Raw genomic sequence first — 288358 nt, 5'->3', positions numbered from 1 at the left:
TCTTTATATTGAGACATATCATCATTAATCTGATTTGATCATCACATTGAAAGATCGCATCTTGGGGCAACCAAGATCGCATTAGGATTTTCGGGAAAAAAGCCCCGAAAATATATTTCACTGTTTTATTTAAATCCTTGATTTATTTTGAAGGGTTTCAGGCCGATCGGATATCCTCTATCTCGTTTCCGGATTTGCCCGAGCGGTCGCCGGCAGGGTGAGGGACGCTCGCGTATCGTCGTCATCCTTGGAACTTATTTCGGATGCACGAACAATAGTGTTTCCTTTTTTATTTCGGTGCGTCGGGTTCTAAATGATCCTCATTTAGCGCTACGCACGTCGTTGCTCTTCAATATTTAAGAATACTTGACGGAAGTAAATAGTGGAAATAAATCTCATATGAAAGAGGAGAGAGCTAGTATATAGATCGCTTTATCATTTGCTTGTTGACAATTGCCTTCTATCAACGCTTTCAAGCCTGGAATACGCAACTGGTGACGTCAGCCGCAATATTCCGAGCCGAGAACACAAACCCATCCTCTCGCACGTTTTCTATCTTTAACCGTCGCCATGGTAACAGCGTACGAGCTGCTCCTGACCACGACAATATTTACGTCGTCATTGAGAGAAGAGAGGAGCAATGTTTTTTGTGCGAATTACGCATGTTCGATGGGCACATGTACCGCGACTGCCCGCTCCCCTGCGCTGCCCGCACACAGGTGAAGATGGGGAGAGAAAAATTAATAGCGATGTCAATGTACAGCATTGAAGAGCGCGGCGAAAGATCCCGAAGACCCGAATGACTTCCGACAGCCGATTTCGACCCGAAGGTTCTCGCTGTAGCGGCTTTCTGAAGAACGAAGTCCGTTATATGGTTTCACTGTCAACGAAAATGCGAAATTCGTTGAAAGGGCGGGGATGGCTAGCTGACTCTAAAACAAATTAAAAAGAAAACCTACAAGTTTTGCTTTTCTACTCTTGAAACCACACATGGAAAGACCTTCATCTTTCCCCAGTCTTCCAAGTTTCTCATTATTCTAAAACTATCATTATTTCACATGAGAAACAGGAAGCAACAATAAAGCAGAATACTGTAAATAGTTAGAATTCTGGCTTAAGTAAGGGCTTAGAAACTGGGCCAGGATATAGAAAGAGAGAAAGAAAGAAAGAAAGAAAGAAAGAAAGAAAGAAAGAAAGAAAGAAAAGGAAGGAAGGAAGGAAGGAAGGAAGGAAGATAAAAAAAGAAAGAAAGAAAGACAATTTATTAAGAAAGAAATTAAAGAAAAGAGGGATGAGGAAAAAGAACGAGGCAAATAAGAAAGAGGTGAAGAAGTACACGTGTCATTCAAGATGAAAACGCAATCACGGAACCAAAACGAAAAGTTTTAAATTCAATAAAACTGACGCGAAGTCATGTAAGCCTATATACTGTAAACTCATTTTGAGCATGAAAACATCCAATAACTCATGGGGCATTTAAATGCCTTTTTAAACTCCTAAAAATATGGGATGGAAAATGTTAGATTCTCTATGGTTTATTTAAATTGTTAAAATTCATTTTAAAAAAACTGGACAGAGTTATAGGGTTGAGATTATCCGCAGTCTGTGACATTTTTTCTTAAACTATGAGTTGTGATGAATTTTGTTTGCTCAAATTTCCTTGACGAATGCTTAAATATTTAATACAAGGCATGTGTAAAACCTAAGCCGAGTTTAATATTAAGATCTAACATGGATCATGATATTGATAGCTATAGAGGAGAACATGTGAAAAGGGTAATATCATAATGTATTCTAATTCCTCTATCTATCTATCTATCTATCTATCTCTCTCTATAAATATATGTGTGTGAAGTTATACATGTACAACAGCTTTGGCGCAACTCTTTTATTTAAATATTGTGTGAAAGAATGGATGAAGAGAACAATGGTAGGCGTAGCTTAAATCAAGGTTCCCCAGAGCTATCTACCCTTTGGAAAAATCGGTGATGCCGAAAAAATGTCTCTGCCGGGAATCGAACCCGGGGCCCCAGCTTTGAACACCGGTGCCTTAACCACTAGACCACAGAGACGGGTTAGTGGCTAGGGCGGACCTGATCCGATTGACCGTCAGACTCATTGTTCTCTTCATATATATATATATATATATATCTAGCTCTGTTTCTGTTTTTCTCTTTATATTCCTGTCTCTCTCCATCTCTCCCAGTCTCTCTTAAAGATGAAACTATCAAATATTTATCCAGGAATAAGTATAACAATATACTTAGTCAATGTGAAAACGGTAATTTCGCCCTGATAGAAATAAACAAATAAATGGAAAAGAAATAGAAATTTATTTTGATAAAATCCCTAACATTATTTGTTTATTATTATTAATTATTATTATTATTATTATTTGTCTGGCGTCACATGTGCCTGGGAGGCGAAATGCGAACTGAATCACTATGATCCGCAGAAATAAACAAATATGATAGAAATAAACAAATACATGGAAAAGAAATTGAAAATTATTTTGATAAAATCCCTAACATTATTATTATTATTATTAATTATTATTATTATTTGTTTGGCGTCACCTGTGCCTGAGAGGCGAAATGCGAAATGAATCACTATGACCCGCAGGTCTCTCCCGATATAACTGACTGGGGGGAGTGCAGGTGGACCACTACACCGGGGTTTCCCCGTACACTCATACGGATAGTGCGGTGGGTTCTTAACGTGCAAAGGTGGTGACTCTCCTCTACACGGGGCCTCCATTTAATGTCCTATTCGAGAGACGGAGTCTTGTCCATTGCAAAATACCCTGCATCTATGAAACATGGGAGAGACGTATACACATCGCACTGGCTTCAGTCTTCCGCCCGGGGTGGACTCGAACCCACGATCTTTGGTTCGACGGGCAGACGCGTTACCGACTGAGCCAACAACGCGATCAAAAGAAGATTTATTTTAGAAGTAGAATACCAGGGTGTTGAATTTGAAATAGTATCTAGGCAATTAATTTCGTATCGTTTATGAAGTTATACTTCTTATAAAATTAATAATAATTATGGACGGTATCTGTATATGGGGCACATAACCATCTCGCTAGGTGCTCGGACTCAGCTAAGCTAGTCTACCGATTCCAGTGCTCACAGCTTTTTGAGGAATTACTTCCCGCCAGGTATCAAATTACCACACCTTGGTTGGATGCAACACAATGAGAATCAATTCTTGCAGAAACAAATTACGCTATTGCTTGGATTCGAACCCACGACCCCTTTTTAAAGTCCAGAGACTGATCCACTGGGCCACAACGCTCCAACTGACAAGAGTTCTGAATGAAATCAATAATAAAGCATGAGCGAAATTGGCAATATCATACTTCTGAAATATGGCTATAAAAGGCATTTTTATACATATATATTCGACTTAATATAATTCAATTCATTTAGTTTCAACTTTACATATCATTTTGATAGTTTAAATCCTCACATTTTCATTAATATATGTGCATTATTTAAAAGTCATGTTCAGATTAGGTGTACATTGATTTTCCAACAAAAATGAACGAAAACAACACGATAATAATTAAGGGACAGAAATAATGGAGAGAAAAAATAATGAACGGATATAATATTTCAAGGTCCAAGGTAAACTTCGTCTTCAGTCTCCAAATTTCAGAGTTATCAGTTTTTTCCTCATCATTTGGTCATCCAATACACACAGCAAAAACTGTGGTGTTAACCGGTGTACATAGAGGACCACACCAGTTATTTTACACTGGTGTTCAATTGTTGGTGTTAGTTTTACACCTATAGGTGTTATTACAACACCTATGGTTATTAAATTTACACTCTTTGGTGTTATGTTCAATGTCTAGGGTGTTATTTTAACACCTCAGGGTGTGGTCCTCTATTAACACCCATTGGTGTCAGTTTTAACACCACAGTTTTTACAGTGCACGTAGTCCGGTGTCTCACTAGCATAAATACTGTCTCGGAGATTTTGATAATCAACTCATAAAAAATCAACTCCCAAAGTGATTTTATATGGGGTTGATAATCTGTTTAAATATCCCCTTTTGGGGGGCCAAAGTCACTTAAGGATCTACTTTGTCCTTCTCGCCTTAACTGAATGAGAACTTGGGAATTATTAGATGATAGGGTTTAAATCTGTTTGATATGCCTATCCGAGTGTGATACATAGTGACAACTTGATTGGTAATAGGGAATCACGTGGCATTATCAATATGGGATATATAGCCTTTGAGGGGACACTCCCAAGAGGAGAAAATAGAATGGCTTCTCGCATCTATTCGAAGCTGAAGATGTATAGGCCTTCTATTGAAAATCAAGAGCCCCCCCCCCACACACACACACACTGGAGCATCATGATGATATAGTTAAGGAAACCAAAACCCAAGAAGAGAAGCAATATTGTTGCAAAGAGTAAAATGAGAGGAACAAATTCAAACAAGTTTCATCAAAATCGGTTATGAAATAAGCAAGTTATGGACGTTTAAAAAGTCTCGTTGTACTTTCAATGGGGATCCTCAAATCGGCAAACATGCTTCAAAATGGCTGATTTTGTGGGCAACTCTCCATTTGTTTTGTACACAAATTTTCAGATGTTCCCCTTTATTTTACATATTTCACATTATTTCCTTCTGACCCTGACATAATGTGGTGAGGATTAGATTTTCCCATGATATCAGCTGTGCTCAGAAGGAGGCAAAATGCAATCTGAAAGAAAATGTGGAAAATCTGGAAATTTGTGTACAAAACAAATAGAGAGTTGTCCACAAATCAGCCATTTTGAAGCACGTTTGCCGATTAGAGGATCCCCATAGCAAGTTCAACAAGAGTTTTCAAACTTCATAACTCTATGATTCTATGATCGATTTTGATAAAAACAAGTTTTAGATTGCTCCTCGCCATTTGCTCTTTCCAATAAGATTGCTTCTCTTCTTGGGTATTTTTAGAGGATAGTCAAATGTTTGTTTGATTGTTTGATAGTCAAATAATCGTGATGATGATAATAATAATTATTAAATTATTACGATATGGTACTAATTCTACTACTACTACTATTACTACTACTACTACTACTACTACTACTACTACTATTACTACTACTACTACTACTATTTCTACTACTACTACTACTACTATTACTACTACTACTACTACTACTACTATACTACTACTACTACTACTACTACTACTACTACTACTACTACTACTACTACTACTACTACTACTACTACTACTACTATACTACCACTACCACTACTACTAATACTATTACTACTACTACTACTACTACTACTACTACTACTACTACTACTATACTACCACTACCACTACTACTTCTACTATTACTACTACTACTACTACTACTACTACTACTACCACTGCTATCATTCTCATTATTATCAGTATTATTATGACGTTTTTTCATTATAATGACCATGATAATCATCATAATAGTAATGTTAATTATACATGTAGCAATGATAATTGTAACATGCGTGTCTCAAAGCAAAGTTATAGAGAATTTAAGTGAAAGGAATGTTAGTTAAAACCGGAACATATTTATTAACACTTTCTTCATTATCTATTTTAAATACAATAAAGACTTTTGAATATATGGTTTTCGTCTGAATTTAAAGTAAGGGCAAAGCGGTGTTTTACGTACATGTGCAATCAATTGCAAATTTCTGTTGCAATTTTCAATTGATCAATCAATTTCACCTATACAGCATATTATTGCCAGACATAATTATGTCTGACTGGAGGACACAAAATATTCTTGCAATCGACTGCAAATTTCGTGCAACGCCCCACAAAATATGATGAAATAAACAATATTTTGTTTGTATCTGTATTTCGTAAATCTCCATCAATAACATTCAGTTGCGAATAATGGCCCGATTGGGACTGCGAGGTGGGGGATCATCCTCTCACCGACCTTGAAATACAGATCTACTCCGATTAAATCTTACATCTTTACTGCCGGATACTTATCTTAGGAATAAAATAAGTATCACGTGTTTCGTTTGCTTGAAAGTAATTCATCTTGAATAGTAGACTTAGAGTTTCTTGGACTAGATATCGTGGGCTGGACGAAATCTGACAATATCAATTGTCAAAAGACGCTAAAAACTGAGCGCCTATATGCACAGTTTGATTTTTTTTAAAGACTACTAGTATTTTTTCCTTTAAAAGCTTTTATTGATCACTTAATTAGTGTGTATACATTGAGGCAACAATAATCATAACATCAGATCAGTTTGAAATCATTAAAGACTTTCAACACATCAAACGAAGCATTCAGGGACGAGAGAGCACTGCTTTGATAGTCAATGGACATTTGAAATATTGTTCGTTTAAAAAATGTACGATTGTTTTGTTTGTGCCAGTGTTTTTGATGACGGGGAATGTTTTGAAGACAGATTAAACTTCTCTCAGACCTTCACTTAAATTATGTTGCATGTTCACTATTTTTAAACAATTATCAATGATGTATTTCTTTTATATGAAAAATGAAAATGTTTGGTTGAATTTACTATAATACTTTTTTTTGAGAGAGAGAAATAAAACATTACTTAAAAAAATAATTGCATGTTTATTGAGATCCTAAACTTTTAGAATGTTCAACTCGCAGATAAAAGATTGGAATGTCAAAGAGTATAGGACCATCATAATGTATAATTATCATGCGTGTCACTCGAAGATGTTCACTTCTTATTGTAAGATATTTGCTATAGCGTTACCCATGACGATTATTGGAATGGGTAATCATGGTATAATTAAACATGCATTATTAACTATAGTGGGCAAAGTGTTGTTGGATACATTTTGTTTATGGATGATGCGCTGCTCATCGTTGATCGTGGGCCTGACAAATTTTATTTGATAGCATTCTGATAAGGGGTGCGTTGTCCAAAAATAAAGAAAGTATATTCCCTTAAAACGCAAGCTTGGTCTAATTTTTGAAACATTTTTGCTCTCATTTACTTTGTTGGGGTTCTAGGTTTATTGTTAAAAGATGAATCATAAGATTCGAAAGAAATTACAAAAAAATAAGCTTAGATTGTTTAGGCAGAAGCTGAAAATAATTATGAGTGCATAATGAGAAAAAGTGCATACATAATATTTTATAAATAAAAACGGATCAAGGAGGCTTCCCTGTGGAACGTCATAATTAGTTACATAATTCCCTTTCTCTCTTTTCTGCCCCTTTGACTGCTCGCTCTATCTTAAAAAAAAAACCTTCTATCCCCTTTTTGTACTCATGATCACACTATCACGAACACTTTGGAGTAGTTTCGCATATTCACACACAGAAACCAAAATCAGGCGCTGCTTTTAAAAGTAATCCGCTGACATTTGCAATGAAATAAATATGTCAATTTCCCCAGCACAAATAACCGGCGATTTGAACTGGTAACGAATGCTGATGGCGGAAGGATAGCCGAAATGTAATTATAAAATTTCCAGACGATTTTTCCTCTATATGTTTCCAGAGAATTTTTTAAGGTTGACCTTGGCCACGTAGGGTTGGGATAGCATCAAACTTGTAAACATAGACGTCGATAGGGACTTGGTGTTTCCGACTCTGTCACAATTTATCACTCACTCCGCGGTGGGGTTTTACATATACTGTTCTCGGTGCACCGTGTCTCGGACACGGACCCGAGGAACAGCCTCATAGAAATGAAGTATAAAATCGTGGACAAAATGTTTTGTGAGGTATATTCATTTCGTATATCGCTTAATATTCCTTTTCAATGGGCCGTTAGTTGTGTGCAAGATTGTATATCGTTGCTTCTGTTTCTGCTTTTGTTGTTGGAGGTAATGGGATTATTTTACAATCACATTCCCGATATATAAATATATATAAAGGTAAGTCATTTTCAAGAAATCCTGTTCCCTAAAACTATTAAAACTATTCAGGAGGGAAACAAAGGATGAAAGAAATAAGAGTAGGTAGAAGAGAAACAAATGTTCGGAGATGAAAACTAGAAAAAAAAATACGATGGTGAAGAAGAAAGGACAAGTAGAAGAAGGAGGAGTAGAAGAAAAAAAAGAGGAGGAGGAGGAAGAAAAGAAGAGTGAAAAGGGAATGAATAGAATGAGATGAATGAGGTGAAGAGAGAAAAAATATGCCATGTTCAAAGATTGCATCATATACCGCTGATCTATAAGAATGGATGAATGTGGAGATAAAAACCTCATAAATTAATTCATTTCATTTATTCTGTTTTGATAAAAGCACACCTCATTGACTTTCTAATGTGTATAATTAGTAAAAATACAATTATATTTGAAACAATATTCAATTCATTACGAAATCACATACTTTACAAGAAGAAATCACCGTCTTCTTGATTCTCCTCATCGAGAAAAAAACCCCTCATGTTATACATGATGTTCTGTACATCATGCATCAAATTCAGAGTCAGTGAGAAAACATCATTGGTCAATCGGGGGGGGGGGATACACAAGCCTATGATCATATTTTCTTAGAGCCAATCTAAATCCCCAAATCATCGCCATCGCTACGATGGCCGCTTGGGGAGTTCATGCACTCTGATCGAAAATGTCAACCATTTAACCCAGCTTAGAAGGGATGCAAAGCAACCCCTCGCCCAGAAAAGAGATGGATTAACAAAAATCAGAAATCATTTCGATTAATCACGGCTGAAGAAAGGATGCGAAGCTTATCCCCGAAATCAAAGTTACTTCCATGCCAGATGGAAATTGTTGTTTTCCTTGCGGGACACACAGAGACAGAGAGAGGAAAAGAGGGAGAGATAGAAAGAAATGGAAGAGTGAGGGAAGAGGAGATAAAATGTATAATTATAATATCTTTTAAATCCATGTTCAAAGAGAGAGAGAGAGAGAAGAAAGGGCGAGAGTGTTTCATTGTTATCATGATATTCGATCATAGTAAATATATCACAGAAAGCAGAAATATATATGATATATATAATTTATGATATAGTAAAAAGTAAGAATATTCAGAGAGAGGTGGGGGAGAGGTGGAGATAGTGTAAAAGATAGTTGACGGAAGGAAAGAGAAATGGAAAGATAAAGAGGAAAGGAGAGAAGCACAAATGAAAATGAATAGAGAGACAGCCAGACAAGAGAGAGGGGGAGAGAAAGAGAGTAGAAAGAGGGAGAGGGATAGAAATAAAGAGGAAGAAGAGAGAGACTGTTTGAGAGAAAAGTGAGCTTGATTCCAAAAGGAGCTAAATCCACTTTTGACCAAAATTAATTTTTTAAACAAATATCTTAGACGTGGGAATGAAATGCATCATATCGCATTTGAAAAAAAAAATTGAAAGGCTTGTAAAAATTGATTGCAAAATTGAGTTTTTTTTTCCAAAAGGAGCTAAATCCACTATGCGGTTATTTAAAGTAGATTATTTTTCCTATTTTGAATAAAGCTATACATTCATTTTTTTAGGTACATGTTGTGGATACAATTTTCATGAATATTTTTGGATTTAGCTCCTCTTGGATTTAGATATCGAAAAGTCACCGTCTTTAGAAAAGATGACAAAATATCATTTTGTTTTCTTTTTATAGTTTTCAATGGATAAACATCAGAAAAGAAATGAAATGCACTCTGCTAGCCATATTTTTGTGCTTTGTGTTCAATTTCTAATATCAGACATGTCTAAATTGGCAAAAATTGACATTTTACCAGGGTTTTGTTCCAAAAGAAGCTAAATCCATGAAAATAAAATTTCAAAAAATTCTGTAAAAATTGATAATGAATTTTATTTTTTTTTAATCATGATTTAATTAATCTAAGATGGTAGTACTATCATCAATATCAAAATCAAACAGCAGTGGCTAAGGAAAAGTGGTGAACTGAAAAAAAACTTGATTTACAGAAAAATACCAAAAGTGGATTTAGCTCCTTTTGGAACAAATCTCTTCAAATAAAGAAGACATGGAAGAAGAAGAGATCATGGAGAAGAGGGTTGTACCCAAAGTAGGTTTTGCTTGAGGAAGTTATAAACCTCTCAACGTATTATGTCAAATCAAGTCAGTCCGCAGAAACAAAATGAAGCATTAAGAGGGAGCAGAAGCGTACCTAGGATTTTCCACAGGGGGGGGGGCAAAATCGTCCGCCAAAAAATTTGACAAGCAAAAAAAAGAAGCTCCTCAACATGATATAAAGGACATTTCGCATCAGAAAAAAAATTGACAAGCAAAAAAAAAAGGTCTTCAAGTTCAAAGAGGAAGGAGCCACTGGTGACTCGTCAGGGGGAGGGATACCTCCCTTGCATGGGTTGTGACTCGTCAGGGGGGGGGCAGTCTGCCCCCCATAGGTACGCTAGTGAGAGGAAGAATGTTAACAGGAATGATTTTCGTTCCAGAGGTTTAAAATGATTAAAACATAAACATCAAAACATAACAACGATTTCTATATTTAACATTATTTTCACTCTCTTTTATGGTGCCACTACTTTAGAGGAAGGTCAGAAAGTTTATACCATTAAAGGCCAGTCGTACCCAGTAACTGAAGAATTAGAATAAAGATTAATACAATATTAAATGTATTTTCTTTTTCGTTTACAACCTCCCTTCTAATAGAAATGAGAAGGAAAAGAACAATATTATAAAAGTTACCTTATTAAATCTTAAAAATTAGCAGGAGCACAAATTAACATTGATTTTCGTAGTTTGCTCAAAGCAGTGCAATGTACCCCCACACCACATGCTGGAGAAACATTACCCAATATGTCCAAAGACAGGTTGTGCTTCTTTCTTCTTCAATACATCAATCAAAAATATATATTAGAAAAATGATTTCTACAAGAGAAAGTTTGAGAATATTGATCGAATTTGTTCGCTGTAAAAAAAAATCATCGAGATTGATAGGTAAATATAACCTTCATAAAAAAATATCAGCCGTGGCAATGTAACTGAATCTGACAAGATTCAATAAACTGATAAGCAAACTATTGAAAATCTCGAAGGAATTCGAAGAAAACAATATGTCAATTATCAAGACATTTGTAATCATTTCAAACTTGACGGGTATTTCCGATTCGTACTGAAGTAGTATCAGTATACGAATTTCAACGCATATTTAAACGTTCGAATTTCGGGATGGAAATGAAAACTTGAAGAGCGTGAAAGTATGAGGTAATTAGCAATCGGATTAATGGGCTGCCAAGTTTTAGGAAACTTTTTAAGAGAGTCTGAATCACAGGCTTAGGGCCTCAAGTGTTCGGCGATGATCTGTAACCCTGATAATATTTGCTGCTCTTAATAAGGAATTTCGAAAGATTTCTCCCCTTTCGTCATAACTGAGAAATAGGTTACGCCTAAAAATGGTTGAATCGCTCCAGCCTTGATCTTAGCCAAGACCTTCAATAACTTGAGCTTTTCTATTAATGACTTGGCTAATTATCTTGGACTTTAAAGGAAGGCTTGATTTACAACCGGTCTGAGCCCCTCTTTCTGACTTCAGTGGATTTAAAGCGATTCTTGGTGGTACGAACGAACAGGAGCAGTATGAGAACGATGTGGATACGATATTAACTGCACGTGACATCGATTTCTGATACATTATTGTGTGCCGTGGTCGAGTGGTCTCAGGCTATACATGGAAAGTCCGGGGTTCGATCCCCGGCCACGGCACCTGTGCTCTTTTTATCCTGCATTAAAATATATAGAAATGCTTTAAGCATTTTTGGTAGCTAAAATAGTGAGACAAAAATTTACCCTTGAATATCTGCTGTTGTTCTTCTTCGGTTAACTTGAACTTGAAAAGGTATTCATTGAAAACCACATGGCAACTCAAAGATGAATTGGTTGGAATTTACATCAATGAAATAAAACATTTTCTGTTTTGCCTTTTTCATATTTTTTTATCGATTCTTGTTTTATTTTCCATTATATGAAACGAATGACTTATATATACCGCTGGAAACCCGTTGAACACACCGAGGAGAGGAGGGGGACACAGTTGGGATGCATATCTGAGCTGTGTGTGTTGTGTTGCAGCAAGCTGAAGCGCCTCCAATAATTCTGTCAATAAAATGAAAGAGCATATAGAAATTTGTGAAATATTTTTTCGCGGCAATCGCAGCCATGCATGGTTAGTAGAGAGGGGAGGATTGTAGGAAACGATTAGCAGTGTGATGTGATGCAGTTTTTGCATCTGAATGAAGTGATAAAGAAATAAGCCCCGAAAAAAATGAATGGATGAATAAATAAAGCCATAGAAAATGGAAGATCTTTTTTTTTTTCAAAAGATCGATGGCTGAATATCAATTTGTTGCTAATAATTCAAAAGCAAGTGACCAACCGGATATCTTCTCGGCCCCTATGACCCTCCATGTGTCCTTCATTATAGATTATCCGAACATTCGGAAACAAATTCGAATAAGAGATCTTAAAAAAAATCTGAAATTCCATAAAATAACAAGGATACTGATGAAAGCGATGTAAAGAATGGAAGGTGCGACACGAAATAGAATAGTTCGATATCGATTGAAAAGTTCCGATTCACTATATAGATTTGAAGGAAAAGTAGTAAACAGATAATTGAGTACATAACAAACACAACTTTGTTAGTTAGACGTTCGATTATTTGAAGAAAAACTGACGTATTTGTTCATATATAAGCTAGTTTTGCATTCGTTGGATGTGGAAAACGGTTTGCATGTCAATTTAGAAGGGGAAATAGAGAACGAATAAGCTATTTTTGCGTCCAATTCGACCCTGGTTCTAAGATAAATGATAACTCCCCAAAGTCGTACGAGACAGAGAGAACGAATAAAGTCAGAAAATGTCACTTTGCTGAAGTCCTGAAATATATGATGAGGATACCCACTAATTCGACGTAATTCTGTTAATCGTTACATGCTAAAACCTCATGATGTCAATTTATATTCCATAATCTTGATAATAGGCATATTAGGAGAACGTTGTAGCGTGTGTTTAAAGTTATACATGGTAAGATGCTGAGGTTACCGCATCAGCTTCTAACTACTGAACCACGAGGTACAAGGTTCGAATCTCTGCCTCTATTGTCCTTTTTTTTTAAACAAATTAGCGCACACGTAGTTACCAAGAGTGCTTAGAGCATTTCCATCTATTTGAATTCTGAATCTGAATCGTCATCGTCGTCGTCGTCGTCGTCGTCGTAGTAGTAGTAGTAGTAGTAGTAGTAGTAGTATCATTCCACTTCTTCTTCATTAAAAAAAATGTATATTCTGTATTTTAATTGATGACGATCTTCGACAAAAGTTTTCATCGAAATTCCTTAAAGAAAATTACATTCACCATAATCGTTTTAATACATCAAAATCTATGATTTGTGATTTATTTCTTTTTGAATTATATCGACGATGCAGTAGGCTTGCTTCGCTTTCTCGAAAACCTTCATAAATAGTACGCCGTGTCCAAAAGTCAGCCCCATGACACTGCAACCACTGACCATACTATGTTAATACAATGCAATGTTTTGCTACATAAACAGGATAATTGTTAGGCCTTTTAATAATGTATTCACTCACATTCATGATTAAAATAAAAGTTGCCAATTTGCCAATGACATATTTAAAAAAAAACATGACACTAACAGACTCATAAAACCTGATTACCCTAGGTTCTAAAATTTTGTGATAAGCGTGATGATTTTACATATTTCTCAAAATATTTTTCGACCAAAATGATGTTTTTGTATTAAGGAATTGAGATTGGAAAGGGTTGCCACATGTGAACTTCTAGCGAACTGGGGTGAAACGAATTGACCTGACTTTGTGACCGAGTTTAGAGTGCTATTTTTAGTCGAGATTTGTCCTACTCCAATGGGATAGAGGGCTGGTTAGGGGTGATCATTCGCTAGAAGGCAATAATTTGTTTGAGTGATGTTGATAAGTTTGGATGAACCAAATTTGTGTCATTGCTAAATCGTGTCGGGGGACTTTACGGGTCGTGTGGTCCAGTGGTTAGAGCACTGGACTCATAATTGTAAGGTTGTGAGTTCGATTCCCAACTCTGCCATTGTCTCCACTTTGATAAAAAGGCCCGAGAGCCACTGTGACTGACTAACCTAGACGTAAAATGTTTCATAGGTAATTGGTTATATACCAGATTGGTGTTTACCAGCAAAATGCTGTCCAGCCGAGTTCCTACTGGAGTTACCACAAACAGAAACTCCACCCCTCCCACATGAACACGGCCCCTTCATGCAATTCTGATTGATTACCGAGAAAATGATAAAAATTAACACAGGAACAGTATAGGCATAAAGAAAAGATGGTATGAAACTTTAAACCCCCCCCCCGAAAAAATAGCTTTTGGGGGGGGCTAAGAGAAATTTTTAAGAATATATAATTTGAAAATATTAAATCCTCACCATCTTATAACTTTTATTTGATCACACCAGTTTTCATTCTAATTTAGCTTTTTGGAGATGCAAGAGAAATTATCTCGTCAAGCATTAAGAATCCCATGAAGCCCCCCCCCCCCTCCCCCCGCCTGATAGATGTGCCCCCTTAAATACTTGACCAAGCGCTATACACCACAGGTCCAAATTGCCTGTCAGAATCACTCGTTCAGTGTATTTATTTCAATCACATCGGACCGATTGGGTGGGGTCATTACAAACCCCCTTCGCTGACCCTTTCTGGACCCCGAGCTCAACAGAATTTTCGTTCCGCGACGCAAAGAACAAATTCAAAAACACAGTAAATGTTATGATAATGCCTGCCAAATGACAATGACAAGCTGGAAGGTATTTGTCGAACCGGAACAGCAGTTCGTCTCAAGTTTCAAAGTTGACAAAGAAATTGCCAATATATCGTTTGTCCCGAATCCAGGGGTCCGTTTCAGAAAGAGTTGCGCTTAAACGCAAGTAAAAAAATCAATCGCAAGTCCCAAATGCGCGCTGTTGATTGGTTGAAAATCAAGTTGCGCATGATTTTTAGAGTTGCGTTTGATTGCAACTCTTTCTGCAACGGGCCCCTGGACGACACTGCTGTTTTGATCCACCAATTTTCGACAAAGACTTCTCGGATGCCCATTGTCATGAAGGACATTTGACAATATATTGTCTATGTTTGTCCTTTGTCGCGGTGCGGAAACTCTCTATTGACTCTGTTAACGGGCGATTCCGTGCTAGAAAAATCAGCTAGTCTCGCAACATTTATCAATCTATCGTCCAAACAAACGAAGAACTTCAATTTGTTTTGTGGTAATAATAGAGTACTACTGGGTAGACATATGAAAAAATGACAACCGACAAAAATATACCGTCCATGGGTGAATTAGACGTAAAAATGTTGCGTGTCGCACGGGGCATTTCTGAGTCCCGTAAGACACACAACTTTTTCGCCCTTAATTCAGCCATAATCAAATATTGGGGGGAGGGGGGGGGGGTAATAAGTTTTTCACATCATGACTACCCACCATACCTTTAATATTGACCAAAAATATTTTTTATTGCTCAAGCAATCAGCTAAGAGACTAGAAATCGTTGATAAAATGTCCCGTACGACACGTATGGAATCGCCCTTAAGAAACAGGTCTCAGTTGAATATTTATAAGATTTAAAATATCAAAATGGGAAGCATACTTACTGTAAATGAAAAGTTAACTTGTAAGGGAAATTATAAATAAATTATAAATTCAGTTGCTCACGCAGCACAAAAACCTACACTTTTCTTGAACACCATTAATCGTAGCTTCAAAAGAAATATTCAATTCAATTTATTCAAGTCCATAAAGGAATTTGTTTTGGGGATTTACATACATACATTTCATGACAACATCTAAAAATACATAAGTGAAAGACATGCAAAATATGAACGGCAATTATAAAGAAATAGTACACCATTACAAATATATATACAGACATAATATCAACACAGAAAAGAATGGATTTTGGTAAGCTGTTGCTATACCCCCACTTTCCATATATTGTCCCGATTATACGAATCGTTTATTTCTTGTAAATGGTCCTTTTTGTTGTTATTCTCGCATTTTGATATGAATCATTCAAATGTGACCGTTATTTCGGTATAAAAGGGAGGTGTATACTACCCACTTTCTAAAATCATGTACCATAATGGCAATAATGACTCACTTCTCTGCATGTCATAAATAATGTAAATGGGATAGTATATGGAAATCGGAGGTTGTCGTAATGTCGAGTTACAAGAATGATTCGCGTTACGTTTGATGTGTAATGTTCCCGAATCGGTTTATTTCCGATTCGTCTAATGCCAATTCGTCCACTCACAATTTCGTCTCATAACCAGTTGGTCCAATAGCCATTTGGTCCATATAACATTTGTTCTAATCGGACTAAGTGTTTATTGTTCAAAATGAAAATGGATATTAGACCAACTAGTTATCATCGTTATGAGACGAAACGGTCATAGACGAAATGGTGATTGGACAAAGTGATGATTGGACCAACTGGTTGTTAGACGAAATGATGATGGACGAAATTGCATTAGACTAAATAAAAGTAGACCATGTGGTGAGTGGACAAGTTGGCAGTAGACGAATTGGCAATTTACCTTATAATAGATAACAGGGTTACACAATTATGGAGCGTTGTGGCCCAGTGGATTAGTCTTCGGACTTTGAAAAAGAGGGTCGTGGGTTCGAATCCCAGCCATGGCGTAATTTCCTTCAGCAAGAAACTGATCCACAATGTGCTGCACTCAACCCAGGTGAGGTAAATGGGTACCGGTAGGAAGTAATTCCTTAAGAAGCTGTGTGCGCTCTATGAACGCCTAGCTTAGCCGGGTAATATAGGAGCGCCGAGCACCTAACAAGGTGGATATGTGCGCAATATAAATATCCTATATTATTATTATTATTATTATTAATTATCAATATTACGATTGATACCATATATGGAAATTACCATCGATAGGGGATTTACCATTGTGTGATTTCATGGGAACTGAACTGAATTTCAAATAACAGTAAATCGTTTAAACTTCTATCAGCAATAAAACATTTACCATCAAAATTAAGGGCTTCATATATATTCAAGTCTTCCACGGCCTCTTAGATGTGACCTTTCATACCTGCACCGGAAGTGACGTAACTCTGGACACGGTTCATTGAATGGTATTGCACCCATTGCTTCTTCCTCATGCCCATTGAACCTGGGGCCTATTTCATAAACCTTGTTATAATAGAACATTTGCAATAACAGTTTAAAGCTACTGAAACCGTTCAATTTGATTGGCTGAGAGCGAACCTGCTACAGATATTGTGCATTTGATATGAGAACTAGTCTTTGTGAAACGTATACAAGACCCAGTGGTTGAACATCCGGGACTGTGGCATCCGGGACACATCATCAACCTCATGTGGCACTAACCATGCTAACACCGACGAAACCAACTCCAGAGAGTCCAGACTGACCGATAACTCTTAGAGAAAGGTGTTCTTAGGGGGTTCTAAATGCATGCCATTTAAGGTTCTTGAGCACGTTCAGAACCATTTTGTAAACCCTCTTTCTTTAGGGTTCCGAATACGGGACCTCTTTTTTTTTCTAAGAGTGTACTCTGTAGAAACGCCACTGTTGATTTAACACCAGCCCGGAATCTATATATGTCCAAACCAGACAAGAATTGAAGTTTTGAGGATAACTATTTAAAGCCACGTTTTTAGTGCACGATTTCTGTAAACTCAGTCATTTTTTTTCCAACACAATGTCAAACATTAATTTAATCTGATGGAGTCGGGTTTTTTTTATTCATTCTGTTTACAATGTCGCTTTTCCATCCAATTTTTGAAGAACGTATACCAAGTGATGACAAAAACCCAACTTTTTACACAATTTTACTATTCGTAAGTAATTTGTTTTCTTTCTCATTGAATTTTGTTAATTTTTGTTGACTATCGTATGTATTATTGTTTTTATTTATTATCATTAGTTAATAATAATAATAACAGCTGGATTTATAAAGCGCTTTTTGCCAGAGGATACAAAGCGCCGCTATTATCACCCCGGCTTTAGCTCGAGCTACCATCACCGGCGCTCAGTGCGTCCTGAATTACTCCTGCCGGGTACCCATTCACCTCACCTGGGTCGAGTGCAGCACAGTGTGGACAAATTTCTTGCTGAAGGAAAACACGCCATGGCTACGATTCGAACCCACGACCCTCTGTTTCAAAGGCAAGAGTCAAGACCACGACGCACCCTATTTTTGTTAATAGAGGACCTCTGGTCGAGCAGTTTCTTAAAGCTGAAACGACTACCCAGTTAGAATAAAACGATGAATAAAATAAATATAAATTTCCCAAATAATTAGGATTTTGGTTTGGGGATTCAACTTAGTCACTGGGTCACTGGGTTATCCACTTACGCTCGTTTTTTTTGTGGACCTATACACCAAAGGAGATAAAGGCTTCAAATTTTGTTTTGTATACCGTATTCTGTAATGAAGTCTTTTTTTATCGTGCTTGGAATATAACATTAGAGAAGGTAATTTGGGTTGATATAAAATTTAACAACCGTGTTACAGGATTACACTTTTCGCGAAACTCATCAAGTTATCCTCGCCCATGGGATTTCGAAGTCATTAATCTCGCCTCACCTCGCCCCCTCCTCCAAACCGCCCCCAATCCCTCTTCTCCCCCACCTGTGAGGCGAATTCAACATATTTTCAGGCCATGTTTAATCTCTTCTTTAATACGCCAAAATCCTCAGAATTTCAGAGTGAATGATATTACCACAAGTTTTCCAGTTCATATCATTTATCAATGATGTGTCACAAAGTGTTGTACTCTTTCGCAATGTCCTCCTTCAATTTCTGCCGTAAAGTGATGCCGCCTCTGCAAAAAGAAAACAGAAAATAAAACAAACTAGGCCCATGTATTTGAGAATGTTTTCAAAATAGTTTTGCTTTTATGAAGTTATCGGAGTATTGCTGACATGTAAATTTTTGAGATAATTATGTCACAAGTAGAATCTTGACTTTCTTCGTATGATTTTTTATTTAATGCCGAATACAATAACTAACCTTATTCAAACGGAAAAAAATCAAATTTTTAACTTTCCGATTTCGCTAGCTGGCCCTTGTACAGGATTTTATATATTCCTGTTGTTTTTCCCTTTTTAATTGTTAACTGAGTGATCGAGTCTGCAGTTCCTTGACGATATGACGACAAATACCACAATCAGACGAAGATTCCAGACGAAAACTTCTAAATATAGGCCCTACCTACCTTTTAAATATTTAGAATAAATAAGATATAAAACTTTAACATACAAATTGCCTGAGTGAAGGCCTTGTCTAGTTTGTGATAATTGTTAAAGAATAGTCATCGAATTTTCTTGTATTTGATGTCCAGCTCCTCAAAGTGCGACCTTCGTTACAAGGACAAATATCAAACATCTACAAAGCGGTCTTAATTCTCCGTCTGTCTGCTGGCTGCTCTTTTAACTCTCCGACGAGCAGACGATGTCGGGGTTCGTCGCAAGCAATATGATGAGATCGGGCATCGTCCCTGACTGGGAAGCACGGGAGAGCACTCGGCGACTAGACACCTCATTTCGTGCTTGCCAACTTTTCGAATGAACTGGCTAGACATGCAGCTATTTTTCTCACCGATTCTTCTCGTTTGTGTTGTACGTACACCGAGTGGCACGGTTTGAACGCCAAATTGTATTACCGTCTGCGCGGGGTGCTGATTGGCAGCCCATAGCCACTGTTTCTAGCCTGCACTAGCCGTCTGGAAAGTTGGCTCGAGTGGCCGACAACTTTAACTGAGGTTCGCTGCAGGGGTGTTGATGGAATATGGGGGTTGGTGTCGTGAAACACATGTAAGAACTATTTTGAATCCTGGCATGAAACAATTTTGATAAAAAGGGTGGGGAACTAATGGTAGTAGCAAACTCCATTTGAATTTGAAAGTATCCCGATACTATCTACTTGGGCCTAAGAAAGGCCTAAAAAAAGGCTGACATTGAGGCAAGGTCTACTCTGACCCCTTATGCTGTTCCCTGAAGTGGGTCTATGTTTTGCTTAGGTCTTCTTTTAAAAAATCTGGGTTTTTTTTTCTTTACTCGACGGTCATGAGAACGGACAAATGCAAGTTATAATTCCGTAAAAAGTGTGATAAGGATAATGTCCTAGCAAAGGACACGGCGTTTAAACGAGCCCTTTGGCTTTCTTATGAACCCGGGACCTGTGCATGGGACCACTGCCCGTGGTGTCCCGGACAGAAGTGTCAGGTAGATTCCTCGACCCGTCAATGAGCTGATTATCTTGAGAGATGCAGAGGGTAAGGGGGAGGAACCAGGGGAGGAAACACTTCCTAAAACCAACGCCCCGCACCATGCAGTGATGTGTTCCTAGGCCTATACGGGCCATGATCATGACAAAAAACACAAGATTAGTCCTTTTGTATTGTGACACAATCAGTCTCATTGCATCCCCTTTCTTTCTTCTTCCTTATTTTTCCTTATATTCATTCTTTGTCCTACATTTTCACAACCCTTTTTTCATCAAAAGGGCGACCCCCCCACCCCTCCCTCTAATACAGCACCGCCCCTGTGGCTACCAATATGTAACAGGGAGATTCCCCCGTCATCCTGAGTCTAATCTGATGAACGTGAGGAATAGTATCACCCTTATTCAAGATCACGACGTCTTCTAGAGCAGAGGTTAATCAAATTGAGCAAACGGATCTGATCTTCCGTCTCATTCACCTGAAGTCAGACATCGCCTAAAAAAAAACGTGTACCGAGGGGGGGGGGGCGGCCGATCAAGGGGGTTGGGGGTTCAAACTCCCACAATGGAGAAATAATGGGGAAAAGTCGCGCAAGCAGAACAGTGACGGATCTACTGGGGGGGTGGATCAAATCAACTCGTCACCCCCCCCCCCCCTCCCAGCAAAAAAAGCTAGATACGCCACTGGGGATGTCATTGTATTGGTGTTTGGTAGAAGGTGTATTTTTGTCAAGACTTATGACCAAGATGACCATGATGACTGGAGATTTTATTTCGGGTCACGGTACTATTTGGTATTTTCAGTCACGGCATTTTATGTATAACCTATATGCCTGTATTGCTTCTCTTAACGAAATATAGCTGAAAGTAAGTGTAATTTTTTGTTAATTAAGAATTTATCATAAAAGAATTGCCAAAGGTCTTGGTCAGAAAATATGTTATTTCTCAGCAATTACACAATATTGCTCCAAAACTGTTTTTTTCACATGAACATTTTTATTCATACATACAGACACTTGGGTGGTCATTTCATTGGATCCTGTACGAACTGTCATTTATCTTTAAAAAGTGGAATGAGATATTTTATGTAATATCCGCCATATCTCCGAGACTTCTGCATTTTGTATGGAGTTGTATCACGCCGTGTCTGTAAAACGACCTTGATCTCCTAATTCAATTGAAAGATCTCGCTTGGCACCGCTTCACAGACCGAGGTGTATACGCTGGTCGGCTTCGATCACGCATTACAAAAATAAGGAAATCATTTCTTAACTTTTCCTTCCGCATTTCCAACGAAAAAAGTGAGTGCAAGTCTGCCAGGTCGGCGAACTTTCAAGTTCCTTCCCCGCGACCTTGGTCCAAGGTTAAGATCGAGTGTAAACCCGGTGTCTAGTCGCTTACTTCCAGTCACGTAATGTTTGGCAACTTTGCGAGACAATAAAATTTGTGGGGAGAGAGGGGGTGGGGTATGGCGGAAAAGGGTTGTTTATTTATTCATTTATCTACCGAGGGAAGGAAATATGGCCTTTACATTTCATTTCATTTGGAGAAGGTATTTGTCTAAGCTTTTGTTTTGCTGATGATCAGTTTTGTTGTGGGTGTCTGGTCTTCCGAACACTAATCACGAGTTCTTGAATTGTTTTCCGGTTCAATCTAAGATGGGGGAGATTTTTTTTATAGAAATCTTGCAAATATGGGGGATTGGTGGTAATAAATGTGAAATTTCGAAAATTAAACAACATAACGTGTAAGGAGCGTACAATTATTGTGGTATTAATTGTTTATGACCCAAGAGCGCGATCATATAGGGGTACGTTTTCTAGTATAATTTCCCCATAATTGATATTATTGTAACGTGCATGATGGTGCGGATTCAGCCGTGGACCTACATGCTTAAGATGACATTTTGATGTTCTTAAACACAAAATAAAAGCCTGCACGACAACACCACAAATACAAGATTTAAAAAAGCATGAATAATGATTTCAACAAATTATGATAATTTATTTTTTGTTTATACAGGCCTAAATACAGACTGAACACCTTTTTCTTTCTTTTTGAATTGGTGTCGAATGATTATCAGTCATCAAATTTCCCAGTCATTTGTAACTTTTATGCATTTCTCCACAGTTCAAACACATACAAATTAAAAAAGTTATGTTATCATTGAATGTATTGTAAAACAAATTGTTCATGTCAAGTGAATGAGGTTTAATTCAAACTCTCGATATCGTACAAGCATTATCCTGCTCCTGTTTATCGTCCTAATTATCATTTTCCGAAAAGGTACCACATGAACGCAAAAACAGATGAGCCTCGAGGCTCAAAACAACAAACAAATATCTAACCAATTTGTGTATAAAACTACGTGTTTTCAATGTTATATTGATTGTCGCGGGGGAAGGGGTGCATTCATTAGTGTTGATATAATTCTACTCTATTTTTTGTTCCTTTTTTTGTTTTGCTTATAATTAAATAGGTCTTGCCTTAACGGTTTGTTTACTGTTTTATTGAAATAAAACAATAAAAATGTTAATTACTTTCCATGGAACTAATAGGCATTGGTCACTGTAACTACTCAGGCTTTTTAACCGTGTTTGATTAATGCCAAAACACTATGAATCAATCAATCAATATAATTTTGACAAAAGTAACTAATTACGACAGAAATATATACATTCAAAAGTTAAATGCCCAGCAAGAAAATGATAAAGAACAGCAAAAATTAATAAGTAATATACATGTATAATGAAAAATATATCTTCTACCTCGGTGCATGTCTTGTATTGTATCTGCTGGGCATTCGGTCATCATATTTCTATTTTCATCTGCAAAAGTGGGACAATATTGATTGAGGGTCAAAAAAACAACGCAATCCACTGAGAATTGGTTCTAAATCTAAATCCGCATGACAAACTATAAAACGATATGCGTAACAATTGATAAATGACGTCATGTGCATGGACATGTTTGGGTCACCGGCGTGGCGCAAAGAGATGTTATAATAAGGTTATTATATCAGTTATCTAATATTTCGCCTCGTGCATAATGTATACTTCATTCCTATCCAGAGCGTTAGGATTAGAACATAAAATGCATTTTGGGGACGTTTCATTTAAGCAGTGAGTAACTGAAACATTGACATTATTTTGATTATCACCATTACTGTCATTTAGTGATATAATTTTGTTCAAAGATTGTTATCATGGTTATTTTTTCTCATTATTTTTGTTATTATGCTATGCTTCAAGTATATATTTGCTTATATAGTTTGCCTCTGCATTTTACTCAATAAATATATATATATATATATATATATATAATGTATTCATGTCTTTCTCCAGTCACTATATATAAGATTGTCATGTACTTTATGCTATATTATGTCTCAAGCATTATTAATTTGTTTTGTATATTATTTCAATAAATGCAGAAAATCCTGCAAAAAAAATTATCACTATAGCAGTAGTAGTAGTAGTAGTAGTAGTAGTATCAGTATAATCATGACTATTATTATTATCATTAATATTTTTGTTATTATCATTATTATTATTACTACTATTATTTAATTATCGTTATCATCGTTATTATCATTAACACTATTTACTGTTACTACTATTATTATCATTATTATTTTTATTATTATCATTATGATTATTATCATTATCACTATTATTATTATTATTATGAATCATTGAACTAATTCAAATCAGGGACCCGTTAAGAAAAAAATCTATGTTAACTTTGGCATTACGGCAACTACATACCATTGTAAATAACAGGGCTCATCACAACCAATTACAATCAAGGTTGCCATAGTAATTGCATACGTTACAATATAGTTGTGGAGGAGCCGTGGTGTAGTGGTTCTGACTCTCGCCTTGTAAACAGAGGGTCGTGTGTTCGAATCCCACCGCGGTCTGGCGTCCTTTAGCAAGGCGTTAATCCACACTTTGCCACTCTCGACCATGCAGGTGCTAAATGGGTACCAGGTATAGGATGTGAAAGTCATTGTAGCTTGTCCAGTATTGTTTGCGTCTCACAGGCGACTGACTGGAATACTCCCCAGGGAGTGGAGGATGTGCTCACATTGTGTGCGGGAATGACTGATTGAATCCGATGACCGGGGTAATGATATATCTGTAAAGCGCTTAGACACGTCGTTCCGATGGATTAAGCGCTATATAAAAGCGGATTATTATTATTATTATTATTAAGTCTTTATATTATGATTTCGGAAAAAAAATCAGTCAAGCCAAGAAATCAACATCAACAATATAAAACCCAAATGTATGTCTGATATATAGACATGATAGATAAGCCTGTTTAAGTTCTTAACTGCGCACGAGCAGTAAAGCCTCATCTCTTAAGATTTACGGCGCCTGATAAATTGCATTTATATGATAAATAATATTAGTTACATTTATATGGCGCTTATTACACTTTGTTTCTGAGCGCTTTATACATTGTGATTATTATTACCCCAGTCATCGGATCCTGACATGCCCGCACACACAGTGTATGCGCTTTCTCCACTCCCTGGGGAAGCATTCCAACAAGAGTTTCAAGACTCAATTGCTAGGCATACTGCATAGGCTTTCGCATCCTACCGGGTATCATTTAACACCTGGGTGGAGAGTGGCAAAGTGTGGATTAACGCCTTGCCAAAGGACGCTACGTGCCTTATTCATTATTACTTTTTATTATTATCATATTTGGTTTTCAAATTCGCTGAGATAGGCATTTATGATTTGTGGATTATCCATGTATTCCTTTAAAAATATTCTCTTCATCACATCCAAGCTGAAGAGTAACAAAGTCTTCATAATCATTGGTAATTGATAGTAGCCCAGAACAATAGTCAAGTGTGCCAAAAGTAGACAATACCAAAAAGATTTCCAAACTTCATCCCTGATGGAGGCTATTATTCTAGTCACCCGGTCTATGCCTTTTGTTCTTAGAATGAGAATGATTTGCTATTTTTGCCATTTTCATTTGAAAATGTGAGTGCTGACCTTAATGAAAAATCGCAAAGGTCATTTGAGAATAGTTAATCATGAGCTAAACCGTAAAATGGCTTTAAGCTTTAAAAAAAAGAAGCATGCGTGTTGAATAAAATATAAGTTGTCGTCTTTCTTCATAATCATCTTAACTCTAGGAGAATACATTTCCATGTGGCTATATGTGGAGGAAAGTTAACATCCGCTCCGTGATCTGATTTCTTCCAAAGCTAAGCTAAGACAACCAGCACACACTGTCGCCTTACATCTTGAAGATAATATGTTTTTTTCATTGATAAGCCGGAAACATCCAGACTAGGTCCCAAAAAGATGAATATGATCCTTTCCACTGTCCTTTATTTTCCTTTACTTCTATTAGTTTATGCGAATTACTTGACAAAAATATTGAAAAAGGAAATAATGTATTGAGAAGACTTCTGTGTTATGTGGATTGATTTTGTTATCTTCTGAAATATTTTTTTTTATTGTACATTGATTTTATTTTTCTCATTATTAGGGTCTCCAAAACAGAATCATTGTATCAAGACCATTTACGTGGTAAGCATGGTGTGGTCAAGAATGTCTGGTAATAAGCAGGCGAAAGGAAAAGAGCAGCTAGGAAAAGTAATCTTAATCAGGAAATAAAATTGCATGCATGTTATTGTGTCTTGTATGGCTTTTAAAAGATGAATATCCGCTTTGTACGTCAGAGCTGATTCTAAGAGGACTTTGAACTTAAATGGGGAATGAAACCTAAGAAACAAGTAGGCTTATGTCGGAACAGAAAAGTCAAAGAATAAGAACAAAGAAAGTTTGAGAAAAATCAGACAAATAATGAGTAAGTTATAAGCATTTGAATATTGCAATCACTAATGCTATGGAGATCCTCTCATTGGCCATGTTGGCAATGCGACAAGGAGGTGTGATGTCAATGTGAACAACTTTCCCTTTGATGGGCTATAAAATACACCCAAAATGTCTCTTTTAGCTTTTTCTAATGGTGATACAAACTCTTTATCCATGATGTATTCTTTAAATATCTGTATTACATGTCCTCCTATAGAAAGAACACATGATCTACTGATAGATGTGATAAAAGAGGCAGTTTAACTAAAATGTATACTTAAGTAATGGGGAGAGTTGTTCACAAGTGACATCACACATCTTTATCGCTTTACCAATGTGAGGATCTCCATAGCATTAGTGATCGCAATATTCAAACGCTCACAACTTTCTCATTATTTGTCTGATTTTTCTCAAACTTTTGTTGATCGGTTTCCTTGATTTATCTGTTTTCACATAAGCTATCTTGTTCCAAAAGGTTTCATTCTCCTTTAAAAAGCAACCCTTTTGTTACAACATGGCTGCCAATAGACCTTATGCATGAAATAACATGGTAAACGGAAGTGTCGGAGATGTGATTGGCTTCAGCCTCTAAAATGGCGTAAAACATTTCCCATAGACTCGTGTGTTAAAATGGTACTAACGAAAAATTCATGAAAAATAAGGGTGAAATTAGAGGGTCGAATGTTTACTACCAGCGGATAGAACATACAGTGCATCCAAGAAAAAAGGAAAACCGGGTTCCCATGTCTTTTTTTCTTCAAAGACGAATTAATTATGATATTTCATTTAAACATAATCATACAATTGAATTATTCCTCTTTATTTTGATACTTATATTGAGACGAACACTTCACGCATTAATGAGCAAGAGGAGTTTGACATTTTAATGTCAAAACCAGGTTGCGTAGAAAAAGAAATCCGACATGATTGGTTCGTGATTCAATCATATACATGTATATCAAAATAAAACTCGGGGAATTGGGTTGGCTAAAAGGTATATCTCCCAGAATACCTTTTGCATTCCTGTTGTTAATAGTCTCGTGTGACCATATCCATCCTGCTCTGTATTCAGTTCATCTCAGAGTAAATCTACTCAACTTCTTTTAAAATACTTTTTTTAAAACAAGTGCACACCTAGTTACCAATAGTGCATAAAGCATTTCCATTTATTTGAAAGCAGGATAAAAGAGCATTGTAGATGAAAAGCCTTGCTCATGGGCATAGATGCCGCGGCCGGGGATCGAACCCCGGACTTTCAATGTATAGCCAGGCGCCTTAGACCACTCGGGCACGACAACTCTACCCTAACCCTAACCTTATTTTGATAAGGATGTACGATTGGAAATCATATGCAGCTTGGGCGATTATTGATATACATCTCGAACCTCTCAATTTTTCTTCCCGATTTCCCATAAATTTAGCCAATTCAATTGTGAATTAAGCAAAAGGAAATCAATATAAACATCTAATATTAATGCACACAAAAAACAAAGCTCATATGGATCTTTTTTTAATCTAAGTCTTAGTTCGCCCCTCATCTCAACCCTCAAGGATTGATTTTAAATCTAGGGGAAGTTCGAGTGAACCGGATAACTTGACTTATTTTGTTGAACTCGAGAAAGTTGAATAACCGTACAAATGATCGGCCATTGTATGCTCTTTAAAAACGATACTTGACCGCGGACTGTCCTAACCCAAGACGTCGACTATAAGCCAGAATTAAGATTTAATACGTCATGTATTACGTCAGCAAGTGATTCAAATAGATTCTTATAGATATATATTCTATACACATCAGCCCATACTACCTAAATGGAGCGCCATATTTTTTTCCATGACGCCAGATATACCTGGACGGGTAAACAGCATGCACCTAGCGCTGCAGCAGGCAGTCATTACTATTTTATATATATATATATCCCGTATTCTGAAGTCGGGTTTAACTTAAACTCAGGTTTAAAGTTGTGGTTTAAGTATGGCGAGCCGATTGTTACATAAATTACTAACAGTAGAGATATCATACTTCAGCTCATTTTGCTCTCAAATCATTCATAAATGTCTAGGAAGTATAAAAAAGATTATTGTCTTCACCATCGATGAATCAGGAAAGAGCACAGTAAACATAAGAAACATATACAAGTTAATAAAAAAAATGATACTTTTGACTTCCCATACTTAAACCACAACTTTAAACCTGAGTTTAAGTTAAACCCGAATTTAGAATACGGGCCTATGTGTGTAAAAAACACTAACTTGTAACATATTTTCCTGAAGTTTTGCATCTGGATCGTAAATCAATCATTTTCCTAATTTTGCTCGGACACATAAAAGATGCAAACGACCTACGATTGCAGTTTTTTTTTTTCATGCGAGTTTTCTTGCATTTTTTTTTAATAGTCATGCGTCACAATGCATCTTGTTTGCTCTTCTATAATTTTTGACATTTATTTATTATTCATGATGATGATAAAGAGAAATCTTTGACGATGAAACTGAGAATATCACCTGTTGCCTCAAGACAGTTCATATGTCCTTTTCATTGTCATCTATTTACCGCCAAATGCAGGGGCCGCGGAAGCCGGGGGCTGGGGGGCTTCAACCGCCCGCCCCCCCCCCCACACACACACTTTTTTCCAAAACCGTGTACAAAAACGTAAAAACCGACCATAGGATTTGGATTTTTGCATGGTCAGCCCCCCCCCCCCCCCACTCTGAAAACCGTTCCGCGGCCCCTGGAATGGTATCTCTTCGTTGACTTGAACCTAACATAACGAAACTGCACATTTCAAACACACGCATAATGGAGTTAACCGTTTTGTGAATTTTTCACAATTTTATAAGCATTGTATGCCTTCTGTTTTATTGTACACTGTAAAAACTGTGGTGTTAAAACTGACACCAATTGGTGTTAATAGAGGACCACACCCTGAGGTGTTAAAATTACACCCTAGAGATTGAACATAACACCAAAGAGTGTAAATGTAACAACCAAAGGTGTTGTAATAACACCTATGGGTGTAAAACTAACACCACCAATTTAACACCGGTGTAAAACAACTTTGAATAATAGTAACTCCAGATGAACAGATTTATTTTCTATTCGTAAAAGTCGGGTTTAGATTTATTAATTCCCGTTCAATAAAATAAAGTATAATCGAAGTAACAATACATATTCAAAATAATACAGACAGTTCAATGACACTTCATAACAAATATTGAAGAGAAATTAACTGACTTGACAAGAAAAGCAATGCTTATTTAATAGGCAAGTCCCTAAACTTAGTTTCAAAACTTTCATTGCTAAGTATTGTCATATTATGTCAGCTTAAGAGAGGTTGTTGATAATAATTGATAGAAATAAAGATGTGGCGCTTAAAACTTATTTTATCAGAAGTCTATAATCGCTCTATAATGTTACATCCTAAAGGGATGCTCCGGGATGAGAATATTTATATCTAAATAAATAAAATTCACATAGCAAAATGCTGAAAATTTCAACAAAATTGGATATCAAATAACTGTTATTAATTTCAAAGTCTAGCATTTTTGTGAAAATAGTTATATGCACGGTGGGCTGATGATGTCACATCCCCACATTCCCTTTTCTTATTACATGAAATCATAATTGCTTCATTTTTTCATACATGATCGTGCAAATGATATGTCTATTATGTTGAAATAGGTTGCAGCAATAACTTACTTAAGCACTTGATCAGTTGTCAATCCAATTGTTTCAGTTTTGGGTTGAATTTTTTTCAATAAACTTTATTATGCTAAAATGTATAAGAACGAGTGGGGATATTGCATCCTCAGCCCACCTATACTGAACATTCATAACGACATACCTAGAACTGTTTCACTGGAACAATGCAAATCTTTAAAATTCAATAACTTCGTTATTTGTTATCCGGCTTTGATCGAATTTTCAGCATTTTGCTTTGTGAACTTTACTCTATTTATTGAAATATGAATATCTTCAGGTTGGAGCATCCCTTATAAAAATAGTGGCGAATAAGTTTTAGCCGCCCGTGAAAAACCTACAAAAGTCATTGTACCAGCTATCCGAACGAGTTTCAAGCTGAAGTACTCGGTTACTCCATGACAAATTCAATAGGCCTATGTGTAGAAAATTAATATATACAACTACGGGTGTAACGTAGGCAAAATTCAATCCGTTTTAACCCCTCAGAAAGAAGACTGTATACCATTCTATATTAATTTCATTCATTTTATTAATCCTTGCTTCTTGTGAAAAACTTTTTAGCAGCCTAATTCATTCAATTCATTCATTTCATAAAATATGTAGTGTAAATTATTGCCAAATTATTCAATTAAATTATGATATTTTTTACGAGTAACATGATATCATATCACTTTTGTTATTTTGTTTATTTTACCGTATATGTTATGCTTCGTTCATATGTGTTTACTTTTTGCTTTTTATTGTATATGGTCCCCATGGAAGAACAGTATTGTCATGTCGATTAAACTGAATATTTTTATTAATTATTTATTTATTGGTAAAGTACAATAATAATATACATACAACTGACAAGCAAGACATTGAACAAAATTGCATTTTCTATTAAAACATGTCGATTTTTAGAAGGTTGCAGGGGTTGCCACTATATTAAAGCTAAGCTTGACTGCGTGGCAACCCCAGTATGGGCTATCCATCCGTTTTGCATTTTTTGTGTGTTTGTTAAATGGAAAAAATACTATACCATACCATGAGGAATATGACATTTCTATATCACAAAATAAATAATATAGTTTTCTCAATGCTGAAAATAGAAAAAGTACGTAGAATAGATATTTGGTTTTCGTTCAAAATGAGATTCTGTCCTATTCCTGGATACCAAGGGCAGAATACCATTGTACGGTCCATTGAGATGGCAATTATAAATATGAAGACCTGTGTAACCATGGCAATGAGCAATAAACATTGGTTCCTGAATGAACCCGGAATAATAAACTGTTTTGTTTTCACAAACAACAAGACCCCGAACTTCACTCAATGCAAACACCAAAGTTGTCAAAGTCGCGATGAAATTCGCGATTCTAGAAAGTACCTCTTTCTTCGCAGTTCAAAAAGACAAGGTAAAACTGGCGTTACCATGGCAATCATTACAATGGATATCTCCACTCCATGTGCTTTCTGGCAATGCATAAACAAATAAAAGAATGGAAAATTGCAGTGAAAGCGTGAAAGAACATTCTGGAATCTGATATTTCATGTTTGATTTAGTTTGTAACCTATAGTGACGTAAACTGTTATTTTTGTCATTTCTACATGCACAGTAAAAAAAAATTATAGAACGCTGTTTACTATATGAACCTTAGAGAATTGTTTAAACAGTTTAAACAAGTGTTTACATCTTAAGCAACGAGATTTGATTTTCAATATCTAATTTTCAATAAATTAAACATGATTGTTTAAACGGTTAAACAATTACTGTAAGGTTCATATAGTAAACAACGTTTTATAAAATCTTTAACAGCGTTTTTACTGTGTATTTGCAATCATAGTGTAATTATGTGGCGCTTTTGTGTGTTTTTGTCATCATGGGCATCAATTAACAGGGACAGAGGGAAACGTAACCCCCCCCCTTCTCTCCTAAAAAATAACATGAATAATTAAATAAGTAAATAATAATGAAAATGACAAATGAATTAAGATTAAGATTTAAAAATATATCTTATAATAATTGACTGTGCACTATCTTCTTCTCACTCGCTACCCGAATTGCTTTCAAAATCTAAAATTCGTGATTATAGATAGCAGTTTCTCCGACTCAATGTCCATTTCGGACATTGAGTCATTTTTAATGGAAATAAATTAAATTCAATTCGGTGTCCATCCGACATCTCAAACCGTACACAGTAGAACGCTGTTTAATTTGTTTAATACAACTCTGTTTACTATATGAACCTAACAGTGGTTGTTTAAACAGTTTGAATCAGTGTATAAATCTTTAAAACACAAAGTTTAATTTTCTATATCAAATATAGAAAATTAAACTTTGGTTGTTGTTTTTTAGATTTATACACTGATTCAAATATAGAAAATAAAATTTTTGTATTTTTTAAGATTTATACACTGATACAAACTCTTTAAACAACCATTAAACAACAACTGCTAGGCAGGGGAAGAAGGGGATGATGTGACACTTTTTGCGTTTTGCATGTTAGAATTGATATGAGTAATAATCTTGTAGAAAGAACTACCTTGCCTTTAAATTTGATTCTTGGGAAATATTTTTCACCTATACTTTCTACCCCCACACTGAAAGTCATTGTGACCTTTGAAAAAAAAACGATGTCAAATGGCTCAACTTGCCCCATCTGTGGGGTAAGTTGTGCCACCTTCTGGGGTAAGTTGAGCCACAAAACTATGTACAAAATGTATGCAGGAGGAACCAGCATGTAATTTTTTATTCAAAGTCTTTTCGCTTGCTAATTCTCTATAAATACTAGTATCCTCTAAACGTAAAAGAACTGTCATGTGAATTTGCTCATTTCTGCCTGCATATCAATGGCTTTTCAAGGTTTTTTTTATACATTATAAGAAGAATTACCACGGCTCAACTTGCCCCATGTTAGCTGGCACAAATTACCCCAGTCCGAACTTAATGCGATGTTTCACATCCACACATTTCTTATGCATCGATCATGTAAAAGACTATATAACAAGAATGAGAATCCATACTGATCTAACAATATTGTTCTTATTTCTCTATCATATTTAAAGACGTGTGTGGGTAAAAAGCACTGATCTATTTCACACCCTTTTTTGGCTGAAATTTGTATTTTTCCCTTTTAAAAAGTACTTTTTGTTTCAAAGTTGCAAACAGTGTGATGGGGTTAAGGGTTATGTAATGGGTCATCAATACATGACACCACAATGTCTGACTCATTCATTATTGGCCCGGGGGTGGTGGCTCAACTTGCCCCTATGCTCAACTTACCCCGCCTTCCCCTACAGTTTAAACGGCGGAGTCAATTAACCGTGAATGCACGGGTTTCTTTCCTTCTTTTGCTACTTTTTCTTGCATTTCTTGTAAAAAAAAGAGTGTATACATTCGTGCAGTCCCTTAGATTCAAATACAAATAACTTGGAAACAACCAAGGGGCTTCTTGAATTGACCATCATTAGGGGAAGGCGGGGTAAGTTGAGCATAGGGGCAAGTTGAGCCACCACCCCAGGCCACTAATGAATGAGTCAGACATTGCTGTGGTGTCATGTATTGATGACCCATTACATAACCCTTTACCCAACCACATTGTTTTCGATTTTGAAACAAAAAGTTCTTTTTTAGAGGGAAAAATACAAATTTCAGCAAAAAAAGTAAAAAAAAGGGTGTAAAAAGATCAGTGCTTTTTTCCCACACATGTCTTAAAATATAATAAGGAAATAAGAACAATATTGGTAGTCCAGGTATGGATCTATAGTCTTTTACATGATGAATGCATAAGAAATGTGTGGATTTGAAAATATCGCATTAAGTTAGGACTGGGGTACGTTGAGCCAGCCAACATGGGGCAAGTTGAGCCATGGTAATTCATATGGTAATGTATAATAAAAAACGAACAATCTTTAAAAAGCCATTGATATGCAGGCAGAAAGGAGCAAATTCACATGACTGTTCTTTTACTTTTAGAGGATGTTAGTATTTATAGATAATTAGCAAGTGAAAAGACTTGAAATAAAAAAATTGACCTGCTGGTTCTTCCCACGTACATTCTGTACACAGTTTTTGTGGCTCAACTTACCCCACAAGGTGGCACAACTTACCCCACATATGGGGCAAGTTGAGCCATCTGACATCGTTTTTTTCAAAGGTCACAATGACTTTCAGTGTGGGGGTAGAAAGTTATATATAGGTGAAAAATATTTCCCAAGAATCAAATTTAAAGGCAAGGTACTTATTTCTACAATATTATTAGTCATATCAATTCTAACATCAAAAATGCAAAAAGTGTCACAACTTACCCCACCTTCCCCTACATATATTTGTTTTCTAATTATCAATAAATTGGGCATTGTTGTTTAAATTGCTACAACATTGTAAGTATAAGTTAACGTCGTTGTATAAATTATTAAACAGCGGCTTTTTTTTACTTAGTGTGTGAAGAGTAGTTGGTTAAAGATAGCAGATCTCACCTTCACGGTTTCATTGATAGGTGAGTCCACGTGTTGTAAGGGTAACCCCCTTTAGCCCGCCCACGGTACACAACAAATATCACATTTCCTAGTTGGAAGTCTACCTGATCCAGATGACTAAGAATATGCCGCCCCCGTTCACATACCACGCAGTCTCTCCCCCATAATTATTCAACCCGAAGTCGTTCTTTGCCGCTCTCTCCCCTCGCCCTCCCTCCATCTCTCTCCCTTTCTCTCCTCTTTCCCCTCTCCTCTCATTACCGCATCGAAGTAAAAATATCCACCTGCTTGATATTTTTTACAATTCAATTCTTTTATTTCATTTCCATTCAAAACATAATACAAAGTAATATAAAACAATACAAATCAAATACAATTTTACAGAAGGGCAACAGTATAATATAGAGCATAAATGGAAATGGAAATGAGGGGGATCCACTAAAAAGTAAAGCTTGTAAAATTGTGGATCCCCCTTGGAAAAGAAGAAATTATAGTCGACTTACTATATGCGTACATGCATGTATTACAGGAAAGAAAAAGAGAAAAAGAAATCATATTGACGGAAACATAATTACTGAACAAATGCAAAGCTTTTCACACAAAGAGATTAATGCTATATATCATGTAATAATTAAAATCGTAAAAAAATGTCAAATGATTATATTTTGTTCAGATTATACCTGTATTTATAACGAGGATACACTTCACGAGCCGTTGTTATCCAAATATATAGGCCTATTTATATTTCAATCAACCCTGACAAAGAAAAGTGTGCCCACTTATTAAGATAGAGGACATTGTATTGACGTTTTCCCCCTTTTGTTATAAAATAAATCTTGAAATTCTTCCTTTTTTTTTAATCCATCTTCATGAAAAAAAAAGGTGAGGCGTAACTCCGAGCAGAGACAACAATATCCCATTTTCTCAACGAACCTGTCTTATGAAGTCATTTGTTGAAAGGAATAATTTATTTCATTTTTTTTTACATAAAATGGATTAAATATTTATTTCCAACCCAACCTCAACTCTTTGAAAGCATGCTAAAAATAGGATAGATATAGGCTTTTTCATTATGTTTTTATTCTGGCAAGTTTGTAATGTCAGACTGTCGGAGTGATATAGATAATATATCGCTGCATCAAATCGCTTGGACCGTAACAATTCTCTATTATTCTGACAAATATAACCTATTGTTGAAAGTTATAAACAAGTTCAAGGCTTCATCATACATGACATGATTTTCAGCAAAAATATTTTCACCGTAAATATTCAGACTAATATTCATCTACACGCTATTTCAATTATCATTTCTGTTCTTGTTTCTATTAAAGTATATACATGTACATGTAACTCACGTTTATGCCGCAGCTTGCTTTACTCCGCACTAAGAACCAATTTTATTTTTTTACAGGAAATAAATTTCAGGTTTTGAATTGATCAGTCAAAGTAACCGACCTTACAGACGACATAATTTATTAATCAATAGGGCCTTATCGGTTGAAGTGGAGATTATGGCCGAGCGGGGATTCGATTTCAAAACTTCACAATCGTGAGTTCAACGCTCTAACCATGGAGCTATGCTCTAACCCTATATACGCCGCTATTGGCAAAGAAAATCGTACTCATATACTTCTCAGAAAAAAAGACAAACAAAGATATTGTAGGTTAACGCAAATCAACAAAAAATAGGAGGGTTGTGACTTGATAATTTCATTTTTATTTTTTACCAAATATAAAGATTCGAGAGTGAATAATTTTTGTTTTGGGGCCAAAATAATGATAAAACGTAGCGTATGTGAACGTGTATTCAGGAAACATGATTTGACCAAATATTATTTCACCCAATAACCATTTTATGTTCCCTTTTCTTTTAGTTTGACACTGCTTTCTTTATTTTAGTTGCGGTATGATAAGATCGTTATATTTCCGACGACTTAAAACTAAATATAGGCCTAAAAGCAATTCCTATCCATGGTAAAAAAGAACCATGATTTTATATGACTTCTTCCTCTATTAGTGATTGTATGTCTTCTTGTGATTATTATTTGTTTTTTTGCCCTTTTCCATCAAGCTTCCGATGCACGCACAGTACACTGCATGTGGAGATAAAACAAAGGAGAGAATTTGGGATATGATATAGTGCACTACTTCAGAAAATTGTCAGCGAACGAAGCAAGTGAACGAAAACGATTCTTTACGAATTCTGCTTGACAATTCAACCCCGAATTCACCATATCGACGAAGAATAATTACTCTAACTGCGTCACTAATGTCACAATATATCAATCAGTATTTCTTATTTACAAATGGGATGCGATCATTTGTATGTTTATTTTAATGTTTAACTGCTTAAACCGTGGAAAGCTAAACCAAAGAACATTTTGGCCTTATTTAAAAGTATATGTTTCCAGGTTTTGCCGTGAAGAGTAAGCAAGCATAAAGCAAAGCGGGTTTTTTGTTATCGTTGTTGCTTTGTTTAATCATTTAGATTCATGGTTCCATGGTAACGTAAAGCGGAACAACTCGTACAGCACGCGTTCTAAACTTCCGGACGATCTCCAGTAACAAAGTAACATGACGCTTCCTTCTTAAACCTAATACAACCTAATAAAAAGAGCCTATTCTACAGAAGGTTTAAATGAGATAACTTTAAAGCAGAGTTTAAAAAAAATGAAGATCTTCAAGATTATGTCTTTATTTCCATTAATAAAAATGAAAGGATTTTCTAGGTCTTCATTTTTAATGACAGATTTGATTGATAAATGCAAAAGTCAAACGTTTCCGAGGGTTTCATTGTAATGAAAAAAAAAAAGATCGCGTAGTTTATGTATCCGAATAGCTGAAGATGATGAAGATGATCATTAGAATTTTATCTGTGTGTTTTTACTGAAGTCTAGTATGAGTTGATCATAACCATGAATAACTGTGCTGATCAATCAATGTAGGCCTATACTTTGGGTTACACTTCGTAATTCCGAAAGTTCGTAATTCCAATTGAATTCCGAAGGTTCTTTATTCCGAAGGTTCGTAATTCTGAAACACGTAAATTGCCTATACCTCGATGTTCGTTAATCCGAAAACGTAAAAGGGTTCGTTAATCCGAACATTTGTGGCGTTATTCCGAAGGTTCGATAATCCGAAAACGAAATAAGGTTCGATGTTCCGAAGGTTTGTTAGTCCGAAAAAGAAATAAGGTTCGTTAATCATTACGTTTTCGGACTAACGAACCTTAGGAATAACGAATGTATGCGTATACTTTGTATATGATATGTCTATTACAACTTTCATACCGAGAATGATTTTTTTCATCAAATCAGGGAAGCGGTATATTAGAAGCACTGGGTATAAGGACTTGTTTGTTTGTTTGTTTGCATTTATTTCTGCGTTCTAAAACACAATAAAAAATATTTACAATTACGATATACAAAGTAATTCAAGATATAAACAACGTGGTCGTGGTCATATTACATAATAAATACAAATAAGGATGTGAGTATAAATTAATAATTTATAAATGTAAACAAATATATATATATATATATATATATATATATATATATATATATATATAATGTTATAAATGAACGCAGGAGACCGCCATCGTGAGCGGTTAGGCTTGATGGCGGCCTCATAATGGCGGCCTTGTCGTAAGTTTTATCCGAAGTCAAGGAAAGTTAAAGTTCAGTTTATTTATTTTCTCACCAATATAACAACAATGTCCAATATGTACAAGAATGAAAATGACATGTATAAGAGATAAACGGAAACTACTGCAAAGTTCATAAAAACTTGTGAGTTGTAGCTCCCAGTAAAACAAGGTAAAATAGCCTACATATGAAAAGTATGCACATAACATCAACAATCACCAGCATTCGGACTTGACAACTCATCAGACAACAAAACAATGTTGATAAAAACCCTCCCAATAACTTGTGAGCATTGTTTCAAATCCAAGTTGCTTGTAAAAATTTGATGATATGCATTCACTAAGACATGCACCACAACAGTGTAATCAGTTCGAATTCGAATAAAATGTATAACATTTAAAAAGATATTTTAGAACGACAATGATCTGAGATAGCATTTATCTCATGAGCCAACAATCGATAAATGGAGATTTATTGGGTTTACCTTCAGTAGGTCTCCTAAGGCACCGGAAAAGATCGATATGTGTAAAAAAAATATTATAATCTATAATGAAATTATAATCTCTTTCGTTTTCGTTCTCTCAACCCCCCCCCTGTCTGTCTCTCATCTTTGTCTCTCCCTCTCTCTATCTCTCTCTCATTCTTTTTCCCTCTTTTAGTTTCTCTCCAAATGTTCTGCAACATCATTCAGTTGCATGACCTTGCCGTACACCGCTCACAGTGATACCGAGGTTAGCCCCCATGCCTCAGCGTACCCACGAGACATCCCTAGCGAGGTGACGTCATAATAAGAGGGACCCTGATAAACCCATCCTCCGTGATTCCCGAGTGGCTAAAAGCAGGATGACGTCACACCTTAGCAACACAAAGTTTGGGGGGCCAATCACAAAACCACCTGTAACGCCGTCTGTGCCTGGCAACCCAGGGGTTTAGTCAGCCTTTTCATGGCCAACATGGAAGGCAGATTTGGAAGGCAGACTTTCTTTGATTTCGAGTAAGCCTATGGAGGAAACTGATGTAAGGCAAATGATCTTATTTGAATTATTGTGTAGTTATGAACAGCTGATTTAAAATAGTGGAAAATACTAATAGAAGAGGTCGATTTGGGATTTCAAATGATATTTCACTGTAAAAAAAAAGTTGTTTAGATCGTAGCGTTAAGCACGTCGCGTATACCTGTCACTCTAACAACAATTAAAGTTTGAAACTAGTTCTTAAAAAGTTCTAAAACGAAAAAAAAAGTTATAACAATTGTGTAAAAGTTTAAACAACTTGTTGTTGGAGTGACGGTTTAAAAACATGGTATTTCTTTACTGTGTTGATTCATAAGAAAAGGCAGCAATAACATATATCAAGTACACTGTAAAAACTGCGGTGTTAAAACTGACACCAATTGGTGTTAATATAGGACCACACCCTGACGTGTTAAAATTACACCCTAGAAATTAAACATAACACCAAAGAGTGTAAATGTAACAACAAAATGTGTTGTAATAACACCTATAGGTGTAAAACTAACACCACAAATTTACTACCGATGTAAAATAACTGGTGTGGTCCTCTATGTACACCCGTTAACACCACAGTTTTTGCTGTGTACAATCGCATGAGCACAAATATTGTAAACTCATCATGTGTGCAGATCACAAATGCTCGATAATACATTTTTACCAAGCACTTCTTTTAACTTTGATTTTGGTGGACTTTTAGATTAAAAGGACCCGCAGACTGAAAAGGACAGCCAGAAGAACTTGCCATATACGGATTTGTCATAATGCAAATTGGGCTCTAGGCCTTTTTGCCTAATTTGGATATTGTCTTTGTGTCATAAAAAGGTGCAATATAGCATAGAACCCATGCTAACAGTAAGAATAAAATAAAGTAATTATCAGTTTGTAAATATCCGTCGGCCAACCCATGTAGCATGTTTGCATTCTCAAGTATGAGAAAACTGTGAAATAAAGAGTCAGTAGTCAGATTTTTCACTGATGAGTACATCGATTGACAAGTCAAAGATTTCATCACTTTAGAAAAGCAAAAACCTTTCGAATTTTGACGGAAAAGTCTCACCAAAACACATTTCTATTCAGAGAATGACAACGTAAGCGGCGGAAGCGGGGGGGGGGGCGTGTCCCCCCTAAATTTTAGGTGGGGGGGACGGTCCCCCCCCCCTAAAATTTAGGTTGATGACCTCTTCTTTTTTTTTTTTTTTTTTGCTTGTCAAAAAATTTTGGTTAGTAGCCACTCCTAAAATTTAGGTTGATAACCTTTTTGGGGGGGCGCTTGTCCAATTTTTTACCTGTGTCCATCGCGAAATTTCAGGTGGACACCACCTAAATTTTTTGGCTTCCGCCGCCAATGAATGACAAATATCATCTGTAATAAAAGATGAAAAAAAAACCTGTTGACATCGTTCTTTGTGACGTTTGTAGACACTTTATCTGTAGGCGTCGTTCGGGGTGGGGAGGGGTCAGGTGGGGCGATTCACCCCCATGAGAATGTTGGGGAGCAAACATATTCGGTTCGCAACATTACTTTTACAACTTGAAAAGTGTATACTAGTATAATGTGTAATGCATTATGTTGGTTTTTAACCTCTGGAAAGCATAAAGTGCTAATAAAAAAAATGATCAAATTTTTACCTAGCATCGCGAGCAGAATTCTTCATCATCATTTTGGAAATGGACATAATAATGAATATTGATTAACATACCTGGTAAAAGAGTCTACATGTATTTCGAAAAGGGCTTGTGTCTGAACTGCATGGGATCCCGTCTTTCACCAGCAATGCCCTGCATCATTTTCTATCATCCTTGCCTTTTTATATATTACCGTACATATAACCTTTCAAAGAAAAGATAATTATCAGACATCATAATATTGTGATCTTATTGCATAGAACTAACTTAATGAAAAGCCCCTTTACAGCTGTCTGATGACTTCAAGCATGTTCATGAAGAAATGTTCCAAGAGATAAAATCAAATTACCGGGTTTTTCGTTCAAGTTTAGGCTCGATAGCCAGTGAATATAATGAACACCAAACAAAGTCGAAAAAAAGGTTTAGGCCCTCAGCAGTGCAGGTCTGATTCTAGACGATTTCGGCTCCCATTACCAAAATAAATATTTGGCCTACATCTTTGGATAGACATGCAGGACATTGGATAAAGATGTCCTTCAAATAAATTGATATAAATCAATTCGAATCATTATTTCGAAGACAGGTTTTGGGCTTAGAGTATCCTAGAATACTTGCGACGTCTGGGTTGCCGTTCGTGTTCAGGACAAGTTGAAAAGAATGAGAGCGGGAATCATATAATCGACGAAAATTGAAATCTAACGTCTCGCCCGCATACCAGGGGTCTACGTGCGACAGACATCGCCTCACCTGGCCGCTACGAACCCCCCATTGCGCCGGTGCAATTGCCGCCCCCGCATCTTTACATCTCTTTCTCTCAGAAAATTACATTAATGAAGTGCAGTCTCTAGTTTTTTTGAGGACGACGCCCCCGAGTTACGATCCACGACTTTGGGGACCTCTTTGGAGTATCAGAGTGTTGTTGTAATGATCTGCGCCGACGACAGAGGGCAAGAGAGCAGAACAAGAGACGAGTTTGATGGGTATTATAATGGGTTGTCGTGTGCCAAGCCTATATCCACCCACCTTTCATGTCGCGATGAGGGTCACACGCGCGTTTATCTGCTCGGCATGCTACCAGGCGAATGATATTGAATTCCTCTATTTAAAAAAAAAATCTACCTTTTGTTCCACTAAACAAAAAAAAGTGAAATATGTTTGAAATTTGAATTGAGGGCACAAGATATTATCAATATATATACAGAATTAAATCTAACGAAATAAAAAAAAATAATTGCCCCTTCTTTTCAAACTTTCTCTTTATGCACCTTTTATTTCGATAATGATTTTTTAACATTTCAACTTGAGGGCATGATAATGCCTGATGAAGTTGGAACGAAACTGTTTGAACTGAACGCGATTTATATTATATGCACAATGTATGCGTGGGTGTATGCTTGAAATGTACTATTTTCAATAGATTTTTACTATGCTACTTTTAATCAACAATTCAAAATTTAAATCTACTGATCTTTATGGAGATTGGCTTTTGATATTAGCTTTTCCACTTCACCTGACTCCTATACCCCTCCCCCTTTTTTTGTTAACATTTCAAATAATTATGTGACACCATTATTATAGACCCGTGTATTTTTTCTCTACAATGGTTTTCATGTAGCTCCCTTCCTCTGGCTGCTATTCGGCAAGCATTTTACTTACGAAAGTTGGCCACTGCATTTTGTTTTATCTTTTATTTGCTTTCATATCTATGTAAATTATTCTTCTATTACGTAATCGTCACAATTTGTAATTCTTTCATTTATTTTTGTATTTCTTTATATCTAATATGATTACTGTGTTTCGTATATTGAATTTCAATAAATGCAGAAACACCTGCAAAAAAGAATATAAGGCCCTGCCTTTCTGCCTCCCCTATAATTCTTTCATTCGTACAAGTCGTTTGTATTCAGTACTTGTTTTATGTTTTTTTTTTCACCTATACTCCTTTATGTGTATATATCTACATTGTTATATGGTTTTAACATGTTTTAATGAAAGTGTTGAATAAATGAAATGAAAATGAAATGCATTCTAGAAAAAAGAATATGTTCTGCCAGACATAACGGTGGAAGCATTTTTTTCTTCTAATATTAAAAAAGGACGTTTATTTCACTGAGATACAGTAAAATAACTACTTTATCTTCAACATCATATTCTATACTCGTTCGTGAAATGACATTTAAAAGCACATAATTAAACAACACTGAACGAAATTCTATATGGTCGACTTTCAAGCAAGTTACATTGACATATACATTGTACTGCAAAAATAATGATTTGGGGGTATTTTTGTTAGAAAAAACTATCAATTCGTCGGTCAGAAATTCAAATTCAATAATTTGATAATTGAGTAACACTCGAATTTGACTATTGGACAAAATGTTGACTTCATGATTGCGCTGAGCAACAGTTGGTCAAAATTTCGAACAACATTTTTTGCAGTATAGCTGTGAATCAATTAAACGTAAAGCAAGGGCTACCTATTACAACTGAAACAGTTACCATGATTTTGTACGAGTAAAATTATTCTACTTCAAAATAATATACTTGATGCATACACACGAATCAAATAACACAGATTACTATCATGACTATCAAACCGCGGTGAATGCCCAAAGTGCGCCTGTTTCTAATAATGGACTAAACTATGCCAATTATTTACTCAGTATTGAAATGCAATAATAGAATAATTTCCCAATTCTAACAATCTAAATAAACACGCTCGAAGTTCATGGCTTGTTTTTTCCTGCCTTTTGTGCATGAAGAAGAAAAAAATAAGGCAAAACTCGACCAAACATAGCACTGTACATAGTGTATCAGACTTCAATCCTGTTACAGTAATACTAAAGTCAACATAATATTCTCATTAGCATCAGAGCGAAGCTAAATCAAATCGAGCATATCACATTTTATTGACAGAAAATTAGCCAAAATAAAGCTTCCCTTCCTGCTATTAGGACTCGTGTGTTTGTGAATGCATTGGACCTAAACAGGAATGTGTTATTCAGAGTGTTATTCACAATTATTTTTCGACTTAAATTGGTCTAGGGCAGTTACTGAATTATTTTGTTCATTTGTTGCTATGGTAAAATATTGCAAAAAGATTTGAATTCACGGTTCGTGTAATAACTGGTATCCGCAGAATGAAGCCTGCATTGTTTTAAAAAGGGTTCGATAAAAAAGGGCAAATAACCAAATTTCGAGAAATTAAGTTAAAAAATAAACCAGTGAATGAAAATGTTTTTTGGTACTAACAATATGTAATTTGTATTTATTGAATCATGTATAATTCTGTAATTCGTTTTACAATTATTTATTAGACTATCATAATTTTTTAAGTGCCCCCCCCCCCTTGGTAAATCTGGTACCCTCCTCTCATCGGACAAACGGTGTTACTATGATATGGCCTTGATGTTGATCTTGTCATTCCCAAACTTTAGCTATTGGAAGGCATGTGAAATCAAGTCCTATATACTTTTAATGCTACCCATTATTTTAAACGGTTGAAGTTTGAAGTTGTTGCCTAGAGGGAGGTTTTTATATTTTTCCCCTATTCCAATTATGTAACATCACAATGGCATATTTACATCTATTCTTGGAATAACAAAGTATAGAACGAATTCACATGTGATAATTAATTCATTTGATTTACAAATATTAATATTAGTTTAACTAAAATTGAACAAAAAAAAAAAGAAGTAGACCTGTAAAGGTGTCTATTTTGAAAGTATATCGACACATTATATCATCTGCCAAACAAAAATAAGCATCTGTATAAATACAAACACTATGTGCTTTTGCGTTACCACATTCCGAAAAACTAGCTTTATAATTTCGAAAGGCATATTTGCGCATGTAATGTCAAATTCCCATTAATAGACATTAGCTGAAGTTGTTTATTCATTGGTGGAGAAAAGAAAAGCTGAGGTCGGAGTCTATTTTCGCTACTCGCTCAAATCCCATTCATTACCCTATGCATTCGTGTTATTTTGTCACGATTTTACAATATTCATTATTTTCTCCATTACTATTGATCTCAATGTATCGTATCTTGTATGATTTCAGAGAGGTGAAATAAATGAATTTGAATATGGAATCTGCAAGAAAATATATTCTCTGTGTTTTTGCATCATTCCAACCCGCCCCCATTTTCCCCGCCCATACAATAAAGAGTGATGTGGCATGCAATGTTAACGCTTTACAATTTGGGTTTGAAATACTAATTCACACGTACAGTGTCAGATATTCTTACCAATTTTGTTCAAGTATGAATTACTATTTTATTTATTCAAAAATATCTACATACATAATGTATGCAGTGATATCTTTAGTAAATAAATGGTTTCTTAAAGCGTAGCAAATTTCGAAATTTGATTATTCCTCAGCCATTCTAAACAGTTAAATGCACCATCAACATTTTAGTCTAAATATACGGGAAGAGGGGTAGCATTTTATTTTAGTGTACATGTTTTTTTATGTACACAGGAGCATTCACTTTTAAGACTATTCAGTGTACACGATGACACTCGTGTAATATACTGATGACTCTGACATGAAAATGTGTTTAATAATTATTACACATCTAAAGGCTACCTGACGTTATAAATGTAGGCCATGGAGGCTACAGAGGTTTGCAGTTCCCATCGTTTGACATAATAGTTAGAGAGCAAAAATGAACAAGAGAGAAAAGGGAACGAATAAAGGAGGGAAAGGAGGAAATGGGTGGTCGGTGAGGGCGGGGATTCTGGGTCATGAGACAATCAAAATGTCACAAAACTGACATCACCTTTAATTCAATAAGTACTCGCATGAAAATATAGGGTATTTATATTGCGCACATATCCACCTTGTTAGGTGTTCAATGCGCTCCTATATTACCCATGTTTCCGAAGGCTAAGCTAGGCGTTCACAGCGCACATAGCTTTTTTTTTCTTCAAGGAATTACTTCCTATCGGTAACCATTTACCTCACCTGGGTTGAGTGCAGCACATTGTGGATCAGTTTCTTGCCGAAGGAAATCACGCCATGGCTGGGATTCGAACCAACGACCCTCTGTTTCAAAGTCCGAAGACTGATCCACTGGGCCACATTGCTCCAAAATTATAATCTTTCGGTTATTCACAAACAAGAAATAAATATTCAGTATATCTCATGAGTGGTTATTACAAAGTATAATATAGGTCTTTATTGGTGTTTTGTGGCATTCTTTTTCTCATCATGCTTAGTGGCTGTGGGGGTGGAAAACCCCACATTCTAAGATGAAGTAGTAATGATAAGCGCTTGTTTATTCAGATATGTTTCATCTATGATACTATTCTTAATCTATTACAGAATTTCATTAAAAATCCCACTTTTATTTCAACGTAGCATATCATTAGAATTGGGGAGTTTTTCACTACAAATCGAGTTGGCGTACATGGTATTTGTATTTTGTTTCAAGATCGTTGTTTTATATCTACCACGAGGGGGCGTTATTTCATCTTCTTCAATTAGCCCTCTCGTCTTGTTTACCTGTTGACAGTGAATAAATGTAGGCTATAGTTCGCATCAGATAATTCAGAATGGCACTCATTGAGAAATGGAGCAATACCCGGTGCTTCGATGAGAAGAGGATAACGAATGATCAATTTATAAACTTAACAGAAGACAAAGAAGGGGGTAGGCCGGAAATTACATTTATTCTTCGGGTATTCAGAGAACTCATTAATTAGTTTGATCACGGCATGGCAAACTTTTCCTTCTTATATATATGTTTTCCTACAATCATCTCTTATTTCCTCTTCTATTTTGTTTCCTATTGAAACATTCATTGGTGGAAAGTCGCCCACTGCAGCATCCTCCCCGGCCCCCACACAGGTTGCGCGGAACGAATAACATGCGGGTGCTGAACATCAAACTTTCACGATTTTTTTTAACATTGATGTACTGAAAATAACGTGGGGATACTACAGCCCCCTTCCCCCACCCAATTGAGTTCCGCGGCCCTTGTCTCGTGGCGCGACACACGACTGTAACCCGGGCCGTACTGGGTGGAACAAGGACATCGAGAAATCTCAGGACACTGAGTTTCATTTCTTAATATATTTGCATCTTGAAGACTTTAACCTAGGGATATTCCGCATCTTTCCGTCGGCATCTTCATTTTGATTGTTTTGGTTTAGGACCCACTTTCTTTTATTCGGTCTATTCTTTCCAACGTCAAGAACAGATCTAGGAGGGGGGGGGGGGTGTTACACTCCGGGGTTCCACTTTGTGTTTGTATAACAAGGGATTTCTTCAGCAAGAAATTGCGTGTCACCCCCCCCCCCCAACAACAAAAAAGAGAAGAAATTACACACAAAAAAGTTATTACGTATCAAGGAGACAACACTTCCTATTTATTCTATAACCATTCACGCATACCCTTTATGGTTCCATCAAAATGTGTGGGGTTTTTTAATGAAGGTCTTCCAATCGCGCGAAACTCTTAAGTTCCCCAGCTATACAGGGGCCGTGGAACAGGGGGGTTCAGACCCCCCCCACACACTTTTTTTTCCGAAACTGTGTACAAATACATAAAAATCACCGTTATGATTGTGATTTCTAGCATGGTCACCCCCCCTACTTTTGGCCAAGCCCCCATCCCCCCCCCCCCACTTTGAAAACCGTTCCGCAGTCAATGCTATACACACTATGCGTAATCTGTGCATGGCATACATTTAAAGCAGGGATACTAGGCGAATTTACCATGTCACTGCAACAATGATAATAGCAATGGTAACAAATTAAAAACCTCCAGCATGCGTAAAGGGATGTTAAAAAAAGTCACAGGAGTATGGAATTACATTGGGAAAAGACATGATCATATGCAGGCCTATTTGTACTTGTTTTTTTCATGTTAATCCTATTCTTTCGACCAATAAAAAATTCACATTGCGATTTTACAAGATGTATAGTATAAAAATATGCATCACATTTTTTTTTAGAAAAACATGAATAAAGGAACATATTATTTTATAAATCTGGAATGATATAAACATGAACCATTTTAAGTAATATGCACTACATGACATCAACAATAAAAACACATAATTTTCGAAGTAGAAAGATTCCATTAATTTTCAATATACTCGCATTTTCATTACAAGACATGATAAACATGAACATTTTATGAATATACGCCTATCACATTTCTCCAATCAGAAATACTTTAACAACTCAATTTTCCTTTTTTTTCTGCTTCTCACTCTCTTTCTATCTCTATTTTTAAGTCTCGATCACCCTCAAACTTCACCAAGAAAATTGAAAATAATTAAAAACAGTATTTTTGGTATGACTGAGTTCCTTTTATTACATGACATGTACATGTACATGTATTTTAACCAAAAAAATGCATAAAATTTGCACTGTATATCTCGATGAAGCAATTCTTGGTTTGCAGCACAAAAGTACATTTACTAAGTAAACCTTAAAAATAAGAACTGGGTAATATACTTCGCCCAATAAAACTTTAATTAACTGGCAGTAATGTAATAAAATATGATAAATCAAATTTTTATAGCGCAGCAACTATATAAATATACTCTGTTGCGCTCTTGTACATGTAATTTGGTTACTCCTATTGCTTATACAATGTACTACATGTACACATACAAATTGATGATTTAGACATACATGCACTTTAATGCTTTCCTACACAAATTGGTATTCAAAAATGTTTTGAAAACAGGTACAGATTGAGCCATTCTAATTGTAAGGGGGAGTTGGTTCAATGTACATGTATTTTTATTAACACACAAATATGTCACAATCTATGAATTTTACACAAATTCTAAGAGAAACTTGCCAAACTCCTACATCAAAAAGGGCACTTTTGAAAGGGTATATTTCTCACAACCCTGAAAATGTACACAAGACAAACTTATTATGCATTTAAAGGAGTTGCACTGGAAGGGCTTATACTTGAGAAATCATGAGGACACTTTTACAGAAAAAGATCATACATTGTACATTTCATTACAATTTAATTTTCTTCTACTTCCAGAGCAAGCGCTGCTTCAAGATGGATATACATGTACACACAATGGTTGCGTATTTATCTTGCCTCTTGAGGCCTTTTAATATTTTGATTTACAATCATATTCTATTCATTGATATTCAGTCTTGAATGAACACTTCATGCATCAGAGTACATTACCAAGTTCTTCATACTAAAAAATCTATAAGGCATGACCAAGAGATGTTATCATGTATGATGGGGGGACCTAAAGCTACGCACTTTGTTTTCAAACAATAAAAACTGTCCCAATTTTAATATTTCAACAAATTATATTTCACTAATTTGTGGCAAACATTCTAAAGATCATTAGCCAAGTAGAAAATATCACAAAACTCACTAATACGAAAATCCCGTCGTGTTTTTCGAACACCTCTTGATTTCGCCGCCCGATGTAGAAGGGGTCCTAAAGCTACGCACTCGATTTATCATGCAAAAAAATAGCATTTCCTGTGCCTCAATTTCTAAAATATATTCAAATTATTAGAGGATAAAATAAAATTAAAGCGAATATAACTCCAAACTTCCTAACAGTTGTTGGTTTTCTCTGCATTTAGAGATTTACTGCAGCCTCTGTAGAAAAAAATTAATAGGAATTGTTCATCACTCTGCAGTCACAGTTCCACACACAGAGTGCGCATTTGCCATTGAAAACTGCATGCGCGATGAGTGGTGCGTAGCTTTAGGACCCGCGCAGCTTTAGGACCCCCTACCATACTATACATTTACATTTCTTACATGTTAAATGTAACAATCACAATAAAATAAACATGATTTCAGGTCGATAAATGCACTCCAGTTAATAATGAAACACAAAGTTTTGAAGTGGTTTTCATGATGGTATCGATACTTCTGGTCCAGGATATTCTACTTCGTCACACCAGAAGTCAGGGGGCTGAGAGATGGACATCAACCAATCAGGATCAGAGTCTGAAAAGGATTGCAAAGATTTCAATTCTTTGAAATAGTAGCAGTCTCTTCCAATGACCGGGTCGTAGGGAGGCGAGAGTATGTCTAGAAAAGCTGCAGGTCCACCCACTGATTCTAAGCTGTGGTAGTTCCCTTCTCTTGGGGTTAGCAGCACCGCTTCCGAAGATGGTGTGAAGCGCTGATCGGTTCCCAGTCGGGTAGGAACCAACAAATGCTTTCTCGGAGGCTCGTTTTCCGGAAAGCCCTCAAACTTGGGCATTGGAAATTTAGTCCAGTCCTCGGTGATGGTGTTGAATGTCCTAACGGATATATCACCATAGAGCACTTTGAGGAGGCCATACATTCCGGGGTGATTATGCAGAGGGATGCGACACCCATCCCGTATGATGAACACGCCCATTGTCATAACACCATCCTCGAAGATGTGCATGTATCCTACCGGGGCGCGGTGGGGAGAGTCTCCCCCAGCTGCCGTCTCAAAAGCAGCTGGATTTGGTGGCAGTCTCTTTTGTTCTATCACAGCTCGGCTGGCGTCGATGTTCAGATCAGAAGCTCGAATGTTTGACATAGTTTCTTGTAGAGATTTCAGATTATCTTTGTTCATATTTCTGTCCTTGAAAAACAAGCGAAATATATCTCTGGCTTGTCGTGACAGTTTTTGTAGGGATGCCATCGTTAGATTTGATGGAACAACAAAAAAGGTAGAATTGTCGATTTAAGTCTCAGTGAAATGATAATCACAATTCAATAATGAACTAATTCCTGTTTAAATTTTCTTTTTCTTCTTTTTAAATAATTTGACATATGTTTATTTAAAAAATGATTCGTATGGTAAACATTCACAGAAATAAATATATTTTGGGATAATTATCGCTTAGCACGAAAAGCGCTATCAAATTGGATCGACTGAATTTCGTTCAATAGTCCGACAATTATCTTTTTGTGAATAAAGGAGTGACCCGGACTAGCTGCCCCAAAACGACATAAATTATTCGTATTTCAGCTAAATAGAACATCGGATCTGTTTAATAAAGTCAACTTTTATTTACCATTATGAGCTGGTGAGTAGAAATATTGAGATTTCACGTTTTATTTTCATTTTAGAGCAGTGTTATTTAGTTGATGTTTTCTTACGTGATTTTGAGCGTGTGGGACCGAAGTGAAAAAGGTGTTGATTGATGGGTGCGGGTGGGTCACGTTAAACGGGAATGGATGATCGATGCCTAGGCTATAGTATAGTATCACTCAGTATCAATCCTCGTCCTCAGTAATACATCATTTTTATGGAGCCACTAATGTGTAGCTACAAAGCTAGATTCCTATTTTATCTGGGCTATTCATTTCAGACCAGGATGCGGATGGGGGGAGGGGGTAGACACTACAGCTGGCAGCCGTCTGTTTCGAGGAGTTTTTTAACATTTTTAAAAAATTTCTCCTCGTACACAGACGGCTCGCTATCGTGCAGCCACCATTAGGGGACTTGCAATGGGCATAATCGTGATATAGTCCCCAAATCCAAAAGTGGGGATTATTAGATTCACACCTACCAGAACGCATGAAAATCACTTCCTTTCTCCAGAACACAGTCCCCAACTCTCGCACAACAATGTGGCGAAATGATAACACACACAAATGAAACACACAGTATATAAACACTAGGGTTCTCTCCCTATTATATACTCGTGATACAGTCCCCACTCAATGGGAAATCAAGTTCGATTTTCACGGCGGTGGGGACAGTTTAAACAGTATAGTATACTCGTGATCCAGTCCCCACGCTATGGGATACACAGTTCGCTTTGTACGCAGTGGGGACGGTTCCAACAGTATAGCTATACTCGTGATACCATCCCCACGCTATGGGATACACAGTTCGCTTTGTACGCAGTGGGGATAGCTCCAACAGTATGTATACTCGTGATACCGTCCCCCCACAGCATCAAAGCGTGCTCGTTCAACAAGAGGATGGGGACAGTTTCCCGATGCAACGTGACAAGGATAAAACACATTTGGGTATGGTTGCGGAAGTTGGGGAGGGGGGGGGGGTTTCCAATGCAATGTGACAAGGAAAAAGCACCGGCCTTTGGGTAATACAGGAGCCGCGATCAAAGGGGGGGGGGGGCTTTAGCTCCTACCTTTTCCAAAACATATATGGCGTAAAAAACCATATAGGATATGGTCAGCCCCCCCCCACTTTGAAAACCGTTCCGCGGCCCCTGTATTATTACGATCATTATTATTATTGTTATTATTCATTATTACTATCATCATCATTATTTATTGTTGTTATTGTTATTATCAAAATAATGATATCATTATTATAGATATTTTTATCATTGAAAATATGCCCCTTCCATACATTCCGTTTCTTGCATTTCATTTAAAATCGCTGTAGACTCGTAACGCTTGGTATTATTATCATAATTGTCCTCATCATTATTGTCCCTTTTTCTTACTGTCATGTATTTTACTTTGTTATTGTTATTATAATTTCATTTTAGTTAATTCTTACTATCATGTATATTCACTTATTATTATTATAATACTTTCGCTTTAATATTATTCTTTTATTATTTCCTATAACAATGATTATTCTTATTTTTTATTATTATTACCATTGTTATTATTATTATTAACCTTATTTATCATAATCATAATTATCACTATCATAATTATTATCAACATCATTATTGTTATTCTTTATTATCAAATTACCCTCATCATTATCATTATTGTTGTTATCATTACCTTGCTTTTCATTTCCCTCACATTTTGTATTGATTCCTTTGTTTTGTGGTTTCGTGTCATTCTTAATTCATTCTTGCCCCCACCCCCACTTCCTAGTTTGCTGTTGGAGCCCTTGCGCTTTCTCCCTCATTGTTGTACTTTCTTCCTTTCCCCTTCTTTCTTTCTCCTCTATTTCTTTCCTTCTTCATTCTTTTTGTACTTTCATTCTCTTTCTTTTCTCATTAAAGCAGGCCGGGCGGCGGAGCGAAGTTGAAAGGGGGGGGGGCACAGTAAAAAAAGTGGGCACCTTTTCTTTCGGGATGGGCACCATCTTAAACATGGCCGTATGAAGAATTTTTTTTCGCTGGGGGCAGCATATGTGTAAACTTTTGGGGAAAAAACTAAAACGCGAGGGAGCAAAGCGACTAAGCTTATCATATATTTTCGGAGGGGGCTTAATTGTATTATGGTAAATGAAATTGATGGATTTTTGTGCATACTTTTAGTGAGTTTTGTGAAAATCTGCAGTAAAAATGTAAGTTTTCACCCCCTTGCTGTGTATAATATACGGCCATGATCTTAAAACAAAAAAAAAAAACAAATATTATCTACCCCACTCACGTGTCTCATGAAAAGGCACCTAGGAATATGTTTACAATTGTCTATAATTCATTGGGTTCTATGCACTTGCAGATGATAAAGAACCCGGGTGCATTCGGAACGAAAAGCCAGAGTTTATTTTTCAGGACAAATTTATCTGATTTGAAGAACAGGCACCTATCATGCCTATGAGAAGGACAAGGTGACGCTCGTATCACATAAAACAGGTCTCTCTCAGGTGAAAGAGGCTAGAACACGTTCGTTAATTAGGGGATATTTTTTTTTTGGGGGGGGGATAAATTTGGCACTGATACGAGATATGGCATTTGATGACACATAAAAAGGGTCCTTCTCAGGTAAAAAGGGTGTTAACAGGCGGTGAGGGGGCATTTTTGGAAGAAAAGAAATTGGCACTTATACAAAAACGGGCACTAGGTAACACTGAAAACGGGTCATCTTCTGATGAAAGGGGTACAGTATACGTTCGTAAGATTGCTTTTTTCTTGCGTATGAAGTGGGCACTTTTCCAGTGCTTCAAAAAGTGGGGGCAATGTGCCCCCGGCCCCCATGATAGCCATCCCTGCTTTAACATTTTAATCAACGTCTCCTCTGTACACTTTCCTCATTTTCTTTTCATTTCATCTTTTCTTAATTTCCTTCCTTGTTTACATCTTTTTATCGACAATCCTTCATTTATTTCCATATCCCTCTCATTTCCTCTTACAAATTTCTTTCTGTTTTCACGCCCCCTTTCCCCCTCTTTATTTCTCTCTACTTTCCTCTTCTTTCCCTTTTTTCTTTTCTTCTTTCCTTTAATTTGATTAGTAGCTTTTTCTGTTCAATGTTAGGAAGGGGAATGGTGATGGTATCTGCTCCCCTTTCCCCAGTTGTTAGGCATGTTAGGATTTGCATAAAGGCCATTATCATGGATGATGATTATGTTACTCGGATCATGGTTCTGGAAATACCATACCAATATGTGTTAAGGATAATATTGTTCTTTCGAATTCTTCTTTGTTTATTTTTACGTACCGCCTTACAACTTCATGCTTTTTACCTCTTTCATAACGTTTTTACTTTCTCTTCTTTTCCTAAGACTTTCTGCTCCACTTCTTCCCTTCACTCCCCCTCTCTCTCCCTCCCTATCCACCCCCTCTCTCTATCTGCCTCTCCTCCTTCCCACCTCTCATTTACCTTTCCAAAATTCCACAACACAAGTAGTTTTCAATACCATTATCCGTATTATTTATTTTGTAATTATCTGTGTCATTGTTTGAATATTTTTGTGTCTTTATTACCTTGTGAATACATCGTAATTCGGCCTTAGCCGCGATGATGTCTTGATTTTTATTAATAAACCATCTATCTACATGTATCTATCTAAAATGGAAGTTTTTCCTCCCCGCATTTATTCTATAAAACCTGATATAATAGGATATTTTTGAAACAAATTCAAGCAGACAACATTGAATGCATAGTGTAAGAGAATATGCGAGAGAGTCAGGGAGAGAGAGAGAGATGAAGTGAATTTATGCATGACGAAGAGTGACTGTATCATGATTAAGAGATAATCTGTGACCAAAAAGCCCGCAATAAAGATACGATTGACCTCAGATTCTGAGTGTGAGAGGTGAAGATGAAGCTGCAAATAATTGTAGTTGTCTATTACTTCTTATCATTATATCTATTATCATCGCTATTAGCTTATTATCATGATTATAATTGTCATTATTTTGTTATAAATTTTGTAGTCATATCATCATCATCATAGCCCATGACAAATTCGTTTTGTAATAATTTTATTCATGATCATATTTACCCTTTTCAAAATATCAAAATTTATAATTTTTTCTGAATATTTGCAGCAAATAATATTTTTCATCATGTATATTTGGTCCGATATATTATATTTAAATTAAATTGAAGTGATTTTATTCTAATTTACTTTTCTTATATTCATTTCTTTTCAGAAGGAATTTGTGAAACCAAATGAAAATGATTTTAAACTAGAGGAGAGAGAGGGAGTGGGTATAGGAAGGGAGATAATTGTATTACATAGATTAAATATAGGGTAAAAAAGGGTTGACTTTTTTTTAAAGTTAGAGATAATCTTTGGATCTTTCTTGGAGTTGTGGTGGCTCTTAGAAGAGCCGTTTGGATAGACGAATCGTCTATTGGAAGTCATCATCTGATGACAATTGGACAAATGCCCCTTTCTCGTAGTTGTTTGGAGCGGGCCCCATCTGTGCAGTTGGTGATGCTGGTGGGTTGACGTGCCGATACCCAGCTGGAGCGCAGACACGGCGAGTTGATGGTTTCCTTTTCTTCCCCCTCTTCGAGCTGGGCCCTGGTGTGGAAGAGTGAAGGGGGTGTTGGGGGAGATCAGCATCGACGTCATCGTCCTCTGCGTCGCTGATTCTCTGCAGTGATGTATCAGCGTTACACTTCGACCATGTCTGGAAGAGGGGGACTGCAGTTTCCAGTAGGGGTGGGCCGGTCAGTGGATAGCACTCGCGGAGGAGATCGAAGAAAGCGACAAAGATGTTCTGCCCCCTGACGTGGTTACGCCAGATCACCTCTGCCAGGTGTGCCTCGAAGTTGGAGAGCTTGGTACCATTTATCTTTCGGAAGTGGTCTTTTGCATGTTTCCAAGCTCCCTCGATGGCGTTGGTACATACTTCCATTCTCTCCCCGGTAGCCTCATCCTCGAATACCGCCTTGAACTGGTTTTTATGGATCACCGAGAAGTGGCGGTATCCCTCCTCGTTTAACCGGCTGTATCCACTCCATCCATCGGTGAAGATAGTGGAACCTGGGACGACGTGCCGTTTGATGATGGACAGCAGCGTCTGTTCCGACCTGTCGTCGACAGGATACAAGATCAGTTTGTTAGTGGCTCGTTCCACCAACCCTACGATCCACACCTTCACCCCTTTGTTTCCATCTCCTCGATGATACTTGCAACGTCGGCCGAAGAGGGACTCGTCGATCTCGACTTCACCCTGGAGTTGGACTGGGTTTTCGACGTTGTAGTGGGAGTCGACGAACTTCTTGAAGAGGTCGCGAGTATAATTCGCCCAATCTACCGAAGTTTTCTTGTAGTCCATCCCGGCTTGAACGGAACAACCCTTCAGCGACCCACCCAGGAGGAACGTCCTGAGGAATTCGAGGAGGTCTTGCAGGACGAAGTGGCTGCGATCAAAGAACGAGTATCGCGTTATGCCGTACTCCTTCTCACGATGCCCCTTGCGACGACAACGCCAAGTGAAGCCATGATGCTTGTCCTTCCTCGACGTCCACTTGCACTCACTCCCACATTCTTCGCAGATCATCGAAGCTGCCAGAAGCCGTTGGTTTTTCATCCATTCGAGGACGAACTCGGGCTCCGACAAGAAGAGGGAGTGGAAGCTCCAGGGATTGTAGAAATCTGCGACGGTGCATTCTTGGGCTGAAACTCGTTTTCGAAAGTTGCCGGCCATGATGATAACAAACATGAAACTCAACTAACAGCTAATTAAAAAAATTGACGCTTTTATACATTTTTGGAGGATCCCAAACACATCTCTTTAGTTTAGTCTGGCTACATTTTGACCAATCACCTTACCATGCTACATCTAGCCTAATTCTGATTCGTCAATTAGACATTCACCCGTGATTTGCCGCCTAAATTTTGGCCATATTTGCATATACCGTATCAGAGCTCTAGAGGAAGAGAGAGATGGAGGGGGAAAAGGAGAGAGGGAGGGAGAGAGAATGGAAGGGGGGCGGGAGACTGTCATATGCCTTTCCAGATGAGGCAATGAAAATTGAAAGATAAGCATGGGTTACACCAACGTCCGCATTAAATACTTAGCCATTAAATGAAGAAAGTCACTGAGTATAACCCCTACCCCGTCATCAGTCATTTTGGCGCTGAATATAAATGTATGCAAAATAGGGCCGTATGAGGCGAGCCTGACGATCATGATATACCCATGGAGCTGATACCCATGGCTCTATGATATACACATGGACCCTACATACAGAAACGTAATCACAACCCAGATTATTTTATCATCTTGATGGAAAAAAGAAAGGGAAAGATAAGAAAGAAAAAAACATGAAAGGAGGGGGATAATTGAGAGGCTGGCAAGAAACTTTGTACACCCAGATATTGAACATACAGTCTGCATGGTAACAACAAAATAAAGACAGTAAATCAAGCTCTTATTTGTTATGCATTGACAAAAAAAATGATCACATTCACAATAATTTAGCCTCCACATAACCATCAACTGTACATTCATTCTCTATATTCAATTATTCTCTCAACTCTTCACCATCCCCTCTATTTTTGTGTTAATTTTTTCCTTCTGAATCGTAGTTCCCAGTTCCCGCCTCTTCCTTCACCCCTCCATCATCTTGTGGTTACATAACTCGAGGGAGAGACCGCGTTTGCGGTATATCGAGGAGAGTGCATACGGACCTACTTTACATATTATTTATATTCAGCGCCATAAGGCTAATAGGAACCGATGGGTACTCATTGGATATCATCGTCAGTATCTGACTGAATTTGCATATCATCAGAATTCACGGCAAGGTATATTCTTCGGATGACGCTTGACACTTAACCTCTCATTTTGTTCATTTAGTCCGCATGACATTGATGTCTTAATATAACCACACTGTCGCTCGATCTCGATCTTGACAATAATAATAATAACACTCATAATTAGATAATAGAAAGTATACAAACAATAATTATAGAATCAATTGCATAGCATAATAATGATGATAATAGTAATCATTATATTGCCAATAATAAAAATATGAATAATCATAATAATAACATTAATAAAGAATAATTATGATATATGATCATGATCAAGTAATGGTAATAACATACTGACAAGAATAATAATAACAATAATTATTATAATGATAATTAAATTGACAGTAATAATAACATTCATACTATCATATCAAGAAATTAACAATAATAAAAACAACAATAAAGAATAAACAATGATAATAGTAATGGTAATTATAATACTGACAAGAATTATAATGATATATGAAGATGATATAGTTATGATTATATTCACCCTAATAATACCAATTATCATATGATGACAATATTGACAATATAGTAATAATAATAGTAACGATAATATAATGATGATGACTGTAATAATAATGATGTTGATGGTAATGGGGTTGCGGAACGGTTTTCGAAGTGGGGGGGGGGGTTACACCCACAAATGTAATGAATTTGAAGGGATATTTGGCAAATTCGTTCCAAAATAAAATCCTTTTGTAATACGTTTGTATTGCAGAGTCTTTTTTCCAGACCCGGTTGTTTTAAAAAATTGTGATATAAGTTCAAAGTCTTTTTTCAAGACCAGAGTAAAAAAGTAACAAAGGCCCACATGGAAATATAGCGAAGTCTTTCACCCAGACCCAGATCTTTGAAATAAAAATGAATACTACTACTAATAAATTAATAATAATAATGAAAAAATATTTATGTCGAACAACATGGACATATAGTGTAGTCTTTCCTCCAGACCTAGTTGAAAAAAATCGTTAAAAACACGACAAGACATAAACCTCGCAATCTTATCAACATTGAATAGCACGGAAATATGGTGTAGTCTTTGCTCCAGACACAGTTATTTCAAAATAGGAAATCATGGGAAACAAGTTTTAAGATTAAAGTTATGCTTGATTTGTATTTCTAAGAGAACTGGGTGTGGGGTTAAGACAACACTCTAAATCCAAGCATTTTGACTTTTGGGTTTAATTTTGAAGATTGGTCTTATAGCTCTGATTTTTTTTCCAATATTTGTTTATCTTTTAAATAACCAGGTCTATAGACGAAAGACTAGGCATAATACATGTACTCCTGTTATTCCACAGGAATAAGGATGTGACAAAGTCTTATGTTTTTAAGATTGTTTAAATTGATTTTAAATAACCGGATCTGGAGGAGAGTATGTTTTAAAACTTGTGTTATTCCACAAATAGGGTCTCGCGTTAGAAGATTTTTTTTCATATTTTATGAAAATTGATTAGGTCTGGAATAAAGAAAACGCTCAAAACCTCTTATTAAAATAGGTTTTAGGTTGAAGGATTGTTTGGTCTTAAATATTGAGTTTTTCTTATTCTTATTATTACTATTAGCGTTATTCTGGAAAAAAATAACTGGGTCTGGCTGAAAGACTATGCTATAAATATGTCCATGTTAGCCAGCATTAATAAGATTATGGGGGGGGGGGCTGTCTTTATAGTTATACTGTTAATGTTGTTGTTGTTGTATTATTTATAATTTTGGAATATCGGGGTTTGGAGAAAAGACTAAACTCGATTTTTAATTTTTATTCCACTGGAATATCATTATGGTATCTTAGTTTGGACTTATATTATGATTTTTGAAACAACCGGGTCTGGAAAAAAGACTTTGGACTTGCATTATAATTTTTTATTAACCGGGTCTGGAAAAAGACTTTGCACTTTTGTGCTTCATATGAAGGCATTTGTGGGCGATCAAAAATTATTACATTCATGGGTAAAGTGCATTACATTGGAAACTGAAGATGCACAGTAAATAACAATCTTATGGTCATATTTTTACGTTTATGTTTGGAAAAAGGTAGGGGCTGAAGTCCTCCCCCCCCCCCCCAACTTCCGCAACCATACCCTAAAATGCTTTATCCTTGTCACGTTGCATCGGGAAACTGTCCCCATCCTCTTGTTGAACGAGCACGCTTTGATGCTGTGGGGGGACGGTATCACGAGTATACATACTGTTGGAGCTATCCCCACTGCGTACAAAGCGAACTGTGTATCCCATAGCGTGGGGATGGTATCACGAGTATAGCTATACTGTTGGAACCGTCCCCACTGCGTACAAAGCGAACTGTGTATCCCATAGCGTGGGGACTGGATCACGAGTATACTATACTGTTTAAACTGTCCCCACCGCCGTGAAAATCGAACTTGATTTCCCATTGAGTGGGGACTGTATCACGAGTATATAATAGGGAGAGAACCCTAGTGTTTATATACTGTGTGTTTCATTTGTGTGTGTTATCATTTCGCCACATTGTTGTGCGAGAGTTGGGGACTGTGTTCTGGAGAAAGGAAGTGATTTTCATGCGTTCTGGTAGGTGTGAATCTAATAATCCCCACTTTTGGATTTGGGGACTATATCACGATTATGCCCTTGCAATGTAAAATCCCCTTGTCGTGGCTCTTCAATTTTTGTCTTTAACGAATAAAAATTTTGAAAATTGACTCGACCAAAATGCAAATTTATCAGTAGAGGCGCACTGCCAATATTGGAGACTGTCTCCCATGAGAGATTATCTCCAATATCAGAGACTTTCATAAAGAATTTTGGTATCCAATTTCAGAGACAGTCTCCAGTTTTGGAGACCAATTTTCTTTGTTTACATTTGCTTAAAAAGGATTACCTTGGCGGCAAATAAAAATGTGATAAGCAGATTCCTCATGAAATATTACCCCTTTTCACCGTCTACTTTAAAAATTCACAGTCTACTTTTGTTTTTATAATAAGGATTTTTGTTGTCATCCACACACAAAACAAATGGGCTTCTGACCTCTGTGGGACAATAGTTTTGGTGGAAAAAATCATGCTATTGTTGGTGTTGTTTCTTTTGTTCTTTTGCAAAGCAAGTCTCAAATATGGGAGATTGTCTCCCTTATTGGAAAGAGTCTCCCTTATTGGCCGTGCGCCTCTACTGTTTATATTCCCTCTTGGCTTTAATTGCCCAAAAACGGAGAAAAATGAAGTTAAAAGGAACAAAAACAGTGACTTACCTCGGCTGTCACGCAAATTCACTTCCTCGTTTTATCCGATCTTAAGTACATAAACATATGGCCATTGAGTCCCCTGTACAGATTGCGCTAGAACTTCGGTCTCTGTATTTGGTGAGTAAAGCCAACGGAGTTCAGCTAAACAACCAACAAAACAGAGACCGAAGCTTTTGGTCTAGGAGGGGGGTAGTTTGAATTGGCTCAATTTCGGACCCCCTCACTCATTCAATGAACAAGGTGCCGATTTTCACAAAAGGGTCTTTGCAACTTTTGCAAGAACCGTCTTTCTTGTCGCTCATTCGTTAAGATGCACCATGCGTAACGCATTTTAAATAAATTACCTGCAAACATATTTTATTCATCCGTTAAGAAAACAAAATCTTTTTTTATGAAATGATGTGATATACGATAATCATGATCATGTATCATGAAATTGACATCATCCGCCCACCTAGTGAATATTCATGACGACTGTTTTCACAAAATATTGCTGAACTTTAAACTTCAAGAACTTTGTTATTTGTTATCCGATTTTGATGAAATTTTCGGCATTGAGCAGTGAATTCTACTCTATGTATTAACCCTATCTACATTGTAGGCCGATGCCTCCCCTCAAAGATCCGCGCAATGTATTCACTGCGCAAATTTTTTTGACTGCGCCACTTGCTGACTTTTTACTTTCAAGTCTTGCGCAACTTTCGAGACCAATTTTGCAAGATCTCAAGGGGATGGAGGGGGGGGCCTGGGAGGCGTAATTTCGGAACCGGGTACCTGGGCATCGCAAATTTGGTCTCAGAAGATGTGCAAGAAGTAAAAAGTCCGCGAGCGCCAAGCATCGCGGTAAAAAAATTCGCTCGATGGTATAGTGACAAAATTTGTAGATTGTTTAATAAGGTTGAATTAGATCAAGATAAATCTACATGTAAGTGGAGCCTTTGTTGGGCTTTGGCTTGACCTTAATGGAAAGAGGTCATGTAGTCTCTAAGTGTAGCCTACTTGTGTACTAATTCATATGATAACAACAAAAATCCTTACCTTAGTTATGAACAAAACAAACAGCAAAGGAATTGGTCTTGGCTGTGCACTTATACTGTGAATTTTGCTGCCTCTTATGTGAGACTAAAAGAGGCTCTACTGCATCTGCACCTGTGGTGGCAGCCACCAAAAATGGAATGGGCTCTAAATAAAGTAAATTGTTACTTAGATAGTGACTACCATTTACAAATTTAAGGCACCTGGTATTTACATGTAGTCCGTCACACTTGTTCACTGCAACCTTCCTGCCATGGTGAATGTTTTATCATTTTTGTAACCAAAAATACTTTTCCATGTATATTTGTGGACTTGTGATTTGTTTTTCATTAGTAACGTACAGGTAACTTGGGAATCTCTTTCGTTAAAAAATAATAATTTTGAGCAGTTTTTGTGTAGGCCCTCTCTCGGTGGAAAGTAAAATTGCTTCTGAATGGTCAAAAAAAAATCTCTATTTTTATTTATAAAAAATAATTAAAAGAATTCAATTTACTTTTATATAGCCAGGTTATACATGTATGATGAATAGTTGTGATGGAAATTGACAGTGTAAGAAAATAAAGCATTTTTCCCCAAGAACAAGAGAAAATAAAGCATAACATTGCCAACCAACCTTATTTCACTACACTGGGAATCCTAACAAAGAACAAAGTTACATGTATATGAAAAACTTGGTCATTGAATGAGTGGGTAGAGTAAAGATTAATTATAACTTTGTATGCATACATGTAGGATGAGTGGATAGATCTATTATTCTGTAAAGATCAGGATTTATTGTTATTTTGTTAGTGTTTAATTTAGAATTGGATGTCTGTGGTTCATCTAGGTTCAGTAGATTTCTTGCTGGAAGAAATGTTGCTGTCCAGCAAATATGAACACTTTCATCCTACACAATGACATGCATTCTGAACTCTGGTTTAAATTAAACCCTGGTTGTAGCTTAACTATGGAGAGCAAATTGGGCTAAAATCTCTATTATTAGTACATGTTCTATTTTTTTAAACTCGTACGGCACTCAAATCATTTATAACTATCTAAGAATGATAACTGAAATGAAAGCAAAGGGAAACAAAATAGTAGTATAAGAAGAAATATACAATAATATAAGCAGAATTTTTAGAAAGTCTTTGGCTTTCATAATTTTAGCACAGTCAGAGTGAGACCATGTTCTAAGCTAAGCCTTACTCAGAATATGGGCTAATGTGTCTAATGGGGTGTTTCAAGAAACTTACAATTTATCGTTAAGTCACAAAATCAATTGAAATTTGTGCATTTCATTGCAAATTTGCAATCAATTAATTGTATCCTTCTTGCATCAAGTATAAATTTATTTGCTTTAGGTTAAATTGATCTATCACTTGTAAATTTGCATCTAAACTTTGCAATTGATGGCAAGTATTTTCTTGCAACACCCCCTAAATCTTTCCTTTCTCTTTCCCCTGTCCTATACAGGAACTTTTTCAGTAGATTTACTGGGGCTTCTCCAAAGAAGACTGTGCTAACTAGAGAGGTGAGTCACTTGCTATTAAAAACCCATATACATACATTGTACTCAATTCTTCAGTACCCAACACAGGGGTCAACCATTTATCGTTAAAGGTTAAAGAAAGTATTTGCAGCACACAATTATTTCATGAGGAATTAATTGAAATCAAGGTGAATTGTTGTCAGTTTCTTGTCACCATGTTTTCATAGATCAGCATATATACATTGAAATAAACATACATTGTAACTTTATGAAATCATGAAATCTGTGTGTACATGTATATATCAATGTTTTCAGCTTGAGGATTATGAGAATATTTGCCTATTTCAGTTGTAGAACTCTTGCCTCAAAATGGTCATGGAAATTCACATTTATCACTCTGGAAAGTCCTGGAAAGTCAGTGAATTTTGAAAATCTGTAAGTGTATGAACCCTGTGTAGAGCTCTTGCTCTCATCATATGTATCTTGGTTAACCGTCAGAAATCAGGTCCAGTTTATGGTGTACATGAGACGAGTGAATGAATAGTCTATATTGTTTTCATCCCCTCTCTTTGTTTGCAGGAGGAAAAGGATTTTGAAACTGAAGTGAATAAAATTGAAGTGTAAGTATCCTATTGTTTTAAGAATATCTAAGCTTCTTATTGTTTTGTTTTATTCTTTTAAACCTTTTTTCATGTTCTGAGCCACATAGTTGTGGACTAGTGGTTTTCTAAATTTTCATGGAAATACATGAATGATGGCATTAATGATGATTGATGATTATGATGATTACGATAATGATGCTTTTGATGATGACGATGACGATGATGAAGTGGACGATGATGATGATATTTGCTCTAGCAACAGATTCTCTAGTGGAAAATATGCACATCATGCCAACTCACCTGTAAATCACCTCAATTAGTTTTGCTACCAAGTAATCATGACATTATTTTGAATCAAAAGAACTCTTCCCCAACCTGAAGAATGATTAAATATGAAACAATTCTCACTTGAGCAAATGATAAGTCATCCCTTCAATGAAAAATTCTAATTAGTTCTTTTACTTCCGATCAATAATGCATAGGTTGGATGAAGCCACCAAACGCTTGTACAAGGATATGCGAAAGTGTATTGAAGCGATGACCTCGCTGTCTAAGCACCAGTGTCGAGTGGCTCACAACCTAGCTGCTAGTCCCATCCTCAACACAGAATCCGACCTCAACTCCTTAGAGGGCATCAGTACTTCCATCAGCAAGATAGATGAACTCACACATGAACTGGTAAGGGAGGTTGCACAGAAAGCTTGCAAGTGATCCAATCAATCACATCTATGGAGAGCCAGCAAGGTCCTGTGTAGCTTCCATCGTAATTGATGATGATGCTTTCACTGGCTTTCCATATTTGAGAGTGATTGGATCAGTGACAGCTCGTTGTAAAGTGGGCCATGGGGCTTGTTGGTAATACTGTATTTTGGTGATGATGATTTTGATGGTGATGTGGTTTCAAAGTAATGATAAAAGTGACAGTGGTAGTGAGAACTGTGAAAGAAGATGAAGAAAAAGGAGAAGGATGGAAGGAAGAGGATAATGATGATGGATCAAACATTGTTATGTAAAAATTGATGCCTTTGATCCAATCACTTCCAGCAATGGAAAGCCAGCAAGACTACAATCTACATCATTTAAGACATGGTTTATTATACTCTACTTTGTAAAGAAAAAGGAGCTTACTGGCTTAAAAAAAGAAAAAAAAATCATGCATGCAAGATTGGGGGAAGTTTTGAAATGGATATGCATCCTACACGAAGCTGTCACTAGGTTAACTTAGTTGAGATTGATTGGATCGATGATGATGATGGTGATGATGATGATGATGATGATGAGGGGGAAGACAAAGATAATGATAAGATGATAAAGATGATGATGAAGATGATGATGATAAAGATAATGATAAAATGGTGATAACGATGATGCTGATTATGGTGGTGATGACAATGATGATGATGAAGATGGTGGAAAAGAAGGTGAAGATGGTGATGATGATGATGATGATGATAAAGGTGATAATGATAAAGATGATGATGATAAAGATGATGATGATAAAGGTGATGATAAAGATGATGATAAAGATGATGATGATAATGATGATGGTGGTGATGAAACTGATGATGTTTTGGTGCTGATAATGATAAAAGTGATGAATGGGTGAAAGAGGAGGAGTAGGAGGAAACAGAAAGAGGAGAATGGCGAAAGAGGATCAGAAACTGGAATTATGAATCAAAGATTCATGATGATTCATGGTGATTTAAAAAAAAACAATGCTAGTGAGATGGAGATGTGTAGGATGAGGAAATTGAGGAGGAGGAAGAATATCAAATTTGACGAAAAGATGTTGAATATGGAAGTAGGGTAAAGGAGAAGGAAAAGGAAGTGGGAGCGGAGGAGGATATAAAACGAGAGGAGAGAAGGAGGCTGAGAGGGGGGGGCTTGAGAAGAAAGATTATGGTCCTGCTTGCCGTTGTGGAAAAAGTGATGATGGTAGTAAGGGTGGGAGAAGTGGGCAACAGGAGGAGGAGGAGGAGGGAAACGATGAGATAAAGTCATAAAGAAGAGGAAAGCAGGATGGGGTGGGGGGATTACCGAGATGGTGATTGTGGTTATGAATGTTTCTAATGGTGTTGGTGAGGGAGGGGTGGAGGAGGAAGAAATGAATCGAGGGAGGTTCAAGGTGGAGCTTCTAGGTAGAGAAAAGAGGTGGAGACAGAATATGAGAGGAGGACTAGATGTGGATTGTGGTGATAGTCGCGGTGTTAGTGATGGTCGTGACTGTCTTCTTGATGACATGTTGTTAACAGCGGTGATAATTGTGAGGGGGAGGAAGGCAGATGGATTGAGGGAGGATTGCCATGGCAACATACGGAGTGATAATGACAGTTTGAATTGATTGTGATGCTGGAGATAGCTTTGATGGTCGTGTTGAATTTGTGAGTATTGATAATGTTGTTGACAGCAGAGATGATGACGGTGATGGTTGTTGCAGAGATGATGAATTGAATTCAGGCTTTGGCAGATCCAGGGGGGCACAGCCGGCTCTTCCCCCCCCCCCTCCCCTTTCCCTTTTGAGAAGTAAAATTAAAATTTCTAATGTAAAAAAAAACGTTTTCTGTTGTGAAATCTCCTTAATTTTGGGTTAAAACATTTTTTTGGCTCGTCAAATTTTTCCTTGGAAAAATGTGCCCCCCCTTTTGGAAAATCCTGGATCCGCCCCTGAATTCAGGGGTGTGTTATTGATGCTACATTATTGCAACTTGATAATGATGATGAATTAATAAAATAAACCTGATTGATAACATTGAAATGTATTGATAGATTTTGTTAGTCGGATGAAAGAATAGCTCAGTTTTGTCAATTCCTTACCAAGCACGCCATATTTTCAAAAAAAGGCATCAACACCAAGCATTCTTTTCAAATCCAACAGAACCTCAGTGCTACTAGAACCATGGTCGAGCCCATGAAGAAGTTTAGTGGGATCTTTCCGGGGATCTACGTAGCCCTGAAGAAGCGGGAACAGATCCTCCAGGAGTACAGTCGGTGCCAGAGCAAGTTGGAGAAGTACCAGGACAAGGAGAGGACCGGTCCCAACCTTGCCAAATTAGAACAGGTACAAACAAGCCTTGGATTTATATGTAGGGCTAATTAAGTCATTGAACTGTTTAATAGGTAGAAATCTTTCCAAACAGGTACAAAAACAACATTTTGATTTCCTGACACATTCTTGTTAAGCTCAGAGCATTTGTTCTTAGAGAAGCACCTGGTCAAGAAAGGGTCTTGTCCTAATCTTGATATAGTAGTAATAATAACTAGTTTTTATACGGTGCTTTTCCAAGAATAGAACAGCTCAATGTACTTTACAGGTTACCTCGGTCGTTGGATTCATTTCAATCTTACCAATCTAGAACTTGTCCAAAAGTACTTTTGGTGGTTGTTTTGGGGGGTTTTGTTTTTCACTGAAAGTCTCTTTAAGTGAAGGGTATTTAAACTTCTTCTTCCATTCAGAGTAAAAAGACCCTGGAAGCAGCCAAAGAGGAATATGAAAAGGTCCATCAGGAACTTATGGATGGGATGCCAAATTTCTTTGAAGCCAGGATAAATTACTTTCAGCCATGTTTTGAAGCTCTTATCAAAGCCCAGGTAAGTTTCATGCAACATGTCTGTTTTATTCAGCCCCCCCCCCTTATGATCTTGGCCGTTGATCTTGTGATTGATTGCATGTTGCAAAAATCAACACTCGCATTGCCCATGGCATAATCAACAAAATTGTGAGATCAAATTCATCCTAAAATCTCATTTCTAATTAATAATGCTAATTTATTCATAAAATCTAAAGTTAGCTCTCATTGATTTGAATAAAGCCGCTAAAATGCCAACATTTTGTTCCCAGACTGATTCTGATGAAATGTACTCTAAGAAAATTTCAATATCACAATTATTTTCTCATGTATTTTATTGTTTTCTAAATTTCTTATGCTGTGGTCAGACAGGGTCGTCACGCCCTGAAGTAGTGGACTAATCCACTACCCACTATCCACAGAATTCTATAGTGGCTGTGTTTAAATCTTCAGATTCATTAACCTAGAACCTTTCGGATATCTTTTGAGTTTCTGAGGATGTTGAAAGCAGTAGGTTTTATTAGAATGATAATAATAGCCATTTGTATAGCACCCATATTATTTATCTTGTCTTAGTGGGGATGCAAGCCACATAGTAAGTATTACATATTGCTCGACATTCTCAAGGACATGATAAATGTGCATAATTGGTATGCCTATTATGAATCAAAATGTATTTGGATTGTTTGTTTCGTATACAGGACCCCATCATTACAAGTCCTGTTTTTCTTTGGGTTCTTCTGATCTTGATGCATTTTTAACATGACAAAGCTTCCAAACCCAAAGAAACTGTCAGACCCTATTCATGCACTGATTGCACCCTCTGCAGCACCAAGTAAACTTGGCCTTTGCAGTCATTGCTAGAAAACATAATCATACTTGACTTGAACCCACACACATGGATTGCCTCAGTCATTATCAAAACTTATAGACAGCCATGTATTCTGATTTCAATGGACAATATTTTGTAAATTTTATTGTATTAATTTCATCATATGTGGGTACCCATCTGCTCCTGGGTGGAGAGTGGGCAAATCATGGAATTTGAACCCCAGAACTTGTGATTCAGATTTTTAGGACTTGTACACTAATCTAGTAACACCTCTCTGACCTTCCATCAGATTATCCCTCTGAGAGGACCTTAAGCATTCAGTCCTCTAGTTTGTTGCTTACTTACTGTACAAGCATACATGCTGTCTTAGCAATCTGGTTAAAAAAAAAATTACCACCATGATTGTCAAATATCCTACATAAAATATATTTTCCTCTAAAACTCTGATATCTTGACCATTGCTCCTCTCCATGTAGGTCCAGTACTACACGGAATGCTTCAAGATATACGTGGAGATCGCAGCGTCGTTGGAGCACAACGAGACAGTACAGAGCGATGACGACTTTGAAGAGGAGCTTCATGCTAAGCTAAACGACATACGAGCTCTATCCATCGTTGTGGATGACTAACCCTTCTCTTGCCTGCCCAATCCTGCGTCCATCCCTGCTGCTAGCTACTTAGTATACCCACAGAAGTTGGTTTGCATTATAAAGGTATTAATTGTCTTGGATTTTCCAAAGTTTTATGTATTCTAATTTTTTATCTAGACTATGTCACCCATGTATTTTGGTTTGCTTTGATTTGATTTGATTCATTCCCCCCCCCTCCAAAAAAAAAATACTGTATCTTCGGTCACCAGCCAAGGTTAGGAAAACCCATTTAAGATGGCGTCCCAGAAATAAAATGATATGAATATATTGATGGCATTAAACAAGAACTAAATCCATATTCTGAACACTGGGAAGCCAAAGACATCCAAACTTTTTTCATGCTTTTTTTTTAATGTTTGCATTCTATTTTCGTGCATCAATGGTGAAAATTGCTGTAGTTGTCATTGCTTCTTTGTCATATTAACAAAAAAAAATGTTCTACTTTAAATCAAGGTGAAACTTTAACCTGTGTATAGACATTCAATTCAATTCAGATTCCCTAAGACTTATTGTTAGATTTGAATTAAAGTGATATTACCCCATCGATGCTGAATTTCTATTGTGAAAAGTTCGATTCTCACTGTCATAATAACCTGCTCAATTCACTGTTAGTAATTTGAAATAAATCTTGTGAACTTTTCCCTGAACATTATTCAATAATTGATTTAATATGGGTTCATTGTTATTCGATGCTGTAGATGCACATGTAAAGTATATTCTTACAGGTCACGTCCACACCAACAGAAAGCAGATTAAGGGGTTTGAATGAAAAGAGAAAAATCAAACTAGCATAATGCTGGAAATTTCATCAAAATAGGATCTAACATGCGAAAGATATGACATGTTAAGTTTTGTAAAATTTTACAACACAGTTACATGCATATCCAGATCAGTATGCAAATTAGGAAACAAATGACATTACCCTTTCACTTTCATTGAATATGAGAAATATCAATTTTCTCATTTTCAATGACCATGTAAAACAAAATTTTGTTCCTCCCTGAAATTACCCTCATTTGAACATTTTGTGTTTCATACAGGAGTTTCCTCATTGTTAAATCTGTAAAAATTGAAATATTGTAGAAATGAAACAATAAAAACAAAAGAAGAACGAAAAATCATATTTTGAATATCCCCTTTTCCACACTTAAAAAATATGTCCCACAATGATTGTGAAATTCATGTACATTGTATACATGTATGGTATCAATAGTCATGATTCAACAAGAATATTATTGTAAATTTGATACATACATCATTTCTCTATTATCACTGGGGAAGTCTGTTTTTCAAATAATTTTGTTCAAATTCATTCAGTGATTGTTTGTAGCAGAACTGCAATGTATGTTTTAGTTAATTTTGTAGTCCCAACCAGATTCAGGGTATGCTGAGATGAACGTAACTAGATTATGAGCATTTGATGGTATTGTCCGAGTCTAATAGGGCATTGCAAGAAACTAAAAATTCAGTATACAAATAATGAATGTTTAAATGAGTGCAATGGACAGAATACTTTATGAGGTGAATTTGAAAGATGAAATGATCCACTCAACAAGGCGTAGCCAAGTTGAATGGATCATACATTTCATCTTTCACAGAATGAAGTATTGTGTCCATTTCACGAATGATGAGAACATTAATTATCTGGTTTTTATGGCACCTAAAATAGATTCTTTTTCATGTGAAATATATGAATTTCAATGCAAAATATGCTCATGCAGTGCGAGCTCGGTCTGTTGATCGTCGCGCACAGTATACGACATGTGTGCTGCCCTGTGGTCTACGCCTGCAACAGTCTCGGTGCGCGCAGTCAATGGACAAATTCGTATGAATCCAAAATTGCATGATGAATTGATAAAAAATTGCACAGTTGATAACGTCATTGTAAAATGGGCTGAATGATCGATATCAAGAAACCAATCAACCTACATTGTAGGTGTCATATAATCCCTAATATTGTGGAAGTCCATTGATTGAACGCATTTGTAGTTGATTTGCATTCAATACCAACTCTGCTTTCTTGTAATGCCCCAAATTACGCTTGATTCAGGGACTTCTGCGTGACTTGCATTTTAATTTAGCACAAATTTCTTGCAGCAGCCCAAGTCCAGACCAGGCAAGAATTTACAATTTTGTATTGGTTGGTTTAGTTTTATTTTCCCTGTTCAATTTCATGGCAAAGTCGATCCATCACAGACCAGGGGGTTTTTCACAAAAATTTTAAGTATGACTTAATTCGCACTTTAATCAATGCCGGCGTGTACATGATATGCAATGCGTGATCTTATTGATAGATACGCATGACACAATCTGGCCAATGCAGTCAAGCCTTTCATACCGTATGCAACTCAGTATTTAAGTGCGACTCTAAGTCATACTTAAATCTTTGTGAAACACCCCCCAATTCATACTCACATAGTCATTTTCTGTTCATTTCAGATTTTTTTTTCCATGGGACATTTTTCATTGCAGGAAATTAGTCTGTGCTTGATTTACAAATGCTAGTTGAGTACATGCAATCCATATAGAGAGCTTATAGAGTTCATACAGCATTTATTTTCTGTCCCTTTTATTACATTTTTTATTGTCATTATTAATGGGATACTTTTTAATGCAGGATAAAAACAGTCTTCACATGATAAATGATGTGGAGGGGGGGGGGGGGTATGGAATCCATAAATTACTTACAATACTTACATGTACAAGTTGACCCAGATTTAACTTAACACTGAGCACCTCTATGTCATACAAAGTTTAGACCAAGTAAGGTGTAGAGTTTGATTTTTAAGGTACTGGTATAGAAAAAAATATCACTATTATTGTGACATAATGTAATCTTAAGTTAATGTGGGCTCTTCTATGAAATAAGATATTTTCGTCACAAACCAATGAGAGTCGATGACTGTTGAAGTATGATACTATGAATTACCATTCAATCTACTTATTGTAAAAACAATGAATAATGGTTCATTTTAATGCATAATACACAACAAGTTAGTTGTCCCTCACATGTTTTCTGTATCTCAGTTAATCTTTTATATTGTAGCTTTTAAAAAAAAATTGGTGGTAACTTTTGGGTCCCCTGAGCCAGATAATCCTTTGAAATTTTCAGAATGCAACATATTCTCCAAAAGCAAGCAGTTAATGTATAAAATTAATTGAATATAATAAGTAAGATACTTTTGAATCCTTATGAATTTATTTGTGTACTTGATAATCTTACAGTGATTAAGTTGGTGCTATGAGCAATGTACTTGAATATTTATTTCTTTTCCCTTGGATTTGAGCATTTCCAGTGTAAAGTGTATGAATGAGAAAGCATTATGTAAAGTAAACTATTGAATCTCATAAAGTTACAAGAATCGCCTACTCCCGTCTAGTGAACATGACAAAGGAATAGTAGCAAGATATTTGAGGATTGTTGATAAATATAAATAAACAGGAAATTGGCCATGAGATGTACAAACTGCGGGTAAATTATCGCGCATGCATGTGTTTATTGCCCACATGAAATCAAATTATGCAAAGAAATTGAGTTTCTCGCGAGCGAAAGTGCACATCGTGAACGCATTCACGCAAGCAGGCATACTGGGACCTGAAGCTGGGACGAGACTGTCACTTCTACCCCAATAGAGCTGTGTGATAGGTAGACTCAATCCAATTGATTTGTAATGGTGGACCAGGTGGGGAACTAATTAGGACGGGGAGAAAATAACGGACTGGAATGCAACTGGCCTAAGCATTTGTGATGTGATGATTGACGTGATAATCGGCAAGCCTCACCTCAACAATTTGGCCTTGTGTAACTGAAGGGACTAGGGTAGAGTGAGCTTGACAAACAAAAAGCTTTATAGTTTAGAGGTACAGAACAAACTGTTCTGATATACAGTTTAGGACAGGCTACATGTCTGCATGCTGTACAAGTACATGAAACTACTTCCTATTCCATTCATATTAAAGAGGAATATGCCAAATGTTTTAATTCCAAATTAAATAGTACATTAAAAAATAAGTTTACATGTATAATTGTAATTTGATCAAATATATGCAATAAGCATTTTGTTTACATGTAAATCCTGTTTTACAATGTACAGTGTATATACACCTGTTTTTTATTGTGTTTAGAAGAGATACGAGTTCAATACATATGTTTTATATGAATTGTTGCCATTTGTAAAGATGATTATTTATTTATTTCAGGTATTTTACATTTGCTTTTTAATTTGTCTTGTGCAAGCAATCAATAGAGTATGACATATGTTCACTGTTTGATGTGTGTGTATTTCAAGATTAATCGATAGCTACATATACAAATTCAATATAGGTATTACAGTGTGTCTGTTCAGGGCCCGGTTTCATAAAACTTTAGCAAACATTCATGGGATTGATTTCTACGATTGATCGTACACAATTATCAATGCAATCAATCATACATATCAGCCCTAAGATTAACTGCTAAGCTTTATCTTACAGGGCCCATGAGTAATGTTTTCTTCTTTGTGATTTTTTTTCTTCTCTGTGATTAAAAATGTCTGACTCATTTGGATGCATTTATGATATAATTTTACAACATTTAGGAATTCAACAAGATCGGTTAGCAGCGCGTAAACAACTCCCAATCTTGAATCCTATCTGAAGTCCCTATATATATTATATTGAAGAAAGGGTTTAAATACTTGTTTTATACCTCCTATACTCTTAATTAAAAGTTATATTTCTTCATATGAAAAGTGCAATATTTAATAGTGAATGTTTTGTATTTTATATGTACTTATGCTACTGAACATTCCCTGTATATTTATGTCACCGAAAATGTATTTATTGTTATATTTTGTGGGGGGGGGTCTCATGTGGTTATTATATGTAATTGGTTATTGATGTATTAAAAATAAAAATATATATATCAAATATGAAATGCACTTGTTTGTGAGGAGTCTTATTGACTGACTTGTCTTAGTTTATTCTTAATTATGTATGAATTCAATTTTATGTTAATCCTTTCATCATGGTAGGATAAATACAGTATTATTAATCGTTATGTTTTTATTTTTCTTCTGTCTGATTTGTATGCATAAATGTACATGCATATGAAGAGGGGGTGGGATGATTCATACATCTACATCGTTAGAATGTTTTGTAATTGTCCAAATTTGAACTCAACATTGACATAGAAATCACTCGGGTGCGAGCTCGGTGAAACTTTGATTTAGGCCTCACTACCTAAACTTGGGGAGGGGAGCAATGAATTTGTATACATGTGTTGTTATCAACAGTAATAGACCAGTTCGTTGTTACTTCATTGGCAATTTTGGTCAAATGACCTTTCATTTCTTTCATTGGGAAAAGCAGATTTCAAAGAAAGATATTATGTAAGGATGACTTACATAGCAGGTTGAACAAATTGAATAGACCAGGTGACTAGAATAGCACACCTTTGAACACTCTATGAAGGTATTTGTTGCATTTCCAATTTGACTGCGCATTGTACCATGTTGTACAATGTACTTGGCAAACTGCGAAATACCAGTCGTTCATGGACGCATTGTTTTTTGTGGCTGTAAATGAAAAATACAAAATTCAAAAGAATATACCTGTATGAATAATCAAGACATCAAAGATGGTGATTTTCTCATTAGATTTTAAACCACCATGTCACTAGTACAAATGACCTTCCTCTGATCATGCGCAGAATCTTCTGATCATGTGCAGGGTGGAAGTACGAACTGGCTTATTGGTCAAGTCATTCATGGTGTCAAAGGAACAAGTATTAGGTCTCAAATATCATTTGAAGAATTGGTCTGAGGTTCATGTTCTGATAAACAGTATTATTATCTAAATCGAGTGTTTTAGCTTTGCATAAAAAGCGCATACCGGTATCTTGGTTCGCATGCATTGCCTGTGCAATACCAGAGCCCATTGAACAAAGAACTGTATCAACTTCTTGACGGTTATTCCAGAGGCTATTATACAAAACTTGCTGTTCAATGTACATGTACATGTAGCACATTGAACAGTTTAATTGGCATGTGTGAATGCGTGAAAAATAGAACGTACTCCACAATGGATGCTATGCAATGTGTAGCAATAACAGCAGGGCCCGCTGGGAGAACAGTTTTCGGAACTGAAGTGGCTACCCTGGGTAAATATACCTCTATTATTATTATTATTATTATTATTATAGAGCACACATTAAATGACGTCATAATGAGCTACATGCAAGTAGCATTTCTTCGATTGAATAGGTCTAATGATTGTGCAATAATCTTTTTTTCTTTTTGATAATAAAAATAATAATATTGGATTTGTATATTGCACGTATCCACCTTGATAGGTGCTTAAGGCGCTCCTATATTACCCCGGCTAAGAGAGTCTACCGATTCTGGTGCACACAGCTTTTTTGAGGAATTACTTCCTGCCGGTACCCATTTGCCACACCTGGGTTGAGTGCAGCACAATGTGGCTAAATTTCCCCTTTCTTTTTTTCTTTGGGGGGAGATGGTAGATATTAATAACCATAATTACTTAGGCCTATAGCTGGTTTTTATTTCATGGAATACCAGAAATATCCCAGTCATTCATGCAAATATTATACTCATCTTTGATTCATGCAATATTACCCCTAATTCATGGAATATCTCTGTTATTCCATTCTGAGCTGTCCAATATAATATAGATATTGAGTAGTCTCTGAATATAAGTGATCTAAATTTGGATCAAATTTACATGAACTTTTGCATTGCCCAATTCCCATTGAGGCCTATGCAGATTTCACACGACTGCAAAACTCAAGTCCACAAGCTTTTATTAAACACCAAACAGGCTTTAATACAGAGTGTCAACTCACACCTTTAAATGAATCTAACTTGTACCGTGTTTACACAGTGAACGGCTCGGGGGTTCGACACGCGAGCCGTGCTCAACACGGCAATTTTATGCTGTGTAAACGCGATCAGTGTGATCCGCGAGCCGTGTCGAACGCGGCTTTTTTGATCCGCCAAAATCGTAGGTTTCAACCCGCGAGCCGAGTCAGACTCGGCAATTTTTTCGTGTGTAAACAGAAAGCCGTGTCGAACTCTCTTGACCAGATCACTGCGCGCCCTTTCACTTTTGGCATTGTTGTTCGCACGGACAAGATTCGATTCCGGCGGTGAATTTCCCGCGTTTAATTTGCGACGTAATAATTCTTCCGTTCGAGATCCGCGAGCCGTGTTGAACTCGCCTTTTTATATACGTATAAACACGATCTCTGATCCCTTCTTCGCAGTGTTCAACCCGGCTCGCGGATTCAACACCCGAGCCGAGTCAATGCGTAAACACGGTATAAATGTCATCAGATTTCACACTACTGCAAAACTCAAGTGCATATTATACACTTTTAACACCAAACAGGCTTTAATACAGAGTGTCAACTCACACCTTTAAATGAATGTACAGTGTAACTAGATGTCATCAGATGTTTCAGATTTCACACTACTGCAAAACTCAAAGTCCACTATTTAACACTTTAAACACCAATCAGGCTTACATAGTGTTAACTCACACCTAACTAGTTGTCATCAGATGTTTCAGATTTCACACTTCTGCTAAACTCAAGTGCATAAGTTAACACTTTTATCACCAAACAGACTTAGAAAGTGTTAACTCGCACCTTTAAATGAATCTAAAAAAGATGTCATCAGACCTTTGCAAAACTCAAGTTCATAAATTAACACATTTTACACCAAACAGGCTTACAAAGTGTTAGCTCGCACCTTTAAATGAATGTAAATAGATGTCATCGGATGGGACAAGGGATGTCATTAGATACACGTCTGCCTGTTGGTTAGATGAGAGAGGCTGATAGAAGCTGATGAGTTGATTAATGACTGTTTATCTGCCCGTCATATTTTCTCTCTATCTATCCTGCAGCTGACTGTACTTTACACCTTTTTTTCTGGCTTGCCGGCCAACCGACCGACCGGCAAAGTAACACAAAGATTTACGATGATTGCAAATATGAAAGAAGCATACTGATTGGTTCCTGTCCATTATTTCAAACCAAATGCGAGTGTAACATCGATATTGATTGGTCAGTTCATTTAGCGATTGATCGCTAATCTTTGTGTTACGGAGCCCTGGATATATTTATATGTTGATGTGAGTTTAGATGTTTCAATTTGGGTGCTGTTTTAAGATAATTTTTGCTAATTTGGGGCTTAGAATATACCTAACCAGATAATTCAAGATCTGACATAGCAACACATTATGCAAGCCATTTATTTTTCAGAGGGGGAGGGGGTCGGAAGCTATCGTTGGTATACAGGATTAGGGTTGAAGATGTCGAGTTTGAAGTTTGCTGCATGTACATTGAACTGCAGAATAGCAATAAAACAAAGATAATCCGATAAAGAATACTCTCTTGATATTTTGGTTTGTTGTCGGTCATCCTAATCATAATCATTATCTTCTTAATCATCATCTTCTTAATCATCGTCGTAATTGTCAACATCATCATCACCATTATCACCATCATCACCATCATCACCACTATTATCATCATTTTTATCATCTTTATCACCATCATCATCATCACCACCACCATAATCATCTTTATCATCATCATCATCACCACCATCACCACCATCATCATCTTTATCATCATCATCTTTATCATCATCATCACCATCATCATCTTTATAATTATCTGTATCATCGTCATTATCATTATCTGTATCATCATCATCACCATCACCTTCATCATCAGCAGCATCACCTTCATCATCACCACCACTACCACCACTATTTCTATTATCATCACTCGTCAAAATATGTGCAACTGTTCATGCAGACTAAGGTTGCATATTATCAGAATTTACAAATAAGAGAAACATAATGAAAATTTATGATACAAGCTCTGCACACAATGTTCTTTCCATGTCACTTAGAGGAAACATGAAATATAAGAACTACTTAAAAACGATTTAAGAGGCAAGATTAAATTGTTAAAAGGAAATTTTAATATTTTCAATATTTGTCATAAATGCACACTTGTTTAGACATTACAGACTGTAATGATACATGTACATACATGTACATTATCATATCAATGTCTATACTCTGTAGGGGTGTGCAGTATATCATTAATAACATTAACATATATGTTTCAAAATACATTTCATAACTGTCTTAGCTTTCAACTGAAAATCTGTTACTAGTATAGCAATAATCTCATGATCAATTTAAGAATAATATATTAACGCCTCTATAAAGGCTACAATATAATATATGTACATATAATTATAAACCCATAGTTAGCAATTATGCAGAGAAATGAGATTGATGACTCAAGAAGAAAAAAAGGAAAGATATATAATTTTCAGTTGTTTTTCCACGCTTCAACGGCTTATCTCTTCAGAGTTGCACACAAACTGAATGACCCTGAAATAATTTGTTCTCTCTCCTTTCCAGTTTCACACCTCGATTGCTACATGTAGGGGAAGGCAGGGGTAAGTTGAGCCACCATCCCCGGGCCAATAATGAATGAGTCGGACATTGTGGTGGTGTCATGTATTGATGACCCATTACATAACCCTTAACCCCACCACATTGTTTTCAGCTTTGAAACAAAAAGTACTTTTTTAGAGGGAAAAAAATACAAATTTTAGCCAAAAAAGTAAAAAAGGGTGTGAAATAGATCAGTGCTTTTTACCCACACCTTCTTTAAATATAAGAAAGAAATAGGAACAATATTGTTTGTCCAGGTATGGATTCTCATTCTTGTCATAGTCTTTTAAATGATGGATGCATAAGAAATGTGTGGATGTGAAAATATCGCATTAAGTTCGGACTGGGGTGATTTGAGCCAGCCAACATGGGGCAATAGTTGAGCCATGGTAATTCTTATGGTAATGTATAATAATAAAAAAACCTTAAGGCCATTGATATGGAGGCAGAAAAGAGCAAATTCGCATTACAGTCCTTTTAATTTTAGAGGATGTTAGTATTTATAGAGAATTAGCAAGTAAAAAGACTGAATACAAAAATGACATGTTGGTTCCTCCCACATACATTGTGTACATATTCTTTGTGGCTCAACTTACCCCAGAAGGGGGCACAACTTACGGCACAGATGGGGCAAGTTGAGCCATTTGACATCGTTTCTATTCAAAGGTCCCATTTACTTTCAGTGTGGGGGTAGAAAGTTATAAATAAAAAATATAAAAATATTTCCCAAGAATCAAATTTAAATGCAAGGTACTTATTTCTACAATATTATTAGTCATATTCTAGCATGGAAAATGCAAAAGTGTCACAACTTACCCTGCCTTCCTCTTCTTACAGTAAATAACACAATGTTTCACTTTCTGGATACAATTCCATCTTTTTTGATAAATGACCTTTCTAAAAAAAATTGAATCATTTTACTGATGGCTTGAATATATTGTAGGTTTTTGGACATACTACTTCAAGCACATTTCTATGAAACAGATATTATCATTAACAATGAGAGTAAAAAAAAATAACTTTTTCATACATAATTAATTTTCCTTAAACTGTTTTGTCTAAAATAACAGATAAAGCTTGATTACTTTCATTATTTACTTTCAAACTGTCAAAACTTGCATTGCACAATAATGGAGTAGTATTTCATAAGCTGTCTTTAAGTTGTGCCCATTTTAATGAATGACTGGTAAGCCTTTCTTAATTTGTTTTCTCATATTTGCAACCATTTTTATTCTTTTCATCTAAGATGAAATCCAATCATTTGACCACTACAATCTCACTCTTAATAATTAATCTCCATGTATGCATGATAATTTCAATGAATTGTAATCATAACTTAAAAACAAACAATAAAATAAAAACAATAGATTTTATAATCTAGCACACTACTACCAAGACACAAACTTAGTAAAGGATCTGAAAATATTTCTCAATGCTTGCTCGATGCTTTCTCGAAAGCTGAAAAATGACACAAACAACCAACAAATTAGAATCAGAATCAAGAAATAATCATGTACAAAAATAAGAGCCTGAATTCCAAGCAATACCTCAGCAATCAAATATAAAATTAGCGATACTTAAAGACACAAAAGAAACACCAAACTATACTATGAAGTTTGAACACAAAAGATATCAAATATAAAAGGAAAAAAAATCACTCTGTACTAAATATAAAATATATCTTTCGTGTAAAAATAAAGTACTAAAATACATTTTTCTGAATTTAGATTCATAGTAGAGGCAATTACACTGCACTTTGAAGAATGTAAACAAAAATCATGTACATCTTGCACCGTTTCACATATAAAGAATCAAGCTTTGTGGTTGAGCCTTAGAAATCGATTTCAAGAAGTCTGTTGACTCTCTCTTCATCGGCAGTTCTCATCAATCTGTACATAATTATGGACGGGGGGGGTATCCTCTTTTTTACAATGGTCCCGGGCTACATGTATATGAGAATGCAAGTTAATTTGCATTTCTCAATCGACCTTCCACGAGTCGAAAATTCACCGAAATCGAAGCAATAATTATTTTTTTAGACAAGATTATCCATCAAACATCAAAATGCGCTATGCACCTCTTCTGAGTTTATTTTCTTCCAAGTCGAACTGGGGCCCATTGCGGAAAAGTTACAAACACGAAGGGCGCCCTCTACCAACAAGGGCGTCCTCTGAAATTTTGATAAAATATGACTCGGTAAAGTTGTGTACAGTGTGGAAATAATTCACACTTTGGTGACATTGATATTTGATTCATTTAATTGGAACAGAACTGGCAGGCTAAAATTCAGTGGAGTGGGCAGGTGTCACACAGATTCAACAAGGTCACTCCATTACAGTACTGAACTAGGCAAGAGAAATGGAGAGAGGTGAAGGGAGATGGAGAGAAGGTGAGAGAGATGGAGAGAGGGTGATAGAGATGGAGAGAGGGTGATAGAGATGGAGAGAGGGTGATAGAAATTGGGAGAGGGAATGGGAGAGAGTGAGAAAAGATGACATACACACAAACAAAGGATATTGTCAGAAATGGCAGATACACAGAGCTGCCAACCTGAACAAGAACATTTCAGTATTTTCAAGGCTGAAAATCAGTAGTTTGGTGAGGAAATTAGTATTTTCAAAGGAATACCTTAGGACAACACATAAACTGAAACTTTAGAAATCAGTATTTTGCATGAAACCATCAGTATTATTCTCTATTTTCAGTACTAAATACAGAAAATCAAGTACTACTTGGCGGCTCTGGATAGAGATAGCTGGAAAGAGACAGACGGACAAGAGGAAGAGAGATTTAAAAAACATATATACACATAATATACATGTACATGATGTATAGGAAAGGTGTGAGGATGGGGAGAGAAAAAGGAGAAAATAAAATTAAAATATGATTGCTAATATGATGCAAAGAGATAGGGGAAAGGGAGAAATGGGTGGCAGGAAAGACAGAAGAGAGGAAAATGAAAGGGGGAGAATGTAGCTGAACTGAGAGCTGGGAGAAATAAAGGGACCATGTATCGGTCGAAGGAGGGAGGGTATCAAGAAGCCTAGAAAGGATAAAAAGAAATATAAACAAATAGAAGAGAATATATGGGAGAATGGATAAAGGGGAAAGATGAATGAAAGAGAAAGTGAATGAAGGAGACGAGTAAGAGAGAGATAAAAAAATAAAGGCTTTGCACTTTGTCAGAGCTTTGAACTTGGCTTGAGATTGATGGTGTAATCGTTGGGCAACAAACACAATCGACAATTGAGCTGGAACTCTAAATGGGTCTGGCAGACGATCCCCCGTCCTTGATTGACGTGTCAGCGATAATCCAAACGGAGGGGACGGCCTGCCGCGCCCTGTCCGGCCCCATCACATTCTCCATTCCTCACAATAGCCCCCTGCATCACGCAAGATGGACGACCGTGTCAATCTCGACGGACCGCCACAAAAGACAATGGGGGAGGTTTCACGGAGGGACCTGTCACTGATTTTTCTTTCCTACAACTGATCCAGGCTCCTGGAATCCTGGCATCTGATTGGCCGAAGCAATCTCATCAATGAAAACGTCAATATCAACTGTTATAAGCTGCTGAAATCCTTGCATGTGATTGGCCAAGAGCAAATCTATCAGCTAAACTCACTGACAATTGTTATAAGCTACTGAAATGCTCGCAATCGAGAGCAAATTATTAGTTAAAAATAAATGACAATTACTTGCATTTGATCGACTGAGAGTTCATTCACCATTGACAGTCAATGACAGCTGTTCTAAGCTACTGAAATTCTCTACCTCAGACTGACCAAGAGCACATTTTGGGGGGTGAAAAGTCAGTGAAAACTGTTAAAAGCTACTGAAATTTTTGCATCTGATTGGCCAAAAGCAAGCCGCAAAGGCAGAAGACGGCACCACTAGAATGATACACAACCCCCATACAGGACCCCCCTCAAAAAAAAAATTGTAAAAATCAATGTTAACTGATTCCCATCATTCCACTGTTGCCATTAAGCACCACAAACTAAACAACAAAAAAACACAAAGAGCGGAGATATTGCTGGCATATCACGAGTAAAATCATAGACTATGTATAGAGTACTTTTACAACAAATAAGGATACAATTTCATTTTGAGGTTTTTTTTTACATCTAACCACACCTGATTTCCTGCTGCAAAGTCCTTTCTGTTTTTTTTTTCTTTTGTTGACCAAATGAGATTTTTGATCTACGATTTAATTTCATTTCCATATAAATGAGAAAAGCATATGCCCTTCCCTGGAGGGGACTTTTGAGAGGTTGACTCACTTATAATATCATTTCAGTGAAGGTCTATAAAGGGCCGCCATAGAGGGCTCAATGCTACTCTGGTGGCAGTCCAACAAATCCTTGCTGGGGTGTGTTAAAACCTTGTCAACTTAAAATTTAACAATGTTGAGGGCAGCACAGAAATAGCTGCAGATTAGAAATACACATATGACAATATATCTTCTTATCTAAAAACGGTCTCCTATTCTAAAGATCTGTAAAATCAAGCTTTTTCTGAACTGCCCTCTTAATTTTCTTAGATTTTGAGACACTAAATTTTTTTTCAAGTGACAAAACACTCAAGCAGAAGAAAGAGACTAGGGAAAGGAGATAAATACATGTAGTTTGTGAGTTTTCTCACAAACTTTGATGTAAATATTGAACAGTAACACTTCTCAAGGATTAACGGTATAAGGATCTTCTCTCGATTTCATCCCCAAACCCGCAAAAAACAGGAAAGATCATCAAAATCATTCAATAAAGAGTTTTCTCTAATACATCGTATTTCAGTTTTGTGATCACACATTCAAGTAATCAGATAATCAACATGGCATCACATTAATTAATTTGCCATCTTATTTCATTCATGAGACAATGCTTAGTTTTAGATGACCAAAAGCAAATAAAAGATTTATTTTTTATGGAATACAATCTTTCAGGATAATTTAATTGGAAATTTTTGGGGCTCTATGGGTTATACCCATCTAGAAGTAATGATTTAAAAATAATTTTCATTATGCAGGGAATCTAAAACAATGAGGGAAAGGTAATTGTTTTCCTACTAAGTACCATGGAATGAATTTACTATGATATGACATTCTGTTTTTTCATTAACATTGTTGTGTTTTCACTATGTTTTGGCGATCCAGCCTTACAGGTTTCTTATAACCATCAGGGATAGCCACGCAGTTTATTTTATTATCTAATCAAATTATTTGATTTTTTTTTTGTATTTTTATCCTATTTGAAAAATAAAGATTGAATTGATTTGAATTGAATTTGTTTAAATGATCTGTTGGTGAATTTCATTTAAGCATGACTTCTTGTTTTATGAGATATTCCATATTTGTCTTAATCTTAACACAGGGGGGGGGGGGGGGGGGGTGAGTTCCATGTATCCTACATGTATACCCCTAAATCTACATGTAACTTAAGAATAAACTTTGCACTTATTTGATAAAAAAAATACTTCAATTACAATACTTACAATTATATAGAACTTATTATATTTTGTTTCTTAGCGCTTTACATAATTATCATTACCCCGGTCATCGCATCCAGCAATCTATGCACTTTTTCTCAGGCCCCACATCTTCCTCCCAGAAACCATCTTTGTCCTTGTATGATTATAATCACATGTCTTCAGCTCCATGTATTTGCGGATGCGTATGCAACCAGAACAGACAAACACCCTCCAACATCCATCTATTTTTCAATTTTTACCTCTGTTTCACCCCTTTCCTAATCTTCCCTCGCTCTCCTAAGCTTCCCATGTTTTCAAAGCACGAGTGGGAGGCCTTCCCACGCACCAGGAATAAATATAAATCGATTAATAGGGCCTGGGAAATTCAGGAATAAAATGGTAATTATTTTTGTGTGCACACCCTTTGTGCACGTAGGGTACACAATGACTGAAATACATGTACACGTCAAGCTACATTTATGCAATGATAATCTTACCTTGACATAAGAAGGGTTACATAAAGATCTATTACCTGATGCTATTATCTTAGGTCTACAATAGCTCCCACATCACAAACTATGTATATGAAGGTATATCTTGCATTAAGTCAGAAAGGGGTATATAAAGATCTATTACCTGATGCTATTATCTTAGGTCTACAATAGCTCCCACATCACAAACTATGTATATGAAGGTATATCTTGCATTAAGTCAGAAAGGGGTAAATAAAGATCTATTACCTGATGCTATTATTTAAGGTACACATTGACTTACAAATCAAGCCTATGCAATGATCTATCTTGTTTTAAGTCGGAAGTGGGTATATAAATATCTATTACCTGATGCAACTATCTTCAGTATGCATGTTTAATGCAATACAGATCAAGTTATACAATGATTAATCTCATATTCAGACAGAAGTGGGATATATGAAGAACTATTACCTGATGCTATTATCTTAATGTAGGTACATAATGGCCAACACTTCAATTTATCCAATTATTTCTCTAATATTGACTCAAAAGGTAGTACATAGACATTTATTACCCAATTACCATAGTCTCCTGTGTGTAGCACTGCGGTCCAGCGGATTAGTCTCCAGACCTTGAAACAAAGGGTTGTGGGGTTGAATCCCAGCCATGGCGTGATTTCCCTTCAGCAAGAAATTTATCCACATTGTGCTGCACTCGACCCAGGTGAAGTGAATGGGTACCGGTAGGAAGCAATTCCTCAAAAAGCTGTGAGCATCAGAATCAGTGGACTACAACCTTAGCTGGGGTGATATAGGAGCACCTTGAGCACCTAACAAGGTGGATCTGTGCGCTATGCAAATGCCTTATATTATCTTATCATACATGTAAATGTAGCTTGACTCGATTACTAGCCTTCGGCCTCTACAACGTCCTCTGGCAAGATATTTTAACTCGACATTCGTTAGATATTAAATTCAAGTCACTACAACTGCTGAGTACATGTAGTGTTATAATGATGACAAGTTCTGCCTCTTGCATAAGTTTATGTCACCTCACACGACCGTTACTAGAGACAATGTTGTTTGGATACCGTATACAAATTTCCAATACTGGTCATAGCAAGTAATACAGTTGTATGCGTTAAGTATTGTGCAGCAGAAAATTCTGCTTCAATCAAACCCTTGTATTAACATTACGACCACTCTTTTTGAAAAGCCCCAACAACGATTGCAGATATTTTGAAATGACCATAACTACATATAAATAAGATGGCAGAATTTGAACACTTTTAAAGATGTTGATTTTCTGGTTCGGTTCACTGACTTGTTAGCACCACTGTACCTGTATACCATTTGACAACTACAGTAAACCCCCCCTCCCTTCCTTCAGCACACGCATCTGTACGGCACTCTCAGGCGAGCCTTCATTATATGTTACTCTTCAAATAGTGAAGGACTTCCATTTCATCTAAAACCTCCTGAGGACCGTTTCATAAAGCTGTTCGTAAGTTAAGAGCGACTTTAAGAATGACTGGTGATCCTTTCTTATGCGCTAAACCATCGCCAATTCAATATACCACTTACCGCAAGAAGGGATCACCAGTCCTTCTTCAAGTCGCTCTTAACTTACGAACAGCTTTATGAGACACCCACCAGATATTGTTGATTATACACCTGCAGGGTGCTTCATCGAGCTGTTCGTTAAGTTACGAGCGACTTTACGAATGACCGGTGATCCTTTCTTGTGGTAAATGATGTATGCTACATTTTCAGTGGTGTTGATGAAAGGATCACCAATCATTCATAAAGTCGCTCGGTACTAGAGAACAGCTTTATGAAACACCCATCAGGAAAATACAAGACCTTGGCAATGGGTAGCTCCCTGGGGATGCCATCGTCCAGTGATGTAATTGAGGCCGTTACTTCCTAAGCCACAAGGCCGCTGGAGAAAACCTTTTCCCTTAGACTTTGTACATGTGACTCGGGCCGAGGCCAAAGCAAAGGCTGGCAATATATAGCGTTGACGTGCTCCCTGCCCGTCATTACAGTTGGATACCATGCTTGGGCTCGAACGCATTTATACAGGGTTGTTTGTAATGATTGAGTGATCTATGTGAGAACCGTGAAAAGGGGATCAAAATTGCCAAAATCGGGAGAAAGGGGTATACTTTTTCAACACCCTTTGTGCGTGCAGTGCATGGAAAGGGTATAATTCACCCTATCGTGGAAATTGAATATTGGAGACATTATTCAAGGTGGGGAAAACATGGCAAAATACTTGTTTAGGGTACTCCGAGATTGATAACTACTCCATGGACAGGCATGGTGTTCACCTTGCACTAACAGTGCCAAAAAAGTAAACATTTTGAAGGCAAATCAATTGATTTGAACCACCAATCCAGTTTTTGTTGGGACACCCTGTAGGCACTCAAGGCCTGATTCGAAAGTCCTTTTATACTGCTGAAATACAAAAGTTTGGGTAGACTCAATTGGCAATAGGGTTTGATGCATGCTTCTCTGACTCAATCACCTGGAAGGATTTCACTGACAACTGTTATAAGCTGGAACAGAATTAAATATGAAATAAAATATAAAGCAGCTTTAAAAACAAGTACATTCTTTGACACTTCTGTTTTGGGACAAGTGGAAATTTACTTCCCACAGGTTCATCTCCACCTTCTGAAATTGGCTTCTTTCACTTCCATTATTATCATTTTTTCCGTCTTTGTGCATACCATCCTGAGTTTGTTTTTCCCATCACCTGAAACAGACAGGAGATGAGGCATGTTACCATGGCAACAGCATCTACATCAAGGAGTTCATCCAGAGTTTGCTTGACAAAATCCCGTGGGCGAGCAGTCATTAAGCCCGCAGGGGATGATTATCGCCCACTTGCTGCGTGGAACTTGACGAAGGCGACGGCAGCCAGCTCCTTGCAAAACTCTTCCAGGACGATGACACCTTCTAATAAATCAATGTACGGCAAGCTGAAAAGACACAAGGTGAGAGAGAGAGAGTGGTTGATAAAAGGAGGGCATGATGGGTATATCGATCCCTGGGAGAGATACAATCTGGGATGCGAACAATGAACGAGGCTCGCAAGGGGAAGGAGTTAACTTGAAACCGTGTCATGAGACCTGTCCGCATGCACAATTTAACGCTGACCTTATGACACTAAGAAATCATAGATGCACGATTCCAACAAGCGTTATAGATCATCCGACTTTTGACCGATGTAAATCTTGAGTTCACCGTGGATGCTGCAGAAGTGCTTACCTGGGACTTTATCATGATGTTCATGAAACAGCTAAGTTCATAAACAACCCATCAAAGCTGAAGAGCTTGTCACAAACTGCACTTAATTATCCGTTTTTATGCTACAATCCACTGTACCAATAACATCTGCCCCAATATAAAAATGTTCATCAGGAGTCGGTTTCATAAAACCTGTTATGATAACAAATTTGCAATAGCACTTAAAAGCTACTGAAATCCTTCTTTCTGATTGGCTGATGGTAAACTTGTTATCAAAATTGTGCATTTGCTACGAGGACAAGTCTTTCTGAAAGAGTACCCAGGTGTTGTTAGATGGCAACATGACAAAACTTCAAAACAGTTTGTGCCATTTATTACATGTACCTCCTAGATACTGGTACAAACCAGTTTAAGATACCTAAAATATGGAATAAATATACACACTTGTTTTCCAGACAACATCATTATGAAGAGGGCTCTCAACCCCGGTGGGTGTTTCATAAAGCTGGTCACAAGTTACAAAAGACTATGTGCGTGAGTGGTGATCCTTCCTTGGCTTAATGAGAGAACCTCAAGCTCGCCTTTGGAACCTAAGAACATGTTCAAGTTTGTGCATAACTCTACGAATAGCTTTATGATACATCCACCAGGGGGCCGTTTCATGAAGTTAAGAGTGACTTTACGAACGACTGGTGATCCTTTCTTGTGGTAAATGATATTCGCCATTAAATGTTCATTGGTGATTATTTAGAGAACAAGAAAGGTTTACCAGTCGTTCTTAAAGGCGCTCTGAACTTACCAACAGCTTTATGAAACACCCACCAGGGTGAATTGGCCAGGTGGATGTTTCATAATGCTGTACGTAAGTTAAGAGAGAAATCAAGAATGACTGGTGAACCTTTCTTACGCGCTACAATCACCAATGAACATTTCATGGTGAATATCATTCACCACAAGAAAGGATCACCCGTTGCTCTTAAAGTCGGTCTTAACATTATACAAACTTATACTTTATGAAACAGCCACCAGGGTATGCCACCCGATATGCAGTATGGCAAGCAATTTGAACATTAAATCCTACAGGTATTTCAAATAAAAAGATATCATTTTATTCATATTAAGACTTCATTTCTTCACAACAAGAAATTATTATGTGTTGATATCAAGATATTGCATTAAATAATGAAATACATGTAGCTAGCCCTATACATGTACACAGAATTTGCATACCCTGGCTAAATCTTCCTGGGCCATGTTTCAGAGACAAGTTATGATAAAAAATACTATCATCTGATCAGATTGAAGGATTTCAGTAGCTTTTAACTGCTATTGCAAATGTGTTATTCATAAGTTTTATGAAATGGGACCCAGGTGCGATATATGTACCTCCCCAAGGTACATGTAGATAGCGACAGTGACAATGTGATGTCAAAATGTTACATACACACGGGATATACTTATATACATTTTTTCCACTTGGTGGCAAAATTACAATGACTAATTAACTGAACTTCCTTTTTTTAAAAGCCAGATTGAAATATGAAGGGAAAATGTATTAAAAATATTGATAACATTTCAAATGCATTAGGTTTATACTCATTGAATATAGCAATGACAGAAATAAAAATGTAGTAGTGTAGTAAGTAGGAGTTAGTAATACAAGAAGCTCATTGATGAATACTGTTTGATATATTTGAAGGAGCCCCCACACTAGTCTTAACAGATGGATACATAGACATTCAAGAATATAAAGGATTTTTATTGAGTGATACTAAAGGTATTTACTTTATAATTTCACAATCATTATGATATGACATCCTAGTGTCATAGGTTTTATGGTACACCATGTATCTTTCTTGGGCAAATTCTCCTGCAGACGACAAGAACACATTTGTCGAAACGCTGAATTTGGGTAGTCCTCTTCAGGACAAACAATTGCCCACGAAACATACATGGAGTAACGTGAAACCTACAACACTTCTCTTCTTCACCATGGAAACCTTCAGAAGTTATACAGTAGATCCTGCCCCATCACGTAGCTGTATTGGACAGCAGTCAAAAGTTCTTTTCCTTTCAAGTTTTTTTCCAACCACTCGTAAATACCGTATCTCAAGGAGAATTTTCAAATGCTGTTACCTCTTTAAAATCATAATGAGAACATCAAACTTTGACTAAAAATAATTTATCACTGACACTAAAACTACAAAATTTATGTTTTAAAATAATTTTGAAGAAAAGAAAGACATCAATAAAGCTGTAAATCTAAAGGCTGAATGATAAGGGACAAATTCAAAATCCATTCTCAAATCTCTTCATATTTTACAAAACTACATCACTCTAATCATATAAACGTAACATGCAACACACGTAGTTACTCAAAATACATTCCTGACTTTGATTAATCTACAGTATTGATGATTTTCATTCATAGCAGTTGAAAAAAAAATGAATAAACATCAATATCATGACACAAACATTTTATAACATCATCAGTTTTGGCAAAGCATGCACATACATGTACATCTATGTAATATACTCAATCATTTATCAAATCTGGGGGCTGTTTCATAAAGCTGTTCGTAAGATAAGAACGACTGTTGAACCTTTCTTACGCGCTAAACCATCGCCAAGGAATATACCATTTACCATAAGAAAGGATCACTGGTCATTCTTAAAGTCACTCTTAACTTACAAACAGCTTTATGAAACACCCATCTGCATTCCAGTTGGTAATGAACATGCATCAACAAATTATTAAATTATGTAATAGCCATACAATAATTTTAATCTTGTATGTTAAATTGAAAAGAAATAATTGTTAATAAGCAGCAAAATCCCATTTTATACATGCATTTATTCTTTTTTTTTCATCTTCAGCTTCATTTACTGACCAATACCAATCAAATACTTCAATTTGTGGGAGGTTTCATATGTCAAGCATTTCTGTGAATAAACATTCTATGCATTTTTAAAAGCAAGTTACAAATGATAATCCTTTTTGTTAAATAGCATACTTGTTTGAATCACCACATATTCTGTCACATTCGATATTTAACTCTTAAAATTGAATAATGCAATGACACTCATGAGGATAATCATGCTGGTCCATACCAATAGGGGTTTGTGAACTCTATTTCCCCTCCCAAACCTCCCTTCTCCATTTGTACTGAACATTTTCAGTCAATCACACCAAAAAGATGCACCTGGGGATCGTTTCATGAAAAGAATTGTCGGACGTTTTATCCGACAAGTCCTGTTTTATCCGACAGTTACTATAGTTACAGTGCTTCTCAACCAATCAGAATCCAGGAAAGTTGTCAGATCTGACAACTTGTCAGACAAAAATATTAATGAAACGCCCCCAGAAGTTTAATTTTGATTGTAAAACTTTCAGTTATTCAGATCATTCGCTTCATTTCCTATCTCCGAATGTGCCCCCCCCCCCCCTCATATCTCCACTTCACCTTTGTTTTGTTCTAAAGACCAGATCAAATGTTAAATCTTTTCAAAAAAACAACCTAAACAACTGAGTTTTATTTTAGCTACATGTATATTACTTGAGTGAGATTTGTGAATGCATGCATGAATAAGACTAAATTGTTATTCAAAATGAATAAATAATAAAATCTGCTTAAATGTGTTTTGCAGTTAGGTTTTGAGCATAGACAATCTATATTTCTTGTACATATATTTTACAATATTTGATGTATCATATAAAACCCAAGATTAATTGTAAAACTTCCCACTTGAAAACATAAAACCAGCTTTTATTGGGGTTGGATTCCCCTTTAAGGTGTTATAATCATTCAGTATTTACATAATGATTAATATAAATATGCAGGAATATTTTTTTTCAAGGAGAATTAACCAAGTAAGCCTATCATGATAGTACCAACATTAAGAAAGATAAATTAAGTTGAATTGCATGATGTTTTATATTTCGAGGGAGGGTCAGGATTAATGTAAATATATTTGTAACTTGCCAACCCCAAACCAACAATAAGTGGCCTAAAATTTAGAGACTTTTATTGAGCTTTTAAAAGCACATCCTAAGCTTTGCAATGATATATAAGTCGGAGATTGATCAATAATATCCCACCCAAGTACTTGATTGAATGTATAAGAAAGTCAGTGAGAAAATAGGGTTCACTAAAGTGTCGGATGTGCACACTGTATCTTGGTGAAACTTCCAAGCAGTCTTGAAAAAGTGAGGTGAAAGAAACTGCTATATTTCATGTTTTATGTAACGTTACAAACAACTTCAAATTCCGTTCATATGACCTACATGTAACTCTATTATTTTCATTTTTTGAAGAGCAAATGAAAAATTGTGGCTATTTACGAGAGCATTCTCTGGTGACTTATTTTTGGTTATGTGGTGGCAGGTAGCATTTTGTTTTATCTGTATGTTATTAGGTACAGTATTGTCAATCTATCCAGATGATACATGTATAAGTACAAAAGTTTTATATAACATATATAAGCGATTATAATGGATTCATTGATCTTGCCAGGATCCATGTCAACAAAACACATGCAAACAAACAAAAACAAACAAAAAAGTTGCATATTTTTAGATGTAGACTTATTGCATTTCCCATATTTTTTTCTTTTTTCCCCTTCAAGATAACAATCTGTACACAAAAAAAAATAATTGTAGGAGAGTGAGATGTCTTATATATACAAAATATACCATGTGTATACATCATGAATATATGTTAACATCTGTATTTCAATTAGGTGTATGTAAATATGTTCATGTATATAATATAAGCATATAATATATTTTCAATAATGGACACATATAAAACGAAAGATTATTGAAGTTCATGTTAACATTTCCTGGCTTAAGAAGCAACTTCCCACTTACATGTACATGTAATATACCGCTACAAGTTCTTACAATTTTGTCAATTATAAATATGTGGGTTAGTAGAATGGGTTGATGCATATCGAATGGTTTTGATGTTAGGGTGGGGTGGGGGTGGGGGTACAGGCAAACATAAAGTGGGAGTGGGGTGGGGTGGAGTTATGGATATCCCACGGACTGGATGCAGTACACTGTTCCTACATATACAGTGCAATGTCAGGCATGGTCCAACACTTACTTCATAATGGCGCTTGCTCCACTCCTGTATATAAATACCACACGTTCATATAAACACATTACATATATACACTAAATTTACCTAGACGTAGAAAGCTAGTAATTGCCATTGAATTTCTATATGCAAACTTTAAAGGAGAATGAAACCATTGGAACAAGATAGCTTGTATGAAAACAGAAAAATCAAAGAAACAGATCAACAAAAGTTTGAGAAAAATCGGACAAATAATGAGAAAGTTATGAGCATTTGAATATTGCGATCACTATTGCTATGGAGATAGCAAATTAGCAATGCGACAAAGATGTGTGATGTCACTTGTGAACAACTCTCCCCATTCCTTTAGTATGTATTTCACTTGAATTGCCTCTTTTGTCACATCTATCCATAGATCATATGTTCTTTCTACATGAGGGTATGTAATACATATTTTTTTAAGAATACATCATGGATAAAGAGTTTGTATCGTCATAAGAAAAAGCAAAAATAGACATTTTGAGGGTATTTTATAGTCCACCAAATAGAAAGTTGTTCATCAGTGACATCACACATCCTTGTCGTATTGCCAATGGGAGGATCTCCATAGCATTAGTGATTGCAATATTCAAATGCTCATAACTTTCTCATTATTTGTCCGATATTTTTCAAACTTTCTTTATTCTTATTCTTTGATTTTTCTGTTCCTACACAAGCCTACTTGTTCCAAAGGTTTCATTCCCCTTTAACGGTAGTACATATCAACGTTACTGATACCAGTGAGTGAAACTTTAAATGGACATCCACATGATGGTGTCAATGATGATAGGTTGGGCAAGGTATATGCTACAGAATAGCTCAACCAAGACCAGGGTCCTATGTCATAAATACTTGTTACCATAACAGCTCGGCCAATCAAATCAAATGATTTCAGTAGCTTAAAACTGTTACTGCAAACTTATGTTAACAAGTTTTATGAAACAGGCCCTTGAACAGGGATGGAGAAAAAAAAACTATGTACGTGTATGTCGCCTTGGAAGTAATTTGGCATTTCTTTCTACCATTTCTGATGCTTGTGCAGTGCTTTGCTTTGGACAATGCCTTTTACAGTAATAACGATAATTTACGATAATTTTGTGAAGCCATCACACCAATATAAATCTTCCCACAGAAGTGTGTAGTAAAATAAGCAAGATAAGTAGTGAAAAAAAAATATTGGAAGAATCAAGAAAATTCAGATCATTACCTCCAAATTCATAACGGCTGAAACCTTGTGAATTTTTTATAAAATATCATTTCTTGGCATGGCTAATCCTTTTGTTTATGTAAATGAACTGCTTTTTTATATCCATGAGCTATCTTTTATCAGTTCTTTAATATCTAGTTTCCAGTAAAGTACCTGAGGTATACGTGTTTATTACGTCCTTATTTCACTGCGTTCCATGCAAGTTAGCTTAAAAAGACATATGAACTGCAAAGATATTTGTAATATATAAACTTTGTGATTACAAAGATATTTCTAATGTTTTTATACCTGTCTTGCTCCTCCACGATGCCCATGAGCTGTTGTCTGACAAGAAAGAGCTGCTTCTGAAACTCCGGGATTGACCTCACTCTCACACTAAGATCACCCACCACCTAAGAATATAGTGGAAATCAATTGAATATTAAAGGGGAAGTTCACCCTGAAGAAAACTTTGTTGTAAAAATAGCAGAAAAAATACTAAAATATATTGGTGAAGGTTTGAGGAAAATCCGTTAAAGAATAAGAAAGTTATTAGAGTTCAAAGTTTTGGATTTGTGACGTCATAAACGAGCAGCTGCCCCATGTGTTATGTAATATGAAATGCATGAATTTCAAATTTTATATGGTTGCTGATGACTTAATTTTGTTTTCTATTCATGATCGGGTGTGAAATGATTTGTCTATTGATATACAAAAGGTACAGTAAAAACCATTTTCAAGTTTCTGAGAAAATGACATTTCATTGATTTTTTACCATTCGCTATGTAGGAATGCTGCTCGCATATGACGTCACAAATCAAATAATTGAAATTCTAATAACTTTTTAATTATTTGATGAATTTTTCTCAAACCTTCTGCAATATTTTTATTATTTTTTCTGCTATTTTTACAATAAACTTTTTGTCAGGGTGAACTTCCCCTTTAAAGAGAAATGCCAGTAAACACTGATTTCATCAAAAATTCTGTAAAACCAGGCTTAATTATCAGTATATCATCGAGGATCTAGATCTGGTACAGTTACATAAACTGAACTTTGAAATCTTGAAATCTACGCTGAAAAATGTTCACACTGAAGATCACCAACACAGATAAGCGCACGTGGGACAGTGTATTATTACTGCTTTGAATGTCGGCCCAACGCTTCACACAAATCCTGTGCTTATTTGATAATTTCTCAGTAATTACACAATTTCTTCCAGAATCCTTTGGCACATATTGTTTATTCACACAAAAAACACTTTGGTGGCCATTTCATTGGATTCCGTACGAACTCATTTCGATATTGTTACCACAACTGGCATTTACCTTTAAGGTGAAGAGAAAGATGGGAGAATTACATGATCGCTTCATTTTTTTAAAGGTAACTTTATACAAGGACTCAGATAAATAATGTTTACCACTGACAATTTTAACACTGTTGGCCTATTTGCATAGATAACACAGAGAACAGATAATTCACTGAATTATAAACACTATGGCCTGAATTCAGAAAGGTGGTTTCAATTCAATTCAATTCAATTATTCTTTTCCATTAAAAAAACAACAAAATATGAACATTTGAAATACACATGTTTATACAAAAATAAATCAAATACAGAAGCATAGTAAATTAATATTGTGATAGAAATAAATGGAAAATGGAACACCTGTAGAAAGCTTTTAAAAAAGCTTGTAAATGGCAGGAGTCCAAAAGTTAACAAAATACAAATATAATAATGATAATAATATTAGATGGCGTAGGTATTTGAATTAAACGTCTTGCCCCCCCCCCTATCCCCACCTGCTCCCTGTCCCAACTCCCCCACCCCCCTACCCATCTCTCTCTCTCAGGTAAAATTCAAAATTAATATTATAGGCTAAAATCTTAATTTACATTAAATTAATATGACAACAGATACACTTTGAGATTTTTTTTGAAAGTATTCAAAAAGACATTCTCCGTAATCGAAGTTGGTAATGAGTTCCATACTGTCGGCCCTGTATATCTGTTTTTTGCATATCAATATTCCAAATATGTAGTTTTTTACTGTTTTGAGTGTTATATTTGTGAATCATAGAATTAGTTTCAAACATGTTGGCAAGAGGAGGCAAAACGGTTCCTTTGATACACTTGAATACAAAAATGGCAAAGTTTTAAAAAACCACGGTTGATTCCACGGTTTATGCAGATTTCCTGTATGAATTACGCTTCATTTAGCACACCAATTGGTCTTGCAAACCACATCGCAAAGTGGTATTCAAACTGTTGTGAAAGTAAGATCGTTTCCAAGACTGCATCAAGCCTTAGTTTTCCATTAATTTCCGAACATTTTTTTTTGTTCCTGCTTGTTTCCCACGCATTTTAAGGAGCTCATACCGCGCAGAAGGATATATGCTAATAGTTTCTGCTCTATATAAATCAGTATATATCATTATGTTAAACTTATTTCCACAAAACCGATTTTCACTGAATAAGTTTGAGGAAGTAGAAGAGAACAGGGTCTTAGATTTCTACTGACATACTAACCTTCTCCAAGACACTATAAAGATTCCTACATCCTGGTGCGATGGTTAAGAAGGGGTCCAGGAGGTACTCGTGTATGTGAGGGTGTGGATATAGTGCAATCTTGGCCAGTACTGATGTCACTTGAAGGTTGACCTCATATGTCTGTAATGGTAGAGGATATCACAAGATGATAAGCTATTAGAATTTGACAACCAATTTTAACATCAGTGTGGATAATGATTGCTTTACATGTAACTCCCACGAAAGGGGCATCAGTGATAAGTAAAACCCTTCATAACTTACAAACACCTTTAGGCATAAACAAAAAAAAATACTTTGTCCTCATAAGCCCCAAATAAAAAAGTTATGTCAGCCGGTCATGTTTTTCAATACATATACCTTTGCTGCTGCGCTGTACAAAGTGGAATAATTTATTTATGCAGTCAAACATGTAAAAGTGCTTTTTTAGCCAGTACATACAAATTTTAGCAAATTCTTCACCAAAATCAGAATTTTTTTCACAAAAAAATGCATCTTAATATTCTTAGTCTGCTTTAAAAATAGAAATAAAAAACTCATTTTTTCCACCTTTTATTGCCGGTTGAATGAGGGAAACAATTTTTTTTTTTGGGGGGGGGGGGTCTTATGGAACACCTACCTGGTCTAACATCCTAGAGAGTTTGTCAAAGAGAATCTTGATGAATGCTCCCTCGTAGAACGGTTCGGACTCAGGCAGTCTCTCCACAGGCGTAGGGTAGTTTGGCCAATCGTAAGGAAGACTGTTTACCGTGCACTCTCGGAACTGAAAAAAAAACACACACTTAAGATGAGTACAACTACATGTAACTTGCTTTTGAAGATAATAGGCCTATATGGCCTATTATATGGCCTATATGGTCAATCATCTTCTGGCAAACATGCCAATTTCTTGTATCTTGAACTTTCCCATCATCCCATAATTCTCTTCCCATAATCCCATAACTTAAGTTTATATTAAGAAATTGAATGCTAGACAGAATTTTGAAATTGATCATGTGGCTATGATGTGGGAAATTTGAATGCTGCTTCTTCTCTCCACAGGTGAGCCATTGTAGCCAAAAACGCTGGTGTCAAGTCATGTACACTTTATGTATGTACATATACACTGTACTTTGCCAACGCACACAAACGGTAGTGTGGTGTGTGTGAGGCGATTGTGTTATAAGTGGCAAATAATAGTGATCAAAAACGATAGAGAACAGCAGATCTCCCTATCATTTTTTGACAATATGATTTCTTTTCTTTTTTTAATTATTTATTTCAAGGTTCCTTAATTATGATAAGGGATATCAAAAAAAGTTTGATGACTCTTTATTGAATTGTCTAAAAACAGGGGTGCAGTTCAGTTTGTTACTTTATGGTACACCATGTATAACAACTTCAATGTATCATCGAATACAACCACAGGTAAATAAATTGTTATATTACATAGGTTATGTATGTTCTAATCAGTTTTAGATCATTAAGCCATCACGTGACCATAGCTGCTAGAATCGCATTAGCTATATTCTAGGATTTGACGTTAGCTCAGTTAATATAACTGTATTGTATTGTCAACTGAGGCGTTATATTCACTAAGGTGACGTCACTGACTGCGTACAAGCTGCGTAATCAGGTAGTTTGTTTGATGTACACGCTATTGTTAACGCATCAATTGCATGAAGAACACGCTTGATGTATTTTCCAAAATTTTCTATTATGACGTAGATGGATCAGAGATGTAGCAAGAATTTCGGGTTAGAGCCAGATGATGAATGCAATTCTGATGGCGAATCCCGATAGACTATATACACCGTACATGTAATATAACAGATATTGCCTGGTCTATTTTTTTAATAAATAACATTTCAACTCCCCTCCGAAGCTATATTTTTCCTCGGGAGAATATTTTTCCCTCAGCGCTGAGCGCTTCAGGCAAAATATAATCCCTTGGAAAAAATATAACTCCGTTGGGGAGAGGAAATGTTATATTTACACTCTAGGTAGGCAATATCTGTATAATATTATAACAGGTGTTCGAAACTGAGATAAAGCTTACGTTTCGATGCGCCTCTCTAAGGTACATGTCGTACCCTGTATCCCCAGTTAGGTAGGAAGACTTATTCTCTTCTGGTATCAACCCTAGAAAACTGGAAAGGCAAACATTATCATAGTTTATGTTCATAATTTATACATGTTCAGGAATTCATTATAAATTGCATCCAAGTAAAAGGGAAATATAATACTCAGTCATTTTTTCAGCACACATGTAGATAAATGATTTATATTGTATATCAATATCATAATGAAGTTCAAATATTCTTAATTGATACCTTCATGTTTTTAATTGATACCTTCATGTACAAGCAATATCACATGAAATACACATGAATGTGTAGAGCAAGATTAAATTTCAAATTTTGTAAGTCTGACCCCCTTTTTCCTATTCTTAATACACTTCTCTGACTGCCTGAACAACAGTAATTTGACAGCAGTATACCATTTCATAATAATAATAATAATAGGCATTTATATAGTGCCATCTATCTAGATATATTCTATTCCGAGGCGCGTTGTTATTATTATTACCCTGGCTTTAGCTCGAGCTGCCTTTCAGCACTCATGCATTCAAGGAATTAATCCTGCCGGGTACCCATTCACCTCACCTGGGTCGAGTGCAGCACAATGTGGATAAATTTCTTGCTGAAGGAAATTACGCCATGGCTGGGATTCGAACCCAAGACCCTCTGTTTCAAAGTCAGAAGACTTATCCACTGGGCCACAACGTTCCACTAGAAATCTACATAATATGCACAATTATCAATTGAATTCCATCATTGAAGCTTTCTTCTAATTACTAGAAAACAAAAACATTCCAAATAGGTCTCAAAAATAGAGAGTCAGAAATACATTCTTCTTAATGACAAAAAAATTGGAGGGTTCGTGAGTACTTCTTTCACATTCTTCAATATTTACCTTTTAAATCTTTATGAATACAAAGAACGATCTAAAAAAAAGTGATAAATACATAGTAAATCCAGATTCACACATGTTATCCAAGGCAGATCTTGTTCTTACTACAATTTTATGGAGAGATTTTTCTCTAATGGTGTGTCTAATTTAAAATATATTTTTCTTTATACTTGTTACATCTAGCCCTGAAGACTTCTTTTTTTATCTGGGATGCACTAGAATAAGTCCATCCTCGCTCAAACCGAATCAATATAATATGCACAGTTATCAATTTAATTCCATCATTGAAGCTATTTTCTTTCAACTTCAGCACCACACGACTCCTGCATCTTCTTTCAGCATCACATTTTCCAAAAAAGGATTTTTTCACATTGTAGATCTATAAAAAAATTAAAAGCCACTTAACTATAGAAACATTTCCGGTACATTCATTGAGCAATGAGTGTTAAATACATGTACATGTATATGAAATAAGACTAATTGCTATGCAACAAAATTATTAATTACCAGCTGACAACCCTGTGCATATTATGGTCCGAGTCCTCTCCTTCTGACTGACTAGTAGGAGAGCCTGGGGTAAGGGGCGGTGAGCCAAGAGATCTAGGTGACGTCAGTGATAACGACGGTGACGTCCCCAACATCATAGTCGATGGCAACGGGTCTGGAGACGATGTCAAGAGTTGTGTCAACGGTGAAGGCACATTTGGAACAGTAGCATTTTGGGCAGGTGACGCAAGCGTTGGGACACCTCGCGGAGGAGCGGGAGTTGTCAACAACGGCACCACCCCGACCAGACGGGGGAACTGTTCGGCCGCAGGAACAGGTGTGGTCAGACTCATAGCACTGTTTGTATTGGGTGTGTCCGATAAAGGGGGAAGAAGGGATGTTGGTGATGACGGTTGAGGCACTGGGTTCGGTAGACCTGAGAGTGAGGAGTCTGGACCTAAAGAACTGTCACTTAACGACTCTGGAAGTGCAGTATCAGGTTCTTGATCACCAATAGGGGGTGCTCCTTCCGCTTGCAACACGGGATCCTCTGGTATATGGTTTTCTTGATCTAAGTTTGTAGGACCATTCGTTAAGGGCAAGTCATTCTCTACTTTGTCTGATTCTACAGTTTCCCCTACCAAGTCTGCCTCTGGATGCGATCCAAGCATGGAAGGAGATTGGGGATTGGATCCAGGAGAAGATGGAGTCTGAGGAGGCGATGCAGGAGCATCAGATGGAGATGTTGGGGCAGTTGAAGGTGGTGTGGGAGGGTGCCGGTCAAAATACGACCTCGTCTTCAGATTGCGTAGCACCAAATTGTTGACAATGTGGACATGGGATTTCTGGAGAAGAACTTCAAACAGCTTCAAGGACATGATGCAGATCTGAAATAAAACAGAAAACAATATTACATCTGTTGTGTTTTCTCTTCAAAGTGGCAAAACAGAATACAATTTTCCATTATTACGTTTTCCAACAAGAATATGAAGAATATAAAACTAGCACAGGACTTCCATCTAATTGAGTCAGCTAAAGGTATTTATACTGAATATTACATTGCACATGATTGTCACTGCAATTAAAGGTCTTCTCAGGATTAAGAACTAGATTACCATACCTGACTCATCTGATAAATGATCACAACTATTGATGAGTCATTTCTACTCTTACGTTCAGTACACAAAAGAGTCTCCAAGATTAAGGAATAATTTTCTATACTTGCCTCATGTGATAAATGATCGCATTTCTCGATGAGTCTATGTCTAATCTGATAATCGGTACCTTAATAAGATTTTGAGGATGAAGGACGATATTACTATACTTGCCTCATCGGAAAAATGAATGCATCTCTGGATGAGACCACGTCTAATCTTATGTTCATTACACAGACAATTAAGACCTTAAGATTAACCCTAACTAGGCCGGGCTTTTTTTGCTGTTCTGTGGCCGGCAGGGGGGTTGATTTAACCCCCCTGAGATCTCAGCCGCCGACCGCGCGAGCTCCGCAAAAATTTGCATGCTGGTAGTGTTCGATGTAATCTACAAGGCTGTATGGTAAAATTTTCCAAAATAATGAGATTTTATTTCATATTAATTAATTATGCTAATTTATGCATTAATCATACTTTTTGCTCTAATTCACTAAATAAAGCGCCTAGAATGCTAATTTTTGGTAAAGATATTCTTTGTGGCATTCTTAACAATCGTAATTGAAAAAAACTTCGGTTTGGAAATCAATTATGTATTTCATTGTTTTTTTAATTTCTTATAAACTTCTTTGTTTTTCAACCTTTTGTTTTTCTTTGTTTTTTTCACCAGATTAATTACACAACCTCTTTGAAGCATAATTATGCTAAAATCAATTGATTTCAGCAGTTTAAAATAAAAATAATCATATCTTTATGAATAAGATGAGAAAACTCAATTTGCATTGACTTTGTACACGAAATCACGTTTTGGAACAATTTTTGGTCTGATATGCACTTACGAAATGTTGCATAATTTCGGAACCGCGTACCCTTAAAAGTATAAACTCTGTGAGTGGCGCGGTCACAAAAAATTGTGCATCGGAATGATCGCAGAAAATGTTGAGGGAACCCCCCCCCCACCAGCCAGTTAAGGGTTAAGGACTAGAATACCATACTTGCCTCATCAGATAAATGATCACATCTTTCAATGAGCCTATGCCTAATCTTATGATCAGCATCACCAGGTTTCTCTGGACTTGAGTTATCACCGAGGATGAAATATACAAACTCATTCAGGAGCTGGGGAGATGATGTCATCTTGACAAACTTTGCCAGGTGTGCCGTACTTGTCAGGATGCCCACTTCTGACCTGAATGTTGTGGTGAAACCATGATCATTGAAATTCAAAGGAAATTCAGTCAGTTTCATATACATGTATTCAATATTTGGTTTTGATGCATACATGTATGTTTGGTCTTGAGGCATATATCTGGTCCTGTGGCATATGATTGGTCTTGAGGCAAATATTTGGTATTGAGGCATATGTTTGGGTCTTGAAGTATATATTTGGTCTTGATGCATATGTTTAGTCCTGTGGCATATACTTGGTCCTGAGGCATGTTTATCCCGACGCATATGTCTGGTCCAGAAGCATATGTTTGGGTCTTGAAGCGTGTATTTGGTCTTGAGGCTAATGTTCGGTCTTGAGGCTAATGTTTGGTCCTGAGGCATATGTTTGGTCCTGTGGTTTAAGGTTCATGTTTAATGTGACATGCCTTAACATGCATATATTTCCTCCAGAGCTAGTGTCATAGATTTCATTTTCAAACATCACATTTGAAATTGAAATGAGAAATACAATAGGTACAAGAGAACATTTGCAATCAATTGCAATGCTGGTTGCAATTTTACAATTGATATACATTAGGCAATTTTAGTTGTAGCAAAATACTCTAAACGCCTTGTGGTAAGAAGCAGATCTGCAATCACTAGCTTGCAAGACATATCTGGGCACGTCTCACAAGATACAATCGATCCAATCAATCTCAACTGTATGGAAATCGATCCACACCATGATTTTTTTCTACACAAAATTTGCCCATTGTCCTCAGTCCACACAATGAATCTTCAAGAGGACATTGAATGTATGAATATACATCATACCTAGAAAATATTTTGAACAAATCTGCATTTCAAATGTTGACGTTGCTGGCTGTCCATAGCTGTAGTTGATCGGATCAATAGCAACTTATTGTAAGACCGGGTCCTGAGGACCCCAAATAAATTTGTGATCAATCACAAGTTTCTTGCAATGACCCCCCTAGGACTTACGTCTGGAGTAGGAGTTGCTCGATGATCGGAACGAGGAAGTTTTCTTTGACCCGAGTGGACAACGCCTTGCCAATGATAGGATGCCCTTCCTTGATGATCTGATCACAGTAGTCAAACCAAGAGAGGAGGGAGATCAACTGACGCTTACCAGCAAAGTTATTGGTGTCATCGGAGTCACTGAGGACATCAAGGCTGTTGATACAACGGGAAAACCATAAAAGGCGTTTATAGAGCATCATCTATAAGTTCATATTTATTGTAGTCCAAGTTCATGGAAATGTGCTTTCTACCAGCATTAAAACGTACATGAAACAAACATAGAGGATGCGAAAACATAGAAAAATGACAAAAATACATGGAAAACAGACAAAGCAGATTTTAGAGACTGGTGATGGGAAAAACCCACAAATAATAAAAAAATCAAAAGAAAAATATATTACATACATGTATGAATGTTATGAATACAGAAGAAAACAACAAATCAAATCAAATTAAAAAATAATGGTTTCAAATATATTCCATATTTCGTGATTGGTATGTTTTCATGACTGTTTTTATTTTATTGAAAGTGGTAAATAATGTTTTCATTTCAATCTTCAATTTCAAACACGGTACCCTCAGTTTCTACTCACCCCCACTTTGCCTCCACGCTCTCAATATCCACTGGATCCATGGACAGCGGAAGCGCGTTGTAGAGCGAGCACAGCCGTTCGGCTAGGAGAGTGCAGAACTGCGTATTCCTCACGATACAATTAGCTGCCTGGCTTTCAGGTAAGCTGGCACACAGCATCAGTCCCTCGCAAGCCTTGACAGCTACCCGAGAGTCCTGTACAGAACAACCCAATTTGAATAGCATATGGTAAAAATAATAATAATAGTAGTAATCAGGTTTTATACAGCGTACATGTATAATATTAACACTTAATACGTCCCTACGCGCTTCAGAAAATAAAGGAAAGAAAAAGATGTGTTGGTGAGTTAACTTTGTCGAGTTGAGGTACAATTTTAATAAGTGGTTTTAGGGCAGTTTAAAATTTGTCAACTGAATCAATCGTTTTCAGGAAATTTGGAAGTTTGTTCCATAAAACAGGGGCTGCATGATCAAAGGAACGTTCACCATATGTTTTTGTTGATATTGGAGGAATGATTAACAAATTCTTACTTTGTGAACGGCCATGATGTGTTGGCTTATAGACAGTAACTAAACCATTCAAGTATGAAGGAGCAAGTGATCAATTGCAACAAAGTAAAATATCAAGAGGAAAGATGAAGGGCAGACTTACTGGACTCTGCACTAGTTTGAGCAGAGTGACTATCACATTGAATTCAGCTTGGCTGTAAAATGTTTTATTTACTACTATCACTACCACCACCACCAATATTTCTACTACTACTTTTACTACAACTTGTACTACTACTACTACTACTACTACTACTACTACTACTACTTCTACTACTACTACTACTACTACTACTACTACTACTACTACTACTACTACTACTACTTCTACTACTACTACTACATGTACTACTACTACTACTACTACTACTACTACTACTACTACTACTACTACTACTACTACTACTACTACTACTACTACTACTACTACTTCTACTACTACTACTACTACTACTACTACTACTACTACTACTACTACTACTTCTACTACTACTACTACTACTAATAATAATAATAATAATACTTCTACTACTACTACTACTACTACTACTACTACTACTACTACTACTACTACTACTACTACTTCTACTACTACTACTACTACTACTACTACTTCTACTACTACTACTACTACTACTACTACTACTACTACTACTACTACTACTTCTACTACTTCTACTACTACTACTACTACTACTACTACTTCTACTACTACTACTACATGTACTACTACCACTACTACTACTACTACTACTACTACTACTACTACTACTACTACTTCTACTACTACTACTACTACTACTACTACTACTACTACTACTACTACTACTACTAATAATAATAATAATAATACTTCTACTACTACTACTACTACTACTACTACTACTACTACTACTACTACTACTACTACTACTACTTCTACTACTACTACTACTACTACTACTACTACTTCTATTACTACTACTACTACTACTACTACTACTACTACTACTACTTTTACTACAACTTGTACTACTACTACTACTACTACTACTACTACTACTACTACTACTACTACTACTACTACTACTTCTACTACTACTACTACTACTACTACTACTACTACTACTACTACTACTACTACTACTACTACTAATACTACTACTACTAATACTACTACTACTACTTTTACCAAAGTAAACTTTCAAGAGGAAAGTAAAGGGGCAGACTTACTGGACTCTGCACCAGTTTGAGCAGAGAGTCTATCACACTGAATTCAGCTTGGCTGGAGTCTGGCTTGGTTCGAGGTTGTCCCCGTTGCCTGCTAGTACTCTGCCTGGGATCCTACACAGGAATAAAAAGTGCAAGATGTTTTCTTTTAATAATAATTCACTCCTTATGAAAATATAAGTATAAAATTATTTCCATGACCATAGTTTCTTTCTTGAAGCGGATAACGTGAGCATCTATTCCATAGAAATAAAGGGGTAAATCTCATTGTAAATCAGTCCACCTATGTATATTTAAAGAACACTACATGAAATGATGCAAAACTTTCCAATCCATATTTCATATTCAGGTTTCCTTACTATAATTCTAACTGCACTAGAATTCGTACAATTTTCTGCAGTACATTTGATCTCTTCATAGTAGTCAGGATAAAGTGCCCCTGAACAGCGACACCATGCCTCTGTAGGATAACCCTAATACTGTGGGGGAGTGGGAGTTGACATAATGACATTTTCATGATGAATCTGACACACAAAATATTTTGACCGCACTGCTCGCTGTCTTTTAACAATCATATCCTGTAAAAAAATCATGAAATAATGAAAAAAAAAATCATTTTTACACCAAATTTGCGACGCCAGAGGTATGCATTTCAGAAATTATGCAACGTTATGTAAGAGCATATCAAACACAAATTGCTCAAAAGCATGAATTCATGTACAAAGTCAACAAAAAATGTGTTTTCAGCTGAAATTTATAAATGAGCGATTTTTTTTTTACATATAACAGTAAAATTGATGCTATTTATGGCCAAAATAATGTCTCCAATAAATTTTGTTGAAAAACATAAAAAGAACAAAGAAGACAAAATACATAGGAAATTACCAAAGAAATAAATTTTGGTACCAGAATTGTTTTTAAATTTACATTACACCCAAAATTAGCATCCTAAAGGGTTTATTAGTGAATTACAACAAAAAGTATAATATCATGAATAAATTAGCATAATCAATTGATAAGAAATAAAATATATGAATTATTAAAAGTGAAATTTTCTCTGAAACCGCGTAAATTGTATCATTCTCTACCATCGTTCAATTTTTTTGTTGATCCCTGCCAAAATATTTAGGGGGCCAATGTTATAGGTCTAAGTTATTTTGACCATACCTCCAGGAAAAAGTTGACCAAATATGGATCTTCCCTCAACTTGAAACACACAACACACAGGAACTGGATCTCCTCCTTCTCAGTGGGACCAGCTCTGGTCTCTCCACAAACCTTCACCAATTTCTATTGAAGAAAATATGAGAATAATGTTACAACCACAAAATATATTAAATGTCTAATGAAATTACCATCAATTATTTGTACAAGTATGTATATTGCACACATTTGTAATTCTATTCTGGTTGTTTGAATTAAGAAAGAAAAATCACAAGATGTAAAATAAGCATTTGCTGTAAGATTCTATAATTGACAAAATGATCAGAAATAGATTCTGGAAAAAAAATTCAATGAACTGCACACAGACATGAATGCATGGGACCGGACCACACATAAATATTCAATTCAAACATTGCAAGAGGGGCAATTATGAATGCAATAATGGCATGTTGATGGTAATTTTTAGCTTTTGGCCCCATTATTACTTTAACATACATGAAATCAAATCTACATCAGGCCCCTTCAGTGGCGGACCGTGACCCCGAAAACAAAGCATTGGGGGGGGCACGGCATTGTTCACAAGCACGGCATTGTTCACAAACAATGCAGTGCCCCCCCAATGCTTTGTCTCCTCCGGGTCATGGTCCGCTACTGGCCCCTTATTACAAAGAGATGCAATCGATCAACCACAATCATGGAAGCCAGCAAAACGAACTTCAAAAAGGAATGTTCGTTCGAAATATTTTCTAAATATGATGTACATGTACATCCATACATTCATTTTCTTTCTCAAAAACTTCAGTGTGCTTCTCTCTGTTAACAAAGGACATGGTGCAAATTTCCTGTTGAAAAAATTATGACATTGATGGATTTCCAAATATATGCATGCAGTTGAGATTGATTGGATCAATCGTAACTGTTTGTAAGATGGGAGCCCTGGGGCCCGTAACACAAAGCTTATCAATCATTGTAGAAACTTTTTCTACGATTGATTGCATCCACTACAATGTACGATTGATCATGAAAATAAAGCGTACAATTAATCACTACACCATTGTTACCAGGGGCATGTCTTACAAAGAGTTAGGATTGATCCGATCAATCGAAACTATGGAAAGCCAGCAAAGTCAACAAAATGCATGTTTGTTCAAAAAAATTTCTAGATATGAATGTATACCCCAAAATTCATTGATTTCTTGACAATTTGGTGTGTTCTCCTTTGTTTACTAAGGACATTCTGCAAATTTCCTGTAGAAAAATTAAGACACCGATGGATTTCCATAGAGTTACGATTGATTGGGTCAATCGTAACTCTTTGAAAGACGGGGCCCAGAACCCTGATCCTGGATCAATCGTAACTCTTAAAAGGAATCACTCACATGTACAGGCTTGTAGACGTTGATGTGAGGCAAGAGAGGCTGTTTGATTCTTCCTAAGAGATTGGTGAAGAACATTAGGACCATCTGCTTCATACCTGGTGGACACTGTATCACGGACAGGCACAAAATAATCAAATCAAGGAACATGGGAGTACAGGGGCCCGTTGCAGAAAGAGTTGCGTTTAAACGCAAGCTAAAAAATCAATCGCAAGTCCCAAATGCGCGCTGTTGATTGGTTGAAAATCAAGTTGCGGATGATTTTTAGAGTTGCGATCGATTGCAACTCTTTCTGCAACAGGCCCCTGAAATGCATTCACTCTAATTGATTTTACTGATGAGGAAGAACAATCATCCATGGCCTAGGGAGCATTTCATGAGACAAGTGGGTAGTGATTTTCATTTACAAATGTTACAAGCCACTGAAATCCTTACAGCTGATTGGCTCAGAACAAATTTGCCAGCAAAACAAAAATCACTATTCGATTTGTGAAACATTCCCCATAAAGGCCCATTGAAAAAAGACATTCCAATCGATAACAACTCCAAAAGTCAGAGATAAATCAGAACTATGCACTTGGGACTTGTGTTTGACTTCTCTATTACTGAGTTTACAACCAATATTAGTAATGCTAATCAAAGTTTGCATTAAAGCAAATTATTCCCTGATGCAGCTACAGACTCTTATTTATTGAAACCAAGTTTGAGTTCTGGTAAAGAAGTCTAGTTTTGAGAGAAAATGGTTGGAAGCATTCCAAAAGTGTTTATCATACATGTATGGCAGATATTTAAAACACCAAAGTTTAGGTAAAATAATTCAGACTTGCTTGAAATTATATTCATTTCACTATCACAAGCGTTTCCTATGTATTTACAGGGAATAATTTTCCTGGAATCGCATTGCAACTTGCTCCACATTTTTTAAAGACTGTTGTGCAAATTAAGTCTTTTGCATAGCATACTTTACATAGGACTGTACATTAGCTACTTAGTTGAGAGCTTTTCTCTAATGGCCAAAAATGGTATTCAAATTTGTAAAGCAAAATTATTCCCTGATCTAACACAGAAAAAATCATGTGGGACCACACTGTAAATGGAAAAGAATTTTTCTGATCTTCATTTTGCTCATTACTTTGTCATTTTCCTGCAAAATCATTTGACAGATACGATTAATTTACAGTTTCTACAATTCTGTGTAAGTTTTGTTTTTATTCTGTGAATATTTTATTTTCTGTTGGTACCAGTAATAGAGGTTAATGAAACTCACATCAGCCTTTCCCAGAGTCAGCAGTGTTTCTAGAATCTTATGCTGCAGTAGGTGTTCCATGCATGGCCCTGTTTGATTGGCTTCCATCTGGCCCTCTTCTTGGGTTAGGATCACCAGCATGTGGTCAAGGTGATTGGGGATGTTGGACTCTTGTACCGGTTGCTTGTCATCTGCCAAGAGAAATGTTCAAACACTTCTTACATGTACATGCATTTCAATGTGTAATCTGAATATCTGATGGTTCCACATGATTTGTATAAAAAGTGAATATGTGTACACTGTATACTCTCATCTGGTTGAGTACCCGTCAGTGAGTGACATATGCATTTTAAAGCAGTGTCTGCATGACCTACCACCATTTTTCTGGCACATCCTACTGATACCCCCCCCCCCCTCATGCATTCTTTCTCTCCTCCACCCCATCTTCTTTCTTCTTCTTTTTCTTCTCCTCCTCCTTCTTCTCCTCCTCCTCCTTCTTCCTCTTCTCCTCCTCTTCCCCCTCTTTCTTCGGCCCCCTTTTTTCTCACCTTCTCTTCAGCTATTTATTCCTTTCCTTTCTTTTCCATCCTCCATATCCTTTTCCCTACTGTAGGTTCAGTATTCACTTGAGACCTAAAAATTACACTCTCTAATAATGTGCTGTTTCTTTTATAGTCCATGCTTAATTTACTGCCCTAGAAATAGTCTACTAACAATAGTCCTATTTTATTGCATGTGTGGCTTTTCTCTTCTATAAAGGAATCACTGACTGTCCATAACTATGAAAAAAAAAAAAATATATATATATATATATAAATATATCAACTCTGCAGCAACAAACCTTTGTTATTGATGAAATGGTGAGTAATTGCTTTCCAATGAAAAATGAAATCCTCCAGTAACGTCTGCGTTGGAGCAATCTGAATATACCAGAAAGAGGTTTACACACAGATGAAATAAATAGCAAAAAACATTTACTAGCTCCTTTTAAACAAGTACTTCACCAAATTTAGTGTCTTTGGACTTATCCTTCACGTTCCCTGTGACCAGTTGAATCCATGGCATACATGTTTGTACACGTAATGTGCAATAATGCTCTAAGTTTGAAAAAAGATCCACCAGCGCTAACATCTAGCAACCAAGCTTGTCAACAAACTACCATTTTTTTTCTACCTTTGAGTTCTCAACACTAAGTGTCTTCTGAGGAGACGACTACATGTAGGGTGTGAAACAGGCCAAAAACGAATGAACGAACAACAATAACAAAAAGAAGCTACAGAACAATATAGTTTCAATAATTTTCTCACTTGATTCTAACTTTCTTATTTACTGTGTGTAGAGTGTAGAGCTGCCAACTTGGATTAAAAAAATACTTGCATCTGCCGATAGATATCAGGTCTGGCAAAATATTTGTTTTAATAAATAGATATCATATAAATTACTTTATATTTATCAACCGAAACAAATATTTCATGAATCGTGATATTAATTGGCAAATGCAAGTATTTTTAAAATCTAGGTTGCAGCTCTGCACGCGTGTGTATCTAGGTATCGATAACAAAAGACAGCAAAATGGCGACGTAAACAGACAGGGTAAGTGAACGCTCTTGCTCTTAACTTCTTTCAACTTTACTACTATTTCTTTGATGAAAAGTAAGAAAAATGTAAAAAAAATGGGGGTAAACATAAAACTTGCCCATGAACATAACTTTGGGCGAAAAAAAAAAAAAAAAATTGGTGATTTAGGTCTAGGTTCAACACGGGTAATCCTGGCCTCCACGGAGAGGCATATAAAGCAAATCCAGGCGTTAGGGGAGTAACCATACATACAGTATATGACTTTCACTCCCCAGACGCCTCTCCAGGCTAGCTCAGAGGCCGAGCTCGCATACTGTGCAGTGCAATTCAGCGGATCTCGAGCTCTCGCATGCATTGACTTTTGAAATGCGCAAAATACTATGTCGAACAAAGAGCAGGGTCTCTTCAGCTGACATTATGGAAATATCCATGAAACATAATTTACATGCCATGGCGATATACAGTATTTCAAGATTTTGTGAAATATTATTGCAATGTGGATGCAACTAAGTTGAGAATAAACTAACAATTGCAATTAAAACAAGACAATATATTCAACAAACATTGAATGATGCAAATTTTATTTGGCATATCTTATTTTGTGAAAAGACAGAACAAGTAAAAAACATTGCAGCAAATCTAGAGTCTACATTTTGTCACTGTCAATTCATTCTTGATCGTGGCAGCCGGCAGGTTACTCTTTCTCGCAAAAAAAAAAGCTTTGCCAACTTTTTAACCGGTCACTGTCACGATTGTTAAAATGTGAGAGAATAATTTGGATATTACTTTAGTAAACTGCTTTATTGCAGGTGCGCATCTAGTAGCACCGTCTTATGGACATTCAGGCTGGTCCCATTTTTACCCACTCAGTCAGCGTTGACGTCAATGAAATTAAAAATAAAACCACTCGTGCATGTCGTGTGTGAAAAGTTTCATAACAAAATATGACAAGGAAAGCAATACGTGGGACTTAACTTTGTGTCGTCGGAACAAGATTGGATCAATTAGAATGTTTTGGGCTTACCGCTTCCACTGCCTGATGTAGAACCGCAGCAAATCGATTGAACATCTTTATATCTCATATATACTACTGAAAAGAACAATGCATATTCTTAATAAAACGTGAAACCGTCACAAATAAACAAGCGGATGTTCAGAATTTTTCCTTCATTCATTCTCGGAGAATTGCCAGCTGTCATTTCGTTGTACGCATGCGCGTATTCCTTCCCCCGCCCCCCCGGCCTTTCTTTTTATTTTATTTTCTGAATTTTGTAATTTGCGGGAGGGGGGGGTCTCCTTACGATTTTGAAGACCTGCCCCAGAGGCTAGTAATGAAATCTGAATTTTATTTTTTTAGAGAGTGAATCACATGGGTTCATATGTCCTCTCTAACTTATTCACTAAAATTTCATTTTCATAGGACTTTGCGCCGGAATCCCAGCTAAATATATAGCCGTGCACCCTACAATGGCATTTGTGTACAGTTCAAACATTATGGCTAACACCTCAATAAATTATTTTTTTAATCGCATTAAAGGCTATAATTGCCTCGATTTATAGGTATAGGCCGCAGATCCTGATCTATCATACTGTGCGAGTACTTGGTACTTGTCGCATACCTTGTCGCGCGTATTTCTATAGGTACCAGAATGCATTCGATCCTACCCCCTGAAACTGAAACTCTCATTTCGAGATTGTATCTTTTGTTGATGAACAGGATACTTTCCCATTTTCACCCTCTTTCCGTTTTCTCTCGATCCTCATTTCTATCTATTTTCATTATTTTTCTTTCAGTTCTTAATTTTTCCTTCTCAGACTTCTATCATACTTTCTCCCTCTATCTCTCCTAGCTCTCTTGGCAATGGCGTACCTATAGATTTAAAAAAAAGGTCTTCAATTACATATAAAGGAGTTTGTAGCAGAAAAAAAGGTCGTCAGGGGGAGGGGGGTCTTATCAAGCTCGTCAGGGGGGAGCAAAAGGTTTTCGAGCTCGTCAGGGGGGGGGGGCAGGGACTCCTTTGCATGGGTTGTGATCGTCATGCAGGGGGGGGGGCAGACTGCCCCCCCCCCCGTAGGTACGCTTGTGTCTCTTGGAATTCTCTGCCACCTCGATCCTCTGCTTCCTCTTTCGTATCCCCCTCCCCCGTCCCCCTTCTCCTCCCCGCTCTTTCTCTTTCCATTAAAAAAAATCTTTCTCTTTTCTCTCCCTCGATTACTAGCTCTCCTTCCTCTTTTTTTTCATTCTGTATTCCTGCTTTTTGACAGTTTTATCATAATAAAAATCCAATACATGTCAATATAAAAGGGTAAAGGGATGAAAAAAAAATGATTATGACTAGAGAAAAAATCATCAAGCAAAATCCCCAAATCTAATAACAAATAACAAAATTATAGAACTTTACATTTTAGCAATATTTTGTATAAAAAAGTTATGAATGTTGAAATAAAATATTGAAGTTAATTAGGTTGACTGAAAATATCATGTCCCCATGCACCTTCCTTTTTCTAAAAAATCACAATATATTTAGTGTAGTAGGTTTCACGGTACACCATGTATCTTTCTTGGGTGTTAGTCCTGAAAGGACCACCCAATCTCGACGTTCCTCGAGAATGAGCAAAGGTTTGTAAAAGCAATATATAAAAATAATATATTTGATATGCCAGGATGATATGTCTCCCTTATCATGAATATATATACACAGCAATGAATATCTAATACATTAATTAATTCAATACAATCTTTTTAATTCTTTGAGGCCAAATTTGAATAAAAATAATTTTGTATAATATATAAAATAACAAAAGAACAAGTCATATGAAATTGACATGTCACTCTCCCAACGCACAGGATCGTGGACATACGCTGGATCTTCTGCTCGAAACTACGAATCTCATCTCTGAGCTGGATGTGACTAGCTATATGCCCTCTGATCACTCAGCAATTCTTTGATCTCTGATGATTTAAAAGCCCACGCGACAGAGAACTGAAGTTAAATTCAGGAAACTTCACAACTTGAATCTTGATGAGTTTCGCGAGAGCATTCGTCATTCAAAACTGTTGACATCTTCCATCGAGGATCTTGAACAGCATGCAGGTACAGCTCTATGACATCGTGCTCAATGAGTTGCTTGACGAACCTGCACCTTTGCTCACTCGCTCAGTCCTTCTTCGTACCCATGCACCATGGTTCAATGAATATATTCATAAAAAGAAGCAGGAACTCCGACAACTAGAACGGCGCAAATGGCGTTCAACCAGATAAGAGATCCATGCATCATCAAATCTTCATGAAGGCTTATGTGATTATTTATTTATTATAAGTGGTTTGAATCATATTTGACTCAAAGAAAACAGAGAGTAGTAATTAACGGGTTAGAGTCTTCAGTTAACGAGCCTTATATAGGCGTACCCCAGGGTTCAGTGGTAGGTCCACTGTTATTTACCATGTTCTCTTCTCCTCTATATGATGTGATAGCATGTAATGGTTTATCTGGGATGTGTTATGCTGATGACACGCAAGTATATGTTTCTTTTAAACCATGTAACATTGATGATGTAATCTAGAAACATGATTGTGTAAGAGAGATCAAACAGTGGTCCACATCAAATGGTCTGAAATTGAATGATCAGAAAACAGAGATTTTACATCTCTCATCTCGTTTTCGCAGAAGTATGAAACTTCCAGTTGTTAAGTTTGATAAATCATCAATTATGCCCATGTCAACAGCCAGAAACCTAGGTGTGATATTTGATGAAAATATGGTCATGGACAAGTTTGTTTCTGCAAAATGTAAATCAGCATCTTTTGCTCTATGTAAATTTGGTAAGGTTCGACAATTCTTAGATGCAAAGACTACGAAGCAGCTTGTCCTGGCTCTTGTAATATGTCATTTAGATTACTGCAACATTTTACTCTATAGGATGCCCGATTCCCAAATCAAAAGATTACAAGTAATTCAAAACTCTGCAGCACGACTAGTCACCCGTACTAAAAAGCATTCCCACATTACGCCTATCTTAAAATTACTACATTGGCTCCCAGTCCAGTCACGTGCAATGTTTAAAGTGCTGCTTGTAACTTATCAATGTCTCCATGCAATGGCTCCAAAATATATGAATTGTTTAGTGAATGTGCCATCTCGTAATCTTCGATCAGCTCAGAAGGATCTCTTAAATTGTCCTAGTGTTCACACCAACATGACCAAGTTTTATGGAGAACGATATTTTGCCCATGCTGCCCCTTCACTTTGGAATACCACCCCATCACATGTAAGGAACTCTTCTCCACCCAATTAAGTTTAAATCCACTTTGAAGACACATTTATTCAAAAAGACTTTTAAATGAGTTAGTGCCACAATTTCCAGCAAATTCCTCATCTTTTCTTTGCCTTTTCTGTCTCCTTCAAAAGCGCATAGGGACGCATTTGGCAGTGATATGCGCTATATAAGCATGCTGGTATTATTATTATTATGAGATCATGATCATTTGCTCATTGAATATTCATGAAGACATACATATAACTTTTTCACCGAAATAATGCATATCTTCAAGGACAAGTCCACCCAAACAAAAAGTTGGTTTGAATAAAAATCCAACAAGCATAACACCGAAAATTTCATTAAAATCGGATGTAAATAAGTTATGACATTAAAATTTTGCCTGATTCCTGATTTATAGTTGAATATTCACCTCCTGGTCTGTATGCAAATGAGGGGACTGATGACATCACCTACTCACTATTTCTTTTGCATTTCATGACATGGAATATGAAATATTCCAATTTTCTCCTCGTCATGTGTGAAACAAGAATTTTATTCCTCCCTTGCTGGACATTGTGTCATTAATCTTGTGGTTCTAACAATTAAGGGAGTCCTTGTCAAATCCTTTAAAAATTGAAACATTGTATAATTCAAACAATTAAAAAACAGTGAGGGACGTCAACGACTCTCTCTCATTTGCATATCACTGAGTCATTGTGCATATTATGAAAAATAAGCAAAAACTTTAAAATGTCATAACTTTCTCCTTTTTTAACATTTTGGTGAATTTTTCAGCATAATGCTTCAATTATAATCTTTTCCTTCAAATCAACTTTTTTTCTGCAGTGACCTTGTTCACAATTGATATCACACATCCTTGTCACATTGCCAGTGTGAGGATCTCCATAGCATTAGTGTTCGCAATATTCAAATGCTCACAACTCTCATTATTTGTCTGATTTTTCTCATACTTTGGTTGATCTGCATGTTTCTTTGATTTTTTCTGTTTTCACACAAGCCTACTTATTCCAAAGGTTTCATTCTCCTTTAAGTGGAGTAGTCTGCAGGCACAGACCCTTAATGGTTTTCACATAGTACTAGCTGCACACAGTCTGCACAGGAGACTAGATTCACTCGTGCACTGTCGCTTCGTCTACCATTTTGTTCGAAACACGCACTGGGTCTATAATCTAGTCAAGTGTCCAATCTGAGTCTGTGTTTGGAGACTAGTACTAGTGCAAAGGGCAATGATAGAGAGAAAGAAAGAGAGCGAGAGAGAAATAGAGAGTGGTGGTTGGGGTGGGTAAATATACAAACAAAAATAAGTAGACCAAGTTCAAAGGAAATATGGTTGAAGATTCAAAACTTTAGATTTATTAACATTTCATGAGATAATTGAGTTGGAACATCAAGCGACTGGGTTAAAATTTACATCCAAATCACTTTTTTAAACATTCTATTGAGGGTTGCGTTTCATAAAGGCTTGTTATGATAACAAATATAACAAATGCATCATTCCTGTAACAGGTTTACCATCAGCCATTCAGACTGATGAATTTCAGTAGCTTAAAGGGATGGTCCAGGCTGTAAATATTTATATCTTAATACATTACACAGAGTAGAATTCACCTAGCAAAATGCCGAAAATTTCATCAAACTTGGATATTAGTAACAAATAATAAAGTTATTGAAGTTTAAACTGTAGCAATATTTTGTGAAAGCAGTCGTCATGAATATTCATTAGGTGGGCTGATGATGTCACATCTCCACTTTCCGTTTTCTTATGTTATTCATATAGTCATAATTTTTTTCATTATTTCATACTTGTGTGAATAACATGCCTCCCTTATAATGAAATAAGTTGCAGCAATAAATATCTAATGCACTACATCAGTTTTCAATCCAATTTTTCTATTCCTTGGAGGAAAAAATTGAATAAACCTAATTTCATGTAATAAGATAGAAAAGAACAAGTGGGGATGTGACATCATCAGCCCACCTAATGAATATTCATGACCACTGTTTTCACAAAATATCGCTAAACTTTGAAATTCAATAACTTTATTTTTTATCCGATTTTGATGAAATTTTCAGCATTTTGCTCAGTGAATTCTACTCTATTGATTAAGCTATAAATACTTTCAGCCCAGACCATCCCTTTAAACTGTTATTCGTAATTTTGTTATTATAACAAGGTTGATGAAATGTGCCCCAGATCGTTACAAAGGAACCAAATTAATGCATGATTGTTCATTTTGCTGTAATTACATCTTCTATTACAGATATTCAGCATCACATTCACAACCATGCATTCTTTACCAGTAATTCCTCTGAACCGTCATGTACTGACCAGTGAAAATGGTGTCTGTACAAAGTTTCTTATAGTTTTATTCATCCAATTAATTGTTAAAACTAATGATTGATGATAGAGTGCAGCCAAATCTGTGTGTGAGCTGTTGCCACAAAATATAAAGGTTACATCACAAATTTCTTCTTTGCACATTCTCTGAAAGTAGAAACAGACTGTATATGTTGAAATGATCCAGAACATATCTAGGTTCCTTGATACTAACCCTTCAATATCACATTGAGGCAATCAACAAACCAAATTTATAGATACAAGAACTCCGAAAGATTGGAACGATAAAAGCCCTTAACCCAATATTGCTCCTTGGCTTATCCAAAGAGTTTGTTATTCATCACCCCCACCCATTCATGTAAAAACAAAAATAATAACTTAAAATAAACATGGCTAATTCAAGAAATATGATCAAATTTTGGTTGATTTTTTTGTATTTAGTTGGCAAAACATGTAGCCAGGTAATCAAAATGCTCTCAAATTCTTTTTTCCCCATCATCTAAAAACAAGAAAATAACAATTCAGAATAAGTATCAATTTAGTGACAATACAAATTTTAAAGAGTATCTCTCCCAGCCAAAAATACAATGTTTTTTACTCCCACAGACCGATATAAAAAATAAAATGCATGTACTTGTAGTACAAGCTTTAACATAAAAAAGTCAACAAGCTATGATGGAATTAGTACAAAACTGTTAAAGCAAATTTTAACATATATTGTTTCTCTATTGGAACATATCTTTAACTTATCACTCTCCAGTGAATGCTATCCTGATCTATTAAAAATAGCCAATAGTAATCCCAATTTATAAAAAAGATGATCCTACAAATTATTGGCCTATCTTCCTCTTGTCACGCATATCAAAAATATTATTCAAAAAATTGTTTACAAAAGATTGGATTCCTTTTGTCATTTAATAAGATTATTACACCAGCAAAGTTTGGATTCAGAAAAAAAAAATTATGTACGATATTTGATGATATTTATATACAAAACTATTGTTCATTATCTTGATGTCAAATTTCAGATATGAATTTTCTTTTCCAGAATTTTGTTATGAAAAATGTTGCAAAAACCTATAAATGAATATGAATGGGGAATGAATGACAAGTCAGATTTCATTTTCACATTTCAGTTGTAAAACTATTTCATCCTACCATCAAATTCCTTTAATAATACACAGAAAAAAATAGGGTTATATGGACGGAATAGTATCGAATAAGAGGCCTTACATGCCATTCGTACAAAAAAAAATAATTCTTGCCATAAAAACAAAGTCAATTGTTTATATTGGAGTAATTGGTTTAACATTTTAAGAGTTATAAGGATTTAATTTTCATAATTAAATATTTTATCTATCGCCTTACCTAGGGAAGCATTTTCAAAAGTGAAAAGTTTCAGCTCTTGTGATAGCCATGTCAATTTCCTTATTAGATTTAAAATGCAATTATTTTATTACTCGTAGTAGAATCTCAGGGCTTTGGATGGATTTCTATAAAAGAATAAAAAAACATGATACTGAAAGACCAGGTTTATACCATAGATTATATATATACAGCAACATCTTGCAAAAACAACATAGTTTATTGTTTGTGCAGAATCTAGATATTCGTACAAGATATACCCATATTACACAACCATGATATATTTCAATGAAAGCACAGCAAACGCATTTACACAACAAAGCACAATTTGGATTAAAAAAATAAATGGAATGGAAAATTAACAAAGTACTGAAGTACAGAACATGTGTATAAAACTTACTATATCATCAAAAGTTGTTTTCTTTTTAATCTACATGTATATCAAAAGATAAATATAAATGAAAAAGCTCATGCTAACTTTCCTAAACGAATATTCATTATATAGTATATACCCTTCAAAATCAAAATATACTGCCTATGATATACAATGTAATACATACTGAATCTCCTACGGTGGTACATGTATTTGGAAAATATATTTTATTTCAATCTTGAAAGAATGTTTATTAAGTTGAAAACTGGTTTAGAAAGCCCTACGAAAACCTGGGCATAATCTGAGGGCGACAGGTGATTTCGCCCCATCACAGCCATAATTGCCCAATCAAATTGCACCATTACAGTAGATTATAACAGCACTTTTCAATTCTCTGATCATTGACAGGCTTTAGGAAAGAGGAATCCAGCTCACCAATGGACTAGTGGGAGCAACTAAGACCCCTCAAAAAACACTTTCAGAATACAGAAAATAATATAGTAAAGTAGAAAATAATAATATTCCTCTGCAAGTTATTTACACAAGATCACCATCAATCGAATACAATTATTTTAAAACATGAACTCCAAATCTACAAAAGAAAATGTATTTATTCACAACCAAAAACTGCAAATCAAAGCAAATATTCACGTTTTTTAAAGACAAAATACGTACCCCATACATTGGAATGTTCAATTGCTTTAAAGAGCAACAAGTGACAATATAAATGATTGCCTCATATATCATACCTATATATCATCATACCTCTTTCATGTAAGTTTATAACTCTTAATAAATCTTTCTCATAGAATTATATATATAAATATACCTAAATATATATCACAATTCTGCCAAAGGTTCGAAATAGATTTGATACCTAAAACCGGTGAGGATATACATGTATAAAACATGGAACAATCGTCAAGGTGGCTATACCATGAAAGGCAGAAAGGATTCTGAAACATTGACGATTTACAGAAAGACATCCGGCATTTTACTTCAGCACTTCACAGTACTATCTCCAAAAGTCGATTCGTTTTCATCCTCTATACATACATGTACATTGTTTATCAAATGGAGAACATTTCAAAGGGTTAAGTGTGACTTAAAGCTCCACTGATTCAACGCTGTTGTTTTATTAATAGCAATAAATTGAGGGCAGTATTGCATAAATTTATTTTACAGGCTTTAAAGAAAATTACAATGTTTCAACTTACCCCATGTTCCAACTAACCCCGGTCTCCCCTACTCTCAGATCTAACTACTGTCAATTCAGAAATATTTGCGGTATATCAATTTTCGTGGATATCGTGGCAAAGGTCGGCGAGCCCAAATTTTAAAACACGCAGATTTATGAGCATCTTTTTCAATGCAATGTTTGAACCGGGTTTTGTGCATGTATATGTCAGTAGTATTTGTCAACGCGCGATGCAGCTGGGAGTGTGAGAACCGGGGGGAGGGGGGGGCACTCGACCAAAAAAGTGGTGGGGGTGTGCCGCGGGCGAGACAACAAACGGGGGCCTTGGAGCGGGCTTGTTGTAAAATGGAGGGTCCTCGGAACGGGCTTCGGAACGACAAATGTTTGTGAAAACGGGGGTCCTTGGAACGGATAGCCAGCGTGTAAGTGCGTATGCATCCCTATGGAACGGTCATGCGTGCATAATGCAGCTAGCGCGGCCTCCGCCGGTTGAGCTCTGCGGCAGCTTTTTCACCAAAATTGCAGCTCATTGTAGCAGATCGATGCGATCGGAGCAGCGTAACGAAAAATATGCGAAGCTTTGGAGCGGATTTCTCTCTTCTTTTTTCTCGATAAGAAGAAAGTGCTATGCCTTGGAGCGGCTTCCTTGTTCTTTTTCTCAACAAAACAAAAATGCTATGCCTCGGAACAGAAATTTGAGTGTAAAAATGGGGGTCCCCTCCGCGGCACATACCCACTATGCATTATATACTGAGTGCCCCCCCCCCCGGTTGAGAACAGGGCCTGTAATCGTGTCTTGTGTGGAAAACGTTTTTCAACAATAACATAGAGCAGAACGAGTGTTGTATGTGGACGCTGAAACCACTGAAGTGCTTTTATATGTCCACAAAGCGTTTTACTGTAGGTGTGTATAAAACAACAATTAAGAGTAGCCTGTAAACTAGGCCCTGTATTTGTTAAGATTTTGAGAATGATGTGATATTTGGGGTCAATTTTGGTAAATGTTTCACATGCCTTGTGGTTATTTTTGTTCAGTTTGGACCCGACAGTAACTTCGTGTACATCGACACTTAAAGATAAATTCCAGTTTTGGTAACGATCTCAAAATGACTTTTTACAGAATGCAATATAATGACCACCAAAGTGTCTGTTTGTATGAATAAAAAATATGTGCCAAAGGATTCTGGAAGAAATTGTGTAATTGCTGAGAAAAAAGCAAAATAAGCGCGGATTCGGACACTTCCGTCGGGTCTTTATTCCAGCAATAATAATGCACTGTCCCACGTGTGCCTATCTGTGTTGGCGATCTTCAGTGTGATCGTATAGCTTAGATTTTATGATTTCACATAGTTCAGTTTATGTAACTGTACCAGATCTAGATCCACGATGATATAGTCATACTTAACCTTGGTTTCACAGACTTTCTCACGCAATTAGTGTTTTACTGCAACTACTGTCATTTAGCTTTAAGCAAGACCCCAAGTCACACTTAAACCTCGAAGAAACGGTCACTTTATTCTTGATTTTGATCATCCAAATCTTTACGTTGTTTGGCCCACTCGGAGCACTGTACGGTGTGTCGCGGCCAGTCAGTGGACTGACACTGAGGGCTGCAGTACGACTGCTTATCACAGAGAGAGCAACGGAATTGGCCGACGAGACCACAAACGCAGAGATCACTAGAATCTGAAGGAAAAAAAAGCAAGGATTAACCCAAATAGACTGGGCTATTTCGATGCCTAGGAAGACTGGGGGGGGGGCTGATTCAGCCCCCCCTTATGATCTCGGCTGTCGATCACGCGATCGCGACGAAACTTGGCACGCGCGTTACCCATGGCATAATCTACAAAACTACAAATCAAATTTTGCAAAAAATATCATTGCTAATTAATTATGCTAATTTATGCGTAAAATTAACTAAAAAAATGCCCCTAACATGCTAATTTTTGGTACACAGACACTTTATATGAATCTGATCAAATGTACTAAAATATTTTCAAAATCACATTTATTTTCTTATGTATTTTATTGTTTTCTAAATTTCTTATGTATTTCTTTGTTTTTCGACTTTATGTTTTTTATTGTTTTTCCAATGGAAATTGTCAGGGACTTCATTTGGACCATAAATAAGATGGAATTAATTGATTTTAATCAGTAAAAGGAACAAGTGGAATGCCTCTGACCGTCTCACTTGCATCACGCGGTTCAATATAGCAGCAGTGCTGACTCTGAATACTACTCTAACTCGCACAAGATGTTCAGTGATACATGGTTACTCTTATGTCCACTTTTTATGAACTAGACCAATAAACTTACAGAGATATGGTTATTCAACAAAAAACCCCAACATGGCCAAAGTTCATTGACCTTACATGACCTTTGACCTTGATCATGTGACCTGAAACTTGCACAGGATGTTCAGTGATACTTGATTACTCTTATGTACAAGTTTCATGAATCAGATCCATAAACTTTCAAAGCTATGACGGTTATTCAACAGATACACCCAATTCGGCCAAAGTTCATTGACCTTTGACCTTGGTCATGTGACCTGAAATGCGCACAGGATGTTCAGTGATACTTGATTACTCTAATGTCCAAGTTTAACGAACTAGACCAATAAACTTTCAAAGTTATGATGGTAATTCAACAGATACCCCCGATTCGGCCAAAGTTCATTGACCCTAAATGACCTTTGACCTTAATCATGAGACTTGAAACTTGCACAAAATGTTCAGTGATACTTGATTACTATTATGTCCAAGTTTCATGAATCAGATCCATAAACTTTCAAAGTTATGATGGTAATTCAACAGATACCCCCAATTCGGCCAAAGTTCATTGACCCTAAATGACCTTTGACATTGGTCATGTGACGTGAAACTCATGCAGGATGTTTGGTGATACTTGATTAACCTTATGTCCAAGTTTCATGAACTAGGTCTATATATTTTTTAAGTTATGATGACATTTCAAAAACTTAACCTCAGGTTAAGATTTTGATGTTGATTCCTCCAACATGGTCTAAGTTCATTGACCCTAAATGACCTTTGACCTTGGTCATGTGACATGAAACTCTAATAGGATGTTCAGTAATACTTGATTAAGCTTATGGCCAAGTTTCATGAACTAGGTCCATATACTTTCTAAGTTATGATGTCATTTCAAAAACTTAACCTCAGGTTAAGATTTGATGTTGACGCCGCCGCCGTCGGAAAAGTGGCGCCTATAGTCTCACTCTGCTATGCAGGTGAGACAAAAATGATACATTTATGAATTTTGGCTAAAAACTATATTTGCATTGGATTTGTACACAAATTCATGTTTTGGTGCAATTTTGGGTCTGCATGCACTTACAAAATGTTATGTAATTTCGGAACCGCGTATCCGGGGGTCACAAATTTGGTCTAAAAATTATGTGAGACTTGAATGTAAAAAGTCAGTGAGCGACGCGGTAAAAAAAATTCGCGCGAAAAAATGTCGAAGGGGGGCTGAATCAGCCCCCCCAGTCTATTTAGGGTTAAAACTAATGTAAAATATTTGCTATGCATTGAACTGTTAACAAAAAGTTGTTCAACTTAAGCTCGCATCTCTTAATTGGCAACAAAAACAAGTCACTAATTAAATTGCAAATTTTGCTATTTCTGCCTAAATCCTACAATCATCATTATATTGGCTCATGTTTATTTATCCATATTCAAAAAGAAAAGTAACACAGAGTAAACTAGAGGGATCATACAACTCACAGTCAAATTTAACACCTTAACCATTGTCAGACCCCAAACATATTACAAACAATAAACAAACTCTGTGACCTTTGACCTTGTGACCCCTACAATGTATGTCTAATCAGGGTCCCGTAACACAAAGGTAAGCGATCAATTGTGCGCTGTAATTTGAAGATTAATTGTACATTGTAGTCAATGCAATCAATAGCAAAAAAAAAGTTTGATGATTACTACTAAGCTTTGTGTGAAGGGCTTCTGATCATCATACCTAGTACATGCAGAAATTAGTCAAGTTTGAAGTTAAACCTGCAAATCATTCTGTAATCATTGCGGCAAAAAAAGAAGGTATTTTGGGTAAACAAGAATAATCACCTCTGTGACAACAATTAAGACAGAACCACACAAAGAGGATAAAGAATTAAAAGATATTTATCAGTGGCGTGACGAGCCCAAATTTTGAGGGGGGGCATATACAGTGTATGGTGTAGCGAGCAAGCAAAATTTTTTGGCATTTTTATTACAAAAATCCAAATTGTTTGGTAGATTTTGACATAATATTCAGAAAATAATATCATATTTCACGCTTATCTTTTTCTTTCCTTTTTTTTCTGGGTCATGAAAAATTTTGGGGGCAAGTTTCTCCCCGAGCCTCGCCATCTGTTACAGTACGCCACTGATCATCATCCATTGAAGAAGTTAACCTTGTTCCGAGTGCCAGCGGATGAGGACGAGACCTGCAGCTCCATACGCTTCTGAGACTGATACACGCTTCTCTTCCACGGTCTCGTAGTCTGATACATCCATTGTCTTCAAAAATATGAACGGCTTCTCTTGGACCTACATCAACAAGAAATTTCATCTCAATTTCACAACAACAAAATGCTACCAATACTAATACTAATAACAATATAATTACTTCGTTTTTAAATGTATTTTCTATGCTTACATGTCTTTCCTTATTTTTCCTCCATTTCTTTGTTTTCAACTGTTAATGTTATTTTTATTCTGTAATATACCTTTTCTTTGGCTTTTGCACCCAGGGTTCGGCTGGTTATAAGGTTTCTGGCTACTTTTGTAGGCCCAATCCCCATAGAAATGTTTGTTATGCAATTGTATTGCTTTCTTACCTTTAATTATTTAAAAAATTCTTTTTCATGTACACCATTAGGTGATTTCAAGTTCAGTGTTGACCTTTTCGTGTTGGTGTTAGGTCAATTTTTACACGGTTATAACATAAAAAATAAAATGAAGATGGTCCTCAAACGTCACTCACTAGTTGTCCGGATGTCAATAATGTCACCTGGATCAGTTTTACAAATTTTAAATAAGTTTTGGAGCTAGGGAAAGCAATCCAAATTTCAACACCAACACCAAGGCTAACACATGACTTGAAATCACCCATAATATTCTTTTATGGTGAATAAAGTACATGTAGTTAGATAAAATGAAATATAATAAAGGGATGATGATAACAATGACAATGCTGATGATAAGTACATAGACGATTCCAAAAGTAATGCCTCTTGCAGCCACTTATGGTTGTTGGAAATGCATTTTGGGCATCTCTGGAATGCTCATACTGAGTCATTCTTTCAATCAACATAATTTTCATGATTATAACTTGCATAACTTTCTAACAAACAATCATATAATTCTGTATCCTTTTTATTGATACACCCTGTATTTCTGCAGCCATCATATCCAATGTGATCCCACTTACCTTTGGAGGCAGAGATTGGGATTTCTTCAGGTCACGTCGAAGGTCACTGAGAGTGCCCACTTTGTTGGCAGACACCTGGCCTATCTTTTGGAAAGTACCATCCGCGTTCTTAATGTTGACAGTCATGTCTGCGCGATCCTCTTTCTCTGAATGACGTCAAGGAAAAATAGAATGTTTCAGTCTCTTTTCACAAATATACCCCTTTGTACATCCAACACCCATTATATTTCTATATCACATGAGCTGCTCAAGACATGGCATTTTGAGAGTACAGTATTACAATTTATCATATCGTAGGGATTGATTTTGTACTTTTCTTTCTTTCCACTTTTATTCATGAATCATCCCCTTTTTCTAATAGAACACCCTTCATTTATATTCATCCTTTTCATCCTAACTTTCTATTCTTTATGTAGGGCACTCTCTTATACACTAACTGCTGTACACCCCTCACACAAGATTCTTTTGTATCTATTCACTCCACCATCCTTCATACAGCTCTTTTCACTCCTCTCTCTCTCTCTCACTCTCCCTCAAGCTTAGATGATAATTTTCATATAGTTTGAATATCTTTTGTTTGTATATTTGAATATTCAGTTATACTTTGTTATATTGATTTACATTTATATGAATATCAATTGCCTTATATAATTTGCATGGAATGTTTCAAAAAATGTAACAAGGCTTTCACTGATTAAAAACTGGGAGTTGGCCAGTATGTTCTCAATCTGAAATCATGTCTGCTGGGCTGTCTCTGTGAAGAGTACTAGGAATGAGATTTTGTAAGAACCCCGTATTACCATATGAACTAGAAATCAGAGCTAAATCACTTCAGAAAGGGTCAATGTAAGATGTATCACATGCCCCCCAAACTAAAAAAAATTACACTTTATAAATGGCTGCCAATGAAGAAATATTTATGGGAAAGGGTACATGTATAGAAAACTTTCATTTGATATGCATTTAATTTTTTTTTCATAATTTGGCAAGCATAGTTCAACTTTTGTAAGAGTTATACAAAATTAGCTTGTGCAGGAATGAGCCTTCCAGTGTGATAGTTTGTGAGAGGAGAGTCCTTTGGAGCTTACAAAATTGAGGACAGTTTATGTTAGAAATGATGATCAATTGAGTCTATGAATTTCTATATTATAACATTTTTTTTTTTGGGGGGAGCAGTGGACACAAGGTGTAGGGGTCAGACTTTCATATTTATGAAATTCCCAGAGGAGAATGTCTTTTTCAGTTTTACCTTTCTCCAGCTGTCCTTCGGTGAATCCTGGAGGCAGAGCAGTGACTTCAACCTCTGGGGTTCGTCTGGGACTGTTAGGTGAACAGCTACCGATAGAACCATTCCCCTCTTCATGTACCAAAAGGTGCACCTGCCTACTCATCGGCCTGCATGGAGAGGTGAACCAGGATATGAAACAACATTATTCAGTGGTTTCAATGGAAGATGACACGTCATCAAACTTATCGAGTGATCTCAAAGAGTTGAAACCAATGAATTGGCTCAGTTGGTAGAGCCCCCGTCTAATGACCAGCACTGACCGTACAGAAACTTTGTTAGCCTAACAGTAAGCCCAGTCACATCTTTCGGATTGTGAAGTCGAAACATTTATAAGTAATGCATTGTTCTAACATAAGGCATCGCTGCCACATTACTGATTATAACAGGGCCTCGGTTAGACAGTGCACTGTTAGCTCTAACAACGTTTCTTTGCGGTTAGTCCCGGAGGTCGGGAGTTTAAGCCTTGGACGCGTCAGACCAAGACATTAAAAGATGGGACTTGTTGCTAACCTGTTTGGTGCTCATTGATTTAAGGGATAAAGCAACATCGATCTGGTGCTGCACAGTGGCTGCCGGGCCCATTATCAATTGGGCAAAATGATTATTTTTGAATATTTCTATTTCACATTTCTATTTCAAGCAATAAAAATATGGATTTTCATGTCATCAAAATTTCAATGAGGAATGAAATGTAAAAAAAATTAGTGATTTTGATGAGATAAAAAAATTATCAAAATTAGCATTACTTATTTATTTCATTTAGAGATGGACTGTCTGTCACCAAACTATTTAGTGATTTCAATGAGAGATGAAATGTCAACAAAATTGTTTAGTAATTTAAAAGAGAGATGAAATCGTCAAATACACTTAGTGAGCCAATGAGAAATGACATATCAAATTTTGTTATTGAGTTCAATGATATATGAAATGTCATCAAACTTGTTATGTGATTTCAGTGACAGATGAAAGGTCAATAGCGAGGTGATATACTTATTTCCATAAGAGATGAAATATTAATTCTGTTTTATGATTTCAGTGAAAGATAAAATAAAATATAAAACTTTTTCAGTGATTTATTTTTATGAAAGATGAAATGTCATTAAATTTGTTAATTGTTTTCTAGTAAAAGGTGAAATATCAAACTTAGATAATTGTATCAAGCAAATTCCTTCATGAAAGACAAATCCACTGCCACTATTTTGTCTTTTTATGTCTTGGAAATGTACTAAATTCAAGTGATGAACACCCCCCCCCCCCCCCCCCCCCCCGCCTCAAAACTTTCCTCGATAATTGCAATTACGAATTGTACAGTGTACTCTAGCAAAAAAAGGTAAACAAAAGAAAAAATTCCTCTCCTTTCAAAAATTTTATGTAAATGTCATACAATCTACCACCATACACCAAACAAATCCATCATCAAACACATTATCAATAAATGTTATAAGTCTAATCCAAACCAACAACACGTTAATCTGAATAAATGAAGAAAATCCAACAACATATAACACTGTAGTTAGACAAAGAAAATAAGGATTTCAATAGGGTATAACATAATTTTTGCCTAATTTCTCAAATAGTTTTATGCAGATCATCTGAATTGCTCAAATAAGGGGCTAAAGGTGTCACACACTAACTATTTAATTTGCATTTCATTGTATGAATCAGAAATATTTCAAATTTTTCCTCTTAATGTTTTAAACACTGTTCCTCTAATATATTAGAATAAAACAGAATATCTCTTCTTTATGAACAGGTTAACTAATAATTTAGTATGACTCTCAATTAAGAGCATCGTTATTATGAAATTTAAAAGAAAAATTTTAGATATTATACATGCATAATAACTCAAAAGAAATAGTGAGTGTGCAAATGAATTCTCTCATTTGAATTTGAGCAATGTCACCAATACAGACTGCTCTATGAACTTGAATGTTATTTCAAAATGTCAACTCTTTCTTATTTTCCATCCCATTTTCACGAAACTTTCAGTGTGAAAGCTTGTTTGATTTTTCTCTCCTTTATGAAAATCAACTCGCTGTTGAGGTGGACGTGACCTGTAAACTAAAATGAAATCCAATAACACAGCTAGGTGAGCTAGGGGATTATATGAAGCTTCAACGAGAGCACACTAATTATCAGTTCACAAATACCACCACTGAATGATATGATGCTGACATGAATGGTTACATGAGGTTACATTTATACATAAAATGAATTAAAACAAAATGGCCGGTAACATAAAAACATGATATTATCATGGGGTAAATTGTAGGTTTCAACTTGGATTGATATACATGTATGTACTACATTTACACATGTAAACATCACAGCATGATATATTTTTTATGTACTAGTATTCAAAGGTTTAAATGACCATCTCCCTTTGACAATGAAATATCATTAGAGTGTTTCAATACAGAAAATGTGATGGATTTGAATACACTATCCGATTTTTGATCAAATTTCTTCTCTTAATCACTCTCATTGTAATACAATATTGGGGAGAGTATTTACCTTTAAACACGACACTATTGTAGTATTGCACCACCTTGTGTCAAGGTATTGTATTAAAATGAGTCTAAACAATCACCTCTAGAGCCGGATCATGACATCCTCAAATAAATGGTAGGATGAAAATCATATAAAATCTCATATTCATACAGGGTAGCCGCTTCGGATTTAATTACAAACGACACTTACTTTACACTGAGCAACCCCTTTCTCTTGACAAATAATCATAGCCTCTCCCTCTCTGTTTCTTTCCTCCTTCTTTCCTGTCCTGTCTTATGCTATATGGATGTATTTTTATGATTATGTATGTATTATGTTTTATGTATCATGTATTACGTACTATGTGTACTTATGAATGTTATATTGGGCCATCCAAACAAGCCTGATGAGCTTTCATTTGGTCCACCACTATTTCAAAATGTATTTGTATATTGCTTTGTACATATTTTAATTTTGTGGAAATAAATAAAATGAAATGAAATGTAATGAGCTGGTCTTCCAGCAGGCTCTTCATAACATACTGTTATCACTCCCCTCCCTCTCTAGCATAATATTCCAAGCGCCTGGCCAGAAAGTCCAGATCCTCTCATCTCCCATCCGCATCGGCACTGGGTTTAATAGGGAATGGGAGTCAGGAGGCCATCTTTGTTAGTTTTAGGGAAGGAGAGCTTCTATACATTGCGGAGCATTGTGGCCCAGTTGATAAGTCTTCTGACTTTGAAACAGAGGGTCTTGGGTTCGAATCCCAAGAATCCACATTGTGCTGCACTAAACCCAGGTGAGGTGAATGGGTACCCAGCAGGATTAATTCCTTGAATGCACGAGTGCTGAAAGGCAGCTAGAGCTAAAGCCGGGGTAATAGTAATAAAAAACATCGTGCCTCAGAATAGAATATTTTTAGATACATGTAGATGGCGCTATACACATGCCTATTATCATTATTATTATTATACATCAACTGTGCAATCTGGACTACTGGACAGTTGGCCAAAGATAATATTTTCTAAAGTCTCTGGTATGACTCAGCCAGGGATCAAACCTGTGACTTCCAATTCATGAGGCAGGCTCTCTTCCACAATCTAAGTACTATTGTGACAGTAGTTTCATTTTTATACTGCAGTGGTGGCAGCGGTGGGATCGACGGTAAAGATGTGACACTTCACAGCCGCAATAGTGTTCATTCATCCCATTTATAACAGGATGTTAGGATTTCCAGGCATGGCAATGTAAGAAACAATTGTTAAAGACTCATTTACAATACAAAAAGTGGTGAAACCTTGTTTTCTCCTTATTTTTGAAGCTCTCGCTAAACTTCTTTTGCATTCAATCAAGTATTGTTGATCACATCTGAAAAGTTACATAGCATTTTAAAGCTTAGGATGTGCTGTTTTAAGCTCAATGAAAATATCAAAATTCAACTTCTTGTATGTTTAGGGCGGTTAGTCACTATCAACATGATTAGAATTAGCACTGTTTGTGGAAAATGGCACTGGATCAAAAGCAGTATAATTTTATTATTAGCAAAAAAATCCATGAATCAAGTTATGTCAACCACACACACACACACGCTAATGATAACCAACAATACACATATATACTATACATCTTCAACTGGCAAGCTATGGAACATAGTGGGACGCATGTGACGAGGGGACAATGGGTTAGTTTAGAGCGAGTCTCAAAGATGAACTTTTCTATATGGACTAGCCCTCTGACGAGGCCTCATGACTTGGTTATATTCTTCATAAAGTAGTGGCTGAAAGTAGACTAGCAGAAGATGAAGAGAGAGAGATAGTGATACCCAGGTGAACGCGTAAGATCAAGTGACTTTGCGATGCCTTTTGGAACCCGGTATTAATGCTTAATTGCTATGAATTACATGGACATGCCTATGTGCCAATTCGCATTTTCGATGCCTGATGACATCTGGGGACCAGTAGGTTCGTTTATTGGCCGCTACCTCTATGGCAGCGGGTTCAAGTCCAGAACAATCATGGTTAACACAGGAAATTCGAGTCAGGTTCCTTAAGGCCCAGTGGCTAGCACGTTCACCAGGGTCTGAGCGATTGGTCTTTACATACTAGTAGCTCAGTTGCTGATATATTTGATATATCAGGCAGGGGGCCTTGTCTAAAGGCGATAAATGGACCTGTACATAATCACTGATATGGGAGTTAATCCTTTAGGAATTTACATACATGTAGATACATGTAAGATTAAAATTATGACTGTTTGGGGAAAGCAACCATATGTTGAAAGCAGTATGAATTAGTAATAAATATGCATTTACACACTCAATGCACAAATTAATATACAATTATAGCTGATATACAGTGTATGGTTTATACATGCCACATGGTTATACATGGTTTATATATGCCACAATACAAGAAGCAACTGACTACATGTACATGTACATGAAGTTCCACCTTTATGCTGTATCTACATGTATGTGTGTGAATGCCCAGATCAAAACCCATAAATAGTTACAAGGCAAAAATCCTCTTCTAACACCCCAAACTATAAGGGATTTGTAATTTTATATATTTGGAAAGCTGACTTACCTCCTACTGTTGAAACATGAAGTCAAAATATTAAACCAAAAACAATTAAGATACAAACATTTTTAAGACCACTTTTCTCAAACTGCTGAGAGTTTTCAAGAGATTTTGCACAATAAAGTATTTTTTTTCTCTCCATTATCCGTGATTTTTACCATTTTTTTATTTTTTATTTCTCTGCACTGAATTTCATTATAGGTTTATATGGATTTTGATCAGGGGATGTTTCAGGGCTTTTTTTTTTTTACTGTATATTGAACACAAACTTAAAGGGGAATAAAACCTTTGGAATAAGTAGGCTTGTGTGAAAACAGAAAAATCAAAGAATAAGAACAAAGAAAGTTTGAGAAAATCAGACAAATAATGAGAAAGTTATGAGCATTTCAATATTGCAATTACTAATGCCATAGAGATCTCACATTGGCAATGTGACAAGGATTTGTGATGTCACATGTGAACAACTTTCCCTTTGATGGACTATAAAATACCCCCAAAATGTCTCTTTTTGCTTTTTCGTATGGTGACACAAACTCTTTATCCATGATGTATTCTATAAAATTCTGTATTACATGCCCTCCTAGATAGAAAGAACAAATGATCTACTGATAGATGTGATAAAAGAGGCAGTTTAAGTGAAATATATACTAAAGTTATGGGGAGAGTTGTTCACAAGTGACATCACACATCTTTGTCGCATTGCCAATGTGAGGATCTATATAGCATTAGTGATCGCAATATTCAAATGATCATAACTTTCTCATTATTCGGATGTTGTTTGAAGTTTTGAATGGTGGCATGTACAATCGCTGATGTGGTTTACGGTACACTATGTGAAGTGTTATAGAAATAGTGGATAGAAGAAGAAAAAGAAATGGATAGGCGAGACAGTGGAGAATTTGAGAGTAGAGTATTCTTTATTGAATGTAGTCCTGAAAAGGACTGTTAACCAGAAGAGATCGATGAGTTGAAAACAGCTTGAGTAGTAAGGTAGATGAGGATATGTTGGCTTGAGTCGGTGAATAGAGAGATGATGAGTAGAAGCAGTAGAGAGACTCGACATTTCGAGCAGGTTGACTGTCCGTCTTCAAGACGGAAAGTCCACTATTTCTATAACACTCCTCATGGTGTACCGTAAACCACATCTGCGCTTTCTCATTATTTGTTCGATTTTTCTCAAATTTTCATTGATCTGCTTCTTTGATTTTTCTATTTTCACACAAGCTATCTTGTTCCAAAGGTTTCATTCTCCTTTAATTTTGACTGTGTAATTGTTGGAACTGAGCTGGCCACGTCATTACAACTCATGAAGCTTTGACTTGCAAATGCATTTATGTGTACATTCAAATGGATGCACATACATGTACGAATGTAATGAAATTAGTATATATGGAATGAAAATATCACCAGATCATTTTATGTTATAACCCACATGAAAACAAATGCATTAATGGTGATTATGACTATACATAAAGCATCCACATGTACATATACACTAATCTATTAACACTTAAGATTACCGATCGACTTTGCTTGATTTTGGTTTGGGACCATTTTTCCTGTGCAGAGAGAAAGGGTAATTTTTTAGTAGCTGATTACAACAGAATTTTAGCTGACTAGTTATTTTTGTTTTCTTAAAAAAGGAAGCACTGAATTGAGTACAGTAAAAAATATCAATACAGAACTTATTCAACAAACTTGCAAGAGTAAAACATAAAAAATAATTCAATAGGGGGTTAAAATACAGATGCGGTAAACATTTCATGATTTTCTATCATTCTGAAAAGCTTATATTGCATTTTGTTTGAGATTATTAGTGTTGCCATGGAAATAAAAGTCAAGGGGTGGCATCATCACAGAGTTCAATGTACTTTGACTCTAAAGGGGTTAGGGCCTATGTTAACAACAAATATAATGCATGCATTTTTTTAAAATGCGTTATCTCATGCCAATGTGGTATCAATGATGGAAGATCAAAATATTTGAGGGGAAAAATACAAGAGATCATGGAAAGGTTGGACTTGGATGAAATCTGTCATGGGAGTGGTCAAGAGAAGTGGATTGAAATGGACGGACCACTTGTTGAGGAGGGAAGATGATGAATCCCTGAAAAGAGAAGAGCAAGGAGTCTGGAATCGGATGGCACAAGAGGAAAAGGAAGACCATAGATTACATGGAAAGATATGGTGAAGAAGGAGAGCAGTGAGGTTGGTCTGAATGAGGATACTCAAGACATACAGTTGAGGCCAGACATTTACATACACAAAGGAAAGTCAAAGAAGATTTGACACTTGCCAAACATCATGAAATTTACTGTGTCTTACAAAATATTTGTGCTATCATGGTGAACTTGATATCAAACAAATGAGTATATCATGCCCCTTTATCACATTACTTTGTCATCAGGAGCTGAAAAAAAAACATTAAGTGTCATTTTTCACCCAAATCTTCATATTTTAGACAAATTAACAATATAAACTTGACAAAAATATTTCATATGTGCTAGATGCTTCTCAACAAAATCATTTCAGATTACACTTTTTTTGTTCAGTGTTGACATATCATGATAGAAAATGCAATATAAATAATAGATTTGAAATTCATATATTTTTATGAAACGATGTTTGAAAAAAAAAATACTAGAATACATTTGGCATGAATATTACTTTTTTCTTCAAGGAAAATTCCACCTGAAATACACTTTAATCCCAACAGCATCCCAATCATGTGAAAGAGCTTAATATGCTATTTCATTTGATACCAAATTCGTTATGGTAGAATTGATATTTCTGAAGATAAAGTAAATTTTATGATATTTGGCAAGCGAACTAATTTCACTAAATTCCATAGGTGTATGTAAACTTTTGGCCTCAACATGTACAGACGAGAAAGGAAAGAGAGTGTCTTTATGCGCATACATTCGTAATTCCGAAGCTTCGTTATTCCGAAGGTTCGGATATTCCGAAGGTTCGTTATTCCGAAGGTTCGTATTTCCGAAGGTTCATAATTCCGAAGGTTCGTAAGTCCGAAAACAAAATGAGGTTCGTAATTCCGAAGGTTCGTTAGTCCGAAAACAAAGTGAGGTTTGTAATTCCAAAGGTTCGTTAATCCGAAAACGAAATGAGGTTCGTAATTCCGAAGGTTCGTTAGTCCGAAAACGTAATGATTAACGAACCTTATTTCGTTTTCGGACGAACGAAGCTTCGGAACAACGAACCATATTTCGTTTTCGGATTAACGAACCTTCGGAACAACGAACCTTATTTCGTTTTCGGACTAACGAACCTTCGGAACATCGAACCTTATTTCGTTTTCGGATTATCGAACCTTCAGAATAACGCTACAAATGTTCGGATTAGCGAACCCTTTTACGTTTTCGAATTAACGAACATCGAGGTATAGGCAATTTACGTGTTTCGGAATTACGAACCTTCAGAATAAAGAACCTTTGGAATTACGAAGTGTAACCGTCTTTATGGTCATCACATGGATTCTTACCTTTCATCCCACTCAACAGCATTGGTAGTCAGGAGAGTCGTCCTACTTCCAGTTGGACTAACATCCAAGGACTGGTTCACATCTGTCCTAACATAGGTCTTGTTCTCCACACCATCTACCACTGCCAGAGGCACCCTCTCCACAATTTTGACTTTAGAATCTATCAATCAAAACAATAATAGCAATATTTGTCCTTTCCTGGCATCTATGCAACTCTCCTTTTTAAAATAATACTACTAATAATATAGTATTTGTATAGCGCACGTATCCACCTTGCTACATTGTAGATGCTCAAGACGCTCATATATTACCCCAGCTAAGCTAGTCTAACGATTCTGTTGTGCACAGCTTTTTGAGGAATTATTTCCTGCTGGTACCCATTTACCTCACCTGGGTCGAGTGCAGCACAGTGTGGATAAATTTCTTGCTGAAGGAAAACACACCATGGCTAGGATTCGAACCCACGACCCTCTGTTTGAAAGGCGAGAGTCAGAACCACTAGACCACGACGTGCCCCCACTTTTTAGGCAACTTGTGAAAAGTTGGTGTCTCGTCTTTCAGCAGTGATCAAGCTGTACAGGCATTATAAATCTTTTCATAGCAGCTTCCCCACATTCCATACATCTGTTACATGTATTTTGAATAACAATGAAGTGTGAGGATTGGCAATGAAAGACCACAAACAGAATTCCTGTGGGATTTGTTCTCTATAATCAGACCTGCCAACCTCCTACAACAAAAATAAGTATTCTTAAACGGAAAAATAAGTATTTTTTTTAAAGGGTATTTTTAAAAATTTGTCTCAAGGTAACAATCGCCAGCCGGTTGTAGTGAGATCGGTGAAACAATATGTAAAATGACTCTACTTTGAAACTTGATAATTCACCATTTTAAACATGAGCTCGTAGGCAAGAATTTACTTGTTCTTATCATGCAACAAGATACATGATAAATGGATGAATATAGAAAAATATTAATGGATATATATATATATATATATATATATATACATATAGATAGATAGATAGATAGATAGATGAGTGAGTGAATGAATGAATAAATAAACAAATAAGTAAATAGATAAATAAATAAATGAATAAAAATAAATAAAAACTTACCTCTCTTGAGAAAGAACTTGACAAAGATTACGAGAAGGACGAGGACAATCATGAGGACAGCAATAAGAACGATAACAATGATTGCCCAAACTGGAAAAGGCTTTGATGGGGCCTGTGAAAAATTAAGAATCAAAGTCTATAATTTAGCATCCACTCCAAAGCATTCCAGGGGGCCGTTTCATAAAGCTGTTCATAAGTTAAGAGCGACTTTAAGAACGACTGGTACCCATTCTTACGTGCAAAACCAGCACTAAATAATATACCGTTTGCCATAAGAAAGGATTACCAGTCGTTCTTAAAGTCGCTCTTAACTTACGAACAGCTTTATGAAACACCCACCAGGTATGACTCAACACTGGCAAGGCATTTGGAAGGCATTTCTTGTTAGAAAATTTCTGTTTCATCTAGTGCATATATGAGGCTGTGTATTTCTTGACTAATCATCATGGAACTTGAGAGCCATACATCTGTACAATAATACACCTGTGTCGGTCTGTACTCCATTGCAAGAAAATGAAGGCAAATTTTTCCAATTCTGTTCGGTCGAAAATTGCAGTTTTTATTGAACCAAATGTTGCTAGGATAGCAAAAGTTACATACATGCGCTTGACTGAGCAAGTGCGATGAGTGAAGCTTTGATAGCCAAGGCAATACCAGTCCTCTTCCAAGATTCTTTTACAAAAATACAAACACTTGGAACCCCTGGCTCACCTTTCTGGTATATTCCTCTCCATTGACAAGCAGAACAGGAGAGGCTTGAAGGGTGGTCCCCTCAAAGACCACGACTACGTTACCATTCTGAAGGTCATCGTAGAGGACCTCTAGCGTACCCTGGGTGTCCCCGGTCATTGTGAATGTCAGCAAGATTGAACCTGAAAGGTCAAAGCACGGCCAATTCTCAATCAGATGTTTTAATGTATATGTATTTACAAGAAGTGCTTTTGACTAGATGCTTCTTTCTCTCATCCTTCATCCGTTAACCAAAGCATGAATAAAAATTAAAAAAAAAACCTTATCAAGACTGGGTGATCTTTGTAGGTTTGCATGGTGGAGTTTATAACGTGGAGAGGGTTGACGGTTCACCATGTGTATTATGACGAAGGGAAGGAAATACAGGCAGGAAGATTGAAATGGAAAGACGAGACAGGATGAAAAGAGAAAATTAGAAGTATTCTTTTTTTGAAAGTTATCAAGACATGAACCCTAAAAAGACTGGGGGGGGGGGCTGATTCAGCCCCCCCTCAACATTTTTCGCAATAAATCCGCTGTGCGAAATTTTTTGACCGCGTCGCTCTCTGACTTTTTACTTTCAAGTCTCGCCCAACTTTTGAGACCAAAATTGTGACCCCCGGGTACGCGGTTCCAAAATTACGCAACATTTTGTAAGTGCATGCAGACCCAAAATTACTCAAAAACGTGAATTTGTGTACAAATCCAATGCAAATAGTGTTCTTAGCCAAAATTCATAAATGTTTCATTATTTTTCCTTTTACTGCTTAAAATCAATTAATTTTATCTTGTTTATGGTCAAAATAAAGTCCCCGACAATTTCCATTGAAAAAACAATAAAAAACAAAAAGTCGAAAAACAAAGAAATACATAAGAAATTTAGAAAACAATAGAATACATAAGAAAATAAATTCGATTTTGAATTTTTTTTAAAATCAATTTGATCAGATGCCTATCTAGAGTATGTGAAACAAAAATTAGCATTTCAGGGGCATTATTTTATTAATCAGAGCAAACTTATGATTTTACGCATAAATTAGCATAATTAATGAGACATGAGATTTTTTGCCGAATTTGATGTTATAGTTTTGTAGATAATGCCATGGGTAACGCGTGTGCCAATTTTCGTCGCGATCGCGCGATCAACGGCCGAGATCATAAGGGGGGGCTGAATCAGCCCCCCCCAGTCTTTATAGGTGTCGAAATAGCCCAGTCTATTTAGGGTTAATACAGTACATGTAAGTCCCCAAATAGCATTATCAATATCTTCTGATGATAAATCACATCTGGGGCCCGTCTTACGAGTCACGATTGATCCAATCAATCTAAACAGAAATCCATCCACACCATAATTTTTTTCTACATGAAATGTGCACAATATCCTTAATAAACAAAGAGAATCACATCGAGTCTTCAAGAAAGGTGAATGTATGAATATACATGTACATAGTCCGGCAGCCCAGGAGGTTTATTCAACCGAAAGCCGGACAAGCAAATGACCCCATAGCTGGATGGCATGGACCTTGAAGTTTACAAAAATGCATTGCTGCCGGGTTCTATGCGTGGTCTTCCCTCCGAAATGACGTAATATATGACGTCACTACAAAATGGCCCTATTTCACAATTTTTCAGACATTGTACACATATCATGAAGTCAAGGGAGAATATCTCAGCCAAATCATGCTTGTTTTGTATGAAACTTTCACAATGTATTGTTCGAGTAGTGCACAAGAGATATGCAAAATTTCACGAACAGAAATTATTGTTTACATATGCAAATTACGTAATGAAATTTGCATATCATTAGTTTTGGAGATTTCTCGCATAAAAAATTGTCAAAAATCGATTTAGAAATTTATTTTCTTTTGTAGTGTACTTTATTTGATATTTTTTCTCTCAAGCATAATATCATTGTCTTCATCTATATCTCTACTTTAAGAAAATATATAACAGTAATTGAAAAAGACATTATAGACTGTGATTTCAGCCCCCTTTCCAATATGGTGCGCACGTAGAAATCGTGCGTTTTTGGCCTATTTTCACCATATTGCTGACGTGTGCGAACGATATGCCTACTTTATTGATGTTTCCTGCATTTTGCATGATATTAAATCTTCCAAACAACATATTTTCTTCTTCATTATGTCTCTGGTGATCAATCAATGATTTCAGCAAAAATTGATTGCCCACTGGGCAGTCTATAGGCTACGTTTTCAGCCTAGTTTTCAACAACGAACCTATACCATGTATGACTGCATCGTTGTAGTCGAGTCGGAAAAGGGGGTTTCTATGTACCATCAAAACATTTTTCACTCAATGTTTTGGTATTTGCCTAAAGTGTCTAGTTAATGAATCTTGATGTTCCCTTCCCAAAATCGTGTCCAACGGAGTTCAAAATTGATATCTTTGGCGGCCCTCTTGGACATTTTTAATGAAAATCAATTATTTTCATATTTTATTGCACAAAGTCTGACGATGGGAAATTTTAAATCAATACGCATTTCACTAGGATTTGGATAGTAGAAATCGGTTGAAATTGTTTTCTGAATAATCCGGTTAATATATTAAAAAAAAGAATTCATCAAAAATTTTGAACCAAAATGGTCATGTGCATTGACATCTATCTGTTTCATCTTGCATCCGGTCGCCTTTGTTGATGTGCCTAACATGCAGAAAATAACGTACTTAGCGATCGATAGAAAGGTATGTATTACTTGTATCATGTGTATGAGGGTAAAAGGCATTTTCTACACAAAGCAATTTTTATGATAATTAAATCTCTTGAAAAAGATAGAAGTTCGAGGCATTGCTCTACATTTTCATTTTGCATGCAATTACTCTCGGGCACCTTAAAGCATAGTCCCACAAGAACCAGTAAAATGTTACATACAGTACCATACCATTATCCATAGCTTGACTATTATGATATCGTGCTTTTCGGAGCCCCCAATGTGGTAACATTTTGTTTTGAGTATGTAATTTTTTCCTTTAAATCACTTTTCTATATCAGCTACATATAAAGAAATTGGGGCATAGCAAAGCCTAACCCTCAGGGGACTGCCAAAGTCACCCAATCTTTTTTTCGTATCTTGCCAGTTTCTCGGAAAATTAGGCATTTTGAGGCAAACAGTGTTTCTGCCTTGCGGTAAAGCCCTTGTTTTTGTTTTGTAACCACATAAAGATGACAAAGTAGGATCTTCTTTATCAGTTACATATGTCTATTTTCATTCTTTATTGTAAAAAAATGCAATGTTTGAGCCCCCATTCAGACAAAAGGGCATTTCTGCTATATAGTAAAGCTAGCTTTGATTTTGGAAACCACTTTGAAATAAAAGAAGAGGCATTTTTTCTATCAGCTACATGTAAAAAAAAGTGCGGTACATCGACTGCTACCTTCTTCAGAGGCTCCAAGATTGGCAGATTTTCCCCATATTGGAAAAAATATGGAAAAGTGGTGGGTGACTTTCGGAACCCCCGGAGGGGATAGACTTTGCTGTGCAACCACTTAATATTAGCAGCAGATTGAAGAAAGTCTACTCCTTTAATTCCATGTAGTTTCAAAAGAATGAAACTGGCTTCACCATATAGCAGAAACGCTTTTTGCCTGAATGGGGGCTCGAAAATAGCACATTTTCCCATAAACAGGTAAAGTATGGAAAAAGGGTAGGTGATTTCGGCGACCCCATAAGGGGGGTATGTTCCAATATGCCAACACCTCTTTATAGGCAGCAGATAGAGGAAACTTTACTCTTTCGTCTCCATATAGTTTAAAAGCAATAAGAGTAGTTTTACTACATAGCAAAAGCACTTTTTGCCTCAATGGAGGCTCGAAAATAGCACATTTTCCCATGATTTTGCAAATTACGTAAAAGGGGCGGGTAACTTTAGCAGTTCCAAAAGGGAGTAGGCTTTATGGTACCAGCACCTCTTTATATGTAGCAGATAGAGGAAACTCTACTCTTTTGTCTCCATATAGTTTAAAAGCAATAAGAGTAGTTTTACTACATAGCAAAAGCACCTTTTGCCTCAATGGGGGCTCGAAAATAGCACATTTTCCCATGATTTTGCAAATTACGTAAAAGGGGCGGGTAACTTTAGCAGTTCCAAAAGGGAGTAGGCTTTATGGTACCAGCACCTCTTTATATGTAGCAGATAGAGGAAACTCTACTCTTTTGTCTCCATATAGTTTAAAAGCAATAAGAGTAGTTTTACTACATAGCAGAAACACCTTTTGCCTCAATGGGGGCTCGAAAATAGCATATTTTCCCATAAATAGTTAGAATATGAAATAGGGTAGTTGAATTTGGCGACCCCCCAAGGGAGGTATGTTCCAATATGCCAACACCTCTTTATATGTAGCAGATAGAAGAAACTCTACTCTTTTGTCTCCATATAGTTTAAAAGCAATAAGAGTAGTTTTACTACATAGCAGAAACACCTTTTGCCTCAATGGGGGCTCGAAAATAGCATATTTTTCCATAAATAATTAAAATATGAAATAGGGTAGGTGATTTTGGTGACACCCTAAGGGGGGTATGTTCCAATATGCCAACACCTCTTTATATGTAGCAGATAGAGGAAACTCTACTCTTTCGTCTCCATATAGTTTAAAAGCAATAAGAGTAGTTTTACTACATAGCAGAAACACCTTTTGCCTCAATGGGGGCTCGAAAATAGCATATTTTTCCATAAATAATTAAAATATGAAATAGGGTAGGTGATTTTGGTGACACCCTAAGGGGGGTATGTTCCAATATGCCAACACCTCTTTATATGTAGCAGATAGAGGAAACTCTACTCTTTTGTCTCCATATAGTTTAAAAGCAATAAGAGTAGTTTTACTACATAGCAGAAACACCTTTTGCCTCAATGGGGGCTCGAAAATAGCATATTTTCCCATAAATAGTTAGAATATGAAATAGGGTAGTTGAATTTGGCGACCCCCCAAGGGAGGTATGTTCCAATATGCCAACACCTCTTTATATGTAGCAGATAGAGGAAACTCTACTCTTTCGTCTCCATATAGTTTAAAAGCAATAAGAGTAGTTTTACTACATAGCAGAAACACCTTTTGCCTCAATGGGGGCTCGAAAATAGCATATTTTCCCATTAATGGGCAAAATACGTATAATTATCGGGTAACTTTAGCAGTCCTCAGAGGGGGTAGGCTTTGCTGTAACAGCACACCTTTTTTTGTAGCAGATAGAGAAAACTCTACTCTTGTCTCCACATAGTTTAAAAACAATGAAAGTGGCCGTACTACATAGCAGCAACACTTTTTGCCTCAATGGGGGCTTGAAAAAGCATATTTTCCCACAAATAGGTAAAATATGAAAAAGGGTGGGTGATTTCTACGCTCCCTGAAGGGGTATGCTCAGTATGCTAGTAGCAGATAGAGGAAACTCTACCCTTCTTATCTCCATGTAGTTTAAAAAGAATGAAAGTGGCTTTATTCCATATCAGAAACGTTTTTTACCTTAATATGGGCTCCAAAGTGGCATATTTTCCAATAAATTGGTAATAATGGTATTTGCCCTTTAACTAAGCAAATAAAGACATACATATTGTCATGAAGCGTTACAGTATTATCGGTATATTATATCCTCTTTCGTGTCGAATGCTGATATTTTGAAATAGTTGTTGATGTTTAATGATTGAACAGATAGATATCAATGCACATGCAAATTTTTGACCAAAATCATGCCCATTTCGGGATAAATTTTATTTCAAAATATATCATCAGAAAACGAATTAAATCGATTTCTACTATCCCAATCATAGAGAAATGCGTATTGATTAAAAGATTGTCCCATTGTCAGACTCTGTGCAATAAAATATGAAAATAATTGATTTTCATTTTAAAAAAGTCCAAGAGGGCCGCCAAAGATATCAATTTTGAACCCCGTTGGACACGATTTTGGGAAGGGAACATCAAGATTCATTAACGAGACAGTTATCAATATTTTGATGGTACACATGTACAGGAACCTCTTATCCGACTCGACTACAACGATGCAGTCTTACATTGTATAGGTTCGTTGTTGAAAACTAGGCTGAAAACGTAGCCTATAGACTGCCCAGTGGGCAATCAATATTTGCTGAAATCATTGATTGATCACCAGAGACATAATGAAGAAGAAAATATGTTGTTTGGAAGATTTAATATCATGCAAAATGCAGGAAACATCAATAAAGTAGGCATATCGTTCGCACACGTCAGCCATATGGTGAAAATAGGCCAAAAACGCACGATTTCTACGTGCGCACCATATTGGAAAGGGGGCTGAAATCACAGTCTATAATGTCTTTTTCAATTACTGTTATATATTTTCTTAAAGTAGAGATATAGATGAAGACAATGATATTATGCTTGAGAGAAAAAATATCAAATAAAGTACACTACAAAAGAAAATAAATTTCTAAATCGATTTTTGACAATTTTTTATGCGAGAAATCTCCAAAACTAATGATATGCAAATTTCATTACGTAATTTGCATATGTAAACAATAATTTCTGTTCGTGAAATTTTGCATATCTCTTGTGCACTACTCGAACAATACATTGTGAAAGTTTCATACAAAACAAGCATGATTTGGCTGAGATATTCTCCCTTGACTTCATGATATGTGTACAATGTCTGAAAAATTGTGAAATAGGGCCATTTTGTAGTGACGTCATATATTACGTCATTTCGGAGGGAAGACCACGCATAGAACCCGGCAGCAATGCATTTTTGTAAACTTCAAGGTCCATGCCATCCAGCTATGGGGTCATTTGCTTGTCCGGCTTTCGGTTGAATAAACCTCCTGGGCTGCCGGACTAACATCATATCTAGGATGCATGTTAGATGTTGATGCTGGCTGGCCATAATTTCTGATTGATCGGATGAGTTGCAACTCTTTGTAAGATGGATGTTGCTGGCCGTCCATAGTTCTGATTGATCAGATGAGTTGCAACTCTTTGTAAGATGGGGGCCCTGATGTACTTTTTTTTCTACGTTTTTTGCTGTTTGATACCCGCCCCACCCCCCCACTCAGTGTTATCTAGGGTAAGCCTGTGCTTGTTCCCTCCCTTTAAAAGCACCCCCCTATCGAAGGTCTGCCGAAATTTCTGAACCCCTCCTTTCAAGGGCTTTTCGCAGGCTTTTTTTTGGCTTGGAGACCCCTAAATCCGGAAAAATGCTCAATGTACCCCCTATCTCAGGTGAGCTCTGATTCCAACAAAAGGTCCTTACTTAACTATTCAAAATGAAATAATCCTGAATGAGCTTTCAAAACTAGCAGGAATTTGATCCTGGGATTTGATCAATTTTTCTAGGTTATTCAAGATATTTTATAACCCACTTTTAAAATTTCTCAGGAGTCCAAAGAGAGAGATAAAAAAACCCACCCCCTTTTTAAAGAAATTCTGGGTGAAAATACAAATACACCCCTTTTTTTTACAGTGTGCAGGCCACACTTGTCCCGCGAAAAAGTACCCCTTTACCGGACATTTTGGGAACCCGCATGCGGTCCTTTCGACCCCGGAGTGGGGGGGTCCGGGGTTTGTTACAACTTTTGTTTAATTGAACTGCGAGCTCGACATACATACCCCTAGTAACCTTGTAGTTTGTAATGGTTACATTCGAAAGATGGGTGCCGATGTTGTTGTGAAAGTTATTCACAAAAACAGTTTCTTTCCCCTCAACCACCGAGTAATCGTTGTCAAAGCGTATGGTTGCCTCAACGGAGGATCCAGAATGCGGGACTGCACCCCTCACTGTAACGTTAAATGGATCAAGCTGAGCGGAGGAGGAGTATTCCTGTGCTCTGACAGCAAAGATATCGACATTCAGGACGTATCCATAGCCGATGAAGTCAATGGTGAGGTTGGGGAAGATTGCAGTGCCAGTCGAGAGGTCAACAGCGACCGTTGTCTGACCTGATAGACGACCACGGTAGTTTGTTGGCATGTACAGCGAGACACTGGCGCTCCATGTATCGTGTCCCTGTTATAGAATAAAGCACAAAGCTTCATTTTAGCTTATCTTTCTGTCTCCTTATCAACCCATTCCAGAGCTGCCAAGTTGCATTTTGCATTTTCAGTATTCTTATCCCCCAAAATCAGTATTTTGACAAAAAATCTGTATTTTTACCGTGTGAGATAAATATGCATGCAAAATGGCAAAGTTCGATCACTTCTTACATTTGCGCCCCACACGAGACCAAAAGCTTCAGTCTCTGTATTTTGGTTGTTCCGCTGAACTGCTTTGGCTCACTCACCAACACATATACTGAAGAGCTTGGAGGCCCGTACGTACAGACAACGTACTAAATTAGCAGTAACGTTAGATCTAACATTCGGCGGAAACCTGATTTTCTGATCGTTTTTTGTACACAAAATGCCACATTATGAAAAAGAAATTGCATCCATATTTACGGAAAAATGTATGAAAATCGTACTACTTGGCAGCTCTGCCATTCATACCGGCATTTATAATAATCTTATGCTAAAGGAAATTTAAATCTGTGATTATAGGCAGCTTTTTAATGAGGCATAGCGGTACTCAAAGTTTTATCAAAGCAGAATACCAACTGACCGATTCATTTAAGTTCGTGACCACCTCTCCGGAGGCAGCATCCCTGACCTTGACTTCAACACTGAACGGTTCGTTGACATAGACCGAGCCTGTCTGGCCAGCTTGCGCCCCGGTCAGCTGACGATGGGTGATGGAGAAAGCGGCGGTCCTGACAGAAGACAAGGGCGAACTGTCGGGATAGGTGATGGCAAACTCCAACACGTAACCACTGCCAAACTTGGTGATCGCCAGACTGGTAAAGTTGGCCCAGCCATCTTGGAAGGGGATTGTGACGGTGCCGACGAGCTGTGCCGTGCTGCCCGCAGGACGGACTGCAAGGGTTGCTGTTACCAACCAGGGATTGGAGGGAGAGCCAAGTTGTGTCACCAAGTTGCCCTGTAGGATAAGAAGTAATCATTGAGGTAATAATTGTAACATGTTTCAATGTAAAATAAGATACGGTTAAAAAAGTATCCTATAATTTACAATCAGCAAATACATTTCTCTACAGGAGTACAACTAAATATAATATTCTGACTGAACATGTAGCTAAAATGTGCTTACAGCAAAGAATTAATGTTGCTGAGTTCTCATTTCACATTTGTCTTTGATTTTAAATTTTATGGCAATTTATATCAAGAATCTAACTTCCTTATGAAGGCATCATACAGAGTAATTTATTCATTGCCTATATCTTTAACATTAACTCTATCAATAATTGTCATCTTCATTGTCCTCATGTTATATTTTTACCAGTATTCACAGTTCATTGGTTGGTTGGGCAGAGGGAACGTCAAGCTACAGTGAAGGAGCTTGCTTTCCTCTTCCCTGGCCACCGACTGATGCACTGGGCAGAGTGCTACTAGAATTGCATTTGTATAAATGATCTCTGTTAGATTGTGTACTAAAATTGATTCTATAACTACAAGTAATATATGAATTTGTTTCGAATTGCCAAATAAACTAGAGATGCTCGGCTGGTCGCGCAGCCGAGCACATGTATCCCCCGAACCCACCGCGTCATCCATCATTGCAATGTATAGAGGTCACACAGAAATTTGACAAATGAATACAATTATCATGGCAACAATGACCCTAGCATGCAGGTCCCCCAAGCCCATCTACCATCCAAGTGTGGTTGAAAAGTGACTTATGGTTGCGGAGAAAGAGTCTTGCATGTGAACTTCAACGTTAACCTGAAAATGACCTTTGACTTAACAGTGTGACCTCTGACTGCAGCATAACATGCAGGTCCCCCAAGTCCATCTACCATCCAAGTTTGGTTGAAAAGTGACTTACAGTTGCGGAATTAGGTGTCATAAGAGAGTCCTGCATGTAAACTTTAACGTTGACCTAAAAATGACCTTTGACCTTTACATGTGACCTCCGACCACACCAAAATCAATAGGCCGCTTTGCTATATCATACTTGACCTTTAAACCACATTTGAAGATGATCGGACAAGAAATGCAGCTGATAGAGCGCTCACAAGGAAATCTCTGCGGCGGACGCGGCCAAATCCATAATATCCTCCGAACTCTGTTCGGGGGATACAATAATACACCCCCCCAGCTGCATACCTGTTGATCTACCACTTTGACCTTGGGTTGGGTCGGGAAGGGTGCGTATTCACTCCCCTCTGTAGGACTGGCTCCTACTATCAATGCAGAAGGAGTAACATACACTTTAGGTTGGCTCAGTTCTTCCTGACGTGCTGCCTCCAACTCTCTTTGTTGATCAGCATACCTAAAAAATAGTCAATTAAGCATGTTTTGTTTAATGATCATCAATAGTTTCACAGCATCTAGCTTTCACGTTATAGATGTGTCGGAATCAGACGTTTTTCTACATGTACTCCTAACTCTAATCAAAATTTGTATGACAACGCTTAAGAAAAAGCAAAGCTCAAATTTCTACAGGGAAGACAAAATATTGCACATTAAAAGAAAGAGAAAGAAAAACATGTCTGCAATAACACTCTATCCAATGGAATGGACTTACAATTAATGTGGCATATGTCAAGTGGAAATAGTACGTGTTATTAGGTAATGAGTGTATGTTTGGACAAACCATTCCTTGATTTATCTTCTTATTAGAGTAAGAAAGATGATTTACCTTCAAACATGAGGAATGAATTCCATTCATTTCATCATTGAAATGATTGAAAATAAATATCAAAATGTCTTTTAACTTTTTTCTCCACAATCTCATTGTAATCAAGAAATTAATGAAAATGATGCAAATATAAAAAACAATCAAGCCAAGAGTTGGAACCAACGGAAAGAGAGGCTAAACTCACGTCTCGTTCCCCTCAGCTGGTCCCCCTGTCTCATTTGTGGCCCTGATGCCACCTGTAGGGTCGACAGGCGGTGCTACCGGGTCGGTCATCTCCATCGATTCAATAGTGATGTTGAGGCTATCTCCGAGGTTTCCTTGTTGCTGTTCATTCGCTAAGGTAGTTTGTATCCCGTTGAGCTCATCAACAGCATCAGTTCCGTCTGCAAGAAGAGATCAAAATAACTTTGTATCTTTGGAAGGTCCTAACCCTTGAGAGCGTTTCAGGAAACTGTTTTGGCCGACAAGTTGTCGGATCTGACAGCTTTCCTTGATTTTTATTGGCTGACAAGCACTGTTTTGATGCTAAATGTATATGTAACTGTCGAATGTACTGTAACAGGACTTGGCAGATAAAAAACTTCCAAGATGTCCTTTCATGAAACGCTCTCCTTGTGCTTTCAAAATCAGAATTTAAGACCTAACATCTTCTGGCAGTTACCATTGTATTACTTTGATTGCCTGGTGAAATTGAATGTCCTACAATTATCATCACCGCCATCATCATCATCATCATCATCGCCACCACCACCATCATCACATTCAGGTCACATTCGAGAGCTACATGTACATTGATCTCCACACAGGCCCTACACATGGTGCAAAAGCCTGAAGAAAGGGTACTAATATTCAAGTCACTTTGGAACTACATGGACATTGCAAGAGCTGAATATTGTCATTATTATCAATATTAAGAAAAGCCATTTTGCTATCACTTCAACACAAGGCCTGCTTACTGTTTGAGGACGTTTCATTCCCGGCCGTGATTTCAAATTGAACCTGCATTCCGCTCGTGGCCCTCTTCCTTCTCCGGCTGTCCTCACGGATGATGTTCACAATCCTGATGTTCTCGGGGCTGATGTTCAGGAGGTTGGCCAGGTTCCTGCTCAGGTTCTCCTCAAAGAAGTTATCCACTGGGATGGAAGGCATCCCAAAGGTCACGATCAAAGCGGGGGTCGTCTTGATCTCCACGATGTTCGACCCGCGCACCACCAAATACAGCGTCTGTCTCTCCCTGTCAAAGTAGTTCTCCCCGTTGACGGTGGACGAGACGGAAGGCCTGAACTGGCCTGGTGTCTGGGGCCTCCTCCAGGTGAGTTTGTTGTCGTCGTCGTATTCTGCATTGTTTGGCAGGATGTAGGCATCGTTGCTATACACGTCCAGCTTCTGTGGGTTGGCATACCAGATACCAACCACCATGGTCTGGTCAAAGACAATAAAAGAAATATGCCATAACATATACAGGTGTACATTTCAAAAGTTTGTTCTCGGGAACATTTTACAATCCACATGACACATTCAAGGGATTCTCCCTACTACATGTAACTTCCTCAACCTCAGAGTGCTTAAAACTCTATTGTGAAGTCTGAACTTGTCCTGTTCACCTCTGTAAAATCATTTGTTGACATCCAGGATACCATACATTGAAACAGTTCTAATATAAAAGAAATATCACCAAAATGAATGCCTGCCCCACTTCTACATCATGGATACAAACAACAATTAGGCGGCTTGTCAAAGGTGTGCGTGCGTTTTTACCTTTATATTCTGCGGCGAACCCGCTCAGCGTGCCATTGTCCATTTTTCTTTCCTACGGGTCAGTGCTCTTGCCATTTAAGACGACAGCGTTCCCTTTTGCAGCGAAAACGGAAGCGTGCGCTTTTATCTTTTCTTTTGACACCCCCCGGTTGGCTCTCCAATAAGATGTTTCTGCATGAGCGCCCTCTATGTCCACGATATCGACGTCTTAGGCAAACTATTAAACGAGCGATCTCTAGTCACTGATCTGGATATCGTTGTGTCCTTGTATCGGTGTGTGTAGTTCAGTGGGGTATACATTTTCAAAAGTTACGCTTTCACATTTTTTTGATAATTTTTCGTTTCGGGTTTCAGTATATGACAAAATTCAATAAGATTTAGATTTCATTTCTTTAATAGAACAATTAAGCTTTAGCCCTTTAGCACGAGCATGTTGTTTTATTTTGAAGAACATACCGTTAAGAAATTGAATTTCTGAAAGTAAGTGTTCAGGCGAGGGTAAGATTTTTTTCATCACACTGAGCCCGCACAGTCAGCATTGTCGGGTGAAAAGGAAAGATATGGAATTGACCTTAACATCTTTGTAAACGAAATGCAAAACCCCACGCAAAAGATGCAATATAAATCATACCTGGGTCCCAAAATGATGGCGTTTAAAGCAATACACTGAAACGCTACTGTGAAAAAAAAAACACTAAAAACATAAAATGCAAACGTTTTTTGGTGGAAAAAAGGCTGAAAACTAAGGGCAGCGTTGAAATTCAAATTTGAGCTTAACATAGGTCTATGTTTAATTTAGCCCTCTTGTCAATTTGTTTTTGCTGTGAAATGTCCTTTTTTGAGGACTCTTTTTGGGCGATTTTGCCCCCCCCCCCCTTGTGGAAAATCCTAGGTACGCCACTGCATTTGTTTAAACATTTGAATTCTAGAAACTTATATATTCACACATAATACAGATGCCGTGCAAAACAAACGAATAAAATATAATTTATTTGAACTTTAAAAAATAAATTGGATGCTCAAGCTGTCATATCGGTCATTGTAGCTTAAATGCACAATTCTTGAATTTCATTGCCCGAAATTCAGAACAAAAGGTACTTTCGTTACATTTTAAAACCATTACAAACATCTTTACCTTCGAACGAAATCAAAAGCACTTAAAAATGAATATTGAAATTATCAAAGTTGAGGTAGTCTTGACCATGAATAGAGTTGAGTGTTTATAAAGGAATTATAGCATCTTCTATTAATCACATTCTACACTTTAATGACCGATGAAAAATATCGCGTGAATGAAAATGCAAATTAACACATTTAAGTGACTCCGACATGATATTGGACAGGAAAATCTATAAAATCTTTTTACCTGGGATCCGTCTTTATTCTCTTATATAAATTTCCCCTGTGATCTAGAGTGCTCTGTGACCTAGTGTTCTTGATTACCATCCTGGAGCCACATAACCGAAGGGGGGTCTGGGGCTGAGGCCTCAACAAGTACCATGATTTTATGCATGGTGACCCCACCCCTTCAAACCAGTCCGCTGGGGGGAGGGGACTTAATTATTTCTTTCAATTTTCCTGTTCTACTTATAATATTCAATTTTGTCAACTTAATTCTGATGGTTCCTTTTTCATCCAACTTTATTTCTTCCTTTGAATTTTTTTTTGATAAAACTTTTCTATACCTATTTTTTTTTAACCTTCACGTTTGACTTGAACAATACGTGTATATTGCCGTTGGTTTCTTCTTCCTATCAAATATTTGAATTAATCTGCAATGTGTGTATGTCAAATTATTGCGAATTAGATTCCCAGTGTCTAAGGTAAACATAATTTACCGACGTAAAGTTAGTAATACGAAAGCCTCTTTGGCCTAGTTTCCCTTCCAACTTTGTACTTCACCTGTTAATCGTATAGCTGCATTCTGTATAGCTTGCATATTTAAATATGCACCAAAAAATAAATTAACGTACAGAAAATGGTAATACCTCGGTCACATTTGCTCTACGGCGGCCATACAGCGAGTCGAAAACAGCCGTTTTATTCATTTTATTAAAACCTATATTTAGCAGGTCCAAAAACTGTTAAAATGACTGTTTTCGACTCGCCTTAGAACAAATGTGACCGAGGTATTTAGCATACTAGATCAACAAGAATGGAGTGCATGCTGGTGCGGATCCTGCCGGAGTAACACAATACAATCAGCGCCGTCTTTATTTTGAACAATAGTTGGGCTCTCAAAAGTATTGTGTTCTATTTTGTGACCTCTACTAAAAGAAGTCAGTGGGTCTATACGCGGGTCTATATTCTGCACATCAGAGGGTACAGTTATGTAGTGAATCCCGGGGGGGGGGATCATCCGGTCCGTGTGCCCCTCCCCCCCTTTGAGAGCCTTTATCAAATTTGTTAATGTAAATATGCCATTTTTACACAAGTGTGCCCCCTTTATTTGAAACTCACAACATGTATTTAAATGAGAACATGTCGTTCATACACAAATGAGGACCTTCACTTTAGCCTGGTAAACAGAGAGTTGGTAGGCAATAAATATAACTCAAATGTTCACATTAAGAGTAGACCTATAAAGAGGGGAGTTACATGGTTAATCAAAAATGTGTTGATAAAATATCAGTCGAACGTTATGTTATAATCTGCTTCGCCAAACAGGTTTTATGTAATATTGCTCTTTATAAAGGCAAGCATTAAACTACATTAAATGTCGAAATGTTGAGAAATATAATGGAAACCATATCAAAATGCACATTACGAAAAGAAACAAAATCAAGGTTCTAGTATGGGGACAAAACGAGAACAAGAAAACTACCCATTTGATGCTCATTTTAATTCCCCGAAAGCCGGACGTTGAAAATGACATGGGCCAGCGCATTGCAAGCTGTATTTAACGGCTTACCCCATTGACAAGGTAGATTTAAATTACCCCATTCTTGATTGGGGAGATTAACGTATATTCTTGAACATAGAGGTGGTCTGACGGGTTGCGGATTTCAATAGAAAGATGACCTCTTGATTGGTAGGGGTATGTCAAGGGGAGATTATCACTTTGTCAGCGCGGGTGACTGTCTTGATACTTTGATGTTCCCCGATGTGCCTTCTATTCGAAAACCGTGTTTGCAACTAATCCCAATTATGAGACTATTTTGGAATAAAAATGAGAGCCTAACTGCACCCTTTTTATAGATTTCGTTTGAAAATAAAATACTTACGTTTAAGGTAAAATTGGAATATGAGAAGGCGCTTCATAATATGTAAACCAAATAGTGTCACTTTTAAGCTTTATTCTTTTAAATCAAATGTAAAAATATATGTAAAACAATCTTAGAAATAGACCTTATATTTTTAGCTGGGGTACAAATGATTTGGGGGTGCACATAATAGGACCTCAAGAATTTTGATCAAGCTTATACAAAATCCTGGATCATCTTCTCCTGATCATGAACAACAAAGTTTAACAGATTACCTGTGAGTCATCAGCATTCAGGAAATAAAGCCTCAATCCCTGTGGGTTAGTGCCAGAGAAGTAGAGTTCGTATTCTCTACCTGTTGCCACCAGGGTGAAGAAGGTTGAAATCCTCTCCTGGCAGGTGTAGCCCAGACACCATCCGTGGTCCTGGGGACCGTTGATCAGGTCCACGTAGCCGTCGGCAAGAAGTGCCACTGGGGACACCCTCCTTGTCTCAGTGTCCGCATCCATGCTCTCAATAATAAACATCATGTGGTCGAGGTTGTGGCACTCGAAGGCCTGCCAGGATTCGACCCAAGAACAGTCAGATCCATTGGTTCCAACGATACCTGCAATACAGCATCAGGGACAATAGTAATATCTCCAGTCACCTATTATCATTAACTTCATATACATATACTCATTGAACACAATGCTAGAATGAAACGATATAAAAGAGATATAAGAGAACCAAAAAAGGAAATGGAGGCTAAACGATGAGCTGCGATTGGCTGTCAAGGTAAACAAATTAAGTTTTATGGTAACCAGCCGTTAATTAAAGCATAAGCAACTAAAAATAACGTACAAGCATTTAAGAACTTTGCACAAGTGTCGACTGCCTGACTGTAAAAGTCATAAGTGTTTTCCTCTTGAGCAATATTTCTTGATAAAAAGCACTCTACATGTATATGAGATCCATTGTTATCATTTGCAAGGTAACACGCATCAGAGACACTGATACAAGTACCTGAGGCTTTCAGGTGAATGGTATATTACATGTACTTTGGGTACCTACATGTACAGGCCACATCACTGCTCCACTGATATTTGAGGACTTTATTTGTTTCTTGATCCTTTGATTTACCTTTATTAGGGGCTTTATCATTGATGTTGATTCGATTGCCAGTCGCGGGATCGGTCAGAGCCATTCTCGGGATCCTGTAATCTCCAAGACCTCTCCTTGGATCACCGTCCCATTCGAAGGCGGAGTCCGGGGCAACGGTCCCGACGGCTCCCAGCATGCTACCGTCCAGATCTCGCACGAGGGTCTTCTTCATACCGTCGCAGTCCATGTCGACACAGTTTGACGGATCCACTTTTCTATGAACAGGGGATGAGAAGTAATAGGGAAGAGAAAAGGTTCCTCAACGGCAGTCTCAGCCACTATTCTAAGAAGCTATTTAGCAGGAATCAGACTCCGCACCGTTCCGTTGCATAGTGATGTTCTTCACGGGTGACTGCATAGTGACACTTTCTTGTGCTTAATGAAGTACATGTAGTCCCTAATTCTCTATGTTTCAGCATATTGGGAGTTCGGTGCCACAGAAAATACTAAGCTTTTAATTCAAGAATAACAAAAAATAACAAAAATAACTAGTAGGTGATTAATACCGCCACCCTACACCACCATGGCAACAGTTTTCAATGCATGGGAAAAAATGTCTTGCCCATCTTTACCCAAAGACCTATGTGTGAGCAAAATATGAGAATTGGTTAAAAACTGATGAAGTAGTTTGAACTACAAGACTTCTGCCTAATTTTTGACATATATTATATTGTTACCATGGCAACACAATATCCAACAGATGCAAATATGTCTTGAACATCTTTTACCCGATTGTTAAAAAAGCATGAATGCTTGTAAGCAAAGAACCAGAGGACCAACAGCATAAGGTCCTCTCCGACGGACCTGGTACTGGTAATGAGGATTTAAATGCCTTACCAAAGGTCACTAACGCACTAGTTGGCAATCGTACCTGGGTCACTGGAATACGAAACCCCAGCTCTACCGACCAAGCTATCTCTGGTAACTTAACATAAAGCTTTCTCCAACACCCACCTGCAACTCTACTCTACATGTATTTCATTGGCGCGATAAAAAAATTACACTTATTTTTAATCTGTAAAGATAGAAGGCATATCCTAACTTACTCTACTGGTGGCCTGTGAATGAAGAACAGGCTCTCTTTGCCTGATGAGATGAGATTTATATTCTGGACTTCGGTCGGGTGGGTGGCGTCATCGCTGAAAGAATTGGTCATGAAGACACGGCCCCGCCTCCCGCAGTGGTTGTCAAAATTCATGAAAGTCACACCTGCACCATTTTAAAGAACCATTTGGGTGATCAATCTATTGTAACAACGTATTTATTTCGATTTAGTTTTATGACTGTCATACATGTATTCTCAAACTAATTTGTAATTGCAATTATTCATAACATTGATCTGTTTTATATTTTTATAGGACTTATATATTATTTAATTTGTCTTGCTATTTACAATTTTTTTATATACATATTTTTCTTGTTTTAAATATGATATTTTAAAAGTGTAAATGTTAATTTACATATGTTTTTAATACTCGCAACTTTGCTGATTTAATTTTGACGATGATAGTTTTACAATGTTATAATTTCAACCAATTTTAATCCTTTTTTGAGATTGTCCAAAATTATTCTTTCTGGCTTTATTTGTTGATTATTTGTCTAGCACTAGAATTGTGATATATTGTAATCTTTTAATAATACACATGTACATTTTTACTTTGTAAATATGATAATATGAGTCTTCGGACTTTTGTCATGTACCATTTTCACAATAAAACCAGAATTGAATTGAATTGAACTTCAATCTTGGTTCATGTACACGTATGCATGTAGGAGCAATGATAATCTGATTAGATTTTGGGGTCGTTCGGTCAAAGCTTAGATGCGTCATTATATGCGTATACCATCAATTGCAAAAGCGTAATGACCACCTGAAATTTGTGTATGAAGCACATGTATGTAAGTGTAATACACTGTTACAGATTCATAAAAACTGGCCTAAATATCATTTATTAGTGTTGATTCCGTGTTTGTTAAAAAGAAATCAGTTTGAAATAATTGTCCAAAAGCTTGACTAATCCTTTTAAAAAAAATTTTGAAGTAAATATACTTTTTAAAACAAAATGATTAGTGAATCTACAGGACATTTTTTTTGCTATATATTCCATGTATCCATTAAAATCAAACACAGAATCAGCAATAACAAAATAATATACAAGCCATTTTTAATGACACTACATGTACTAGTATTACAGTATACATGTTCTATATATACACACACATTTTCAGGTGGTCTTTTGCAAATAATGGTATATATCAGGGTTCCCAGCCTTTCAAGAAAACAAAATTCTGATTTTCCCCTGATAATTAATTAAACCCATTCCCAAGTTTGCATGTTTTCTAAGTTGTTGCAGTGAATTACATGTATTTTCAGTATAAAAACAATAATGTATAACTAGTTAGTGCCACCATAACCAGTCATTCAATGTATGTTGTTTTGATATGCAACAGAATATAAGAGAGTCTGACTGACTACCATGCTCTTGACTCTTGGGCTGATCAAAATTCCCTGATTTTATCCCTCATTTGAGGCATTTTCCCATGATTTGAGGTATTTTTTAAATCAAATTCCCTGATTTTTCCCCTGGCTGGAAAAATGTAAAGTAATTTCCCCTGATTTCCCTGATGGGCTGGGAACCCAGATATATATATATGGACCTGATCAGACTTTATTTGGGGTCATTATGTCAGAGGTGAAAGGTCATAGAGGTCACTACAAAGTTAGACGTGAATATATTTTTGATCTGGTAATGGCAGAGGCATGAATCCCGTGTGCATGCTGTTCAGAAGCCATCTAATAAAAACAATAAAGATTGATTTATTAAGCGCATAATAGATAAAAACCTCTCACTTTTAACTAGTCTTGTCTTGATTTCTCCAAACTGTAGGCCTACATCTGAATCTCATTCTCAGGATGATCATGAAGAATATCCGAGCTGCCAACTTTGATATTCGTCTCTCAGGGAGAATTTGCTGAGAAAATACATGTCAGGAGAGCTCTCACAATAACACACAATCCAATGGGAAATAATACATGTATGGATCAGGGAGACGTTGAAAACCTGCATTTTTTGCTCTTAAATTGGTAATTTTTGGATCAGGGAGGTCTCCGCGACAATCCGGCAGACTTGGCAGCCACGGAATACCGCTTACCTGAGATGTGGTTGTTTCCTCCAAGAGCGGGGTAATCGTGGATGCTCCTGAATGCAAAGAATGCAGCACCGTTGTCATTGGACATGAACGTGGTGAGAAGGATACCAATCACACCGCCCTCTGGTGTCACAGAGGGTGCATGCTTTGATTCAAAGCGAGCTACTTCCGGCGCCACCTAAAAGAAAAGGACACCTTGGTCACTTCGAGGTACAATTGCATGCCTGACATGTCATCAAGGCATGCAACAGACAAATGAAGTCAGTGGTCATAATCTAGTGGATTATATTAGACTGCAAATTTCAAAACTGACAATACTTCACCTCTAGACCTACCAGAATAGAATACGGGCTATAAAATGAACAAAAAAATTCCATGTTTGTAGAATGAATGGAGAAAATTGAATCGTTATACTTGAAAGATAGACATAACATTTAAGATATTCCAGTAGACAATGGTTTAAACCCTTTGACTACTTAATTCTGTAATATTCCTTAAGCTTTGAAAAGGGGTCACCCAGTCCCAGTAGGCAATGGGAAATTAAACAAAAGTTTACCTCGTCTGCATCACAGTCGAAGCTGCTGCTATGTCCGCTGATGAGAGAGTTGGTGACCTCGAAGAGTTTGTCTTGCTTCCTGTGTGACAAGGCTTTGGGATGGTAGAACATCGGGCAGATGGCATTTCTGTTGTCTGCCAGAGTCACATTTGTCACATGAAGATCGGAATTAACCTACAGATTGGGAAGAGAAAAGGTGCCGTTGAAATGATTTTTGGTTCACTAATGTACATCCTGAATATCAAGCTTTGTTAAGCATCCTAGGGAAGAGGGTCATCTGGGGCCGGTGACACAAAGCCTAGCAATCACTGTATAACATTTTCTAACAATTGATAGCATTGACTACAATGTAAAATCAATCATTAAAATCTAGTGTACGATTGATTGCTTAACAGCAAGAGAGAATTTAAAAAAACAATTACTGGCAAGAAAAAATAAATAAAAATAAGCAAACTATAAAAAAAAACGAGAAAATTTACCTGGAAGTACATGCCATAGTGAAAGCAGCGATATATGAAGAGATTAGCCACGGAAGTACATCCTTTCTGGTTCATCTCAAAAAGCATCACACCCTGTAACGATACAAAGAGTTACATTGTAATTCAGCGATTAGTCTTAAAGATTGTCTAACCTTTCATTGAATATTTGACACCTACAAAGCTACTAACAATATGATTATTCTTGTTGTTATGATTAAACAAAAATTTGATGTAAATTCTGTCCAACATGTCTGAATTTAGGGTTTTTACAGATGGTTTATAGACATTATTTGATTAATAATTAACACATGCTACAAACTTCCAATGTTCCAAAGTTCTCAAATCTATTTCAGTCCATGCTGTGTCCTCTCCGAAAAATTAGGCTATTGCCAGAACATGTGATTAAGAGATTGAAAACATAGAATAATAAGCGAGTGACCTTACTCCTTAGAATTTTAAAGATTCATTTCACTTGTTTACAACACACCAACAAAAATGAAGGATAAGCAAAACAACTTCTTTCTTAATTGTTAAATGGGTTTAAATGGGCAATTCGGTAAAATAATCAAATTTTTTGTACGTCCGATCCCCATTTTTATCAATTCCTATTTCACTTTATAAACTGATTAAGTCATGGTCATTTGACAGCATTACAGACTATAAGAACAAGAAATCAAAGACAGAAAATTTCATGAAGGTCTCACATACATGTACATGGGGTAGGACATACTTGTTTCATGGAATTGCCCATTTATGAACCAAATTATAATTTGATGAAGTAAAAATTGGTTAGAAGACAAAGTGGAAATTAGACCAACTATGAAATAGATTAACGTAAGTATTAGACAAAGTGTAGTGCAGAACAATCTTTTAACAGATTGAGAGCAGACCAGGGGTGTTTCACAAAGATTTAAGTATGACTTAGAGTTGCACTTAAATGTCAAGTTGCATGCTGTATAAAAGGCATGACCAGATTGGACAGATACAGTAGTGCAAAGAGGAATCACACTACTACGTATCGATCAAAAAGATTGTGTGTTGCATAGCATGTAAGTGTCCGCATTTAAGTGTGACTCTCAGTCACACTTAATTCTTTCTTGAACACCCCCCAGGTGAGTGTTTCATAAAGCTGTTCATAAGAGCTACTTTACCAACGACTGGGTGATCCTTTCTTAGAAGCTTTATCAGCACCAATGAGAATTTTTGTGCATATAATTTACTTCAAGGATCACCGTTTGTTCGTAAATGATCAATTGTAACTTACAAACAGCTTTATGAAACATACACCCATGTATAAGACTAGCTGAGAAATAGACCAATTGCTTGTACATTGTACACTATGGCCCACATTCTGAAATTTGGTTTAAAGGGGAAGTTCACCCTGAAGAAAACTTTGTTGTAAAAATAGCAGAAAAAATAGTAAAAAATATTGGTGAAGGTTTGAGGAAAATCCGTTAAAGAGTAAGAAAGTTATTAGAGTTCAAAATTTTGGATTTGTGACGTCATAAACGAGCAGCTGCCCCATGTGTTATGTTATATAAAATGTATGAAATTCAAATTTTGTATGCTTCCTGATGACTTAATCTTGTTTTCTTTTCATGATCGGGTGTGAAATGATTTGTCTATTGATACACAAAAGTTACAGTGAAAACCATTTTCAATTTTCTGAGAAAATGACATTTCATTGATTTTTTACCATTCGCTATGTAGGAATGCTGCTCGCATATGATGTCACAAATCAAATAATTGAAATTCTAATAACTTTTTAATTATTTGATGAATTTTTCTCAAACCTCTCAAACCATTTTTTATTATTTTTTCTGCTATTTTTACAATAAACTTTTTGTCAGGGTGAACTTCCCCTTTAATTCAACCTGTGGTCTAAAGAAGTGGTTAAAGGTAAAAGAAAGTCATTGCTGCAAACAATTATTTCATGAGAAAGTCATTCAAATCAAGTTTACATGTAACTGCCACCATATCATTGGCGGCGGAAGCCAATAAATTTAGGGGGTGTCCACCTGAAATTTGGGGATGACACATGTAAAAAATAGGACAAGCGCCCCAAAAATTTTTGCAAAAAAAAAAAAAAAAAAAAAAAAAAAGGTCATCAACCGAAATTTTAGGGGGGGCCACTTGAATTTAGGGGGGGGGGACGCAGGAAAAAAAAATTGACAAGCAAAAAAAAAAAAAAAAAAAAAAAAAGGTTATCAAAAACAAATTAAGGGGGAACATGTCCCCCCCGCTTCCGCCGCCTATGCACCATATCATCATAGATTACTGGTACAGTGAAACAAATTGATCTTTGTGAAATCATGAAATCTTATATAGGTGGAAACTGATAATTCCGATGATCACTAACACAAAAAGGCATGTGTGGGACAGTGTATTAATATTGTTCAGAAGAATATCCCGACATTTGATGGAATTCCATGCTTATGTTTACTCATTTCTCAGCAATTACACATTTATTTCGTGAGCCATTTGACCCTTTTTTAAAATTTATACATACAAACTCTTGGGTGATCATTTTATTGCATAGTGTTCGAAATGATTTTGAGATTGTTGCCCCGAACGGTATTTTAAACTATGAATAGCCAATTGTGACACAAGTTCCTAACAGTACAGAATCCATTTATCAGCTAATCTGTTACTGAGTGCACTCATAATCATCTCTGAATAATAAATGAACTGGTTTTCTTCTTCATTATAGCATGATAATAGAGCACAGCTGCGTATAAAGGAATACACAATTTAAAGCCAAATTTTGATAGTTTTGGCTTCCCATAGTTTTAGCACAGAGTTTTAATAGACCACTGCCTACATGTCAGTTGAACAAGACTTCAAAATACGGGCCTAAGTGACTATGAACCAGCTCACCTGTATGGCGGAGTGTACCACATTTCCAATGTATTGCGAGGCTACCCCACACTTCTCCCCGTCCATCATGATGCCTGCTTTCTCCGAGCCACCGATGGCATTGTCGCGCATCGTAAGGTTGTCTGCCGATTCCACGGTGATGCTGCCAAACCAGTCAATGTTCTCTTTCTGGAAGCGGTCTTGGTAGGTTGCCTTGGAAATGGATAGCATCACCAGGTTGTTATTCAGAACGACATCATCACTTCGGTGTATGATGATCCCTATGAATAATAATGATGATTATGACAATAATGTTAATAATAATACAAATTATGATAAGTTAATCCCACTGATACTAATAAAATGATATAATATTGAAGATGATGATGATGATAAGAATAATAATTATAATAATATTTGTTAACTCATCCTCTAAGTTATGGAATAGCCTCCCTGAAAACATCAAACAGTGCTTGACATCTGAAACTTTCAAACATTACCTTAAAATGTTTCTCTTCAATTCTTCTTAATTTCTTTCATAATTTCCTAAAAATCGCCTTGAGCACTCCACAAAGTGGATTTGGCACGATATAAGTCAAATGATTAATTAATTAATTAAATAATAATGATAATGATAACAGCAGCAATAATTAATGTAACAATAATTACACTTGCTTATATTGAATCTACAACTAATTTTGTCTAGAACTCTACAATACTGAAGCATAATTACCAAGAAACAGAGCAAGAACTGGAGCTAGAGCTGCATTTTTAATGGAATGATTCTTTCACATCCTGCATGCTTGTAAACAATTAGAAGTTTAATCTACATGTACCAGATGGAAATCAAAATGATTGAGAACTCGAGTGAGCACCCAAGAAATGGTCAACAGTCATTTGTAAAGTTGTTTGCGAAGTTGTGCATAACTTAGGGTCCTGTCATGTTGTTCGGTGCAAGCCTTGGGATGATACAGAGTTTTGACCATGTTCAAAACTTTTCTACGGGCAAATCAAACTTGCAAGGGCTGCTTCGGGCAACTGCATGCGAGAAACATGTACATGTAAGTGCAAGACGTTGGCAATGCGGGCAAGCTGCGGGTAGCAAAAATAGTAATCAGCGAGTCACGCACATGGCTCGCATGGAACGATGTATGAGGGCCTTTACGAGCAACTTTGTGAAACAATACCCCGAATACCTACCTGCTCCGATCGTGTGATGGATGATATTATCTCTGATGATCACTTTGTTGGAGCTGTACGTTGCAATAGCCGTGCTAAAACCGTGGTGGAAACTGCAACCGATCACCGACGATGGCGTCGTCTGGCTCGCGGGGTCTAGGAGATCCAGGAAGGCCAGCGAGAAACGAGGGTCGTAGCTTTCCACCCAACCCTCCTGCCCGGTATATCTGAACTGAACGTTTGAGATGTGAGCACTCCCTGATGAAAACAAAAAATAAGCAATGATGAAATGGTTTGGTTGTAACTTTTCAAATAGTTTTTCAATGTTGGTGTTGTCATGGTGTAATCCACACGTCACTGTAAAATGGTTTGGTCGTCATTTTTCAAATATTTATCAATTTTTGTGTTGTCATGGATCAATTCACACATCACTATGGAATGGTGAAGTCATAACTTTTCAAATATTTTTCAATTTTGTTATCGCGGTTTCATCCACACGTCACTGTGACCTGTAATCTTAATTTTTCAAATATTTTTCAAGTTTGGTGTTATCATGGTTTATTCCACATGTCACTATGAAATGGTTCAGTTTTAATTTTTCAAATATTTTTTCGATTTCGGTGTTATCGCAGTGTAATCCACGGGCCACTGTGAAATGGTTATGTCTTAATTTTTCAGATATTGATCAACATTAGTGTTATCATGGTTTAATCCACTCATCATTCTTTTTGTGGAAATGGTATATTGATTGAATAAGCACTATCCACTATTTTTCTGATAGTATGAATGTGGAGATCCAGTTCAAATTGCTTGTGAATACTCTCTCTGAAAAAGAAAAATTCATGTCGAAAATCCCTAATTGAGACAGCTTTATCCTTATATATGAACAACTCTCTTAACCATAGATAATAAGGCCTCCGGGACAACACCCCTTCCCATCGCATCCTTTTGTCTTGCCCAATGGCTAATGGGAGCGTCTAGCTTCGTCACAAATCACAATAATGGACCAACATTACTACGGATAATATCCAGGTTGCGTGATTGTCACCTTAATTTTAAATACATACGGTATAATAGAGCTGATTTGTTCTACCTCGGTAGGGGGGGGGGTGTAAAGAATGAAAATAGCAAATTCTGCTGGAGAGATATATATACTGTAAGAGAAAAAGTTAAGCTACATGTACTGTCCAACTACCTTGATAGATTTTCTGTTCTTCTTCCTGGAAGAAACTCCCGACCAACACTCTTGCGCCAAACAACTCCGTAAACTGCTCATCGTAGCGCGCTCCCTCGATGACGATATTCCGAGTCAGAAGTCCGACCTCAGCTGCAATCCTGTACTCCTGAGGGGTACCCTCGTTCTCCGTAGCAGCTGTGGAAGAATAAGAATTCGAGAAGTTATAATTAACTGAGATGATGCGGGCAGAGATCTGACCAAAAATGGTGAAATTACCTTCAAAATCATCACACAGAATAAAAAAAGCTTCCCTTCATTTTACTAACCTTCATGGAAGTGAGAGTATACAATTTATAAAAAGGAAAGAATATTCATTTCTAATTGGAACGAATCAACACAATAACAACTATACATACACAAAAACAGAATAAACATAAGGGATACATGTACTTCAATTAGATATAATTTTGTAGGAAGATTTATACAGAGGCAGACGTGACTCTCTAATTTCTTTTTCTTGCATAAATAGATTGTATAGTGTGGTATATTATATTGATATGAAGTTATAACTCTTTGCAAACATTGTATGCATACATTGTTTTATACTATTTTGTTATATGTTGTACTCTCATACCATGAGAGAGAGTCGACAGAGTGAATAAAATCTAAACCTAAAAATTTAAATCTAAATCTAATAATAAATGCAATTCACATCACCACCTTAAAAAAAAAACAATCATAGTTGTTCTCATTAGACCATAATTGAAGGATATGACCAAGTGATATGAAGGAATAAGTCTTACCTGCATGTCGATGTTGGAAAGTGGAATTGAGGACAAATGTCCTCGCGTTGGTGACTTCTTGGATAGTAAAGGTCTCTGTATGCCAAGTTTCATAGTCAGTGGTTGCCACGGCGATCTCGTCTCCTACCTTCCAGTTTGTATCTTCCTCCAACGAGATGGAGCTGTCTCCGGGATTGACTGTTGCACCAAGGCGTGTCCAGGTGACGTCCGGAGCTTTCCCATGAATGTCCAATGCGCCAAATACCCCTGAAAAAGAGCAATGAGGTTTATACCGACTAAAAAGTCTGATCTGTGCGAATCTTGCAAAAGGTCATATAGATTACATGTAAAGTGCAGTTAGAATCTCACAAAATTACCAAACTTTTTGTTGGCTTACCCTTATTTTATTCTAATCTTACTTCACTTCAAACCATGATATATCTAGACCATTGCAACCTTTCATACAGTAAGGACTCATGCCCACAACACACTATGAGTGAGTGAGATTGAGCTTTAGAAGTACTTCATTTTCCTGTACAAATTAATCGATGACTACAAAGTCTCCTGCAAATGGAGGTTGCCATTTAATGCAGGCTTTTTCGCTGCAGTTGTTGCCAGCAATCTCTGTACAAGACGGGAGCGTTTCATGAAAAGAGCTGTCTGACTTTTTATCCGATAAGTCCTATTTCATCTGACAGTTTCCTGAGTAAATGTGCATCTAAGCAAGGAAGCAAGGAAAGTTGTCAGATCTAAAACTTGTCGGATGGATATTGTTGACGAAACACTCCTCGGATCTTGATCTGATCAAGAATTAATGCGCGCCCTCTGTGGTGACGATGGGTAAGGACTTACCTAGCGCCTTGGAGCCAAGGTTCAGGTTGCTGGTCAGCGGCAAGTCCGGGGTGTTGTGGTCGCCGTCCAGGATGATGCGGACGTTGTGCGTGAAGGGCGCGGAATCGTTGTGCCCAATGATCAGACGGCCTCCCTGTATCAGGATGTAAGTGGCTCTCAGGGTGAAGTCCCGCCCATCGCTCAGCTCCAAAGCTCCGTAGATGAAGAGCTTGTTCATGACCGGGAGGCTGTCATTCGCGATGACATAGAGTCCTGGATGAGGTGATCGGGGGGACATACATGTACCATAGTCAGTGTTATTCACTAAAATCTGTTACAGGGTACTGAAATCAATGCATCTGATTGGCTCAAAACAATTCATTCGATGAAAATCACCAAACATTTGCATCAAGAAAAACCTCCCAAGAAGGTTACTGATCAATCTCGATTACTTAGTTCTGTAATTACCATAGACTTGTAAAGGCACGGATCAGATGGATCTTAAACAAAGTGGTCAAATAAAAACACTTCTTTGGCTTTCTTAAAATCCTGAAATTCTTTTGCAATGTCACTGTCAGATAAAACTACGTAAGGGAACATTGTAGATATATAAATTTCTAATATTATTATCATTAAAAAGCTCAATCGTGTCTCTGATATTTTTATAATATACATGTATGCTCACAATGTTCCCTTGTATCATGAATAAAACTTGTGTGAAATATGCAATTAAGACAAAAGGGAACGTTGCAAGTATATAATCTAAGAATTAAAAAAAACGTAGCCAAGATGAAATATGTAGATAGCATTACAATTACTCAAACACTCAAAACAAAATGGGCTTCATACCTGGTAAAATCTGCACATCATCGCCATCTTGGGGTACCCCTCCCCCATGGCCACCCCATCCTTCGGTGACATTCTCCCACGCCCGCGGATCAGACCAGTACAGAGTATCATCCGGTCGACCAGTAGGGGGTGCTTCAGGGACTGGTGCAATGCATGCTTCAAAGTAACAACGGTACACGTTCAGAGCCACACGGACATCCTCCGGCGATCCCTTGCCCTTCCCGGAAACTGCATCATCACGAGATGACAATATGGGGAATCACATAATAACGTCAGTTTACAGTCATGTGCTCATACCATTCAATTACTATCATGAAATCTACATTCTTACAATGCCTATTGTAAATGTAAGTTTGGTTGAAATACCACAATATAATTTGCATTTTCACCAAAAAGATGAGCCATTATGAAACATTAATGATTGAAAGGGATGAGGTTGTGGATTCATTATAAATTAGCACTATGCACAAAACAAAACCAATCAGTTCAAATAGTGATTCAGTATTTTGCATCAAAAGCAAAGTGCACGTCAATATTCATCACAACCATGCATTCAATAAACGCCACCTCCCCACCTCCATTTTATGATTTCTTTTATAGCTACAGAGAGAAATGTACAGTCCTGTATGTTTACTTACTCAGATATGTCAAATCATTTGTTTCTTTGTCTAGGTAGTAATCCCCGTTCTCATTGTCGTCATAGTTTAATGCACTATTGGTTGAATTCCTGATGTCTCCTAGGATGGAAATAACATCCACTTCCTGGGTGAGATTATGAGAAATAAGCACGTAATCCCCATCGCCGAATGCATCTAAACGTCCCGAGTATGAAATGTTGGTGAGTTGTTCATTGTAACGGAATGTCATTTGGTAGCTATCTCCATCTATGAGTGTCACCATCCAACCCTCGGGATGGGTGATCCTCTTCTTGTGGTAGTGGACATTTGCTGATCCATGATCGTTGGTGAAGATGGCGTCCTCGTAGAGGAGAGAATGCGGGAGAGGGTTGTTGAATGAAAAGCGGTGGAGTTTAATCGTGGCATCGCACACAGCTCCGGGTGCACTACCAAAGTTGTAAGATGGGTCATCCTTTGTGCAGTGCTCATCGGGAAGGTTGTCGTTGACTGGGGTGATACTAGCACCAGTCGTGCCTGTCAAGCTGCCGTCCTCATCCTCAAACACAGCCTCATAGAGCCACTGGAAACCTGCTCTATTGTCAGCATTGGCATATTCCACATTTTTAAACCTCGTTGTGAATCCTCCTTGCTCAAATCGGCACTTGCTACATGCTCTCATCGTGGCACACGAGTCCCGGTCAAAATTGATGAACTTAATACCGTCCACAGTCAAGAAATGGCTCTGAGGGCCCACAATTCCGCCTTGGGTACAGGACGCATTTTCCCCAGTCCCTGCTATTCCATCCGTTCTTCCGATGACGACACTGTTTTTGATCAGGGCCCCTTCTGATCCATCTTCTAGAGACCATCCTACACTCGTAATCTTCTGGTATTCTAATCCTGACATTTCAGTGTCTGCGGTGACGAAGTTGTGAAGCTGGACAGCTCCGCAATCGACAACTTCGGCTCCTCTTTCTGTATTCCAAACAGTCAGATTGGCAAAGACAGCCGGAGTTGAGTCTTCCGGCCCCGCACTGCACGCCCCCGTTGCCTTGGGGTGGTAACGAGGAAAGACCCATAGTCCATACCACCCAAAGGAGTGGGCCGTGTTGTTGTGGAACTCTTTGAGAGGGACGTGGCGGGGACATACCGCCGTGGTGAAGGAAGGGCCTCCCGGATGCTCCGGCATGTTGTACCAGAAGCCAAAGTGGCTCCCGCCAGCTGCAGCATTGTGGCGGACGTAGTTGTCGGGGTTGGTCACCCAGAAGCTTGCGGGAGTGACGTCCACATTGAGGAGGCTGTTGCTAGAACGGACAAAGACGGCCAGGTTATACTGGATGATGTTGTTGGTTTCTATGCCATCTTCCATGAAGTACGCATGGCCCATGATGTTGTAAGCGACGTTGTGCTCCACCAGTAGATTATGTACGCCATGGATGGTGACTGCTCTGTTGAAGGTGTGATGGACACTGCAGCCACGAACGTACGACCCCGTCACATCTCCATTCATGTGGTAATGAATCGGGTATCGTCCGAGCCGGAAGGCCTGACCAACGTGGGTCAACTCTACATACTCCAGGTGTCCATGGACAAGGTCAGCATCCATGTCCCTGGCAAACATCATGATGTGACCACCAAACTGATCGCTAGCCGTCTCTTCTCCAAAACGACCGAGGAAGCAGCTCTGTACCTCAAACATACCTGTCATGCAGAAAAGGCAAGTAAGAGGTGTTAGAATTTTAAAAATCAGAGTTAATTGTCCAGCGTACTATCATAGATCTACATGTAGATCTCATTCATTTTCATGAACCTAAACTCTGTAAAAATATCATTAAATCTGTTAATAAGCGATTATTTATCTGAAAATGATCACACTGAGGATTGACAACACAAATACGCACATTTGGGACAAAATGTTTCTATAGAAAGGTGATACACATACAACGAAAGTGGACTGAAAAATAGTCATAGCAAAATGTTGTGCAGACGCACAAATGCAGGCCTAAAACCATGTGTATCAGGGGGATAATGATCTCAAGGTGGCTTCAAACTGCAGGGGTGCATTAAAGTATACTCAGCCTCAGGGCATAGATGCATAGTTGACGTGCTGTATAAACAAACGCACCACCGGAATGGTCAAATCATACTCAGAGGACACGCACTACTCCGAATTAATAGAAAAGCTGCGTTTTGTAAAACATATCCCTTGGTGTTTGTGAAAGTCTGCCTTACCGGTGTTGAACGGTTGCTCACAGGCCTCGATCTCCTCCGTCCAATCCTCATTGACGTTGCCTCTCACAACCACGTTGTGCGTCAACAGACCCACCTCAGCCCTCGTCTCCAGGGTAATACCCTCTATGTCCTGAACGATGGAGATGTGCCGGTGCATGATGGGAGGATCGATGGTCAGGGTCATCTTGTCCTGGGAAACAGCTGTGAAGTACATGTAGTAGTAGAAAAATGCATGTAATTGGATGATGATAATAACAAAGGCAACCTCCCCCAAACAAGGGTAATTATTTTTTTTTTTAATGTTTAGTTGTACTCACTTACCAACCCTTCATAATCAGGCAAACCCATGTTTTCATTTTTTATCTTTTTGATCAACAACCATAGTGCACGGCAAACACTTTGCGAAAACAGCCCCAGGTTATAGGAGCATTGCATTGCATAAACATATCAAAATTGCTTTAAAACAATTTATTTGACAAATATAAAAAAGTACATACACATTACATTAGAAAATTTACAGTATATTAATAAAGCACATTTCAAAATTTTAAGTAAAATTTCAGAACATGGACATTTCTGTTGAGCTACCATGGACGTACCTGTTATGGTAACCACTTCGCTTTGGCCGCTGTCCTGGCGCCCTCCGGTGGTCGCAATCACGATCTCATCACCCACATTCCAGGTAACAGGCAGCATGAGAGAGATTTCCATGTCGTTAGGCTCGATGGTTTGCGAGAGGTGAGTCCACATGACAGGCACAGGTTGACCTAGATGACAACATAACATGGTGAATTGACCCCCAGAGCTGTGAATATTTCATCACAAACAGGATTCATTTGATTTTTTTATCAAACTCTCCAGATAAGAATGAGGAATAATGAAGGGACATACCTGGCATTTTAGGCTAATACAGATTTTGTTAATTTTGTAGCATGTTTACACAAGAGACTGTTGCTGGGCTATTAAAGCTGTGTCTATGGACGGAGCATGCACTCTACAAATTCACACTATCATTATCTTTATTCCTACTTATTTTGGGCAAGAGCAAGCTATCTCACATTAGTGTCATCTGCATATGAATGAAATTTTCTTCTCCAATAATGTAAAACAATGCTCGACTGACATAACACTGTACAAATTGTGAAAGGATGTGAATATTACCATGCAAATCGAGCGTGCCATTACGGACAGCGAGGACCTTTGCCCCATAAAACGGCAGTTCGGTTGATCGGACGTTGCCATAAAGAGTAATGATCGCCTTGTGCTGGAATGGTTCCTCCTCAGAACCGACACTCAGGTGGCCACCTTCAGTGATGATGATATATTCGGCTTTCAATTCAACGTCCTTCTCATCGAATACCAGTGAGCCTCCTAAGCATAACCATGAAGGATATAATAACAAAACCACAGGTTACTATTACAATGAATAGTTTTGGATAATTTTTCATTTTACTATCATCTACATCAGATGTTGTTTGAAGGTTTGCATGGTGGCATGTACAATTGCTGATGTGGTTTACGGTACACCATGTGGAGTGTTATAGAAACAGTGGATAGGAGAAGTGAATAGGCGAGAAAGTGGAGATTTGAGAATAGAGTATTCTTTCTTGAAAATAGTCCTGAAAAGGACTGTAAACCAGAAGGAATGTTGAGTGAGAACAGCTTGAGTAGTAGAGCTGATGAGGAGATGCTGGCTTGAGTCGGCGAGTAGAGATGATGAGTAGTAGACTCCACGTTTCGGACAGGTTGACTGTCCGTCTTCAGGACATCTACATGTACAACTGCAAGAAGAGTTAGAGCAAAAATAGGGAAATAAAGATAAGAAAGGAGGAAAGGAAAGAGAAGAAGGTAGAAGAGAAAAAGGAAAAGAAGAGAGAAGGCAAAAAGATGGAGGAGGGAGAAAAACAAGAAAGTAAGAATAGAATGAGGAGAGGAAGAAGAAGGAAACAGGGAGAGTGTCTCGGCGGATAAAGAAGAGTTTTGAATCACAAGGTTTGAGTTTCAAATCAAAAAAGGAAAATAAAAGGAAGACATTAATGAGGAAGAAACAATTTAAATGATATGAAGAGGAAAAGCCCAAAGAAAAAACATCAACATACATGGATTTTTCCATGAAGTTGAGAGAAAATTTCAAAACTGTCACCATGCTTCTCGGTGTCCACCAAATGTGACATTTCCCAATGCTAACATGGACACCGTGACAATTCTAAAATTTTCTTTTGAAATTACATGTACCTGTATGCATAAGAAATCTGACATATTTAGCTCACTGACTTAACAAGTAAATGTGCTTATCGTTTCAAGTTTTGGTCAGTCTAATTGCATTAATTTAACTTTGAGGACCAAATGGAAATATCCTGATGCTACTTGGACACCATGTCCACTAAACAGCATTATACACTGTTTTGCTTAATAAATTAGTCTATATGGCCCCGAATTTTCAGTAAAATGTATGGTCTTTACAAATGTAAAGCCTACAAACAATAAACGTATACTATGATTACTATTGAGTTATGCTGAACTGTCACAATTTGTGCCCCAACTTCATGGAACCACCCACTTGCATATGTACTCGATGGCTCCTGGTGGATAGGCGACACATTTGCTCTTGCGACCATTGCTCCTGGATTTATTTTGTCCAAGATGTAGGCTTAGGGTTGCAAAAGGGTTTTATGTTATGATAATAATAATAATAATATAGGTATATTTACCCAGGGAAGCCGCATCAGTTCCGAAAACTGTTCTCCCAGCGTGCCCTGCTATTATTATTACCCCGGCTATCGCTGGGCTGCTAAGGTGCTCAAAGCATTCAAGGAATTTTCTTCCTACCGTGTACCCATTCATCTCACCTGGGTTGAGTGCAGCACAATGTGGTTAACTTTCTTGCTGAAGGAAATTACGCTATGGCTGGGATTCGAACCATCTAGCCATTCTATTGTTGCAGATCATTGGTATACTTTGTGTTATTTTTTCCACATTGTAATCAGAAATAGAATAATAATAATAATACCAACATGCTTATATAGCGCATATCACTGCCAAATGCCTCCCTATGCGCTTAATTGGATATTATTACCCTGGCTTTAGCCCGCAGCCTTTCACAGTGCGGTGGCATTTCAAGGAATAAATTCCTGCCAGGTACCCATTTACCTCACCTGGGTCCAGTGCAGCACAATGTGGTTAACTTTCTTGCCGAAGGAAATTACGCTATGGCTGGGATTCGAACCCACGACCCTCTGTTTCAAAGTCTGAAGACTAATCCACTGGGCCACAACGCTCCACATGTTAGGTCTAGGGTAGGGTATAGTGTTAAATGCAGGATTGAATTTAGTCATTCAATCATTGTGTGGTATCATAGCGGAGCAACTGTCGCCGGAGCAAATTGTCTTGGAACCGTTGGGTTCATCAAAACATGCCTACCTGCTATGAGTAAGATTTTCAGCACTGGCGTGTCCATGTCCAGCAGAATGGTCTGCCCGGTCGGAATGGTAACGAACGTTCCTTCTTCTGGGGGGTCGTTTCCACCCCAAGTAAACCGTGATGACCATACATCAATATAGAAAAAGTCTGCTACTCCCTTTTTTAATAAAAAAAGAGAATATTACATTATTGCATTGGCATGCGCATATGTATATATGTATCTCAAAAGGACTGAAATGGAAAATAGCTAGGATCTCCATCGCCCCCCCCCCCTCAAAACTCTTGTATCTAATCCTGTTGGATATGTACCTGGGTCCAGTAACACAAAGGTTAGTAATTAATCATACGGTTGATTTTAGTGCTTAGTTGTACATTTAGGGACAGTGATTGTCCGCGATCGGATCGGACGGAATTCACGGAAATGGCCTTTTGAAACGAAAAGTGGCATTTCAAACAGAAAATCACTGAAAACATATTTTTCCTCAGAATACACAGAACAGCAACAAAAATTACTCCAAAATCTCAAGAAAATATGAATATCAAATGGCCACAAAACCTCAAAAACACGATCTCAATTCACTACAAAATCACAACAATCCACACATCGTGACTGCTCTTCACTCAATCATACTCGATCGTACCCCTCGCCCCTCTGCCCTTCCCGGCCGGGCAGGCGGGGTATGGTGGATCGGCTGTATCGAAAACATTCACATGCAGGTTGTGTGTTGCTGCCCTCTACGTTTGAAGATAACAGCACGATCATGAAATCCAAAATGGCGGATAGAGCGAAATCGTTGACAGCTCAAAACAATGTCCAAAAAACCCAAAAATTGATAAAACTTCATTCATGCGTAAAATAATGCTAAAAAATGTGAAAGGTGAGGATTTATTCATGTTACATATGTTCGTCAAAATATTTTATGTACCAGCGTAGATCCGATTTGAGCGGATTCTACTGCGTTGTTGGTACAGTGGCAGATACAAATTTTTTACAAGCGCGAGCGTAATGTTATTGCTACTGAATGGGTAAACGGAATCGTTTATTTTTTATTTACACAAAGTCTATGGGGAAACGGAATTTAAGATTTTCTGAAACGGAAAAGGCAATTTTTTTAAACGGAAAATCACTATCCCTATACATTTTAGTCAATGAAATCAATCACTGATGTAAATCCAAGCGGCAAACCAATTGTTTGGGGGGGGGTGATCTATTGTGTCATCCCCCCCACTTGAAGAGAATGACGTCAGAGATTTACAGTGCAATCAATTGTAAAATAACGTTCTACGATGATAGCTAAGTTTTGTGTTACGGGCCCCAGGGGGTTGTTTCATAAAGCTGTTCGTAAGATAAGAGCGACTTTAAGAACGACTGGTGAACCTTTCTTACGCGCGTAACCATCGCCAATGTATATACCATTTACCACAAGAAAGGATCACCAGTCGTTCTTAAAGTCGCTCTTAACTTACGAACAGCTTTATGAAATACCCACCTGGGGTGGTATTCTGTAACTCTGTCATAACTTTTGTCATAAATTTTGTCATTTCTCTCCGAGATATGACACCGCTATGATTGTCACAAATCGGTATTCTGAACATTGTCTTTTCCCTGTCATATCTCTCAAAGTTCCCACCCATCTTTTCGGAAGCGAGCCAATCAAAATCATCGTTAGTTCCCAGTTGGAGCCCTTCTAGCCAATAGGAAAGCCCCGTGGCAGGTAGGGCGTATCCCCAAAACAGTTGCTGGCATCGCGCAACTACGCGTATATTGATGCGCTTAATTACAAAGAGAGACAGGGAGCTGTGAAGAATTTTAGAGGAGAAGTATAAAAGTAAGGAAAACAGAGAAAAAAAGGAGGAATAAATATGTAGGGCCTAACTAACTGTAGCATGAAAAAATAATTTTGAAAATTGTCATGGAAGATGAGTGAAACTAATACCACAATCTAATCTAAATAATATAATTGTTTGCTTGACATTCAGTCGGCAGGGTATCGGGATATGTGGTACTAAAAGATATGACAAAATTTATGACTGCTACCCCCCTGTCATAACTTTTGTCATATCTTTTGCTTGTATAAAAGGATTACGCGCATTTAAAGCCGCGTATTTTTGCTGTGCGCTAAAGAGAAGAGACAAAATTTATGACAATTTTTGTGACAAAAGTTATGACATCCACCAGAATACCGATTTTGTCATATCTCTGAGATAAGATAAAATATGGAGAAAAGACAATGTTCAGAATACCGCCCCTGGATACTAAGTGAGAGAAAGGATGTTTTCAGTAAAATTCCAAGTTGTGTACCATCTACGTCATAACTAAATCTCTTGTATTGTGAAACAACCCCCTGGGAACTTCCAACATAATGCTTATGACTTACCGGTTGGGCAAGTGCTGCTCCTTGATTCTCGATGAAAACTTTGACTTCTGTCATCTCATTTTGATGAGCTTCTGTAACACAGGTAATCTGAGTCTCTGACTCCGAGCTGATGACGCACTCTGTTCCTCCAATTAGGACCACGTTACCTGCAGCACTGTTAGAATAATGAGAATAACGATAATGAATAATGGTAATTGTATTAAGAATGATAATAAACAAGTAACAAATGTAATAATAATAATGATTTTTTATTCATACTACCACAATAATAAGCAATATTATCTTATCATCTTATTACTGTACATATATGTAAGGCCTTTAAGCATTGCATTAAATACACTAGTGCACAGTGGAACCATGTTTAAAGATAAGTAAATCATATTTTTTAGGCCGTGTTCTAATTCTGTGTTGAAATTATGGTAAGCCAAATATATTGCTTGTCTTTACTTGGCTCTTTCCTCATGTTTCAATGATTAAGAGCATTATTTCAGTAATTATTCCCAGAAAGTTATGAATGAGTTTAGTGTCAAATGAGCTGACAAATGATTGAGCTTGTATTGTTTTCAGACATGCACCTGCCACAAACGGCTATCCATAGTTATAACCACAACTTTAGCTGACAAATTATTGGGCTTGTATTGTTTTCAGACATGCACCTGCCACAAACGGCTATCCATAGTTATAACCACAACTTTGTCCCAGAGTTTAAAGAGAAATTCCAGTAGTTGCAGTAAGCGCTGATTTCATGAGAAAGTCTGTAAAACCAGGCTTAATTGTCAGTATATCATCGAGGATCTAGATTTGGTACAGTTACATAAACTGAACTTTGTGAAATCTTGAAATCTATGCTGAAAAATGTTCACACTGAAGATAACCAACACAGAAAGGCACACGTGGGACAGTGTATTATTATTGCTGGAATAAAGACCCGACGGAAGTGACCGAGTCCGTGCTTATTTTGCTTATTTCTCAGCAATTACATAATTTCTTCCAAAATCCTTTGGCACATATTTTTTATTCATACAAACAGACCCTTGGGTGGTCATTATTTAAGATTCTGTAAAAAGTCATTTTGAGATCGTTACCAATACTGGAATTTATCTTTAAATCAAACTAGATTTCAGAATATATGGGCCTATATGTATGTAAACAAGAGCTCTGAATCGTTAAAAATTCAGACTCTTTCCTCCAAATTTCATGATGATTGAGAGCTTCTTTCTTCTTCTGTTGATTTCCTCCAGTCCTGGAGAACTGCGAGATCCAGTGGATACGCAGAAAAAAAAGTGGTTTGATAAATATGTTTAGAGACAAAAGAGAATGGCTCAGAACGAAGTTGGAGTAAAGTGTATCACAAGGCTGTCTAGTTGTTGTTCACTAGTCAGAGAACGCTTGACATGAAGCTGACATGAGAGCACTGCAATTATCCTAGGGCTGGTATGGTTCTATGACATATGTCACAGTGACAACTGCTCCGCTAGAAGCTTTAACCCTGGATTTTACAAACACCCTATCCTAACCCTCACCCTAAACCAGGGGCGGATCCAGGATTTTCCAAAAGGAGAGGGGGGGGGGGCACATTTCCCAAGGAAAAATTTGAATCCCCCCAGAAAGGGTCTTCACTATCAAGGGGGGAGGCACACTAATTGTGCTTTAACGCCATTTTGACATTTCAATTGTGCCTCTTAAAGGGGGGGGCACTGGTAGGCTGTGCCCACCCCCCTGGATACGCCATTGCCCTAAACCTAAAATAAAACCAAATTGCAACCCTAAGCCTAAGCCTACATCATAGACGAAATAAAGCCCGGAGCATTCGTCGCAGGAACAAATGTCGTGTCACCGCTGGTACTCACAGGAAAGCTGTTCCATCGATGGTGACCATTGTACCCCCTGCCGTTCCTCCCCTCTTCGGTTCCACGGAGGTGATGGTCGGGGTCAATGACCTCTTGTAGGTGAACACCTCGGTGGCATTTTCCTGTGAGCCACTTGCGAGACTGACCCTGACCTCGCACTCCAACTCTGACCCTTCACCTGTAGATAGGGAATAGTCGGGTATTTCTGAGATGACTGCAATCTGAAAAACACTCTACAGATCGTAAGATACCATAATAGTTCTTTACTACTGGTGGGGGGAGCACTCAGTATATAATGCATAGTGGGTATGTGCCACGGAGGGGACCTCATTTTTACACTCAAATTTCCGTTCCAAGGCATAGCATTTTTGTCTTGAGAAAAAGAACAAGGAAAGCGGCTCCAAAGCATTGCATTTTCTTCTTATCGAGGAAAAAGAAGAAAGAAATTCGCTCCAAAGCTTCGCATATTTTCCGTTACGCCGTTTTGGTCGCATTGACCTGCTACAATTAGCCGCAATTTTGGTGAAAAGCGGCAGCAGAGCGCTGTCCAACCATTGCCTCTGCGCTAGCGCACCCGGCGCCAGTGCCGCCGGGCTAGCTGCATGCACGTTCCATAAGGATGCATATATGCACTCACACACAGGCGACCCTTTCCTAGGATCCCGTTTTCACAAACATTTGTAGTTCCGAAGCCCGTTCCGAGGACCCTTCTTTTTACAATAAGCTGATCCAAGGCCCCCGTTTTTTTTCTGTCTCGCCCGTGGCACAAACCTACAACTTTTTTGGTCGAGTACCCCCTCCCCCCGGATCATAGTCTGGAGATACTTTCCTACTGATTCCACCAAAGTCTAATCATACACGTAATTCTACCAAAGTTTGATGACATGTCAAAGTTGATTTTACCATAACTTGATCAAAATCTTACTGCACAATTGATGGTACAGTGTACATCATGTACTTCAAAAATTATATTTTTTATACAAAAATTATACGCAAGCAAAGGGGAGACTGAATGTCAAACATTCGTCCATTGCACACACAACGTACCATCAAAAGAGCACGGCTTTAGGAGGTGACATCACAAGACGATTCAATTCTTTGTGCTAAGTAAAAAAATGAAGGTGAAATACGCGCATAGCTTGCTGGCTGAATGCGCAATGCTGCCCAAGGTCATGTACGCTTGCTTTTTACTTTAAATAATTTTGCTACCTTTTCATAGATTACTGCAGGGAAAAACTCATATTTTCACTAAACTCTGAGGCATTGTACAACACAGATAACGAATATTCTTATTCGTGCAATGGTGCAAGATTTCGCATTTGGTGAAAGAAAGAAACACTCGATCAACTCGGCTAACGCCTAGTTAAATAGAGCATCTTTCTTTCACCTCATGCGAAATCTCGCACCATCACACTCGTGCCTATTTGCTATTTGTATATTGACAATAGCATATTGTATTCTGCATACTGTTTTTAACACAGTTTGATCATAACCTAACCATAGATTTCTTTCACTTTAATCTTACCGTAGTTTGCTGGGACCTCACACATGATGGATGAGGTGGTGACCGAAGTAATAGGGCATAGGTTATCACAGACATAGACCTCTGTCGTCGTCTCATCAAAACCCGATCCGCTGATTGTTAATGTTCGTCCACCGCCAAAACTTCCTGAAACGAACACGAGAACCAACAAATACGTGAAAACAATCCAAACTTTGAGTGTAACAGGTATACAATAAAGGAAGAATGAAAATTATTACAGGATGCATAATAAATATGAATGAAAAAGATAAATTTAATAAAACAATAATGATGCTAACCATCATTATCATCATCATTATCATACATAAATGTCATGTCTGGAGAAATGACTCCTAATATATATATATAAATTTCCTTTTTTCTTTTTTGTGTTTGTCCTTTGTATGAAAATGTTGTTTATTGCATAAAAATCAAATAATGTATATTTGGTCAAATACATGTACTTTGGGAAATTGTGATAAAATATTGATTGTTATCAAAGTATACATGTATTGACCTGAAATGACCTTTGGCCTCGACTGGGTGAAATAAAATCCTGCTCAGATGATTAAACAAGATCAATTTAAAAAATCAATCTGATACAGGTGTACCTTTGGTATTATGATGAAACATCATTCTTCTTTGACCTGAAACTGCACTCATATGAAAGTGAAATAGATACTTCAGAATTAAGATACAAATTTCTAATATTTTACAATCAACGCCCTACGTTATGGACTCAAAATGATCCTTGACATTGACTTGATAATTGTTATCTATGTCATGCAATTTGTGACATCTGAATAATCTGATGACCATTAAATACAATTCATATTGAGTATGAGAAAATATTTATGATAAAATATCAATACCATCAAAATTTATTGTTTTGAAATAACCTTTGACCTTAAATCAATGACAGGATATTCCATTTCATTGTTGATAATCATTTTGTAAAAATGGGAAGTTATATTACATCCCATTTACTTTGAAAATTTAAAGGATTAACTTTTCATCTGACTAGTTTTTATCATGTGGATACCCCAACACAGCCTGGTAATTGGCTTTTACGTTGACCTGAAATTTATGTCAAATAAATCCGTCAGATTTTATAACCCTCAATGTTTCATAATATAGTATACTTTCAAAATTATGACACCATTTACACTTAAAAATATCAAAACTTTTGGTTGGGAATTGTGTTGCAGCTGCCATCCCTGCCCCCCCCACTCTGGGTCAGAAGGACCGCATGCGTGTTCCCAAAATGTCCGGTAAAGGGGTACTTTTTCTCAGGACAAGTCCAGCCCGCAAATGTAAAAAAGGGGGTGTATTTGAATTTTCACCAGGAGATTTCTTTAAAAAGGAGGGGTTTTTTTATCTCTCTCTTTGGACTCCTGAGAAATATTTAAAGGGGGTTATAAAATATCTTGAATAACATAGAAAGATTGATAAAATCCCGGAATCAAATTCCTGCTAGTTTTGAAAGCTCATTCAGGATTATTTCATTTTGAAAAATTAATTACGGACCTGTTGTTGGAATGAGAGTTCACATGAGATAGGGGGTACATTGAGAAGTGTTCCGGATTTAGGGGGTTCTCCAAGGCAGAAAAAGCCTGCGAAAAGCCCTCGAAAGGGGGGGGTTCAGAAATTTTGGCAGACCTTCGATAGGGGGTGCTTAGAAAGGGAGGGAACGAGCATAGGCGTACCCTAAATAACACTGAGTGGGGGGCCAGGCTGCCATCTCAATAAAAAAAATGGTGCCTACATGTAGCCAATATATGGATCACTTTTGTTGTACAGGTGAGATAAAATTATGAATTGGATCACAATGTTCTTGTACAGAAATCTTTAGATCAAATGATTAGTGAATAAAACTTTCAGAAAATGAAAACAAAAATAACAAAATATTTTTATTGAATGATCATTGGAAGAGATGGAAAGAGGGGTGGAGGGTGGGGGGCAAAAAAATCTTTCATCTAATTTGCTGAAACAAAAATAAAAATGACCAAATATTGTGCATTGGTGCTTAAAATGAAAACAAACATCAAAATATTTATAAATATATTTTACTGAATGAATTATTTCAAATATCAAAGAAAATAATTCATAAAATGTCTAGATACACATGTATTTGAATTCTACATGTAATTTTTTAAGGCGTTCTTCATAATGGAATACAATATAACAAGAAATACAAGAACACATGTATGTACATGTAAGAGTTTCTGATTTTGCAGCATGCAATTTGGAAAAAAATTGGAAATATGGAGTGTGGCAAGTCCAGTGATCTGTATCAATTACCATAATGGTGCTAACAATTTTCAATAAACAATAAAAAGAATGGAAGGCCCTTTCTAGAAAGAATAATTTTTTGAAAACTAATATTGCAAATTAATAAAAGTATGTATCAAGAAGAGCATAAATGTATGCATTTCTGCACACCTAAAACTTAAAATTTCTTCAATATTCCACTATAAAGTTTGAGCTAATTTTATTCCTTGTATTCTGCAGAGTGCATGTAAGTTTGTAACAAAAAAATTGCTTCACAATTTAGAGCCAAAATATAAACTTTACAAAAATGATACTAGCCATGTCAAGTTGAGATTGAAGAAGAAAGTGGCTGTTGTTTCTGCACCCCATCACTTTACAAAGTTCAGGGTAGGCAAACGCTTTTGTTTTTAATTGTGCAGTGCTACATGTACCTTTCACAACTTGCTGCTTTAATCTGTTACACTGGATATTAAGCTTTCATATTGCAACCAATGGTGATTTTCCAGGACTAGTTTGAGCATTTTGGGGGTGAAATTACCCCTAGCCCCCACATAATTTTTTTCCTGCTTCAGGGCTTTTTCATGATAAAGATGGCATTTGGATTCCACTGCATGAAAAGTAAAAAAAAATTCTGCTTTTTACCTAGGATTTTTCACGAATATCTTTCTCTGATTTCAAGTAAGCGCAAACAAGAGCACTGCGTGAATTTTCTTGGCCACACTTGAACTTGAAGTTAACAGATTTATGAATCAATTACAAAGCAAATCGGCTTGGCTCTTCAGACCTTACAGAAAGAGTTTTTTTTTTACTTAATAAAACATTAGGATCTAGCAGTGTTAGATAAAGCAAAGGATGCATATCTTTATTCATTCAATATACAACCTATATCTGCTCACTGAGCCTGCGTTCAATCCAAGGCATTCAGCCAAACAGCTTCATGCAACAGTTTAAACAGAGTCTTAACTACTCCATTTTCAATAGATCATATCATAAATACATGTACTGTACAATGCATCATTTGAATAATAAAGATTCTATCAAAATTGTGAATGCTTTGAGAATCAAAGCAGAATCCGTGCTTTTTATTATTTTAAACTGTGCAGAAAAATATAATTGACCTTCTTAAAAATGGAAAAAAATAAATTGCATAACAGAAATTGGAATATTTCCAAGAATAAATGTATGGAGGAAAAAAATGTCAATAATTATCAGAAAAGGGAGTTTCAAAAGGAGTTCCGACAATAAACTGTAGAAGAAAACAAATGGAAGTCCAGGCTAGAATTGTACGGTTTTAGGCCCCGATCACTTACCTGTGTTTGATTGTTTTGTTTCTACAGATGATATGAAAATAGGTTTATTCAGAAACAATGAAATGTTATTTGTGCTAGAGTACGAAAGCAATTAAAATAATAATAATAATAATCCGCTTTTATATAGCGCTTAATCCATCGGAACGACGTTTCTAAGCGCTTTACAGATATATTATTACCCCGGTCATCGGATTCAATCAGTCATTCCCGCACACAATGTGTGCACATCCTCCACTCCCTGGGGAGTATTCCAGTCAGTCGCCTGTGAGGCGCACACAATACTGGACAAGCTACAATGACTTTCACATCCTACCGGGTACCCATTTAGCACCTGGGTCGAGAGTGGCAAAGTGTGGATTAACGCCTTGCCAAAGGACGCCAGACCGCGGTGGGATTCGAACACACGACCCTCTGTTTACAAGGCGAGAGTCAGAACCACTACACCACGGCTCCTCCACATTAAAACACAATTTCAACACACAAACTTCTAGAGAAATTCCTTAAAGAACAACACGACTTGATTTTTAACATTTAAAAGACTAAACTTACATGTAAACTGGAAAATAAAATACCTAGATTATAACATTCTTAAAAAAATGCATGTGTAATAATTTGTTTATATATCATTAGAAAAAATATTTTTGTGTATTTTTATAATTTGGACTAAATGGTTACAAAAAAAATACATTTGTTAGCAGTAAACAACCTTGAATATGAAGAAAAAACAGGGTTTTCCTTGCATGACTGCTCCCCTCTATGAAATCATCAGATGGGTGCTTAACAAAGAGTTAAGTATGACTTAGAGTCGCACTTACATTCCGACATGTATATGTGTATATGCTATGCAACGCGCAATCTTATTGATCACTACGCAGTAGTGTGAGTCCTCTTGATATGATCTGACAAATGCGGTTATGCCTTTTATAACGCATGCAAATAGGCATTTAAGTGTGACTGTAAGTCATACTTAAATCTTTGTTATATACCCTCCGGGTTTTGTGCCAAAATCTACATTTAAGCAAGGGGGGTGTTTCACATAATGTTGAGTGTGACCTAGAGTCATGATTAAACACAAACCCGCGCATGCTACATGTACTTAACATATAATCTGATTAATAGACACACGGTAGTGCGCGTCCCAAGCACATCATCTTACCGATGCAGTGACGCAATATATAAAGCATGCAAATGAAATTGAAGTGCGACTATAAGTCAAACTTGATTATTTTTTAAACAACCCCCCCCCCCCGACTTGATGGTCAAAACGTCAGATAATGGAGAAGTATGACAGACTAACCTTCATCAGGGCTGAACGAGGTCACATCGAGTATATACTTGAAGGTGGCACTGCTAGAGGCGATCCCCTTTCCTCTGACGTGGACTTCTAGATAATACGTCCCTGCAGAATGGTTACCGGTAACACACTCAATAGATGTATCAGAAGAAGACGTCACGTTACACTCGACGAAATCAAGAATCACCGTGACATCGGATGGCTCCTCCGAGAAGGAACTTCCAGCTATTGTGATGGTATCTCCCGACTGACCGACCTGTGGTGTCACCGACGATACCTGGGGTGTCACATCGGCAGCGTATTCGTACGTGAGAGTGGTGTAACTATTCCCACCGCTGTTGGCGGACACGGTAACAGATTCCTCCAAGTGGGGTGGTGTAATACATACAATCTCAGACAATGACAGCGACTGGATTTCACATGGATTTCCATCGATTAAGACCAGGGTGTCTTCAGCAATGAAGCCGTTGCCTGCGATGGTGACGGTCTGTCCACCCTCTGTACTTCCAGAGGATGGATCGATGCTGTCTAATGTCTTCGAACTCCAAACAGTCTTTCCTCCTTCAAACTGAGCATCACCAAATCCAGCAATGTGGAAGGAAATTGCTCTGGTACCAACAGGAACATAGCTAACATCGCACTCCACACTGGTGTCACTAGCCACGGTTGGAACGCAATTAGAGCCTCCGATATCAACCTTAATCAGATTTACATCACTAGTACTGAGAAAAGAACCATTGAATGTCATCACAGTGCTAGAACCATAGACAACCTGTGGTGTGAAAGATGTGATGCTCGGTGTGCTTCCAACAGTGTAATTGAAGTCTTTGAGATCTTCAGTGTTCCATTTGCTTTCCAACTGGCCCACCAAGACCTGTATCTGGTATTCACCCTCTGAATGAGGGCTTGTGATACAAACAAAAGAGGTGTAGGTGAACTCTCTCACAGTACATGCAGCACCTCCTACACTAACCCTTGGCTCTGACGAGAATCCTGCTCCAGAGAACTGCAACTCAGTCCCACCAGCAAGTGATCCCTGCTGGGGCGACACTGCATCCAGCCTGGGGAAAAGGACAAAGGAGCGTTCCTGAGGGAACTTTGGTAAGATCTGGGCAAATCCAAGATTCTTGATGTTAACAGACACCCCTAGCAACTCCCCAGTCTCCAGGACATCTCCCGTTTCCAGGTCACACTGGACCAAGGTGGAAGAAGCCGATGTGACGCTGCACGGCTGGCCTCCCACCAAGACCTCAACTTCGCACGGGACGCTGCTGAATCCCGTTCCGGTGATGTTCAGTTGAACTCCTGCTGTACCGGTGTTCGGACTGATACTCGTCACAGTCGGAGTGTGGCAGGATGAGTAAGTGACTGTAAAGACATCCTCGGGGCTGGCATCTGGTTCATTGTCAGTGCAGCCTTGAATGGCTGCACTGTCTCCTTCACAACCAGGCTGGGATGTAGGAGCTGTTACACCTGGAATTGGGACAGCCACAAGAAAGAAATATTCATTGACAGGGAGGTATAACAACTTAAATATATGACAAAAAAAAAATAGAATGGATTTACAGTGAAGGAGCAAGATCTATCATCAGCTTGGCGCAAAACCATCTGTGTAATTTGAGAACACAAATATAGGTTTTCCTAATCATTCAAAAACAATGATCCCTGCATTCGTGACAGTTGAATACTGTACATAAACTGTGAATTGGTATTTAAATGTATTGTTATCATCTTCATGTATGCTACCATCATCAAAATGATTATTCTTGGTCTTTAATGCGGTAAATTGCCGATTGGTTTACTGCCAACACGTCCACTCAACACATGGTCTATCTTAATTTAGTCTACTGCCATTCCGTCCATCAACATTTTGTCTAACAACCACTTGGTCCAGTCATCACTTTGTCTAATCACCAGTTCGTCTATGACCATTTTGTCTCATAACCAGTTGGTCTAATATCCATTCTATTTTCATTCATTTAGCCTAATTAACACATTGTCCAATTTATAGACCAAATGGCATATTGACTAAATGGCTATTGGACCAACTGGTTATTAGATGAAACGGTCAATGGACAAAATGGCAATAAGACCATGCGAATAGTGGACGAATCGGCCATTCAATCTTCTTGAGTGTCCCACTTGCAATTACTCAGAGCATTTAGAGAGCATGTCATGCAACTACTAGTCATTTAACTAACATGGCTATAAGCTGGCAAAATCCTGACATCTGATTGGCTACGAGCAAAGTAGCCAGTAAAATTCATTGATGAAAGTCTTCATGAACAGCACTTGTTGTAGAATAAAGATTTTCTTACCATATAGCGAGGCAAGAATCAAAACGTACCTGAATCAACGTCATACAGAGCCTCATATCCATTACGTATCAATGTGATGTTCTCCACGTGGCTCGTCTTTTCGCCGACTTCAATGATGCCTGACATGTAGATGGGATCGTCCTGATTCTGGTAGTTGACAGGGTTGCCGGAGTAGTAGTACGTACCAGGGGCATCAAACTTAAAAGAGAAATGACCTATCAGGGAGGAATCATATAATTGTGATTTAGGGTAAGGATCTGCTCCAATACACAAAATGAATAAATTGACTTTTTTTTAATTGTATTTTTCTCTAATGAAGACCAGTGGCGGATCCAAAGGGGGCGATCCGGCCTATGCCCCCCTCCCTTTGAGAGCCATAGTCAATATTTTGAAGGTAAATTATATGCCATTCTTACACAAGTGCCCCCCTTGAGAGTGACAGTATATTATTTTAATGGGAATATGTTTTCGTTCCACAAGTGAGGACTATTTTTTTTTGCTTATCAGCTTTTACTTGGAAGAAATTACCTTATTTTTTGGTTGAAAACCTATTTTGTTTCTTGTCAAATTTTTCAAGGGAAAATGTGCCCCTCCCCCCTTTGTAAAATCCTGGATCTGCCCCTGATCAAGACATATTTACTTTTAGTACTTCATGAAGTTGGATTTATTTGGATGTAGAGACATAAAGTCGGCAAGGGAATATTGTACACATATAATAATACAAGATGATATAAGAACAAATACCTCAGAATCCCTGATTTTTAAAAATCAGAGGTACTATTAAAGCAGATAAGAGGTTTGGATCTGTTTGGTGCAAATATTTTTCCTGACTTATAATATAAGATCAAATATACAATCTCGTTTGCTGAGTGCAAGCCAGAAATTATATCTACGGTATAATTGAGTCTATAATTTAGAATGTTTTATCTGACAGCTACCTATAGGAACTGTGCTTTATTGCTAATCAAAATCAAGGTAAGCTGTCAGCGAGCAATTGTTGACGAAACACTCTCAAGTTGTTCATGAAGTTTCGATAATCCCCATACCAATTTGATTGACAAAATAAAAGGCGTAATACCAGATCTCATTAAATACAATGATGAAGGAAAATTAAAGTTTTTGTTAGTGCCCAAAGAAACAGATATAATTGAAATATGCATCACTGGAAAAAATAAAATGTATGATTTGCGATCCAAGTATATCAATACATGTAGCATTTACAATTACAAATATTCCACAAATTATATGATATACAGTTGATAAATTAGAATGACACAGTAGTACCTGATGATTATTGTTTTGTTATCAATAATTATGCCCTGTAAATTGACAGATAGTCGAGTCAAACAGTTTCTAACAGCATACAGCTTTTTTTTTTTTCATTTTAATTTATAATGTTTTTCCTTTTGTTTAATTAAGACTGTTTATTGATAGAAATATTATTTTATCAAGTAATTTTTGCTTGATAATTTGTAAAAATTGTTAATTCTATTATGACCGTAATCCTTTATGTTGATTTGAAATCAATAAAATAAACTTGAAACTTAAAGATAAATTCCAGTTCTGGTAACGATCTCAAAATGACTTTTTACAGAATCTAATAACATGACCACCCAAGTGTCTGTTTGTATGAATAAAAAATATGCGCCAAAGGATTCTGGACGAAATTGTGTAATTGCAGAGAAATAAGCAATATAAGCACGGATTCGGTCACTTCCGTCGGGTCTTTACTCCAGCAATAACAATACACTGTCCCACATGTGCCTATCTGTGTTGGCGATCTTCAGTGTGATCGTATTTCAGCTTAGATTTTATGATTTCACAAAGTTCAGTTGATGTAACTGTACCAGATCTAGATCCACGATGATATGGTCATACTTAACCTTGGTTTTACAGACTTTCTCACGAAATTAGTGTTTTACTGCAACTACTATCATTTAGCTTTAAAGTCACGCATATCTTCATGAACAGCTTTCTGAACCTCCCCCGCCCCCCAAAAAAATCCCTGCAGCAGAACCTTACCTTCAAATGGTCCACTGTTGAAACCCATGCCGTCATAGGTAGTTTCCTCGGCACTAGATGTTTGGTGGACGGAGTAAGAAATGCCGGATACAAACATTGGCACGAATGCCGTCCACGTGACCACATCTCCCGCTTGTATGTCCAGTTTAGAAGGGTCCCAGGCATAACCAATCCCGTAGGCTTTACAAGGCAAACAGAAGAAGAGTGACCTACATGTAATATTCATTTAAATCCGGCCCAATGATTAAAAAAAAATACTCGCAAAGTTCACTAACCCCCATAATATTTAAATGACTTAAGCAAACAATTCTGGAGACAATATGCACTGAATTATGTTGCTAGTTTCTGTAGCATAGTGCTAGCTGGAAGTTACTGGTCCCACTGCACATTAAAGATACCATACTAACTGAATGACTACTGTGAGATTGAATTACGTAATTATCTACCCTATTCTTGAGTATTACCATACAGTGATACCTAAGGAGACTTCAAAGCTTACGCAATAGTATCAAATCATCAAAGACTCACTTTCGTGTCGCCCAAGATGACTGATCTTGTGATGTGTGGAGATTTCAGGGGTCACACAGGTCAATAGGTCATCTGTAATGGAGGTGACCTCACAAATCTTGTCATTGATCAACACTTCCGTCTCGCTTGCAGACGTCCCAAATCCATTTCCTGTGACTGTAATCGTTGTTCCGCCAAATAGGGATCCCAAGAGCGGAGAGACACTTGTCACAACCAGAGCGTAAGTCACAACCGTGTTCGTACTCTCGGACCTTTGAAATTAAAAGAAGAAGTATTTCAAAAGTTAGATTTGGGACAAATGCATTGGGCTGTTTTCGGAAACTCAACGTGGACATACATGTAGGACCTGCAGTTCGTGCACAGGATCGACACGCAACCATAGACACAGAGGGCTTGCCAATACTCGACCTGAACCTGTGACAGGTTTTGGCCATATCACATCCGTTAAGAACCACACAAGTATGATGGTGGACCCCAAGTCTGCGCACCTAACAATTTGAGTTAAGATTAAACATGAATTTCTCCTTACTTCACAAAATCTTTCAGTTAATAATGTTCCTTATATTATTATGAGTAAGTGTACCAAATTTCTCATTGAAAAATGAAAGAAAATATAGGATTTTATTGAAAAAACCTTGGGCAGTCATTTTCAGATTAAAAAAAAAATGGTTCCCCATGTCTGCGGACTCATTCACTTTGCACATGATTCAGGGATTTTGATGAGAAAGGCTGCATTTTGAGTCTGTCCCATGAAATGCCCTAAATTCATGATTTTTCCCCTATTTTGAGTCAGATTTTTTAAAGAATACATGTATTGTATGTATTATATGTGTAAAGTCTGTGTTCGTTGCATATCTTCTTTTTAATACTAGAATCGAGCAGATACACATGTGCGCAGACAAGGGGGACTGCGCAGACTTGGGGGAACTTGCCATACACTATTTGACTCTTGGTTGTCTCTCCATTTGATTTGACAAGAAAAGATTTTTGCACTCTCAACCAACAGATCAGATCTGAAAGAAGTCACTGTTGAATGTCATACACGTAGTTTATATATATGCATACACTTGTCTTAATGTATGAATGGATTTTTTTACAAAAATAAACCTGAGATTAAATATACTTACTCTTTCTTGGCATACCCGACACCGGAGATGCTGACAAACACGTTGTGATCACCATAGGCCTGGTCTGGGAGAACACACACGATTGTAGTGTTGGTCTGAGATAAAATCTCGCAATCTTTGTCTCCAACTGTCACCGTTCCACCAGACTCACCTAACTGGGATCCTTCAATTGTTAGATTAGAACCACCTGGATAAGAGGAAAAACAGGTCAAAGAAAAGAATTACAAATAGAGACTCAAAGTGATGGCATCACAGAAAAGACCCGCTCTCTACAATTCAGCATTTGTAAAGGCCACCGCACACAATCACTGCCCTGGAAGGGTAGCATTACCGTAGAGTGCTTAGAGATTTCTGATAAAGTAAGTGTTAAGCGCCATACAAGCAAGTATAGTTACATGTATTAAAGGGTAATGAATCCCTTGGAACAAGTGGGCTTGTGTGGAAAGAGAAAATCAAAGGATAAGATCAAAGAAAGTTTGAGAAAAATCAGACAAATATAGAAAGTTATGAGCATTTGAATATTGCGAATTTTGCGATCATGCACTAATGCTATGGAGATCCTCCAATTGGCAATGCGACAGATATGTGTGATGTCACTTGTGGATATAGCCTCTTTATCCATAATATATTCTTTGAAATTCTACATTACATGCCCTCTTATGAAAAGAAAACACAGTCTACTGATAGATAAAAGAGGATAAAAGAGGTATTTTAAGTGAAATATATATATACAAAAGCAATGGGAAAGTTGTTCATGTGTGATATCACACATCTTTGTTGCATTGCCAATGGGAGGATCTACATTACAAATGATCTAAACTTCAAATGCTCACAACTTTCTTATTATTCATTCAATTTTTCTCAAACTTTTGTTGATCTGTTTCTTTGATATTTCTGTTTTCACACAAGCTATCTTGTTCCAAAGGTTTCATTTTCCTTTAAATATTCAAATCTCATTGATACATGCTTGTTAAAAACAACAATGAGTGGATATTACACAAAGTGGGTACAGACTGGAACTGGAAATACATGTACATGTAAGACAGATGATGAATGGGCTAAATACATGTAGCAATTCGACCAAATAATGGTAAATAGACAATAAAGCAAATTGGGAGCAAACCATCAGCCATTTGCCATCCTCCTAATGCTTTACTAGTGGTATGGAAAAAATGGCTGTGTTCACACGTACCTGCAACACTCGATTCAGTTGGACTAATAGAGGATATGACTGGAGTGATGCTCTCATCCAATGTGAACACATTGTCAAGAGTGGCAGATTCACCGTTGGTGGAGATGCTCACTGAGCTCCCTTGACCGCTTGGCTGCAATTTATTATAAAAAGGATCTAGAATATGAACACACTTCATTATAATTCCATGTGATACTAGATTAAATCAAAAGGAAGAATTCATTACCAAGCCAAAGGCGGTGTTCCAAAAAAGGGTTACTTACATGTACATACCTGAATGCAAAATTTGTTATTTAGAAGCCCAAAGAACACAGAGTTTGCATTTTAGAAAACAGAAAACTGGGGTCTAAACCTTTTTAATACCCAGATATGAGCTAACACTCAGCCAATAAAGATTCCATGCCGATGAAGTTGCTATACATATTTAGTTAACAGGCTAATGTACATCGCTATTTCATTACCCCAGTGTAATGAAATGTATGTATTTAGGGCACAGATTGGCCTGACTAGCCATCTGCGAACCCATCAAGCTAATGATCAAACCCCAGGATGATTTGAAGGTCCTCGTCACATCGACGGACAAACAAGGACCCCAGTGTATCAATGGATGGAAGAGAATGGTACCCTACCTCAGACTGAACTGTGCATGAGATAGTATCATAAGAGACCGAGATAATATCACAATCTCTGCCTGCTACGGTGACCTCCATGTCATCCCCAAAGCCGTGCCCATCGATGGTTACAACCGTTCCACCTACAAAATTAAAACAAAACATTCAACCTCACACAGGAATCGATCTGGTGGGTGTTTCATAAAGCTGTTTTTAAAGGGGAAGTTCACCCTGACAAAAAGTTTATTGTAAAAATAGCAGAAAAAATAATAAAAAATATTGCCGAAGGTTTGAGAAAAATTCATCAAAATAATCAAAAAGTTATTAGAATTTCAATTATTTGATTTGTGACGTCATATGCGAGCAGCATTTCTACATAGCAAATGGTAAAAAATCAATGAAATGTCATTTTCTCAGAAAATGGTTTTCACTGTAACTTTTGTATATCAATAGACAAATCATTTCACACCCGATCATGAAAAGAAAACAAAATTAAGTCATCAGGAACCATACAAAATTTGAAATTCATACATTTTATATTACATAACACATGGGGCAGCTGCTCGTTTATGACGTCACAAATCCCAAATTTTGAACTCTAATAACTTTCTTACTCTTTATCGGATTTTCCTCAAACCTTCACCAATATTTTTTACTATTTTTTCTGCTATTTTTACAACAAAGTTTTCTTCAGGGTGAACTTCCCCTTTAAGTCAAGAGCAAATTTAAGAGCGTATGGTGATCCTTTCTTGTGGTAAATGGTACACACCAAAATGTTCATTGACGATGGTTTTAGCATAGAAGGTTCACCACTCATTCTTAAAGTCGCTCTTAACTCACAAACAGCTTTATGGAACACCTGCCTGATCGTGGTAATAACATCATTTGTGAGAAAAGAAGAAAAATAAGAATGATGAAAGTTTGAAAACAAATCAGATGGGTAAGAATTCGAAAAAGAAATTAAAGAGACAGTCAACTTGGTTAAATAAATCTGGTAGTAAAAAAAAAAATAATAATTGAAAATAATTTTTTAGATTTATTCCATAATAAAGATCACACATACATGTACACTTGTATTTCAAGGAATTACAAATGTATGGTAACATTTCAAACAGTTATCGGCAACTTTTGTGTATAACTTTATGTGCACACGCGTAGTTAGGAAGAGCGGGGAGCCATTTCATAATGCTGTTCGTAAGTTAAAAGTGACTTTAAGAACGACTGGTGATCCTTTGTTACGTGCTAAATAATCACCAATGAACATTAATGGTGATTATCATTTACCATAAGAAAGGATCACCATTCGTTTTTAAAGTCGCTCTTAACTTAATACAAACAGCTTTATGAAACACCCGCCAGGCATTTAAAAAAGGGGGAAATGAAACCTGATGAGGTTTTTAAAGGACAAGTCCACCCCAACAAAAACTTGATTTAAATAAAAAGAGAAAAATTCAACAAGCATTACACTGAAAATTTCATCAAAATCAGATGTAAAATAAGAAAGTTATGGCATTTTCAAGTTTCGCTTCATTTCACAAAACAGTAATATGCACATCTCGGTCGGTATGCAAATGAGGAACTGATGACATCACTCACTATTTCTTTTGTATTTTATTATATGAAATATGAAATATTTTTTATTTTCTCGTCATTGTCATGTGAAATGAAGTTTCATTCCTCCCTGAACTCGTGGAATTCCATTATTTTAACAATTTGTGCTTCAGGCTAGGAGGTCCTAATCATCAAATTCGTAAAAATTGAAATATTGCATAATTCAAACAATGAAAAACAAAAGATATAGTGATCTTCGACTCTCTCATTTGGATGTAACTGGCTCGTTCATAAAACTGTTTTGTTAAAAATAAGTGAAACTTTGAAATGTCATAACTTTCTTATTTTACATCCAATTTTGATGAAATTTTCAGCGTTGTGCTTGTCTGATTTTTCTCCATTGATTCAAATCAACATTTTTCTGAGGTGGACTTGACATTTAATGAAAACATAAACAAAGTAAAGAAATATTGTTGGTGAAGGATGGATGGAAATCCATCAAAGCATTAGCAAGTTTGAAATTTTTGGATTTGTGACATCATATGTGGGCAGCTTCCTCATATAATACAGATGATATTCATTCCATTTTTTAATGGAATATGATCAATACAAATATTTTTCACATAAAAATGGGTGTGAACTGATATGTCTGATGCTACATATCCACACAAATAAAATCACTTTCAATCTTTTTTCAAAAGAAAATTGCATTATGGGAGAATTTCTATCACACAACATATGGAGGAGCTGCTCGTATGGGACGTCACAAAATCAAACTTTTAAAAATTAAAAACTGCTATTCTTTGGCTTATTTTCACAACACCCTCACCAACACGGTTATCTCGTTATTAAGCTTTCATTTACATCAACTTATTATTCAGGGTGAACGGGCCTGTAACCCCTTTATATATTATAATTCTTACATTCTATTTGGTACCAATTCAATACCTGGGTAGAGAGTTGTAGAGTTTCAACTGATATCTTGCAAAAGGACACCCAATCACAATGTTGTAGATGATTTTTAAAGAATGAAGGCTCATTGATCATGAAAATACTTACCTTATTTTCTTATGAACTAGCAAAATCAAATTAATATAGCCCAGTTATTGATGGTAAATATTTACCTGCAGTACTTCCTCTACTGGGACTGACTGACGTCAAATCAAATGTGTAGTTAAACGTGACAGGACCTGAAAAATTAAATGAAAAAAAAAAACTATTAAAAAAGTTATTTTTTGGTATTTTTCTCTTGTAATATACATAAAAACATGAAATTCCCTCAAAAGTCGCTATATTCGGTACCCACAGCTACATGGACGTGCATATTGTCAACAAGTCATATTCAAGTGATATACTGTAACTGACCAAAATTTAATGTTAAATCTTGATGGCCTGTATTCCCAAAAGAGGTTCAGTACTGTTGTACCATGGTTTCCACAGATTTCTTGTATAATCACGCCTTACTTTTGGCGTCCTTTGCCATAAGCGTGCATTTAATTAAATTAGATTTTTCGAATTCTTGACATATATGAGTGAATAAGTGTACGCACGTCATCCTTACCGTTCTCGTATTCAGCATATCCAAGTCCAAGGACCTGAACCCTGACCTCGTACTCGCCCGCGGGCGACTCGCCCACATCGCAGGTGATGCTAGTATCAGTGGATGCCCAGACCGCACACTCCACTCCGTTAATCGTGACAGAATTCTCCGATGGTGTGATGCTGAACATAGAACCGGTGATTGATATTGCAGTGCCGTCGGCAGATGAGCCTGGATAAACAGAGGACGGTAGACAAAATGTGTTAATGTCATTCGGTGTCATTGTAGTCCGGTGTACCAACACTGAACTCGAGTAATTGATCTGAATGTACAGTTTACGATGACTTACATAGCAAAGGACCTTGAAATAGCAAGTTTTGTATGAGCCAATGCTGGGCTAAGACACACTTGTTGATTAAAGTTTCAATCTGGGCCTGTGCCCGTGTCTAACCCCAGATTAATTAAGACTTTTTAATAAAACTTCTATGGAAGGACTAACTATGATAATAATAATCCGCTTTTATATAGCACTTTATACATCGGAAAGACATCTCTAACCCCTTTACAGGTATACATGCACTTTTAGAAAAAAGGGGTAAAATTTGGTAAATGCTGTTGTTGGAGTCATTTGGTGATATGGAGGACAATGGACGGTAAATTTACATGTATTATCATTATACATTCTGGTTTATATCCTACATAGATTAAATCCTGTACAGTGATTGATTCAAATAGCATCATGAGACCAAATACATTTTAACTATGATGTTGCGTGACGTAAGACCTCAATATATTTTTCGCTATACCAATATTCTGACGTCATTATTTCAGAAAACTGTATCCTTAGCTAAACTCTCGGGTACACTGGTCAGCGAGCTGTCTCTCTCGGGCAAGTCCCGTGATACGTCGGCGCAGGCTTGGAGAAAGTAGGTAATTTAAAGCAAGTAAGCAGACTCTGCAAGCTCAGCTCATAGATTTGGTTCTAAATTCTAAAGTAGGATATAAAACAAATATATGAGGCATTTCCTTCAAAAGCATAATGGGAATTATTTATCTTTGGTTGGACTGGTAAGACTACTATGCCCCTCAGGGAAAACAGTAATTGCCAGACCAACCTCAGATAAATAATTCGACTATACTTTCTCAAAGCCTAATATATTTGCTTAATATCTGTATATTTGTGCAATAGGAACTGGGTCATGAATATTCAAAAGCCTACCTTCAGGAGGTGTGATGGATAACAAAGTGGGCGTGGCATCTGAAGAATATTCAAATGAACAATCACCAGTGCATGCAGCTACCAATTTCTTGGCTGTCACTTGGACCTGTGAATATATAGAACATATTCAATTCAATCTCTTTACTTTCCCAGATTACAATAAGTACATGGGCATTTGGCTTGGTAACATATTCCAACACATATTATATAAGTATTTTTCTTTCAAGCCCAACCTTACCATGACTCCCATGACAGTTTCTTTCAAGCCCTAACCATGACTCCCATAACAGTTCCTTTCAAGCCCAACCTTACCATGACTCCCATAACAGTTTCTTTCAAGACCAACCTTACCAAATCTAAATTCATTTGAATCTGAAATTGAAAAAGTCCTGAAATCTTGATTATCCTTTTTTACCAATATTTGTTACAATTGTGTTTTTTTGTGTGTGTTTTTTTTGTGTGTTTTTTTGTGTGTATTTTTTTTGTGTATTGATTTTATTTCTGTTTTGTTTCATCCTCCCTCTTTAGTTTTGTATATAGATTTTTGTTTTACTTATTTTACTTTATTATGATTTGCTATTCTTTATATTGTTTGTATATTGCACAGCCTCTCTAAAAACCAGCCATTGGCTGATCGAGGGCTTTTTACCGTGTTTAAATGAAATAAATCAAAATCAACCTATCCATGACTCCCATGACAGTTTTTTTTTAAGCCCAACCTCTCCATGAATTCACACACAGCTCTCAATAAAATGTACAAGTTTGTACAATTAGATAACAAAGCTACCCCCAGCTGCATTAGAAGACAGTAGCACACACCAGACCAAGCATGGATGAAAACAAGAATACATCATACCTGAGGTTTGTCGTGAGGTGTCCTTAAGAACTCCCCGGGTATGGGATCCAGAAAAAGATGTCCGTCCGCTTGCTTCACAACTTGGATGCTGACCTCGGTCTGGTCATTAGTGAGGGTGTGGTTTATCTATTCAAGAAATATAATGAAATCAGCAATATAAACGTACATGTATCTCAGTTACAGCCTCATGGGGGGGGGGCAAAAGACTGACTTTGTTGAAGGACTACACATGCACACCCCCCCCAAAAAAAATAAAGGTACTTTATGTGGTTTATAGAAGAAATACGCTTACGATGTCAACAGAGATGCCAACCTGAACAAGAACATTTCAGTATTTTCAAGGCTGAAAATCAGTATTTTGGTGAGGAAATTGGTATTTTCACAGGAATACCATTAGCCTATCCGATATGCGTCGGGCTAGTGGGCAAACAACTGACGGGCAAGGGCGCAGCCCGAGCGCCTATCATCACTGGTTATTTACCTTGTTCCGTTCGTAGAAATTCTACGAACCCCCAACTAAGCTTCAATATAAACATTCATAACTGTCCGCGAACACGGACCAATAAGCGACGAGGCTTGAACGTGATGGAGACTGCGATGATATTTGATTGGTTAAAAAATACAGTTGATCGCCATATAAAGGTTATCTCATGAATGATGCATAATAAAAAGTATGTCACGCATATGATAACCATATATGCATGTTGATGACTTTACCAGTGATGATAGGCGCTCGGGCTTCGTCCTCGCCCGTCAGTGTGCTTCGCGCGGCCAGGAACTTGCACCCATAGCCCGGCGCATATCACACGGCTGTTTCACTCCCATAGGCTATGTACAAAATAAGCCCTTTCAAGTACGCGCGCACGAAATCCGCGCGCGCTGCCCAGCAAGCTGATATGCAATTTCAACTTTTACACCACACGATCAACTGTAAGATTTCCATTCGACATATGTGTTAGAAAGCTACATTTTTGGAGGTTTGCCTTACCTTTTAAGGTTATTCCTTTCCATCGTCATATGGTATCTCCAAAATTTCACGAGAAATCACATTCCAAATTTCGAAAATCCTTATCATTTTGATGATATTCACATAAATCCTGAAAGTTCCACTCTTATTAGTGACATTTTCAGTGCAATCGCGAATGAGCCTGGCCCCTGGGACTTGCAGAGAGCGACCATTTCAGGCACAATATCTTGAAAAACACTACTCCAATTTTGGTGTTCTCAACGTCTCAAAAGATATAATGTCTTGCTAAATAATATATCCGATTGGCATAAACAACCCATCATTATTTTTCTTTTAATTCTTCTTTTGCTACCCAGTACTGCTAATGCACGTCAAATACCATATACGGTCTTTGACGTTGCCAAGTTTCTTCTGGGAACTTATAACACGATCATTGTTTCATTATAAGATTTGTAAGGTGTATATTTCATGAATAAAGTAACAAATTCAAATAAAAATAAGTTTGTTAGAAGTTTTAGATATTTTTTGTTAAGTTTTGTCAGAAAAATTATTACGATATGTTGAATTTACTTTATATAGATTTGAATCCTTGAAATTTATAAATATCAATTGGCAATCGATCCTTCACCGCTAACGATTTACGATTTATTTGTAAACAAAACTATCTGGACGTCATCGATCACACTTTGAATGCGGAAATGGGTCTAGATCTAACGTTAGGTCCAAGACCGGACCAAACACAGCGAGACGTACCACGTAGACAAATGTATTTGTTTTAGAGGAAAATTCTACTTGAATTATTCCATTGCTCTTCTCATAATTAATATTTGAGAGAAATGTTGCAACTAAAACGATTCACGTTCGTCTGACAGCATTTTGTGATCCTTTTTAGACTTGATCCTGGGGAGAGCCTATTTTAGAATGGGAGATCGAGTCGACGAAACCAAGTACATGTACCACGGATCATGATCGATACTGGAAAATAATTGTTGCCTCTAACTAGCTGTCATCATATAATTAGCCGTGAGAGTACATTGGCCTATTTTTTCAATGGCATGAATTGCTTAGGTTGGCGGTCCTCTAAAAAAATAGGCAAACTCTTTCTCATTAAAAAAAATTTAAAAAAATAAATAACTTGTTATAGTAGCTTAAGAAGGAATATTTAAGGGGGGGGTCAAGCTGAATGAAATGTTGATGACCCCCCCCAAAAAAAAAAGAAAGTCTTAGCCTCCAATTTTTGGTCGTTCTTAACCCCCCCCCAAAAAAAAAAAATAAAATAAATGAATAAATGAATAAAAATGGGTCTTTCAAAAAATTTAGTAAGGGCGGTCTTTTTTTTCTATCTCGGCGCTTCCCTCTTGAAAACTTATAGATCATTATAATCTTATATCTGCCTTTTTTATTTGTAATGTTTCATGATTTTATGCTTTTCCATCATGCTAATCATTTGTAAATATTGTGATTGTTATGATTTACTTCAATAAAAACTTAAATATAAAAAATAGTGTTTTTTTTAATTGGGGTGGGGGGTGGGTTAAAAAAATTTAAGGGGGTTTAACCTCTGTAACCCCCACCCCTGTGTATGCCACTGACTTGTTAGAACTGAACCAGATCAAGAGACGGGGGCTGGCCCCAGGGCCATCTTACTTTTGAGGATAAGGCAGCCCCCCTTCTAGAAAGTGGTGTTCGGTGCAGCGGAATAGTTTTGAAAATGGGGGCTGACCATGCAATAATATTTATATGGTAATTTCTATGTTTTTGTACATGGTTTTAGAAAGCCCTCACAGCCCCCCCCCCCCCTCACAGCCCCTGGTGTTGACTAGTATTATTGTCACTGATTTTTTTAAAAATAACTTTTAAAGTTACAAGTAAATTACTTGTTACATTTTTTAAATGGAAACTATGTTTTTTCTAATTGTGGAGGTGAAATATGAACCCCCCCCCCCACCATCATAAATACCCAAGCCGATCCAACCCCACAATACCTCAGAGGAAGGTCCAGTATTTTTAAAATCAAGAGGGTGCAAAGAGCAAAACTGAAAATTGAGTGGGTGCAGATGACAATTTTCTATGCAATTTCCTAAAACTGGCTATAGGCCTATAGTTATACTGTAGTACCAGTATGTTCAATTGAGATTTTTTTCAAAATGAGGAGGGGGGGGGGGGGACATCCCTTCCAACCCTGCCTATGACTCTGGTTTTTCAGTTTCATCAATATTGCCTTTGTCCCGTTTCATTAATTGTTTGTTGTCAGTGATCAAGGATTTAATATACCTGGGCCCCATTGCATAACAAAAGTTACAATTATGATTTACCATGCAAATACAACTTGTATGGAGTCCTTGATCTTGATTGGCTTTGATTAGTGTTAACATGGTAGTTACCATTTGATAACAAGGTTACCATAATACTAACTTTTATGCAATGGGGCACTGGAGAAGGCAAAATTGAGGAAGGGGGTGGCGTATTAATGACAATGGCCTTTCATTTGGATAAGGCTGCCTAATCAAGGAGTCATTCTCAAAATATAGCATGGAAGGCAGCATACAAGTACATGTGCCTCACCCTTGTGCCTTTATCCTTGATTATACAGCAGAATGTTAGATGTCTCAAGTAGTCATGGCAGGTCATCCCTTGCTTATAAAAAGAGTAAGATTATATAAACGAATTTTATTCAAAATTTACAATAAAATTGCAGTGAATTACTACATATTTTAGGAAGTTTAGATACAGATAGAGTTTCATTCACATTCAACTATTTATTGAACCACATTTGAAAATTTGCCCTCCAGTGACATTACATGCACAAAGATAAATAAACATCAAGACAATAATTTTACTTGAACGAAACCTTCCAATAAAATATTTTAATAAGCATGTATAACAACCGATATGGAAATGAATTATGGACTAACATGAGAAATATGGGATAAATAGCCTAAAACTTAATTCATGATAGCCCAAGTTTAGAATACTTTATGTGTTTGGAAAAAAATTGTGTTTAAGACATATTCATTTACCATTACCTGATATGGATACTCCTCATTTTATGTGTTTGGATTAGATTCCAGGAGGTAAAGTTCAATCTCTACATGTCTGTTGGGTCAATGAAACCCTCGTAACTTTATAGAAGCTATAAAATATGGATGAAAGGAGAAGGGATTGAACTCCTAAATGAAAACAATGGTCACTTGTCAGGTCTGCATTATATACCCCCTCCCAAAAAAAGAATAAATATGAATATGAAATAATCAGTCATTTTAAAACATAATATTTGCAAATTTCATGTGATCTACCACTCACACAGCCACAAAAAATTGGTTATCTATCGTTGTATGCATCAATTACAGTGTACATAACAATTAAAAAAACACTGAAAAATTACTTTCACCTTCACATGCCTGGCAAATTCAGTACCCTGTGGATAATTTTTTTTATGCAATGATACAAGACTTAAAAATACAATAAATATAAATTACAAATCAGATAAGTGACTACTAGTAATTGATTAGATTGGATATGACATGCACATGTAGCTCATTCCTTTATATTTTCAAAATGATTGAATTTGTAAAAATAATATGAATCTCGTTGTTCTTTGCATTTTAACTGACTAGAAATGTAAACCATAGTCATAATTCATATTATGATACAATATAATACATTGCTATTATAATACATATTTCTGTTGATTTTAACCTGCTATTTAACATACATGCTATGACTTCTTAATCAATACACTTCAAATCCAACAAGAGTGTTTGCTAAGGCGGGCACAAAATATATGCTGTCTGTAACATGGAAAATGGAGCTATTGGTCAAGCAAGATAAGTGGAAGATGGTGACTTCACCTTTGGCCTTCTGACCTCTAAATCAATAAACTTCCTGGGATCCATGCTAGTATCGTGCACCAAATTATATGAGCCTAGATTAAGTTAAACTGAAGTTATCAGGTTTACAAGGAAAAGTTAACGGACGGACGGACACCGAGCATGATACCATAATACGTCTCGTCAAGACGGGCGTATAAAAAGTGATGCCTGTAGTCTTTGAATTAAAGTTTGAATTGAAATATATCTAAATTATTGGAACTAAAAAAAATTTGAAAATTTGAATATTATATTGGCTGACATTTTCCTACTAGTCTAGTATAATTAGACATGTCATGAATAATAACTGTAGAGAGACATTCCAGAATTCTTTTTTTTATTAATAATTGAATTTAATATTATTCAATTATTGGCATTTAACTCGACATATACTTTTTCCATTATCCACCCATTTCCATACCAAACTTCTGAAATGCGACCATATTGAATTGCATAATAATGCATGCAAGACTGCCAGAGATGTCTTATTTGTATTGAAATACATTCATGTTAATACCCTCCTTTTAAATAAATTTGTCAGCATGCAATCAGAATTTGATCAATTCTAACTGCATATCAATTAAAACAAATATAGCGCAGGTAAGTTTTAAAATTGTTTAAAATGCTTTGACTCGTCTCTTCTTCCAGATGAATAGTGCTGAACTAATATTTTTGGCTACTAACACCTAATAGATGTTTTGGGTGAATTCTATCTTGATCTTTAAAAGTACATCAAAGGCTGCAAGAACTTTTTTTCCCGTATCCTATGGTTGCGCACTTTAAAACTTCACTGTAGCATTCAACCTTCCAGCAAATATTCTGCACATGGATGTTGGTACATATACTTGCACATGTTTCTCAAAACTCTTATTATTGTTATCGTTTAATAATTATTGATAAAAAAATAATGAATTTGTCAGATTTGATGGAGAAATATTAAATTTGAAAAAAATAATTATAAGCAAAAGATAAGGAATCCAATAAGCCACCTTTTCTGACTAAGTAATTTTCAGTTGATTATTAACATTAGGCCTTTGACCCATTATCCTAATAAAAGTACATGTATTACCCAGGGATCAGATGTAGTAAGTGTGAACATAATTGATGCAGAAATAAAGGAATGTGACCAAGTTGAACAAAAACTTGACCTTTTGACCCCAACTTCCTTTTGTAGTGAGTACCTCAGTAAATACTGAAAACATAATGAATGAAAAGTTTCACCATGTCCAATTTGTAGCAAGAACTTTTTCCTAGATAATGTTACAAGTAGTCCCTGTTTTTTAACTATATGTGAACTTGAGGTTTACTGTGTTTGTAGCAAAACTGGCCTCCTAAAAACATTCACAGGACATGTTAACTACAATAAAGGCCAGTAGAAGTAGAACATCAAGAAGCTCTTGAAAAAGCTGGAATCACACTTGAAGCAGCTAAACATTCATTCGTGGAAAGAGGCTCCAGTTTCATTCTTTGGAAGAACCGTCAGGAAGATGGTCACGTCGAAATCAACAAGATACCTGGAACAGTAAGTAACGCAAATTCTTAGCACTGCGAATTAAATGAGAGAATTATCTTAATTCAAAGCTCATCACCTGTACAAATGCAATATACTACTCGTTTATTTCTTTGAAATATAGATAAACATAATTTTTTTAAGAATGGTTTACAAGTATAGATGTTGATCTACTTATAGTTGGAAAAAATATATATATCCCCTTCCTTATGATATCCAAATCACTTTGATTTCTCATCTTCAAGCATTTTCTTCCATATTGACTAATTTTTACATTTTAAATAATAGTAACTGTGATAGAAATTGACACAATATTCAGAAAGTAATATGTTTCACCCTTTTACTTTCCTTTTCTTATCCCCTTTTCTTTGTGGTGAAAATTTTGGGAGCCATGAACCCAATGTGTACATGCAAGTGAGTGAGGGCATTTTCTTTCAACCTGTATAGTGGCAGATGAATTTAAAAGCACCAAATTTGAATTGCGGGAGGGGGGGATCTTCTAGTGAATGGCCATCAAAATATTAAATTAAAATTGTTATGTATATATGTTTTACAGCTTATACATGTGAAGAAAGCTTCTTCTTGTTAGTCATTCAAAGAGATTTACATAACAAGATGCAGCAAAGACATTGGCCATGATGAATGATGGGCACCTTAATTGGTCCACAGTACAGACAGATGAATAGGTAAATTTCACTGAGAATTAATGTCATACTGACCTCACTGTCTTTATTATCTCCGTTCTTCTTATCAATGGATAACCACTGAAGACCTGGCTCAAGATCTCTGGCAGTGCATGGCTCCTTGGGGTGGGGGGCTGACCAACGGGAATTGCATCGTCTGATCTTCACAGTCAAAGGTAGTGTCTCCATCACTGCTGTAGCCCCATTCCTGCATAAGATTTTGCATATGTTGCAATTGCATTCTGTAGGTAATCAAGAAATGACCAGGTTTGCCAATCCTCACTTGAACCATGGACAGTCAACAGTGATTCACTAGGTCCATAGCAGAGTCACAGACTGGAGGTGGTTAGACAACAGAAATAGAAAGAAAAGTTAGCACCAGAATATTGCTTTATTTTGAATAGATTTAATGATCATAAAGAATGTGAAATCAATAAATTCATCACAGGGACATTGCCACCAAGGATTATTCATGATCATTTGCACCTTTAAATGACAATAGATACTATAATCTGCCAGCAGATTCATGATTCAATTCAGCAAAAGTGAGAATAATATATACAATCATAAATCTTTCCTGGAGACAGAATAAAGCATTGGATTTGTACTAAAACAAGTTTTTCAGCAAATTTTGATCTGATATGCACTTGCATAATTGTATCATTTTTTTTAAAACTGTGCCAATTGTCACAAATGTGGCCTCAAATTTTGCATTACCAGTAGACTCAAACGAAAAAGAGTAATGGAAATATCTTTAAAAATGTTGAGGGAGGCCAGCCTTTTTTTTCATAGCTAAAGCTACTAATTGGCAGAAATCATCAAAACCTACCCATATGTTCATGTTCCATCATCTTTCCACAGGAATGGATTTCTCACAACTCACGATGGGGCAATTCCTGAAGAGGTGTGGATTAAGTTTGGGGGAGATCATGGTGGACAGGTGGAGGCTCATTTAAGTTGGTGATACAGAGGTCTGCAATGTGGAAAACACAATGCCTCACAGAAATCCTTGTTTGTTGGATGCTATGAAGGTTCCTTCCATCTCATTGCTTCAGAAAATGACTCATCCCATCGCCAAGCAACTGACAAATGAAGAAGATTAAATGTAGAAGTCAGGATATTGGAGATATAAATTTCAAATTATTCTATTTTGTAACGTCACAGATGTGTAGATTATTACTGAAAATTGTGTGATATAATTTTAATTTTTTATATAAAAAGTAAAATAGCTGGCAGTTGTTTTAGATGTTTCTTTTATCTGATGAAATAGAGGTATGATTTAGATTTAACCTCTGATGTAACATACATATTTTTTCCTTCAATTTTTGAGACTAGGGGAACTAGTTGAAAGAATACATAAAATAAAAAAACCTATAAATATATTGGTAATAATGTCATTATGTGAGAAATGAGATTTTTCAGATTATGTTGGTGACATTAGTTTAATATGACTTATCACCACTCAAATCAACAAAAGAAGAAATTCTTTGACTACCTGTTTCACCAGAGAACAACTATCATGATGATAAAAAAGACGAACAGAATTTATGCTAATCTTCCCTGTACAAAACGTGCACACAGAAGACATGTTATATTAAAGATGAAAGGATCTTTGAAAAATGAAAGTCATCTTATGATGAAATTTAGTAAACAAGAAATGCCACCAAAGAAGCGCGTGCAGAGATAAACTATCATGTATGAACTATAATAATAAATGTATATTTTGGTCTGATACAATACAAAATTAAAATTTACCTGACCTTTGTGTGTATAGTTTGTTGTGAATAAATGTAGCAATGTGTGTTATTGATTGATTCATTGAAACTAAAAGATTGAGAAAACAAAGAAATAAAAAAACACAAAATCCTTCATTTCAGACCCAATCCCCCGGACCCACCGTATAGACTCTATGCAGTACAGCATATTTTTAATGCAATACCCCCCCCCATGTATCTGAAAAAACCTCAAACCTCAAGCAGAATCTAACCCACCCTAAAAAAATCAATTAAAAAATCTAGAATCTATAGGGCCTACTAGTACTACCACTTAGCCTAGAGGACTCAGTGATATTTTTTATGATTTTGATATTGTCATTTGATCAAATGGCAATATCAAAATCATAAAAAATATGATCACTGAGTCCTCTAGGCTAACTAGCAGTAGCACTGCTGGCCTTGAATCTAGTCACTAGTGCGGTGTAGTCAATGTAGCCGCAGTATCACAGATATGGGTAACACTGACTGTAAATTTGTATGCAAAAAAAAAACCAAATGGCCAAAAATATTGCAAGTGTTGTCATGATTGTGAAAATGAAGGTCTAACGAGTGGCAATTCATAACAAAAATGGCCGATCGAGATGGGGGTAGGATAGGAGAAAACTTTTCGTTTTTGAGGTTCCAGTCTGTGCCCAGATGTCAGAAAAACTGCCACTCGTTAGACCATCATCCATATAGTCGTGGTAAGTGCATAATTTCTGTTTTCATAATTTATCTTGCTAGATATTTTTATCATAATCTACCCTTGTAGACCATTGAGTATGGTCAATTACATGGTAAGCTCCTGGGCTCCCTCCCGCTACGCGCGCGGGAGTTCCCTGGGTTAGCTCTGCCTCAGCTCAGCTCACGAAGCGCAGCTGAGCTGTGTCTGAGCGGTGTCTGACCACACAGCGAGGCGGCCCGCGACCCGGCCCTGCCCGGCTTCACCTGGGGTAGCGGCGCCCACATCCTGTACAAACAGAATGTGCTGTATCGAAAAATGAACCTAAAATAAATTATAATGATGGGTCCCACGAAAAATTGCGCCAGATGAATCTTAAGTGCAATGAAAACAAAACTAAAATAAATACGAAATGCTGACAATCCGGACTTTTTACATTTTGGACTTTAAAAAGTTCCATAATTAGGGCCAGATTTGCGAGTTAACATTGGATTATGCAAACGCAAACATCATGACAAAATGGAGAAAAACAGAAAACGTATAATCCCATTGCCATACTTACGACTTCAAACATGGAAAAAAATGTTTCCTCCACGGAATTCTTGCGAAATAAATAAACTCTTGGGGACAGACAGAGAGAGTTGGTCGTGTCAGCGCCAGATGCCACAACATTCGCCAAAGATTTTTTCATCGCCCCTGTAGAGATCGCGGCACAATAACGTTAAATGCATATGCGCACTTGGGCCGCAAGGGGGCGCTAAGCTTATTTTCACTGTGAAACAGCCGTGATCAGATAGGCTAGAATACCATAGGAAAACACATAAACTGAAACTTAAGAAATCAGTATTTTGCATGAAACCATCAGTATTCTTCTCTATTTTCAGTACTAAATACGGAAAATCAGTACTACTTGGCAGCTCTGCGTCAAGCAATCCCTAATCAGAGAAAAATATAGTTCCTAAATGCTCATTAGTGGGGTTGTGATTAACCTGTTCAATAAAATAAATCAATAAGGAATAAATTCCATTAAAAGCCCTGTGCGGGAGGGGCTATTCTACAATGTATATTGCTGTAAACAAGCAGCATCAGAAGAAAACTTGGAAAGGCTGAGTTTTTGCTGGTCTTACAGCAATATGCGTTTAAATTGTCAAGAATGTGAAAAAAAAATCATTAAAAATGGCTGTATTTCAGGATTAGAACAAATTACTACATGTATTAAGCCCATTAGCACATACCATTTTGTCTAATTTCCAGATACATGTAGGTTATACCCATATTTATCTGATAGCCGCTTTAATATGATTGGATGAACTGTTTTCTGAATCAACTTTTCATAATCATCAGATGAAGAAGAAATCAGACATTCTGGACATAAGACTAAAGAAAAATGTAGACCACTGCTCGAAGACCAAGTGAATATAAATTGACTGTTACTATGGTGACAGTCAGAAAATAGGGAGTTTTCGATTTGCACGTCGACTAGTGGACTGCGACGAAAATACGTCATAATAGTCTGCTTTGTGTTGATGGTATACAAAGTCAGTTGAGCACATGACTGGAAGACACTGAGCATGTGCAAACCATTCCTGACGCGTCAACTTCATGATGACCGTGGATTTCGCTCAGATCACACTCGTTCGAAATGTAGTAAACAAGCAATCAAATCCTTGCCTATTGATTGAAGCCATGTGGTGATTTACTCCAGTAGTTCTGTATACCGTAAACACAGAGCAGACTATTATGACGCACTTTCGTCGCAGTCCACCAGTCGGCGTGCAAATCAAAAACTCGCTAATAACAACTTGTTTGTGCTTACATAAAACCTAGCACTCTCTATAAGGCCACCGCACACCTTACGATTGGTCTGCGACCCAATTCTTTTAAAAAACGTGGTAAATAGTAGAATATTGAGACATGGAACACCTCATCGTACATATACATGTCCTGACATGTCAACTTCATGATGACAACCATGGATTTCTCTCAGATCACGCTCGTTCGAAATGCAGTAAACGAGCAATCAAATCCTTGCCTATTGATTGAAGCCATGTGGTGATTTACTCCAGTAGTTCTGTATACCGTAAACACAGAGCAGACTATTATGACGCACTTTCGTCGCAGTCCACCAGTCGGCGTGCAAATCGAAAACTCGCTAATAACAACTTGTTTGTGCTTACATAAAACCTAGCACTCTCTTTAAGGCAACCGCACACCTTACGATTGGTCTGCGACTCGATTTTTTATAAAACGTGATAAATAGTAGAATATTGAGACATGGAACACCTCATCGTACAAATACATGTACTTGTGTCAATGCTATCATCCTTATTGGAAAAAAATCAAATTTAATATCTACAGTCGTAATGATGTCATAGCAGTCGTACAATTTGAAACTAATTTGGCCTTTTACTCCAAAAAATTTTCAAGCTTGCGGCATGCTAGTAACTAGTAACTAGCATGCGGCTAGCTTAATATGCGTGCAGAGTGATAGTTAAGCGATCTTTCAGCGAGCAGGAATTGTTTGCTAGCATGCACTCGCTTATTAAGCGAGCGCCCTGCTGGTCGCATGCTAGTTTATACTAGCATGCAGCACGCTTTTTAATAAATTTCTGTAGGGGAATCATCAAAAATGTTTATACTAGCATCACTACAGTAAATTTGAACCTCAAATAAAAAGATGCTTTTCATTCACATTTTCAGAAAAAAAGAAAAATGTGATTTGTTGCAAAATCAGCTCGTTGATCAGTCATGAGGTGTAGTCTGCAGGCACAGACCCTGATTGAAACTTTGATCAACAAGTGTGTCTCCATGCAAAGACTAGCAAATGCTGTTTCAATCCTGAGCGAGGGGGTCTTCAGTACAAAAGGCATGAGTAGGCTGCACATTCAGACCCTTAACTCAAGTGAAGGGCTTGCACAGCAGACTATATTAGGGGCCTGTTGCAGAAAGAGTTGCAATCAATCGCAACTCTAAAATCCATACGCAACTTGATTTTCAACCAATCAACAGCGCGCATTTGGGACTTGCGACTGATTTTTTTACTTGCGTTTAAACGCAACTCTTTCTGCAAGGGACCCCAGGTGTGCGAAGACCTTTCTGACTTACCACTTGGAGCAAAGGTTGACTCCCACCGTTCCCGGTAAACTCAACTTGCCAGGAGTAAGCAGAGCAAAATCCCAACCTTGTGACTTTCACGAAGCCAGTCATCAGCTCCACCTCCAGACGCTGCTTCAAGGCTTCTCCAGTAACCAAGGCTCGGAATCCTAAGAGAATTAAAGATAAACAAGATTTTAATTCGTCATGCGAACGAATTAGGTGGTCTGTCGTAGAAAGATAAATACTAGTAGATAAACAGACATAATTATTTCAACAAATGAGTTGATATTAGATTGGAAGATAAACAGACAGTCAGATAGACGTGTGCACGTGCAAAATGTTGAATTGCTTAAAATGACCTGAAACGTACCCAAAGTTAATTATAGATGATTTTGAGCATTTTTCAATTTTGACTCGCACATCATGACTTTTGCATGACCTTTGATGACTTTGACATTTGACCTTTGACCTAAAGTTTACTTGATTTAAATATGATTGATAATTGATTATCCGTTATGTAGATATGATGAAATAAAGAATTTTATAAAATGGCGCATAGATGACGTCTTAATGACTTGATGACCTTGAAAAGCTTAGTATGGCGTCTCTATGATAGACTTTATACATGTATATTACAAAAAATTCAGCAAAATTGATGTAGCCAATTCGGAGAAAAGTTGGCGACAAACATAGGTGCGAAAATAAATAATAATAATAATGGGTATTTAGAGGCGCTAAAAACAAAAAGTACCATAGCGCGTTCAAAAGTAGGAAACAATTTAATATTTGCAATGATTACTACAATATTCAAGATAAAAAGGGAAATATTAATTATTGAGGAAAAAGGTATGTCTTAAGGGATGATTTGAAGCCAAGAACACTGGAAACATTTCTAATTGAAAGAGGGATAGCATTCCAAGTCTTGGCAGCTGTTACAGCAAACCATTTTTATTTATTTACAGCAAACCGTAAATAAATAAATAAGGAAATAAATAATAAAGAAAATTCTGACATGTTAAGTTAAGAGCAATTGGCAAATTTTTCCGTTTGATAAAGAAGAAATTACTGGTCACATGATGTACTTCAGCTGATCATGTGATTAGGATCTATAACATTATTTTACAAACAATAATATAATGTCAAAGACTGACCACCTAATAAAAGTAGATGGTAAGGTTTGCAACACACCATGTACATGTAAGTTAGTCCTGAAAAAGAAAGTTGGTTATTAAGAGAACCTGGGCCCGTCTTGCAAAGAGTTACAACTGATCCAATCAATTGTAACTCTATGGAAATCCATCAGTGTCATAAATTTTTCCACAGGAAATTTGCACAATGTCCTTTGTTAGCAAAGAGAAGCACAGTGGATTATTTAAGAAAACTATTAATTCATGAATATGCATCATTGCTAGAAAATATTTTGAACAAACATGCATAATACATGTTGACATTGCTGCCCATCCATAGTTGCGATTGATCAGATCAATCGCAACTCTTTGTAAGCTTCATTAAGCTGTTCATAAGTTAAGAGCGACTTTGAGAGCAATTGGCAAATTTTCCCGTTTGATAAAGAAGAAATTACTGGTCACATGATGTACTTCAGCTGATCATGTGATTAGGATCCATAACACTATTTTACAAACAATAATATAATCAGTCATATTAAGAATGATTGTGTGTATGAGCTTTATTATCACTAACAATTCCTGCTCCTAAAACTAAGATGTTCGAAAGCTCCCCCACACTGAATCATGAATTAAATGCCATCTGCATTACAAATTTAATCTATATCAATCAGAAAATTAAATAATTAATATTGATGACTGCAAAAACATCACAAACACAAGATACATGTACACCTGTATCAAATAACATACTTTGAATTTGAATTCTTAATTCAATTTGATCATAAATGAATTGATTTGAATACGAATTATAAATAAATATATAAATATGACTAAATAAAATCAATTCAGAAAGACTTGCATCTTGTTTATTTAATCTGACTTGCATACTTTATTATTTGGTCCATATCAGGTTTTTCTATCACATCTAATGTATATGAGTATATATATACACAAATTATATTTCTTCACTATTTGTATCCTCTTCGTATTTTGGAGAAATTGTATAACAGGGCATGCACACAAAATAAATTCCAAATAATTGGACAATAAGATTGAATTCGAGTTTGAATTATCTAACCTCTCGCTATTTTCCCATCAAATTCCAGGTCAAAGGTGCCAGTGACGGGAGGGGTGGCAGCCTGCACCCGGTCTACCGCTACCTTACTATCCCCTGACAATCCATAGGTCACCCCGCCCGCGTTCTCCGTCAACACGTTGCCCCCGGTGATTTCCAACAGGGTGAAATTGTAGCTGCAGTGAGCACCGATCATGGTGATGCCAAACCCAGTATTCCCTTCCATCAGTTCGACGTCTATGTCAGTCACAAAGATGCCGTTTGGCCTTGCCGGTCGAGATCGCTGAATCTCCTCTGAGCTCTCTGCAGGAAAAGAACATTAGATTTGATCACGGATTTGTTTGGTGAAGACAATGAATATGGGATCCATTTTAAGCCATGGTCATCATCGTCTTGGTCTTTGTCATCACCATCATCACAATCTCCATTATCATAATTACCACTGTCATCATCCTCATCGCCATCATCACATTCATCATCACCGTTACCATTATTATCACCAACATAACCATCACCATCTTTACTATCATTTCCATTATTATCATCATCAACATAACCATCCCCATTGTCATCATCATCCCCATCATCAATATCATCATCACCATCTACCCCATCATCATCATCATCATCACCATCTACCCCATCATCAACATCATCATCACCATCATAACCATCATCATCATCATAACCATCATCATCACCATCATCACCATCATCAACATCATCACAATCATCATCATCATCATCATAAGCATCAACATCATCATCATCATTATAACCATCATCATAACCATCATATCACTATCATCAACATCATCATCTACCCCCATCATCATCACCATCTTCATCATAACCATCATCATCATCATCATAAGCATCAACATCACCTTTACCATCATAACCATCACCATCATCATAACCATCATATCACTATCATCAACATCATCTACCCCCATCATCACCATCAAAATCATCATCAACATCATCATCACCACCATCACCATCATCATCACCATCATCAACATCATCATCATCATAACCATCATCACCATCAACATCATCATCATTATCATCATCACCATCATCAACATAACCATCATCACCATCATCACCATCTACCACCATCATCATCACCATCTACCACCATCATCATCACCATCACCAACATCATCATCATCATCACCATCATCATAATCATCATCGCCATCACCACCATCACCAACATAGAAATCATCGCCATCATCATTCTCATTATTCAATGACCATTCCGCTTCCCTTTCGAGCTCTTGCTCAATTCAGAATGGCGTCCTATAATTCACATTCCTGTAAATGGCTACAAACACATTGAGATGGTGCTAACACATCAAAGGTGAAAATCACACATCACATCAAAAACACAGTGTTACTTACGGCTCATTTGGCGGCCAATAGTTACATAATCGACAAAGTAATCAATGTCAGGGTACGCATAAAGCAATATTTGATATGCCTTGTAGGAATACATGTTAAAATCGTAACCCTGATCTCGGGCAATTTCGTAGAGGTTAAAGCATCGTCGCTCCCACCTGCAGTGACAAAAGAAAAAATATAGCAATACAGGATTTTGAAAAAAATATTATTTCAAGTTGAACAGAGAAGTCAGAGCGTGTAATGATAATTTCCAGAGTCTTCACAGCAACTTCCACATAAGTAATTTTCCTAAATACAGTGGGTGATTTCTTCAAGTCTGGTGTTGGCCTTGGCATTGGTGTTGAAATTTGGATTGGTTCCCTTAGCTCCAAAACTTATTCACAGTTTGCAAAACTGATCCAGATCACATTATTGACATCTCAACAACCAGTGAGTGACTTTTCGGGACCATCTCCATTTGATGTTTGGTGTTATAATCATGTCAAAATTGACCTAACACCAACACCAAAAGGTCAACACTGAACTTGAAATCACCCAGTGTGAGTCAGAAAAAAGTTTACACCTCACAAATCCCCAAGTTAAAGAAGAAATTTGTCATGAACATAAAATTACTATATAATATCTTACAGTCTGAAAGAGTATTTTCTCCAAAATTATCTGATGCAATATTAATGTAGAATATGTTTAGTCTTGGATGGTTTCTAGAAGGCATTCTTTTCTGTGATGTAAATATTGATTTGCACCAAAGGAAGGCATCACTGCAGGTTATGAATCCAGGGGCCTGTCTGACAAATAGTTGCGACTGATCCAATCAAATGCAACTATGGAAAGCCAGCAAAGTCAACATACATGTATAAAATGCACGAATGGTCAAAAAAAATCAAGATATGATTTTATGTCCATAAATCAATTAATTTCTTGACAATTTGATGTGTCCTCCTTTGTTTACAATGGACATTTTGCAAATTTCCTGTAGAAAAAAATATGATATTGATGAATTTCCATACAGTTACGATTGATTGGATCAATTGTAACTCTTTGTAAGACAGGATCCAGATGTCAACAATGTCATAATCCTACAAGACATGCAGTAAATTCAATTGCAAAACATATTATCAATAATTAACATCAGTATTGTGAAATAAAAACTTTTTAGTATTAACTCTCCAGTTAGTTTAACTGAAAAGAGCATTGAAATGATGTTCAGTGCAAAAAAGTTCAATCGGAGTTTCCATGATACACAGTTTGTTCAATTGGATTTTCTTGAATTTTAAATAGATCTGTGTCTTTTGTAACTGAATTTTTGGGATTAGAAAAAGTGTGTAGTCTATGGAATGGTTTGAATTCTGTGTTCTTCTAAAATTAGTGGTTTCCTACCCTTTTCTGTATTGATGAAACAAGGACCCATTGTTATGTTTAAGCGCAAATAAAGATATCATTGCAAGTCCCAATATACGCACATTTGTTGAAAATCAAGGTGTGTTGATATTCAGTTTGATCGTAACTCTTTGTGCAACAGTCCCACAGTGACTTGACAATATAATCTACATTTCGCCAATCACTTCAAGAAAGGTGCTTCCTCAAGAGCAAGACCCGGCAACACTTACGTAAAAATTGATCACAAAGTTGAATAATACCATCTGGTTGCACAATACGGTTAATGCAATAGGACATATAAACCAGCCCAAGGATGAATCAATAATCTTTGGGCTGACAGAACCAGGGGGGTGTTTCACGAAGAGTGTCATGCTTAAATACATATGATATTGAACACGCAATCTTATTAATTAATATGCAGTAGCATGCATCCACTTAGTCATGATTTGACCAATGCGGTGTTGCTTATAATACCACAGCAAGGAATTTAAGTCCAACTCTAAGTCACACTTAAATCTTTGTGAAACACCCCCCTGATCTAAGGTTTATCTTTTAAACCTGTTTCAAGCTGTCAAGAGTGACAACGGGTGATCCTTTCTTTTGGTAAATGATATTCACCATTAAATATTCATTGGTGATTATTTAGCACGTAAGAAGGGTTCACAGTCGTCCTTAACGTTGCTCTTAACTCGCAAACAGCTTTATGAAACCCCCACCCGGGCATGAACCTTTGGCAAAGAATGACTCACGTGTCTGATGGTACTTCGGGATCTTCAAAGTAATTGATTAAAATGCTGACATACGAGACATCTGCATTGCTGTTGCTTCTCGAATTCCGCACGAACCAGACTCGGAAGGTACCTTGAAATCCTAATCCTCGCACGGCAAAACACAACTGCAATAAAAGGGGGAAATACAAAGATTCCATTCAATTAAAATTCATTTCACATTGAGGTAAGAAATATGTGACAGTATTCCAATATCTTTTTTTAATTCACACAATAAATTAGAAAATATACTACAACAAAATAGTTACACAGGAAAGGATAATAATGCAAAGTGGAAGGTGGCCAGGAAGCAATATCCCTTATGAATAGGCTAACCAATAAAGGTATTATAAAACATGATATGGTTATAATTTTAAATCAGACATAGAAAAAGAGCAAACATGGAGAAAAAGAAAATGTAAGCCAATTCTGTACCTAAATCAGACCTGCCAACCTCTGGGAATTACAAAATTGTATTCTGCGATAAAACTGCATTTTTCCCAAAAAAACTGTATTTCATAATAAAATGCATTGTGCGCATGCTCATCGCAGCGCTCAAGCTGCATGCAAGCTATAATCTGCACTGGTTTTAAAAAAATGATTGGAAAAAAAAAAGCTACCTGAAATTACATTGATCTAATGACCATAATTGCTATTTGTTTCATTTTTTTCATTTTCTTTTAAATCGTAGATTTTAAAGAAAAAACGTACTATCGCATTTTGGTTGCAAAAACGTACTCAATACGCCAAAAACGTAAATGTAGGAACAATTAACAATATTCATTTTATCAAACAGGAATTTACAATACCTACTTTTGAAAATATTGAACCATTTAGAATGTATTATTTCTGAGTCATCACAGCAAACATATGAACAGTAATGACTTGTTACAAGCAAATCAAAGCAATGCCTCCTCTGAGGTTTCTGCTAAGCTTTGACCTTGTCTCAAAAAAGGCCATCGACTTAAAGCATCCTGATCATGCTGTCTATAGCATACATAAATTATATTGATAATTTTTGGTTGCAAAAAGAGCTATTTTTCCAAAAAATATTCTATTATTTGAAAGAAAAGTGTTTATTTATACAATGTATTATTGAAAATGGACATATGCAGCTTTATGACTTGCACTCATCAAATTTAAATTGCATAAATGAAGAGAATGCCAGAACGAAACAAAACATAATAGCACCAAGATACACCTTTGACGCTGAATAACAAGCTGTGATTGGCTGTAAATGTAAACAAAGTTAGGCTTTAAACAGCCAATGGGGCATGTATTATTGCATTCATCTTGACAAATGCAGAAATGATACATTCGTCCATAACATCAATTAATAAAAAAAAAAACAATAATACACTTTACTGATACTACACCTCTTTATAGGTTGAAATATCAAATCTTCGTTTCGTTTCTCCATCTGATGAACGTAATATGTTCTCTCTAAAGAGGTATTCTGGGTTCTTGTGCGATGTTCTGGAACAGTATGCCTCTTCGTCTCTTACACGCTCCCCGTTTTCCCTGCTGGTGTCCTCATCACCTTCGTAGTCTTGGAAGAAGTAATACTCGCTTGCTTCCAGTGTGGGGGTGCAGCGAAATCCAGTCATTTCCACAAGCGCATCTTCAACCTAGATAAAAAAAACAAGCATACACACATTTAAACTGCACCATTTTTACTGATATCATTGCTGTTTTATGATTACAGCTTATCACTATCACTATCATTATCATAATCATCACTATCATTGTCATGATTGTCATCAATATCATCATTACCGTTAATGAAATTAAAGTGCATATCATAATTATGATTATCATGATTAAGGTCATCATCACCATCATCACAATAACTATCATCATGTTCTGCTCAATGCATGTTTCAATGATATATCTATTTTTTACAAGTAGTAAACTTACATGTAGTATCTGTTTGTTGACTGAACAACAGTGATTAAAAACACTTTTGGGTGTTGCATGGTACCTTCTCAAAATCAATTGTAAATTTGAATCGCAAGTTTTCAATCTTCAATCCATTGCAACTTTTATCAATCGAATGATTTGTTATTGATTTGAGGACCTAAAGTTGACTTGCAATTATTAGTTCTCTAATATGCTACCTTAGATCTACTTCTAGTATTAGATATCATACATGTATAGCCTGTTGATCAAAGAGGCGCCCTTTTATTACCCCAGCTTCAGCTTGAGCTGCCTCCCAGTGTTCATTTCATTCAAGGAATTAATGATGCCAGGTACCCATTCACCTCACCTGGGTAGAGTGCGGCCCAATGCAGGTAAATTTCTTGCTGAAGGAAACATGCCATGGCTGGAATTCGAACCCACAACCCTCTGATTGAGGACAAGAGTCATAATGACTAGACCAGGGGCCCGTTTCATAAAGAACTTGCAACTTTTGTAACTTTGCTATTATGGCAACTACTATGGTAACCTTGATTTTGATTGGCTGCTGAGCCCTGTTACCATGGTAGTTGCCATTATGGCAAAGTTACAACAGTTGCAAGTCCTTTATGAAACGGGCCCCAGGAGTGCCCCCTATACACACAATGATAGACATCATACGCAAGTCCCGAGTAAATGCTTCTGACTAATAATAGTTGAAAATTAAGTTTCACTTGATTTCTGGACTTATCTTTGATTGCAACTCTTTTTTGTAACAAGCCCCCTGCACTTACCTCTTGGGCAGACATAGAAAATGTCAAGGGAGTAGACTCAACTCCATCATAAGTGATGGTGAATTGCTCAGGGGCCACGCCTGCTTCACCGTCGGTCACCTCCTCCTCTGTGATCGTAATGGTTTTGTTCCCAGCATACTGCAGATCAATCATCTCGGTCACGCTCTCTGAAAGATTTCAAAAATGAAAATAAAATAGAAAAGTGAAACAAAAAATAAAAATTATATCAAATATCTCATTCACACCCACTCAGGATGTGTTCAAAATCAAAATCAATGGAACATTGAACAAAAGAATGATACCAAATATCTCATTCAAACTCACTCAGAATGTGTTCAAAAGCAAGATTAAAGGAACATTGAACAATAGAATACCAAGTATCTCATTCACACTCACTCAGGATGTGTTCTAAATCAAAATCAATGGAACATTGAACAAAAGAATGATACCAAATATCTCATTCAAACTCACTCAGGATGTGTTCAAAAGCAAGATTAAAAGAACATTGAACAATAGAATACCAAGTATCTCATTCACACTCACTCAGGATGTGTTCAAAATCAAAATCAATGGAACATTGAACAAAAGAATGATACCAAATATCTCATTCAAACTCACTCAGAATGTGTTCAAAAGCAAGATTAAAGGAACATTGAACAATAGAATACCAAGTATCTCATTCACACTCACTCAGGATGTGTTCAAAATCAAAATCAAAGGAACATCGAACAAAAGAATATCAATATCTCATTCACAGAGGAGATTGAGGAACACAACACCATTGCTCAAGACAGCAGCCACAAACTTTGCAATATCTGGCTTACAGATGTACCGTTCTTGACAAAGAGGATTTTTAAGACTAACTAGCCCCCACATAATGGCTTACACTATTGTGTGGAGCCTACCGTGACATCTCCATACACACTTTTACATGCAAGCTTTACAAGCACAATGGCGGCTTTTGCTATTCATGTCATTCTTTTGTAGGAATGTGCCGTTTCCACCATTGTGCGAGCCCCTTACATGTGTTGTCACTCACATCTGCATATGTGGATGTCATATGACTTCTCTAGCCAATCAAAGAGATGTACCCTCCAATGTGTCATGCATATTTCACCATCAAAGAGTGTATAGAGCCTGCTTTTACAACTTATGGTCATTCTTCTATGGACGACTTGAACACACTTGTCAAAATATTGATATTGGGTGGTCCTGTTCAGGACCAACATACAGGTCTACGAAACAATACATGGTGTACAATGAAACCACTACAATCTGGTAAACGGTGGATTTTGATTGCTAAGAAAGCATGGATGCTTGTAAGCAAACAACCAGAGGACCGACAGCTTAAAGTCCTCTCCAAGGGACCTGGTAATGAGGATTGATACCAAAGGGCACTAGCGCACCAAGTGGGAATTGAACCAGGGTCACCGGAATCCGAAACTCCTGCTCTTGGCTTTGATTACTATGAATTTGGCTTGAATAACTACGATTTGGCTTCATTCACCATTCAATTCAATTTCAATTCAAATTCATTTTATTCTTGATAATAATAAAAACATCATCAAACTGTATATTCGTATAAAGAAATATCATTGCAAGAAAAGGAGGACAACAAAAAGTTTACACTTGAAAATAAGAAGCCTCCAAAGAATACAAAAATCAATATAAATTATGTACACATCAGATGAAGAGGGGGGGGGGGCGAAATATGCTCATTCACACACAGACACACACACCCACCGATAACACACAAAAGCACACCCGAAACATCCATTATCTTGGTTCATTAATTAACAAAAGTAATACATGTATAAATGAAGTGAGCTTGAATTCAAATTAGGAATAGGTACTAATAATGATGAATTTGTCATGCATGACTATCTTACCTTCCTTGGTAAAGTATACTGTGAAATTTAGAGACGTATCATCTTCATCTAAAGAGACCGTGACTGGATTCGTCTGGAGGCTAGACAGGCTGTTAAGAGCATCCTCTAGTTCTTGACTTGTATTTAGTGTTGTCAAGTCTAAAAAAAAAATACATATCAATCATTTGTGGTCATCCTTCTAAACTGAAAAAACAAGGGTAATTCTGCTTTAAAAAAAAAATCATATATAAAAAATAATCAGATATGGCATTCACATAAAAGATGTAATAAAATCAAGAAAAGCGGGCTATCCCATCAAAACAAGTGGAATGCCTCTGGCCGTCTCACCTGCATCACGCGGTTCAATATAGCAGCAGTGCTCACTTTGAATACTACTCTAACTCGCACAAGATGTTCAGTGATACATGGTTACGCTTATTTCCCTTTTTTATGAACTAGACCAATAAACTTACAGAGATATGATGGTTATTCAACAAAAAACCCCAACATGGCCAAAGTTCATTGACCTTACATGACCTTTGACCTTGATCATGTGACCTGAAACTCGAACAGGATGTTCAGTGATACTTGATTACTCTTATGTACAAGTTTCATGAATCAGATCCATAAACTTTCAAAGTTAGGATGGTAATTCAACAGATACCCCTGATTCGGCCAAAGTTCATTGACCTTTGACCTTGGTCATGAGACCTGAAACGCGCACAGGATGTTCAGTGATACTTGATTACTCTAATGTCCAAGTTTAATGAACTAGACCAATAAACTTTCAAAGTTATGATGGTAATTCAACAGATACCCCTGATTCGGCCAAAGTTCATTGACCCAAAATGACCTTTGACCTTAATCATGAGACCTGAAACTTGCACAAAATTTTCAGTGATGCTTGATTACTATTATGTCCAAGTTTCATGAATCAGATCCATACACTTTTAAAGTTATGATGGGAATTCAACAGATATCCCCAATTCGGCCAAAGTTCATTGACCCTAAATGACCTTTGACCTTGGTCATGTGACGTGAAACTCATGCAGGATGTTAAGTGATACTTTATTAACCTTATGTCCAAGTTTCATGAACTAGGTCCATATATTTTCTAAGTTATGATGACATTTCAAAAACTTAACCTGAGGTTAAGATTTCAATGTTGATTCCTCCAACATGGTCTAAGTTCATTGACCCTAAATGACCTTTGACCTTGGTCATGTGACATGAAACTCTAATAGGATGTTCAGTAATACTTGATTAACCTTATGGCCAAGTTTTATTAACTAGGTCCATATACTTTCTAAGTTATGACATCATTTCAAAAACTTAACCTCAGGTTAAGATTTGATGTTGACGCCGCCGCCGTCGCCGTCGGAAAAGCGGCGCCTATAGTCTCACTTTGCTTCGCAGGTGAGACAACAAAAGGGAAGATGGGCCAAAGCTCAGATTTGTTTCTTCACAAAGGCGAATCTAACTAGCAGAATAAAAATGATTTAAGTTAAAGGAGAAAAAAAGAATACAAGAATGGCTAAATTTTGAAGAAATTTGATAAGAAATATCATCCAAATGGGCTGTAGGGGACCATGATTAAAAAGCATTTCTGGATCGAGGTACTAAAATGAATGGCTTTGTAGATGAATGTACAGTACAATGTGTGTCCTCCAAAATCGGAAACCCATTTCTCGAGCTACATGCAGATATTACAATCATTAAATAAATGTGTTTTGCTGAGTTCCTACAGGAGTTACCAGAAACAGGAAGGGAAATATGTTAAAATCATAAATTCATCATAAATAATAAGAATGAAATCCCTTCTTTGATTTAATTGAGACCAAATACTTAGTGAATTGTTTACGCGCTGTGGTGCTAAACCAATATCGCTGATACTGAGGAATGTGAGAAATTCACATGTCAATCTGCATCCACTCTCAATGAGAGATTAGTGAAAGAAACATGTTAAATAAAGAATACAAAAGATACATGGACGCGAATGAGCCATCCCTTCATTACGCAATCTTGACTCGTTTTTCTGCTCAATTTGATTTTGAAATTGAACTTTAAAACTCCATGGCCCGCAGTGTGAAGTAAGGTATAACTCAGACCATGGCCTAAGTCTGTGCTAAAAGAATGGGGAGTCAAAAATTCTGACATTCTGTTTATATTGTATATTTGACATGTATGCTATTTTTTTGTTTCCTTTTGCTTTCATGATGATGAAAAATGCTTCAGTTATCACTCCCAGACAATTTGGGTGTCATATGAGTTAATAAATTGGATGTGTACTGTTAGGGATTTGTGCCCCAATTGGCTCTCCATACATGTAGTTAAAGCACAACTTTAAACCATGGTTTGAATTTAAACCCGAGTTCAGTATACGGGCCTATACATGTATCATCTATGCGTGAACTATCATAAATCATATCAAAATGAAAAAGATACGCTGAATTTATGACTATACCTAGATGTTAATGAAACACCATGGATTGTTTTGCTATGTTAAAGAAACATGAGAAATCCTGGCTTCCTTTTTTGTGGGACCCACTTTACATACCTGCCGATTGTCCATCATAGGCTACAGTGAATCCAGAGAGAGTACAACCTTCTTGGCCGACAGTTTCACACGATGATATATCGATATCGATCCTCTGAACCTCCTTCTGGCCAATCACCCTGATAACCTAAAGCATGCACATTTTGGAATTGGTTTTATTAAATCATCACCATGTATTTTGTCCTTTGATTATTCATTCATTCTTTCACTCAATCATTCATCCATTCATTCATTCATTCATGTATGCATGCATGCATCCATCCATCCATCCATTTATTCATTCATCCATACATTCATTCATCCATCCATCCATTCATTCATCCATCCATCCATCCATTCATTCATGCATGCATCCATCCATTCATTCATGCATGCATCCATCCATTTATTCATACATTCATTCATCCATCCATCTATCCATTCATTCATTCATTAATCGATCCATCCATTCATTCAATGATTTTAATTATCTTTATGATTCCATATTAATTCACATATTAATCTCTTCATTCACTCAACACAATCACCATACATTCAATTTATCTAATATCATCTGGGTTCCAATAAGCCTATTAAATGCATGTACATGTATGATTGTATGGTCTATTCATGTTTTATAGATTGACTAGCCCGTCCATGACAAAATATATTTTTCTTGTGTCATGTAGTACATTTTGATGCAGAAATCATAATTTTCCCATGAAGTGCCTACGTATGATGCTCTCGTACATCTACCTTTCATGACTCATCTCAATGATAGCATTTCTGTTATTAAGTAAAGGAAATATCAAACAACCCCATAATTGGATGCACAATTAAACTCTCAACACTTGAAAAAAATAGTAATAATCTTGTCAACTTGGAGTATAAAACGAACCCCTATAAAAATGATTAAATGAGACGACAAATAAATGTTTTTATATTGTACTTTTTAGTTAGTACTTTATTCGCACCAAAGACATGCACTGTTCACAACTTAAAATAGGCTGTTCGTCAGTTACAACTGACCTTACAGCAACTGGTGACCCTTTCTTGCGCTAAGGCTGCGTTTATGCGACCTCGACCCAGAATCATGATTTGAATCACCATTTGAATCATGATTCAAAACAGCAGCATGAATCACGATCCGACAGAATCAACGTTTATACGACCATCTTTCTAACGCTGTTTCTCCCTGAATTCGGGCCGATCCAGTGCGCATCACAGTGCGCAGTTTGACCCAGGAAGTATAGGTCAACATTTTCGCGCGTGTTTCTAACTTCACGTCGGCTGCTAGATTTTTGCTGCCGCCGGAGCTAACGCGCGATCGTTTGTGCAAGTGCAACGCTTACTCGACTTCCGAAAAATAAATCTTTTACTTCCAGAATTCCGTGTATTGTACCTCGTATTGTTTTTGATCGGGAACCAGAAGGGGTCATCATCCTCCCTCCCACCTCCCGATCGATTTTTCTTGTCTATGATGGTCCTGTACTGGGCACGAATTCTGTTAATTTTGTCTCGACAGGCGGTGCCACATCTCCGTTGAAATCCCTCCCTCGCAAGCGCCGCTGAAAGGGATCGTCTTATTTCTGTGAATCCCGGTAAGGGATGCTTGTGCTTCAGGCTGAGCCCAAAGCACAAGCAGAGCCCTGAGTTCATCGTCAGTCCAATTTGTGCCTTTGGAACTTGAAGAAATGATGGATGAAAACAATGAAATATACAAATGACGCTACAGTACAACCCCGGGGGTACAATACACAGAATGATAATTCCTAAATGCTGGCAATACTGCTACACGAAAATTAACCTGCACGAAACACAGCGCGCGCCTTTGAGTCGAACCCGGAAGAAGCACGACACAATGACGTCATAGAATCATGATTCAAATCACGATATCGTTCATACGACCTTTTTCGTACGTGATTCTACAGAAACGTCTTTCCAAACGCCCCTTTTTTCGTGTTTCATGTTTGTGATTCTAATCATGATTATATTCAATTTCGACTAAACGCAATCGTGATTCTGCAGAATCGTGATTTGAATCATGATTCTAATCATGATTCTAGGGTAAAAAAGTGTCGAACAAACGCACCCTAAATGATATCTCCCTATGTCGCTGACTTCCTGCCCTAGGACGTGTTCCAGTCGCTCGAGAAGTCTTACGTAGCCTTAGGAAACACCTACCTGTTTTTCCGGAAAAGCATCGGCCATGGTCTCGATCAACTGAACGTCGTTCACAACTCGGTTGACATCCTTGTGGGTCCACGTTGTCTGGTGCAGGGCTATTGCAAGTGCTACACGGGAGCCATGGGCATAGTCATTATGTCGCGTCTCAAGGTAATAATGCTGATTCTGAAGCAAGGTGAGCTTTGCAGATCGCTGATTAATGTCATTGAAACTGTTCGTTGCTCTGGTTGTGAACGCTATCTTGGCCTGTAGGTGGGGGGGGGACAGTCAAAGTCTTGATAACGTGAACTTACATTTAACTAAACATTTACTTGTTCGGTCTTGCTTGTTTCTATAGGCCCTCAAAGGCCAAAGGCAAAACTGTTTTTGCCCAAAAATGCACTCAGTTAAAAAGTGTTTGTAACTGACTCATTGAATGAAGATAATTAGTAAATTCAGAAGAAAATTTTGATGTTGTCGTTGATCATGTTTTAGATGGGTACATGACTGCGGGTGGCTGGTCAGAGGGGAATGGGAAAACTGAAGAAGACAAGCAAGTAGTGGAGGAGTGTAGGAGGGTTTAGGTCGAGGGAGGAAGATGAAATGAATAGAGTTAACAAGAGGGAACGGATGAGGTTACTTTCTGTGGGTGCGGGGTGAATCCGGCCATGCCAGTAATCGGGGAACTAAACCTGATTGAAAACCAGGATTATTGCTGCTGCTGCTACTACTACTACTACTTCTACACTACTACTAGTACCACTACTAATACTACTACTACTTCTACCACCACCACTACTACTACTTCTACGGCTATTACTGCTACTTCTACTACTATTACAATAACATCAACAACAACTGCTGCTACTACTACATACATACTAGTACTACTTCTACTACTAATAATACTACTACTACTCCTACTTCTTGTACTTGTACTTTTACAACTACTTCTACTACTACTACTACTATTACTACTACTACTACTACAACTACTACCACTTATACTACTACTAATACTTCTACTACGACTACTACTACATACTGTTACTGATTCTACTACTGCTAGTACTACAGGGGTGCGAGTGGTCACAAATAAAAAGATCTGAAAAAAGCTGAGGAGTTCTGAAAACGTCTGAAATAGAACAAGCTCCCATTCTTTTTGTACAGAGGAAAGCCAAAAAAAAGCTAAAATTAAGCTGAAATGAAAACAAAAAAAATCTGAAATCAGATAAAAATCAGAACTCTCACACCCCTGTTACGACTACTACGACTACTACTTCTACTACTACTACTAGTACTAATCCTACTCCTACTAATTCTACTACTACTACTACTACTACTACTACTAAGACTTCTTGCTCAGTGGGTCTTACCGCGTTGGCAGGATCAGAATTGTTGCTAAGCCACAGATGCACGAAATCGTCGCCTCGAACATAGAAAGTGTAGTCGCCAGTTCGCGGAGGCACAAAGTATCCAGTGAGACGGGAGTAAAACTTCTGATCATTTGGTTCCTCGGTGGTCAAGCCTCCATCAAGTATTCCTTTCTTGACATAGGCTGCATCACTGGTATTCCAACCAAAGACATCAAGGCTACAGGAACAAATAAACACCATTATCATAAGTTGAAAAACCTCATCATTTGAAAGGAAGTTTTGAGTATTTCACGTGCCCCTCTGCATCCAATAGACTACACCAATTTGGTTCTGTAATTGTATTTCCAATAAAAAAAATGCACAAAGTACATTTAATGCTGAGCTGTACAAGGGTAGTGTAAGGGATATTCAAGGCTAAAGATATTCATATCTCAATTTAGTAAAATTCACGGAGCAATAAGCCGAAATCTGATCAAAATCAAAATCACAGCTGGCCCATGCCCCCCTTTTGAGAGGCACAATTAAAATTTGTAATGTAAAAATGCTGTTAAAAGAGAAGTGTGCCCCCCCCCCTTTGGAAAAATCCTGTATCCGCCCCTGCTTCAATCTGATTGGCCAATAGTAAACTTTTAATAAAAATTTTGCATTTGTCATTAAAACAAGTCGTTATGAAACGGGACCCAGATGCAACTGAGAGTTTTTTAACTCTTTGTGAAACAGCCCCCCACCCCCTTCCACCACAGCCTCAAATGGGTTACCTTTGGAGGGAGGTTTGATTAACCCAGTACTCCAGCAAGAGTCCCCTACCCCCTGGGTTAAGATCCGCACCCTCCGGCGCTGGCCTGGTGTAACAGGTGATCTCCTTCGCCTTTGAACTCTCTACGTCACAGGGCTCACCTAAAGGTCAAAGGCCAAAGTATGATGACACAAATCTACAAGCGGGACTGTAAAGCTTTAAAGTATCTCCACTGTGAGATAGCATGTCAAAATGCATGCACGTGTGTACGGGACCCACGATTGAGACTCCAATTTATGTTTCCAGTTCAATCATAATATATTATGTAGCAAATACATGTATACTTCATAATTTGCTTCCGTTAAAGATTTCTATCAAGACTTTTTTTAAAGAAACAGTTTGCTCCTCATACAAACAATCTTCATAATCCTTTTAAAGGGAATCTAGCCTAACATTTTTTTTATAATCAAAGAAGAACATTTCTACATTAATATAAAGATACACACATTCACAACAACAGATTTTCAGGCTGGTTAGAATTCAAAGGTAAGCCCTTTATATTACAAGGTTAAAATTCAAGATAAGGAGCAGCAAAGTAGGAAAATATAATCAAGAACTGAAAACAATCATAATATTGAGCAACAAGTGTATTAAATTTCTTAGATATTATATAATGGGGGAAAAAAAGAGAAAAGGGAGTAATAATATGGGATAGGATTAATGAGAGAAAAAGGAAATCTAAAAAAGGATTATTCAAACTTTCATATCAGGACCCCCCCAAAAAAAAATCATTTTGGGGGCAACTTTGGGGCTATATCTGCAACATTGGATAAGCTTTTAACATTTCAATGAAAGGGGAATGGGGGGCCTTGTTTTTTTTTCATTTCCCAAGGACTCTTGAGCATTTCGAGGGTGAAATCACCCCATGCCCCCGTTATTTTTAGGGACAAGTGATTTTCTGTTTTACCAGTAATACGGAAATTCCTTTTGGTTCTTATACTTCTCATGTAAAAATTCATGGAATTCACCTTTGCAAAACGAAATTCACGATTTTGCTGTGTACATTTTCAATGACAAAACAGAAATTTCCATTTTTAGATCAAGTTGAAACGAAATCACAGATTTTTAGAAATGGAAGAGACCACTTGTTAAAACGGGAAATCACTTTCTCTATATTTTCTATTCCCCTGCTTGTTTTTCAGATCAAAACTGGAGTCTCTATATGAAATGACCATTACCAAATCAGCCAACATTTGAATTCAGTTACTCTAAAAAGCTTCTGTTTTGGAGTAACTCACAGTGAATCCCTATATATTATTTGTGTGTATGTGTATGATGTTATTTCACTAAAAAGGTAGATCATGTATCGTTTGACATCCATACCAACACAAATTCTGTTTGAATGTAATTCACCATGAAGAGAAATGCAAAATAAGCTAAAGCTGAAAAAGTTTGAAGGAAATTCTACCTTACTTACCTCCCACCAAAACACTGTCGACTTGAAGGAAGCCATCTCCAATAATGGTGACAAGAGTGCCCCCTGCTAGACTCCCACTCTGAGGTGAAATACTTGTGATCACTGGAGAATAGTGGTGAATAAATGTTTTGATGGATGAAGTGCAAACTGTAGGATTTGTTGTTCTTATTGCTGTTATCGTATTTAATGTCATCATTTTTTATTATTTTCAACATCAAAATACTCCTATAATAATATCCAACCTTCATTGTTCTTATGATAGGAAGAATAATGATTGTATAAGAATGTTTTTTATCATCATTATCACAATCATGATTATAAGCATAATAAAAAACATCATTATCAACATAAATCAATTATATTCTTATCATCATTATCTTTCTCAGCATTGATATCACTGCATCCTTACTATCAAAATCAGAAAATTCTAGCATTATCACAGAAGTAGTAGTAGCAGTAGTGCAGAATACAATAAGTAGAAGAAGTAATAGAAGTAGAAGTAGCAGTACTGTAGTAGTAGTAGTAGTGTAAGTAGTGCCAGAAGTAGTACTACTGGTAATAGAGCTTCGTAGTTGTTGCTGTAATGCAAGTGCATGCAGTAGTAACAGTTTTAACCATGGTAGTAGTAGTGGAGGTGATGGTGGTAGCAGCAGTAGTAGTAGTAGTAGTAGTAGTAGTAGTAGTAGTAGTAGTAGTAGTAGTAGTAGAAGTAGTAGTAGTAGAAGTACAAATAGTAGGAGGAGTAGTAGTAGTAATAATAGTAGTAGTAGTAGTAGTAGTAGTAGTAGTAGTAGTAGTAGTAGTAGTAGTAGTAGTAGTAGTGGTGGTAGTAGAAGTAGTAGTAGTAGTAGTAGTAGTAGTAGTAGTAGTAGTAGTAGTAGTAGTAGAAGTACAAGTAGTAGAAGTAGTAGTAGTAGTAGTAGTAGTAGTAGTAGTAGTAGTAGTAGTAGTAGTAGTAGTAGTAGTAGTGCATGTAGTAGTAGGTAGTAGTAGTAGTAGTAGTAGTAGTAGTAGTAGTAGTAGTAGTAGTAGTAGTAGTAGTAGTAGTAGTAGTAGTAGTAGTAGTAGTAGTAGTAGTAGTAGTAGTAGTAGTAGTAGTAGTAGTAGTAGGGGTAGGGGTAGTAGTAGAAGTAGTAGTAGTAGGAGTAGTAGAAGTAGTAATAGTATATGTAGTAGTAGCAGTTGTTGTTGATGTTATTGTAATATTAATAGAAGTAGCACTAATAGCAGAAGTAGTAATAGTAGTGATCATGGGAGTAGTAGTAGAAGCAATATGCTACTACTATCCTACAACTACATGTACTACAAGTAGCAGTAGCTCTTGTTCCTTCTACAACACATGTACGATGGATCTTACCTGGATATTGTTGGTAGTGGTATCGCTTGCCCTGCCCATCCACCATATAGGTATCAGGGTCAGAGTCAGCATTGCCATGGTTGAGAGAAACCTGAACCACCAAAGGAAACGACCCTAAAAATACAAAATTTACAGATCATCTTTAAAGAGGCAACCAAATCTTGGGGAGTACCGTGTGAATAAAACAAACTTGGCAACTCACAAATCACCAATTTATTAAGGAAAAAGTGTCATGAACATATAATTATTGTATACTTTATGGCATGAATGATGATTATTGTCTCCCCAAAAATTGATATGAAATCATATTCATAGGCTTACACTTGGATAATCAGGTTTAATTTGCTGTGATGGCATGATTGGCTGCAATGTATGAATCCATAGAAGTCATAATCCTACAAGATTTGCAGTAAAATCCATTGCAAAATGCATTTTCAATTTAGAATTTTTTGATATTATACTGTTTTTGTTTAAACATGAAGTAAGAATGCTCGTCTGTAAAATTATACTTGATTTAAATTACTTTATATTACTTTGCATTATGTTTTGAATGGAAAAGGAATAAAGAATTGAATTGAATTGATAAAAACTTTAAAAGTTGATTTCATTAAAATTCTTACCTGGAACATTGGTCTCTGGGAAGCATGAAACATAGACCCAGCTGTTTCTATCCTCGTATCGATATTCCAAGCGCAATCTGGAAGCAAGAACAAAGCAGTCTTCAGTAACACAATATCTGAAGTTCATTTTACGTTTTAACCGGTCACATTAAATTCAAACTAGTTTCTATGATATACATAGCGTTAAAATGCAAGCGTATACACCATGCAAAAAATTGTTTTTAATTTTTTTTTTGAGGGGGGTTCAATTTTTACTGCCTATTGCCTAAATGTGCAACAATGGGTATATCACGGGCTTCTCAGCTTGTCATTGTTGTTGTAAAGAGCCTATGGAAACTGAAACATGCAACATTTGTACTGTCAACAAAAATTTTTGAAATGAGCTCAAGAATTCTTTACCCATCATGAAATCTTGATTTCTGTACAGAGAATTTGTTTATTAATCCTCATATCATGAATTTCTCAAACGTTCCAGGGTGTGTACAACACAAGTAATAATTAAAATCCGAACTGCAGTACCAAATTTCACATTCTGTGAAAGAGAGACATTCTACTCAATTTGACCAATCTTTCAAATAGCAAATAGAGAGAGCGTTGTTGGCTCAGTCAGTAACGCGCCTGCCCGTCAAACCAAAGATCGTGGGTTTGAGTCCACCCCGGGCGGCTGACTGCAGCCAGTGCGTAGTGTGTAAACGTCTCTCCCATGTTTCATAGATACAGGCTATGTTACAATGGAAAACACTGTCCCTCATATAGGATGTTAAATGGAGGCCCCGTGGAGAGGAGAGTCACCACCTTTGCACGTTAAGAACCAACTGCACTATTCGTACGAGAGTAGGGGGAAACCCTGGTGTAGTGGTCCACCAGCACTCCCCCAATCAGTTATATCCGGAAGACAGACCTGCGGGTCATAGTGATTCAGTTCACTTTTCGCCTCCCAGGCGCAAGTGCTGCAAAAAAAATGATAATACCATCGCAATCCCTAACCATTTCACTAGATTTCTTTTTTAAAGTTTACTTCATCCTTTATACTTGTTTTTCCATCATAAAGACCAAAAAAATTCTCTTGAAAAGTTAATATTCACTTTCATAGCACAGCTCATAAACAGACACTTTTGTGGCTCATGTCTCCTTGAAGACAAATAACAAAAAAAAATAAAGCATTTCATGAATTGCACATTGATTATCACTGGCTAATTTGTGCTGAGCCAATCACATGCGAGGATTTCAGTAGCTTGTAACCACTGTCAGTGAAAATCACTTGTTTCATGAAATGCTCCCCCAAAGGCAAAAGATCTTTAAATAAAGACCTTTCAACATGTTTTTGAATAGGTGTGCATGATATGCCAATATCAAAATATCAGAAGCATTGAAATTTCAATTAATAGATTATATTATGGATCTAGGCCCTATTCTAATTTCCATCCATAATAAGATAGATATACTGAATTGTCAATGACTCATGATATTCTAACCGATTATGGTTTTAATGTGTTTTTATTCTTAGTGATTATTTCTTCTTAGATAAATCTTCCCAAGGTTTTAAATATAGACAAAGTCAGAGATTCCAAGGATATAGAAATAATGTAGAATCTCTGTTAATTCTATTCATAACCAATATTTTATTCCCCCTCTCGCTCATCTCAAAATAATGCTCTGTTTATACATGGTCTGTAATTTAAGTGTACAGTAAACATCATTTGACAATTAACAATCTTGGATTAGATCTTTTTCACACAGCTGGTACTACTGAATACCCAAATTAATTTGAAAATACTTACGGTTCATTACTTGTGCTATCAATAGGATTGCATTTGTAAGGTCCCCAGGTTATTCTGCAAAATGAAAACAAAAATACAAGCTTGCAAATTAGTACTAACAAATTATACCACTCAGCTCTGCCTCTAGTAATTTACTAGTATAAAGTCAAGCCAAAGCCTAAAGTAAAAAGTGGAACGGTACGGGAGAAACTAAAGCAAGGGGAGATGTTGCTTGCAATGACTAGGCCAGGGGAGAAGTCAGTAGACTGTGCAAGGATATATCCACTTTTTCTTCATTTTTTTCAACTTTTTGTGACTTTTTTCCCCTCCTCCTTCGACTACGTAGAGCCAGATGAAGTCTCTCAGCAGAGCATATTCCAAATAGAAATAGACCCGCATGCACAATGAATGTACATGGCATGGGATCACTGCCACTGGTGGATCAGCCTACCCCGCCCCCTTTTTCGAGGCACAATCAAAATTTGTAATGTAAAAATGCTATTAAAACCTGAACTAGTTTGAACTTCATCAAAAAAAAAATTAAGGCCAATTAAGGCTGAGTCTCTGAGATCATTTATACAAGAATTAAGATTATAGCGTGCAGCAGGACGACAATACACCAGACGGTGGACTGTACTATTTCCAGAAGAAGAACAAGGAAGGCGATGACCGATGGACCAGCACCGACTGACAACGGCAAAACGAACAGCCTCCCCGCCGGCCGACCGGCGTGCCTTTCCTGGCTGATGCGGTGCCAGCTAAGGCACAAGGCACGCGGCCGCGGGGAACCACGCGTCACACGATCACGAGACATAATTAATTGATGAGAACATCAAAACTCTAGACTCGCTTCAATCAATAATGAGTTCCAAGAATGATGAAATACTGTTTGATCCTGGCATTAACTTGAATCACTTACAATTATGGTTAGCTTTATCCGGGAGCTTTTATATGCGCCGACATAAATAATCTGTAAAAGACTGTAGCTGACGACAGGCTTAAAATGGTTCATCACATGACACAAGAGGGCGACAAAATGTAACCAGTTTTTTCTGCTACTGCCAACAAAATCTGTAAAATTAGAAGCGGCAAACAGTTTCAAACTCTAAAAAACAAGTTATCAAAACTCTGCCTCCCCAACCGGCACAGTATATAAGAGTCTCAGAGTAGCACTAAAATGAATTGGAACCAATCGAAAGTGGGAAAGATAAAATAAAAACAGACAATCCTTGACAAATAATTAGGCATCAATAACATTTTTTTTTATTTAAAAATTTAAATAATAAAGTGATCATGGACCTGGGAAGTGAGGGTACTATAGCCTATGGGGGAGCAGCTGAAAACCCGGCCAAGATTTTCCTGAGGGTGCTGTACAGTACGGGTGTAAATCCGGGGTGATGGGGAATACATCCCCCAGTATACTTTTCAGAGGGGGGGGGGTGGCCATGTACAATCACACCCCCCAAAAAAAAAAATATTCTCTTTTAATCATCAAATCGTAAATAGTACTGTTATATTGTGGATTCATCTTCAGTCCAAGTGCAATTTTGCATTCTAAAAATGCAAAATTTATCGCGCGGTCGCTCTGCTCCCGTGCTCAACTTATTCCGTGTAAATCTTTATGTTTAGATTATTGCAAAGGTTCTGCATCATGGGATTTTAGTCCACTTATGAATATGTGATCCCAATTACTTTCAGTATAACTTTTATCATAAACGAATTAACTTAAACGTCCTTTAAATACACTTCCGTGAATATGGGAGGGCTATGCGGTATCTTCGTGGAAGCGGGGATTTTGTACAAAAAATATGTGGCACTTCAGTACCGTATTCTTTAAACGATGAGTTACTGAAGACATTGATGAATCAATGCGGTTAATGAAGCATTCATCTTTACCATTTTATCCATTTATAGGGGACGTTAAATCACAGTAATTAACACAACAATGTAATAAATATTTCATAAATGAATTTTACTCAAAATTTGGAATTTTGCATCATCTCCCAATATAATCTTAAAGATTATTCGAATTTGTGATATTCTCACGTTTTTGGGAGTTTATATTGTGTCCTGTGATTGGCCTATGATCATTTCATTATGGCAAACTTATTCCTGATAATCATGATCATATTTTTGTTTTCATCTCACCTTTGACCAGTGAGCAAATGAGTTTTCATTGAACAAAACTCGACTATCAAATCATTAAATCCATATTTGCTCTTTTTATATGTTTCTTGTTCATATCCTTCTAAAGTTTACGTTATACTCTCATCATCCTTCTTTATTTAATGCATATTATTTTAAACGACCGAAGCAACTCTATAAGGCTCGGTAACTACGCTCACCGCCGCAATTTCTCCCATAATTACACTCCCTTGAAAGACGATTTGATAATCCTTCTCTTTTTATTTCTTCCAACTATAAAAAAAAACATTTGCTCGCTTACATCGCTCGCTCGCATTTGGATACTAACTGTAATACAGTAGTTTACAACACAACAAATCCATATAACATCATTGCGATAGTCCTTCAAGTGAAAGATGGTAGTATTATGCACTCAGTGACATAAATGTACACACCACTTGAAAGAGGTTTTGGAGCAACATTTTTCTTCCACCAACTGAAAATTTGCTCGCTCGCTATGCTCATTCGCCACATTATCCAATTATCACAGCCCATGAAACACGATTTTGGTCATCATATCTTCCAACTACTGAAAATTTGCTCGCTCGCTTCGCTCGCATTTGGATATTAACTGTAGTTCAGTAGTTTATGACACAACAAATTTATTATTTTAGCGATTGAAAGAAAAATCCTTAGAGGCCTTAAACTGAAAGATGAAAAGATTATGCACACGGTTATATGCCCCCGTATATATAGCCTTAGATGTGGGGGTATCTTCATTTTTTTCAGGTCAATATATTGCTTTCATCCCCCCACTACTTTGACCGGATTAACGCCAGTGCTGTACAGTGTACAATGCTTGGTGTGATCGTCCTCTTTAAACACCGCCGCGGTGGTGTAAATAATATTACTCAGTGTTTATGAAAAGAGCGCACAAAATAATTCTGGTTGTGACCGTATGCTCATGAACAGAAATGCTCATGATTGACAACACTCCAAATCTGAACAGAACATATTAAAAGTGGTCGTAAACAAAGTCCTATATCATTGTGAAAACCAAATCAGCTAGTTAAATCCACTTTTTATAAATAGTACAATGCACCCAAAATTCAAAAGTTCATAGCGAAACATTAGTGTCTAAGTTTGAAATCAAAGCAAAGAGTGTAAGGGAGAAGGCCGGCTTCAAGTTCCCTTGGACATAATGGAAATATAATATACTTGAGGAAGCATCTCCTATCATTATTCATTCTCGGGAAGACATGGCCAAGGATAAGTAAATATTATTTTGTCTATTGTGTTCCTCGTAAATAACATTTAATTATAATGACGAACATTTCTACACTGTAAAAACTGCGGTGTTACAACTGACACCAACTGGTGTTAATAAAGGACCACACCCTGAGGTGTTAAAATTACACCCTAGAGATTAAACGTAACACCAAAGAGTGTAAATGTAACAACAAAAGGTGTTGTAATACACCTATAGGTGTAAAACTAACACCCCCAATTTAACACCGGTGTAAAATAACTGGTGTGGTCCTCTATGTACACCGGTTAACACCACAATTTTTGCTGTGTAATGACTTTGATTATCTTACTCAAGAGATTTGTGATAAAGATGAGTGATTTGGATCCAAATGATAATGCCTCTATGGTCTTATTTCCTCTAATATTACACTGAGAACTTAGCAAAACATGTTTTCAAAAGTTCGCCTCCTGCTTACCCGTATTACACCTAAATATCAGAAGTTTAAATAAGAATTGTGAACGTTTTCGTATGTTTCTTGACATTACACGAGTTCCACAAAATACAAAAATACAACATTACATGTAGGTTTAACTGAGACTTGGCTTTCAGACAAAATTGACATTTTGTTTTCTTTACCTGGTTGCGATATGCTTTCTAAAAATTGTGAAAATAGAATAGGTAGTGGCGTTGCATTCTTTGTACCGAGTCACTTTGAGTATGCTATCATCGAAGACATGTCATTCATAAGTGAATCGTTGGAAACGTTAATTGTTTATCGAGATTAATGACCGAAATAAATGCAAAACCATCTTAGGAGTTATCTACAAGCCACCTCAAAGCAACCATACTGATTTTCTTAACTCAATTATATAATATCTTAAATCATTCTGTTCAAAACAAAAAGTGTATAATAATGGGAGATTTTAATTATGATCTCTTATCGAGTAATATCAATATTTCCACACATGAATTATTAGAGACATTACCTTGCTTCCTTCCCGCCACTCAATTCTAAGCCCACTAGGATAACCAGAACTTCAGCAACTCTCATTGAAAACTTCTCTTCACATTCATTCATAGTTTAATGCTGGAGTTTTACAAAAAGACGCGTGTTTTATAGTGACGAAAACATTGATCGTTTGAAGTTAAGCCTTGAGGAAGAAATTTGGAGTAATGTATTCAATAACGAAGATGTTAATCATTCGTATAATACATTTACTTTCATGTCTCATTTAAATCGAAATATTCCTTTTTCTACACCAAAGTCTAAAAATTATAAGAGGTCGCCAAGACTTCCTTGGATTACGAATTCGATCCTGGTTGTACTATAATATATTATGTCTAAATTTACTGATCAAACAAGGATTCAGTATACATTAAAAGAATGTCCTTACAAGGGTCATCCGGACAGCAAAAAAAGTTAATATCAAAGTGATCTAAACGAACATCGAATATAATCAATTCTACCCTACATAATGGATCAAAGCATTCTAGGATTACTAAGCTTAGGCATGCTATAATTGAGAATACAGTTCAAATGAAAAATATTTCAAACAATTATTTCTCCAATCTTGGTTTTAACCTCGCTAACCATATACCATCAACAGATCACTCTTTTCATAAACTATTTGACTGATACAAACGAAAGTTCTTTATTTTTCTCTCCTACCTACCCACAAGAAATAATCAAAATCATATCTGGGCTGAAATTGAATAAGAGTGCAGGATTTGATGGAATTGATAACAATCTTCTACAAAAAAAACTATAAAATATATTGTTCATCATCTCGTTCATATATTCAATATGTCTTTATCATCTGGACATATTCCAGAATCAATGAAACTTTCGAAAATAATTCCGTTTTTCCAAAAGGGTGATAGAGAGCTAACAAATAATTACATAACTATTTCATTGCTAACAACTTTGTCCAAATCCTTGAGAAGTTGGTCCACATTCGTAACATAAGTTGTTTTTTTAAAGCACAATATTCTTTCTAATACTCAATATGGCTTCCGACAAAAGAAGAGCACTACTCATGCAATCCTTTCTTTAGTTCAAAAGGTTGCCAAAGAAAGCGACCAGTCTTCTAATACGATTGGTTTGTTCATGGATTTTTCTAAATCTTTTGATACTGTTGATCACGACATCCTTCTATACAAAACTTTTTCACTACGGCATTCGGGGAAAACCATTGACATGGTTCAGGAATTATCTTAAAGGGCGCTCCCAGTTTGTTTCACTCAAAGATAATTTCTCTGAACACAACATGCCTGTCCTTTGCGGAGTTCCGCAGGGAAGTATTCTTGGTCCACCTTTGTTTATTATTTATATAAATGACTGAAAAGTCGTCTAGGTTACTTCAATTCATTCTGTTTGCCGATGATTCAAATATACATTTCTCACACACACACACCCACACACACAACCTCACACACACAACCTCGCACACACACCCATATATATATATATATACATATATATATGCATATATATATGTGTGTGTGTGTGTGTGAGTGTATACAATATCTCATTGGCATTTCTATATCCTATAGGAATACCCTTTCATGCATAACAAGAAAAAAAGGTATGGCTTTGCATTTGTAAAAAGATGCAAACATTTAAAAAAAGGTAGTGCGTTTTTTTCTGAAATATGTACATGGACAGATGCAATATGATATTAAGCATCAAGTACTTTGACTGATCTAAAACCGAATAAAACAATCTGTTTCCAATATCTTGAAAAGGCCATGATCTGTAATTGAGAAAAGAATAAACAAAATCTTACTTTTTTATGTATAAATCATTGGTCTCGTCTGACAAAGAACTGGCGGCGCTTTCATAAACGTTTGTGTAAAACCTCCCCAGAATCGTCGTTACTGAGCCTGTATATGAAACAAATGTATGATGCTACATTATTTTCAACACAAATAAAGCCAATGCATGATTGGATTCATATTGCGCACATGAACGCTAACAATAAGTACCCCTTCTAATTTCTTGACAATTCACAGCACTTCATCCTAACCACCGCAAAGTACTTTCACCAGAGTTTGACGAATGTGGCATAGACTAATTGGCCAATAATTTGGAGAGGGTGGGGGTATTTGGGGGAAAAATAGGGGACGGGAAGCACAAATTCGGAGCAATTCATTTTTTTAAGCTGGTTGGTTCATTTTGCTCGCTCACATTTTCCTTCGATTCATTATGACTTCATCTTCACGCATTGCACTGTAAGTTCTGATTTATCATAACTATCATGCTTTTTTGTGGGAGAAAGAAAAGATATGTTTGATGTAGACTACTTTCTTAAGTGCATCATAGTTGATTTAAATGAAATTATTGGGAATGGGATATTTTTAGGAAGATAATTGGTTCTTGAACCCCTGATTTTAGAATTTGGGATTTGTAAGAATTCGCATTGAAGAATTAAGTATTTTCATATCTAATGGAGATCGAAGATTAAAATTGTGTATGATTATGAGATATAGGTTGTACTGAATTTGGGATTGTATTTGTATTGGATATGAATGTCTAAAAAAACAAATAAGTGTCACTACTTTGGCGCCCGAGGTGGAGGGGGGGGGAGGATCTAGGTGATTAATTATTGAACAATCGGGTTATTATAGAGTCACACGTCCAACGCCTCGTTTATATACTCTTTATTTATTATTTTTCTTTCGTTAAAAATTAGGTATTTCGAGGGAAAATTGCCTGTGATGGTCAATACGAATCATTTCTTGATTCACAAGATCACGAATCCACATAAAAAAGAGGGCCCATGACATCATTTTGCCACTACGGCCAATGAAAATGCACACATTATTAAGCCAAACATAATTATAAAGCCGAGCTATCCGAAACCCTTTGGCTAGCCTTGATCCGATAATTTTCATTTTTCTCAACACCCCCCCCCCCCCACCCCTCCTCCTGGAAAAAAAAATTATTGCAACCCGAACCCACTCCTCATAGCCTTTCTTCAGAGAAATTTGCTGACGAGCATTTGTCCTGAGATGAAATGTCACGCTACACCCCCCCAAAAAAAAGAGGGGGGGGGGCACAGCATTGTCGAGATAACATTCCGCAACTCGAAATGGTGATTGAAATACATGCATTTTAAATAAACTTACCAACTGGGCCTGAATAAGATAAAACTTCTGTCAGTCTCCCCAATTTCCCGGCACCTCTATACTGTAATAAGGAGAGAGAGAGAGAAAAAAAATATATATTATCAAAGATAATTATACTAACGAATATAAAATGACGATAGTAAGCAATATAAAGTGTAGTCGTTCCGAGTTTTCAGCCATACTGGTAAATGGGAAAACTGAATTCAGGAACAATACCATGTACGGAATTTCAGGCCATACTTGAATTTTTGAAAATCATTAAAATCAAGACAAAATATAATGAAACAAAACTGCAAACAGTGTAAAAAAATAAAATAGCTTATCAAAAGTGCAAGGGTCGGTGGCCAGAAGTGGGGGGGGGGGGGCTATAACCCAAAATTTCCCGGTCATACCTTGATTTGAACAGTATTTTTCAATATTGTACGCGAGCCTTTGCGCGAAGATCTATGCGGTAGTTAGCGTGAAGAGGCTAAATAATTTTTCGTAATAAAAGTATCGTGCGAGAGAAGCTATAGCGAGAAATAATTTCACCTGCATTGATTACGTAGGGATGGAAAATAATATCATATCCTACATTTTCTCTTCCTTTTCTTTCTTTTCTCCTTTCCTTTTTTTTATTTTGTGGAACCATTCTCTTTGTCAAAACCCTTCTATTTGTACGTCAGTGTCATGTGGTTAGCGTCTGGGGCGGAGCCCCCTGAACCTCTCGAGATTCCGAAATTTTATACCTTATAGACGGCCGCTATTTTTAATCAAATCACGGTTATAGGTTTTACACAACACATTACTTTAACGCAGTGGCTTATTAAATGAAACATTAAGGAGGCACAACAAATGTGGATAAATTTCTAAAGAATGCGAAGCGAGCGAAAAAATATTGTCCTTTTAAAATGAAATTCTAATTATGTAATTTAAGGAGCATGTTTAGCTCTCGGCTACATAGAAATTTTAATTTTGCGTTAATTTTCAATTCATTGCTTTATTACTTTGTAGTAGCACATGTCACCGAAGAACATGATAAAAAATGTGGTTTTCCGAATGTTCACCAAAAAAACGAACTTTGCACTTTATCAAGCATGTTTCGAAACTTATTCATTTCCACAAATTATGTAAAAATACAAACACCACTTCACTACAATAAACAGATATATAAATACAAAATAAATTAAAAATGTGTGGTATTACCATAATTCAGACATTGAAAAGGGATATGAGCTTACCACAGTTTATTACGACAAGAACACTTATTTTGTAAATCACTGATAACGTGTTTCTTGGTTATACGGTACTTACCTCAAATTGGCAACGTCGATCATTCGAGGACGTACATTCTGGAATTACATTTCCATCTACTTCCACGTGCACGTTGAAAAAGCCCACTTCACCAGGCCTGTAGATAATAATCAAAGATTATCGATCAATCGATCAATTGGACCATTGCATATATAGACGGAGATCCGGAGGGGGGGAATTAAGATTCTCCCCCCCTCCCACTAAATCGACGAAATACTTGCCAGGGACACAATAGATATATTATCATCTATTATTTCGCCTTACCTTGTTATTTAATTGTTAAAAAAAATTGAAGTGAAAATAATTCCTTGTCAATCAATCATACAAAGGGTTTCGAAGACAACAGTATCACATAAAATCATACGATCCACTGTGTTGGGTAATGTATGTTGGTTTCATATATATATATATATATGTGTGTGTGTGTGTGTGCGTGTGTATATTCTGGGCAATTATCATCCAATTGAGCAAATTTGTTGCCCAATTTGGACAGATTTTAACCAATAATTGTGTGGACACAATATGTTGCCCAGTGATGGTAAATAATTTGGCCCTGTTTTGCCCAACCATTTCAAGAGTGTATACAGCCTGGAGTATGGAGATCATCTTTTTAGTTTGGGGCTTTACCATATAGGTGTCTCTCTTTTATTCATTCAACCTATGCAAGACCTGAGGCTGTGACTGACATAGTGACAGAGAGAGGCCGATAGATTAAAGGAAAAAATCTTATATTATACCTGGTTTCACAGACGAGTCGATTAGTTGTACTAGTGTACGGGTTAACGTCACAGGGAATTGTAGTATAATCATTGGAGAGAAATACTTTGTTCCTGACGCCGTCGCTATTGATGTCAAACTCACTACTGAACTCTGCAAGAGTTTACAGAAAAGAGGGAAAACTTTTTTAGTTGCACTCCAAAAACAAAGTATCGCCCATTATAAGGGCTTGGGTTAAGGGTGGAAAAGCTGTAACTCCTTGCCCCTTTTCCACCCGCCTTTGCGTTTTTGTGTGTGTGTTTTAGAGTGTGTATATATTTTTCCTTTACATTCAATCATATGACAATACACTCTCAAAACAGTTTACCCGATATTGGGTAAAACGGGAACATGTCTGCTTACTGGGTAAAATGATACCAAATACTTTCAATTTTTAATTTATGCAATCATTGCGTAAAATTCACAAAGTATTTAATATTATGTTGCGTTGGAAATTTACCCTTTAAAGTAACTTGCATTTTACCTAACATGAGGGGGAAGAGTACGCAGCAAACATGCCTGTTACATTTTTACCCAATATTTGGGTAAATTTCTACTCAATCTTTTTTAGAGTGTAGTATCGGAGCAGTACAATCGTGTACAATTTTGCAAAACGCCCCCCCCCCCATAAAAAAAGAAGAAAAATCACACACCACACCCTCACAAAAAACGGACCATTGTTCTTTTAAAAAAAAAAAGGGCTTTGGCCCATTAGGGCAAGAAGACCTATCGGAACGAAAATTTTATGAAGAAATATGGATTACAATAGAAGGTTAAAACCTGTTGGAGACTCATAAACGGAAATAAGCTCATTATTTTTAAGGGGGATAGGCCAACACAATCATGACCCTGGGTGAGTTCGTATAACTATGAAAGGTGTTGAATGACAATCGTCTACTCCAAGAAAATAATTCAACTAAGGTGAAAGAAAAACAATGAAAAATACTATAAAACTGTAAAATGAATCAAAATTGGATCCAAAGTAATGAAATTTGTGAGTTCCACTCAAGTACACATTATCCTAATATGTGGTCGAATCGGATACTAAACATTGTAAAAACTGTGGTGTAAAAAATGACACCAATCGGTGTGAATAGAGGACCACACCCTCAGGTGTTAAAATAACACCCTAGAGATTGAACATAACACCAAAGAGTGTTAATGTAACAACCATAGGTGTTGTAATAACACCTATAGGTGTAAAACTAACACCACCAATTTAACACCGGTGTAAAATAACTGGTGTGGTCCTCTATGTACACCGGTTAACACCACAGTTTTTGCTGTGATATCTTACCGTGTCCAGCCAAGACAATCTCTGTACCTCCAGACAAGCTACCGACATAAACACCACCCGTTAAGCCGTCAAACCTAGGTTGGCATCTCGCCGGCGGCACTGTAAATACATACATTGACAAAGGAAAAAAAAAGAGTCAGAAATAGAGTGACATAGGAATGCATTAATTTTTTTTATTGCAACGATAAACAAAGCGTCAACAACAATAAAATGAAATGTGAATACAGCAACACAATTGTAAATAACAAATTTTAGCTTTTATTGCGATATCATATTTGAGCAAACGTGTCGTCGTTGAGTTGAGTTCATTGTTCATCATGACGTGAAAAAAAATATTCATTTCTCTAAAATTATCATAAATTATACTCTTTCCCCCCTATTATTCGGATGAACATCTAACAAAGTGATATTGATAAATAAATAGTTATGGTTGTTTCAATGGGCTGTTTTTATTTCTCTTTAGTTACGGTTTTCAAACCCATTAAATCAAAGCAGTTTAGTGTATACATAATTCTTGGATTTTATTGACGGGGGGGAGGGAGCAAAGTTTTGTCGTTTTTTGGACATGATCAGGGACCTGGAGAGCGTTTCATGAAAGGACTTGTCAGACGTTTTATCCGACAAGTGCCATTTTATCCGACAGTTGCCATAGGAACAGTGCTTATCAGCCAATCAAAATCTAGGAAAGATGTCAGATCCGACAACTTGTCGGACGAAAATGTTGATGAAACGGTCCCCAGAGTTTGTACCCTTAGTAAACATAAGTAATAATTCCAAGTTTGTTTTAATCTCTTATATCATTCAATTGACATTGGATTCTTCTTTCCACTGCTTTAGTACGTGGCATCATGTGCCAAAGAAATATGCTTTTATGCATTAATTGACGAATTGAATATCCTTTCTTGGTTGCTTCACCCCCTGCAGTTGTTTTGTTCCCAGCATATTTATACCACATAACACAGTGTTTGTGGCACAACCACTGATGGTAAAATTGACGTCCCTATTCGCTCAGGGGGGGGGGGGCTCAATATTAGATTGAAATCGTGCACAGTCCGTGGTCCGTATTCTGAAGTCGGGCTTAACGGTCTAACTCTGTGCTAAAATTATTTGAGCCAAAAAATAAAAAATCTGTTTATATTGTATATTTCTTGTGTTTATTTTTGGTTTCATTTTGCTTTCATAACGAAGAAAAATACCTAAAATTATCATTCCCTGCCAATTATGAACAACATGGGTGTCATATGACTTAATAAATTGAATGTGTACTGTTAGGGATTCGTGCCCCATTGGCTCTCCATAGTTAAACCAAAACTTTAAACCAGGGTTTGATTTAAAACTCGAGTTTAGAATACGGGCCAGTATTTTTTTGGATCGGAGGGCAAAAGTGACAAACAAAATTGTCCAAAACTCTCGACGAGCAAAATAGGAGTATAGCTTTATCCACAGAGTGCGTCTAAAATTGACTCTGTTTGTATGATGACAGATTTAATGGTTTGATAGTGCTTCCAATGCTTTTCAAAACACAATTAATTTTGTACCGCATATTATAAAATTTTCAAGTTGTAAAAAAAATTATTGGGGACAAATCGATATGTTCTCCATATTTTCATGGGGGGAAGCTAACGCCCCTTGTCCCAAACTCGACACCTCTCACCTATGATCGCGTATATATATAGTTCATAACAAAGAAAGAAAGAAAGAAAGGAAGAAAGAAAGAAAGAAAGAAAGGAAAAAAAAAAGAAAGAAAGAAAGAAAGAATAATGAGAAATAACTCGACTTCAGTAAATTCAAAGAGAAATTTAAAGGAAGAAGATCAACCCTAAAATGAATAAAACAAAAAACGGAGTTATGAAATCATCATCAGCCAACTCATTTGAAGAGTGTTTAATTTGCACAATACTTTTTGATAATACGTTTCATATCTTCAGCATGCCAAAAACTTCCCAATTTCGACGGCAATTCCCCCTTTCTGTTCAAGCCGAGCTCTCAACTCATGGCTGAATGAACTTCTTAAAAGTACACATGAACGAGGAATGAAAATGTGTTTAATTAATACCTGCGCGTGTTATGGTTTGATGATAATTCGTATTGATAATCATTGATTGATTTAATTTAAACTTGAAGAGAGTTCGGCCTGCCTAATAACCCCTCAAAAAGATATACTAAATAATAAAGAATTTCATTTTGCTAATTGGATGCGGTGAAAAGGGGTTTCCGATCAGTTCTAAATATTAATCGGCATTATTTGTGATGCCATTACTGCACCCTGCCAACACTAGACATGACTTAACGTTCAATAAAACAATGTATTTTGTATGACCAAGGGGATATCATTGGTATGATGGCTGACACTTTGTTGTGAATGCACAAAAAATATTTATTTATTTTCAGTTTTATTTAATCAGGGTAGTCCCATCAGTTACACAAACTGCTGTCCTTGAGGGCCATGAGATAAAAAAATCAATATTTACAATATTTACAAAGAAAAGATCAATCTAAATGGCATATATACATGTAGGTATTACAGTATAAAAATGATATAATAAACATTACAATACAATCAAATAAAAGGTTACTGTAAAATCAAGACAAGAGAAAGGGTTAAGGCAACTTGGAAACCTGCTAAACCTTCCTAAACAGGAAAAGAAAGGATGACTGGTAACATAGTATTTTTCAAATAATTAAGAAATAATTTGAGTAGATGAGTAATGAGTAGAATTTCAGTAACGTTTCCAAATAAGAATATAAATCAACTACTCAATGTTGCACCTCTTGCATTGATTTTTTTTCATTAAATGAAGCACGAATGAGTCTGACGTGGATCTTTATTAAGATTATTCCACTCCGTGGTCCCGATGTATTGAAAAGTTCTCTCGCCACCATTATTTCGCAGAGGAGCTTTTCTTTTACCTGAAGGGATGCAATGGACATTGATCTAGTCCTCATATCATAATAAGGTTTCACTTAATTATGGGGAAGCAAGAAACACAATTAAATATTTCAATTGCCTCAACAGCATAAGAATGGGGGTATAGTATAATATTTATTTTCCGTATTTAAAAAAGAAACAAAATAGCAAAACGGATGGATTGCCCATTTTCAGTTTAGTCGACATGACTATACTGTTCTTCCATGGGGTCCATATACAATACAAAGTAAAAAGTAAACACATATGAAAGAGCATAACATATACGGTAAATCAAACAGAATAACAAAAGTGACATGATATATGTTGTTATAAGAAAAGATCATAAAATCAAATAGTTTGGCAAGAATTTACACTAAATATTTATAAAATGATTGAATTGAATGAATAAGGCTGCTGTCAAGTTTTTAAAAAAGGTTTTCACAAGGAGCAAGGAATAATAAAATGAATAAAATGAATAATATGAATGTACAATGAATAAAAATGAATATGTAATGATTGTAAACTGTCCAATAGTAACACAAAATTCTGGTTCACGCATACAATTTTTTAGAGGACAACAAGGGTATATCCCCTTATACACTTGTTCTCCTTGATCATGTTTGTATATTTTTTGTTCATAGGTGCTGTAAAGGCCCAATGACTCTTGGTGTACCAAGATCGGGGGAGGGGGGATATCACATCACGGGGAGCATTTTCCCTTTCTTTTTTAATAAGCGCAAAGGGAGTCAAGGGTGGCACAAGATGGTGGCAAGGTCCTTTAGCCCCCCCCCCCCCGATCCACCTCCCTGGATAAGCGCCTACCGTGTAGTGAATGCACTTAATGATCCTCGGGGGGGATATCTCACTCCTCTTTAATTTAGGTTATTCATTATTTACCAAAACAATCACATTGCAAGAATGCACGCAGATGGATATGGATTATCCTTCCTTAAAACTTGAACACCGATGAGCAAGTTAAATGTATTACGTGATTATAATGTGATATAATAAGTTAATGTAATTGGACACGTATTCAATTCAATTCACTTCAATTCTTTACTTCATTTCCATTCAAAACATAAACAAAGTAGTATAAAGTAATTCAAATCAAATACAATTTTACAAACGAGTATTCTTACTTCGTAAAACAAAAACAAAAAGCAGTATAATATTTAGCATAAATGGAAATGAGGGGGTCCACTAAAAGGCAAAGCTTGTAAAGTGTGGATCCCCTTGGAAATCACAATCGACTTGTTCACATAGGCGTTTATATAAAGGAAAGAAAAAAGAGAAGGAACAAAAAGGTCGAAATCATATTAATGTAAACATAATTACAGAAGTGCAAAGCTATTCACACAAAGAGGTCTTCGCTGTGAAGGATGTGCTGCGCAAAGATACCCAGAAGAAAAAGCAGAGAGAGAGAGAGGGAGTATTGGCTGATTCGGGGCGCTATATTATGGAGGGGTATTCAATTCATGGTAAGTTGCCCTCAACTGGCCATGAACTTAGAAATGCAGTATAATAAAAGAGTATTTTCTGCATCTGTAGGCCGGAACTATAAGCGAGAAATCAAACGACCCGCTGCTATGCCAACGTATACACATTACACAGTGCCAGCGTCCTGTTGCCATAGAAACAGTTAGTACAGACAATGTAACAGAGAGTACAGCGCACCTGTAATACTTAAACTAGTATACCATTCTATTTTTCATTTGGATTTTTTTTTTCGTCAAGTCATATTCGGCCGGGGGGGGAACTATTGGCCAAGGTACGGGCGCATCCATTTAATTATCATTATGCTAATGACAATGATTGAATATTTGATTAATGATAAAGATGACAATAATAATAATAAGACTAATGATAATAATTTGCAAGTGCACCATTGCAAAAGTCCACCAAAATGCAGATTGTGTGTGATAGTGTGATATTATGCATTACTACTTTCCCCCATCCTTCACCTTATAATAATTCAAACTTTCGCCCCTCTTTCTTCTTAAACTATTAATATTTCTACAACAAAAACGACAAAGAAATTACTATTTTTTCCATAACTCCTCTTACAATGAATACAAATGATCAATTTCACTATTGATATTACAAATACTACCACTGCTATTATTTAGTGGGTTCCACACGCCCGGGGGGGGGGGTACTTAGATTAGATTTGGTTTGGACGGTGGTGTGCGGCTGAAGGTTCAAAACCCATACCCATATTTACGGGTCATTTTGGCTAAAAGGTATACCCATTATCAAGGATTCATTAGAATTTGACAAGCAAAAAATTAAAAGGTTGTCACCCAAAATTGGAGGAGAATATGGACCCATGGTTTAAGGTTAGTATTTAAAAATTGGGGCCATGTTTAGGGACTTTCAAACGTAAAACTATACCCCGTGTTTAGGGATTTCTTCCAAAAAAGCGACCCATTCCAGCGGCACATCCCTGTATGCCTCATTTCGTGAGTACCCCCCCCCCGTCCACACGCTACAAGCATTTGTTTAGATCCCTCCCTTTTCACAGAAATTGATTTTGCTTTTATTGTTTACTTATCAGAAACTGTTATATACCTATCTCGATTTATATTTCATTTTCATTTCATTTATTTCCATATCCAACAAACAAATGTAGTTCAAGTAACATGGCATGCATTAGAAGACAGCGTAAAGCATTAAAATTGATTAAACAATGAGATCATAATGTACAATAGGCATAGACTGTATGGAGAGAACTGCAGAAAAGCCTGGCTTGTATATTTAATTATATGCAAATGTCATTGTAATAACGACCATTTTATTCTGTTCTGTTAGAAATGATTATAAACGAATTGAATTAAAAGAAATACTACTTCTGTACTACTACTACTGCTACAGTATACTACACTGCTAATAATGAAAGTAATGATATTATTATTGATATAATTATTATACTTATTATTATCATTACTATTATTATAATTATTATTATTATTATTACAACTGGCGAACAGATAGGGACTTGAGGCCATGTCGCCCCCCACCCGAGTTCCATGACCAAGAAAAAAATATCAAAATGGAGATAAAGAAATAAAATGAAAGGAGAAGGTTAAGATAAATATATTTTTCCGAATATTATGTCAACAATAACACAAAATTAGATTTTCATTTTAAAAAGTTAAAACAATTCGCTTGCTTCACTCGCTTGACAATTTACAAACTTTTGCCACATGCACCACGTTGCGCCCCCTCAATTTTTCGGCCCATTATACCTCTGTTTTTTTTTTGTCGCCGAGCAAACCCCTACACTCTTAAAATAGTTTGGCAAAATATGCCCAACTTATACTACACACACAACTATTAGTTAAAATCTGCCCAAATTGGGTAATAAAAACTTGGATAATAAATTTGCTCAATTGGATAATAATTGCCCAGAATGCATATACTTTTTTACCAACATACATTATCCAACACAGTGGACAGTATGTTACCAAACATTTCAAGTGTGTATCTATTTCAGACTCGTTCTGTAACATCGGCTGATCATGCTCTAAAATTTAATATTTTTGTTTTAATTCTATAATTTAGGCCTATAGACCATTCTATATAACGATGAGGCTAGATATAGACGGGTCAAGGTTCTGTTGGTCAATAATTTATTAATGAAACGCTAACAATGAAAATCGTCCCCTGGTATTTAATTAGTAAAGTGCGAGCTTGACGTTGTTGGAGAGCATGATTATAATACGTTATTCAGTCCATATTGCAGAGATTGATTCAAAACTCATTAGTCAAAGTGAGAAAGTACGAAAAAAATATATATGTTTACAATCAAAGCCAAGAATCCGGGATCATTCTAGTTTAAGGGTATGTGCTGAAGAACGAATGCGAGTCAACATTAATTCCACTGATTCTATACACTTTTGGTACAATTATAATTATGTTTAACTAAACAGTAACATATTTTGGAGTGTATTCGGGGCCATGGGGGGGGGAGGGGCGACTGCCTCCTGTTATATTTTTCAATTAGTGAAAAGGGGGAAGGAAGTTGGCGAACGAAGGGAGAATCTATAAAAACGAGCGGTTTGGACTGCGCAGCTCTCTACCACTGATTAGTAAAGAGATCAGTGCTCTGTAGACGCCTTACTAATTTTAACTGAGAAAGCGTGAAAATTATGAAATCACCTTATTTCGCCTTGCCCTTATCAAAATGTCCCGGCGCCGCCCGTGTGTATATTCTTATTTCGATCAAAATCATACCCAATATAGGCCTACTTATGGTATAAAGTAAAAATGGACAAAGTACAGTGTCTACCGAAAGACTTTTTCACAAGGATAAAAGTAATAAAACTTGTCGGGAATTGGTTGATTTAGTTTTCTACCAAATGCCTTTTTTTCACAAGGATAAAAGTGATAAAACTTGTTGGAAATTAGTTGATTGACATGGTGTTTTCAAGGCGGCAAGATCACCTGTCAGCATACGATAACTGTATAAAAAGAATTTCGCGTATTCTCTCTACAAACATTCGTCCAAATGTATGTGCTCTTCAGTGATTAAACAATTTATTGTGACTCCCATAAAATGAAATAAAAGTATCATAAAATGAAATAAATACAACGTTTGCGTCGTGAGATATCCTGTGCGCCGAATCAGGACAACCCTCTTCTCAAAAAGTTTACCTCTAAACCTAGACGAACTTGTGAGTATTTTATTGTTACTGTGCCATCGCTTCATGTCTCCTTTAAAATCGTTCCCCCTTTTTGTCAACAATTTAATTCTTTCTGTTGACATGTTTTTTTTTTATTGGATACCCAAACCCCAATCATTTTTGATAAACACACACACAAAAAAAAGACACGCTAGGGCAACGTTTGTAATCCACCTAAATCATTTATAATTTTGCCTAGTCATCGCAAGTTGCCGAGCGGGAAAGCATCAATTGTTATCATCGCTAATTCTGTAGGACCGTGCATTTGCGGCGCTCTACATGAGAAGAAGGGGGTAGGGATAGTCGCCCACATTCTTTTTCAAGCATAAAAAAAAGAGGGGAAATGTGCGTAAGATGACTATCAAAAAGAGAGTTTTGTGTCGTGTAACTCTGTAATATTATGATATCTCTATCATAGTCAACTGAGTTAACCCCCTTCACATGACAGATATCCTCGCACCATGCACCTCTTGCAAATGAGCCCTTATTGGAAGTTAAATCACATGCTTGGCCTGTATTCGGTTCGGGCTATTTTTTAGCTTAATGCTGTACGCTAATCATACTCTAAAAAATGTTTTACCCAATATTGGGTAAAATGGGAACATGCATGTTGGTTGGGTAAAAAGATACCAAATATTTTTTCCCCCTTTCTACGCAACATTGGGTAAAAATTTACTCAGTGTTTTTAGAGTGTATCGATAAGTTCTTATGGTAATTGTAGTTCATGCTTTGTGTCTATTTACTATGTTTTCCTATGTTTTATTTACTTACCATTTAAGTTGTAAATCGCTTAGAAATTTTCTTGTATTGTGCGATATCATAAACAAAAACTCCATATTATTTTATCATTATTATTCTGAAGTCCGGCTTGATTTAGGACATTTAGATGGTCAAAATCTTTTCTAAAATTATCGGAAGCTGTAAATGGCAAAATATTGTTACATTTTGTATGTATTATTTGATGTCAAATGAATAAATTGATAAAAATTATGTCATTATCTCGTGCTCGAGAGGCGAAGAAAATAAAATCAGTTCTTATTCCCAGACATTAATGAATGAACGAAGTAACAGATGAGCTCATAAATGGAGCACGTATACTGTAAATATGTGTGACACAATCGGCTATCCATAGTTAAACCGCAACTATCGACTCGGTTTGAATTAAATCCGATTTCAGATAATGGACCCATAATCGTCAACATCGAATTCTGCATTTAGTTTCTGGCCGATTGAAACCTTTCTTATTATGATATTGCGTTTGTAACTGTGTATGTTCCTTCTTACATGTGTAAAATATGACGAATTGGTGATTCACCAAATATGAAAAAATCTATTTATATTCTAGCTTGTTTCGCTCGATTACAATTTTACAGAAAATACTGCATTCTGTCCATATTGCAGCCCCCCCCCATACTGGCTTGTTGTAATACTGGATCATCATAATATTGTAAAAGGCTGAGAAAATTTCTGAAAAATCTTTATTCATTAATTGGAGAATGATTTTTTTTTAAACTCTCGCACTTGAAATTAAATAAATGCCCTGATCAACTTTGAGTCAGGTATTTAGTGACTTCCCGGTTTAAAGTAAAAGAAAAATAAAAACTGCAGAAATCTTCATGATTTACCCATGTTAACCATGTTAAACTATCAACATTTATATATATTGTCTAAATACCAGTCATCCTGCTTGCCTGCATACGATCATGTATCTATTGAAATGAGATTATAACGATCGTGATCTTTCCATGAAACAACATTAATTGAATGTTAAGGATTTCGTCATAAGTCATTTCACTTCTATGCCAGCTAATTAAATTCATTGTGGCCAACTCTGCACACTAATAACAATATATCATTCAAGACCAATACTTTAATTTATCCAAGTAGAGCTTGTACTTTGACACAATTTTGTTACTCATTTTGATGTATATTGTTGTTCACTTGACGTCAAATGCTTTACGGTTTCGTCGAATCACAGCTTTGATATTTTTTTCCTTTATTTCCACGTCGATCACGTAGCTATATAGACCCCCTGGACGGATATTTTTTTTTCTAAACAAAAGTTTAACAAAAAAGTTTGAATTATGATGCATTCGACCCACATCTAATTGCATTGAACTGTGAATATCTGACAAGGGGCATAACTTCTGTCACAATTTCACAGATCGTTTTTTTTTCAGAGACATGAACCTCTTCTTCTCCCTCATTCTTTACTCTGAAAGATCATACACGAATGCTCGTGTTACATAATTAGATGTTTAAACTTGTTGTTTTAAACTTCGAGAAAAGCTCTGCCGTCAAGAAATTAACATGAAAAATAATTGGTAAACGTGACAAAATGAGGTTTTCTTACAGGCGCTTTTATTGGACATTTTGAGGAGTTAAGTTATATCCTCAGTCGCCGCAGAAGCAAGAGGGGGGAGTGATGTAAGGGGGGGGGGCTTTAGCCCCCCACTTATTCCAAAACCGTGTACAAAAACGTAAAATGACCATAGGATTGTGATTTTTTGCATAGTCAGCCCCCCCCCCCTTTAAAACCGTTCCGCGTCCCCTGCATTATGGTTCACAATTTCTGATAATACGGAATGTATAGTCCCCCCCAAAAAAAAAGCGGGGGAGAGTAGAAAATCTTGTAATCGATTATTGCAGATTGGAGATGCAAAATGTCATGGGAAGGGGGGGGGGGTCTAGCCGCCCTCATCTCATATGAAAGCGCTAAGCAGTATATCAGAAGGTAGGTTATATCAATTTTTATTGACTGGGCCGCACTTCATTACAAATTTACAAAACTCCTTCAGTGTTTTACCAGACAATAGAGCGTAAACATTTATTTATTTATTTATCTATTTTTTTTTCATTTATCGATTTATTCATTTATTTACTTATGTATTTATTTATGTATTTATGTATTTATTTTTTCTGTTTTCTTTATAGACAGGGTGCTCTCTTCGAAAAACAAGTGGAGCGCCTCTGGCAGTCTCACCTGCATCCGAGTTTCATGAATCAGATCCATAAACTTTTAAAGTTATGACGGTAATTCAAATAGCCCCAACTTGGCCAAAGTTCATTGACCCTAAATGACCTTTGACCTTAATCATGTGACCCAAAACTCGCACAGGATGTTCAGTGATACTTGATTACTCTTGTATCTAAGTTTCATGAATCAGATCCATAAACTATCAAAGCTATGAAGGTAATTCAGCAGATACCCCCAACATGGACAAATTTCGCTGACCTTTGACCTTTGTCATGTGACCTGAAATTCGCGCAGGATGTTCAGTGATACTTGATTACTCTTATATCCAAGTTTTATGAACGAGACCAATAAACTTTCAAAGTTATGATGGTAATCCAACAAATACCCCCAACCTGGCCAAAGTTCAATGACCTTAAATGACCTTTGACCTTAATCATGTGACCTGAAACTCGCACAGGATGCTTAGTAATGCTTGATTACTCTTATGTCCAAGTTTCATGAATCATATTCATAAACTATCAAAGTTATGATGGTAATTCAACAGATACCCCCAACTTGGCCAAAGTTCATTGACCTTTGACCTTGGTCATGTGACCTGAAACTCAAGTAGGATGTAATACTTGATTAACCTTTTGGCCAAGTTTCATGAACTAGGTCTACATACTTTTGAAGTTATGCTATCATTTCAAAAACTTAACCTTCGGTTAAGATTTGATGTTGACGCCGCCGTCGCCGTCGGAAAAGCGGTGTCTATAGCATGTATAGTCTCACTCTGCTTCGCAGGTGTTTTCGAAAGAGCCCGGTACATTTATTATATATTTATTTATTTGTCGTTTCATTTTAACAGGGTAGCCCTTTCAGTTACAAGAACTGCTCGACCAAGGCGCCATGTATCAACAGAATTTAAAAACATAACAAAACAATATAACATAAAAATAGTCAACAAAATGAACATGATAATCAATGAGAAAGAAAAATTGTTTTACATAAAACTAAAAATCAATCAAAATCACTGGTTAACATTAAAAGAGAATGGAGCGAATATAGAGAGTTTCAAATACTGTCTCCGTATATTTTAATGACAATTCAACAGACGGAAATATACTCATTTTTGAGAAAAAAAAATGTCCTTGAAAGCAAAAAGGTTATTGTATAGTGCTATCTGAAAACTAAAAGACATCATAATTTTCTGAAATCAAGGTCGAAGAGCACTGTTACATTCAGTTAAACTCTGTGATTTTCCTTTGAAATAAGAGCTTGTAAAAAAAATCACTTCCATGTCATTACAATAAATATGACCAAGCTTCCAAAGACACTTCAACAATCGCGTGTTATGCATCACCCTTAGCAACGGGACGCGATGAAGAGCCGCTATTGAACCGAGAAGGTCATCGGGAAAATATATCATGAGTATAATTGCCTTGTGGTTAAAATGATCAGTGAACTACGATAAAAATCATTCGATTGGAATGATCACTCGTGCAAATTGATGCCAGTGGCAGATCGATATAATTTATATAATCTTTCTTTCGTAATACACGACATTGACACAACGCATTGACTGTTCGATTTCATACGCGGATGATTTTAATCATGAAAATTCATTTTCATGCACAAGAACGTAACGTGAGACTGTAACGCTGATTTGAGTTTGAGAAGGATTGAGACGGTACATGCAAAGGACCGGAGTAAAAAGAAAGTAGGGGGAGGGGCTTACAGATATAGGGAATAGGCCTACACTGTAAAAATTGTGGTGTTAAAACTGACACCAATTGGTGTTAATAGAGGACCACACCCCGAGGTGTTAAAATAACACCCTAGAGATTGAACATAACACCAAAGAGTGTAAATGTAACAACCATAGGTGTTGTAATAATACCTATAGGTGTAAAACTAACACCACCAATTTAACACCGGTGTAAAATGACTGGTGTGGTCCTCTATGTACACCGGTTAACACCACAATTTTTGCTGGGTACTTAAAAATTGTGCCCTTATAGCACTGTGCAGTCAACAAAAATGGTACATTATTTTAAGACTTATTGCAAATGAGATCGTAGTAGTTCATACTTTATAATAAGAAGTTTCAAGCTTCAGCCTATAACCATACACTGTGAAATTTTCAGCACCTTTTTAAGCAAGATGTTTAAAATGTTTAAACAATAGGGAAAAAGCTTAAACAACTTGTATAGAGTGACAGGCTTGAACAACGTGCAATTTTTATCTTTGTTACTGTGTAGAAAATTTATATTCCATATTGCTCAAGACAAAAAGTTGATAAAACCAAATATTATTTTTTGTACTTTATTTAGATCGATTCACCACACAATCATGACAGCTTTGTCGAGTATCGATGTTAAATATAGTTAGGAAAGAAAAAAATATATAAACATTCTTAGGAAAGAAAATCGTGTTTGTTTCTTTATACTTTTACTAAACTCTAACACTTCTTCAAGGGTTTCAGAATAAATAGACCACAAATATGGCAGCGACGTATGATATGCAAAAGAGTCACTACCGTACCTATGGGGGGAAGACTGGTGCGAAATGTCCTTTACATGCGGATGAAGACCTTTTTTTTGCTTTTTGTCATTTTTTGTTTCTTCTGGTGCGAAATGTCCTTTACATCCGCTTGAAGACCTTTATGGCTTGTCATTTTTTTGGCGGACGATTTGCCCTCCCCCCCCCCTCTGGAAAATCCTAGGTACGCTACTGGAAAGAGTCTTATTTGGAATGAAGATGTATGCACAGTAATTTCTTTATTCAAGTCATAGTAATCTCATAAGGTCTGCGTTTACAAAATTAGCTCTTTTTCCTGAGGACGACAAGAGCATAATTGTCGAAACGTCAAGATTGGGTGGTCCTTTTCAGGACCAACACTTGCCCAAGAAAGATACATGGTGTACCGTGAAACCTACTACACTATAGTATTCCCATTGATTATCATTAGGCCTATTATAATTAATATAAATTATCATTTTGTCCATCTTCTTCAAAATTATCGTCAAAAGTTTCATCAACATCAACATCATAATAATGCCATTACTATTATTATTATTATTATTGTTGTTGTTGTTATCATTATCAGTGGCGTACCGTTGGTCACGGCATTGGGGGGCACCAGCAAAAATTTTGAGTTTCGCGCGCTCAGTTGCTAGGTATACTGACCTAATAGAGACATTTTCAGTACAGTGAATTAATATGTATGGCACTGATCAAATAATGCGAGCGCGAAGCGCGAGCTGAAAATTTTTGATATTCAGACCCCAAAAATGGACATTATAAGCACATTTTTGTAATTATGATATGTACCTGTCTCGCTAAACAACAATGCGAGCGCGAAGCGCGAGCTGAAAATTTTGTATATTTTGACCCCAAACAGGGATATTTTAAGGCCTATTTTTAAGGAATCCATTAAGAGTATACATATCTCACCATAGTCATCTAATGCGAGTGTCAAGCGCTTGCTGATTTTGTTAGAGGGGCATTCTAAGGCTTGTTTGTATACACGAATTCATTAGGTCCATGCGTATTTCACTAACCGAATGATGCGAGCGCGAAGCGCGAGCTGAAAATTGTTTATATTCAGATTTAACTTAGAAAAAGTGACATTTTACGGACTGATATTAGAAATTCATGAAGAGCAGGCATATATCACTAATCCACTAATGCGAGCGTAAGCAAGGACAGGAAATGATTTATATTAAGACCTTAAAATGGGGCAATCACTTTAAGTAGTCATGATAACGAAGCATATGTCACTACATAAAGCAATAATAACTCGGAGTGCGAGGAAATATATTTGGTGTATATTGACTTAAAAACGGGAGTTTTTAGTATAGCAGGATTATATATCTCGTTAAACAGACAATGCGAGCACCAGGAACAATGAAGACATATAGGCCCTGAGCAAATTATGTTTCATAAAGTTATGAAAGAGGTTTGCAATATAACATAATTATTGTTAAATTATAATCAACAATAATTTCTCCTTTCCCGCTACGTTTTTCTTCCTTTCTCCCTTTTTTCTCCCTTTCCCTTTTTTTTGTCAGCCGATGGGGGGGGGGGCACGTGCCCCCATGCCCCCCCATCGTCGTTACGCCACTGATCATTATTATTTTTTATTAACATTATTTTTATCATCATCATCACCATCACCACCACCAATTATTATCACTACTCCATAATTTACATAATGATGACAAAACCCCCTTAATATTATATAGGCCTACACCTTTATTCACTTATTTACATTGTAATATAACCAACGGGGGTTTCTTCGTGTGGGGGCAGCCTCCTAACCATGACCAAGAAAAAGGTGAAAGGCGAAGAAAGCAGCCATTGTTGTTCACTTCATGTATTATTTATTGGCCATTTCATTTGCGAGACCCTTTATATGAATAATGAAGGTGATGATCTGAATATGGGGCACCGACAGGCACGATCTAAACTCTTATAATCTACATTTCGTGTTTACTCCAGCATGTTCTAAAGGTTATAACATTTGAGAGGTGATTTTAAGTTGTGATTTTGGGGGCCTTTTTTTGTTGGATTTGAGAAGAAAAGTGAAAACTTTACTGCGCAAACTGAGTTCTTAAGAAAAAGATTTGATTTCATTCATAGTTATCTTTAATTCATCTTCTTTTTGTTTTAAGCAAATGAATTACACCATACATAAGAGGGGCCGCGGGAACGGGGTGGGGCTGGAAGGGGCTTCAGCCCTCACACGTTTTCAGTAAGTACCATCGCGATTTTATGGATTTTCAGCACCCACCGTCGACCCAGGCACCCTCGAAAACTGTGGTGTTAAAACTGACACCAGTTGGTGTTAATAGAGGACCACACCCTGAGGTGTTAAAATTACACCATAGAGATTGAACATAACACAAAAGAGTGTAAATGTAACAACCAAAGGTGTTGTAATAACATCTATAGGTGTTAAACTAATACTGTCAATTTAACACCGGTGTAAAATGACGGGTGTGGTCCTCTATGTACACCGGTTAACACCACAGTTTTTGCTGTGTACTTTCACATTAGTAACGCGATCCCTATACACAAATGAAAGGTTTATTAAGTGTTCAGCATGGTTTCGTAACAGTGCATGAAGAACGTAGAATAATTTTTAATCCATGTATGTAGTATGCATAGGGAAATTCAGTAATCGTTTGTAATCGATTATGTACGGATTTTCTTTAATATGTATGAAAGCACTATTTGCTGAGAAATGACGATGTTTACAACTGTATGATTATGTTAGATGTTCATATTTATTTTTTCTTCACTGTTCGGGTATAGATAGTAGTGAAAATTACCATTGCTGTGGTTGGAAATATTTCTTTCATAACCCTAACTGTTTTTAAAAGATGATTACATTATACAGTCTGACGATCTCCCTCCTAAAATGTTGGGCCATAGAAAATGTTCATCTAACTTACAACCTTGATTTAACAATGCACCATTCCATTTATTAAAGCCCTTATTTTGGATGCCCCATAAATTTCGAATCATCCTAACCTCCCCATATCAAATTTTATCATTTTTATACAAAACAAAACAGACATACATGTATTTGATTGGTATATGCGAGATCATTTCACGGGAAAAGACTATCATTTTTATTTCTATTTTCTTTTTCGAGTTTCAAGACTATAGAGTATCCCAAAGGGAGCCCCCTGTCTACACCGGAGAGACAGGACGATGTCTGGACGGTGTCGTTAGAAAGGACGGGATCATGCGGTAACCTGTAAGATACGATAGTCTTTATGATAATAATAATAATAATAAAAAAGAAAAGAAAAAAAAAGAAGGAGAGGAACGATTTTTTAAAGACACGTCGAAAAAAAGAAAAGAAATAATAGTTGGCCTAACGAGTTGGCGATAATAGTCAAATATGACTGGTCGCCATTAATTTTCAACAAACAACAACAACAACAATGTTGGGCAGTATAAACTTGATCCTGAACAAACTGTTCAATTTTCATTGAAACCTGATGCGATAGGATGGGCATGATTCTTCAGTAAAATTATAATACTTAATATTTCTGTTTGTCGTTATTTTGTTGCATGGGGCTACAAGAATACATGGTCGGAAAAGCAGAAGTTCTGACTAGAGAAGGAGTGAGAATCCTGAATTTACCAAGATACTGAGATGAGTGAGGATACTGAAAGTCCCGAAATTACTGAGATACCGAAATACTGAGATACCGAAATACTGAGATTACGGAGATACTGAATACTGGAATGACTGAGAAAATGGAGATAAGGAATAACGGAGATGTTGAAATCCATGAGATATAATCTAAGTTACTAAGAAGGAGCAAAGAATCAGAAGTGAAAAAGACAGACTTTTACACCAACTGGCTGTATATTGCAGTCGAAACGAATCAGCTAGTCAGGAAAGAAAGTCGGTTCGGCTCCAATATATATACATATGATTGTGCAAACATCTTAAAGTTTCACGTATTGGCTTCTGTAGGTAACAAAATATGCTGAAGATAATGCTTTCATTGCCAATAAAGTTTTTATTGTTTACTCAACTATGCAATATATACACCATAGCAAGTTTGTTTTCAACACATTATTAGCCCTGCACGGGACTGACAACGTAAGGTTATAATGAAGATAAAAGGCAATTAACATGTACAAAATAGAACGAAAACAATTCCCCTTTCTCTTGTTTTCTTAAAGAAAACAAATTGGCGCCGTCGTTTGACATCCATTTTCTTCTTGTATACTCTGTCGCGTGGCAACCTTTCAGCGAGCTATAGCCGCAAGCAAGCCAAGAATATTCGAGACAGATTTATTAACCACTAAACTCTCCATTTTCAAAGAAGTTGGAGATGGATTGATAATTTTTTTGTAGATATCTTAGGCTGGAATATTATCTTATGTCTTTTGAATGACCCATATTTTGGCGCCCAACTATAAATACTTAAGATGGGATATTTGCTGCAAGTTTTTGGCTACACGCGCAGCGCATGGTAAAAATGTAGTAAGCAAAAAAAAACACTCCACCCGCTCCGCCAAAAAAATGGTCTGTTTCATGACTTGGGAAGCTAAAACATATTAAAGGTGTAGAACTTTCAAGTTTAGCAAGTGGTGTTCAGGGTGTACAGATAAAAAGATGACTACAAAAAATACAAACTAAAACTAACAGATTCATTCTGTACATTGTGATAACGGGAAATTTTATGCAATTTAATAGAACAAGTCCATTACAAAAAATGAATAAAAAGTTTTATTACCAGATACCAATTTTTTTATAGTTTTATACAACGCATGCATGATTACACAGTGCAGTATGAATACATGTGTTCTCGAGACTATGGGCATGCAGATTTTCTTTACACTAGCTGTAAAAAGCAGCTTAAAAATTTAAGCACATTGTTCAAGCCCGTCGCTCTGACAACTATTTTGTTTAAAGTTTTAAACAAGTTGTTGAAAAATTCAAAAGAAATAAAAACAGTCTATAGATAATTGCTTTAAAGCTCAAACAACTTGTCGTTGCAGTGACAAACAACGTGCTTTTTTTCTAGCAACGCAAGCGTTGCCTTTACAGCCCCATTCGCCGGCAAATACTTCGAAGCCTTTTCCGTTTTCACTCGGTATACGTGCATGGATTCATTGTACATTTTTAACGTTTGCTTATGAATTATCAAGCGTTTCGTAAGCCTCTCTTGCGTTGTGTATTGTATGAATACATGCTTTAAATGAGGACACTTTGGTATCACAGTAAAAACGCTGTTTAAGATTTTATACAACGCTGTTTACTATATGAACCTTATAATTGTTTAACCGTTTAAACAATCATGTTTAATTTATTGAAGATTAGATATTGAAAATTAAACTTTGTTGCTTAAGATTTAAACACTTGTTTAAACTGTTTGAAGGTCAAACGGTCCACCCCAGAAAAAAAAGGTTGATTTGAATCAAAAGAGAAAAATCCAACAAGCACAACACTGAAAATTTCATCAAAATCGGATGTAAAAAAATTCAAAATTTCGCTTATTTTTCACAAAACAGTTTATATGCACGACTCAGGAACATGCAAATGGGGAGTCCATCGATGTCCATGATGTCCATCACTCACTATTTCTTTTTTTTTTATTGTTTGAATTATACAATATTTCAATTTCCACAGATTTGTAAATAAGGACCAACCTGATTGAACGATATAGTATTAAACAATGCTAATTTCACATGTTCGGGGAGGAATTCATCGTTGTTTCACACAACAACAGGGAGAAAATTTGAATATTTCATATTTCGCATAATATAATACAAAAGAAATAGTGAGTGAGCGGTGTCATCAGTTTCCTCATTTGCATATTGACAAGGATGTGAATATAACTGTTTTGAGAAATTAAGCGAAACTTTAAAATGTCAGAATTTTCTTATTTTACATCCGATATTGATGAAATTTTCAGTGTTATGCTTGTTGGATTTTTCTATTTTTATTCAAAGCAACTTTTTGTTGGGGTGGACTTATCCTTTAAACAATTATTGTAAAGTTCATAAAGTAAACAGCGTTGTATATTTTTTATTGTGTATTAATATGAATTTAGTTTTAGTTTTATTGTTGACAATAAGGTATCAAATTAGGGATTTTCCCTTTCTGTACTCGTTAGTGCATTGAAGTCCATAAAAAATTACTAGTAGGCCTGTATGTTTTCGAGACCAGCAAATGATGGGGGGGGGGGGGGGAGGTGAGGCATGGGGGAAGTAATATCCACCAAAAATTTTTTGCCCCCCCCACACACACACTTAGTGTGGATTTGTTTCAAGAGTCATGCCAATTAGGGGCCAAAAATTTTAATTGTTTACATGTACATTACATAATTTACGTTGAATTTGTTAATGTTTTTGGACACAGATGGGTAGTAGGCCGTGTCGAGAGTGACAAAAACGATTATTAACTGATATGAAGAACAGGCATGCACCTATGAGAAGGCTAAGGAGCACTCGTTAACACATAAACAGGTCCTTCTCAGGTGAAAGGGCACAGAGCATGTTATGAGGGGGCATTTGTTGGGGGGAAAATTGGCACTCATACGAGAATGGGCACTTCGAGATTCCTAAAAACAGGTTCTCTTCCGATGAAAAGGACACTGAGGGGGGGGGGCATTTTTCTTGCGTAAAAAGAGCGCTTTGTCAGTGCTTCAAAAAGTATGGGGGCACTGTGCCCCCCAGGATCGCCGCCCCTGAGAAGGCTATGTATGTATTTCATATAATAATACATGAGTATACGGTCATGCGCTTTGTCAGTGCTTCAAAAAGTATGGGGGCACTGTGCCCCCGCCCCCCCCCCCCCACGATTGCCGCCCCTGAGAAGACTATATTGTATTTCATATGATAATACATGAGTATACAGTCATGCGCTTTGTCAGTGCTTCAAAAAGTATGGGGGCATTGTGCCCCCCAGGATCGCCGCCCCTGAGAAGACTATATATATGTATTTCATATGATAATACATGAGTATACAGTCATGGGGGTTGGGCAAGGTGACCTGTGAAGTCATAAGTTTTTCAGTTCAATAACAGTGGCGATGAAAAATTGTATGACTCTTAAATCTCAATACAGTCATGTGGGTTGGGCAAGGTGACCTGTGACGTCATAAGTTTTTCAGTTTAACAACAGGGGCAATAAAAAATTGTATGACTCTTAAATCTCAATTTTATGCTCTTATTCCCCTTTTTTCCTGTTCTCTTTTTATTTCCTCCTCTATCCCTCTTTTCCCCAAGTCTTGATAATGATACGGGCCGCCATGGCACCATAACTGATTAAAAATATTAAAAACTGATATAAAAGGGCACAAAATTAACGTTTGAGCACTGTTTGAGCATTGTGGAATAACCCAGCATATGTGTGTTTTTTACTTTACTTTTTTACTTAATCCATCCCCAACCCCATCATGGTAGAACAGTGGTATCATGTTAATACCGCTGAAATGGGCCAACCTCCATATTTTATTTGACGATTTTTAGAATATGATCATTTATATATTTCATTGTTTTATATGGAAATAAATACAAACAAACAAACATGCCGGCGACGCCTCCGCCAAAGTTCAACGTTGCTAATAAATCGCTGCGATTTGAAATTAAGGAAGTAATGTTGGACACCTTTATCAAGAAGAATGTAACCTTGAATTAATTATGGGTTACTTGATGATATATTATTCAAATTGCTGATTTAATTGCGATTGTATACACGGTACCCGGAATATTTTCAGAGCCCATTTAACAAGAATGTTAAACTGTTTTTAAAAATAAACAATCTCTTAATGTATTATATTTATTCACGTATTCCCTTCCAAGAAAACAAACACAACCATAACAGGGATCGGTGGCCGGGGAGGGGGGGGGGGCAAGAAAATAAAGGTATATAGGACAAAATTTATTATAGAAAAAACTGTTGCGAGCGAGTAAAAATTTCGACATTTTTATTACAAAAATTCAATTGTGTGATAGGTTTTGATAATATTCAGACAATAATAGCATACTTCACCCTTTCTCTCTTTCCTAATCTTTCCTTTCTTTTTTATCTTGGAATGTTCGCCACTATGAACAGGATTTTTTTAATGGTTAAAATGGGCATTTTTTTACTGGTTAAGATAGGCATTAAGCCCATCTTACACCATGCGATTCGGTCCGACACAATCTTTCAAAAAATCGCATTTTGCATTCAATATAAACATTCCAAGAAGTATATTTTATCGAAAGTTTGGCATATTGTTATAGGAAAATTGAAATCATATTTTTACTTTGCGACAAGCCGTATGGTCGGAGTAAAGTCCAAATCGGCTTTAAGTCGCAGCCGATGATGACGTCATTACGATTTGGAATTGAATTTGTTTTTATTCATTCAGGGAGGATCTGACTGGACTGAATTTCGATGTCAGATGTCCATAATATTTATTAGTTGGAACATCCATATCAAATGTTATCACAATTAATTTGAAATTCGAATCGCAGCGAATCGCATAGTGAGACGGGTATTTTTAAGGCACTCTATGCGGCACTGTAGCGTGATGAGTAAAAAAAAAAAAGAAAACAGGAGGGGATCACAATATGGCGCGTGTGGCAAAAAGTTGCTTAATATAAGTCACGAGCGAGCAAAGCGAGCGAGAATAAAAAAAAGTTTCATGAGAATGCAACTTTGATATACATTTTAACATTATATTCAGAAAATAACTTCACATACCTCACTATTCCTTTGCTTTTCTTTCTTTCCTCTTTTTCTTTTTTTTTGTTTTGTTATTGGTTGTAGAACTTTTTGGGCCATGGCCAAACCCTTCCATCTACAAAAATGAAATTTATCAAAATCTGAATAAAATTGCGTCAACGGAGCATCAATAATAATTATTTTTTTTATATATAATGTTTGATATTTAACTACGTGAAATCGAGAAACCATATACTAGTAGCTGGTGGTTTTAATGCATTTCCAGTGCGGTCATAATTCGCACAGAGTTTAGTAGCACATCATAGCAGATATTTGGATTTAAAAGTGCATGTTTACATAAAATTTCACCTAAAAATAATGGAAATTTTATGGACGCTTGCTCCCAAAATATATACATAGCCGAGAATATTCGGCTCTGCAGATGTACTTAGCTTTTAGATATTGTTTCTTCCCTCGTAAAATTGGCAACGTACTTACTGTAATTTAACCAATATATACAGGGTGTACTATATAGCATCGGCTTACGGGGTGCATTTTGCATTAATTAACTTGGGTCTAATATATCAAAAGTAAGGCCATTTCACTTCATACACACTAATTTGTGGCCGATTCAGAAATCCTTGACTTATATGGTTTTCTGAGCAATATATCTACAGGTTTCAAAGAATATATCAACGTGTGGTCGGTTATTGTCAAAAAATCAATAATATGACGAATTACAAGATGGCTATCAGCTTTTTAGTTATCGTTCTGTACAAATTCCGCTTTCAAACCTCAAGGAACAACAAATACTAATCAATACTTCAACAAAACCAGTCATATTCACACAAGCAATATTTTTTTTAATTATTGATTTGGTTCATTATACTATTTGTGTAGTAATTTAATGCCACTCTTGAACTCCTAATTGCCTTATAGAATATGGTCGTGACAATAGAAGAAAAACGTGTCTATTTTGTTTACTGCGAATAGAATTTGGAAAAATTATTTTTTTTTATAAAAGCCTGGTGTAAAGAACACAGTGTCACTTCGACTGTTCACACTGGGTGTTCACAATATGATCCACACCGATAAAATGCTCAGATTTAATAGTGTGAAAGTGTATTCACAGTGCACAGCAAAAACTGTGGTGTTAACCGGTGTACATAGAGGACCACAACAGTTATTTTACACCAATGTTAAATTGGTGGTGTTAGTTTTACACCTATAGGTGTTATTACAACACCTTTTGTTGTTACATTTACACTCTTTGGTGTTATGTTTAATCTCTAGGGTGTAATTTTAACACCTCAGGGTGTGGTCCTCTATTAGCCCAACTGGTGTCAGTTTGAACACCGCAGTTTTTACAGTGTGTGTTCATAATAGTGCATTGTGTGAGGATGTGGTCCACACTGATAACATGCTAAAAAATGAAAGTGTGAACCAGACTGTGAATCACTATGGGACGTAGTCTGTCAGTGACACTGTGTTCCGAATTTTATCAAGGAAAGTATCGGGAGTGTGAACAGTCACGCGATCGACATATAAATGGAGATAATAATAATAATGATAATCCGCTTTTATATAGCGCTTGATACATCGGAATGTTATATTATTACCCAGTCATCGGATTCAATCAGTCATTCCCGCACACAATGTGTGCACATCCTCCACTCCCTTCCACTAACCCAATTCCAGTCAGCCGCCGGTGAGGCGCACACAGTACTGGACAAGCTACAATGACTTTCACATCCTACCGGGTACCCATTTAGCACCTGGGTCGAGAGTGGCAAAGTGTTGATTAATGCCTTGCCAAAGGACGTCAGACCACGGTGGGATTCGAACACACGACCCTCTGTTTACGAGGCGAGAGTCAGAACCAATACACCACGGCTCCTCCACTTACATCTTGATCACAACGTGGATGCGAGTCAATTTTTCTGTAATGTTCCTCATGAACCACAATTTCTGCCAAGATATAAATCCAGATAGAACTGTAGAATTTCACAGGGTGGACACAGTTCACAGTCACCATGCAATAAAGTAATGGTATGTCGTATATGGCCACGATGTGGAGTCGATATAATAGGCATTCACTATAATGGCGTACATGCACTTAACACCGTGCACCGTGGCTTGAAACCTTTGATTCCTGCAGTGGTACAGGTTTCATACAGTTGATACACCATTCATAATCGGGATTTTAATTTTCCATCCTAAACTGTGTTTCCATTGTGAAAATACTCTATACCGGCATTCACTACATGTATATTTTTGGCATATTGAACATTAGAATTATCAGCTGTGGCACGGGTTTCCACACTGATGATACCACATTTACAACAGGGATTAATCATTTCCCCTCTTAGACTCTGTTACCACTGTGGAAATTCACTTTTGGCACATTAAACATTAAAAGTATAGATTCATGCCACCATTTTGGATCTATTCATTCGATCATGTGATACACATTGTGTGTATATGCCAGACATGCAATGAGGAAAACAAATTTTAAAGTGGCCCTATCTTCCAATGTGAAAAACTACTGTAGTGCAATGTGTGTTCTCAAACTGTGATATGGAGAGCCACACTATAATTGTTTGGCAATTGGTGATTGCAGTAGAGCGTTTCGTATATGACTACACCATAATGTATGTATAAAGCGCGTTCATTATGTGGAATGTATTAACGTTTTCACAGTGTGGTGCACGTATGTGTGTATGTATGCATTCTTAGTGTAGTATGTATGTGGAAATCATAGTGAATGTTTGATAATGAGGTGTGTTAATTCTAGGACCAGACACTGCAAAAACTCCGGTGTTGATTTAACACCAGCCCGGAATCTATATATGTCCACACCAGAGAACACCGGTTTGGTTATTAGTCTAACACCATATAGGCGTTTATACAATACCAATTAGTATTAAGAGCATCGGTTTGATTCCAAACTGGTGTTGTTTCAATACTTCTCTGGTGTAGACATATATATGTAGATTCCGGACTGGTGTTAAATCAACACCGGAGTTTTTGCAGTGTACTGTCGTGTTCACAGTCCTATGTGCCCCTATGTGTTCCTACCATGATATGTATACCAGGAAACTTTTAACCACAGTGTGGTAACAATGTAGTTTTTCTCTGTCTACGATATAAGAGTCCTATGTGCCCCTATGTGTTCATACCATGATATGTACACCAGGAAACTTTTAACCACAGTATGGTAACAATGCAGTGATTCTCTGTCTACGATATAAGAGCTCTGATGACATTTGAGGCATACTGTTCGGTTCGTATGAAATATGAGTTGTATATCATGTTTTCCACTGTGGTGTATTTTGTATGTGTCCAAACTGTGTCATACGTTTTTTTAAGGGGGGGGGGGGGGTCAATACTGTGGCATGCATATTCTTTTTATGCTTGGGTGGGTATATCCTACAATCCATTCTGGAATTATCGTATTTATATACTTTGGCATGTACTATAAGAATACGCACTGTCATATTGATAATAAGATGAATAATGATACGGTCGTTTATATATTTCTTTCTTTTCCCTACGTTTCTATCAAATAATTAAAAAAAAAGTGTAATGCAAAAAAGTGTAACGCATGTCGCAGCGAACAATCATCAATCTTAACTGTGTGACTATTTCTTTTTATGCTAGGAATCACCAAAGCATTCCAGACTATAATGGTGGCTCTTTAACTTGAGAAACAGATTCAAGGATGACTTTTTTTATTATAAAAATATTATCCAGAATATAATCTAGGTGCATCGTTAGCAACTATTTAATTTGATTTATTTGATTAATCTCGATTCACATTCACGGCATAGTTTCTACGCAAATCATTTCTGACATGCCTCGGAGTACATGCTATAAATGGACCAATGCATGTTTTTACTCGCACCCCTGCATGCTCATTTTTGTCTCACCTGCGAAGCAAAGTGAGACTATAGGCGCCGCTTTTCCGACGGCGACGGCGGCGGCGGCGGCGGCGGCGGCGGCGGCGGTGGCGGCGGCGGCGGCGGCGGCGGCGTCAACATCAAATCTTAACCTGAGGTTAAGTTTTTGAAATGACATCATAACTTAGAAAGTATATGGACCTAGTTAATAAAACTTGGCCATAAGGTTAATCAAGTATCACTGAACATCCTATTAGAGTTTCATGTCACATGACCAAGGTCAAAGGTCATTTAGGGTCAATGAACTTAGACCATGTTGGAGGAATCAACATCGAAATCTTAACCTGAGGTTAAGTTTTTGGAATGTCATCATAACTTAGAAAATATATGGACCTAGTTCATGAAACTTGGACATAAGGTTAATCAAGTATCAATGAACATCCTGCATGAGTTTCACGTCACATGACCAAGGTCAAAGGTCATTTAGGGTCAATGAACTTTGGACGAATTGGGGATATCTGTTGAATTCCCATCATAACTTTGAAAGTGTATGGATCTGATTCATGAAACTTGGACATAATAGTAATCAAGCATCACTGAACATTTTGTGCAAGTTTCAGGTCACATGATCAAGGTCAAAGGTCATTTAGGGTCAATGAACTTTGGCCGAATTGGGGATATCTGTTGAATTCCCATCATAACTTTGAAAGTTTATGGATCTTATTCATGAAACTTGGACATAATAGTAATCAAGCATCACTGAACATTTTGTGCAAGTTTCAGGTCTCATGATTAAGGTCAAAGGTCATTTAGGGTCAATGAACTTTGGCCGAATCGGGTATCTGTTGAATTACCATCATAACTTTGAAAGTTTATTGGTCTAGTTCGTTAAACTTGGACATTAGAGTAACCAAGTATCACTGAACATCCTGTGCTTGTTTCAGGTCACATGTCCAAGGTCAAAGGTCAATGAACTTTAGCCGAATTGGGTGTATCTGTTGAATTACCATCATAACTTTGAAAGTTTATGGATCTGATTCATGAAACTTGTACATAAGAGTAATCAAGTATCACTGAACATCCTGTTTGAGTTTCAGGTCACATGATCAAGGTCAAAGGTCATGTAAGGTCAATGAACTTTGGCCATGTTGGGGTTTTTTGTTGAATAACCATCATATCTCTGTAAGTTTATTGGTCTAGTTCATAAAAAGAGGACATAAGAGTAACCATGTATCACTGAACATCTTGTGCGAGTTAGAGTAGTATGCAAAGTCAGCACTGCTACTATATTGAACTGCGTGATGCAGGTGAGACGGCCAGAGGCATTCCACTTGTTATTGTATATATCCTGCACCTTGTCACCTCCATTGGCACATGACATTATCGACATCCCAGTATAGCTTCCAAGGAGCTGCGTTTTGGGATTATTGCGACAAGTAACAAGTAACAAGTACCTATTGTTTGTAATCTGCCATACGTGAACAATAATTTTCCCTGCATTTGGTCTCAAATTTTTTTTATTCATTCTTTCTATTGTATTGTGTCAAATTTGTCTATGTCTTTAAAGGTAAAGTCCATCTCAGAAAATGTTGATTTGAATAAATGGAGAAAAATACAGACAAGTATAATGCTAACAATTTCATCAAAATTTGATGTTAAATAAGAAAGTTATGACACTTTAAAGTTTCACTTTTTTTTCACAAAATAGTTATATGCACAATTTAGTCACATGCAACTGAGAAAATCGATGATGTCCCTCACTATTTCCTTTGTTTTTTGTTTGAATCATACAAAATTTCATTTTTCTTTACAGATTTGACAATAAGGACCATATGAACCATAAAATGTTAAACAATGTTAATTCCACGTGTTCAGGGAGAAATGAAACTTATTTCACAGGACAATGGGGAGAAAATTAGAATATTTCATATAATACAATACAAAAGAAATAGTTCTTTCATTGCATACCGACCGGAATGTGCATAAAACTGTTTTGTGCTATTAAGCGAAATTTTAAAATGTCACAACTTTTTTATATTTTACATCCGATTTTGATGAAATTTTCAGCGTTATTCTTGTTCGAATTTTTCTTTTTTCATTATTCAAATCAACTTGTTGTTGGGCTGGACTTGTCCTTTAACTATTTTCTCAAAGAATGAGTCTCCCTTTTCTGAGACGGATTGTATTCATATTTTCAATCTTTTCTCGTCGTATCACGCAATCATGAGTTCATGCCCGGTTTTAGCTTAAACAATCAAAGTGAGGAATCGAGGAGAATAGCGAGGTAGAAACACAGACCTAAAGGTTAATGCTTTGTTCGTACCATCAATGCTTCCACATGTTCGACGGGAAAGGGAGAATCAATTTAAAGTGGAAGCGCCGTGGTGTAGCGGTTCTGACTCTCGCCTTGTAATCAGAGGGTCGTGTGTTCGAATCCCACCATGGCCTAGCGCCCTTTGGCAAGGCGTCAATCCACACTTTGCCACTCTCACCCAGGTGCTAATTGAGTACCGGTAGGAAACAACCGTCTTTGTGGTTGGTTTAGCAAGTTTGCGCCTAACAGGCTGCTTGGAATGCTATGAATCCAGTGACCGGGTAATAATAATTGTGAAGCGCTTTGAACAGTCGTAGATTGATAAAGCGCTAAATAAATGCCAATTATTATTATTATTATTATTTAATCAAGTACAGAATATAAATCTACCTCAATTTTCCATATTAATCTTTTCAATAGAACACATGAATTTGAATATCGCCTGTCGAGTTATAATTCCACTATGCGAATGCAAAAGAATACAGACATCATTTTGATGACAATATAAGTATAATTAGTAGTAATTAGAGTATCAATGAATAATGCGAGCGCGAAGTGTGAGCTGAAAATTTCTGATGAAAACTTAAACAACTTTTTTTACACGAGTCATACACGGATTCCGCATCTGTATAGGCCTAACTGAACGCGAGCAGAAAGTATTTATGTACTGTCCCGAACGGGAACCTTTAAAGTACAGTCCAATATGAAGGAAAATGTAAAAATATTATGCTCAAAGCACAAAGTGCGAGCTCATTTTTTTTTTTACCTTAACGCGTATTAGTACTGATATGTGTATTACATATTTGGCCGTTAACATTCTCTAGGAGCTTTTCACTGCTGTTAAGAAATGAACATGTTGTACAATTATTAATAGTCAGTTTATAAATTTTAAAGATTGACTTTGTGATGGGGTATATAATCATTCAAGGACTCTTGCATGCCCTAAGAGCAAAGTTGAGCGGGAAAACCTATATTAATGCAGCCTCTGCTTTTATTCCTTCATTTACTTCTGAAGACCGGATCATGAAAAGATTTAAACGTTTAATTTGTAGGTTGGTAAGCGATACTTGTTATTAGCCAAACTGGTTTGATAAACTAATTAAAAAATAGGAATGAAGGAAATAAAAAATGTGTTTTTGTAATTATTCCCTCTCAAACTGAATATTTTCATTCCCATGATCTCACCTTTTCCAATTTAGTAGATCACTTTGTTTTCTTACTCAAATAAAAATGGCCATGGGCATAATGAATTAAAAGACATTTAGGTATTCATTAAGCTGTAAAAAGTAGTTGGGTTGCACAATGACGCTATCATTTCAATTTTTCACTATATGCAATATTAATTTCATTGACAGGAGCTCCTAATGAGCAATTTTATGAATCCCTGTACACTGCTCTTCATTATCAAACCTTCAAAATTATTGATCGGTACCCACGATAATTAAGTAGATATTGACATGCATTGTAACCCAAAATATAATACATGTTTTAGGCTACTGTCGGCAACACTTACGTGATTTATTAAAAGTATCATCTGTCAACCATTATCATTATTATATTATAATTAATGGTTATGGCAATTTAATTAGTATCATGTTAATATAAGTGACGGAGAAAATTATTGATCTCTAGTTTAGATGAATGATTTCCGGAGGTACTGCTAACTTTCTGAAAAGCGATGTAATCATCACAATTAAAAAGTAAATGCGAAATTCCACACCATCGCACATTTGGCTTATAAAAGAATTTTGGCGTCAAATAGTCATACATGCACCATATAAATCCTATATCATTATTATTATAATGTCCAATATAATTTCTTTAAAAAATAATGTGTCACATTCTATTAAGAAATTTCGAGATAAATTTAATTTGAGTTATTTCTAACTGCATGTTTGTTGATATCGAGCAGAAATCCGCGGGCAATCTGCGGTCTTCATGCGGGTTCACTGCGTGTGATTTGCGGCCGCTGCGGGTCTCCTACTGGTGTTCTGCGGGTGGGTTGCGGGCAATCACCCGTAATTCACCCGTAAAAAGTTTTGAGCATGTTCAAAACTTTTCTGCGGACAACCCAGACTTGCGTGCATCTCTGCGGGCAACATGCGTGTGAGATGCGTGTGAGATACTGTCAATGCGGGCGACCTGCGGGTATATAGCAAAAGGAGTTACCATCAAGGCTTGCACGGAACGATGTGACAGGACCTTAACAGTATAAGAATTGTTCCATACACAGCAAAACTGTGGTGTTAACCGGTGTACATAGAGGACCACACCAGTTATTTTACACCGGTGTTAAATTGGTGGTGTTAGTTTAACACCTATAGGTGTTATTACAACACCTTTTGTTGTTACATTTACACTTTTTGGTGTTATGTTTAATCTCTAGGGTGTAATTTTAACACCTAAGGGTGTGGTCCTCTATTAACACCCATTGGTGTCAGTTTTAACACCGCGGTTTTTACAGTGTACTGTGGACAGCCTTGCAGTGTGAATGTTCACATATACAGCGGACTATGTAAAAATGTGATCCACACCGTTAAGATGCAAAACATGTAACAGTGTGAGGATAGTTGTATACTGTGGATCCTTCCTTAGAGCGAGTGTTCACTTTTAGTAGGCAATGGAAAATGTGAAGCCCATTGTTAAAGATGTTCGAATTCAAAAGCGTGACGATCATTTCACACTGTGAACACACAATGGACAACTGTGCTCTACCAGCAGGGATATCCATGTGCTTTAGTCCAGTAACCAAAAGGTAAATGTTTCATAACTGACTCAAGCAGTGTAAGGATAATTTTATTCTGTGGACACCTTTTCAGTGTGCGTGTTCACAGTGTCTTCACAGTGTGGATTATACGAACATATGATTCATTCAGCTAAAATGCCTAAACTTTACAGTGTAAAGAAGTTCCATACTGTGGACAGCTTTGCAGCGTGCGTGTTTACTTTCTGCAGACAAAGTGAAGAGATGATGCACACTGTTAACATGTTCAAACTCTACAGTGTGAGGATAGTTCCATACTGTGGACAGCTTTAGCGTTGCATTCACTTTTATACTGGACTATGTAATGATGGGATTCACGCTGTTATGATGCTAAAAATGTAACAGTGTATAGGACTGTTACATACTGTGGACGACCTTGTATCACACTGATCACAAGTGATCACAGTCCACCTTTAGTGGACAATGGAAAATGAGAAACACACTGTTAAATTGCTCAATTTTTACAATAGTGTCAAGCTTGTTCCACACTGTGGATACCTCTATAGAGTGATGACCGTGTGTTCACATTAATTGGATTATAAACAGGGAACTCCTACTTCCCTGATGTAAAAATGTGATCCACGCCGTTAAAATGCTCAAACTTAACAGTGTAAGAATTGTTCCATACTGTGGACAGCCTTGCAGTGTGAATTATCACAGTTATACAGCGGACTATGTAAAAATGTGATCCACACCGTTAAAATGCAAAACATGTAACAGTGTGAGGATAGTTGTATACTGTGGATCCTTCTTTAGCGCGAGTGTTCACAGTGTGTTCACTTTTAGTAGGCAATGGAAAATGTGAAGCCCATTGTTAAAGATGTTCGAATTCAACAGCGTGACGATTATTTCACACTGCACAGCAAAAAACTGTGGTGTAAACTGGTGTACACAGAGGACCACACCAGTTATTTTACCCCGGTGTTAAATTGGTGGTGTTAGTTTCACACCTATAGGTGTTATTACAACACCTTTTGTTGTTACATTTACACTCTTTGGTGTTATGTTTAGACTCTAGGGTGTAATTTTAACACCTCAGGGTGTGGTTCTCTATTAACACCAATTGGTGTCAGATTGAACACCGCAGTTTTTACAGTTTGTGAACACACTGTGGAAAACTACCAGCAGGGATATACATGTGCTATAGTCCAGTAACCAAGAAATGTAAATGTTTCATAACTAACTCAAGCTATCATAAATTCTCAAGGATGTGTTAAAGATGAATATCTCATAAAACCCAAGATAATTTACCTAAATAACCGCACAGTTGAATGCAGTTTCTGTCGTATTGAAACTTTTGAGCCCACATCACATAGGCATAGTTTTTTTATTGAATAACATCTTTGATTCCACACAAAATACAATACACTTGCCTTTTCTTCTTCGGCTTTTATCATTCTGTTTTAATTGATATTTCAGGTGAACTTTCCCTCTCGATATCGAGTAAGATATATGATAGGAGAAATAAAAAAATGGAGGGGGCGTTAATTGCACTTAAAAGATTCGAAGCAAACAACTTTCGACAGGATTTGAGAGATCAAAAATAGCACATTCAACAGGTATAATGGCACATGATACCAATATTTCGTGGGGTTAACGTGTTTTATAGCATGCAGATCAAAGTACGAAGACATGATGAAACCTGCATGCAGAAATCGTACGAAATGGTAATGTTCATAAAGGGGTTGGGGTTAAAATGAAAAGCTCGGAACTTCGGGATGCAAAGGAGCAATAAAGTTGTGTGTAAACTTTATGCCTACTTCCAAGTTAAATCCAGGGTTATATGAAGAGAAAGAAGGGGTGGGGTGTGAGGATAATAACAGGGATCGCGTAACGGCCATGAAAGTGTGTGGGTGGGGGAGGGGCTGAGCCAAAAATGTGGGACTGATCACGTAAAAAGTCAAAATCAGATGTTCAGTCATTTTCTTACGTTATTGTACGTATTCATTGAAATGAGATGGGTGGTTAAACCCCTACCCACCCAGGTTTCGCGGCCCTTGCATAATGATAATTTTCAGAGTTATAAAAAAAAAGCTCATCTTAGTCATAATAACCACACTAAAACGCAGACGTTCAGAGTTTAAAGCTATTTAAAAAGCATCAATATGCAGTCAAAAGGTCATATAAAGCGTGTCAGTACGAATTTAAAGTGAGAGGGGGGGGGATATAGAGAGAGACGGAGAACGGAATCTTACTAAAATAATATAACTAGAGAGAAGAGAAATGTAGATATTATCGAGCATGGATTTAGCAAGATAATAGTAGTGTTCGACTCACCAAAAAGGCAGGTGGCTGCTACGACAAGCAAGCAATGGTACAAGAGCGGGGACGCCATGCCATCAGCGATCCATACACATTTAGTGTAAACGTCCCTATGGAAACACCGGCTGCAATCACTCGTTAATCCACAGTTAACAGGAACTTGTTGTATGTATCAGCTTTCTCAATTCCTCTTTCCTGCAATGGTAGGAGAGGCAAAACGGCATTTCGTAAATTTGGAGATATCGCTTATACATAATCTCACGCTCAACTGCGTAACATTTTATGGACACACAATATACACTATTACTCCGTGAAAGAGAATTAACTGGAACGCTTGTAAGACCTAGTAATTATTACAAATCTGATATTAACAGTGTTCATGATGTTAGGTGCTTGAAGTACAAATGGTGCAATGATCCATAACACTGAAAAATTGCGAGGATGTGGCGGGAGAGAGTTTGGACCCCACGCGATGGTAGATCATTAACTCTAGCTGACTTGGATTTTTATTATGTTTTTTTTCAAAGACACATTTTCTTGAAGTTTTTTTTTACAAAAATTAATCAATAGCAAATTTCCAAAACTGGCATTATGTTTCATAGTGCACACGCGCACTATATCATTTCATCAACAAATTCAAGAAATTTACTACAAAACGATACATTCTTAAAACAAATCAATCAAATTGACTAGACCAGTAGTCAGCTGGGAGCAACTGATATGGCAATCACTGATATTCACATTTCTGACATTATATTCTAGTCAGAAATAAATTATTTTTTTTAGTACAATATGACTAGTCATTTTTGACTGATTCGTTTTAGAGTGTATAGCAAGAATTCCAACCTTTAAACGTGACTGCGCTGTTTAATACTAACAAATGAAAATCAGTGAAATATATTATATATATTGCAAAAGTACTAATTTGATTTTGATCTACGTTAATTTGTAATTGGGCATTTGGCTGCAAATAAGGAATGTTTTAAAGTATTGATAAAAACCATTATCATTCTTTGTTTGAATAGTTACCTAAAATTAATCTTGCACTAATCAAGGTTGATAAACGCGGGGAGCGATTCTGCACACGGTCAACTTCTTCCGCTGACTGTATATCCCTTACGATAATAAACTTTTTATCAAATAATGAAATATATGAAGATGGCCTTGCAGTGTACGGTCCATCGAGAGCCCCTGAACACTGTTCGGGGGCTCTCGATGGACCGTACACTGTTCAGGGGCTCTCGATGGACCGTACACTGTTCGGGGGCTCTCGGTGGGTCGTACACTGTTCGGGGGCTCTCGGTGGGTCGTACACTGCAAGACCATCTTCATATATTTCATTGTTTTATGAAAAGTTACAAGTTTATTATCTATTTTGAAATACTTGTCACAAGAGTAGGAAAATCTTTATTCTTGACGTCTGGATATCGGTTATTTCTCATTTTGTTTCCCCCTTCCATTCGTATATTAAAGGTCAAGTCCACCCCAACAAAAAAATTGATTTGAATGAAAATAGAAAATTCGAACAAGCATTGCACTGAAAATTTCATCAAAATCGGGTGTAAAATGATAAAGTTATGACATTTTAAACTTTCACTTATTTTTCACAAAACAGTTATATGCACAACTCAGTGATATGCAAATGAGGTAGTCGATGATGCTCCCCACTCACTATTTATTTTGTTTTTATTGTTTGATTTATACAATATCTAATCTCTTACAGATTTGACGATAAGGACTCTTTTGTTTAAACCTCAAAATGTTAAAACAATGAAACTACACGTGTTCACGAGGAATAAAACTTCGTATCATATGGCAATGAGGAGAATATCATAATATTTCATATTCCATGTAATAAAATACAAAAGAAATAGTGAGTTGATGATGTCATCAGTCTCATCATTTGCACACCGACCAGGATATGAAGATAACTATTTTGTGAAATTAACCGAAACATTAAAATGCGATAACTTTCTTATTTTACATCCGGTTTGTTGAAATTTTCAGTGTTATGCTTGTTTTATTTTTCTCTTTTTATTAAAACCAACTTCATGATAGGGTGGACTCGGGGGTGGACTTGTCCTTTAACAATTGAGTATGATTCCCTCTTTAAATACGGGTTTCTAATCAGCATGAATTTGTTAAAAAAAACCGGACGAAATATAATCTATATTTTTACAATCCATATTTCATTGTTTGAAATAGACATTAGAAATGAAATACTCCGAAAATTTGTTTTGCCCGATATTGATCGTGGGTCCGGTAGCCTCTTGGCAGCGCCGGATCGACGAGGCTCTATCCATATAATTGCTGAACGCCAAACAGGGTAGCAGCAACTCCCATCTCTCAACGTCTTTTGTTCTGACGCGGCCTGGGTTTGAACCCTCGACCTCCCGGTTGTGAGACGGACGCTCTACCAACTGAGCTAACACACCTGTTATAGTTTGGGGTTTTTTTATTCTGTCCAACGTAGCACGCGGAACGAGTCTGGAACTGAAAATAATTACCCTCTCCCTAGATTGAAAATTAATCTATTAAATTGTGTGTGTGTGTGCGTGTAGGGGGATCCAACAATAGATTGAGAGTAGGAATGAGATCTAAATCTATCGGACTGAAATTTTCAATCTAATTTTGGATTGGTCCCTCGTAGCGAGTGATATCAGTCTAAAGAATTTAGATATCATATTTTGTATACTACCACTGATGGTATCATCAAAATAAGTATGTCAATAATTATTGATAATTCCTCGGGGCATTCGCTGTGGGGCTTATGACTGCCTGACTCAATAATTGAGTGATACAAGTTGATTTCATTTCAAATTTCCGAAGAAAAAAATCCAAAAGTGAGACGATATACAAAACCATAGAGAATGCTTACACATATTATGGAAGGACATGACGATAAATTGACAAATAAAAATTGAAAACAAAAAGATGAAACACAGCGAAGTAGCAATATTCAATTAATTACTTTATGAAAGATGGTTATGGGCTATTCCACGGTTACTCACGTTACATTTGGAGACACCTTGACTCATACTTGGAGCTGTAACTCCATTATTATTGATAGGAACTAAACATCTCCGTATCACAACAAAGTACACAGTCTGACTATCCTTTGTATAAAAACAAAACTTGGGAAATTCTATTATGCTCCTGGCAAATCTTTGGAATGTGTCGGTTACTCACGTTACAGATTTGTCCCAACCTGTGGAATTGCCCTTATCATGTTTGCCATTTAAAAAGGAACAAAAAAATGCAAAACGAATAATGTACTCACCTAGCGGTAACTTGATGTTTCCTTAAATACACTGCGTTTGTATTCTGGGGTTGATAATTTCAAACCTCGGTGGCAAATGACAGAATTATGATCCTGTATAATAAATTTCATAGCTGTGTGAGCGAGGGTCTCGATTGTTGACCTCGTTTCGACGTCACCTTCAGGGTCCTCCTTGATTGGTTGATTATCCGTGCAGTGAAGTCCTAGACCACGCCTCTCTTTTATTACGTCACTTCACAGCTTATCGCCTATTTTTTACGAGTCATCACTGGTCTAAATATATTTTCAGATATATTTTGGAATGACTCTATTCTGTGAAATCGGGATGCAAATGTTTCTGAATCAGATACTGATCAATAAATCCGCCGAGACGAAAAAATGTCTCTCTCATAAAGAAAGAAAAAGAAAAGAACCAAGGGTAACTATCATTGATTGATATGCTGAAGATGTTTGTGATACAGGCCTTACGTAATTATAAGATTACAGTCGCTTTATTAAATTAATTTGAGTCAAGATTTGACCGCCTAAAATATTTTAATTTAACAGGAACACAAATAAACCGGCCGATCCGTGCTGGAAGAAAAAAAGCAAATTTTCACATAGTCTCATTGATTGATTTATTTGATTCGTCAAGAACATCTGTTCACAGGTGATTACAATGAATTTGAAGAATACCTTCACAGGATAGCCCATGAAAGCCGAAATGCTTATTTTTGTTTCTGTTTATGGTAACTCCCGTAGGAACTCGACAGGACAGCATTTTGGCTGGTAAACGCCAAGCCGGCACATAACCAATTACCTATCATGCCTAAAGGAAACATTTTAAGTCTTGAATAATCAGCATAATGGTTGACCTTATAGACGACAGATATTACTCTCGGGCTTTTTTCTTTGAATCAAAGTGGAGACAATGGCAGAGTGGGGATTCGAACTCACAACCTTGCGATTATGAGTCCAATGGACCACACGACCCATTTCCAATGGGGTCCTATTGTTAGTATAAAACATTAATATTTTGTAACAACAAAAAGTATAAACTACGACAAGTACTAGAATCATGTTTTTAAAAAAGACATATCCATAAGTCAAATAATTTGCAAACACCTGAAGCAAACAATGTGAACTATGTAAAAATATTATTCACACTGTTAAAATTCAACAGTGTGAAGATATTTTCACATGACTGTGGACACCTCGACAATGTGACTGTTCACAGCGTGTTCACATGGTCGACTATTTGAATATGCGATTCACACTGTTGAAATGCTTAGATTTAACAGTGTGAATGTGATTTTACACTGTGTTCCAAACTGATGTGAACACACTGTGGCAGACACTGTGGATCGCTTTCCAGTATAGGGATAACATACATAGAAAGCAGAACAGAATATGATGGTGCACACTAAGGGATCAAATTTGAACCCTCCGGGTTGGTACAGTAGCTACACCCAAAGGATGCTAATGAGTGTAATTGTGCTCATTTGAGGGTGCATTTACCTATGTTAAGTACCCTATAGGGTGCGAAATTGAACAATGTGATAAAGGTTCAAATTTGAACCTTTTTTTGATGTCAAGTACTATGCACCTTAACAGGTTCATATTTACACGGCTATTAGGGTGCAAGCGAGCATTTCTCGGTGCATTTAATGATAAAAAGGTGCATTTTCTCACCTTTTGCCACTTAGGGTGTAAGATTACACCCCTACAGGTTGGTACAAGTGCTTCATTACGGTTCAAACATTTCTAAGTGTGTATGAGGCACTTGGGGCCCGTTTCATAAAGAGTTGCAACGGTTGCAACTTTGTCATTATGGCAACTACCATGGTAACCTTGATTCTGATTGGCTGCTGAGCCCTGCTGCCATGGTAGTTGCCATAATGACAAAGTTACAACAGTTGTAACTCTTTATGAAACGGGCCCCTTGTCTTTTATGCAACGTCATTCAATTATATAGCCTTTAATTATTAAAAGAACATTGTATCAACTGCTAACATTATTAGCTTAATCGATTTATACTATTTTCGTTTTTGTTATTTTTATTTCAGAATAAAAGCAGATACGGAAATATCCACATGAACAATGAAAAAAAATCGTCTCATTATCTGATCGAATGTGATGATAACTATAATGAAATTATGTTTATATTTTTGGAAGCAATGATATCGACTGGTTCCGCGTAATGATTTCATGCGACTCACATAAATAGGGCGATTCATACCCTAAGGCACTTGCACAATAATTACCCCCAATTTTTTTTTTTTTTTTTGGGGGGGGCAATAATGCATATGGGGCAATATTTCTATGTAAGAAGTCGTAAGAGAGCGAAATTTCTCTGGCCTTTTGAAATGAACTTCTTATTTTGTGATAGACTTTGACAATATGTTTTATCCTAAATATCATAATCCTGTAACAGGTTTTCTTTTTCTTATTTTTTCTCTTCATCATGAAAATATAATACATTTATTTACATACTTTTTTAAATTTTCATTTCAATTCATGTTTAGTTTCTATCGTTACCGGACATGGTGGCTCAGTGGTAGAGCGTCCGCCTCATGAATGGGAGGTCGTGGGTTCAATCCTCGGCCGAGTCATGCCAAAGACTTATAAAAATGGGACCTTCTGCCTTCTTGCTAGGCGCTCAGCATTTAGATTGGAGAAGGGTAATAATAAAATATAATATTATGCAGGGCTCGCTGGTAGAGCAGTTTCCTTATTGAAGTGGCTACCCTGGGTAAATAAAACGTTATTATTATTATTATTATTATCGTAATGTATTAATTAGAATTGATCTATTTATTAAAAAGCACATGTCCATCCCAACAAAAGGTTGATTTGAATAAAAAGAGAAAAATCCAACAAGCATAACAGCTGAAAATTGCATCAAAATCGGATGTAAAACAAGAAAGTTATAATATTTAAAATTTTCGCTTAATTTCACAAAACAGTTATAGTTATATGCGCATCCCGCTCGGTATGCAAATGAGGGGACTGATGACATCACTCACTATTTCTTTTTTAGTTTATTATATGAAATATTATAATTTTCTCATTATCTTTTGAAACAAAGATTTATTTTTCCTTGAACATGTGGAATTACCATTGTCTAACATCGTATGGTTCAGTCAGGTTGGTCCTTATCGTCAAATCCATGTAAAAAATGAAATATTGTATAATTCAAACAAAAAAAAAATAAAGAAATAGTGAGCGAGGGACATCATCTACTCTGTCATTTGCATGTGACTATGATGGGCGTATAACTATTTTGTGAAAAATAAGCGTGAAACTTGTCATAACGTCATTATTTTACATCCGATTTTGATGAAATTTTCAGCACTATGCTTGTCTGATTTTTCTGTATTGATTCAAATCAACATTTTTTCGGGGTGGACTTGACCTTTAAATATTTTTAGTATTTTATTTCAGTTTATCTATTCATTTATTCTTCGAAGTGTGGAAAACAATATCAAATCGTATTCACACTGTTAAATTTTAGCTTTTCAACAGCGTGAATAACATATTCACATATATATAGTCCACTATGTGAACACGCTGTCAACAGTCACACTATCGAAGTGTTCACAGTCATGACAGTGTGAAAATATAGTATTCACACTGTTGAATTTGAGCGTTTTAACAGTGTAAATGATATGTTCACATAGTCCACAATATGAACACACTGTGATCACACTGTGTGAAACTGTGTTCTTACCAGCTGGGTCAACTAAACTATAATGGGCAGGATCTATTTGAACCAATAAATTCGAATCAGTCATCTGAATAAATCAGTCAACCCCAAAATAACAGACAAATAAACAAATAAATCTAGCAGGCCTTAGTTTTGTTGCTTCCATTGGACAAATCGTTAATCGACTAATCAACCAAAACCATTAATATATTATGGATTCTGCGTATGAAAACACACAAATGAAATGAATCATTAACTTAATAGATGAATTGCTAGAGGATGTGTCAGTCAGACGCAACTAGTTAAACAAACTACTAATAAAGGAACTATCGGGGAAAGTGTCAGCTGGAGGCAACTGTAAAAGTAAAATCAACGCATGAATCAATCACTGTCTAAACAATTAACAAATCAATCAATCTAATCCCAACCAATGAACATTCTATAAACCAATCCATTAATCAATGAATTGAAAAGCAACCAAGTAATCGATCTATCAACCAATGCATGAATAAATCTAACTTCGATTATAACCAATTTCTTAACCAATTCGTCAATCAATCAATCAACCAAGCAATCAATCAATTGAACAACCAATGCATAGAAACATCACTCATAATACCACTAAACAGTCAATCAATCAACCAATCGACCCATCAACCAACCAACAAATCAATCAATCGATCAATCAATCAATTAACCAATCATTCAATCAATCAATACATACATACATAGAAATATCATTCATAACACCACTCCAATCAACACCAATCAACCATTCGACCCATCAACGAACCAATTATCAATAGAATCAACCAATCAACCAACCATCCAATCAATCAATCAATCAACAACTCAATCAATCAATTAAGCAATCATTCATTTATTCAATCAATCAAGCAATCAATCAATTGATCAACCAATACATAAAAACGTCACTCATAATACCACTAAACAGCCAATCAATCAACGATTCGACCATCAACCAACCAATTATCAATAGAATCAACCAACCACCCAATTATTCAATCAATAAATCAAACAATCAATCAATCAATAATACACCAACCATACAATCATTCAAACAATTAATCAATTGATCACCAATCAACCAACCAATAAATTGATAAATCAACAAACCAATCAATCAATCAGTCAATCAATCAATCAGCCAGCCAATCAATCAATCACTCAATCAATCGATCAGTCAATCAATCAATCAACCAACCAATCAATCAGTAAATCAATCAACCAACCAATCAATCAGTAAATCAATCAACCAATCAATCAATCAATCAGACCAACCCACACACCCACACTGCAAAAACTCTGGTGTTGATTTAACACCAGCCCGAAATCTATTATGTCCACACCTGTGAAGTGTTAAACAACACCAGTTTCGTTTTGGTCTAACACCAGATAGGTGTTTATACAACACCAATTAGTATTAAAACAGCATCGGTTTGATTCCAAATTGGTGTTGTTTCAATACTACTCTGGTGTGGAATAATAGATTCCGGGCTGGTGTTAAGTCAACACCGCAGTTTTTGCAGTGCACCAATCAATCAATTTATCAAACAATGCATGGATCAATCACTCAAATCACTCAACAGTCATTTAATCAAACTAACCTATCAATTACTTATAAAAATCAACCATGCACGTAGCGAAGAGCTTCATCAACAAATCTCACTTAAGATATCACCAAGTGGTCAATTCATGAACCTGCAATGTCTGTCAGTGGCGTAATGAGCAAGAATTTTTGAGGGGGCCAGATATGGCGTATCGGGCAAAATTTATAAAAAGTTGCGAGTGAGCAAAGCAGCCAAGCAAAAATTTTGACACTTTCATGACAAAAACAATTTGTGATAGGTTGGCATAACATTCAAAAATAATATATTTCACCAATTTCTCTTTTTTTTTGGATGTGAAAACATTTTTTTTTCAGGGGAACAAGCGCTCCCAAGGCCCCCCCCCCCCTGTCATCTGTACGTCACTGATGTCTGTACAGATCACCAATACTGTGAAAAATTAATCAATCAAACAAATTTCAATAGTATTAACTTTGAATTCAAATGATTTCATTTATTTGAAGCAGCGAACCATTCCATCTGGAAAATAACAGTTATATGTAAATCACATACATATACATGTATACTTATCTGTAGGTTATCATTATACTAAATGTATTACTTTAGTCATTCAGTAAAACTGTACAACCATGCACAGAAAATATCAAAATACTGTTACACCTTAACAATGGTGTAGAAAAGAGGAAGGAAAACATAACAGCTCATGAAAATATGAGTATAAAATGAGGATATGAAGTCATGTGCTGCTTCAGGCAAAAATCTCGTTCTGGTTCTAGTTCAGTTCTTTCAGAATTGTTCTCATCAGTTCTGCTTTTCTTCATTGTTTTTTCTTCTTCAACTTCCCGATTGATCATACAACCGAACAATTTGTTGAAAAGACAGCCTGGAACTAATCCAAATCTATTGTTCTTTACCCCAATCTTCTTATTGATCGAGAAAATACATACATGTCGTAGGACCTACAACTAGATATCTGTTGTTGCAACATGAAACCAGACAAGATGAAACTTGGGATAGTCATTCCATGGTAACCAAGGTCATATAAACACCTTGCATCATGAATCAAGGCCCTGTGGCATTAAATATACAGAATCAATCATAAATGATCATGGAAAAAAAATTCATTAAAAAAAAAAGTTCCATTTACTTGGCAGCCAAGGCCACACAAACAGCATGCATCATAAACCAGGACCCAAAAAAATCAACGACTAGAGTCGAGGTGCGTTAATTACCTTTGTATGAAGCCAAGAGTGGCTTATGATAGATAATCCATGAAGGTTGTTCACCAAAAGAGTTTAATTAACAAAAAAGGAGGTTCTTTCCCTCTCATACACTGCCACTTTTTGCAAACAAAGTTGCTGCATCCACTTAATATTATAGAAATCAATGACATCTTTATTCTGTTACTAAACATTTCTGTCACTAAACATTTGTTGATGCACTTCCTGTCTGCACTACTTTATTATTTCTTTCCTGATGTTGAAGAAGAGGCTTTTGGTTCATAAAAATGTCATAATAGGGACAAGTGTTACAAGGTTTGAGGTACAAGATATTTGTTCTATGGAAGCAGAAGCAACTGGAACCATCCAATCATTCTCTGTTTTTTGGGGGTATGAAAATATATCTATTCACCAACTTAACGAATTAGCAAATTATGCAACCTAGTGCATCTTTGCCCCAAAACCAGCCTTGAACTCAATCATGCTATTCATGCTCCGTAATGAATGATAAATGCAAACAATTCAACAGTTGAAAGCTGTTCGATTGTAAGTATAGAATTGTATGCATTTTACTTCCGCATAGAATCCAACACACTTTGGATTGCCATCAAGAATCTTATTATAAGATCCTATTATTTATGAGTAAAAACATCAACATGGTACTTCATACATATGTGGGTACAACGTACTGATTACAATTTGACAAAAAGTTATTGAAATATTTCATAATATAACATAAACAACATAAATCTATCTTCTAATTACAACTGACACATGCAACATATCTAACAAAGTATGATCAAATATATTAACTACATGTTTCGAAATGAGATATATAAAATAATATAAGCAAATTGAAATATCAAGCTTAAGAGTTTACATGTATAAATGGACAGTAAATGGAATGATTAAAGATGGGAATACAGAAATGAAAATTATGTATACATGTATGTTTGTTACCTCAAAGCTTATGACATTGAGATTATCATGATCCAATTAAGTATTTATTCAATGAGAAACTATGGGATTTCATGAAAAAATAAATCTAACACTGTGAACTTCAACACTTTACATCCTTACATCATAATCTTGACATCTGGTTATTAATCAATCCGAACCATATCGTTCTCCGACAAACCCGGCTTGCGAACTCATGTATTACAGACAAAAAATGTTAAGATAAATCATGCTCATGTCATCCCTCATGACTTCAAAATTAGTTGCTTCATATTTTTTAAAAAACCTGTCATAGCAAATAAATGAAGGTGTCAGGGTCGGCCTTCCTGACGGCATGTCTTTATCATCATTTCAAAAATATTTGGAATATCCTTTTGATAAGAGCAGAAGGGGTATTTCTTTAATTTTTAATTGTGGAGCGTTGTGGCCCAATGGATTAGTCTTCGAACTTTGAAACGGAAGGTCGTGGGTTCGAATCCCAGCCATGGCATGATTTCCTTCGGCAAGAAATTTATCCACATTGTGCTGCACTCGACCCAGGTGAGGTAAATGGGTACCTGGCAGGAATTTATTCCTTAAAATGCCACCGCGCTGTAAAAGGCTGCGGGGCTAAAGAATGGTAATAATATCCAATTAAGTGCATAGGGAGGCACTTGGCAGTGATATTCGCTATATAAGCATGTTGGCATTATTTAATTTCTGATTACAATGCGGAAACAATAACACAAAGTATACCCATGACCTGCAACGATAGAATGACTAGATGGTTGGAGAAAATCATTAAAATCGATTAAACCGATGGATGACTTGTTTTAATTGCCATTCAATGTCATCTGTTCTTTTGAAAGGCCATATAATAAACAGATAATTTTGATGTTTTACTAACATTCTTTCATAGAATATTCATTGATTGAGCGTGGAACTTATTTTTGATGTTTGATTGCATTTATTACGGAGAATGCTCAATGGTAAAAATCTGCCCTTCCCCTGTAACTAATCACTAATCTGCAGTTTAAAAAATCTGGCCTTAGTTTAACATGCGCTTTAATATCTTAACTTTAACTGGAGCAACAATAATAAAGAGTGATTTATTAACCGAATAGTAGACTTGATTCTATTAAGAACAGTGAATGGGAGCAAAATCTGGCCCATGCACATGAAACTAAAGTTGCTGATAGATTGCATGCGATTCTTACGACTGTATTAGGATTGTAGCATCGTTTGGTAAAAAATAAATATATAATTTTGTTTTCATCTGCATTTTGTATTTTACAAGTTTACACAATTATAAGTTTTATCTACTTTAAAATTCACGGATTAGATCAGAAACTTATATGAACTGGGGCCTGTTGCAGAAAGAGTTGCAATCAATTGCAACTCTAAAATCATGCGCAACTTGATTTTCAACCAATCAACAGCGCGCATTTGAAACTTGCGATTGATTTTTTGACTTGCGTTTAAACACAACTCTTTCTGCAACGGACCCCAGAATACCAAACATTTTTTATGCAATTATCTTTCAATTTAATGATCTCACTGTAATTCTTCTTTGTTCTAAGTTAACAACAATCTGACTTAATGAAAACATTGATAACAGAACATAAGACAATGCAAATCATGAACCTCTTATACTCGATGTTGCAATAGAGCAGAAAAATTGCGATGTTACCAGGTTCCACCAGAGCCCTGTCTCACAAAAAGAGTTGCAATTGATCTGATCAAGCACAACTATGGAAAGCCGGCAATGCCTCCATCTAAAATGCATGCATCCAATCAAAATAATTCCTGAATATGAGGTACACACGTACATGTACACACATGAAAGCAGTGTGCTCGTCTCTGCTTCCAATGGGACATTTTGCATTTTTCCTATGTGGCACATTATGACATTGATGGATTCTAATAGTTGAGATCGATCACAACTCTTTGTGAGACAGGGCCCACAAGTGACAAAAAAAACCTATGTTCAACGAGGCAGAGCCAACATGTTTCATAATCCTATTCAAAATCACATTACGATTGTGTTATGTAGTATGAATATAACTTCCTGTTATCCTTTCAGTCATTCACCCTCACTTGTTTACAAACTCCCCCAATGTCATCTTAGAATCCCAAACCCCCAATACCATTTAACTGCTAAGCCTTGACCATAAAAAGACCAACCCTCAGTGACGTCAGCTAACTTCATGGAAGAAGTATGACTCACACTCCAGCCCCAGTCACTTGCACAGAGCATCACCACACCCCTTATACCAGAGAAAGTTTGATAGACAGTGACCTGTAGACCAATCAGAATAAGTTTAGATCACTCCCACCTTTAATAGTTACACCCCAAAACTAAGGATATAAATAAGACTTCTTGATGATTAGAAGAGAAGAGAACACCAACGATAGAATACTAGACCCACACTCATCCAGATAGACTGACTGACTTCAAGACTTAGACGTCCATCGAATATTATATTAACTTCACTCCGAATCTTAATCTTTAATATACTTCGAAACTATTATATTCATCGTCTCCTGTTATATCTGAATCTTCATGTACTTCAAATTGTGAACTGTCAACTGCAACTGACGATTAAATACTTTGTGATTTGAACTGTACAACTTTCTGCAAAGTTTCTTCATTACGCTTCCCTAATTACCGATCCCAACACGACACGACATGGTGGAGAACCCGGGCAGTGACCTGTAGACCAATCAGAATAAGTTTAGATCACCCCCACCTTTAATAGTAACACCCCAAAACCAATGATATAAATAAGACTTCTTGATTATTAGAAGAGAAGAGAACACCAACGATAGAATACTAGACCCACACTCATCCAGATAGACTGACTGACTTCAAGACTTAGACGTCCATCGAATATTATATTAACTTCACTCCGAATCTTAATCTTTAAT

The 288358-nt window shown here is 36.7% G+C and overlaps 4 protein-coding genes and 1 long non-coding RNA gene across 9 annotated transcripts; 1 reads left to right on the top strand and 4 right to left on the bottom strand.

Annotated features, from left to right (window-relative positions):
- Positions 1-49266: 49266 nt before the first annotated feature.
- Positions 49267-50201, bottom strand: LOC121425048 (2-aminoethanethiol dioxygenase-like). The gene has a single exon (XM_041620995.1). The coding sequence runs from the start codon at positions 50150-50152 to the stop codon at positions 49382-49384; it is 771 nt and encodes a 256-aa protein (XP_041476929.1). The 5' UTR covers positions 50153-50201; the 3' UTR covers positions 49267-49381.
- Positions 50202-50441: 240 nt separating this feature from the next.
- Positions 50442-69475, top strand: LOC121425079 (bridging integrator 3-like). The gene is made up of 7 exons (XM_041621044.1): positions 50442-50540; positions 63112-63169; positions 63707-63747; positions 64212-64407; positions 66605-66787; positions 67183-67317; positions 68604-69475. Exons 1-7 carry the CDS (start codon positions 50533-50535, stop codon positions 68754-68756), a joined length of 774 nt encoding a protein of 257 aa, XP_041476978.1. The 5' UTR covers positions 50442-50532; the 3' UTR covers positions 68757-69475.
- Positions 69476-81864: 12389 nt separating this feature from the next.
- On the bottom strand, positions 81865-111999 carry LOC121425078 (protein FAM160B1-like). 3 transcript variants are annotated; one of them, XM_041621042.1, is made up of 18 exons: positions 111823-111999; positions 110062-110140; positions 109242-109411; positions 107978-108082; positions 106602-106724; positions 105438-105548; positions 103678-103871; positions 103046-103237; positions 101894-102083; positions 99765-100630; positions 98344-98434; positions 96925-97068; positions 96288-96428; positions 94070-94173; positions 92563-92586; positions 85853-87186; positions 84364-85677; positions 81865-84259 (listed from the first exon to the last, which is right to left on the bottom strand). In XM_041621042.1, the coding sequence occupies exons 1-16, from the start codon at positions 111865-111867 to the stop codon at positions 87081-87083; spliced, it is 2685 nt and encodes an 894-aa protein (XP_041476976.1). In that variant the 5' UTR covers positions 111868-111999; the 3' UTR covers positions 81865-84259; positions 84364-85677; positions 85853-87080. The 3 variants fall into 3 exon arrangements, with proteins under 3 accessions (XP_041476976.1, XP_041476975.1, XP_041476977.1); XM_041621041.1 differs by having other exon boundaries at positions 81865-85677; XM_041621043.1 differs by lacking the exon at positions 92563-92586 and having other exon boundaries at positions 81865-85677.
- Positions 112000-121739: 9740 nt separating this feature from the next.
- On the bottom strand, positions 121740-241842 carry LOC121425662 (fibrocystin-L-like). Of its 3 annotated transcripts, none has more exons than XM_041621808.1 (64): positions 241749-241842; positions 240433-240565; positions 239696-239792; positions 238403-238463; positions 237061-237157; positions 230923-230976; positions 229142-229218; positions 228522-228635; positions 227165-227266; positions 225710-225848; positions 224952-225168; positions 223594-223842; positions 221431-221557; positions 218895-219032; positions 217006-217172; positions 215692-215943; positions 214298-214443; positions 212172-212326; positions 210765-211064; positions 208569-208726; positions 195999-196124; positions 195143-195248; positions 193945-194154; positions 193508-193573; positions 190851-190975; positions 190222-190354; positions 189030-189216; positions 187903-188153; positions 187375-187554; positions 185382-185567; positions 183038-184507; positions 178163-178306; positions 176638-176815; positions 174788-174941; positions 172410-172566; positions 170151-170360; positions 169589-169756; positions 168990-169190; positions 166779-168458; positions 166141-166368; positions 165313-165564; positions 164482-164727; positions 163697-163873; positions 162523-162759; positions 161344-161603; positions 158467-158559; positions 157988-158161; positions 157435-157609; positions 155328-155490; positions 154261-154496; positions 153414-153745; positions 149134-149599; positions 148362-148560; positions 147643-147808; positions 146084-146458; positions 145096-145492; positions 137487-137647; positions 136776-136887; positions 135658-135817; positions 133680-133718; positions 127052-127197; positions 125803-125948; positions 124784-124919; positions 121740-122040 (listed from the first exon to the last, which is right to left on the bottom strand). In XM_041621808.1, exons 8-64 carry the CDS (start codon positions 228565-228567, stop codon positions 121868-121870), a joined length of 13377 nt encoding a protein of 4458 aa, XP_041477742.1. In that variant the 5' UTR covers positions 228568-228635; positions 229142-229218; positions 230923-230976; positions 237061-237157; positions 238403-238463; positions 239696-239792; positions 240433-240565; positions 241749-241842; the 3' UTR covers positions 121740-121867. The 3 variants fall into 3 exon arrangements, with proteins under 3 accessions (XP_041477742.1, XP_041477743.1, XP_041477744.1); XM_041621809.1 differs by lacking the exon at positions 133680-133718 and adding an exon at positions 132166-132171; XM_041621810.1 differs by lacking the exon at positions 133680-133718.
- On the bottom strand, positions 202126-206225 carry LOC121425663. Its single transcript, XR_005971515.1, has 4 exons — positions 206026-206225; positions 203857-204109; positions 203064-203363; positions 202126-202348 (listed from the first exon to the last, which is right to left on the bottom strand). It is a non-coding gene; the product is annotated as an uncharacterized LOC121425663 (long non-coding RNA).
- Positions 241843-288358: the final 46516 nt, after the last annotated feature.

The sequence above is a fragment of the Lytechinus variegatus genome, chromosome 12 (genome assembly GCF_018143015.1).
Source record: "Lytechinus variegatus isolate NC3 chromosome 12, Lvar_3.0, whole genome shotgun sequence".
Lineage (NCBI taxonomy): Eukaryota > Metazoa > Echinodermata > Echinoidea > Temnopleuroida > Toxopneustidae > Lytechinus > Lytechinus variegatus.
This window is presented reverse-complemented; position numbering and strand designations above follow the sequence as displayed.

Bases quoted from the DNA above. Each gene is read 5' to 3' on its own strand.
- LOC121425048 (XM_041620995.1), bottom strand. From the start codon at position 50,152: ATGGCATCCCTACAAAAACTGTCACGACAAGCCAGAGATATATTTCGC.
- LOC121425079 (XM_041621044.1), top strand. The intron at 63,170-63,706 runs GTGAGTCACTTG...CTTTGTTTGCAG, and splicing joins AGACTGTGCTAACTAGAGAG to GAGGAAAAGGATTTTGAAAC. The intron at 64,408-66,604 runs GTAAGGGAGGTT...CAAATCCAACAG, and splicing joins ATGAACTCACACATGAACTG to AACCTCAGTGCTACTAGAAC.
- LOC121425078 (XM_041621041.1), bottom strand. From the start codon at position 111,867: ATGTTCAATCGATTTGCTGCGGTTCTACATCAGGCAGTGGAAGCG. The intron at 106,725-107,977 runs GTGAGTGATTCC...TTTCTTCAATAG, and splicing joins ACGTCTACAAGCCTGTACAT to AAATTGGTGAAGGTTTGTGG. The intron at 103,872-105,437 runs GTAAGTCTGCCC...TGTTCTGTACAG, and splicing joins TCAAACTGGTGCAGAGTCCA to GACTCTCGGGTAGCTGTCAA.
- LOC121425662 (XM_041621808.1), bottom strand. From the start codon at position 228,567: ATGGTGGATGGGCAGGGCAAGCGATACCACTACCAACAATATCCAG. The intron at 161,604-162,522 runs GTAGGTATTCGG...TATTATTCATAG, and splicing joins CCATCACACGATCGGAGCAG to GGATCATCATACACCGAAGT. The intron at 137,648-145,095 runs GTATGTATGTCG...TTGACCTTTCAG, and splicing joins AAACTACAAGGTTACTAGGG to GTTCAATCTTGCTGACATTC.